Genomic DNA, 288,358 nt, shown 5'->3' with positions numbered 1-288,358 from the left:
GAAGAACGAAATTTGGTGAGCCAAGTGGGATTGGGGTACTGATCATTACCTGAAAGTGTCATCCAGATTGGGTGAAAAAATGTGTGCTGAGATTTCAGGAAACTCGTAGTTTTTTGGAAGCTTGGCAACCCCTTTCCATGAAAGTGATTTGTGCCAGTCTCTGCTTAGGGCTACATCAATAGAAAACAAACCATAGAAATAGAACTTGGAACTACTTTATTGTGTCAAGTTTCAAAGAGCTAGCTCAGACCGTGTTTTATTTACAGTCCCAACTACATGTATCCATATACGTGAAAACAGAGTGTAACCTAAAATTTAAAACTGTTACTGCCAACGAACGGTTTAACCTAGAAGAACGAAATTTGGTGAGCCAAGTGGGATTGGGGTACTGATCATTACCTGAAAGTGCCATCAAGATTGGGTCAAAAAATGTGTGCTGAGATTTCAGGAAACTTGTAGTTTTTTGGAAGCTTGGCAACCCCTTTCCATGAAAGGGATTTGCGCCAGTCTCTGCTTAGGTCTACATCAATTGGAAACAAACCATAGAGATAGAACTTGGAACTACATTATTGTGTCAAGTTTCAAAGAGCTAGCAAAAACCATGTTTGATTTAGAATTCCAAATACATATTTCCATATAGGAGAAAACAGACTAAAACCTAAAAATTAAAACTGTTACTGCCAATGAACGGTTTAACCTAGAAGAAGGAAATTTGGTGAGCCAAGTGGGATTGCGGTCCTGATCATTACCTGAAAGTGCCATCAAGATTGGGTGAAAAAATGTGTGCTGAGATTTCAGGAAACTCGTAGTTTTTTGGAACCTTGGCAACCCCTTTCCTTGAAAGGGATTTGCGCCAGTCTCTGCTTAGGTCTACATCAATTGGAAACAAACCATAGAGATAGAACTTGGAGCTTCTTTATTGTGTCAAGTGTCAAAGAGCTAGCACAAACCGTGTTTGATTTAGCGTTCCAAATACATATAACCATATAGGAGAAAACAGAGTAAAACCTAAAAATTAAAACTGTTACTGCCAACGATCGGTTTAACCTAGAAGAACGATATTTGGTGAGCCAAGTGGGATTGGGTTACTGATCATTACCTGAAAGTGTCATCCAGATTTGGTGAAAAAATGTGTGCTGAGATTTCAGGAAACTCGTAGTTTTTTGGAAGCTTCGCAACCCCTTTCAGTGAAAGTGATTTGAGCCAGTCTCTACTTAGGGCTACATAAATAGGAAACAAACCATAGAGATAGAACTTGGAACTACTTTATTTTGTCAAGTTTCAAAGAGCTAGCACAATCCGTGTTTGATTTAGAATTCCAACTACATGTATCCATATAGGAGAAAACAGAGTAAAACCTAAAAATTAAAACTGTTACTGCCAACGAACGGTTTAACCTAGAAGAAGAAAATTTGGTGAGCCAAGTGAGATTGGGGTACTGATCATTACCTCAAAGTGTCATCAAGATTGGGTGAAAAAATGTGTGCTGAGATTTCAGGAAACTCGTAGTTTTTTGGAACCTTGGCAACCCCTTTCCTTGAAAGGGATTTGCGCCAGTCTCTGCTTAGGTCTACATCAATTGGAAACAAACCATACAGATAGAACTTGGAACTACTTTATTGTGTCAAGTTTCAAAGAGCTAGCACAAACCGTGTTTGATTTAGTGTTCCAACTACATGTATCCATATAGGAGAAAACAGAGTAAAACCTAATATTTTAAACTCTTACTGCCAACGAATGGTTTAACCTAGAAGAACAAAATTTGGTGAGCCAAGTGGGACTGGGGAACTGATCATTACCTGAAAGTGTCATCCTGATTGGGTGAAAAAATGTGTCCTGAGATTTCAGGAAACTCGTAGTTTTTTGGAAGCTTGGCAACCCCTTTCCTTGAAAGTGATTTGTGCCAGTCTCTGCTTAGGGCTACATCAATAGGAAACAAACCATAGAGATAGAACTTGGAAATACTTTATTGTGTCAAGTTTCAAAGAGCTAGCACAAACCGTGTTTGATTTAGAGTTCCAACTACATGTATCCATATAGGAGAAAACAGAGTGAAACCTAAAAATTTAAACTGTTACTGCCAACGAACGGTTTAACGTAGAAGAACAAAATTTGGTGAGCCAAGTAGGATTGGGGTACTGATGATTACCTGAAAGTGTCATCAAGATTGGGTGAAAAAATGTGTGCTGAGATTTCAAAAAACTCGTAGTTTTTTGGAAGCTTGGCAACCCCTTTTCATGAAAGTGATTTGCACCAGTCTCTGCTTAGGGCTATATAAATAGGAAACAAACCATAGAGATAGAACTTGAAACTACTTTATTGTGTCAAGTTTCAAAGAGCTAGCACAAACCGAGTTTGATTTAGAGTTCCAACTACATGATCCATACAGGAGAAAACAGAGTGAAACCTAAAAATTTAAACTGTTACTGCCAACGAACGGTTTAACGTAGAAGAACGAAATTTGGTGAGCCAAGTGGGATTGGGGAACTGATCATTACCTGAAATTGTCATCCATATTGGGTGAAAAAGTGTGTGCTGAGATTTCAGGAAACTCGGAGTTTATTGGGAGCTTGGCAATCCCTTTCCATGAAAGTGATTTGCACCAGTCTCTGCTTAGGGCTACATCAATAGGAAACAATCCATAGAGATAGAACTTGGAACTACTTTATTGTGTCAAGTTTCAAAGAGCTAGCACAATCCGTGTTTGATTTAGAGTTCCAACTTCATGTATCCATATAAAAGAAAACAGTGAAACCTAAAAATTTAAACTGTTACTGCCAATGAACGGTTTAACCTAGAAGAAGGAAATTTGGTGAGCCAAGTGGGATTGGGGTACTGATCATTACCTGAAAGTGTCATCCAGATTTGGTGAAAAAATGTGTGCTGAGGTTTCAGGAAACTCGTAGTTTTTTGGAAGCTTGGCAACCCCTTTCAGTGAAAGTGATTGGCGCCAGGCTCTGCTTAGGGCTACATCAATAGGAAACAAACCATAGAGATAGAACTTGGAACTACTTTATTGTGTCAAGTTTCAAAGAGCTAGCACAAACCGTGTTTGATTTAGAGTTCCAACTTCATGTATCCATATAGGAGAAAACAGAGTGAAACCTAAAAATTAAAACTGTTACTGCCAATGAACGGTTTAACCTAGAAGAAGGAAATTTGGTGAGCCAAGTAGGATTGGGGTACTGCTCATTACCTGAAAGTGTCATCAAGATTGGGTGAAATAATGTGTGCTGAGATTTCAGGAAACTCGTAGTTTTTTGGAAGCTTGGCAACAACTTTCTTGAAAGTGATTTGCACCAGTCTCTGCTTAGGGCTACATCAATTGGAAACAAACCATAGAGATAGAACTTAGAACTACTTTATTGTGTCAAGTTTCAAAGAGCTAGCACAAACCGTGTTTGATTTAGAGTTCCAAATTCATGTATCCATATAGGAGAAAACAGAGTAAAACCTAAAAATTAAAACTGTTACTGCCAATGAATGGTTTAAACTAGAAGAAGGAAATTTGGTGAGCCAAGTAGGATTGGGGTACTGATCATTACCTGAAAGTGCCATCAAGATTGGGTGAAAAAATGTGTGCTGATATTTCAGGAAACTCGTAGTTTTTTGGAAGCTTGGCAACCCCTTTCCTTGAAAGGGATTTGCGCCAGTCTCTGCTTAGGTCTACATCAATTGGAAACAAACCATAGAGATAGAACTTGGAACTACTTTATTGTGTCAAGTGTCAAAGAGCTAGCACAAACCGTGTTTGATTTAGCGTTCCAAAAACATATATCCATATAGGAGAAAACAGAGTAAAACCTAAAAATTAAAACTGTTACTGCCAACGATCGGTTTAACCTAGAAGAACGAAATTTGGTGAGCCAAGTGGGATTGGGTTACTGATCATTACCTGAAAGTGTCATCCAGATTTGGTGAAAAAATGTGTGCTGAGATTTCAGGAAACTCGTAGTTTTTTGGAAGCTTCGCAACCCCTTTCAGTGAAAGTGATTTGCGCCAGTCTCTACTTAGGGCTACATCAATAGGAAACAAACCATAGAGATAGAACTTGGAACTACTTTATTGTGTCAAGTTTCAAAGAGCTCGCAGAAACCGTGTTTGATTTAGTGTTCCAACTACATGTATCCATATAGGAGAAAACAGAGTAAAACCTAAAATTTAAACTCTTACTGCCAATGAATGGTTTAACCTAGAAGAACGAAATTTGGTGAGCCAAGTGGGATTGGGGAACTGATCATTACCTGAAAGTGTCATCCAGATTGGGTGAAAAAATGTGTGCTGAGATTTCAGGAAACTCGTAGGTTTTTGGAAGCTTGGCAACCCCTTTCCTTGAAAGTGATTTGTGCCAGTCTCTGCTTAGGGCTACATCAATAGGAAACAAACCATAGAGATAGAACTTGGAAATACTTTATTGTGTCAAGTTTCAAAGAGCTAGCACAAACCGTGGTTGATTTAGAGTTCCAACTACATGTATCCATATAGGAGAAAACAGAGTTAAACCTAAAAATTTAAACTGTTACTGCCAATGAACGGTTTAACGTAGAAGAACGAAATTTGGTGAGCCAAGTAGGATTGGGGTACTGATGATTACCTGAGAGTGTCATCAAGATTGGGTGAAAAAATGTGTGTTGAGATTTCAGGAAACTCGTAGTTTTTTGGAAGCTTGGCAACCCCTTTTCATGAAAGTGATTTGCACCAGTCTCTGCTTAGGGCTACATCAATAGGAAACAAACCATAGAGATAGAACTTGGAACTACTTTATTGTGTCAAGTTTCAAAGAGCTAGCACAAACCGTGTTTGATTTAGAGTTCCAACTACATGATCCATACAAGAGAAAACAGAGTGAAACCTAAAAATTTATACTGTTACTGCCAACGAAAGGTTTAACGTAGAAGAACGAAATTTGGTAAGCCAAGTGGGATTGGGGTACTGATCATTACCTGAAAAGGTCATCCAGATTGGGTGAAAAAATGTGTGCTGGGATTTCAGGAAACTCGTAGGATTTTGGAAGCTTGGCAACCCCTTTCCATGAAAGAGATTTGCGCCAGTCTCTGCTTTGGGCTACATCAATAGGAAACAAACCATAGAGATAGAACTTGGAACTACTTTATTTTGTCTAGTTTCAAAGAGCTAGCACAAACGGTGTTTGATTTAGTGTTCCAACTATATGTATCCATATAGGAGAAAACAGATTAAAACCTAAAAATTTAAACTCTTACTGCCAACGAATGGTTTAACCTAGAAGAACGAAATTTGGTGAGCCAAGTGGGATTGGGGAACTGATCATTACCTAAAAGTGTCATCCAGATTTGGTGAAAAAATGTGTGCTGAGATTTCAGGAAACTCGTAGTTTTTTGGAAGCTTGGCAACCCCTTTCAGTGAAAGTGATTTGCGCCAGGCTCTGCTTAGGGCTACATCAATAGGAAACAAACCATAGAGATAGAACTTGGAACTACTTTATTGTGTCAAGTTTCAAAGAGCTCGCAGAAACCGTGTTTGATTTAGAGTTTCAACTACATGTATCCATATAGGAGAAAACAGAGTGAAACCTAAAAATTAAAACGGTTACTGCCAACGAACGGTTGAACCTAGAAGAAGGAAATTTGGTGAGCCAAGTGGGATTGGGGTACTGATCATTACCTCAAGGTGTCATCAAGATTGGGTGAAAAAATGTGTGCTGAGATTTCAGGAAACTCGTAGGTTTTTGGAAGCTTGGCAACCCTTTCCATGAAAGGGATTTGCGCCAGTCTCTGCTTAGGGCTACATCAATAGGAAACAAACCATAGAGATAGAACTTGGAACTACTTTATTGTGTCTAGTTTCAAAGAGCTAGTACAAACCATGTTTGATTTAGTGTTCCAACTACATGTATCCATATAGGAGAAAACAGAGTAAAACCTAAAAATTTAAACTCTTACTGCCAACGAATGGTTTAACCTAGAAGAACGAAATTTGGTGAGCCAAGTGGGATTGGGGAACTGATCATTACCTGAAAGTGTCATCCAGATTGGGTGAAAAAATGTGTGCTGAGATTTCAGGAAACTCGGAGTTTATTGGAAGCTTGGCAATCCCTTTCCATGAAAGTGATTTGCACCAGTCTCTGCTTAGGGCTACATCAATAGGAAACAAACCATAGAGATAGAACTTGGAACTACTTTATTGTGTCAAGTTTCAAAGAGCTAGCACAAACCGTGTTTGATTTAGAGTTCCAACTTCATGTATCCATATAGGAGAAAACAGAGTAAAACCTAAAAATTAAAACTGTTACTGCCAACGAACGGTTTAACCTAGAAGAAGGAAATTTGGTGAGCCAAGTGGGATTGGGGTACTGATCATTACCTCAAAGTGTCATCAAGATTGGGTGAAAAAATGTGTCCTGAGATTTCAGGAAACTCGTAGTTTTTTGGAAGCTTGGCAACCCCTTTCCCTGAAAGTGATTTGCGCCAGTCTCTGCTTAGGGCTACATCGATAGGAAACAAACCATAGAGATAGAACTTGGAAATACTTTATTGTGTCACGTTTCAAAGAGCTAGCACAAACCGTGTTTGATTTAGAGTTCCAACTACATGTATCCATATAAGGGAAAACAGAGTGAAACCTAAAAATTTAAACTGTTACTGCCAACGAACGGTTTAACGTAGAAGAACGAATTTTGGTGAGCCACGTAGGATTGGGGTACTGATGATTACCTGAGAGTGTCATCAAGATTGGGTGAAAAAATGTGTGCTGAGATTTCAGGAAACTCGTAGTTTTTTGGAAGCTTTGCAACCCCTTTTCATGAAAGTGATTTGCGCCAGTCTCTGCTTAGGGCTACATCAATAGGAAACAAACCATAGAGATAGAACTTGGAACTACTTTTTTGTGTCAAGTGCCAAAGAGCTAGATCAAACGGTGTTTGATTTAGCATTCCAAATACATATATCCATATAGGAGAAAACAGAGTGAAACCTAAAAATTAAAACTGTTACTGCCAATGAACGGTTTAACTTAGAAGAACAAAATTTGGTGAGCCAAGTGGGATTGGGGTACTGATCATTACCTGAAAATGTCATCCAGATTGGGTGAAAAAATGTGTGCTGAGATTTCAGGCAACTCGTCGTTTTTTGGAAGCTTGGAAACCCCTTTCCATGAAAGTGATTTGCGCCAGTCTCTGCTTAGGGGTACATCAATAGCAAACAAACCATAGAGATAGAACTTGGAACTACTTTACTGTGTCAAGTTTCAAAGAGCTAGCTCAGACCGTGTTTGATTTACAGTCCCAACTACATGTATCCATATAGGAGAAAACAGAGTGAAACCTAAAATTTAAAACTGTTACTGCCAACGCACGGTTTAACCTAGAAGAACGAAATTTGGTGAGCCAAGTGGGATTGGGGTACTGATCATTACCTCTAAGTGCCATCAAGATTGGGTGAAAAAATGTGTGCTGAGATTTCAGGAAACTCGTAGTTTTTTGGAAGCTTTGCAACCCCTTTCCATGAAAGTGATTTGCGCCAGTCTCTGCTTAGGGCTACATCAATAGGAAACAAACCATAGAGATAGAACTTGGAACTACTTTATTGTGTCAAAAGTCAAAGAGCTAGCAAAAACCGTGTTTGATTTAGTGTTCCAACTACATGTATCCATATAGGAGAAAACAGAGTAAAACCAAAAAATTTAAACTCTTACTGCAAACGAATCGTTTAACCTAGAAGAACGAAATTTGGTGAGCCAAGTGGGATTGGGGTACTGATCATTACCTGAAAATGTCATCCAGATTGGGTGAAAAAATGTGTGCTGAGATTTCAGGCAACTCGTCGTTTTTTGGAAGCTTGGAAACCCCTTTCCATGAAAGTGATTTGCGCCAGTCTCTGCTTAGGGGTACATCAATAGCAAACAAACCATAGAGATAGAACTTGGAACTACTTTACTGTGTCAAGTTTCAAAGAGCTAGCTCAGACCGTGTTTGATTTACAGTCCCAACTACATGTATCCATATAGGAGAAAACAGAGTGAAACCTAAAATTTAAAACTGTTACTGCCAACGCACGGTTTAACCTAGAAGAACGAAATTTGGTGAGCCAAGTGGGATTGGGGTACTGATCATTACCTCTAAGTGCCATCAAGATTGGGTGAAAAAATGTGTGCTGAGATTTCAGGAAACTCGTAGTTTTTTGGAAGCTTTGCAACCCCTTTCCATGAAAGTGATTTGCGCCAGTCTCTGCTTAGGGCTACATCAATAGGAAACAAACCATAGAGATAGAACTTGGAACTACTTTATTGTGTCAAAAGTCAAAGAGCTAGCAAAAACCGTGTTTGATTTAGTGTTCCAACTACATGTATCCATATAGGAGAAAACAGAGTAAAACCAAAAAATTTAAACTCTTACTGCCAACGAATCGTTTAACCTAGAAGAACGAAATTTGGTGAGCCAAGTGGGATTGGGGTACTGATCATTACCTGAAAATGTCATCCAGATTGGGTGAAAAAATGTGTGCTGAGATTTCAGGAAACTCGTAGTTTTTTGGAAGCTTGGCATCCCCTTTCCATGAAAGGGATTTGCGCCAGTCTCTGCTTAGGGCTACATCAATAGGAAACAAACCATAGAGATAGAACTTTGAACTACTTTATTGTGTCAAGTTTCAAAGAGCTACCACAAACCGTGTTTGATTTAGTGTTCCAACTACATGTATCCATATAGGAGAAAACAGAGTGAAACCTAAAAATTAAAACTCTTACTGCCAACGAACGGTTTAACATAGAAGAACGAAATTTGGTGAGCCAAGTGGGATTGGGGAACTGATCATTACATGAAAGTGTCATCCAGATTGGGTGAAAAAATGTGTGCTGAGATTTCAGGAAACTCGTAGTTTTTTGGAAGCTTGGCAACCCCTTTCCATGAAAGTGATTTGTGCCAGTCTCTTCTTAGGGCTACATCAATAGGAAACAAACCATAGAGATAGAACTTGGAACTACTTTATTGTGTCAAGTTTCAAAGAGCTAGCTCTGACCTTATTTGATTTACAGTCCCAAATTAATGTATCCATATAGGAGAAAACAGAGGGAAACCTAAAATTTAAAACTGTTACTGCCAACGAACGGTTTAACCTAGAAGAAGGAAATTTGGTGAGCCAAGTGGGATTGGGGTACTGATCATTACCTCAAAGTGCCATCAAGATTGGGTGAAAAAATGTGTGCTGAGATTTCAGGAAACTCGTAGTTTTTTGGAAGATTTGCAACCCCTTTCCATGAAAGTGATTTGCGCCAGTCTCTGCTTAGGGCTACATCAATAGGAAACAAACCATAGAGATAGAACTTGGAACTACTTTATTGTGTCAAGTGTCAAAGAGCTAGATCAAATGGTGTTTGATTTAGCGTTCCAAATACATATATCCATATAGGAGAAAACAGAGTAAAACCTAAAAATTAAAACTGTTACTGCCAACGAACGGTTTAACCTAGAAGAAGGAAATTTGGTGAGCCAAGTAGGATTGGGGTACTGCTCATTACCTGAAAGTGTCATCAAGATTGGGTGAAATAATGTGTGCTGAGATTTCAGGAAACTCGTAGTTTTTTGGAAGCTTGGCAACAACTTTCCATGAAAGTGATTTGCACCAGTCTCTGCTTAGGGCTACATCAATAGGAAACAAACCATAGAGATAGAACTTAGAACTACTTTATTGTGTCAAGTTTCAAAGAGCTAGCACAAACCGTGTTTGATTTAGAGTTCCAAATTCATGTATCCATATAGGAGAAAACAGAGTAAAACCTAAAAATTAAAACTGTTACTGCCAATGAATGGTTTAAACTAGAAGAAGGAAATTGGGTGAGCCAAGTAGGATTGGGGTACTGATCATTACCTGAAAGTGCCATCAAGATTGGGTGAAAAAATGTGTGCTGATATTTCAGGAAACTCGTAGTTTTTTGGAAGCTTGGCAACCCCTTTCCTTGAAAGGGATTTGTGCCAGTCTCTGCTTAGGTCTACATCAATTGGAAACAAACCATAGAGATAGAACTTGGAACTACTTTATTGTGTCAAGTGTCAAAGAGCTAGCACAAACCGTGTTTGATTTAGCGTTCCAAAAACATATATCCATATAGGAGAAAACAGAGTAAAACCTAAAAATTAAAACTGTTACTGCCAACGATCGGTTTAACCTAGAAGAACGAAATTTGGTGAGCCAAGTGGGATTGGGTTACTGATCATTACCTGAAAGTGTCATCCAGATTTGGTGAAAAAATGTGTGCTGAGATTTCAGGAAACTCGTAGTTTTTTGGAAGCTTCGCAACCCCTTTCAGTGAAAGTGATTTTCGCCAGTCTCTACTTAGGGCTACATCAATAGGAAACAAACCATAGAGATAGAACTTGGAACTACTTTATTGTGTCAAGTTTCAAAGAGCTCGCAGAAACCGTGTTTGATTTAGTGTTCCAACTACATGTATCCATATAGGAGAAAACAAAGTAAAACCTAAAATTTAAACTCTTACTGCCAATGAATGGTTTAACCTTGAAGAACGAAATTTGGTGAGCCAAGTGGGATTGGGGAACTGATCATTACCTGAAAGTGTCATCCAGATTGGGTGAAAAAATGTGTGCTGAGATTTCAGGAAACTCGTAGTTTTTTGGAAGCTTGGCAACCCCTTTCCTTGAAAGTGATTTGTGCCAGTCTCTGCTTAGGGCTACATCAATAGGAAACAAACCATAGAGATAGAACTTGGAAATACTTTATTGTGTCAAGTTTCAAAGAGCTAGCACAAACCGTGGTTGATTTAGAGTTCCAACTACATGTATCCATATAGGAGAAAACAGAGTTAAACCTAAAAATTTAAACTGTTACTGCCAATGAACGGTTTAACGTAGAAGAACGAAATTTGGTGAGCCAAGTAGGATTGGGGTACTGATGATTACCTGAGAGTGTCATCAAGATTGGGTGAAAAAATGTGTGCTGAGATTTCAGGAAACTCGTAGTTTTTTGGAAGCTTGGCAACCCCTTTTCATGAAAGTGATTTGCACCAGTCTCTGCTTAGGGTACATCAATAGGAAACAAACCATAGAGATAGAACTTGGAACTACTTTATTGTGTCAAGTTTCAAAGAGCTAGCACAAACCGTGTTTGATTTAGAGTTCCAACTACATGATCCATACAAGAGAAAACAGAGTGAAACCTAAAAATTTATACTGTTACTGCCAACGAAAGGTTTAACGTAGAAGAACGAAATTTGGTAAGCCAAGTGGGATTGGGGTACTGATCATTACCTGAAAACGTCATCCAGATTGGGTGAAAAAATGTGTGCTGGGATTTCAGGAAACTCGTAGTATTTTGGAAGCTTGGCAACCCCTTTCCATGAAAGGGATTTGCGCCAGTCTCTGCTTTGGGCTACATCAATAGGAAACAAACCATAGAGATAGAACTTGGAACTACTTTATTTTGTCTAGTTTCAAAGAGCTAGCACAAACGGTATTTGATTTAGTGTTCCAACTATATGTATCCATATAGGAGAAAACAGATTAAAACCTAAAAATTTAAACTCTTACTGCCAACGAATGGTTTAACCTAGAAGAACGAAATTTGGTGAGCCAAGTGGGATTGGGGAACTGATCATTACCTGAAAGTGTCATCCAGATTTGGTGAAAAAATGTGTGCTGAGATTTCAGGAAACTCTAGTTTTTTGGAAGCTTGGCAACCCCTTTCAGTGAAAGTGATTTGCGCCAGGCTCTGCTTAGGGCTACATCAATAGGAAACAAACCATAGAGATAGAACTTGGAACTACTTTATTGTGTCAAGTTTCAAAGAGCTCGCAGAAACCGTGTTTGATTTAGAGTTTCAACTACATGTATCCATATAGGAGAAAACAGAGTAAAACCTAAAAATTAAAACTGTTACTGCCAACGAACGGTTGAACCTAGAAGAAGGAAATTTGGTGAGCCAAGTGGGATTGGGGTACTGATCATTACCTCAAGGTGTCATCAAGATTGGGTGAAAAAATGTGTGCTGAGATTTCAGGAAACTCGTAGGTTTTTGGAAGCTTGGCAACCCTTTCCATGAAAGGGATTTGCGCCAGTCTCTGCTTAGGGCTACATCAATAGGAAACAAACCATAGAGATAGAACTTGGAACTACTTTATTGTGTCTAGTTTCAAAGAGCTAGCACAAACCATGTTTGATTTAGTGTTCCAACTACATGTATCCATATAGGAGAAAACAGAGTAAAACCTAAAAATTTAAACTCTTACTGCCAACGAATGGTTTAACCTAGAAGAAGGAAATTTGGTGAGCCAAGTGGGATTGGGGAACTGATCATTACCTGAAAGTGTCATCAAGATTGGGTGAAAAAATGTGTGCTGAGATTTCAGGAAACTCGGAGTTTATTGGAAGCTTGGCAATCCCTTTCCATGAAAGTGATTTGCACCAGTCTCTGCTTAGGGCTACATCAATAGGAAACAAACCATAGAGATAGAACTTGGAACTACTTTATTGTGTCAAGTTTCAAAGAGCTAGCACAAACCGTGTTTGATTTAGAGTTCCAACTTCATGTATCCATATAGGAGAAAACAGAGTAAAACCTAAAAATTAAAACTGTTACTGCCAACGAACGGTTTAACCTAGAAGAAGGAAATTTGGTGAGCCAAGTGGGATTGGGGTACTGATCATTAACTCAAAGTGTCATCAAGATTGGGTGAAAAAATGTGTCCTGAGATTTCAGGAAACTCGTAGTTTTTTGGAAGCTTGGCAACCCCTTTCCCTGAAAGTGATTTGCGCCAGTCTCTGCTTAGGGCTACATCGATAGGAAACAAACCATAGAGATAGAACTTGGAAATACTTTATTGTGTCACGTTTCAAAGAGCTAGCACAAACCGTGTTTGATTTAGAGTTCCAACTACATGTATCCATATAAGGGAAAACAGAGTGAAACCTAAAAATTTAAACTGTTACTGCCAACGAACGGTTTAACGTAGAAGAACGAATTTTGGTGAGCCACGTAGGATTGGGGTACTGATCATTACCTCTAAGTGCCATCAAGATTGGGTGAAAAAATGTGTGCTGAGATTTCAGGAAACTCGTAGTTTTTTGGAAGCTTTGCAACCCCTTTCCATGAAAGTGATTTGCGCCAGTCTCTGCTTAGGGCTACATCAATAGGAAACAAACCATAGAGATAGAACTTGGAACTACTTTATTGTGTCAAAAGTCAAAGAGCTAGCAAAAACCGTGTTTGATTTAGTGTTCCAACTACATGTATCCATATAGGAGAAAACAGAGTAAAACCAAAAAATTTAAACTCTTACTGCCAACGAATCGTTTAACCTAGAAGAACGAAATGTGGTGAGCCAAGTGGGATTGGGGTACTGATCATTACCTGAAAATGTCATCCAGATTGGGTGAAAAAATGTGTGCTGAGATTTCAGGCAACTCGTCGTTTTTTGGAAGCTTGGAAACCCCTTTCCATGAAAGGGATTTGCGCCAGTCTCTGCTTAGGGGTACATCAATAGCAAACAAACCATAGAGATAGAACTTGGAACTACTTTACTGTGTCAAGTTTCAAAGAGCTAGCTCAGACCGTGTTTGATTTACAGTCCCAACTACATGTATCCATATAGGAGAAAACAGAGTGAAACCTAAAATTTAAAACTGTTACTGCCAACGCACGGTTTAACCTAGAAGAACGAAATTTGGTGAGCCAAGTGGGATTGGGGTACTGATCATTACCTCTAAGTGCCATCAAGATTGGGTGAAAAAATGTGTGCTGAGATTTCAGGAAACTCGTAGTTTTTTGGAAGCTTTGCAACCCCTTTCCATGAAAGTGATTTGCGCCAGTCTCTGCTTAGGGCTACATCAATAGGAAACAAACCATAGAGATAGAACTTGGAACTACTTTATTGTGTCAAAAGTCAAAGAGCTAGCAAAAACCGTGTTTGATTTAGTGTTCCAACTACATGTATCCATATAGGAGAAAACAGAGTAAAACCAAAAAATTTAAACTCTTACTGCCAACGAATCGTTTAACCTAGAAGAACGAAATTTGGTGAGCCAAGTGGGATTGGGGAACTGATCATTACCTGAAAGTGTCATCCAGATTGGGTGAAAAAATGTGTGCTGAGATTTCAGGAAACTCGTAGTTTTTTGGAAGCTTGGCATCCCCTTTCCATGAAAGGGATTTGCGCCAGTCTCTTCTTAGGGCTACATCAATAGGAAACAAACCATAGAGATAGAACTTGGAACTACTTTATTGTGTCAAGTTTCAAAGAGCTAGCTCTGACCGTATTTGATTTACAGTCCCAAATAAATGTATCCATATAGGAGAAAACAGAGGGAAACCTAAAATTTAAAACTGTTACTGCCAACGAACGCTTTAACCTAGAAGAACGAAATTTGGTGAGCCAAGTGGGATTGGGGTACTGATCATTACCTCTAAGTGCCATCAAGATTGGGTGAAAAAATGTGTGCTGAGATTTCAGGAAACTCGTAGTTTTTTGGAAGATTTGCAACCCCTTTCCATGAAAGTGATTTGGGCCAGTCTCTGCTTAGGGCTACATCAATAGGAAACAAACCATAGAGATAGAACTTGGAACTACTTTATTGTGTCAAGTGTCAAAGAGCTAGATCAAATGGTGTTTGATTTAGCGTTCCAAATACATATATCCATATAGGAGAAAACAGAGTAAAACCTAAAAATTAAAACTGTTACTGCCAACGAACGGTTTAACCTAGAAGAAGGAAATTTGGTGAGCCAAGTAGGATTGGGGTACTGCTCATTACCTGAAAGTGTCATCAAGATTGGGTGAAAAAATGTGTCCTGAGATTTCAGGAAACTCGTAGTTTTTTTGGAAGCTTGGCAACAACTTTCCATGAAAGTGATTTGCACCAGTCTCTGCTTAGGGCTACATCAATAGGAAACAAACCATAGAGATAGAACTTGGAACTACTTTATTGTGTCAAGTTTCAAAGAGCTAGCACAAACCGTGTTTGATTTAGAGTTCCAACTTCATGTATCCATATAGGAGAAAACAGAGTAAAACCTAAAAATTAAAACTGTTACTGCCAACGATCGGTTTAACCTAGAAGAACGAAATTTGGTGAGCCAAGTGGGATTGGGTTACTGATCATTACCTGAAAGTGTCATCCAGATTTGGTGAAAAAATGTGTGCTGAGATTTCAGGAAACTCGTAGTTTTTTGGAAGCTTCGCAACCCCTTTCAGTGAAAGTGATTTGCGCCAGTCTCTACTTAGGGCTACATCAATAGGAAACAAACCATAGAGATAGAACTTGGAACTACTTTATTGTGTCAAGTTTCAAAGAGCTCGCAGAAACCGTGTTTGATTTAGTGTTCCAACTACATGTATCCATATAGGAGAAAACAGAGTAAAACCTAAAATTTAAACTCTTACTGCCAATGAATGGTTTAACCTAGAAGAACGAAATTTGGTGAGCCAAGTGGGATTGGGGAACTGATCATTACCTGAAAGTGTCATCCAGATTGGGTGAAAAAATGTGTCCTGAGATTTCAGGAAACTCGTAGTTTTTTGGAAGCTTGGCAACCCCTTTCCTTGAAAGTGATTTGTGCCAGTCTCTGCTTAGGGCTACATCAATAGGAAACAAACCATAGAGATAGAACTTGGAAATACTTTATTGTGTCAAGTTTCAAAGAGCTAGCACAAACCGTGGTTGATTTAGAGTTCCAACTACATGTATCCATATAGGAGAAAACAGAGTTAAACCTAAAAATTTAAACTGTTACTGCCAATGAACGGTTTAATGTAGAAGAACGAAATTTGGTGAGCCAAGTAGGATTGGGGTACTGATGATTACCTGAGAGTGTCATCAAGATTGGGTGAAAAAATGTGTACTGAGATTTCAGGAAACTCGTAGTTTTTTGGAAGCTTGGCAACCCCTTTTCATGAAAGTGATTTGCACCAGTCTCTGCTTAGGGCTACATCAATAGGAAACAAACCATAGAGATAGAACTTGGAACTACTTTATTGTGTCAAGTTTCAAAGAGCTAGCACAAACCGTGTTTGATTTAGAGTTCCAACTACATGATCCATACAAGAGAAAACAGAGTGAAACCTAAAAATTTATACTGTTACTGCCAACGAAAGGTTTAACGTAGAAGAACGAAATTTGGTAAGCCAAGTGGGATTGGGGTACTGATCATTACCTGAAAAGGTCATCCAGATTGGGTGAAAAAATATGTGCTGGGATTTCAGGAAACTCGTAGTATTTTGGAAGCTTGGCAACCCCTTTCCATGAAAGGGATTTGCGCCAGTCTCTGCTTTGGGCTACATCAATAGGAAACAAACCATAGAGATAGAACTTGGAACTACTTTATTTTGTCTAGTTTCAAAGAGCTAGCACAAACGGTGTTTGATTTAGTGTTCCAACTATATGTATCCATATAGGAGAAAACAGATTAAAACCTAAAAATTTAAACTCTTACTGCCAACGAATGGTTTAACCTAGAAGAACGAAATTTGGTGAGCCAAGTGGGATTGGGGAACTGATCATTACCTGAAAGTGTCATCCAGATTTGGTGAAAAAATGTGTGCTGAGATTTCAGGAAACTCGTAGTTTTTTGGAAGCTTGGCAACCCCTTTCAGTGAAAGTGATTTGCGCCAGGCTCTGCTTAGGGCTACATCAATAGGAAACAAACCATAGAGATAGAACTTGGAACTACTTTATTGTGTCAAGTTTCAAAGAGCTCGCAGAAACCGTGTTTGATTTAGAGTTTCAACTACATGTATCCATATAGGAGAAAACAGAGTAAAACCTAAAAATTAAAACTGTTACTGCCAACGAACGGTTGAACCTAGAAGAAGGAAATTTGGTGAGCCAAGTGGGATTGGGGTACTGATCATTACCTCAAGGTGTCATCAAGATTGGGTGAAAAAATGTGTGCTGAGATTTCAGGAAACTCGTAGGTTTTTGGAAGCTTGGCAACCCTTTCCATGAAAGGGATTTGCGCCAGTCTCTGCTTAGGGCTACATCAATAGGAAACAAACCATAGAGATAGAACTTGGAACTACTTTATTGTGTCTAGTTTCAAAGAGCTAGCACAAACCATGTTTGATTTAGTGTTCCAACTACATGTATCCATATAGGAGAAAACAGAGTAAAACCTAAAAATTTAAACTCTTACTGCCAACGAATGGTTTAACCTAGAAGAACGAAATTTGGTGAGCCAAGTGGGATTGGGGAACTGATCATTACCTGAAAGTGTCATCCAGATTGGGTGAAAAAATGTGTCCTGAGATTTCAGGAAACTCGTAGTTTTTTCGAGGCTTGGCAACCCCTTTCCTTGAAAGTGATTTGTGCCAGTCTCTGCTTAGGGCTACATCGATAGGAAACAAACCATAGAGATAGAACTTGGAAATACTTTATTGTGTCAAGTTTCAAAGAGCTAGCACAAACCGTGTTTGATTTAGAGTTCCAACTACATGTATCCATATAGGAGAAAACAGAGTGAAACCTAAAAATTTAAACTGTTACTGCCAACGAACGGTTTAACGTAGAAGAACGAAATTTGGTGAGCCAAGTTGGATTGGGGAATTGATCATTACCTGAAATTGTCATCCAGATTGGGTGAAAAAATGTGTGCTGAGATTTCAGGAAACTCGGATTTTATTGGAAGCTTGGCAATTTCTTTCCATGAAAGTGATTTGCACCAGTCTCTGCTTAGGGCTACATCAATAAGAAACAAACCATAGAGATAGAACTTGGAACTACTTTATTGTGTCAAGTTTCAAAGAGCTAGCACAAACCGTGTTGATTTAGAGTCCAAATTCATGTATCCATATAGGAGAAAACAGAGTGAAACCTAAAAATTAAAACTGTTACTGCCAATGAACGGTTTAACCTAGAAGAAGGAAATTTGGTGAGCCAAGTGGGATTGGGGTACTGATCATTACCTGAAAGTGCCATCAAGATTGGGTGAAAAAATGTGTGCTGATATTTCAGGAAACTCATAGTTTTTTGGAAGCTTTGCAACCCCTTTCCATGAAAGTGATTTGCGCCAGTCTCTGCTTAGGGCTACATCAATAGGAAACAAACCATAGAGATAGAACTTGGAACTACTTTATTGTGTCAAGTGCCAAAGAGCTAGATCAAACGGTGTTTGATTTAGCATTCCAAATACATATATCCATATAGGAGAAAAAAGAGTGAAACCTAAAAATTAAAACTGTTACTGCCAATGAACCGTTTAACTTAGAAGAACAAAATTTGGTGAGCCAAGTGGGATTGGGGTACTAATCATTACCTGAAAATGTCATCCAGATTGGGTGAAAAAATGTGTGCTGATATTTCAGGAAACTCGTAGTTTTTTGGAAGCTTGGCAACCCCTTTCCATGAAAGTGATTTGCGCCAGTCTCTGCTTAGGGGTACATCAATAGCAAACAAACCATAGAGATAGAACTTGGAACTACTTTACTGTGTCAAGTTTCAAAGAGCTAGCTCAGACCGTGTTTTATTTACAGTCCCAACTACATGTATCCATATAGGAGAAAACAGAGTGAAACCTAAAATTTAAAACTGTTACTGCCAACGCACGGTTTAACCTAGAAGAACGATATTTGGTGAGCCAAGTGGGATTGGGGTACTGATCATTACCTCTAAGTGCCATCAAGATTGGGTGAAAAAATGTGTGCTGAGATTTCAGGAAACTCGTAGTTTTTTGGAAGCTTTGCAACCCCTTTCCATGAAAGTGATTTGCGCCAGTCTCTGCTTAGGGCTACATCAATAGGAAACAAACCATAGAGATAGAACTTGGAACTACTTTATTGTGTCAAAAGTCAAAGAGCTAGCAAAAACCGTGTTTGATTTAGTGTTCCAACTACATGTATCCATATAGGAGAAAACAGAGTAAAACCAAAAAATTTAAACTCTTACTGCCAACGAATCGTTTAACCTAGAAGAACGAAATTTGGTGAGCCAAGTGGGATTGGGGTACTGATCATTACCTGAAAATGTCATCCAGATTGGGTGAAAAAATGTGTGCTGAGATTTCAGGAAACTCGTAGTTTTTTGGAAGCTTGGCATCCCCTTTCCATGAAAGGGATTTGCGCCAGTCTCTGCTTAGGGCTACATCAATAGGAAACAAACCATAGAGATAGAACTTTGAACTACTTTATTGTGTCAAGTTTCAAAGAGCTACCACAAACCGTGTTTGATTTAGTGTTCCAAATACATGTATCCATATAGGAGAAATAGAGTGAAACCTAAAAATTAAAACTCTTACTGCCAACGAACGGTTTAACATAGAAGAACGAAATTTGGTGAGCCAAGTGGGATTGGGGAACTGATCATTACATGAAAGTGTCATCCAGATTGGGTGAAAAAATGTGTGCTGAGATTTCAGGAAACTCGTAGTTTTTTGGAAGCTTGGCAAACCCTTTCCATGAAAGTGATTTGGGCCAGTCTCTTCTTAGGGATACATCAATAGGAAACAAACCATAGAGATAGAACTTGGAACTACTTTATTGTGTCAAGTTTCAAAGAGCTAGCTCTGACCGTATTTGATTTACAGTCCCGAATAAATGTATCCATATAGGAGAAAACAGAGGGAAACCTAAAATTTAAAACTGTTACTGCCAACGAACGCTTTAACCTAGAAGAACGAAATTTGGTGAGCCAAGTGGGATTGGGGTACTGATCATTACCTCTAAGTGCCATCAAGATTGGGTGAAAAAATGTGTGCTGAGATTTCAGGAAACTCGTAGTTTTTTGGAAGATTTGCAACCCCTTTCCATGAAAGTGATTTGCGCCAGTCTCTGCTTAGGGCTACATCAATAGGAAACAAACCATAGAGATAGAACTTGGAACTACTTTATTGTGTCAAGTGTCAAAGAGCTAGATCAAACGGTGTTTGATTTAGCGTTCCAAATACATATATCCATATAGGAGAAAACAGAGTAAAACCTAAAAATTAAAACTGTTACTGCCAACGAACTGTTTAACCTAGAAGAAGGAAATTTGGTGAGCCAAGTAGGATTGGGGTACTGCTCATTACCTGAAAGTGTCATCAAGATTGGGTGAAAAAATATGTGCTGAGATTTCAGGAAACTCGTAGTTTTTTTGGAAGCTTGGCAACAACTTTCCATGAAAGTGATTTGCACCAGTCTCTGCTTAGGGCTACATCAATGGGAAACAAACCATAGAGATAGAACTTGGAACTACTTTATTGTGTCAAGTTTCAAAGAGCTAGCACAAACCGTGTTTGATTTAGAGTTCCAACTTCATGTATCCATATAGGAGAAAACAGAGTAAAACCTAAAAATTAAAACTGTTACTGCCAATGAATGGTTTAAACTAGAAGAAGGAAATTTGGTGAGCCAAGTAGGATTGGGGTACTGATCATTACCTGAAAGTGCCATCAAGATTGGGTGAAAAAATGTGTGCTGATATTTCAGGAAACTCGTAGTTTTTTGGAAGCTTGGCAACCCCTTTCCTTGAAAGGGATTTGCGCCAGTCTCTGCTTAGGTCTACATCAATTGGAAACAAACCATAGAGATAGAACTTGGAACTACTTTATTGTGTCAAGTGTCAAAGAGCTAGCACAAACCGTGTTTGATTTAGCTTTCCAAATACATATATCCACATAGGAGAAAACAGAGTAAAACCTAAAAATTAAAACTGTTACTGCCAACGATCGGTTTAACCTAGAAGAACGAAATTTGGTGAGCCAAGTGGGATTGGGTTACTGATCATTACCTGAAAGTGTCATCCAGATTGGGTGAAAAAATGTGTCCTGAGATTTCAGGAAACTCGTAGTTTTTTGGAAGCTTGGCAACCCCTTTCCTTGAAAGTGATTTGTGCCAGTCTCTGCTTAGGGCTACATCAATAGGAAACAAACCATAGAGATAGAACTTGGAACTACTTTATTGTGTCAAGTTTCAAAGAGCTCGCAGAAACCGTGTTTGATTTAGTGTTCCAACTACATGTATCCATATAGGAGAAAACAGAGTAAAACCTAAAATTTAAACTCTTACTGCCAATGAATGGTTTAACCTAGAAGAACGAAATTTGGTGAGCCAAGTGGGATTGGGGAACTGATCATTACCTGAAAGTGTCATCCAGATTGGGTGAAAAAATGTGTCCTGAGATTTCAGGAAACTCGTAGTTTTTTGGAAGCTTGGCAACCCCTTTCCTTGAAAGTGATTTGTGCCAGTCTCTGCTTAGGGCTACATCAATAGGAAACAAACCATAGAGATAGAACTTGGAAATACTTTATTGTGTCAAGTTTCAAAGAGCTAGCACAAACCGTGGTTGATTTAGAGTTCCAACTACATGTATCCATATAGGAGAAAACAGAGTTAAACCTAAAAATTTAAACTGTTACTGCCAATGAACGGTTTAACGTAGAAGAACGAAATTTGGTGAGCCAAGTAGGATTGGGGTACTGATGATTACCTGAGAGTGTCATCAAGATTGGGTGAAAAAATGTGTGCTGAGATTTCAGGAAACTCGTAGTTTTTTGGAAGCTTGGCAACCCCTTTTCATGAAAGTGATTTGCACCAGTCTCTGCTTAGGGCTACATCAATAGGAAACAAACCATAGAGATAGAACTTGGAACTACTTTATTGTGTCAAGTTTCAAAGAGCTAGCACAAACCGTGTTTGATTTAGAGTTCCAACTACATGATCCATAAAAGAGAAAACAGAGTGAAACCTAAAAATTTAAACTGTTACTGCCAACGAAAGGTTTAACGTAGAAGAACGAAATTTGGTAAGCCAAGTGGGATTGGGGTACTGATCATTACCTGAAAAGGTCATCCAGATTGGGTGAAAAAATGTGTGCTGGGATTTCAGGAAACTCGTAGTTTTTTGGAAGCTTGGCAACCCCTTTCCATGAAAGGGATTTGCGCCAGTCTCTGCTTTGGGCTACATCAATAGGAAACAAACCATAGAGATAGAACTTGGAACTACTTTATTTTGTCAAGTTTCAAAGAGATAGCACAAACGGTGTTTGATTTAGTGTTCCAACTACATGTATCCATATAGGAGAAAACAGATTAAAACCTAAAAATTTAAACTCTTACTGCCAACGAATGGTTTAACCTAGAAGAACGAAATTTGGTGAGCCAAGTGGGATTGGGGAACTGATCATTACCTGAAAGTGACATCCAGATTTGGTGAAAAAATGTGTGCTGAGATTTCAGGAAACTCGTAGTTTTTTGGAAGCTTGGCAACCCCTTTCAGTGAAAGTGATTTGCGCGAGGCTCTGCTTAGGGCTACATCAATAGGAAACAAACAATAGAGATAGAACTTGGAACTACTTTATTGTGTCAAGTTTCAAAGAGCTAGCACAAACCGTGTTTGATTTAGAGTTCCAAATACATGTATCCATATAGGAGAAAACAGAGTGAAACCTAAAAATTTAAACTGTTACTGCCAACGAACGGTTTGACGTAGAAGAACGAAATTTGGTGAGCCAAGTGGGATTGGGGAACTGATCATTACCTGAAATTGTCATCCAGATTGGGTGAAAAAATGTGTGCTGAGATTTCAGGAAACTCGGAGTTTTTTGGAAGCTTGGCAACCCCTTTCCATGAAAGTGATTTGCACCAGTCTCTGCTTAGGGCTACATCAATAGGAAAAAAACCATAGAGATAGAACTTGGAACTACTTTATTGTGTCAAGTTTCAAAGAGCTAGCACAAACCGTGTTTGATTTAGAGTTCCAACTACATGATCCATACAGGAGAAAACATTGTGAAACCTAAAAATTTAAACTGTTACTGCCAACGAACGGTTTAACGTAGAAGAACGAAATTTGGTGAGCCAAGTTGGATTGGGGAATTGATCATTACCTGAAATTGTCATCCAGATTGGGTGAAAAAATGTGTGCTGAGATTTCAGTAAACTCGGATTTTATTGGAAGCTTGGCAATCCCTTTCCATGAAAGTGATTTGCACCAGTCTCTGCTTAGGGCTACATCAATAGGAAACAAACCATAGAGATAGAACTTGGAACTACTTTATTGTGTCAAGTTTCAAAGAGCTAGCACAAACCGTGTTGATTTAGAGTTCCAAATTCATGTATCCATATAGGAGAAAACAGAGTGAAACCTAAAAATTTAAACTGTTACTGCCAATGAACGGTTTAACCTAGAAGAAGGAAATTTGGTGAGCCAAGTGGGATTGGGGTACTGATCATTACCTGAAAGTGCCATCAAGATTGGGTGAAAAAATGTGTGCTGATATTTCAGGAAACTCGTAGTTTTTTGGAAGCTTGGCAACCCCTTTCCATGAAAGTGATTTGCGCCAGTCTCTGCTTAGGGCTACATCAATAGGAAACAAACCATAGAGATAGAACTTGGAACTACTTTATTGTGTCAAGTTTCAAAGAGCTAGCACAAACCGTGTTTGATTTAGAGTTCCAACTTCATGTATCCATATAGGAAAAAACAGAGTGAAACCTAATTATTAAAACTGTTACAGCCAATGAACGGTTTAACCTAGAAGAACGAAATTTGGTGAGCCAAGTGGGATTGGGGTACTGATCATTACCTGAATGTGCCATCAAGATTGGGTGAAAAAATGTGTGCTGAGATTTCAGGAAACTCGTAGTTTTTTGGAAGCTTGGCAACCCCTTTCCATGAAAGGGATTTGCGCTAGTCTCTGCTTAGGGCTACATCAATAGGAAACAAACCATAGAGATAGAACTTGGAACTACTTTATTGTGTCTAGTTTCAAAGAGCTACACAAACCATGTTTGATTTAGTGTTCCAACTACATGTATCCATATAGGAGAAAACAGAGTAAAACCTAAAAATTAAAACTGTTACTGCCAACGAACGGTTTAACCTAGAAGAAGGAAATTTGGTGAGCCAAGTGGTATTGGGGTACTGATCATTACCTCAAAGTGTCATCAAGATTGGGTGAAAAAATGTTCTGAGATTTCAGGAAACTCGTAGTTTTTTGGAAGCTTGGCAACCCCTTTCCCTGAAAGTGATTTGCGCCAGTCTCTGCTTAGGGCTACATCGATAGGAAACAAACCATAGAGATAGAACTTGGAAATACTTTATTGTGTCAAGTTTCAAAGAGCTAGCACAAACCGTGTTTGATTTAGAGTTCCGACTACATGTATCCATATAGGAGAAAACAGAGTGAAACCTAAAAATTTAAACTGTTACTGCCAACGAACGGTTTAACGTAGAAGAACGAAATTTGGTGAGCCAAGTAGGATTGGGGTCCTGATGATTACCTGAAAGTGTCATCAAGATTGGGTGAAAAAATGTGTGCTGAGATTTCAGGAAACTCGTAGTTTTTTGGAAGCTTTGCAACCCCTTTCCATGAAAGTGATTTGCGCCAGTCTCTGCTTAGGGCTACATCAATAGGAAACAAAACATAGAGATAGAACTTGGAACTACTTTATTGTGTCAAGTGCCAAAGAGCTAGATCAAACGGTGTTTGATTTAGCATTCCAAATACATATATCCATATAGGAGAAAAAAGAGTAAAACCAAAAAATTAAAACTGTTAATGCCAAAGAACGGTTTAACCTAGAAGGACGAAATTTGGTGAGCCAAGTGGGATTGGGATACTGATCATTACCTGAAAGTGTCATCCAGATTTGGTGAAAAAATGTGTGCTGAGATTTCAGGAAACTCGTAGTTTTTTGGAAGCTTGGCAACCCTTTTCACTGAAAGTGATTTGCGCCAGGCTCTGCTTAGGGCTACATCAATAGGAAACAAACCATAGAGATAGAACTTGGAACTACTTTATTGTGTCAAGTTTCAAAGAGCTCGCAGAAACCGTGTTTGATTTAGAGTTCCAACTACATGTATCCATATAGGAGAAAACAGAGTAAAACCTAAAAATTAAAACTGTTACTGCGAACGAACCGTTTAACCTAGAAGAAGGAAATTTGGTGAGCCAAGTGGGATTGGGGTACTGATCATTACCTCAAGGTGTCATCAAGATTGGGTGAAAAAATGTGTGCTGAGATTTAAGGAAACTCGTACTTTTTTGGAAGCTTGGCAACCCCTTTCCATGAAAGGGATTTGCGCCAGTCTCTGCTTAGGGCTACATCAATAGGAAACAAACCATAGAGATAGAACTTGGAACTACTTTATTGTGTCTAGTTTCAAAGAGCTAGCACAAACCGTGTTTGATTTAGTGTTCCAACTACATGTATCCATATAGGAGAAAACAGAGTAAAACCTAAAAATTTAAACTCTTACTGCCAACGAATGGTTTAAACTAGAAGAACGAAATTTGGTGAGCCAAGTGGGATTGGGGAACTGATCATTACCTGAAAGTGTCATCCAGATTGGGTGAAAAAATGTGTCCTGAGATTTCAGGAAACTCGTAGTTTTTTGGAAGCTTGGCAACCCCTTTCCTTGAAAGTGATTTGTGCCAGTCTCTGCTTAGGGCTACATCGATAGGAAACAAACCATAGAGATAGAACTTGGAATTACTTTATTGTGTCAAGTTTCAAAGAGCTAGCACAAACCGTGTTTGATTTAGAGTTCCAACTACATGTATCCATATAGGAGAAAACAGAGTGAAACCTAAAAATTTAAACTGTTACTGCCAACGAACGGTTTAACGTAGAAGAACGAAATTTGGTGAGCCAAGTAGGATTGGGGTACTGATGATTACCTGAAAGTGTCATCAAGATTGGGTGAAAAAATGTGTGCTGAGATTTCAGGAAACTCGTAGTTTTTTGGAAGCTTGGCAACCCCTTTCCATGAAAGTGATTTGCGCCAGTCTCTGCTTAGGGCTACATCAATAGGAAACAAACCATAGAGATAGAACTTGGAACTACTTTATTGTGTCAAGTGTCAAAGAGCTAGGTCAAACGGTGTTTCATTTAGCATTCCAAATACATATATCCATATAGGAGAAAACAGAGTAAAACCTAAAAATTAAAACTGTTACTGCCAACGAACGGTTTAACCTAGAAGAAGGAAATTTGGTGAGCCAAGTGGGATTGGCGTACTGATCATTACCTGAAAGTGTCATCCAGATTGGGTGAAAAAATGTGTGCTGAGATTTCAGGAAACTCGTAGTTTTTTGGAAGCTTGGCAACAACTTTCCATGAAAGTGATTTGCACCAGTCTCTGCTTAGGGCTACATCAATAGGAAACAAACCATAGAGATAGAACTTGGAACTACTTTATTGTGTCAAGTTTCAAAGAGCTAGCACAAACCGTGTTTGATTTAGAGTTCCAACTTCATGTATCCATATAGGAGAAAACAGAGTGAAACCTAAAAATTAAAACTGTTACTGCCAATGAATGGTTTAACCTAGAAGAAGGAAATTTGGTGAGCCAAGTGGGATTGGGGTACTGATCATTACCTGAAAGTGCCATCAAGATTGGGTGAAGAAATGTGTGCTGAGATTTCAGGAAACTCATAGTTTTTTGGAAGCTTGGCAACCCCTTTCCATGAAAGGGATTTGCGCCAGTCTCTGCTTAGGGCTACATCAATAGGAAACAAACCACAGAGAAAGAACTTGGAACTACTTTATTGTGTCAAGTTTCAAAGAGCTAGCACAAACCGTGTTTGATTTAGAGTTCCAACTTCATGTATCCATATAGGAGAAAACAGAGTGAAACCTAAAAATCAAAACTGTTACTGCCAACGAACGGTTTAACCTAGAAGAACGAAATTTGGTGAGCCAAGTGGGATTGGGGTACTGATCATTACCTCTAAGTGCCATCAAGATTGGGTGAAAAAATGTGTGCTGAGATTTCAGGAAACTCGTAGTTTTTTGGAAGCTTGGCAACCTTTTTCCATGAAAGTGATTTGCGCCAGTCTCTGCTTAGGGCTACATCAATAGGAAACAAACCATAGAGATAGAACTTGGAACTACTTTATTGTGTCAAGTTTCAAAGAGCTAGCACAAACAGTGTTTGATTTAGAGTTCCAACTTCATGTATCCATATAGGAGAAAACAGTGAAACATAAAAATTAAAACTGTTACCGCCAACGAACTGTTTAACTTAGAAGAACAAAATTTCGTGAGCCAAGTGGGATTGGGGTACTGATCGTGACCTGAAAATGTCATCCAGATTGGTTGAAAAAATGTGTGCTGAGATTTCAGGCAACTCGTAGTTTTTTGGAAGCTTGGCAACCCCTTTCCATGAAAGTGATTTGCGCCAGTCTCTGCTTAGGGGTACAACAATAGCAAAAAACCATAGAGATAGAACTAGGAACTACTTTATTGTGTCAAGTTTCAAAGAGCTAGCTCAGACCGTGTTTGATTTACAGTCCCAACTACATGTATCCATATAGGAGTAAACAGAGTGAAACCTAAAATATAAAATGTTACTGCCAACGAACGGTTTAACCTAGAAGAACGAAATTTGGTGAGCCAAGTGGGATTGGGGTACTGATCATTGCCTCTAAGTGCCATCAAGATTGGGTGAAAAAATGTGTGCTGAGATTTCAGGAAACTCGTAGTTTTTTTGAAGCTTGGCAACCCCTTTCCATGAAAGTGATTTGCGCCAGTCTCTGCTTAGGGCTACATCAATAGGAAAAAAACCATAGAGATAGAACTTCGAACTACTTTATTGTGTCAAAAGTCAAAGAGCTAGCACAAACCGTGTTTGATTTAGTTTTCCAACTACATGTATCCATATAGGAGAAAACAGAGTAAAACCAAAAAATTTAAACTCTTACTGCCAACGAATGGTTTAACCTAGAAGAACGAAATTTGGTGAGCCAAGTGGGATTGGGGAACTGATCATTACCTGAAAGTGTCATCCAGATTTTGTGAAAAAATGTGCCCTGAGATTTCAGGAAACTGGTAGTTTTTTGGAAGCTTGGCAACCCCTTTCCTTGAAAGTGATTTGCGCCAGTCTCTGCTTAGGGCTACATCAATAGGAAACAAACCATAGAGATAGAACTTGGAACTACTTTATTGTGTCAAGTTTCAAAGAGCTAGCACAAACCGTGTTTGATTTAGAGTTCCAACTACATGTATCCATATAGGAGAAAACAGAGTGAAACCTAAAAATTTAAACTGTTACTGCCAACGAACGGTTTAACGTAGAAGAACGAAATTTGTGAGCCAAGTAGGATTGGGGTACTGATGATTACCTGAAAGTGTCATCAAGATTGGGTGAAAAAATGTGTGCTGAGATTTCAGGAAACTCGTAGTTTTTTGGAAGCTTGGCAACCCCTTTCCATGAAAGTGATTTGCACCAGTCTCTGCTTAGGGCTACATCAATAGGAAACAAACCATAGAGATAGAACTTGGAACTACTTTATTGTGTCAAGTTTCAAAGAGCTAGCACAAACCGTGTTTGATTTAGACTTCCAACTTCATGTATCCATATAGGAGAAAACAGAGTAAAACCTAAAAATTAAAACTGTTACTGCCAATGAATGGTTTAAACTAGAAGAAGGAAATTTGGTGAGCCAAGTAGGATTGGGGTACTGATCATTACCTGAAAGTGCCATCAAGATTGGGTGAAAAAATGTGTGCTGATATTTCAGGAAACTCGTAGTTTTTTGGAAGCTTGGCAACCCCTTTCCTTGAAAGGGATTTGCGCCAGTCTCTGCTTAGGTCTACATCAATTGGAAACAAACCATAGAGATAGAACTTGGAACTACTTTATTGTGTCAAGTGTCAAAGAGCTAGCACAAACCGTGTTTGATTTAGCTTTCCAAATACATATATCCACATAGGAGAAAACAGAGTAAAACCTAAAAATTAAAACTGTTACTGCCAACGATCGGTTTAACCTAGAAGAACGAAATTTGGTGAGCCAAGTGGGATTGGGTTACTGATCATTACCTGAAAGTGTCATCCAGATTGGGTGAAAAAATGTGTCCTGAGATTTCAGGAAACTCGTAGTTTTTTGGAAGCTTGGCAACCCCTTTCCTTGAAAGTGATTTGTGCCAGTCTCTGCTTAGGGCTACATCAATAGGAAACAAACCATAGAGATAGAACTTGGAACTACTTTATTGTGTCAAGTTTCAAAGAGCTCGCAGAAACCGTGTTTGATTTAGTGTTCCAACTACATGTATCCATATAGGAGAAAACAGAGTAAAACCTAAAATTTAAACTCTTACTGCCAATGAATGGTTTAACCTAGAAGAACGAAATTTGGTGAGCCAAGTGGGATTGGGGAACTGATCATTACCTGAAAGTGTCATCCAGATTGGGTGAAAAAATGTGTCCTGAGATTTCAGGAAACTCGTAGTTTTTTGGAAGCTTGGCAACCCCTTTCCTTGAAAGTGATTTGTGCCAGTCTCTGCTTAGGGCTACATCAATAGGAAACAAACCATAGAGATAGAACTTGGAAATACTTTATTGTGTCAAGTTTCAAAGAGCTAGCACAAACCGTGGTTGATTTAGAGTTCCAACTACATGTATCCATATAGGAGAAAACAGAGTTAAACCTAAAAATTTAAACTGTTACTGCCAATGAACGGTTTAACGTAGAAGAACGAAATTTGGTGAGCCAAGTAGGATTGGGGTACTGATGATTACCTGAGAGTGTCATCAAGATTGGGTGAAAAAATGTGTGCTGAGATTTCAGGAAACTCGTAGTTTTTTGGAAGCTTGGCAACCCCTTTCCATGAAAGTGATTTGCGCCAGTCTCTGCTTAGGGCTACATCAATAGGAAACAAACCATAGAGATAGAACTTGGAACTACTTTATTGTGTCAAGTGTCAAAGAGCTAGGTCAAACGGTGTTTCATTTAGCATTCCAAATACATATATCCATATAGGAGAAAACAGAGTAAAACCTAAAAATTAAAACTGTTACTGCCAACGAACGGTTTAACCTAGAAGAAGGAAATTTGGTGAGCCAAGTGGGATTGGCGTACTGATCATTACCTGAAAGTGTCATCCAGATTGGGTGAAAAAATGTGTGCTGAGATTTCAGGAAACTCGTAGTTTTTTGGAAGCTTGGCAACAACTTTCCATGAAAGTGATTTGCACCAGTCTCTGCTTAGGGCTACATCAATAGGAAACAAACCATAGAGATAGAACTTGGAACTACTTTATTGTGTCAAGTTTCAAAGAGCTAGCACAAACCGTGTTTGATTTAGAGTTCCAACTTCATGTATCCATATAGGAGAAAACAGAGTGAAACCTAAAAATTAAAACTGTTACTGCCAATGAATGGTTTAACCTAGAAGAAGGAAATTTGGTGAGCCAAGTGGGATTGGGGTACTGATCATTACCTGAAAGTGCCATCAAGATTGGGTGAAGAAATGTGTGCTGAGATTTCAGGAAACTCATAGTTTTTTGGAAGCTTGGCAACCCCTTTCCATGAAAGGGATTTGCGCCAGTCTCTGCTTAGGGCTACATCAATAGGAAACAAACCACAGAGAAAGAACTTGGAACTACTTTATTGTGTCAAGTTTCAAAGAGCTAGCACAAACCGTGTTTGATTTAGAGTTCCAACTTCATGTATCCATATAGGAGAAAACAGAGTGAAACCTAAAAATCAAAACTGTTACTGCCAACGAACGGTTTAACCTAGAAGAACGAAATTTGGTGAGCCAAGTGGGATTGGGGTACTGATCATTACCTCTAAGTGCCATCAAGATTGGGTGAAAAAATGTGTGCTGAGATTTCAGGAAACTCGTAGTTTTTTGGAAGCTTGGCAACCTTTTTCCATGAAAGTGATTTGCGCCAGTCTCTGCTTAGGGCTACATCAATAGGAAACAAACCATAGAGATAGAACTTGGAACTACTTTATTGTGTCAAGTTTCAAAGAGCTAGCACAAACAGTGTTTGATTTAGAGTTCCAACTTCATGTATCCATATAGGAGAAAACAGTGAAACATAAAAATTAAAACTGTTACCGCCAACGAACTGTTTAACTTAGAAGAACAAAATTTCGTGAGCCAAGTGGGATTGGGGTACTGATCGTGACCTGAAAATGTCATCCAGATTGGTTGAAAAAATGTGTGCTGAGATTTCAGGCAACTCGTAGTTTTTTGGAAGCTTGGCAACCCCTTTCCATGAAAGTGATTTGCGCCAGTCTCTGCTTAGGGGTACAACAATAGCAAAAAACCATAGAGATAGAACTAGGAACTACTTTATTGTGTCAAGTTTCAAAGAGCTAGCTCAGACCGTGTTTGATTTACAGTCCCAACTACATGTATCCATATAGGAGTAAACAGAGTGAAACCTAAAATATAAAATGTTACTGCCAACGAACGGTTTAACCTAGAAGAACGAAATTTGGTGAGCCAAGTGGGATTGGGGTACTGATCATTGCCTCTAAGTGCCATCAAGATTGGGTGAAAAAATGTGTGCTGAGATTTCAGGAAACTCGTAGTTTTTTTGAAGCTTGGCAACCCCTTTCCATGAAAGTGATTTGCGCCAGTCTCTGCTTAGGGCTACATCAATAGGAAAAAAACCATAGAGATAGAACTTCGAACTACTTTATTGTGTCAAAAGTCAAAGAGCTAGCACAAACCGTGTTTGATTTAGTTTTCCAACTACATGTATCCATATAGGAGAAAACAGAGTAAAACCAAAAAATTTAAACTCTTACTGCCAACGAATGGTTTAACCTAGAAGAACGAAATTTGGTGAGCCAAGTGGGATTGGGGAACTGATCATTACCTGAAAGTGTCATCCAGATTTTGTGAAAAAATGTGCCCTGAGATTTCAGGAAACTGGTAGTTTTTTGGAAGCTTGGCAACCCCTTTCCTTGAAAGTGATTTGCGCCAGTCTCTGCTTAGGGCTACATCAATAGGAAACAAACCATAGAGATAGAACTTGGAACTACTTTATTGTGTCAAGTTTCAAAGAGCTAGCACAAACCGTGTTTGATTTAGAGTTCCAACTACATGTATCCATATAGGAGAAAACAGAGTGAAACCTAAAAATTTAAACTGTTACTGCCAACGAACGGTTTAACGTAGAAGAACGAAATTTGTGAGCCAAGTAGGATTGGGGTACTGATGATTACCTGAAAGTGTCATCAAGATTGGGTGAAAAAATGTGTGCTGAGATTTCAGGAAACTCGTAGTTTTTTGGAAGCTTGGCAACCCCTTTCCATGAAAGTGATTTGCACCAGTCTCTGCTTAGGGCTACATCAATAGGAAACAAACCATAGAGATAGAACTTGGAACTACTTTATTGTGTCAAGTTTCAAAGAGCTAGCACAAACCGTGTTTGATTTAGACTTCCAACTTCATGTATCCATATAGGAGAAAACAGAGTAAAACCTAAAAATTAAAACTGTTACTGCCAATGAATGGTTTAAACTAGAAGAAGGAAATTTGGTGAGCCAAGTAGGATTGGGGTACTGATCATTACCTGAAAGTGCCATCAAGATTGGGTGAAAAAATGTGTGCTGATATTTCAGGAAACTCGTAGTTTTTTGGAAGCTTGGCAACCCCTTTCCTTGAAAGGGATTTGCGCCAGTCTCTGCTTAGGTCTACATCAATTGGAAACAAACCATAGAGATAGAACTTGGAACTACTTTATTGTGTCAAGTGTCAAAGAGCTAGCACAAACCGTGTTTGATTTAGCTTTCCAAATACATATATCCACATAGGAGAAAACAGAGTAAAACCTAAAAATTAAAACTGTTACTGCCAACGATCGGTTTAACCTAGAAGAACGAAATTTGGTGAGCCAAGTGGGATTGGGTTACTGATCATTACCTGAAAGTGTCATCCAGATTGGGTGAAAAAATGTGTCCTGAGATTTCAGGAAACTCGTAGTTTTTTGGAAGCTTGGCAACCCCTTTCCTTGAAAGTGATTTGTGCCAGTCTCTGCTTAGGGCTACATCAATAGGAAACAAACCATAGAGATAGAACTTGGAACTACTTTATTGTGTCAAGTTTCAAAGAGCTCGCAGAAACCGTGTTTGATTTAGTGTTCCAACTACATGTATCCATATAGGAGAAAACAGAGTAAAACCTAAAATTTAAACTCTTACTGCCAATGAATGGTTTAACCTAGAAGAACGAAATTTGGTGAGCCAAGTGGGATTGGGGAACTGATCATTACCTGAAAGTGTCATCCAGATTGGGTGAAAAAATGTGTCCTGAGATTTCAGGAAACTCGTAGTTTTTTGGAAGCTTGGCAACCCCTTTCCTTGAAAGTGATTTGTGCCAGTCTCTGCTTAGGGCTACATCAATAGGAAACAAACCATAGAGATAGAACTTGGAAATACTTTATTGTGTCAAGTTTCAAAGAGCTAGCACAAACCGTGGTTGATTTAGAGTTCCAACTACATGTATCCATATAGGAGAAAACAGAGTTAAACCTAAAAATTTAAACTGTTACTGCCAATGAACGGTTTAACGTAGAAGAACGAAATTTGGTGAGCCAAGTAGGATTGGGGTACTGATGATTACCTGAGAGTGTCATCAAGATTGGGTGAAAAAATGTGTGCTGAGATTTCAGGAAACTCGTAGTTTTTTGGAAGCTTGGCAACCCCTTTTCATGAAAGTGATTTGCACCAGTCTCTGCTTAGGGCTACATCAATAGGAAACAAACCATAGAGATAGAACTTGGAACTACTTTATTGTGTCAAGTTTCAAAGAGCTAGCACAAACCGTGTTTGATTTAGAGTTCCAACTACATGATCCATAAAAGAGAAAACAGAGTGAAACCTAAAAATTTAAACTGTTACTGCCAACGAAAGGTTTAACGTAGAAGAACGAAATTTGGTAAGCCAAGTGGGATTGGGGTACTGATCATTACCTGAAAAGGTCATCCAGATTGGGTGAAAAAATGTGTGCTGGGATTTCAGGAAACTCGTAGTTTTTTGGAAGCTTGGCAACCCCTTTCCATGAAAGGGATTTGCGCCAGTCTCTGCTTTGGGCTACATCAATAGGAAACAAACCATAGAGATAGAACTTGGAACTACTTTATTTTGTCAAGTTTCAAAGAGATAGCACAAACGGTGTTTGATTTAGTGTTCCAACTACATGTATCCATATAGGAGAAAACAGATTAAAACCTAAAAATTTAAACTCTTACTGCCAACGAATGGTTTAACCTAGAAGAACGAAATTTGGTGAGCCAAGTGGGATTGGGGAACTGATCATTACCTGAAAGTGACATCCAGATTTGGTGAAAAAATGTGTGCTGAGATTTCAGGAAACTCGTAGTTTTTTGGAAGCTTGGCAACCCCTTTCAGTGAAAGTGATTTGCGCGAGGCTCTGCTTAGGGCTACATCAATAGGAAACAAACAATAGAGATAGAACTTGGAACTACTTTATTGTGTCAAGTTTCAAAGAGCTAGCACAAACCGTGTTTGATTTAGAGTTCCAAATACATGTATCCATATAGGAGAAAACAGAGTGAAACCTAAAAATTTAAACTGTTACTGCCAACGAACGGTTTGACGTAGAAGAACGAAATTTGGTGAGCCAAGTGGGATTGGGGAACTGATCATTACCTGAAATTGTCATCCAGATTGGGTGAAAAAATGTGTGCTGAGATTTCAGGAAACTCGGAGTTTTTTGGAAGCTTGGCAACCCCTTTCCATGAAAGTGATTTGCACCAGTCTCTGCTTAGGGCTACATCAATAGGAAAAAAACCATAGAGATAGAACTTGGAACTACTTTATTGTGTCAAGTTTCAAAGAGCTAGCACAAACCGTGTTTGATTTAGAGTTCCAACTACATGATCCATACAGGAGAAAACATTGTGAAACCTAAAAATTTAAACTGTTACTGCCAACGAACGGTTTAACGTAGAAGAACGAAATTTGGTGAGCCAAGTTGGATTGGGGAATTGATCATTACCTGAAATTGTCATCCAGATTGGGTGAAAAAATGTGTGCTGAGATTTCAGTAAACTCGGATTTTATTGGAAGCTTGGCAATCCCTTTCCATGAAAGTGATTTGCACCAGTCTCTGCTTAGGGCTACATCAATAGGAAACAAACCATAGAGATAGAACTTGGAACTACTTTATTGTGTCAAGTTTCAAAGAGCTAGCACAAACCGTGTTGATTTAGAGTTCCAAATTCATGTATCCATATAGGAGAAAACAGAGTGAAACCTAAAAATTTAAACTGTTACTGCCAATGAACGGTTTAACCTAGAAGAAGGAAATTTGGTGAGCCAAGTGGGATTGGGGTACTGATCATTACCTGAAAGTGCCATCAAGATTGGGTGAAAAAATGTGTGCTGATATTTCAGGAAACTCGTAGTTTTTTGGAAGCTTGGCAACCCCTTTCCATGAAAGTGATTTGCGCCAGTCTCTGCTTAGGGCTACATCAATAGGAAACAAACCATAGAGATAGAACTTGGAACTACTTTATTGTGTCAAGTTTCAAAGAGCTAGCACAAACCGTGTTTGATTTAGAGTTCCAACTTCATGTATCCATATAGGAAAAAACAGAGTGAAACCTAATTATTAAAACTGTTACAGCCAATGAACGGTTTAACCTAGAAGAACGAAATTTGGTGAGCCAAGTGGGATTGGGGTACTGATCATTACCTGAAAGTGCCATCAAGATTGGGTGAAAAAATGTGTGCTGAGATTTCAGGAAACTCGTAGTTTTTTGGAAGCTTGGCAACCCCTTTCCATGAAAGGGATTTGCGCTAGTCTCTGCTTAGGGCTACATCAATAGGAAACAAACCATAGAGATAGAACTTGGAACTACTTTATTGTGTCTAGTTTCAAAGAGCTACACAAACCATGTTTGATTTAGTGTTCCAACTACATGTATCCATATAGGAGAAAACAGAGTAAAACCTAAAAATTAAAACTGTTACTGCCAACGAACGGTTTAACCTAGAAGAAGGAAATTTGGTGAGCCAAGTGGTATTGGGGTACTGATCATTACCTCAAAGTGTCATCAAGATTGGGTGAAAAAATGTTCTGAGATTTCAGGAAACTCGTAGTTTTTTGGAAGCTTGGCAACCCCTTTCCCTGAAAGTGATTTGCGCCAGTCTCTGCTTAGGGCTACATCGATAGGAAACAAACCATAGAGATAGAACTTGGAAATACTTTATTGTGTCAAGTTTCAAAGAGCTAGCACAAACCGTGTTTGATTTAGAGTTCCGACTACATGTATCCATATAGGAGAAAACAGAGTGAAACCTAAAAATTTAAACTGTTACTGCCAACGAACGGTTTAACGTAGAAGAACGAAATTTGGTGAGCCAAGTAGGATTGGGGTCCTGATGATTACCTGAAAGTGTCATCAAGATTGGGTGAAAAAATGTGTGCTGAGATTTCAGGAAACTCGTAGTTTTTTGGAAGCTTTGCAACCCCTTTCCATGAAAGTGATTTGCGCCAGTCTCTGCTTAGGGCTACATCAATAGGAAACAAAACATAGAGATAGAACTTGGAACTACTTTATTGTGTCAAGTGCCAAAGAGCTAGATCAAACGGTGTTTGATTTAGCATTCCAAATACATATATCCATATAGGAGAAAAAAGAGTAAAACCAAAAAATTAAAACTGTTAATGCCAAAGAATGGTTTAACCTAGAAGGACGAAATTTGGTGAGCCAAGTGGGATTGGGATACTGATCATTACCTGAAAGTGTCATCCAGATTTGGTGAAAAAATGTGTGCTGAGATTTCAGGAAACTCGTAGTTTTTTGGAAGCTTGGCAACCCTTTTCACTGAAAGTGATTTGCGCCAGGCTCTGCTTAGGGCTACATCAATAGGAAACAAACCATAGAGATAGAACTTGGAACTACTTTATTGTGTCAAGTTTCAAAGAGCTCGCAGAAACCGTGTTTGATTTAGAGTTCCAACTACATGTATCCATATAGGAGAAAACAGAGTAAAACCTAAAAATTAAAACTGTTACTGCGAACGAACCGTTTAACCTAGAAGAAGGAAATTTGGTGAGCCAAGTGGGATTGGGGTACTGATCATTACCTCAAGGTGTCATCAAGATTGGGTGAAAAAATGTGTGCTGAGATTTAAGGAAACTCGTACTTTTTTGGAAGCTTGGCAACCCCTTTCCATGAAAGGGATTTGCGCCAGTCTCTGCTTAGGGCTACATCAATAGGAAACAAACCATAGAGATAGAACTTGGAACTACTTTATTGTGTCTAGTTTCAAAGAGCTAGCACAAACCGTGTTTGATTTAGTGTTCCAACTACATGTATCCATATAGGAGAAAACAGAGTAAAACCTAAAAATTTAAACTCTTACTGCCAACGAATGGTTTAAACTAGAAGAACGAAATTTGGTGAGCCAAGTGGGATTGGGGAACTGATCATTACCTGAAAGTGTCATCCAGATTGGGTGAAAAAATGTGTCCTGAGATTTCAGGAAACTCGTAGTTTTTTGGAAGCTTGGCAACCCCTTTCCTTGAAAGTGATTTGTGCCAGTCTCTGCTTAGGGCTACATCGATAGGAAACAAACCATAGAGATAGAACTTGGAATTACTTTATTGTGTCAAGTTTCAAAGAGCTAGCACAAACCGTGTTTGATTTAGAGTTCCAACTACATGTATCCATATAGGAGAAAACAGAGTGAAACCTAAAAATTTAAACTGTTACTGCCAACGAACGGTTTAACGTAGAAGAACGAAATTTGGTGAGCCAAGTAGGATTGGGGTACTGATGATTACCTGAAAGTGTCATCAAGATTGGGTGAAAAAATGTGTGCTGAGATTTCAGGAAACTCGTAGTTTTTTGGAAGCTTGGCAACCCCTTTCCATGAAAGTGATTTGCGCCAGTCTCTGCTTAGGGCTACATCAATAGGAAACAAACCATAGAGATAGAACTTGGAACTACTTTATTGTGTCAAGTGTCAAAGAGCTAGGTCAAACGGTGTTTCATTTAGCATTCCAAATACATATATCCATATAGGAGAAAACAGAGTAAAACCTAAAAATTAAAACTGTTACTGCCAACGAACGGTTTAACCTAGAAGAAGGAAATTTGGTGAGCCAAGTGGGATTGGCGTACTGATCATTACCTGAAAGTGTCATCCAGATTGGGTGAAAAAATGTGTGCTGAGATTTCAGGAAACTCGTAGTTTTTTGGAAGCTTGGCAACAACTTTCCATGAAAGTGATTTGCACCAGTCTCTGCTTAGGGCTACATCAATAGGAAACAAACCATAGAGATAGAACTTGGAACTACTTTATTGTGTCAAGTTTCAAAGAGCTAGCACAAACCGTGTTTGATTTAGAGTTCCAACTTCATGTATCCATATAGGAGAAAACAGAGTGAAACCTAAAAATTAAAACTGTTACTGCCAATGAATGGTTTAACCTAGAAGAAGGAAATTTGGTGAGCCAAGTGGGATTGGGGTACTGATCATTACCTGAAAGTGCCATCAAGATTGGGTGAAGAAATGTGTGCTGAGATTTCAGGAAACTCATAGTTTTTTGGAAGCTTGGCAACCCCTTTCCATGAAAGGGATTTGCGCCAGTCTCTGCTTAGGGCTACATCAATAGGAAACAAACCACAGAGAAAGAACTTGGAACTACTTTATTGTGTCAAGTTTCAAAGAGCTAGCACAAACCGTGTTTGATTTAGAGTTCCAACTTCATGTATCCATATAGGAGAAAACAGAGTGAAACCTAAAAATCAAAACTGTTACTGCCAACGAACGGTTTAACCTAGAAGAACGAAATTTGGTGAGCCAAGTGGGATTGGGGTACTGATCATTACCTCTAAGTGCCATCAAGATTGGGTGAAAAAATGTGTGCTGAGATTTCAGGAAACTCGTAGTTTTTTGGAAGCTTGGCAACCTTTTTCCATGAAAGTGATTTGCGCCAGTCTCTGCTTAGGGCTACATCAATAGGAAACAAACCATAGAGATAGAACTTGGAACTACTTTATTGTGTCAAGTTTCAAAGAGCTAGCACAAACAGTGTTTGATTTAGAGTTCCAACTTCATGTATCCATATAGGAGAAAACAGTGAAACATAAAAATTAAAACTGTTACCGCCAACGAACTGTTTAACTTAGAAGAACAAAATTTCGTGAGCCAAGTGGGATTGGGGTACTGATCGTGACCTGAAAATGTCATCCAGATTGGTTGAAAAAATGTGTGCTGAGATTTCAGGCAACTCGTAGTTTTTTGGAAGCTTGGCAACCCCTTTCCATGAAAGTGATTTGCGCCAGTCTCTGCTTAGGGGTACAACAATAGCAAAAAACCATAGAGATAGAACTAGGAACTACTTTATTGTGTCAAGTTTCAAAGAGCTAGCTCAGACCGTGTTTGATTTACAGTCCCAACTACATGTATCCATATAGGAGTAAACAGAGTGAAACCTAAAATATAAAATGTTACTGCCAACGAACGGTTTAACCTAGAAGAACGAAATTTGGTGAGCCAAGTGGGATTGGGGTACTGATCATTGCCTCTAAGTGCCATCAAGATTGGGTGAAAAAATGTGTGCTGAGATTTCAGGAAACTCGTAGTTTTTTTGAAGCTTGGCAACCCCTTTCCATGAAAGTGATTTGCGCCAGTCTCTGCTTAGGGCTACATCAATAGGAAAAAAACCATAGAGATAGAACTTCGAACTACTTTATTGTGTCAAAAGTCAAAGAGCTAGCACAAACCGTGTTTGATTTAGTTTTCCAACTACATGTATCCATATAGGAGAAAACAGAGTAAAACCAAAAAATTTAAACTCTTACTGCCAACGAATGGTTTAACCTAGAAGAACGAAATTTGGTGAGCCAAGTGGGATTGGGGAACTGATCATTACCTGAAAGTGTCATCCAGATTTTGTGAAAAAATGTGCCCTGAGATTTCAGGAAACTGGTAGTTTTTTGGAAGCTTGGCAACCCCTTTCCTTGAAAGTGATTTGCGCCAGTCTCTGCTTAGGGCTACATCAATAGGAAACAAACCATAGAGATAGAACTTGGAACTGCTTTATTGTGTCAAGTTTCAAAGAGCTAGCACAAACCGTGTTTGATTTAGAGTTCCAACTACATGTATCCATATAGGAGAAAACAGAGTGAAACCTAAAAATTTAAACTGTTACTGCCAACGAACGGTTTAACGTAGAAGAACGAAATTTGTGAGCCAAGTAGGATTGGGGTACTGATGATTACCTGAAAGTGTCATCAAGATTGGGTGAAAAAATGTGTGCTGAGATTTCAGGAAACTCGTAGTTTTTTGGAAGCTTGGCAACCCCTTTCCATGAAAGTGATTTGCACCAGTCTCTGCTTAGGGCTACATCAATAGGAAACAAACCATAGAGATAGAACTTGGAACTACTTTATTGTGTCAAGTTTCAAAGAGCTAGCACAAACCGTGTTTGATTTAGAGTTCCAACTTCATGTATCCATATAGGAGAAAACCGTGACACCTAAAAATTAAAGCTGTTACTGCCAATGAACGGTTTAACCTAGAAAAAGGAAATTTGGTGAGCCAAGTGGGAGTGGGGTACTGATCATTACCTGAAAGTGCCATCAAGATTGGGTGAAAAAATGTGTGCTGAGATTTCAGGAAACTCGTAGTTTTTTGGAAGCTTGGCAACCTTTTTCCATGAAAGTGATTTGCGCCAGTCTCTGCTTAGGGCTACATCAATAGGAAACAAACCATAGAGATAGAACTTGGAAATACTTTATTGTGTCAAGTTTCAAAGAGCTAGCACAAACCGTGTTTGATTTAGAGTTCCAACTACATGTATCCATATAGGAGAAAACAGAGTGAAACCTAAAAATTTAAATTGTTACTGCCAACGAACGGTTTGACGTAGAAGAACGAAATTTGGTGAGCCAAGTGGGATTGGGGAACTGATCATTACCTGAAATTGTCATCCAGATTGGGTGAAAAAATGTGTGCTGAGATTTCAGGAAACTCGGAGTTTTTTGGAAGCTTGGCAACCCCTTTCCATGAAAGTGATTTGCACCAGTCTCTGCTTAGGGCTACATCAATAGGAAACAAACCATAGAGATAGAACTTGGAACTACTTTATTGTGTCAAGTTTCAAAGAGCTAGCACAAACCGTGTTTGATTTAGAGTTCCAACTACATGATCCATACAGGAGAAAACAGAGTGAAACCTAAAAATTTAAACTGTTACTGCCAACGAACGGTTTAACGTAGAAGAACGAAATTTGGTGAGCCAAGTTGGATTGGGGAATTGATCATTACCTGAAATTGTCATCCAGATTGGGTGAAAAAATGTGTGCTGAGATTTCAGTAAACTCGGATTTTATTGGAAGCTTGGCAATCCCTTTCCATGAAAGTGATTTGCACCAGTCTCTGCTTAGGGCTACATCAATAGGAAACAAACCATAGAGATAGAACTTGGAACTACTTTATTGTGTCAAGTTTCAAAGAGCTAGCACAAACCGTGTTGATTTAGAGTTCCAAATTCATGTATCCATATAGGAGAAAACAGAGTGAAACCTAAAAATTAAAACTGTTACTGCCAATGAACGGTTTAACCTAGAAGAAGGAAATTTGGTGAGCCAAGTGGGATTGGGGTACTGATCATTACCTGAAAGTGCCATCAAGATTGGGTGAAAAAATGTGTGCTGAGATTTCAGGAAACTCGTAGTTTTTTGGAAGCTTGGCAACCCCTTTCCATGAAAGGGATTTGCGCAAGTCTCTGCTTAGGGCTACATCAATAGGAAACAAACCATAGAGATAGAACTTGGAACTACTTTATTGTGTCTAGTTTCAAAGAGCTAGCACAAACCATGTTTGATTTAGTGTTCCAACTACATGTATCCATATAGGAGAAAACAGAGTAAAACCTAAAAATTAAAACTGTTACTGCCAACGAACGGTTTAACCTAGAAGAAGGAAATTTGGTGAGCCAAGTGGGATTGGGGTACTGATCATTACCTCAAAGTGTCATCAAGATTGGGTGAAAAAATGTGTCCTGAGATTTCAGGAAACTCGTAGTTTTTTGGAAGCTTGGCAACCCCTTTCCCTGAAAGTGATTTGCACCAGTCTCTGCTTAGGGCTACATCAATAGGAAACAAACCATAGAGATAGAACTTGGAACTACTTTATTGTGTCAAGTTTCAAACAGCTAGCACAAACCGTGTTTGATTTAGAGTTCCAACTTCATGTATCCATATAGGAGAAAACAGTGACACCTAAAAATTAAAGCTGTTACTGACAATGAACAGTTTAACCTAGAAGAAGGAAATTTGGTGAGCCAAGTGGGAGTGGGGTACTGATCATTACCTGAAAGTGCCATCAAGATTGGGTGAAAAAATGTGTGCTGAGATTTCAGGAAACTCGTAGTTTTTTGGAAGCTTGGCAACCTTTTTCCATGAAAGTGATTTGCGCCAGTCTCTGCTTAGGGCTACATCAATAGGAAACAAACCACAGAGAAAGAACTTGGAACTACTTTATTGTGTCAAGTTTCAAAGAGCTAGCACAAACCGTGTTTGATTTAGAGTTCCAACTTCATGTATCCATATAGGAGAAAACAGAGTGAAACCTAAAAATCAAAACTGTTACTGCCAACGAACGGTTTAACCTAGAAGAACGAAATTTGGTGAGCCAAGTGGGATTGGGGTACTGATCATTACCTCTAAGTGCCATCAAGATTGGGTGAAAAAATGTGTGCTGAGATTTAAGGAAACTCGTAGTTTTTTGGAAGCTTTGCAACCCCTTTCCATGAAAGTGATTTGCGCCAGTCTCTGCTTAGGGCTACATCAATAGGAAAAAAACCATAGAGATAGAACTTCGAACTACTTTATTGTGTCAAAAGTCAAAGAGCTAGCACAAACCGTGTTTGATTTAGTGTTCCAACTACATGTATCCATATAGGAGAAAACAGAGTAAAACCAAAAAATTTAAACTCTTACTGCCAACGAATGGTTTAACCTAGAAGAACGAAATTTGGTGAGCCAAGTGGGATTGGGGAACTGATCATTACCTGAAATTGTCATCCAGATTGGGTGAAAAAATATGTGCTGAGATTTCAGGAAACTCGTAGTTTTTTGGAAGCTTGGTAACCCCTTTCCATGAAAGTGATTTGCGCCGGTCTCTGCTTAGGGCTACATCAATAGGAAACAATCCATAGAGATAGAACTTGGAACTACTTTATTGTGTCAAGTTTCAAAGAGCTCGCAGAAACCGTCTTCGATTTAGAGTTCCAACTTCATGTATCCATATAGGAGAAAACAGAGTGAAACCTAAAAATTTAAACTGTTACTGCCAACGAACGGTTTAACGTAGAAGAACGAAATTTGTTGAGCCAAGTGGGATTGAGGTACTGATGATTACCTGAAAGTGTCATCAAGATTGGGTGAAATAATGTGTGCTGATATTTCAGGAAACTCGTAGTTTTTTGGAAGCTTGGCAACCCCTTTCCATGAAAGTGATTTGCACCAGTCTCTGCTTAGGGCTACATCAATAGGAAACAAACCATAGAGATAGAACTTGGAACTACTTTATTGTGTCAAGTTTCAAAGAGCTAGCTCAGACCGTGTTTGATTTACAGTCCCAACTACATGTATCCATACAGAAGAAAACATAGTGAAACCTAAAATTTAAAACTGTTACTGCCAACGAACGGTTTAACCTAGAAGAACGAAATTTGGTGAGCCAAGTGGGATTGGGGTACTGATCATTGCCTCTAAGTGCCATCAAGATTGGGTGAAAAAATGTGTGCTGAGATTTCAGGAAACTCGTAGTTTTTTTGAAGCTTGGCAACCCCTTTCCATGAAAGTGATTTGCGCCAGTCTCTGCTTAGGGCTACATCAATAGGAAAAAAACCATAGAGATAGAACTTCGAACTACTTTATTGTGTCAAAAGTCAAAGAGCTAGCACAAACCGTGTTTGATTTAGTTTTCCAACTACATGTATCCATATAGGAGAAAACAGAGTAAAACCAAAAAATTTAAACTCTTACTGCCAACGAATGGTTTAACCTAGAAGAACGAAATTTGGTGAGCCAAGTGGGATTGGGGAACTGATCATTACCTGAAAGTGTCATCCAGATTGGGTGAAAAAATGTGCCCTGAGATTTCAGGAAACTGGTAGTTTTTTGGAAGCTTGGCAACCCCTTTCCTTGAAAGTGATTTGCGCCAGTCTCTGCTTAGGGCTACATCAATAGGAAACAAACCATAGAGATAGAACTTGGAACTACTTTATTGTGTCAAGTTTCAAAGAGCTAGCACAAACCGTGTTTGATTTAGAGTTCCAACTACATGTATCCATATAGGAGAAAACAGAGTGAAACCTAAAAATTTAAACTGTTACTGCCAACGAACGGTTTAACGTAGAAGAACAAAATTTGTGAGCCAAGTAGGATTGGGGTACTGATGATTACCTGAAAGTGTCATCAAGATTGGGTGAAAAAATGTGTGCTGAGATTTCAGGAAACTCGTAGTTTTTTGGAAGCTTGGCAACCCCTTTCCATGAAAGGGATTTGCGCAAGTCTCTGCTTAGGGCTACATCAATAGGAAACAAACCATAGAGATAGAACTTGGAACTACTTTATTGTGTCTAGTTTCAAAGAGCTAGCACAAACCATGTTTGATTTAGTGTTCCAACTACAGGTATCCATACAGGAGAAAACAGAGTAAAACCTAAAAATTAAAACTGTTACTGCCAACGAACGGTTTAACCTAGAAGAAGGAAATTTGGTGAGCCAAGTGGGATTGGGGTACTGATCATTACCTCAAAGTGTCATCAAGATTGGGTGAAAAAATGTGTGCTGAGATTTCAGGAAACTCGTAGTTTTTTGGAAGCTTGGCAACCCCTTTCCCTGAAAGTGATTTGCGCCAGTCTCTGCTTAGGGCTACATCGATAGGAAACAAACCATAGAGATAGAACTTGGAAATACTTTATTGTGTCAAGTTTCAAAGAGCTAGCACAAACCGTGTTTGATTTAGAGTTCCGACTACATGTATCCATATAGGAGAAAACAGAGTGAAACCTAAAAATTTAAACTGTTACTGCCAACGAACGGTTTAACGTAGGAGAACGAAATTTGGTGAGCCAAGTAGGATTGGGGTACTGATGATTACCTGAAAGTGTCATCAAGATTGGGTGAAAAAATGTGTGCTGAGATTTCAGGAAACTCGTAGTTTTTTGGAAGCTTTGCAACCCCTTTCCATGAAAGTGATTTGCGCCAGTCTCTGCTTAGGGCTACATCAATAGGAAACAAACCATAGAGATAGAACTTGGAACTACTTTATTGTGTCAAGTGCCAAAGAGCTAGATCAAACGGTGTTTGATTTAGCATTCCAAATACATATATCCATATAGGAGAAAACAGAGTAAAACCTAAAAATTAAAACTGTTACTGCCAACGAACGGTTTAACCTAGAAGAACGAAATTTGGTGAGCCAAGTGGGATTGGGATACTGATCATTACCTGAAAGTGTCATCCAGATTTGGTGAAAAAATGTGTGCTGAGATTTCAGGAAACTCGTAGTTTTTTGGAAGCTTGGCAACCCCTTTCACTGAAAGTGATTTGCGCCAGGCTCTGCTTAGGGCTACATCAATAGGAAACAAACCATAGAGATAGAACTTGGAACTACTTTATTGTGTCAAGTTTCAAAGAGCTCGCAGAAACCGTGTTTGATTTAGAGTTCCAACTACATGTATCCATATAGGAGAAAACAGAGTAAAACCTAAAAATTAAAACTGTTACTGCCAACGAACCGTTTAACCTAGAAGAAGGAAATTTGGTGAGCCAATTGGGATTGGGGTACTGATCATTACCTCAAGGTGTCATCAAGATTGGGTGAAAAAATGTGTGCTGAGATTTAAGGAAACTCGTACTTTTTTGGAAGCTTGGCAACCCCTTTCCATGAAAGGGATTTGCGCCAGTCTCTGCTTAGGGCTACATCAATAGGAAACAAACCATAGAGATAGAACTTGGAACTACTTTATTGTGTCAAGTTTCAAAGAGCTAGCACAAACCGTGTTTGATTTAGTGTTCCAACTACTTGTATCCATATAGGAGAAAACAGAGTGAAACCTAAAATTTAAAACTGTTACTGCCACCGAACGGTTTAACCTAAAAGAAGAAAATTTGGTGAGCCAAGTGGGATTGGGGTACTGATCATTACCTGAAAGTGTCAACATGATTGGGTTAAAAAATGTGTGCTGAGATTTCAGGAAACTCGTAGATTTTTGGAAGTTTGGCAACCCCTTTCCATGAAAGTGATTTGCGCCGGTCTCTGCTTAGGGCTACATCAATAGGAAAAAATCCATAGAGATAGAACTTGGAACTACTTTATTGTGTCAAGTTTCAAAGAGCTCGCAGAAACCGTGTTTGATTTAGAGTTCCAACTTCATGTATCCATATAGGAGAAAACAGAGTGAAACCTAAAAATTTAAACTGTTACTGCCAATGAACGGTTTAACGTAGAAGAACGAAATTTGTTGAGCCACGTGGGATTGAGGTACTGATGATTACCTGAAAGTGTCATCAAGATTGGGTGAAATAATGTGTGCTGAGATTTCAGGAAACTCGTAGTTTTTTGGAAGCTTGGCAACCCCTTTCCATGAAAGTGATTTGCACCAGTCTCTGCTTAGGGCTACATCAATAGGAAACAAACCATAGAGATAGAACTTGGAACTACTTTATTGTGTCAAGTTTCAGACAGCTAGCACAAACCGTGTTTGATTTAGAGTTCCAACTTCATGTATCCATATAGGAGAAAACACTGACACCTAAAAATTAAAGCTGTTACTGACAATGAACGGTTTAACCTAGAAGAAGGAAATTTGGTGAGCCAAGTGGGAGTGGGGTACTGATCATTACCTGAAAGTGCCATCAAGATTGGGTGAAAAAATGTGTGCTGAGATTTCAGGAAACTCGTAGTTTTTTGGAAGCTTGGCAACCTTTTTCCATGAAAGTGATTTGCGCCAGTCTCTTCTTAGGGCTACATCAATAGGAAACAAACCATAGAGATAGAACTTGGAACTACTTTATTGTGTCAAGTTTCAAAGAGCTAGCTCTGACCGTATTTGATTTACAGTCCCAAATAAATGTATCCATATAGGAGAAAACAGAGGGAAACCTAAAATTTAAAACTGTTACTGCCAACGAACGCTTTAACCTAGAAGAACGAAATTTGGTGAGCCAAGTGGGATTGGGGTACTGATCATTGCCTCTAAGTGCCATCAAGATTGGGTGAAAAAATGTGTGCTGAGATTTCAGGAAACTCGTAGTTTTTTGGAAGCTTGGCAACCCCTTTCCATGAAAGGGATTTGCGCCAGTCTCTGCTTAGGGCTACATCAATAGGAAACAAACCATAGAGATAGAACTTGGAACTACTTTATTGTGTCTAGTTTCAAAGAGCTAGCACAAACCATGTTTGATTTAGTGTTCCAACTACATGTATCCATATAGGAGAAAACAGAGTAAAACCTAAAAATTTAAACTGTTACTGCCAACGAACCGTTTAACCTAGAAGAAGGAAATTTGGTGAGCCAAGTGGGATTGGGGTACTGATCATTACCTCAAAGTGTCATCAAGATTGGGTGAAAAAATGTGTCCTGAGATTTCAGGAAACTCGTAGTTTTTTGGAAGCTTGGCAACCCCTTTCCCTGAAAGTGATTTGCGCCAGTCTCTGCTTAGGGCTACATCAATAGGAAACAAACCATAGAGATAGAACTTGGAACTACTTTATTGTGTCAAGTTTCAAAGAGCTAGCACAAACCGTGTTTGATTTAGTGTTCCAACTACTTGTATCCATATAGGAGAAAACAGAGTGAAACCTAAAATTTAAAACTGTTACTGCCACCGAACGGTTTAACCTAAAAGAAGAAAATTTGGTGAGCCAAGTGGGATTGGGGTACTGATCATTACCTTAAAGTGTCAACATGATTGGGTTAAAAAATGTGTGCTGAGATTTCAGGAAACTCGTAGTTTTTTGGAAGTTTGGCAACCCCTTTCCATGTAAGTGATTTGTGCCGGTCTCTGCTTAGGGCTACATCAATAGGAAAAAATCCATAGAGATAGAACTTGGAATTACTTTATTGTGTCAAGTTTCAAAGAGCTAGCACAAACGGTGTTTGATTTAGAGTTCCAACTACATGTATCCATATAGGAGAAAACAGAGTGAAACCTAAAAATTTAAACTGTTACTGCCAACGAACGGTTTAACGTAGAAGAACGAAATTTGGTGAGCCAAGTAGGATTGGGGTACTGATGATTACCTGAAAGTGTCATCAAGATTGGGTGAAATAATGTGTGCTGAGATTTCAGGAAACTCTTAGTTTTTTGGAAGCTTTGCAACCCCTTTCCATGAAAGTGATTTGCGCCAGTCTCTGCTTAGGGCTACATCAATAGGAAACAAACCATAAAGATAGAACTTGGAACTACTTTATTATGTCAAGTGTCAAAGAGCTAGATCAAACGGTGTTTCATTTAGCATTCCAAATACATATATCCATATAGGAGAAAACAGAGTAAAACCTAAAAATTAAAACTGTTACTGCCAACGAACGGTTTAACCTAGAAGAAGGAAATTTGGTGAGCCAAGTGGGATTGGGGTACTGATCATTACCTGAAAGTGTCATCCAGATTGGGTGAAAAAATGTGTGCTGAGATTTCAGGAAACTCGTAGTTTTTTGGAAGCTTGGCAACAACTTTCCATGAAAGTGATTTGCACCAGTCTCTGCTTAGGGCTACATCAATAGGAAACAAACCATAGAGATAGAACTTGGAACTACTTTATTGTGTCAAGTTTAAAAGAGCTAGCACAAACCGTGTTTGATTTAGAGTTCCAACTTCATGTATCCATATAGGAGAAAACAGAGTGAAACCTAAAAATTAAAACTGTTACTGCCAATGAACGGTTTAAATTAGAAGAAGGAAATTTGGTGAGCCAAGTGGGATTGGGGTACTGATCATTCCCTGAAAGTGCCATCAAGATTGGGTGAAAAAATGTGTGCTGAGATTTCAGGAAACTCGTAGTTTTTTGGAAGCTTGGCAACCCCTTTCCATGAAAGGGATTTGCGCCAGTCTCTGCTTAGGTCTACATCAATTGGAAACAAACCATAGAGATAGAACTTGGAACTACTTTATTGTGTCAAGTGTCAAAGAGCTAGCACGAACCGTGTTTGATTTAGCGTTCCAAATACATATATCCATATAGGAGAAAACAGAGTAAAACCTAAAAATTAAAACTGTTACTGCCAACGAACAGTTTAACCTAGAAGAAGGAAATTTGGTGAGCCAAGTAGGATTGGGGTACTGATCATTACCTCAAGGTGTCATCAAGATTGGGTGAAAAAATGTGTGCTGAGATTTCAGGAAACTCGTAGTTTTTTGGAAGCTTGGCAACCCCTTTCCATGAAAGGGATTTGCGCCAGTCTCTGCTTAGGGCTACATCAATAGGAAACAAACCATAGAGATAGAACTTGGAACTACTTTATTGTGTCTAGTTTCAAAGAGCTAACACAAACCGTGTTTGATTTAGTGTTCCAACTACATGTATCCATATAGGAGAAAACAGAGTAAAACCTAAAAATTTAAACTGTTACTGCCAACGAACGGTTTAACGTAGAAGAACGAAATTTGGTGAGCCAAGTAGGATTAGGGTACTGATGATTACCTGAAAGTGTCATCAAGATTGGGTGAAAAAATGTGTGCTGAGATTTCAGGAAACTCAAAGTTTTTTGGAAGCTTGGCAACCCCTTTCCATGAAAGTGATTTGCACCAGTCTCTGCTTAGGGCTACATCAATAGGAAACAAACCATAGAGATAGAACTTAGAACTAATTTATTGTGTCAAGTTTCAAAGAGCTAGCACACACCGTGTTTGATTTAGAGTTCCAACTTCATGTATCCATATAGGAGAAAACAGAGTGAAACCTAAAAATTAAAACTGTTACTGCCAATGAATGGTTTAACCTAGAAGAAGGAAATTTGGTGAGCCAAGTGGGATTGGGGTACTGATCATTACCTGAAAGTGCCATCAAGATTGGGTGAAGAAATGTGTGCTGAGATTTCAGGAAACTCGTAGTTTTTTGGAAGCTTGGCAACCCCTTTCCATGAAAGGGATTTGCGCCAGTCTCTGCTTACGGCTACATCAATAGGAAACAAACCATAGAGATAGAACTTGGAACTACTTTATTGTGTCTAGTTTCAAAGAGCTAGCACAAACCATGTTTGATTTAGTGTTCCAACTACATGTATCCATATAGGAGAAAACAGAGTAAAACCTAAAAATTAAAACTGTTACTGCCAACGAACCGTTTAACCTAGAAGAAGGAAATTTGGTGAGCCAAGTGGGATTGGGGTACTGATCATTACCTCAAAGTGTCATCAAGATTGGGTGAAAAAATGTGTCCTGAGATTTCAGGAAACTCGTAGTTTTTTGGAAGCTTGGCAACCCCTTTCCCTGAAAGTGATTTGCGCCAGTCTCTGCTTAGGGCTACATCAATAGGAAACAAACCATAGAGATAGAACTTGGAACTACTTTATTGTGTCAAGTTTCAAAGAGCTAGCACAAACCGTGTTTGATTTAGTGTTCCAACTACTTGTATCCATATAGGAGAAAACAGAGTGAAACCTAAAATTTAAAACTGTTACTGCCAACGAACGGTTTAACCTAAAAGAAGAAAATTTGGTGAGCCAAGTGGGATTGGGGTACTGATCATTACCTGAAAGTGTCAACATGATTTGGTTAAAAAATGTGTGCTGAGATTTCAGGAAACTCGTAGTTTTTTGGAAGTTTGGCAACCCCTTTCCATGAAAGTGATTTGCGCCGGTCTCTGCTTAGGGCTACATCAATAGGAAAAAATCCATAGAGATAGAACTTGGAACTACTTTATTGTGTCAAGTTTCAAAGAGCTCGCAGAAACCGTGTTTGATTTAGAGTTCCAACTTCATGTATCCATATAGGAGAAAACAGAGTGAAACCTAAAAATTAAAATTGTTACTGCCAATGAACGGTTTAACCTAGAAGAAGGAAATTTGGTGAGCCAACTGGGATTGGGGAACTGATCATTACCTGAAATTGTCATCCAGATTGGGTGAAAAAATGTGTGCTGAGATTTCAGGAAACTCGTAGTTTTTTGGAAGCTTGGCAACCCCTTTCCATGAAAGTGATTTGCGCCGGTCTCTGCTTAGGGCTACATCAATAGGAAACAAACCATAGTGATAGAACTTGGAACTACTTTATTGTGTCAAGTTTCAAAGAGCTAGCTCAGACCGTGTTTGATTTAGTGTTCCAACTACATGTATCCATACAGGAGAAAACAGAGTTAAACCTAAAATTTAAAACTGTTACTGCCAACGAACGGTTTAACCTAGAAGAACGAAATTTGGTGAGCCAAGTGGGATTGGGGTACTGATCATTACCTCTAAGTGCCATCAAGATTGGGTGAAAAAATGTGTGCTGAGATTTCAGGAAACTCGTAGTTTTTTGGAAGGTTGGCAACCCCTTTCCATGAAAGTGATTTGCGCCAGTCTCTGCTTAGGGCTACATCAATAGGAAAAAAACCATAGAGATAGAACTTCGAACTACTTTATTGTGTCAAAAGTCAAAGAGCTAGCACAAACCGTGTTTGATTTAGTGTTCCAACTACATGTATCCATATAGGAGAAAACAGAGTAAAACCAAAAAATTTAAACTCTTACTGCCAACGAATGGTTTAACCTAGAAGAACGAAATTTGGTGAGCCAAGTGGGATTGGGGAACTGATCATTACCTGAAATTGTCATCCAGATTGGGTGAAAAAATATGTGCTGAGATTTAAGGAAACTCGTAGTTTTTTGGAAGCTTGGCAACCCCTTTCCATGAAAGTGATTTGCGCCGGTCTCTGCTTAGGGCTACATCAATAGGAAACAATCCATAGAGATAGAACTTGGAACTACTTTATTGTGTCAAGTTTCAAAGAGCTCGCAGAAACCGTCTTCGATTTGGAGTTCCAACTTCATGTATCCATATAGGAGAAAACAGTGAAACATAAAAATTAAAACTGTTACTGCCAATGAACGGTTTAACCTAGAAGAAGGAAATTTGGAGAGCCAAGTGGGATTGGGGAACTGATCATTACCTGAAATTGTCATCCAGATTGGGTGAAAAATATGTGCTGAGATTTCAGGAAACTCGTAGTTTTTTGGAAGCTTGGCAACCCCTTTCCATGAAAGTGATTTGCGCCGGTCTCTGATTAGGGCTACATCAATAGGAAACAAACCATAGTGATAGAACTTGGAACTACTTTATTGTGTCAAGTTTCAAAGAGCTAGCACAAACCGTGTTTTATTTAGAGTTCCAACTTCATGTATCCATATAGGAGAAAACAGAGTGAAACCTAAAAATTAAAACTGTTACCGCCAACGAACTGTTTAACTTAGAAGAACAAAATTTGGTGAGCCAAGTGGGATTGGGGTACTGATCATGACCTGAAAATGTCATCCAGATTGGGTGAAAAAATGTGTGCTGAGATTTCAGGCAACTCGTAGTTTTTTGGAAGCTTGGCAACCCCTTTCCATGAAAGTGATTTGCGCCAGTCTCTGCTTAGGGGTACATCAATAGCAAACAAACCATAGAGATAGAACTAGGAACTACTTTATTGTGTCAAGTTTCAAAGAGCTAGCTCAGACCGTGTTTGATTTACAGTCCCAACTACATGTATCCATACAGAAGAAAACAGAGTGAAACCTAAAATTTAAAACTGTTACTGCCAACGAACGGTTTAACCTAGAAGAACGAAATTTGGTGAGCCAAGTGGGATTGGGGTACTGATCATTGCCTCTAAGTGCCAACAAGATTGGGTGAAAAAATGTGTGCTGAGATTTCAGGAAACTCGTAGTTTTTTGAAAGCTTGGCAACCCCTTTCCATGAAAGTGATTTGCGCCAGTCTCTGCTTAGGGCTACATCAATAGGAAACAAACCATAGAGATAGAACTTCGAACTACTTTATTGTGTCAAGTTTCAAAGAGCTAGCACAAACCGTGTTTGATTTAGAGTTCCAACTTCATGTATCCATATAGGAGAAAACAGAGTGAAACCTAAAAATCAAAACTGTTACTGCCAAGGAACGGTTTAACTTAGAAGAACGAAATTTGGTGAGCCAAGTGGGATTGGGGTACTGATGATTACCTGAAAGTGTCATCAAGATTGGGTGAAAAAATGTGTGCTGAGATTTCAGGAAACTCGTAGTTTTTTGGAAGCTTTGCAACCCCTTTCCATGAAAGGGATTTGCGCCAGTCTCTGCTTAGGGCTACATCAATAGGAAACAAACCATAGAGATAGAACTTGGAACTACTTTATTGTGTCAAGTGTCAAAGAGCTAGATCAAACGGTGTTTCATTTAGCATTCCAAATACATATATCCATATAGGAGAAAACAGAGTAAAACCTAAATATTAAAACTGTTACTGCCAACGAACGGTTTAACCTAGAAGAAGGAAATTTGGTGAGCCAAGTGGGATTGGGGTACTGATCATTACCTGAAAGTGTCATCCAGATTGGGTGAAAAAATGTGTGCTGATATTTCAGGAAACTCGTAGTTTTTTGGAAGCTTGGCAACAACTTTCCATGAAAGTGATTTGCACCAGTCTCTGCTTAGGGCTACATCAATAGGAAACAAACCATAGAGATAGAACTTGGAATTACTTTATTGTGTCAAGTTTCAAAGAGCTAGCACAAACCGTGTTTGATTTAGAGTTCCAACTATATGTATCCATATAGGAGAAAACAGAGTGAAACCTAAAAATTTAAACTGTTACTGCCAACGAACGGTTTAACGTAGAAGAACGAAATTTGGTGAGCCAAGTAGGATTGGGGTACTGATGATTACCTGAAAGTGTCATCAAGATTGGGTGAAAAAATGTGTGCTGAGATTTCAGGAAACTCGTAGTTTTTTGGAAGCTTTGCAACCCCTTTCCATGAAAGTGATTTGCGCCAGTCTCTGCTTAGGGCTACATCAATAGGAAACAAACCATAGAGACAGAACTTGGAACTACTTTATTGTGTCAAGTGTCAAAGAGCTAGATCAAACGGTGTTTCATTTAGCATTCCAAATACATATATCCATATAGGAGAAAACAGAGTAAAACCTAAAAATTAAAACTGTTACTGCCAACGAACGGTTTAACCTAGAAGAAGGAAATTTGGTGAGCCAAGTGGGATTGGGGTACTGATCATTACCTGAAAGTGTCATCCAGTTTGGGTGAAAAAATGTGTGCTGAGATTTCAGGAAACTCGTAGTTTTTTGGAAGCTTGGCAACAACTTTCCATGAAAGTGATTTGCACCAGTCTCTGCTTAGGGCTACATCAATAGGAAACAAACCATAGAGATAGAACTTGGAACTACTTTATTGTGTCAAGTTTCAAAGAGCTACCACAAACCGTGTTTGATTTAGAGTTCCAACTTCATGTATCCATATAGGAGAAAACAGAGTGAAACCTAAAAATTAAAACTGTTACTGCCAATGAACGGTTTGAATTAGAAGAAGGAAATTTGGTGAGCCAAGTGGGATTGGGGTACTGATCATTACCTGAAAGTGCCATCAAGATTGGGTGAAAAAATGTGTGCTGAGATTTCAGGAAACTCGTAGTTTTTTGGAAGCTTGGCAACCCCTTTCCATGAAAGGGATTTGCGCCAGTCTCTGCTTAGGGCTACATCAATAGGAAACAAACCATAGAGATAGAACTTGGAACTACTTTATTGTGTCTAGTTTCAAAGAGCTAGCACAAACCATGTTTGATTTAGTGTTCCAACTACATGTATCCATATAGGAGAAAACAGAGTAAAACCTAAAAATTAAAACTGTTACTGCCAACGAACGGTTTAACCTAGAAGAAGGAAATTTGGTGAGCCAAGTTGGATTGGGGTACTGATCATTACCTCAAAGTGTCATCAAGATTGGGTGAAAAAATGTGTCCTGAGATTTCAGGAAACTCGTAGTTTTTTGGAAGCTTGGCAACCCCTTTCCCTGAAAGTGATTTGCGCCAGTCTCTGCTTAGGGCTACATCGATAGGAAACAAACCATAGAGATAGAACTTGGAAATACTTTATTGTGTCAAGTTTCAAAGAGCTAGCACAAACCGTGTTTGATTTAGAGTTCCAACTACATGTATCCATATAGGAGAAAACAGAGTGAAACCTAAAAATTTAAACTGTTACTGCCAACGAACGGTTTAACGTAGAAGAACGAAATTTGGTGAGCCAAGTAGGATTGGGGTACTGATGATTACCTGAAAGTGTCATCAAGATTGGGTGAAAAAATGTGTGCTGAGATTTCAGGAAACTCGTAATTTTTTGGAAGCTTTGCAACCCCTTTCCATGAAAGTGATTTGCGCCAGTCTCTGCTTAGGGCTACATCAATAGGAAACAAACCATAGAGATAGAACTTGGAACTACTTTATTGTGTCAAGTGCCAAAGAGCTAGATCAAACGGTGTTTGATTTAGCATTCCAAATACATATATCCATATAGGAGAAAACAGAGTAAAACCTAAAAATTAAAACTGTTACTGCCAACGAACGGTTTAACCTAGAAGAACGAAATTTGGTGAGCCAAGTGGGATAGGGATACTGATCATTACCTGAAAGTGTCATCCAGATTTGGTGAAAAAATGTGTGCTGAGATTTCAGGAAACTCGTAGTTTTTTGGAAGCTTGGCAACCCCTTTCACTGAAAGTGATTTGCGCCAGGCTCTGCTTAGGGCTACATCAATAGGAAACAAACCATAGAGATAGAACTTGGAACTACTTTATTGTGTCAAGTTTCAAAGAGCTCGCAGAAACCGTGTTTGATTTAGAGTTCCAACTACATGTATCCATATAGGAGAAAACAGAGTAAAACCTAAAAATTAAAACTGTTACTGCCAACGAACCGTTTAACCTAGAAGAAGGAAATTTGGTGAGCCAATTGGGATTGGGGTACTGATCATTACCTCAAGGTGTCATCAAGATTGGGTGAAAAAATGTGTGCTGAGATTTAAGGAAACTCGTACTTTTTTGGAAGCTTGGCAACCCCTTTCCATGAAAGGGATTTGCGCCAGTCTCTGCTTAGGGCTACATCAATAGGAAACAAACCATAGAGATAGAACTTGGAACTACTTTATTGTGTCTAGTTTCAAAGAGCTAGCACAAACCGTGTTTGATTTAGTGTTCCAACTACATGTATCCATATAGGAGAAAACAGAGTAAAACCTAAAAATTTAAACTCTTACTGCCAACGAATGGTTTAAACTAGAAGAACGAAATTTGGTGAGCCAAGTGGGATTGGGGAACTGATCATTACCTGAAAGTGTCATCCAGATTGGGTGAAAAAATGTGTCCTGAGATTTCAGGAAACTCGTAGTTTTTTGGAAGCTTGGCAACCCCTTTCCTTGAAAGTGATTTGTGCCAGTCTCTGCTTAGGGCTACATCGATAGGAAACAAACCATAGAGATAGAACTTGGAATTACTTTATTGTGTCAAGTTTCAAAGAGCTAGCACAAACCGTGTTTGATTTAGAGTTCCAACTACATGTATCCATATAGGAGAAAACAGAGTGAAACCTAAAAATTTAAACTGTTACTGCCAACGAACGGTTTAACGTAGAAGAACGAAATTTGGTGAGCCAAGTAGGATTGGGGTACTGATGATTACCTGAAAGTGTCATCAAGATTGGGTGAAAAAATGTGTGCTGAGATTTCAGGAAACTCGTAGTTTTTTGGAAGCTTTGCAACCCCTTTCCATGAAAGGGATTTGCGCCAGTCTCTGCTTAGGGCTACATCAATAGGAAACAAACCATAGAGATAGAACTTGGAACTACTTTATTGTGTCTAGTTTCAAAGAGCTAGCACAAACCATGTTTGATTTAGTGTTCCAACTACATGTATCCATATAGGAGAAAACAGAGTAAAACCTAAAAATTAAAACTGTTACTGCCAACGAACGGTTTAACCTAGAAGAAGGAAATTTGGTGAGCCAAGTTGGATTGTGGTACTGATCATTACCTCAAAGTGTCATCAAGATTGGGTGAAAAAATGTGTCCTGAGATTTCAGGAAACTCGTAGTTTTTTGGAAGCTTGGCAACCCCTTTCCCTGAAAGTGATTTGCGCCAGTCTCTGCTTAGGGCTACATCGATAGGAAACAAACCATAGAGATAGAACTTGGAAATACTTTATTGTGTCAAGTTTCAAAGAGCTAGCACAAACCGTGTTTGATTTAGAGTTCCAACTACATGTATCCATATAGGAGAAAACAGAGTGAAACCTAAAAATTTAAACTGTTACTGCCAACGAACGGTTTAACGTAGAAGAACGAAATTTGGTGAGCCAAGTAGGATTGGGGTACTGATGATTACCTGAAAGTGTCATCAAGATTGGGTGAAAAAATGTGTGCTGAGATTTCAGGAAACTCGTAATTTTTTGGAAGCTTTGCAACCCCTTTCCATGAAAGTGATTTGCGCCAGTCTCTGCTTAGGGCTACATCAATAGGAAACAAACCATAGAGATAGAACTTGGAACTACTTTATTGTGTCAAGTGCCAAAGAGCTAGATCAAACGGTGTTTGATTTAGCATTCCAAATACATATATCCATATAGGAGAAAACAGAGTAAAACCTAAAAATTAAAACTGTTACTGCCAACGAACGGTTTAACCTAGAAGAACGAAATTTGGTGAGCCAAGTGGGATAGGGATACTGATCATTACCTGAAAGTGTCATCCAGATTTGGTGAAAAAATGTGTGCTGAGATTTCAGGAAACTCGTAGTTTTTTGGAAGCTTGGCAACCCCTTTCACTGAAAGTGATTTGCGCCAGGCTCTGCTTAGGGCTACATCAATAGGAAACAAACCATAGAGATAGAACTTGGAACTACTTTATTGTGTCAAGTTTCAAAGAGCTCGCAGAAACCGTGTTTGATTTAGAGTTCCAACTACATGTATCCATATAGGAGAAAACAGAGTAAAACCTAAAAATTAAAACTGTTACTGCCAACGAACCGTTTAACCTAGAAGAAGGAAATTTGGTGAGCCAATTGGGATTGGGGTACTGATCATTACCTCAAGGTGTCATCAAGATTGGGTGAAAAAATGTGTGCTGAGATTTAAGGAAACTCGTACTTTTTTGGAAGCTTGGCAACCCCTTTCCATGAAAGGGATTTGCGCCAGTCTCTGCTTAGGGCTATATCAATAGGAAACAAACCATAGAGATAGAACTTGGAACTACTTTATTGTGTCTAGTTTCAAAGAGCTAGCACAAACCGTGTTTGATTTAGTGTTCCAACTACATGTATCCATATAGGAGAAAACAGAGTAAAACCTAAAAATTTAAACTCTTACTGCCAACGAATGGTTTAACCTAGAAGAACGAAATTTGGTGAGCCAAGTGGGATTGGGGAACTGATCATTACCTGAAAGTGTCATCCAGATTGGGTGAAAAAATGTGTCCTGAGATTTCAGGAAACTCGTAGTTTTTTGGAAGCTTGACAACCCCTTTCCTTGAAAGTGATTGTTGCCAGTCTCTGCTTAGGGCTACATCGATAGGAAACAAACCATAGAGATAGAACTTGGAATTACTTTATTGTGTCAAGTTTCAAAGAGCTAGCACAAACCGTGTTTGATTTAGAGTTCCAACTACATGTATCCATATAGGAGAAAACAGAGTGAAACCTAAAAATTTAAACTGTTACTGCCAACGAAGGGTTTAACGTAGAAGAACGAAATTTGGTGAGCCAAGTAGGATTGGGGTACTGATGATTACCTGAAAGTGTCATCAAGATTGGGTGAAAAAATGTGTGCTGAGATTTCAGGAAACTCGTAGTTTTTTGGAAGCTTTGCAACCCCTTTCCATGAAAGGGATTTGCGCCAGTCTCTGCTTAGGGCTACATCAATAGGAAACAAACCATAGAGATAGAACTTGGAACTACTTTATTTTTTCAAGTGTTAAAGAGCTAGATCAAACGGTGTTTCATTTAGCATTCCAAATACATATATCCATATAGGAGAAAACAGAGTAAAACCTAAATATTAAAACTGTTACTGCCAATGAACGGTTTAAATTAGAAGGAGGAAATTTGGTGAGCCAAGTGGGATTGCGGTACTGATCATTACCTGAAAGTGCCATCAAGATTGGGTGAAAAAATGTGTGCTGAGATTTCAGGAAACTCGTAGTTTTTTGGAAGCTTGGCAACCCCTTTCCATGAAAGGGATTTGCGCCAGTCTCTGCTTAGGGCTACATCAATAGGAAACAAACCATAGAGATAGAACTTGGAACTACTTTATTGTGTCTAGTTTCAAAGAGCTAGCACAAACCATGTTTGATTTAGTGTTCCAACTACATGTATCCATATAGGAGAAAACAGAGTAAAACCTAAAAATTAAAACTGTTACTGCCAACGAACGGTTTAACCTAGAAGAAGGAAATTTGGTGAGCCAAGTTGGATTGGGGTACTGATCATTACCTCAAAGTGTCATCAAGATTGGGTGAAAAAATGTGTCCTGAGATTTCAGGAAACTCGTAGTTTTTTGGAAGCTTGGCAACCCCTTTCCCTGAAAGTGATTTGCGCCAGTCTCTGCTTAGGGCTACATCGATAGGAAACAAACCATAGAGATAGAACTTGGAAATACTTTATTGTGTCAAGTTTCAAAGAGCTAGCACAAACCGTGTTTGATTTAGAGTTCCAACTACATGTATCCATATAGGAGAAAACAGAGTGAAACCTAAAAATTTAAACTGTTACTGCCAACGAACGGTTTAACGTAGAAGAACGAAATTTGGTGAGCCAAGTAGGATTGGGGTACTGATGATTACCTGAAAGTGTCATCAAGATTGGGTGAAAAAATGTGTGCTGAGATTTCAGGAAACTCGTAATTTTTTGGAAGCTTTGCAACCCCTTTCCATGAAAGTGATTTGCGCCAGTCTCTGCTTAGGGCTACATCAATAGGAAACAAACCGTAGAGATAGAACTTGGAACTACTTTATTGTGTCAAGTGCCAAAGAGCTAGATCAAACGGTGTTTGATTTAGCATTCCAAATACATATATCCATATAGGAGAAAACAGAGTAAAACCTAAAAATTAAAACTGTTACTGCCAACGAACGGTTTAACCTAGAAGAACGAAATTTGGTGAGCCAAGTGGGATTGGGATACTGATCATTACCTGAAAGTGTCATCCAGATTTGGTGAAAAAATGTGTGCTGAGATTTCAGGAAACTCGTAGTTTTTTGGAAGCTTGGCAACCCCTTTCACTGAAAGTGATTTGCGCCAGGCTCTGCTTAGGGCTACATCAATAGGAAACAAACCATAGAGATAGAACTTGGAACTACTTTATTGTGTCAAGTTTCAAAGAGCTCGCAGAAACCGTGTTTGATTTAGAGTTCCAACTACATGTATCCATATAGGAGAAAACAGAGTAAAACCTAAAAATTAAAACTGTTACTGCCAACGAACCGTTTAACCTAGAAGAAGGAAATTTGGTGAGCCAATTGGGATTGGGGTACTGATCATTACCTCAAGGTGTCATCAAGATTGGGTGAAAAAATGTGTGCTGAGATTTAAGGAAACTCGTACTTTTTTGGAAGCTTGGCAACCCCTTTCCATGAAAGGGATTTGCGCCAGTCTCTGCTTAGGGCTATATCAATAGGAAACAAACCATAGAGATAGAACTTGGAACTACTTTATTGTGTCTAGTTTCAAAGAGCTAGCACAAACCGTGTTTGATTTAGTGTTCCAACTACATGTATCCATATAGGAGAAAACAGAGTAAAACCTAAAAATTTAAACTCTTACTGCCAACGAATGGTTTAACCTAGAAGAACGAAATTTGGTGAGCCAAGTGGGATTGGGGAACTGATCATTACCTGAAAGTGTCATCCAGATTGGGTGAAAAAATGTGTCCTGAGATTTCAGGAAACTCGTAGTTTTTTGGAAGCTTGACAACCCCTTTCCTTGAAAGTGATTGTTGCCAGTCTCTGCTTAGGGCTACATCGATAGGAAACAAACCATAGAGATAGAACTTGGAATTACTTTATTGTGTCAAGTTTCAAAGAGCTAGCACAAACCGTGTTTGATTTAGAGTTCCAACTACATGTATCCATATAGGAGAAAACAGAGTGAAACCTAAAAATTTAAACTGTTACTGCCAACGAACGGTTTAACGTAGAAGAACGAAATTTGGTGAGCCAAGTAGGATTGGGGTACTGATGATTACCTGAAAGTGTCATCAAGATTGGGTGAAAAAATGTGTGCTGAGATTTCAGGAAACTCGTAGTTTTTTGGAAGCTTTGCAACCCCTTTCCATGAAAGGGATTTGCGCCAGTCTCTGCTTAGGGCTACATCAATAGGAAACAAACCATAGAGATAGAACTTGGAACTACTTTATTGTGTCAAGTGTCAAAGAGCTAGATCAAACGGTATTTCATTTAGCATTCCAAATACATATATCCATATAGGAGAAAACAGAGTAAAACCTAAATATTAAAACTGTTACTGCCAACGAACGGTTTAACCTAGAAGAAGGAAATTTGGTGAGCCAAGTGGGATTGGGGTACTGATCATTACCTGAAAGTGTCATCCAGATTGGGTGAAAAAATGTGTGCTGATATTTCAGGAAACTCGTAGTTTTTTGGAAGCTTGGCAACAACTTTCCATGAAAGTGATTTGCACCAGTCTCTGCTTAGGGCTACATCAATAGGAAACAAACCATAGAGATAGAACTTGGAACTACTTTATTGTGTCAAGTTTCAAAGAGCTAGCACAAACCGTGTTTGATTTAGAGTTCCAACTTCATGTATCCATATAGGAGAAAACAGAGTGAAACCTAAAAATTAAAACTGTTACTGCCAATGAACGGTTTAAATTAGAAGAAGGAAATTTGGTGAGCCAAGTGGGATTGCGGTACTGATCATTACCTGAAAGTGCCATCAAGATTGGGTGAAAAAATGTGTGCTGAGATTTCAGGAAACTCGTAGTTTTTTGGAAGCTTGGCAACCCCTTTCCATGAAAGGGATTTGCGCCAGTCTCTGCTTAGGGCTACATCAATAGGAAACAAACCATAGAGATAGAACTTGGAACTACTTTATTGTGTCTAGTTTCAAAGAGCTAGCACAAACCATGTTTGATTTAGTGTTCCAACTACATGTATCCATATAGGAGAAAACAGAGTAAAACCTAAAAATTAAAACTGTTACTGCCAACGAATGGTTTAACCTAGAAGAAGGAAATTTGGTGAGCCAAGTGGGATTGGGGTACTGATCATTACCTCAAAGTGTCATCAAGATTGGGTGAAAAAATGTGTCCTGAGATTTCAGGAAACTCGTAGTTTTTTGGAAACTTGGCAACCCCTTTCCCTGAAAGTGATTTGCGCCAGTCTCTGCTTAGGGCTACATCAATAGGAAACAAACCATAGAGATAGAACTTGGAAATACTTTATTGTGTCAAGTTTCAAAGAGCTAGCACAAACCGTGTTTGATTTAGAGTTCCAACTACATGTATCCATATAGGAGAAAACAGAGTGAAACCTAAAAATTTAAACTGTTACTGCCAACGAACGGTTTAACGTAGAAGAACGAAATTTGGTGAGCCAAGTAGGATTGGGGTACTGATGATTACCTGAAAGTGTCATCAAGATTGGGTGAAAAAATGTGTGCTGAGATTTCAGGAAACTCGTAGTTTTTTGGAAGCTTTGCAACCCCTTTCCATGAAAGTGATTTGCGCCAGTCTCTGCTTAGGGCTACATCAATAGGAAACAAACCATAGAGATAGAACTTGGAACTACTTTATTGTGTCAAGTGCCAAAGAGCTAGATCAAACGGTGTTTGATTTAGCATTCCAAATACATATATCCATATAGGAGAAAACAGAGTAAAACCTAAAAATTAAAACTGTTACTGCCAACGAACGGTTTAACCTAGAAGAACGAAATTTGGTGAGCCAAGTGGGATAGGGATACTGATCATTACCTGAAAGTGTCATCCAGATTTGGTGAAAAAATGTGTGCTGAGATTTCAGGAAACTCGTAGTTTTTTGGAAGCTTGGCAACCCCTTTCACTGAAAGTGATTTGCGCCAGGCTCTGCTTAGGGCTACATCAATAGGAAACAAACCATAGAGATAGAACTTGGAACTACTTTATTGTGTCAAGTTTCAAAGAGCTCGCAGAAACCGTGTTTGATTTAGAGTTCCAACTACATGTATCCATATAGGAGAAAACAGAGTAAAACCTAAAAATTAAAACTGTTACTGCCAACGAACCGTTTAACCTAGAAGAAGGAAATTTGGTGAGCCAATTGGGATTGGGGTACTGATCATTACCTCAAGGTGTCATCAAGATTGGGTGAAAAAATGTGTGCTGAGATTTAAGGAAACTCGTACTTTTTTGGAAGCTTGGCAACCCCTTTCCATGAAAGGGATTTGCGCCAGTCTCTGCTTAGGGCTATATCAATAGGAAACAAACCATAGAGATAGAACTTGGAACTACTTTATTGTGTCTAGTTTCAAAGAGCTAGCACAAACCGTGTTTGATTTAGTGTTCCAACTACATGTATCCATATAGGAGAAAACAGAGTAAAACCTAAAAATTTAAACTCTTACTGCCAACGAATGGTTTAACCTAGAAGAACGAAATTTGGTGAGCCAAGTGGGATTGGGGAACTGATCATTACCTGAAAGTGTCATCCAGATTGGGTGAAAAAATGTGTCCTGAGATTTCAGGAAACTCGTAGTTTTTTGGAAGCTTGACAACCCCTTTCCTTGAAAGTGATTGTTGCCAGTCTCTGCTTAGGGCTACATCGATAGGAAACAAACCATAGAGATAGAACTTGGAATTACTTTATTGTGTCAAGTTTCAAAGAGCTAGCACAAACCGTGTTTGATTTAGAGTTCCAACTACATGTATCCATATAGGAGAAAACAGAGTGAAACCTAAAAATTTAAACTGTTACTGCCAACGAACGGTTTAACGTAGAAGAACGAAATTTGGTGAGCCAAGTAGGATTGGGGTACTGATGATTACCTGAAAGTGTCATCAAGATTGGGTGAAAAAATGTGTGCTGAGATTTCAGGAAACTCGTAGTTTTTTGGAAGCTTTGCAACCCCTTTCCATGAAAGGGATTTGCGCCAGTCTCTGCTTAGGGCTACATCAATAGGAAACAAACCATAGAGATAGAACTTGGAACTACTTTATTTTTTCAAGTGTTAAAGAGCTAGATCAAACGGTGTTTCATTTAGCATTCCAAATACATATATCCATATAGGAGAAAACAGAGTAAAACCTAAATATTAAAACTGTTACTGCCAACGAACGGTTTAACCTAGAAGAAGGAAATTTGGTGAGCCAAGTGGGATTGGGGTACTGATCATTACCTGAAAGTGTCATCCAGATTGGGTGAAAAAATGTGTGCTGATATTTCAGGAAACTCGTAGTTTTTTGGAAGCTTGGCAACAACTTTCCATGAAAGTGATTTGCACCAGTCTCTGCTTAGGGCTACATCAATAGGAAACAAACCATAGAGATAGAACTTGGAACTACTTTATTGTGTCAAGTTTCAAAGAGCTAGCACAAACCGTGTTTGATTTAGAGTTCCAACTTCATGTATCCATATAGGAGAAAACAGAGTGAAACCTAAAAATTAAAACTGTTACTGCCAATGAACGGTTTAAATTAGAAGAAGGAAATTTGGTGAGCCAAGTGGGATTGCGGTACTGATCATTACCTGAAAGTGCCATCAAGATTGGGTGAAAAAATGTGTGCTGAGATTTCAGGAAACTCGTAGTTTTTTGGAAGCTTGGCAACCCCTTTCCATGAAAGGGATTTGCGCCAGTCTCTGCTTAGGGCTACATCAATAGGAAACAAACCATAGAGATAGAACTTGGAACTACTTTATTGTGTCTAGTTTCAAAGAGCTAGCACAAACCATGTTTGATTTAGTGTTCCAACTACATGTATCCATATAGGAGAAAACAGAGTAAAACCTAAAAATTAAAACTGTTACTGCCAACGAACGGTTTAACCTAGAAGAAGGAAATTTGGTGAGCCAAGTTGGATTGGGGTACTGATCATTACCTCAAAGTGTCATCAAGATTGGGTGAAAAAATGTGTCCTGAGATTTCAGGAAACTCGTAGTTTTTTGGAAGCTTGGCAACCCCTTTCCCTGAAAGTGATTTGCGCCAGTCTCTGCTTAGGGCTACATCGATAGGAAACAAACCATAGAGATAGAACTTGGAAATACTTTATTGTGTCAAGTTTCAAAGAGCTAGCACAAACCGTGTTTGATTTAGAGTTCCAACTACATGTATCCATATAGGAGAAAACAGAGTGAAACCTAAAAATTTAAACTGTTACTGCCAACGAACGGTTTAACGTAGAAGAACGAAATTTGGTGAGCCAAGTAGGATTGGGGTACTGATGATTACCTGAAAGTGTCATCAAGATTGGGTGAAAAAATGTGTGCTGAGATTTCAGGAAACTCGTAATTTTTTGGAAGCTTTGCAACCCCTTTCCATGAAAGTGATTTGCGCCAGTCTCTGCTTAGGGCTACATCAATAGGAAACAAACCATAGAGATAGAACTTGGAACTACTTTATTGTGTCAAGTGCCAAAGAGCTAGATCAAACGGTGTTTGATTTAGCATTCCAAATACATATATCCATATAGGAGAAAACAGAGTAAAACCTAAAAATTAAAACTGTTACTGCCAACGAACGGTTTAACCTAGAAGAACGAAATTTGGTGAGCCAAGTGGGATTGGGATACTGATCATTACCTGAAAGTGTCATCCAGATTTGGTGAAAAAATGTGTGCTGAGATTTCAGGAAACTCGTAGTTTTTTGGAAGCTTGGCAACCCCTTTCACTGAAAGTGATTTGCGCCAGGCTCTGCTTAGGGCTACATCAATAGGAAACAAACCATAGAGATAGAACTTGGAACTACTTTATTGTGTCAAGTTTCAAAGAGCTCGCAGAAACCGTGTTTGATTTAGAGTTCCAACTACATGTATCCATATAGGAGAAAACAGAGTAAAACCTAAAAATTAAAACTGTTACTGCCAACGAACCGTTTAACCTAGAAGAAGGAAATTTGGTGAGCCAATTGGGATTGGGGTACTGATCATTACCTCAAGGTGTCATCAAGATTGGGTGAAAAAATGTGTGCTGAGATTTAAGGAAACTCGTACTTTTTTGGAAGCTTGGCAACCCCTTTCCATGAAAGGGATTTGCGCCAGTCTCTGCTTAGGGCTACATCAATAGGAAACAAACCATAGAGATAGAACTTGGAACTACTTTATTGTGTCTAGTTTCAAAGAGCTAGCACAAACCGTGTTTGATTTAGTGTTCCAACTACATGTATCCATATAGGAGAAAACAGAGTAAAACCTAAAAATTTAAACTCTTACTGCCAACGAATGGTTTAACCTAGAAGAACGAAATTTGGTGAGCCAAGTGGGATTGGGGAACTGATCATTACCTGAAAGTGTCATCCAGATTGGGTGAAAAAATGTGTCCTGAGATTTCAGGAAACTCGTAGTTTTTTGGAAGCTTGACAACCCCTTTCCTTGAAAGTGATTGTTGCCAGTCTCTGCTTAGGGCTACATCGATAGGAAACAAACCATAGAGATAGAACTTGGAATTACTTTATTGTGTCAAGTTTCAAAGAGCTAGCACAAACCGTGTTTGATTTAGAGTTCCAACTACATGTATCCATATAGGAGAAAACAGAGTGAAACCTAAAAATTTAAACTGTTACTGCCAACGAACGGTTTAACATAGAAGAACGAAATTTGGTGAGCCAAGTAGGATTGGGGTACTGATGATTACCTGAAAGTGTCATCAAGATTGGGTGAAAAAATGTGTGCTGAGATTTCAGGAAACTCGTAGTTTTTTGGAAGCTTTGCAACCCCTTTCCATGAAAGGGATTTGCGCCAGTCTCTGCTTAGGGCTACATCAATAGGAAACAAACCATAGAGATAGAACTTGGAACTACTTTATTGTGTCAAGTGTCAAAGAGCTAGATCAAACGGTGTTTCATTTAGCATTCCAAATACATATATCCATATAGGAGAAAACAGAGTAAAACCTAAATATTAAAACTGTTACTGCCAACGAACGGTTTAACCTAGAAGAAGGAAATTTGGTGAGCCAAGTGGGATTGGGGTACTGATCATTACCTGAAAGTGTCATCCAGATTGGGTGAAAAAATGTGTGCTGATATTTCAGGAAACTCGTAGTTTTTTGGAAGCTTGGCAACAACTTTCCATGAAAGTGATTTGCACCAGTCTCTGCTTAGGGCTACATCAATAGGAAACAAACCATAGAGATAGAACTTGGAACTACTTTATTGTGTCAAGTTTCAAAGAGCTAGCACAAACCGTGTTTGATTTAGAGTTCCAACTTCATGTATCCATATAGGAGAAAACAGAGTGAAACCTAAAAATTAAAACTGTTACTGCCAATGAACGGTTTAAATTAGAAGAAGGAAATTTGGTGAGCCAAGTGGGATTGCGGTACTGATCATTACCTGAAAGTGCCATCAAGATTGGGTGAAAAAATGTGTGCTGAGATTTCAGGAAACTCGTAGTTTTTTGGAAGCTTGGCAACCCCTTTCCATGAAAGGGATTTGCGCCAGTCTCTGCTTAGGGCTACATCAATAGGAAACAAACCATAGAGATAGAACTTGGAACTACTTTATTGTGTCTAGTTTCAAAGAGCTAGCACAAACCATGTTTGATTTAGTGTTCCAACTACATGTATCCATATAGGAGAAAACAGAGTAAAACCTAAAAATTAAAACTGTTACTGCCAACGAATGGTTTAACCTAGAAGAAGGAAATTTGGTGAGCCAAGTGGGATTGGGGTACTGATCATTACCTCAAAGTGTCATCAAGATTGGGTGAAAAAATGTGTCCTGAGATTTCAGGAAACTCGTAGTTTTTTGGAAACTTGGCAACCCCTTTCCCTGAAAGTGATTTGCGCCAGTCTCTGCTTAGGGCTACATCGATAGGAAACAAACCATAGAGATAGAACTTGGAAATACTTTATTGTGTCAAGTTTCAAAGAGCTAGCACAAACCGTGTTTGATTTAGAGTTCCAACTACATGTATCCATATAGGAGAAAACAGAGTGAAACCTAAAAATTTAAACTGTTACTGCCAACGAACGGTTTAACATAGAAGAACGAAATTTGGTGAGCCAAGTAGGATTGGGGTACTGATGATTACCTGAAAGTGTCATCAAGATTGGGTGAAAAAATGTGTGCTGAGATTTCAGGAAACTCGTAGTTTTTTGGAAGCTTTGCAACCCCTTTCCATGAAAGTGATTTGCGCCAGTCTCTGCTTAGGGCTACATCAATAGGAAACAAACCATAGAGATAGAACTTGGAACTACTTTATTGTGTCAAGTGCCAAAGAGCTAGATCAAACGGTGTTTGATTTAGCATTCCAAATACATATATCCATATAGGAGAAAACAGAGTAAAACCTAAAAATTAAAACTGTTACTGCCAACGAACAGTTTAACCTAGAAGAACGAAATTTGGTGAGCCAAGTGGGATTGGGATACTGATCATTACCTGAAAGTATCATCCAGATTTGGGGAAAAAATGTGTGCTGAGATTTCAGGAAACTCGTAGTTTTTTGGAAGCTTGGCAACCCCTTTCCATGAAAGTGATTTGCGCCAGGCTCTGCTTAGGGCTACATCAATAAAAAACAAACCATAGAGATAGAACTTGGAACTACTTTATTGTGTCAAGTTTCAAAGAGCTCGCAGAAACCGTGTTTGATTTAGAGTTCCAACTACATGTATCCATATAGGAGAAAACAGAGTAAAACCTAAAAATTAAAACTGTTACTGCCAACGAACCGTTTAACCTAGAAGAAGGAAATTTGGTGAACCAATTGGGATTGCGGTACTGATCATTACCTCAAGGTGTCATCAAGATTGGGTGAAAAAATGTGTGCTGAGATTTAAGGAAACTCGTACTTTTTTGGAAGCTTGGCAACCCCTTTCCATGAAAGGGATTTGCGCCAGTCTCTGCTTAGGGCTACATCAATAGGAAACAAACCATAGAGATAGAACTTGGAACTACTTTATTGTGTCTAGTTTCAAAGAGCTAACACAAACCGTGTTTGATTTTGTGTTCCAACTACATGTATCCATATAGGAGAAAACAGAGTAAAACCTAAAAATTTAAACTCTTACTGCCAACGAATGGTTTAACCTAGAAGAACGAAATTTGGTGAGCCAAGTGGGATTGGGGAACTGATCATTACCTGAAAGTGTCATCCAGATTGGGTGAAAAAATGTGTCCTGAGATTTCAGGAAACTCGTAGTTTTTTGGAAGCTTGGCAACCCCTTTCCATGAAAGGGATTTGCGCCAGTCTCTGCTTAGGGCTACATCGATAGGAAACAAACCATAGAGATAGAACTTGGAATTACTTTATTGTGTCAAGTTTCAAAGAGCTAGCACAAACCGTGTTTGATTTAGAGTTCCAACTACATGTATCCATATAGGAGAAAACAGAGTGAAACCTAAAAATTTAAACTGTTACTGCCAACGAACGGTTTAACGTAGAAGAACGAAATTTGGTGAGCCAAGTAGGATTGGGGTACTGATGATTACCTGAAAGTGTCAACAAGATTGGGTGAAAAAATGTGTGCTGAGATTTCAGGAAACTCGTAGTTTTTTGGAAGCTTTGCAACCCCTTTCCATGAAAGTGATTTGCGCCAGTCTCTGCTTAGGGCTACATCAATAGGAAACAAACCATAGAGACAGAACTTGGAACTACTTTATTGTGTCAAGTGTCAAAGAGCTAGATCAAACGGTGTTTCATTTAGCATTCCAAATACATATATCCATATAGGAGAAAACAGAGTAAAACCTAAAAATTAAAACTGTTACTGCCAACGAACGGTTTAACCTAGAAGAAGGAAATTTGGTGAGCCAAGTGGGATTGGGGTACTGATCATTACCTGAAAGTGTCATCCAGATTGGGTGAAAAAATGTGTGCTGAGATTTCAGGAAACTCGTAGTTTTTTGGAAGCTTGGCAACAACTTTCCATGAAAGTGATTTGCACCAGTCTCTGCTTAGGGCTACATCAATAGGAAACAAACCATAGAGATAGAACTTGGAACTACTTTATTGTGTCAAGTTTCAAAGAGCTAGCACAAACCGTGTTTGATTTAGAATTCCAACTTCATGTATCCATATAGGAGAAAACAGAGTGAAACCTAAAAATTAAAACTGTTACTGCCAATGAACGGTTTAAATTAGAAGAAGGAAATTTGGTGAGCCAAGTGGGATTGGGGTACTGATCATTACCTGAAAGTGCCATCAAGATTGGGTGAAAAAATGTGTGCTGAGATTTCAGGAAACTCGTAGTTTTTTGGAAGCTTGGCAACCCCTTTTTATGAAAGGGATTTGCGCCAGTCTCTGCTTAGGTCTACATCAATTGGAAACAAACGATAGAGATAGAACTTGGAACTACTTTATTGTGTCAAGTGTCAAAGAGCTAGCACAAACCGTGTTTGATTTAGCGTTCCAAATACATATATCCATATAGGAGAAAACAGAGTAAAACCTAAAAATTAAAACTGTTACTGCCAACGAACGGTTTAACCTAGAAGAAGGAAATTTGGTGAGCCAAGTAGGATTGGGGTACTGATCATTACCTCAAGGTGTCATCAAGATTGGGTGAAAAAATGTGTGCTGAGATTTCAGGAAACTCGTAGTTTTTTGGAAGCTTGGCAACCCTTTCCATGAAAGGGATTTGCGCCAGTCTCTGCTTAGGGCTACATCAATAGGAAACAAACCATAGAGATAGAACTTGGAACTACTTTATTGTGTCTAGTTTCAAAGAGCTAACACAAACCGTGTTTGATTTTGTGTTCCAACTACATGTATCCATATAGGAGAAAACAGAGTAAAACCTAAAAATTTAAACTCTTACTGCCAACGAATGGTTTAACCTAGAAGAACGAAATTTGGTGAGCCAAGTGGGATTGGGGAACTGATCATTACCTGAAAGTGTCATCCAGATTGGGTGAAAAAATGTGCCCTGAGATTTCAGGAAACTGGTAGTTTTTTGGAAGCTTGGCAACCCCTTTCCTTGAAAGTGATTTGTGCCAGTCTCTGCTTAGGGCTACATCAATAGGAAACAAACCATAGAGATAGAACTTGGAACTACTTTATTGTGTCAAGTTTCAAAGAGCTAGCACAAACCGTGTTTGATTTAGAGTTCCAACTACATGTATCCATATAGGAGAAAACAGAGTGAAACCTAAAAATTTAAACTGTTACTGCCAATGAACGTTTAACGTAGAAGAACGAAATTTGGTGAGCCAAGTAGGATTGGGGTACTGATGATTACCTGAAAGTGTCATCAAGATTGGGAGAAAAAATGTGTGCTGAGATTTCAGGAAACTCGTAGTTTTTTGGAAGCTTTGCAACCCCTTTCCATGAAAGTGATTTGCACCAGTCTCTGCTTAGGGCTACATCAATAGGAAACAAACCATAGAGATAGAACTTGGAACTACTTTATTGTGTCAAGTTTCAAAGAGCTAGCACAAACCGTGTTTGATTTAGAGTTCCAACTTCATGTATCCATATAGAAGAAAACAGTGACACCTAAAAATTAAAGCTGTTACTGCCAATGAACGGTTTAACCTAGAAGAAGGAAATTTGGTGAGCCAAGTGGGAGTGGGGTACTGATCATTACCTGAAAGTGCCATCAAGATTGGGTGAAAAAATATGTGCTGAGATTTCAGGAAACTCGTAGTTTTTTGGAAGCTTGGCAACCTTTTTCCATGAAAGTGATTTGCGCCAGTCTCTGCTTAGGGCTACATCAATAGGAAACAAACCATAGAGATAGAACTTGGAACTACATTATTGTGTCAAGTTTCAAAGAGCTAGCAAAAACCGTGTTTGATTTAGAGTTCCAACTTCATGTATCCATATAGGAGAAAACAGAGTGAAACCTAAAAATCAAAACTGTTACTGCCAACGAACGGTTTAAATTAGAAGAAGGAAATTTGGTGAGCCAAGTGGGATTGGGGTACTGATCATTACCTGAAAGTGCCATCAAGATTGGGTGAAAAAATGTGTGCTGAGATTTCAGGAAACTCGTAGTTTTTTGGAAGCTTTGCAACCCCTTTCCATGAAAGGGATTTGCGCCAGTCTCTGCTTACGGCTACATCAATAGGAAACAAACCATAGAGATAGAACTTTCAACTACTTTATTGTGTCTAGTTTCAAAGAGCTAGCACAAACCGTGTTTGATTTAGTGTTAATTCTACATGTATCCATATAGAAGAAAACAGAGTGAAACCTAAAAATTAAAACTCTTACTGCCAACGAACGGTTCAACATAGAAGAACGAAATTTGGTGAGCCAAGTGGGTTTGGGGAACTGATCATTACCTGAAAGTGTCATCCAGATTGGGTGAAAAAATGTGTGCTGAGATTTCAGGCAACTCGTAGTTTTTAGGAAGCTTGGCAACCCCTTTCCATGAAAGTGATTTGCGCCAGTCTCTGCTTAGGGCTACATCAATAGGAAACAAACCATAGAGATAGAACTTGGAACTACTTTATTGTGTCAAGTTTCAAAGAGCTAGCACAAACAGTGTTTGATTTAGAGTTCCAACTTCATGTATCCATATAGGAGAAAACAGTGAAACCTAAAAATTAAAACTGTTACTGCCAATGAACGGTTTAACCTAGAAGAAGGAAATTTGGTGAGCCAAGTGGGATTGGGGTACTGATCATTACCTGAAAGTGTCATCAAGATTGGGTGAAAAAATGTGTGCTGAGATTTCAGGAAACTCGTAGTTTTTTGGAAGCTTGGCAACCCCTTTCCATGAAAGTGATTTGCACCAGTCTCTGCTTAGGGCTACATCAATAGGAAACAAACCAAAGACATAGAACTTGGAACTACTTTATTGTGTCAAGTTTCAGAGAGCTAGCACAAACCGTGTTTGATTTAGAGTTCCAACTTCATGTATCCATATAGGAGAAGATAGAGTGAAACCTAAAAATTAAAACTGTTACTGCCATTGAACGGTTTAACCTAGAAAAACGAAATTTGGTGAGCCAAGTGGGATTGGGATAGTGATCATTACCTGAAAATGTCATCCAGATTGGGTGAAAAAATGTGTGCTGAGATTTCAGGAAACTCGTAGTTTTTTGGAAGCTTGGCAACCCCTTTCCATGAAAGGGATTTGCGCCGGTCTCTGCTTAGGGCTACATCAATAGGAAACAAACCATACAGATAGAACTTGGAACTACTTTATTGTGTCTAGTTTCAAAGAGCTAGCACAAACCGTGTTTAATTTAGTGTTCCAACTACATGTATCCATATAGGAGAAAACAGAGTGAAACCTAAAAATTAAAACTCTTACTGCCAACGAACTGTTTAACATAGAAGAACGAAATTCGGTGAGCCAAGTGGGATTGGGGAACTGATCATTACCTGAAAGTGTCATCCAGATTGGGTGAAAAAATGTGTGCTGAGATTTCAGGCAACTCGTAGTTTTTAGGAAGCTTGGCAACGCCTTTCCATCAAAGTGATTTGCGCCAGTCTCTGCTTAGGGGTACACCAATAGGAAACAAACCATAGAGAGAGAACTTGGAACTACTTTATTGTGTCAAGTTTCAAAGAGATAGCTCTAACAGTGTTTGATTTACAGTCCCAACTACATGTATCCATATAGGAGAAAACAGAGTGAAACCTAAAATTTAAAACTGTTACTGCCAACGAACGGTTTAACCTAGAAGAACGAAATTTGGTGAGCCAAGTGGAATTGGGGTACTGATCATTACCTGAAAGTGCCATCAAGATTGGGTGAAAAAGTGTGTGCTGAGATTTCAGGAAACTCGTAGTATTTTGGAAGCTTGGCAACCCCTTTCCATGAAAGTGATTTGCGCCAGTCTCTGCTTAGGGCTACATCAATAGTAAACAAACCATAAAGATAGAACTTGGAACTACTTTATTGAGTCAAGTTTCAAAGAGCTAGCACAAACCGTGTTTGATTTAGCATTCCAAATACATATATCCATATAGGAGAAAACAGAGTAAAACCTAAAAATTAAAACTGTTACTGCCAACGAACGGTTTAACCTAGAAGAAGGAAATTTGGTGAGCCAAGTGGGATTGGGTACTGATCATTACCTGAAAGTGTCATCAAGATTGGGTGAAAAAATGTGTGCTGAGATTTCAGGAAACTCGTAGTTTTTTGGAAGCTTGGCAACAACTTTCCATGAAAGTGATTTGCGCCGGTCTCTGCTTAGGGCTACATCAATAGGAAACAAACCATAGAGATAGAACTTGGAACTACTTTATTGTGTCAAGTTTCAAAGAGCTAGCACAAACCGTGTTTGATTTAGAGTTCCAACTTCATGTATCCATATAGGAGAAAACAGAGTGAAACCTAAAAATTAAAACTGTTACTGCCAACTACCGGTTTAATCTAGAAGAACGAAATTTGGTGAGCCAAGTGGGATTGGGGAAGTGATCATTACCTGAAAGTGTCATCCAGGTAATGATCAGTACACTAAATTGACTTGGTTCCCCAAATTTCGTTCTTCTATGTTGAAGCGTTCCTTTCCAGTAACAGTTTGAATTTTTAGGTTTCACTCTGTTTTCTCCTGTATTGATAGATGTATTTGGAACTCTAAATCCAACACGGTTTGTGCTCGCTTCTTGAAACTTGACACAATAAATTAGTTTCACGTTCTATCTCTATGTTTTCTTTCCTCTTGATGTAGCCCTAAGCAGTGACTGGCGAGAAACACTTTCATGGAAAGGGGTTGCCAAGCTTCCCAAAATTACGAATCTCCAGAAATCTCAGCAAATATTTTTTCACCCAAACTGGATGATACTTTCAGGTAATGATCAGTACCCAAAGGCGACTTGGTTCCCCAAATTTCGTTCTTCTATGTTGAAGCTTTCGTTTCCACTAACAGTTTGAATTTTTAGGTTTCACTCTGTTTTCTCCTATATTGATAGATGTATTTGGAACTCTAAATCCAACACGGTTTGTGCTAGCTTCTTGAAACTTGACACAATAAAGTAGTTTCACGTTCTATCTCTATGTTTTGTTTCCTCTTGATGTAGCCCTAAGCAGTGACTGGCGAGAAACACTTTCATGGAAAGGGGTTGCCAAGCTTCCCAAAATTACGAATCTCCAGAAATCTCAGCAAATATTTTTTCACCCAAACTGGATGATACTTTCAGGTAATGATCAGTAAACTAAGGCGACTTGGTTTCCCAAATTTCGTTCTTCTATGTTGAAGCGTTCGTTTCCACTAACAGTTTGAATTTTTAGGTTTCACTCTGTTTTCTCCTATATTGATAGATGTATTTGGAACTCTAAATCCAACACGGTTTGTGCTAGCTTCTTGAAACTTGACACAATAAAGTAGTTTCACGTTCTATCTCTATGTTTTGTTTCCTCTTGATGTAGCCCTAAGCAGTGACTGGCTAGAAACACTTTCATGTAAAGGGGTTGCCAAGCTTCCCAAAATTACGAATCTCCAGAAATCTCAGCAAATGTTTTTTCACCCAAACTGGATGATACTTTCAGGTAATGATCAGTACACTAAGGCGACTGGGTTCCCCAAATTTCGTTCTTCTATGTTGAAGCGTTCGTTTCCAGTAACAGTTTGAATTTTTAGGTTTCACTCTGTTTTCTCCTGTATTGATAGATGTATTTGGAACTCTAAATCCAACACGTTTTGTGCTAGCTTCTTGAAACTTGACACAATAAAGTAGTTTCACGTTCTATCTCTATGTTTTGTTTCCTCTTGATGTACCCCTAAGCAGTGACTGGCGAGAAACACTTTCATGGAAAGGGGTTGCCAAGCTTCCCAAAATTACGAATCTCCAGAAATCTCAGCAAATATTTTTTCACCCAAACTGGATGATACTTTCAGGTAATGATCAGTACACTAAGGCGACTTGGTTCCCCAAATTTCGTTCTTCTATGTTGAAGCGTTCGTTTCCAGTAACAGTTTGAATTTTTAGGTTTCACTCTGTTTTCTCTTGTATTGATAGATGTATTTGGAACTCTAAATCCAACACGGTTTGTGCTAGCTTCTTGAAACTTGACACAAAAAAGTAGGTTCACGTTCTATCTCTATGTTTTGTTTCCTCTTGATGTAGCCCTAAGCAGTGACTGGCGAGAAACACTTTCATGGAAAGGGGTTGCCAAGCTTCCCAAAATTACGAATCTCCAGAAATCTCAGCAAATATTTTTTCACCCTAACTGGATGATACTTTCAGGTAATGATCAGTACACTGAGGCGACTTGGTTCCCCAAATTTCGTTCTTCTATGTTGAAGCGTTCGTTTCCAGTAACAGTTTGAATTTTTAGGTTTCACTCTGTTTTCTCCTGTATTGATAGATGTATTTGGAACTCTAAATCCAACACGGTTTGTGCTAGCTTCTTGAAACTTGACACAATAAAGTAGTTTCACGTTCTATCTCTATGTTTTGTTTCCTCTTGATGTAGCCCTAAGCAGTGACTGGCGAGAAACACTTTCATGGAATGGGGTTGCCAAGCTTCCAAAAATTACGAATCTCCCGAAATATCAGCAAATATTTTTTCACCCAAACTGGATGATACTTTCAGGTAATGATCAGTACACTGAGGCGACTTGGTTCCCCAAATTTCGTTCTTCTATGTTGAAGCGTTCGTTTCCAGTAAAGGTTTGAATTTTTAGGTTTCACTGTTTTCTCCTATATTGATAGATGTATTTGGAACTCTAAATCCAACACGGTTTGTGATAGCTTCTTGAAACTTGACACAAAAAAGTAGTTTCTCATTCTATATCTATGTTTTGTTTCCTCTTGATGAATCCCTAAGCAGTGACTGGCGAGAAACACTTTCATGGAAAGGGGTTGCCAAGCTTCCCAAAATTACGAATCTCCAGAAATCTCAGCAAATATTTTTTCACCCAAACTGGATGATACTTTCAGGTAATGATCAGTACACTGAGGCGACTTGGTTCCCAAAATTTCGTTCTTCTATGTTGAAGCGTTCGTTTCCAGTAACAGTTTGAATTTTTAGGTTTCACTCTGTTTTCTCCTATATTGATAGATGTATTTGGAACTCTAAATCCAACACGGTTTGTGCTAGCTTCTTGAAACTTGACACAATAAAGTAGTTTCACGTTCTATCTCTATGTTTTGTTTCCTCTTGATGTATCCCTAAGCAGTGACTGGCGAGAAACACTTACATGGAAAGGGGTTGCCAAGCTTCCCAAAATTACGAATCTCCAGAAATCTCAGCAAATATTTTTTCACCCAAACTGGATGATACTTTCAGGTAATGATCAGTACACTAAGGCGCCTTGGTTCCCCAAATTTCGTTCTTCTATGTTGAAGCGTTCGTTTCCACTAACAGTTTGAATTTTTAGGTTTCACTCTGTTTTCTCCTATATTGATAGATGTATTTGGAACTCTAAATCCAACACGGTTTGTGCTAGCTTCTTGAAACTTGACACAATAAAGTAGTTTCACGTTCTATCTCTATGTTTTGTTTCCTCTTGATATAGCCCTAAGCAGTGACTGGCGAGAAACACTTTCATGTAAAGGGGTTGCCAAGCTTCCCAAAATTACGAATCTCCAGAAATCTCAGCAAATATTTTTTCACCCAAACTGGATGATACTTTCAGGTAATGATCAGTACACTAAGGCGACTGGGTTCCCCAAATTTCGTTCTTCTATGTTGAAGCGTTCGTTTCCACTAACAGTTTGAATTTTTAGGTTTCACTCTGTTTTCTCCTGTATTGATAGATGTATTTGGAACTCTAAATCCAACACGTTTTGTGCTAGCTTCTTGAAACTTGACACAATAAAGTAGTTTCACGTTCTATCTCTATGTTTTGTTTCCTCTTGATGTACCCCTAAGCAGTGACTGGCGAGAAACCCTTTCATGGAAAGGGGTTGCCAAGCTTCCAAAAATTACGAATCTCCAGAAATCTCAGCAAATATTTTTTCACCCAAACTGGATGATACTTTCAGGTAATGATCAGTACACTAAGGCGACTTGGTTCCCCAAATTTCGTTCTTCTATGTTGAAGCGTTCGTTTCCAGTAACAGTTTGAATTTTTAGGTTTCACTCTGTTTTCTCTTGTATTGATAGATGTATTTGGAACTCTAAATCCAACACGGTTTGTGCTAGCTTCTTGAAACTTGACACAATAAAGTAGTTTCACGTTCTATCTCTATGTTTTGTTTCCTCTTGATGTAGCCCTAAGCAGTGACTGGCGAGAAACACTTTCATGGAATGGGGTTGCCAAGATTCCCAAAATTACGAATCTCCAGAAATCTCAGCAAATATTTTTTCACCCAAACTGGATGATACTTTCAGGTAATGATAAGTACACTAAGGCGACTTGGTTCCCCAAATTTCGTTCTTCTATGTTGAAGCGTTCGTTTCCAGTAACAGTTTGAATTTTTAGGTTTCACTCTGTTTTCTCTTGTATTGATAGATGTATTTGGAACTCTAAATCCAACACGGTTTGTGCTAGCTTCTTGAAACTTGACACAATGAAGTAGTTTCACGTTCTATCTCTATGTTTTGTTTCCTCTTGATGTAGCCCTAAGCAGTGACTGGCGAGAAACACTTTCATGGAAAGGGGTTGCCAAGCTTCCCAAAATTACGAATCTCCAGAAATCTCAGCAAATATTTTTTCACCCAAACTGGATGATACTTTCAGGTAATGATAAGTACACTAAGGCGACTTGGTTCCCCAAATTTCGTTCTTCTATGTTGAAGCGTTCGTTTCCAGTAACAGTTTGAATTTTTAGGTTTCACTCTGTTTTCTCTTGTATTGATAGATGTATTTGGAACTCTAAATCCAACACGGTTTGTGCTAGCTTCTTGAAACTTGACACAATGAAGTAGTTTCACTTTCTATCTCTATGTTTTGTTTCCTCTTGATGTAGCCCTAAGCAGTGACTGGCGAGAAACACTTTCATGGAAAGGGGTTGCCAAGCTTCCCAAAATTACGAATCTCCAGAAATCTCAGCAAATATTTTTTCACCCAAACTGGATGATACTTTCAGGTAATGATCAGTAAACTAAGGAGACTTGGTTCCCCAAATTTCATTCTCTATGTTGAAGCGTTCGTTTCCACTAACAGTTTGAATTTTTAGGTTTCACTCTGTTTTCTCCTATATTCATAGATGTATTTGGAACTCTAAATCCAACACGGTTTGTGCTAGCTTCTTGAAACTTGACACAATAAAGTAGTTTCACGTTCTATCTCTATGTTTTGTTTCCTCTTTATGTAGCCCTAAGCAGTGACTGTCGAGAAACACTTTCATGGAATGGGGTTGCCAAGCTTCCAAAAATTACGAATCTCCCGAAATATCAGCAAATATTTATTCACCCTAACTGGATGATACTTTCAGGTAATGATCAGTACACTGAGGCGACTTCGTTCCCCAAATTTCGTTCTTCTATGTTGAAGCGTTCGTTTCCAGTAACAGTTTGAATTTTTAGGTTTCACTCTGTTTTCTCCTATATTGATAGATGTATTTGGAACTCTAAATCCAACACGGTTTGTGCTAGCTTCTTGAAACTTGACACAATAAAGTAGTTTCACGTTCTATCTCTATGTTTTGTTTCCTCTTGATGTAGCCCTAAGCAGTGACTGGCGAGAAACACTTTCATGGAAAGGGGTTGCCAAGCTTCCCAAAATTACGAATCTCCAGAAATCTCAGCAAATATTTTTTCACCCAAACTGGATGATACTTTCAGGTAATGATCAGTACACTAAGGCGACTTGGTTCCCCAAATTTCGTTCTTCTATGTTGAAGCGTTCGTTTCCAGTAACAGTTTGAATTTTTAGGTTTCACTCTGTTTTCTCCTATATTGATAGATGTATTTGGAACTCTAAATCCAACACGGTTTGTGCTAGCTTCTTGAAACTTGACACAATAAAGTAGTTTCACGTTCTATCTCTATGTTTTGTTTCCTCTTGATGTAGCCCTAAGCAGTGACTGGCGAGAAACACTTTCATGGAAAGGGGTTGCCAAGCTTCCAAAAATTACGAATCTCCAGAAATCTCAGCAAATATTTTTTCACCCAAACTGGATGATACTTTCAGGTAATGATCAGTACACTAAGGCGACTTGGTTCCCCAAATTTCGTTCTTCTATGTTGAAGCGTTCGTTTCCAGTAACAGTTTGAATTTTTAGGTTTCACTCTGTTTTCTCCTGTATTGATAGATGTATTTGGAACTCTAAATCCAACACGTTTTGTGCTAGCTTCTTGAAACTTGACACAATAAAGTAGTTTCACGTTCTATCTCTATGTTTTGATTCCTCTTGATGTACCCCTAAGCAGTGACTGGCGAGAAACCCTTTCATGGAAAGGGGTTGCCAAGCTTCCCAAAATTACGAATCTCCAGAAATCTCAGCAAATATTTTTTCACCCAAACTGGATGATACTTTCAGGTAATGATCAGTACACTAAGGCGACTTGGTTCCCCAAATTTCGTTCTTCTATGTTGAAGCGTTCGTTTCCCGTAACAGTTTGAATTTTTAGGTTTCACTCTGTTTTCTCTTGTATTGATAGATGTATTTGGAACTCTAAATCCAACACGGTTTGTGCTAGCTTCTTGAAACTTGACACAATAAAGTAGTTTCATGTTTTATCTCTATGTTTTGTTTCCTCTTGATGTAGCCCTAAGCAGTGACTGGCGAGAAACCCTTTCATGGAATGGGGTTGCCAAGCTTCCCAAAATTACGAATCTCCAGAAATCTCAGCAAATATTTTTTCACCCAAACTGGATGATACTTTCAGGTAATGATCAGTACACTAAGGCGACTGGGTTCCCCAAATTCCGTTCTTCTATGTTGAAGCGTTCGTTTCCAGTAACAGTTTGAATTTTTAGGTTTCACTCTGTTTTCTCTTGTATTGATAGATGTATTTGGAACTCTAAATCCAACACGGTTTGTGCTAGCTTCTTGAAACTTGACACAATGAAGTAGTTTCACGTTCTATCTCTATGTTTTGTTTCCTCTTGATGTAGCCCTAAGCAGTGACTGGCGAGAAACACTTTCATGGAAAGGGGTTGCCAAGCTTCCCAAAATTATGAATCTTCAGAAATCTCAGCAAATATTTTTTCACCCAAACTGGATGATACTTTCAGGTAATGATCAGTAAACTAAGGAGACTTGGTTCCCCAAATTTCATTCTCTATGTTGAAGCGTTCGTTTCCACTAACAGTTTGAATTTTTAGGTTTCACTCTGTTTTCTCCTATATTGATAGATGTATTTGGAACTCTAAATCCAACACGGTTTGTGCTAGCTTCTTGAAACTTGACACAAAATAGTAGTTTCTCGTTCTATATCTATGTTTTGTTTCCTCTTGATGAATCCCTAAGCAGTGACTGGCGAGAAACACTTTCATGGAAAGGGGTTGCCAAGCTTCCCAAAATTACGAATCTCCAGAAATCTCAGCAAATATTTTTTCACCCAAACTGGATGATACTTTCAGGTAATGATCAGTACACTGAGGCGACTTGGTTCCCAAAATTTCGTTCTTCTATGTTGAAGCGTTCGTTTCCAGTAACAGTTTGAATTTTTAGGTTTCACTCTGTTTTCTCCTATATTGATAGATGTATTTGGAACTCTAAATCCAACACGGTTTGTGCTAGCTTCTTGAAACTTGACACAATAAAGTAGTTTCACGTTCTATCTCTATGTTTTGTTTCCTCTTGATGTATCCCTAAGCAGTGACTGGCGAGAAACACTTACATGGAAAGGGATTGCCAAGCTTCCCAAAATTACGAATCTCCAGAAATCTCAGCAAATATTTTTTTCACCCAAACTGGATGATACTTTCAGGTAATGATCAGTAAACTAAGGCGCCTTGGTTCCCCAAATTTCGTTCTTCTATGTTGAAGCGTTCGTTTCCACTAACAGTTTGAATTTTTAGGTTTCACTCTGTTTTCTCCTATATTGATAGATGTATTTGGAACTCTAAATCCAACACGGTTTGTGCTAGCTTCTTGAAACTTGACACAATAAAGTAGTTTCACGTTCTATCTCTATGTTTTGTTTCCTCTTGATGTAGCCCTAAGCAGTGACTGGCGAGAAACACTTTCATGTAAAGGGGTTGCCAAGCTTCCCAAAATTACGAATCTCCAGAAATCTCAGCAAATATTTTTTCACCCAAACTGGATGATACTTTCAGGTAATGATCAGTACACTGAGGCGACTTGGTTCCCAAAATTTCGTTCTTCTATGTTGAAGCGTTCGTTTCCAGTAACAGTTTGAATTTTTAGGTTTCACTCTGTTTTCTCCTATATTGATAGATGTATTTGGAACTCTAAATCCAACACGTTTTGTGCTAGCTTCTTGAAACTTGACACAATAAAGTAGTTTCACGTTCTATCTCTATGTTTTGTTTCCTCTTGATGTACCCCTAAGCAGTGACTGGCGAGAAACCCTTTCATGGAAAGGGGTTGCCAAACTTCCAAAAATTATGAATCTCCAGAAATCTCAGCAAATATTTTTTCACCCAAACTGGATGATACTTTCAGGTAATGATCAGTACACTAAGGCGACTTGGTTCCCCAAATTTCGTTCTTCTATGTTGAAGCGTTCGTTTCCAGTAACAGTTTGAATTTTTAGGTTTCACTCTGTTTTCTCTTGTATTGATAGATGTATTTGGAACTCTAAATCCAACACGGTTTGTGCTAGCTTCTTGAAACTTGACACAATAAAGTAGTTTCACGTTCTATCTCTATGTTTTGTTTCCTCTTGATGTAGCCCTAAGCAGTGACTGGCGAGAAACACTTTCATGGAAAGGGGTTGCCAAGCTTCCCAAAATTACGAATCTCCAGAAATCTCAGCAAATATTTTTTCACCCAAACTGGATGATACTTTCAGGTAATGATCAGTACACTAAGGCGACTTGGTTCCCCAAATTTCGTTCTTCTATGTTGAAGCGTTCGTTTCCAGTAACAGTTTGAATTTTTAGGTTTCACTCTGTTTTCTCCTATATTGATAGATGTATTTGGAACTCTAAATCCAACACGGTTTGTGCTAGCTTCTTGAAACTTGACACAATAAAGTAGTTTCACGTTCTATCTCTATGTTTTGTTTCCTCTTGATGTAGCCCTAAGCAGTGACTGGCGAGAAACACTTTCATGGAAAGGGGTTGCCAAGCTTCCAAAAATTACGAATCTCCAGAAATCTCAGCAAATATTTTTTCACCCAAACTGGATGATACTTTCAGGTAATGATCAGTACACTAAGGCGACTTGGTTCCCCAAATTTCGTTCTTCTATGTTGAAGCGTTCGTTTCCAGTAACAGTTTGAATTTTTAGGTTTCACTCTGTTTTCTCCTGTATTGATAGATGTATTTGGAACTCTAAATCCAACACGTTTTGTGCTAGCTTCTTGAAACTTGACACAATAAAGTAGTTTCACGTTCTATCTCTATGTTTTGTTTCCTCTTGATGTACCCCTAAGCAGTGACTGGCGAGAAACCCTTTCATGGAAAGGGGTTGCCAAGCTTCCCAAAATTACGAATCTCCAGAAATCTCAGCAAATATTTTTTCACCCAAACTGGATGATACTTTCAGGTAATGATCAGTACACTAAGGCGACTTGGTTCCCCAAATTTCGTTCTTCTATGTTGAAGCGTTCGTTTCCCGTAACAGTTTGAATTTTTAGGTTTCACTCTGTTTTCTCTTGTATTGATAGATGTATTTGGAACTCTAAATCCAACACGGTTTGTGCTAGCTTCTTGAAACTTGACACAATAAAGTAGTTTCACGTTTTATCTCTATGTTTTGTTTCCTCTTGATGTAGCCCTAAGCAGTGACTGGCGAGAAACCCTTTCATGGAATGGGGTTGCCAAGCTTCCCAAAATTACGAATCTCCAGAAATCTCAGCAAATATTTTTTCACCCAAACTGGATGATACTTTCAGGTAATGATCAGTACACTAAGGCGACTGGGTTCCCCAAATTCCGTTCTTCTATGTTGAAGCGTTCGTTTCCAGTAACAGTTTGAATTTTTAGGTTTCACTCTGTTTTCTCTTGTATTGATAGATGTATTTGGAACTCTAAATCCAACACGGTTTGTGCTAGCTTCTTGAAACTTGACACAATGAAGTAGTTTCACGTTCTATCTCTATGTTTTGTTTCCTCTTGATGTAGCCCTAAGCAGTGACTGGCGAGAAACACTTTCATGGAAAGGGGTTGCCAAGCTTCCCAAAATTACGAATCTTCAGAAATCTCAGCAAATATTTTTTCACCCAAACTGGATGATACTTTCAGGTAATGATCAGTAAACTAAGGAGACTTGGTTCCCCAAATTTCATTCTCTATGTTGAAGCGTTCGTTTCCACTAACAGTTTGAATTTTTAGGTTTCACTCTGTTTTCTCCTATATTGATAGATGTATTTGGAACTCTAAATCCAACACGGTTTGTGCTAGCTTCTTGAAACTTGACACAAAAAAGTAGTTTCTCGTTCTATATCTATGTTTTGTTTCCTCTTGATGAATCCCTAAGCAGTGACTGGCGAGAAACACTTTCATGGAAAGGGGTTGCCAAGCTTCCCAAAATTACGAATCTCCAGAAATCTCAGCAAATATTTTTTCACCCAAACTGGATGATACTTTCAGGTAATGATCAGTACACTGAGGCGACTTGGTTCCCAAAATTTCGTTCTTCTATGTTGAAGCGTTCGTTTCCAGTAACAGTTTGAATTTTTAGGTTTCACTCTGTTTTCTCCTATATTGATAGATGTATTTGGAACTCTAAATCCAACACGGTTTGTGCTAGCTTCTTGAAACTTGACACAATAAAGTAGTTTCACGTTCTATCTCTATGTTTTGTTTCCTCTTGATGTATCCCTAAGCAGTGACTGGCGAGAAACACTTACATGGAAAGGGATTGCCAAGCTTCCCAAAATTACGAATCTCCAGAAATCTCAGCAAATATTTTTTTCACCCAAACTGGATGATACTTTCAGGTAATGATCAGTAAACTAAGGCGCCTTGGTTCCCCAAATTTCGTTCTTCTATGTTGAAGCGTTCGTTTCCACTAACAGTTTGAATTTTTAGGTTTCACTCTGTTTTCTCCTATATTGATAGATGTATTTGGAACTCTAAATCCAACACGGTTTGTGCTAGCTTCTTGAAACTTGACACAATAAAGTAGTTTCACGTTCTATCTCTATGTTTTGTTTCCTCTTGATGTAGCCCTAAGCAGTGACTGGCGAGAAACACTTTCATGTAAAGGGGTTGCCAAGCTTCCCAAAATTACGAATCTCCAGAAATCTCAGCAAATATTTTTTCACCCAAACTGGATGATACTTTCAGGTAATGATCAGTACACTGAGGCGACTTGGTTCCCAAAATTTCGTTCTTCTATGTTGAAGCGTTCGTTTCCAGTAACAGTTTGAATTTTTAGGTTTCAATCTGTTTTCTCCTATATTGATAGATGTATTTGGAACTCTAAATCCAACACGTTTTGTGCTAGCTTCTTGAAACTTGACACAATAAAGTAGTTTCACGTTCTATCTCTATGTTTTGTTTCCTCTTGATGTACCCCTAAGCAGTGACTGGCGAGAAACCCTTTCATGGAAAGGGGTTGCCAAGCTTCCAAAAATTATGAATCTCCAGAAATCTCAGCAAATATTTTTTCACCCAAACTGGATGATACTTTCAGGTAATGATCAGTACACTAAGGCGACTTGGTTCCCCAAATTTCGTTCTTCTATGTTGAAGCGTTCGTTTCCAGTAACAGTTTGAATTTTTAGGTTTCACTCTGTTTTCTCTTGTATTGATAGATGTATTTGGAACTCTAAATCCAACACGGTTTGTGCTAGCTTCTTGAAACTTGACACAATAAAGTAGTTTCACGTTCTATCTCTATGTTTTGTTTCCTCTTGATGTAGCCCTAAGCAGTGACTGGCGAGAAACACTTTCATGGAATGGGGTTGCCAAGCTTCCCAAAATTACAAATCTCCAGAAATCTCAGCAAATATTTTTTCACCCAAACTGGATGATACTTTCAGGTAATGATAAGTACACTAAGGCGACTTGGTTCCCCAAATTTCGTTCTTCTATGTTGAAGCGTTCGTTTCCAGTAACAGTTTGAATTTTTAGGTTTCACTCTGTTTTCTCCTATATAGATAGATGTATTTGGAACTCTAAATCCAACACGGTTTGTGCTAGCTTCTTGAAACTTGACACAATAAAGTAGTTTCACATTCTATCTCTATGTTTTGTTTCCTCTTGATGTAGCCCTAAGCAGTGACTGTCGAGAAACACTTTCATGGAATGGGGTTGCCAAGCTTCCAAAAATTACGAATCTCCCGAAATATCAGCAAATATTTTTTCACCCTAACTGGATGACACTTTCAGGTAATGATCAGTACACTGAGGCGACTTGGTTCCCCAAATTTCGTTCTTCTATGTTGAAGCGTTCGTTTCCAGTAACAGTTTGAATTTTTAGGTTTCACTCTGTTTTCTCCTATATTGATAGATGTATTTGGAACTCTAAATCCAACACGGTTTGTGCTAGCTTCTTGAAACTTGACACAATAAAGTAGTTTCACGTTCTATCTCTATGTTTTGTTTCCTCTTGATGTAGCCCTAAGCAGTGACTGGCGAGAAACACTTTCATGGAAAGGGGTTGCCAAGCTTCCCAAAATTACGAATCTCCAGAAATCACAGCAAATATTTTTTCACCCAAAATGGATGATACTTTCAGGTAATGATCAGTACACTGAGGCGACTTGGTTCCCAAAATTTCGTTCTTCTATGTTGAAGCGTTCGTTTCCAGTAACAGTTTGAATTTTTAGGTTTCACTCTGTTTTCTCCTATATTGATAGATGTATTTGGAACTCTAAATCCAACACGGTTTGTGCTAGCTTCTTGAAACTTGACACAATAAAGTAGTTTCACGTTCTATCTCTATGTTTTGTTTCCTCTTGATGTATCCCTAAGCAGTGACTGGCGAGAAACACTTACATGGAAAGGGATTGCCAAGCTTCCCAAAATTACGAATCTCCCGAAATATCAGCAAATATTTTTTCACCCTAACTGGATGATACTTTCAGGTAATGATCAGTACACTGAGGCGACTTGGTTCCCCAAATTTCGTTCTTCTATGTTGAAGCGTTCGTTTCCAGTAACAGTTTGAATTTTTAGGTTTCACTCTGTTTTCTCTTGTATTGATAGATGTATTTGGAACTCTAAATCCAACACGGTTTGTGCTAGCTTCTTGAAACTTGACACAATAAAGTAGTTTCACGTTCTATCTCTATGTTTTGTTTCCTCTTGATGTAGCCCTAAGCAGTGACTGGCGAGAAACACTTTCATGGAATGGGGTTGCCAAGCTTCCCAAAATTACGAATCTCCAGAAATCTCAGCAAATATTTTTTCACCCAAACTGGATGATACTTTCAGGTAATGATAAGTACACTAAGGCGACTTGGTTCCCCAAATTTCGTTCTTCTATGTTGAAGCGTTCGTTTCCAGTAACAGTTTGAATTTTTAGGTTTCACTCTGTTTTCTCCTATATAGATAGATGTATTTGGAACTCTAAATCCAACACGGTTTGTGCTAGCTTCTTGAAACTTGACACAATAAAGTAGTTTCACATTCTATCTCTATGTTTTGTTTCCTCTTGATGTAGCCCTAAGCAGTGACTGTCGAGAAACACTTTCATGGAATGGGGTTGCCAAGCTTCCAAAAATTACGAATCTCCCGAAATATCAGCAAATATTTTTTCACCCTAACTGGATGATACTTTCAGGTAATGATCAGTACACTGAGGCGACTTGGTTCCCCAAATTTCGTTCTTCTATGTTGAAGCGTTCGTTTCCACTAACAGTTTGAATTTTTAGGTTTCACTCTGTTTTCTCCTATATTGATAGATGTATTTGGAACTCTAAATCCAACACGGTTTGTGCTAGCTTCTTGAAACTTGACACAATAAAGTAGTTTCACGTTCTATCTCTATGTTTTGTTTCCTCTTGATGTAGCCCTAAGCAGTGACTGGCGAGAAACACTTTCATGGAAAGGGGTTGCCAAGCTTCCCAAAATTACGAATCTCCAGAAATCACAGCAAATATTTTTTCACCCAAAATGGATGATACTTTCAGGTAATGATCAGTACACTGAGGCGACTTGGTTCCCCAAATTTCATTCTTCTATGTTGAAGCGTTCGTTTCCAGTAACAGTTTGAATTTTTAGGTTTCACTCTGTTTTCTCCTATATTGATAGATGTATTTGGAACTCTAAATCCAACACGGTTTGTGCTAGCTTCTTGAAACTTGACACAAAAAAGTAGTTTCTCGTTCTATATCTATGTTTTGTTTCCTCTTGATGAATCCCTAAGCAGTGACTGGCGAGAAACACTTTCATGGAAAGGGGTTGCCAAGCTTCCCAAAATTACGAATCTCCAGAAATCTCAGCAAATATTTTTTCACCCAAACTGGATGATACTTTCAGGTAATGATCAGTACACTGAGGCGACTTGGTTCCCAAAATTTCGTTCTTCTATGTTGAAGCGTTCGTTTCCAGTAACAGTTTGAATTTTTAGGTTTCACTCTGTTTTCTCCTATATTGATAGATGTATTTGGAACTCTAAATCCAACACGGTTTGTGCTAGCTTCTTGAAACTTGACACAATAAAGTAGTTTCACGTTCTATCTCTATGTTTTGTTTCCTCTTGATGTATCCCTAAGCAGTGACTGGCGAGAAACACTTACATGGAAAGGGATTGCCAAGCTTCCCAAAATTACGAATCTCCCGAAATATCAGCAAATATTTTTTCACCCTAACTGGATGATACTTTCAGGTAATGATCAGTACACTGAGGCGACTTGGTTCCCCAAATTTCGTTCTTCTATGTTGAAGCGTTCGTTTCCAGTAACAGTTTGAATTTTTAGGTTTCACTCTGTTTTCTCCTATATTGATAGATGTATTTGGAACTCTAAATCCAACACGGTTTGTGCTAGCTTCTTGAAACTTGACACAATAAAGTAGTTTCACGTTCTATCTCTATGTTTTGTTTCCTCTTGATGTAGCCCTAAGCAGTGACTGGCGAGAAACACTTTCATGGAAAGGGGTTGCCAAGCTTCCCAAAATTACGAATCTCCAGAAATCACAGCAAATATTTTTTCACCCAAAATGGATGATACTTTCAGGTAATGATCAGTACACTGAGGCGACTTGGTTCCCCAAATTTCGTTCTTCTATGTTGAAGCGTTCGTTTCCAGTAACAGTTTGAATTTTTAGGTTTCACTCTGTTTTCTCCTATATTGATAGATGTATTTGGAACTCTAAATCCAACACGGTTTGTGCTAGCTTCTTGAAACTTGACACAAAAAAGTAGTTTCTCGTTCTATATCTATGTTTTGTTTCCTCTTGATGAATCCCTAAGCAGTGACTGGCGAGAAACACTTTCATGGAAAGGGGTTGCCAAGCTTCCCAAAATTACGAATCTCCAGAAATCTCAGCAAATATTTTTTCACCCAAACTGGATGATACTTTCAGGTAATGATCAGTACACTGAGGCGACTTGGTTCCCAAAATTTCGTTCTTCTATGTTGAAGCGTTCGTTTCCAGTAACAGTTTGAATTTTTAGGTTTCACTCTGTTTTCTCCTATATTGATAGATGTATTTGGAACTCTAAATCCAACACGGTTTGTGCTAGCTTCTTGAAACTTGACACAATAAAGTAGTTTCACGTTCTATCTCTATGTTTTGTTTCCTCTTGATGTATCCCTAAGCAGTGACTGGCGAGAAACACTTACATGGAAAGGGATTGCCAAGCTTCCCAAAATTACGAATCACCAGAAATCACAGCAAATATTTTTTCACCCAAAATGGATGATACTTTCAGGTAATGATCAGTACACTGAGGCGACTTGGTTCCCCAAATTTCGTTCTTCTATGTTGAAGCGTTCGTTTCCAGTAACAGTTTGAATTTTTAGGTTTCACTCTGTTTTCTCCTATATTGATAGATGTATTTGGAACTCTAAATCCAACACGGTTTGTGCTAGCTTCTTGAAACTTGACACAAAAAAGTAGTTTCTCGTTCTATATCTATGTTTTGTTTCCTCTTGATGAAGCCCTAAGCAGTGACTGGCGAGAAACACTTTCATGGAAAGGGGTTGCCAAGCTTCCCAAAATTACGAATCTCCAGAAATCTCAGCAAATATTTTTTCACCCAAACTGGATGATACTTTCAGGTAATGATCAGTACACTGAGGCGACTTGGTTCCCAAAATTTCGTTCTTCTATGTTGAAGCGTTCGTTTCCAGTAACAGTTTGAATTTTTAGGTTTCACTCTGTTTTCTCTTGTATTGATAGATGTATTTGGAACTCTAAATCCAACACGGTTTGTGCTAGCTTCTTGAAACTTGACACAATAAAGTAGTTTCACGTTCTATCTCTATGTTTTGTTTCCTCTTGATGTAGCCCTAAGCAGTGACTGGCGAGAAACACTTTCATGGAAAGGGGTTGCCAAGCTTCCCAAAATTACGAATCTCCAGAAATCTCAGCAAATATTTTTTCACCCAAACTGGATGATACTTTCAGGTAATGATCAGTACACTAAGGCAACTTGGTTCCCCAAATTTCGTTCTTCTATGTTGAAGCGTTCGTTTCCAGTAACAGTTTGAATTTTTAGGTTTCACTCTGTTTTCTCCTATATTGATAGATGTATTTGGAACTCTAAATCCAACACGGTTTGTGCTAGCTTCTTGAAACTTGACACAATAAAGTAGTTTCACGTTCTATCTCTATGTTTTGTTTCCTCTTGATGTAGCCCTAAGCAGTGACTGGCGAGAAACACTTTCATGGAAAGGGGTTGCCAAGCTTCCAAAAATTACGAATCTCCAGAAATCTCAGCAAATATTTTTTCACCCAAACTGGATGATACTTTCAGGTAATGATCAGTACACTAAGGCGACTTGGTTCCCCAAATTTCGTTCTTCTATGTTGAAGCGTTCGTTTCCAGTAACAGTTTGAATTTTTAGGTTTCCCTCTGTTTTCTCCTGTATTGATAGATGTATTTGGAACTCTAAATCCAACACGTTTTGTGCTAGCTTCTTGAAACTTGACACAATAAAGTAGTTTCACGTTCTATCTCTATGTTTTGTTTCCTCTTGATGTACCCCTAAGCAGTGACTGGCGAGAAACCCTTTCATGGAAAGGGGTTGCCAAGCTTCCCAAAATTACGAATCTCCAGAAATCTCAGCAAATATTTTTTCACCCAAACTGGATGATACTTTCAGGTAATGATCAGTACACTAAGGCGACTTGGTTCCCCAAATTTCGTTCTTCTATGTTGAAGCGTTCGTTTCCAGTAACAGTTTGAATTTTTAGGTTTCACTCTGTTTTCTCTTGTATTGATAGATGTATTTGGAACTCTAAATCCAACACGGTTTGTGCTAGCTTCTTGAAACTTGACACAATAAAGTAGTTTCACGTTTTATCTCTATGTTTTGTTTCCTCTTGATGTAGCCCTAAGCAGTGACTGGCGAGAAACCCTTTCATGGAATGGGGTTGCCAAGCTTCCCAAAATTACGAATCTCCAGAAATCTCAGCAAATATTTTTTCACCCAAACTGGATGATACTTTCAGGTAATGATCAGTACACTAAGGCGACTGGGTTCCCCAAATTTCGTTCTTCTATGTTGAAGCGTTCGTTTCCAGTAACAGTTTGAATTTTTAGGTTTCACTCTGTTTTCTCTTGTATTGATAGATGTATTTGGAACTCTAAATCCAACACGGTTTGTGCTAGCTTCTTGAAACTTGACACAATGAAGTAGTTTCACGTTCTATCTCTATGTTTTGTTTCCTCTTGATGTAGCCCTAAGCAGTGACTGGCGAGAAACACTTTCATGGAAAGGGGTTGCCAAGCTTCCCAAAATTATGAATCTTCAGAAATCTCAGCAAATATTTTTTCACCCAAACTGGATGATACTTTCAGGTAATGATCAGTAAACTAAGGAGACTTGGTTCCCCAAATTTCATTCTCTATGTTGAAGCGTTCGTTTCCACTAACAGTTTGAATTTTTAGGTTTCACTCTGTTTTCTCCTATATTGATAGATGTATTTGGAACTCTAAATCCAACACGGTTTGTGCTAGCTTCTTGAAACTTGACACAAAAAAGTAGTTTCTCGTTCTATATCTATGTTTTGTTTCCTCTTGATGAATCCCTAAGCAGTGACTGGCGAGAAACACTTTCATGGAAAGGGGTTGCCAAGCTTCCCAAAATTACGAATCTCCAGAAATCTCAGCAAATATTTTTTCACCCAAACTGGATGATACTTTCAGGTAATGATCAGTACACTGAGGCGACTTGGTTCCCAAAATTTCGTTCTTCTATGTTGAAGCGTTCGTTTCCAGTAACAGTTTGAATTTTTAGGTTTCACTCTGTTTTCTCCTATATTGATAGATGTATTTGGAACTCTAAATCCAACACGGTTTGTGCTAGCTTCTTGAAACTTGACACAATAAAGTAGTTTCACGTTCTATCTCTATGTTTTGTTTCCTCTTGATGTATCCCTAAGCAGTGACTGGCGAGAAACACTTACATGGAAAGGGATTGCCAAGCTTCCCAAAATTACGAATCTCCAGAAATCTCAGCAAATATTTTTTTCACCCAAACTGGATGATACTTTCAGGTAATGATCAGTAAACTAAGGCGCCTTGGTTCCCCAAATTTCGTTCTTCTATGTTGAAGCGTTCGTTTCCACTAACAGTTTGAATTTTTAGGTTTCACTCTGTTTTCTCCTATATTGATAGATGTATTTGGAACTCTAAATCCAACACGGTTTGTGCTAGCTTCTTGAAACTTGACACAATAAAGTAGTTTCACGTTCTATCTCTATGTTTTGTTTCCTCTTGATGTAGCCCTAAGCAGTGACTGGCGAGAAACACTTTCATGTAAAGGGGTTGCCAAGCTTCCCAAGATTACGAATCTCCAGAAATCTCAGCAAATATTTTTTCACCCAAACTGGATGATACTTTCAGGTAATGATCAGTACACTGAGGCGACTTGGTTCCCAAAATTTCGTTCTTCTATGTTGAAGCGTTCGTTTCCAGTAACAGTTTGAATTTTTAGGTTTCACTCTGTTTTCTCCTATATTGATAGATGTATTTGGAACTCTAAATCCAACACGGTTTGTGCTAGCTTCTTGAAACTTGACACAATAAAGTAGTTTCACGTTCTATCTCTATGTTTTGTTTCCTCTTGATGTATCCCTAAGCAGTGACTGGCGAGAAACACTTACATGGAAAGGGGTTGCCAAGCTTCCAAAAATTACGAATCTCCAGAAATCTCAGCAAATATTTTTTCACCCAAACTGGATGATACTTTCAGGTAATGATCAGTACACTGAGGCGACTTGGTTCCCAAAATTTCGTTCTTCTATGTTGAAGCGTTCGTTTCCAGTAACAGTTTGAATTTTTAGGTTTCACTCTGTTTTCTCCTATATTGATAGATGTATTTGGAACTCTAAATCCAACACGGTTTGTGCTAGCTTCTTGAAACTTGACACAATAAAGTAGTTTCACGTTCTATCTCTATGTTTTGTTTCCTCTTGATGTATCCCTAAGCAGTGACTGGCGAGAAACACTTACATGGAAAGGGATTGCCAAGCTTCCCAAAATTACGAATCTCCAGAAATCTCAGCAAATATTTTTTTCACCCAAACTGGATGATACTTTCAGGTAATGATCAGTAAACTAAGGCGCCTTGGTTCCCCAAATTTCGTTCTTCTATGTTGAAGCGTTCGTTTCCACTAACAGTTTGAATTTTTAGGTTTCACTCTGTTTTCTCCTATATTGATAGATGTATTTGGAACTCTAAATCCAACACGGTTTGTGCTAGCTTCTTGAAACTTGACACAATAAAGTAGTTTCACGTTCTATCTCTATGTTTTGTTTCCTCTTGATGTAGCCCTAAGCAGTGACTGGCGAGAAACACTTTCATGTAAAGGGGTTGCCAAGCTTCCCAAAATTACGAATCTCCAGAAATCTCAGCAAATATTTTTTCACCCAAACTGGATGATACTTTCAGGTAATGATCAGTACACTAAGGCGAGTTGTTCCCCAAATTTCGTTCTTCTATGTTGAAGCGTTCGTTTCCAGTAACAGTTTGAATTTTTAGGTTTCACTCTGTTTTCTCCTATATAGATAGATGTATTTGGAACTCTAAATCCAACACGGTTTGTGCTAGCTTCTTGAAACTTGACACAATAAAGTAGTTTCACGTTCTATCTCTATGTTTTGTTTCCTCTTGATGTACCCCTAAGCAGTGACTGGCGAGAAACCCTTTCATGGAAAGGGGTTGCCAAGCTTCCCAAAATTACGAATCTCCCGAAATATCAGCAAATATTTTTTCACCCTAACTGGATGATACTTTCAGGTAATGATCAGTACACTGAGGCGACTTGGTTCCCCAAATTTCGTTCTTCTATGTTGAAGCGTTCGTTTCCAGTAACAGTTTGAATTTTTAGGTTTCACTCTGTTTTCTCCTATATTGATAGATGTATTTGGAACTCTAAATCCAACACGGTTTGTGCTAGCTTCTTGAAACTTGACACAATAAAGTAGTTTCACGTTCTATCTCTATGTTTTGTTTCATCTTGATATAGCCCTAAGCAGTGACTGGCGAGAAACACTTTCATGGAAAGGGGTTGCCAAGCTTCCCAAAATTACGAATCTCCAGAAATCACAGCAAATATTTTTTCACCCAAAATGGTTGATACTTTCAGGTAATGATCAGTACACTGAGGCGACTTGGTTCCCCAAATTTCGTTCTTCTATGTTGAAGCGTTCGTTTCCAGTAAAGGTTTGAATTTTTAGGTTTCACTGTTTTCTCCTATATTGATAGATGTATTTGGAACTCTAAATCCAACACGGTTTGTGCTAGCTTCTTGAAACTTGACACAAAAAAGTAGTTTCTCGTTCTATATCTATGTTTTGTTTCCTCTTGATGAATCCCTAAGCAGTGACTGGCGAGAAACACTTTCATGGAAAGGGGTTGCCAAGCTTCCCAAAATTACGAATCTCCAGAAATCTCAGCAAATATTTTTTCACCCAAACTGGATGATACTTTCAGGTAATGATCAGTACACTGAGGCGACTTGGTTCCCAAAATTTCGTTCTTCTATGTTGAAGCGTTCGTTTCCAGTAACAGTTTGAATTTTTAGGTTTCACTCTGTTTTCTCCTATATTGATAGATGTATTTGGAACTCTAAATCCAACACGGTTTGTGCTAGCTTCTTGAAACTTGACACAATAAAGTAGTTTCACGTTCTATCTCTATGTTTTGTTTCCTCTTGATGTATCCCTAAGCAGTGACTGGCGAGAAACACTTACATGGAAAGGGGTTGCCAAGCTTCCCAAAATTACGAATCTCCAGAAATCTCAGCAAATATTTTTTCACCCAAACTGGATGATACTTTCAGGTAATGATCAGTAAACTAAGGCGCCTTGGTTCCCCAAATTTCGTTCTTCTATGTTGAAGCGTTCGTTTCCACTAACAGTTTGAATTTTTAGGTTTCACTCTGTTTTCTCCTATATTGATAGATGTATTTGGAACTCTAAATCCAACACGGTTTGTGCTAGCTTCTTGAAACTTGACACAATAAAGTAGTTTCACGTTCTATCTCTATGTTTTGTTTCCTCTTGATGTAGCCCTAAGCAGTGACTGGCGAGAAACACTTTCTTGTAAAGGGGTTGCCAAGCTTCCCAAAATTACGAATCTCCAGAAATCTCAGCAAATATTTTTTCACCCAAACTGGATGATACTTTCAGGTAATGATCAGTACACTAAGGCGACTGGGTTCCCCAAATTTCGTTCTTCTATGTTTAAGCGTTCGTTTCCAGTAACAGTTTGAATTTTTAGGTTTCACTCTGTTTTCTCCTGTATTGATAGATGTATTTGGAACTCTAAATCCAACACGTTTTGTGCTAGCTTCTTGAAACTTGACACAATAAAGTAGTTTCACGTTCTATCTCTATGTTTTGTTTCCTCTTGATGTACCCCTAAGCAGTGACTGGCGAGAAACCCTTTCATGGAAAGGGGTTGCCAAGCTTCCAAAAATTATGAATCTCCAGAAATCTCAGCAAATATTTTTTCACCCAAACTGGATGATACTTTCAGGTAATGATCAGTACACTAAGGCGACTTGGTTCCCCAAATTTCGTTCTTCTATGTTGAAGCGTTCGTTTCCAGTAACAGTTTGAATTTTTAGGTTTCACTCTGTTTTCTCTTGTATTGATAGATGTATTTGGAACTCTAAATCCAACACGGTTTGTGCTAGCTTCTTGAAACTTGACACAATAAAGTAGTTTCACGTTCTATCTCTATGTTTTGTTTCATCTTGATATAGCCCTAAGCAGTGACTGGCGAGAAACACTTTCATGGAAAGGGGTTGCCAAGCTTCCCAAAATTACGAATCTCCAGAAATCACAGCAAATATTTTTTCACCCAAAATGGTTGATACTTTCAGGTAATGATCAGTACACTGAGGCGACTTGGTTCCCCAAATTTCGTTCTTCTATGTTGAAGCGTTCGTTTCCAGTAAAGGTTTGAATTTTTAGGTTTCACTGTTTTCTCCTATATTGATAGATGTATTTGGAACTCTAAATCCAACACGGTTTGTGCTAGCTTCTTGAAACTTGACACAAAAAAGTAGTTTCTCGTTCTATATCTATGTTTTGTTTCCTCTTGATGAATCCCTAAGCAGTGACTGGCGAGAAACACTTTCATGGAAAGGGGTTGCCAAGCTTCCCAAAATTACGAATCTCCAGAAATCTCAGCAAATATTTTTTCACCCAAACTGGATGATACTTTCAGGTAATGATCAGTACACTGAGGCGACTTGGTTCCCAAAATTTCGTTCTTCTATGTTGAAGCGTTCGTTTCCAGTAACAGTTTGAATTTTTAGGTTTCACTCTGTTTTCTCCTATATTGATAGATGTATTTGGAACTCTAAATCCAACACGGTTTGTGCTAGCTTCTTGAAACTTGACACAATAAAGTAGTTTCACGTTCTATCTCTATGTTTTGTTTCCTCTTGATGTATCCCTAAGCAGTGACTGGCGAGAAACACTTACATGGAAAGGGGTTGCCAAGCTTCCCAAAATTACGAATCTCCAGAAATCTCAGCAAATATTTTTTCACCCAAACTGGATGATACTTTCAGGTAATGATCAGTAAACTAAGGCGCCTTGGTTCCCCAAATTTCGTTCTTCTATGTTGAATCGTTCGTTTCCACTAACAGTTTGAATTTTTAGGTTTCACTCTGTTTTCTCCTATATTGATAGATGTATTTGGAACTCTAAATCCAACACGGTTTGTGCTAGCTTCTTGAAACTTGACACAATAAAGTAGTTTCACGTTCTATCTCTATGTTTTGTTTCCTCTTGATGTAGCCCTAAGCAGTGACTGGCGAGAAACACTTTCTTGTAAAGGGGTTGCCAAGCTTCCCAAAATTACGAATCTCCAGAAATCTCAGCAAATATTTTTTCACCCAAACTGGATGATACTTTCAGGTAATGATCAGTACACTAAGGCGACTGGGTTCCCCAAATTTCGTTCTTCTATGTTTAAGCGTTCGTTTCCAGTAACAGTTTGAATTTTTAGGTTTCACTCTGTTTTCTCCTGTATTGATAGATGTATTTGGAACTCTAAATCCAACACGTTTTGTGCTAGCTTCTTGAAACTTGACACAATAAAGTAGTTTCACGTTCTATCTCTATGTTTTGTTTCCTCTTGATGTACCCCTAAGCAGTGACTGGCGAGAAACCCTTTCATGGAAAGGGGTTGCCAAGCTTCCAAAAATTATGAATCTCCAGAAATCTCAGCAAATATTTTTTCACCCAAACTGGATGATACTTTCAGGTAATGATCAGTACACTAAGGCGACTTGGTTCCCCAAATTTCGTTCTTCTATGTTGAAGCGTTCGTTTCCAGTAACAGTTTGAATTTTTAGGTTTCACTCTGTTTTCTCCTATATTGATAGATGTATTTGGAACTCTAAATCCAACACGGTTTGTGCTAGCTTCTTGAAACTTGACACAATAAAGTAGTTTCACGTTCTATCTCTATGTTTTGTTTCCTCTTGATGTAGCCCTAAGCAGTGACTGGCGAGAAACACTTTCATGGAATGGGGTTGCCAAGCTTCCCAAAATTACGAATCTCCAGAAATCTCAGCAAATATTTTTTCACCCAAACTGGATGATACTTTCAGGTAATGATAAGTACACTAAGGCGAGTTGGTTCCCCAAATTTCGTTCTTCTATGTTGAAGCGTTCGTTTCCAGTAACAGTTTGAATTTTTAGGTTTCACTCTGTTTTCTCCTATATAGATAGATGTATTTGGAACTCTAAATCCAACACGGTTTGTGCTAGCTTCTTGAAACTTGACACAATAAAGTAGTTTCACGTTCTATCTCTATGTTTTGTTTCCTCTTGATGTACCCCTAAGCAGTGACTGGCGAGAAACCCTTTCATGGAAAGGGGTTGCCAAGCTTCCCAAAATTACGAATCTCCCGAAATATCAGCAAATATTTTTTCACCCTAACTGGATGATACTTTCAGGTAATGATCAGTACACTGAGGCGACTTGGTTCCCCAAATTTCGTTCTTCTATGTTGAAGCGTTCGTTTCCAGTAACAGTTTGAATTTTTAGGTTTCACTCTGTTTTCTCCTATATTGATAGATGTATTTGGAACTCTAAATCCAACACGTTTTGTGCTAGCTTCTTGAAACTTGACACAATAAAGTAGTTTCACGTTCTATCTCTATGTTTTGTTTCCTCTTGATGTATCCCTAAGCAGTGACGGCGAGAAACACTTACATGGAAAGGGATTGCCAAGCTTCCCAAAATTACGAATATCCAGAAATCTCAGCAAATATTTTTTTCACCCAAACTGGATGATACTTTCAGGTAATGATCAGTACACTAAGGCGACTTGGTTCCCCAAATTTCGTTCTTCTATGTTGAAGCGTTCGTTTCCAGTAACAGTTTGAATTTTTAGGTTTCACTCTGTTTTCTCTTGTATTGATAGATGTATTTGGAACTCTAAATCCAACACGGTTTGTGCTAGCTTCTTGAAACTTGACACAATAAAGTAGTTTCACGTTCTATCTCTATGTTTTGTTTCCTCTTGATGTAGCCCTAAGCAGTGACTGGCGAGAAACACTTTCATGGAATGGGGTTGCCAAGCTTCCCAAAATTACAAATCTCCAGAAATCTCAGCAAATATTTTTTCACCCAAACTGGATGATACTTTCAGGTAATGATAAGTACACTAAGGCGACTTGGTTCCCCAAATTTCGTTCTTCTATGTTGAAGCGTTCGTTTCCAGTAACAGTTTGAATTTTTAGGTTTCACTCTGTTTTCTCCTATATAGATAGATGTATTTGGAACTCTAAATCCAACACGGTTTGTGCTAGCTTCTTGAAACTTGACACAATAAAGTAGTTTCACATTCTATCTCTATGTTTTGTTTCCTCTTGATGTAGCCCTAAGCAGTGACTGTCGAGAAACACTTTCATGGAATGGGGTTGCCAAGCTTCCAAAAATTACGAATCTCCCGAAATATCAGCAAATATTTTTTCACCCTAACTGGATGACACTTTCAGGTAATGATCAGTACACTGAGGCGACTTGGTTCCCCAAATTTCGTTCTTCTATGTTGAAGCGTTCGTTTCCAGTAACAGTTTGAATTTTTAGGTTTCACTCTGTTTTCTCCTATATTGATAGATGTATTTGGAACTCTAAATCCAACACGGTTTGTGCTAGCTTCTTGAAACTTGACACAATAAAGTAGTTTCACGTTCTATCTCTATGTTTTGTTTCCTCTTGATGTAGCCCTAAGCAGTGACTGGCGAGAAACACTTTCATGGAAAGGGGTTGCCAAGCTTCCCAAAATTACGAATCTCCAGAAATCACAGCAAATATTTTTTCACCCAAAATGGATGATACTTTCAGGTAATGATCAGTACACTGAGGCGACTTGGTTCCCAAAATTTCGTTCTTCTATGTTGAAGCGTTCGTTTCCAGTAACAGTTTGAATTTTTAGGTTTCACTCTGTTTTCTCCTATATTGATAGATGTATTTGGAACTCTAAATCCAACACGGTTTGTGCTAGCTTCTTGAAACTTGACACAATAAAGTAGTTTCACGTTCTATCTCTATGTTTTGTTTCCTCTTGATGTATCCCTAAGCAGTGACTGGCGAGAAACACTTACATGGAAAGGGATTGCCAAGCTTCCCAAAATTACGAATCTCCCGAAATATCAGCAAATATTTTTTCACCCTAACTGGATGATACTTTCAGGTAATGATCAGTACACTGAGGCGACTTGGTTCCCCAAATTTCGTTCTTCTATGTTGAAGCGTTCGTTTCCAGTAACAGTTTGAATTTTTAGGTTTCACTCTGTTTTCTCTTGTATTGATAGATGTATTTGGAACTCTAAATCCAACACGGTTTGTGCTAGCTTCTTGAAACTTGACACAATAAAGTAGTTTCACGTTCTATCTCTATGTTTTGTTTCCTCTTGATGTAGCCCTAAGCAGTGACTGGCGAGAAACACTTTCATGGAATGGGGTTGCCAAGCTTCCCAAAATTACGAATCTCCAGAAATCTCAGCAAATATTTTTTCACCCAAACTGGATGATACTTTCAGGTAATGATAAGTACACTAAGGCGACTTGGTTCCCCAAATTTCGTTCTTCTATGTTGAAGCGTTCGTTTCCAGTAACAGTTTGAATTTTTAGGTTTCACTCTGTTTTCTCCTATATAGATAGATGTATTTGGAACTCTAAATCCAACACGGTTTGTGCTAGCTTCTTGAAACTTGACACAATAAAGTAGTTTCACATTCTATCTCTATGTTTTGTTTCCTCTTGATGTAGCCCTAAGCAGTGACTGTCGAGAAACACTTTCATGGAATGGGGTTGCCAAGCTTCCAAAAATTACGAATCTCCCGAAATATCAGCAAATATTTTTTCACCCTAACTGGATGATACTTTCAGGTAATGATCAGTACACTGAGGCGACTTGGTTCCCCAAATTTCGTTCTTCTATGTTGAAGCGTTCGTTTCCACTAACAGTTTGAATTTTTAGGTTTCACTCTGTTTTCTCCTATATTGATAGATGTATTTGGAACTCTAAATCCAACACGGTTTGTGCTAGCTTCTTGAAACTTGACACAATAAAGTAGTTTCACGTTCTATCTCTATGTTTTGTTTCCTCTTGATGTAGCCCTAAGCAGTGACTGGCGAGAAACACTTTCATGGAAAGGGGTTGCCAAGCTTCCCAAAATTACGAATCTCCAGAAATCACAGCAAATATTTTTTCACCCAAAATGGATGATACTTTCAGGTAATGATCAGTACACTGAGGCGACTTGGTTCCCCAAATTTCATTCTTCTATGTTGAAGCGTTCGTTTCCAGTAACAGTTTGAATTTTTAGGTTTCACTCTGTTTTCTCCTATATTGATAGATGTATTTGGAACTCTAAATCCAACACGGTTTGTGCTAGCTTCTTGAAACTTGACACAAAAAAGTAGTTTCTCGTTCTATATCTATGTTTTGTTTCCTCTTGATGAATCCCTAAGCAGTGACTGGCGAGAAACACTTTCATGGAAAGGGGTTGCCAAGCTTCCCAAAATTACGAATCTCCAGAAATCTCAGCAAATATTTTTTCACCCAAACTGGATGATACTTTCAGGTAATGATCAGTACACTGAGGCGACTTGGTTCCCAAAATTTCGTTCTTCTATGTTGAAGCGTTCGTTTCCAGTAACAGTTTGAATTTTTAGGTTTCACTCTGTTTTCTCCTATATTGATAGATGTATTTGGAACTCTAAATCCAACACGGTTTGTGCTAGCTTCTTGAAACTTGACACAATAAAGTAGTTTCACGTTCTATCTCTATGTTTTGTTTCCTCTTGATGTATCCCTAAGCAGTGACTGGCGAGAAACACTTACATGGAAAGGGATTGCCAAGCTTCCCAAAATTACGAATCTCCCGAAATATCAGCAAATATTTTTTCACCCTAACTGGATGATACTTTCAGGTAATGATCAGTACACTGAGGCGACTTGGTTCCCCAAATTTCGTTCTTCTATGTTGAAGCGTTCGTTTCCAGTAACAGTTTGAATTTTTAGGTTTCACTCTGTTTTCTCCTATATTGATAGATGTATTTGGAACTCTAAATCCAACACGGTTTGTGCTAGCTTCTTGAAACTTGACACAATAAAGTAGTTTCACGTTCTATCTCTATGTTTTGTTTCCTCTTGATGTAGCCCTAAGCAGTGACTGGCGAGAAACACTTTCATGGAAAGGGGTTGCCAAGCTTCCCAAAATTACGAATCTCCAGAAATCACAGCAAATATTTTTTCACCCAAAATGGATGATACTTTCAGGTAATGATCAGTACACTGAGGCGACTTGGTTCCCCAAATTTCGTTCTTCTATGTTGAAGCGTTCGTTTCCAGTAACAGTTTGAATTTTTAGGTTTCACTCTGTTTTCTCCTATATTGATAGATGTATTTGGAACTCTAAATCCAACACGGTTTGTGCTAGCTTCTTGAAACTTGACACAAAAAAGTAGTTTCTCGTTCTATATCTATGTTTTGTTTCCTCTTGATGAATCCCTAAGCAGTGACTGGCGAGAAACACTTTCATGGAAAGGGGTTGCCAAGCTTCCCAAAATTACGAATCTCCAGAAATCTCAGCAAATATTTTTTCACCCAAACTGGATGATACTTTCAGGTAATGATCAGTACACTGAGGCGACTTGGTTCCCAAAATTTCGTTCTTCTATGTTGAAGCGTTCGTTTCCAGTAACAGTTTGAATTTTTAGGTTTCACTCTGTTTTCTCCTATATTGATAGATGTATTTGGAACTCTAAATCCAACACGGTTTGTGCTAGCTTCTTGAAACTTGACACAATAAAGTAGTTTCACGTTCTATCTCTATGTTTTGTTTCCTCTTGATGTATCCCTAAGCAGTGACTGGCGAGAAACACTTACATGGAAAGGGATTGCCAAGCTTCCCAAAATTACGAATCACCAGAAATCACAGCAAATATTTTTTCACCCAAAATGGATGATACTTTCAGGTAATGATCAGTACACTGAGGCGACTTGGTTCCCCAAATTTCGTTCTTCTATGTTGAAGCGTTCGTTTCCAGTAACAGTTTGAATTTTTAGGTTTCACTCTGTTTTCTCCTATATTGATAGATGTATTTGGAACTCTAAATCCAACACGGTTTGTGCTAGCTTCTTGAAACTTGACACAAAAAAGTAGTTTCTCGTTCTATATCTATGTTTTGTTTCCTCTTGATGAAGCCCTAAGCAGTGACTGGCGAGAAACACTTTCATGGAAAGGGGTTGCCAAGCTTCCCAAAATTACGAATCTCCAGAAATCTCAGCAAATATTTTTTCACCCAAACTGGATGATACTTTCAGGTAATGATCAGTACACTGAGGCGACTTGGTTCCCAAAATTTCGTTCTTCTATGTTGAAGCGTTCGTTTCCAGTAACAGTTTGAATTTTTAGGTTTCACTCTGTTTTCTCTTGTATTGATAGATGTATTTGGAACTCTAAATCCAACACGGTTTGTGCTAGCTTCTTGAAACTTGACACAATAAAGTAGTTTCACGTTCTATCTCTATGTTTTGTTTCCTCTTGATGTAGCCCTAAGCAGTGACTGGCGAGAAACACTTTCATGGAAAGGGGTTGCCAAGCTTCCCAAAATTACGAATCTCCAGAAATCTCAGCAAATATTTTTTCACCCAAACTGGATGATACTTTCAGGTAATGATCAGTACACTAAGGCAACTTGGTTCCCCAAATTTCGTTCTTCTATGTTGAAGCGTTCGTTTCCAGTAACAGTTTGAATTTTTAGGTTTCACTCTGTTTTCTCCTATATTGATAGATGTATTTGGAACTCTAAATCCAACACGGTTTGTGCTAGCTTCTTGAAACTTGACACAATAAAGTAGTTTCACGTTCTATCTCTATGTTTTGTTTCCTCTTGATGTAGCCCTAAGCAGTGACTGGCGAGAAACACTTTCATGGAAAGGGGTTGCCAAGCTTCCAAAAATTACGAATCTCCAGAAATCTCAGCAAATATTTTTTCACCCAAACTGGATGATACTTTCAGGTAATGATCAGTACACTAAGGCGACTTGGTTCCCCAAATTTCGTTCTTCTATGTTGAAGCGTTCGTTTCCAGTAACAGTTTGAATTTTTAGGTTTCCCTCTGTTTTCTCCTGTATTGATAGATGTATTTGGAACTCTAAATCCAACACGTTTTGTGCTAGCTTCTTGAAACTTGACACAATAAAGTAGTTTCACGTTCTATCTCTATGTTTTGTTTCCTCTTGATGTACCCCTAAGCAGTGACTGGCGAGAAACCCTTTCATGGAAAGGGGTTGCCAAGCTTCCCAAAATTACGAATCTCCAGAAATCTCAGCAAATATTTTTTCACCCAAACTGGATGATACTTTCAGGTAATGATCAGTACACTAAGGCGACTTGGTTCCCCAAATTTCGTTCTTCTATGTTGAAGCGTTCGTTTCCAGTAACAGTTTGAATTTTTAGGTTTCACTCTGTTTTCTCTTGTATTGATAGATGTATTTGGAACTCTAAATCCAACACGGTTTGTGCTAGCTTCTTGAAACTTGACACAATAAAGTAGTTTCACGTTTTATCTCTATGTTTTGTTTCCTCTTGATGTAGCCCTAAGCAGTGACTGGCGAGAAACCCTTTCATGGAATGGGGTTGCCAAGCTTCCCAAAATTACGAATCTCCAGAAATCTCAGCAAATATTTTTTCACCCAAACTGGATGATACTTTCAGGTAATGATCAGTACACTAAGGCGACTGGGTTCCCCAAATTTCGTTCTTCTATGTTGAAGCGTTCGTTTCCAGTAACAGTTTGAATTTTTAGGTTTCACTCTGTTTTCTCTTGTATTGATAGATGTATTTGGAACTCTAAATCCAACACGGTTTGTGCTAGCTTCTTGAAACTTGACACAATGAAGTAGTTTCACGTTCTATCTCTATGTTTTGTTTCCTCTTGATGTAGCCCTAAGCAGTGACTGGCGAGAAACACTTTCATGGAAAGGGGTTGCCAAGCTTCCCAAAATTATGAATCTTCAGAAATCTCAGCAAATATTTTTTCACCCAAACTGGATGATACTTTCAGGTAATGATCAGTAAACTAAGGAGACTTGGTTCCCCAAATTTCATTCTCTATGTTGAAGCGTTCGTTTCCACTAACAGTTTGAATTTTTAGGTTTCACTCTGTTTTCTCCTATATTGATAGATGTATTTGGAACTCTAAATCCAACACGGTTTGTGCTAGCTTCTTGAAACTTGACACAAAAAAGTAGTTTCTCGTTCTATATCTATGTTTTGTTTCCTCTTGATGAATCCCTAAGCAGTGACTGGCGAGAAACACTTTCATGGAAAGGGGTTGCCAAGCTTCCCAAAATTACGAATCTCCAGAAATCTCAGCAAATATTTTTTCACCCAAACTGGATGATACTTTCAGGTAATGATCAGTACACTGAGGCGACTTGGTTCCCAAAATTTCGTTCTTCTATGTTGAAGCGTTCGTTTCCAGTAACAGTTTGAATTTTTAGGTTTCACTCTGTTTTCTCCTATATTGATAGATGTATTTGGAACTCTAAATCCAACACGGTTTGTGCTAGCTTCTTGAAACTTGACACAATAAAGTAGTTTCACGTTCTATCTCTATGTTTTGTTTCCTCTTGATGTATCCCTAAGCAGTGACTGGCGAGAAACACTTACATGGAAAGGGATTGCCAAGCTTCCCAAAATTACGAATCTCCAGAAATCTCAGCAAATATTTTTTTCACCCAAACTGGATGATACTTTCAGGTAATGATCAGTAAACTAAGGCGCCTTGGTTCCCCAAATTTCGTTCTTCTATGTTGAAGCGTTCGTTTCCACTAACAGTTTGAATTTTTAGGTTTCACTCTGTTTTCTCCTATATTGATAGATGTATTTGGAACTCTAAATCCAACACGGTTTGTGCTAGCTTCTTGAAACTTGACACAATAAAGTAGTTTCACGTTCTATCTCTATGTTTTGTTTCCTCTTGATGTAGCCCTAAGCAGTGACTGGCGAGAAACACTTTCATGTAAAGGGGTTGCCAAGCTTCCCAAGATTACGAATCTCCAGAAATCTCAGCAAATATTTTTTCACCCAAACTGGATGATACTTTCAGGTAATGATCAGTACACTGAGGCGACTTGGTTCCCAAAATTTCGTTCTTCTATGTTGAAGCGTTCGTTTCCAGTAACAGTTTGAATTTTTAGGTTTCACTCTGTTTTCTCCTATATTGATAGATGTATTTGGAACTCTAAATCCAACACGGTTTGTGCTAGCTTCTTGAAACTTGACACAATAAAGTAGTTTCACGTTCTATCTCTATGTTTTGTTTCCTCTTGATGTATCCCTAAGCAGTGACTGGCGAGAAACACTTACATGGAAAGGGGTTGCCAAGCTTCCAAAAATTACGAATCTCCAGAAATCTCAGCAAATATTTTTTCACCCAAACTGGATGATACTTTCAGGTAATGATCAGTACACTGAGGCGACTTGGTTCCCAAAATTTCGTTCTTCTATGTTGAAGCGTTCGTTTCCAGTAACAGTTTGAATTTTTAGGTTTCACTCTGTTTTCTCCTATATTGATAGATGTATTTGGAACTCTAAATCCAACACGGTTTGTGCTAGCTTCTTGAAACTTGACACAAAAAAGTAGTTTCTCGTTCTATATCTATGTTTTGTTTCCTCTTGATGAATCCCTAAGCAGTGACTGGCGAGAAACACTTTCATGGAAAGGGGTTGCCAAGCTTCCCAAAATTACGAATCTCCAGAAATCTCAGCAAATATTTTTTCACCCAAACTGGATGATACTTTCAGGTAATGATCAGTACACTGAGGCGACTTGGTTCCCAAAATTTCGTTCTTCTATGTTGAAGCGTTCGTTTCCAGTAACAGTTTGAATTTTTAGGTTTCACTCTGTTTTCTCCTATATTGATAGATGTATTTGGAACTCTAAATCCAACACGGTTTGTGCTAGCTTCTTGAAACTTGACACAATAAAGTAGTTTCACGTTCTATCTCTATGTTTTGTTTCCTCTTGATGTATCCCTAAGCAGTGACTGGCGAGAAACACTTACATGGAAAGGGATTGCCAAGCTTCCCAAAATTACGAATCACCAGAAATCACAGCAAATATTTTTTCACCCAAAATGGATGATACTTTCAGGTAATGATCAGTACACTGAGGCGACTTGGTTCCCCAAATTTCGTTCTTCTATGTTGAAGCGTTCGTTTCCAGTAACAGTTTGAATTTTTAGGTTTCACTCTGTTTTCTCCTATATTGATAGATGTATTTGGAACTCTAAATCCAACACGGTTTGTGCTAGCTTCTTGAAACTTGACACAAAAAAGTAGTTTCTCGTTCTATATCTATGTTTTGTTTCCTCTTGATGAAGCCCTAAGCAGTGACTGGCGAGAAACACTTTCATGGAAAGGGGTTGCCAAGCTTCCCAAAATTACGAATCTCCAGAAATCTCAGCAAATATTTTTTCACCCAAACTGGATGATACTTTCAGGTAATGATCAGTACACTGAGGCGACTTGGTTCCCAAAATTTCGTTCTTCTATGTTGAAGCGTTCGTTTCCAGTAACAGTTTGAATTTTTAGGTTTCACTCTGTTTTCTCTTGTATTGATAGATGTATTTGGAACTCTAAATCCAACACGGTTTGTGCTAGCTTCTTGAAACTTGACACAATAAAGTAGTTTCACGTTCTATCTCTATGTTTTGTTTCCTCTTGATGTAGCCCTAAGCAGTGACTGGCGAGAAACACTTTCATGGAAAGGGGTTGCCAAGCTTCCCAAAATTACGAATCTCCAGAAATCTCAGCAAATATTTTTTCACCCAAACTGGATGATACTTTCAGGTAATGATCAGTACACTAAGGCAACTTGGTTCCCCAAATTTCGTTCTTCTATGTTGAAGCGTTCGTTTCCAGTAACAGTTTGAATTTTTAGGTTTCACTCTGTTTTCTCCTATATTGATAGATGTATTTGGAACTCTAAATCCAACACGGTTTGTGCTAGCTTCTTGAAACTTGACACAATAAAGTAGTTTCACGTTCTATCTCTATGTTTTGTTTCCTCTTGATGTAGCCCTAAGCAGTGACTGGCGAGAAACACTTTCATGGAAAGGGGTTGCCAAGCTTCCAAAAATTACGAATCTCCAGAAATCTCAGCAAATATTTTTTCACCCAAACTGGATGATACTTTCAGGTAATGATCAGTACACTAAGGCGACTTGGTTCCCCAAATTTCGTTCTTCTATGTTGAAGCGTTCGTTTCCAGTAACAGTTTGAATTTTTAGGTTTCCCTCTGTTTTCTCCTGTATTGATAGATGTATTTGGAACTCTAAATCCAACACGTTTTGTGCTAGCTTCTTGAAACTTGACACAATAAAGTAGTTTCACGTTCTATCTCTATGTTTTGTTTCCTCTTGATGTACCCCTAAGCAGTGACTGGCGAGAAACCCTTTCATGGAAAGGGGTTGCCAAGCTTCCCAAAATTACGAATCTCCAGAAATCTCAGCAAATATTTTTTCACCCAAACTGGATGATACTTTCAGGTAATGATCAGTACACTAAGGCGACTTGGTTCCCCAAATTTCGTTCTTCTATGTTGAAGCGTTCGTTTCCAGTAACAGTTTGAATTTTTAGGTTTCACTCTGTTTTCTCTTGTATTGATAGATGTATTTGGAACTCTAAATCCAACACGGTTTGTGCTAGCTTCTTGAAACTTGACACAATAAAGTAGTTTCACGTTTTATCTCTATGTTTTGTTTCCTCTTGATGTAGCCCTAAGCAGTGACTGGCGAGAAACCCTTTCATGGAATGGGGTTGCCAAGCTTCCCAAAATTACGAATCTCCAGAAATCTCAGCAAATATTTTTTCACCCAAACTGGATGATACTTTCAGGTAATGATCAGTACACTAAGGCGACTGGGTTCCCCAAATTTCGTTCTTCTATGTTGAAGCGTTCGTTTCCAGTAACAGTTTGAATTTTTAGGTTTCACTCTGTTTTCTCTTGTATTGATAGATGTATTTGGAACTCTAAATCCAACACGGTTTGTGCTAGCTTCTTGAAACTTGACACAATGAAGTAGTTTCACGTTCTATCTCTATGTTTTGTTTCCTCTTGATGTAGCCCTAAGCAGTGACTGGCGAGAAACACTTTCATGGAAAGGGGTTGCCAAGCTTCCCAAAATTATGAATCTTCAGAAATCTCAGCAAATATTTTTTCACCCAAACTGGATGATACTTTCAGGTAATGATCAGTAAACTAAGGAGACTTGGTTCCCCAAATTTCATTCTCTATGTTGAAGCGTTCGTTTCCACTAACAGTTTGAATTTTTAGGTTTCACTCTGTTTTCTCCTATATTGATAGATGTATTTGGAACTCTAAATCCAACACGGTTTGTGCTAGCTTCTTGAAACTTGACACAAAAAAGTAGTTTCTCGTTCTATATCTATGTTTTGTTTCCTCTTGATGAATCCCTAAGCAGTGACTGGCGAGAAACACTTTCATGGAAAGGGGTTGCCAAGCTTCCCAAAATTACGAATCTCCAGAAATCTCAGCAAATATTTTTTCACCCAAACTGGATGATACTTTCAGGTAATGATCAGTACACTGAGGCGACTTGGTTCCCAAAATTTCGTTCTTCTATGTTGAAGCGTTCGTTTCCAGTAACAGTTTGAATTTTTAGGTTTCACTCTGTTTTCTCCTATATTGATAGATGTATTTGGAACTCTAAATCCAACACGGTTTGTGCTAGCTTCTTGAAACTTGACACAATAAAGTAGTTTCACGTTCTATCTCTATGTTTTGTTTCCTCTTGATGTATCCCTAAGCAGTGACTGGCGAGAAACACTTACATGGAAAGGGATTGCCAAGCTTCCCAAAATTACGAATCTCCAGAAATCTCAGCAAATATTTTTTTCACCCAAACTGGATGATACTTTCAGGTAATGATCAGTAAACTAAGGCGCCTTGGTTCCCCAAATTTCGTTCTTCTATGTTGAAGCGTTCGTTTCCACTAACAGTTTGAATTTTTAGGTTTCACTCTGTTTTCTCCTATATTGATAGATGTATTTGGAACTCTAAATCCAACACGGTTTGTGCTAGCTTCTTGAAACTTGACACAATAAAGTAGTTTCACGTTCTATCTCTATGTTTTGTTTCCTCTTGATGTAGCCCTAAGCAGTGACTGGCGAGAAACACTTTCATGTAAAGGGGTTGCCAAGCTTCCCAAGATTACGAATCTCCAGAAATCTCAGCAAATATTTTTTCACCCAAACTGGATGATACTTTCAGGTAATGATCAGTACACTGAGGCGACTTGGTTCCCAAAATTTCGTTCTTCTATGTTGAAGCGTTCGTTTCCAGTAACAGTTTGAATTTTTAGGTTTCACTCTGTTTTCTCCTATATTGATAGATGTATTTGGAACTCTAAATCCAACACGGTTTGTGCTAGCTTCTTGAAACTTGACACAATAAAGTAGTTTCACGTTCTATCTCTATGTTTTGTTTCCTCTTGATGTATCCCTAAGCAGTGACTGGCGAGAAACACTTACATGGAAAGGGGTTGCCAAGCTTCCAAAAATTACGAATCTCCAGAAATCTCAGCAAATATTTTTTCACCCAAACTGGATGATACTTTCAGGTAATGATCAGTACACTGAGGCGACTTGGTTCCCAAAATTTCGTTCTTCTATGTTGAAGCGTTCGTTTCCAGTAACAGTTTGAATTTTTAGGTTTCACTCTGTTTTCTCCTATATTGATAGATGTATTTGGAACTCTAAATCCAACACGGTTTGTGCTAGCTTCTTGAAACTTGACACAATAAAGTAGTTTCACGTTCTATCTCTATGTTTTGTTTCCTCTTGATGTATCCCTAAGCAGTGACTGGCGAGAAACACTTACATGGAAAGGGATTGCCAAGCTTCCCAAAATTACGAATCTCCAGAAATCTCAGCAAATATTTTTTTCACCCAAACTGGATGATACTTTCAGGTAATGATCAGTAAACTAAGGCGCCTTGGTTCCCCAAATTTCGTTCTTCTATGTTGAAGCGTTCGTTTCCACTAACAGTTTGAATTTTTAGGTTTCACTCTGTTTTCTCCTATATTGATAGATGTATTTGGAACTCTAAATCCAACACGGTTTGTGCTAGCTTCTTGAAACTTGACACAATAAAGTAGTTTCACGTTCTATCTCTATGTTTTGTTTCCTCTTGATGTAGCCCTAAGCAGTGACTGGCGAGAAACACTTTCATGTAAAGGGGTTGCCAAGCTTCCCAAAATTACGAATCTCCAGAAATCTCAGCAAATATTTTTTCACCCAAACTGGATGATACTTTCAGGTAATGATCAGTACACTAAGGCGAGTTGTTCCCCAAATTTCGTTCTTCTATGTTGAAGCGTTCGTTTCCAGTAACAGTTTGAATTTTTAGGTTTCACTCTGTTTTCTCCTATATAGATAGATGTATTTGGAACTCTAAATCCAACACGGTTTGTGCTAGCTTCTTGAAACTTGACACAATAAAGTAGTTTCACGTTCTATCTCTATGTTTTGTTTCCTCTTGATGTACCCCTAAGCAGTGACTGGCGAGAAACCCTTTCATGGAAAGGGGTTGCCAAGCTTCCCAAAATTACGAATCTCCCGAAATATCAGCAAATATTTTTTCACCCTAACTGGATGATACTTTCAGGTAATGATCAGTACACTGAGGCGACTTGGTTCCCCAAATTTCGTTCTTCTATGTTGAAGCGTTCGTTTCCAGTAACAGTTTGAATTTTTAGGTTTCACTCTGTTTTCTCCTATATTGATAGATGTATTTGGAACTCTAAATCCAACACGGTTTGTGCTAGCTTCTTGAAACTTGACACAATAAAGTAGTTTCACGTTCTATCTCTATGTTTTGTTTCATCTTGATATAGCCCTAAGCAGTGACTGGCGAGAAACACTTTCATGGAAAGGGGTTGCCAAGCTTCCCAAAATTACGAATCTCCAGAAATCACAGCAAATATTTTTTCACCCAAAATGGTTGATACTTTCAGGTAATGATCAGTACACTGAGGCGACTTGGTTCCCCAAATTTCGTTCTTCTATGTTGAAGCGTTCGTTTCCAGTAAAGGTTTGAATTTTTAGGTTTCACTGTTTTCTCCTATATTGATAGATGTATTTGGAACTCTAAATCCAACACGGTTTGTGCTAGCTTCTTGAAACTTGACACAAAAAAGTAGTTTCTCGTTCTATATCTATGTTTTGTTTCCTCTTGATGAATCCCTAAGCAGTGACTGGCGAGAAACACTTTCATGGAAAGGGGTTGCCAAGCTTCCCAAAATTACGAATCTCCAGAAATCTCAGCAAATATTTTTTCACCCAAACTGGATGATACTTTCAGGTAATGATCAGTACACTGAGGCGACTTGGTTCCCAAAATTTCGTTCTTCTATGTTGAAGCGTTCGTTTCCAGTAACAGTTTGAATTTTTAGGTTTCACTCTGTTTTCTCCTATATTGATAGATGTATTTGGAACTCTAAATCCAACACGGTTTGTGCTAGCTTCTTGAAACTTGACACAATAAAGTAGTTTCACGTTCTATCTCTATGTTTTGTTTCCTCTTGATGTATCCCTAAGCAGTGACTGGCGAGAAACACTTACATGGAAAGGGGTTGCCAAGCTTCCCAAAATTACGAATCTCCAGAAATCTCAGCAAATATTTTTTCACCCAAACTGGATGATACTTTCAGGTAATGATCAGTAAACTAAGGCGCCTTGGTTCCCCAAATTTCGTTCTTCTATGTTGAAGCGTTCGTTTCCACTAACAGTTTGAATTTTTAGGTTTCACTCTGTTTTCTCCTATATTGATAGATGTATTTGGAACTCTAAATCCAACACGGTTTGTGCTAGCTTCTTGAAACTTGACACAATAAAGTAGTTTCACGTTCTATCTCTATGTTTTGTTTCCTCTTGATGTAGCCCTAAGCAGTGACTGGCGAGAAACACTTTCTTGTAAAGGGGTTGCCAAGCTTCCCAAAATTACGAATCTCCAGAAATCTCAGCAAATATTTTTTCACCCAAACTGGATGATACTTTCAGGTAATGATCAGTACACTAAGGCGACTGGGTTCCCCAAATTTCGTTCTTCTATGTTTAAGCGTTCGTTTCCAGTAACAGTTTGAATTTTTAGGTTTCACTCTGTTTTCTCCTGTATTGATAGATGTATTTGGAACTCTAAATCCAACACGTTTTGTGCTAGCTTCTTGAAACTTGACACAATAAAGTAGTTTCACGTTCTATCTCTATGTTTTGTTTCCTCTTGATGTACCCCTAAGCAGTGACTGGCGAGAAACCCTTTCATGGAAAGGGGTTGCCAAGCTTCCAAAAATTATGAATCTCCAGAAATCTCAGCAAATATTTTTTCACCCAAACTGGATGATACTTTCAGGTAATGATCAGTACACTAAGGCGACTTGGTTCCCCAAATTTCGTTCTTCTATGTTGAAGCGTTCGTTTCCAGTAACAGTTTGAATTTTTAGGTTTCACTCTGTTTTCTCTTGTATTGATAGATGTATTTGGAACTCTAAATCCAACACGGTTTGTGCTAGCTTCTTGAAACTTGACACAATAAAGTAGTTTCACGTTCTATCTCTATGTTTTGTTTCATCTTGATATAGCCCTAAGCAGTGACTGGCGAGAAACACTTTCATGGAAAGGGGTTGCCAAGCTTCCCAAAATTACGAATCTCCAGAAATCACAGCAAATATTTTTTCACCCAAAATGGTTGATACTTTCAGGTAATGATCAGTACACTGAGGCGACTTGGTTCCCCAAATTTCGTTCTTCTATGTTGAAGCGTTCGTTTCCAGTAAAGGTTTGAATTTTTAGGTTTCACTGTTTTCTCCTATATTGATAGATGTATTTGGAACTCTAAATCCAACACGGTTTGTGCTAGCTTCTTGAAACTTGACACAAAAAAGTAGTTTCTCGTTCTATATCTATGTTTTGTTTCCTCTTGATGAATCCCTAAGCAGTGACTGGCGAGAAACACTTTCATGGAAAGGGGTTGCCAAGCTTCCCAAAATTACGAATCTCCAGAAATCTCAGCAAATATTTTTTCACCCAAACTGGATGATACTTTCAGGTAATGATCAGTACACTGAGGCGACTTGGTTCCCAAAATTTCGTTCTTCTATGTTGAAGCGTTCGTTTCCAGTAACAGTTTGAATTTTTAGGTTTCACTCTGTTTTCTCCTATATTGATAGATGTATTTGGAACTCTAAATCCAACACGGTTTGTGCTAGCTTCTTGAAACTTGACACAATAAAGTAGTTTCACGTTCTATCTCTATGTTTTGTTTCCTCTTGATGTATCCCTAAGCAGTGACTGGCGAGAAACACTTACATGGAAAGGGGTTGCCAAGCTTCCCAAAATTACGAATCTCCAGAAATCTCAGCAAATATTTTTTCACCCAAACTGGATGATACTTTCAGGTAATGATCAGTAAACTAAGGCGCCTTGGTTCCCCAAATTTCGTTCTTCTATGTTGAATCGTTCGTTTCCACTAACAGTTTGAATTTTTAGGTTTCACTCTGTTTTCTCCTATATTGATAGATGTATTTGGAACTCTAAATCCAACACGGTTTGTGCTAGCTTCTTGAAACTTGACACAATAAAGTAGTTTCACGTTCTATCTCTATGTTTTGTTTCCTCTTGATGTAGCCCTAAGCAGTGACTGGCGAGAAACACTTTCTTGTAAAGGGGTTGCCAAGCTTCCCAAAATTACGAATCTCCAGAAATCTCAGCAAATATTTTTTCACCCAAACTGGATGATACTTTCAGGTAATGATCAGTACACTAAGGCGACTGGGTTCCCCAAATTTCGTTCTTCTATGTTTAAGCGTTCGTTTCCAGTAACAGTTTGAATTTTTAGGTTTCACTCTGTTTTCTCCTGTATTGATAGATGTATTTGGAACTCTAAATCCAACACGTTTTGTGCTAGCTTCTTGAAACTTGACACAATAAAGTAGTTTCACGTTCTATCTCTATGTTTTGTTTCCTCTTGATGTACCCCTAAGCAGTGACTGGCGAGAAACCCTTTCATGGAAAGGGGTTGCCAAGCTTCCAAAAATTATGAATCTCCAGAAATCTCAGCAAATATTTTTTCACCCAAACTGGATGATACTTTCAGGTAATGATCAGTACACTAAGGCGACTTGGTTCCCCAAATTTCGTTCTTCTATGTTGAAGCGTTCGTTTCCAGTAACAGTTTGAATTTTTAGGTTTCACTCTGTTTTCTCCTATATTGATAGATGTATTTGGAACTCTAAATCCAACACGGTTTGTGCTAGCTTCTTGAAACTTGACACAATAAAGTAGTTTCACGTTCTATCTCTATGTTTTGTTTCCTCTTGATGTAGCCCTAAGCAGTGACTGGCGAGAAACACTTTCATGGAATGGGGTTGCCAAGCTTCCCAAAATTACGAATCTCCAGAAATCTCAGCAAATATTTTTTCACCCAAACTGGATGATACTTTCAGGTAATGATAAGTACACTAAGGCGAGTTGGTTCCCCAAATTTCGTTCTTCTATGTTGAAGCGTTCGTTTCCAGTAACAGTTTGAATTTTTAGGTTTCACTCTGTTTTCTCCTATATAGATAGATGTATTTGGAACTCTAAATCCAACACGGTTTGTGCTAGCTTCTTGAAACTTGACACAATAAAGTAGTTTCACGTTCTATCTCTATGTTTTGTTTCCTCTTGATGTACCCCTAAGCAGTGACTGGCGAGAAACCCTTTCATGGAAAGGGGTTGCCAAGCTTCCCAAAATTACGAATCTCCCGAAATATCAGCAAATATTTTTTCACCCTAACTGGATGATACTTTCAGGTAATGATCAGTACACTGAGGCGACTTGGTTCCCCAAATTTCGTTCTTCTATGTTGAAGCGTTCGTTTCCAGTAACAGTTTGAATTTTTAGGTTTCACTCTGTTTTCTCCTATATTGATAGATGTATTTGGAACTCTAAATCCAACACGGTTTGTGCTAGCTTCTTGAAACTTGACACAATAAAGTAGTTTCACGTTCTATCTCTATGTTTTGTTTCATCTTGATATAGCCCTAAGCAGTGACTGGCGAGAAACACTTTCATGGAAAGGGGTTGCCAAGCTTCCCAAAATTACGAATCTCCAGAAATCACAGCAAATATTTTTTCACCCAAAATGGTTGATACTTTCAGGTAATGATCAGTACACTGAGGCGACTTGGTTCCCCAAATTTCGTTCTTCTATGTTGAAGCGTTCGTTTCCAGTAAAGGTTTGAATTTTTAGGTTTCACTGTTTTCTCCTATATTGATAGATGTATTTGGAACTCTAAATCCAACACGGTTTGTGCTAGCTTCTTGAAACTTGACACAAAAAAGTAGTTTCTCGTTCTATATCTATGTTTTGTTTCCTCTTGATGAATCCCTAAGCAGTGACTGGCGAGAAACACTTTCATGGAAAGGGGTTGCCAAGCTTCCCAAAATTACGAATCTCCAGAAATCTCAGCAAATATTTTTTCACCCAAACTGGATGATACTTTCAGGTAATGATCAGTACACTGAGGCGACTTGGTTCCCAAAATTTCGTTCTTCTATGTTGAAGCGTTCGTTTCCAGTAACAGTTTGAATTTTTAGGTTTCACTCTGTTTTCTCCTATATTGATAGATGTATTTGGAACTCTAAATCCAACACGGTTTGTGCTAGCTTCTTGAAACTTGACACAATAAAGTAGTTTCACGTTCTATCTCTATGTTTTGTTTCCTCTTGATGTATCCCTAAGCAGTGACTGGCGAGAAACACTTACATGGAAAGGGGTTGCCAAGCTTCCCAAAATTACGAATCTCCAGAAATCTCAGCAAATATTTTTTCACCCAAACTGGATGATACTTTCAGGTAATGATCAGTAAACTAAGGCGCCTTGGTTCCCCAAATTTCGTTCTTCTATGTTGAAGCGTTCGTTTCCACTAACAGTTTGAATTTTTAGGTTTCACTCTGTTTTCTCCTATATTGATAGATGTATTTGGAACTCTAAATCCAACACGGTTTGTGCTAGCTTCTTGAAACTTGACACAATAAAGTAGTTTCACGTTCTATCTCTATGTTTTGTTTCCTCTTGATGTAGCCCTAAGCAGTGACTGGCGAGAAACACTTTCTTGTAAAGGGGTTGCCAAGCTTCCCAAAATTACGAATCTCCAGAAATCTCAGCAAATATTTTTTCACCCAAACTGGATGATACTTTCAGGTAATGATCAGTACACTAAGGCGACTGGGTTTCCCAAATTTCGTTCTTCTATGTTTAAGCGTTCGTTTCCAGTAACAGTTTGAATTTTTAGGTTTCACTCTGTTTTCTCCTGTATTGATAGATGTATTTGGAACTCTAAATCCAACACGTTTTGTGCTAGCTTCTTGAAACTTGACACAATAAAGTAGTTTCACGTTCTATCTCTATGTTTTGTTTCCTCTTGATGTACCCCTAAGCAGTGACTGGCGAGAAACCCTTTCATGGAAAGGGGTTGCCGAGCTTCCAAAAATTATGAATCTCCAGAAATCTCAGCAAATATTTTTTCACCCAAACTGGATGATACTTTCAGGTAATGATCAGTACACTAAGGCGACTTGGTTCCCCAAATTTCGTTCTTCTATGTTGAAGCGTTCGTTTCCAGTAACAGTTTGAATTTTTAGGTTTCACTCTGTTTTCTCTTGTATTGATAGATGTATTTGGAACTCTAAATCCAACACGGTTTGTGCTAGCTTCTTGAAACTTGACACAATAAAGTAGTTTCACGTTCTATCTCTATGTTTTGTTTCCTCTTGATGTAGCCCTAAGCAGTGACTGGCGAGAAACACTTTCATGGAATGGGGTTGCCAAGCTTCCCAAAATTACGAATCTCCAGAAATCTCAGCAAATATTTTTTCACCCAAACTGGATGATACTTTCAGGTAATGATAAGTACACTAAGGCGAGTTGGTTCCCCAAATTTCGTTCTTCTATGTTGAAGCGTTCGTTTCCAGTAACAGTTTGAATTTTTAGGTTTCACTCTGTTTTCTCCTATATTGATAGATGTATTTGGAACTCTAAATCCAACACGGTTTGTGCTAGCTTCTTGAAACTTGACACAAAAAAGTAGTTTCTCGTTCTATATCTATGTTTTGTTTCCTCTTGATGAATCCCTAAGCAGTGACTGGCGAGAAACACTTTCATGGAAAGGGGTTGCCAAGCTTCCCAAAATTACGAATCTCCAGAAATCTCAGCAAATATTTTTTCACCCAAACTGGATGATACTTTCAGGTAATGATCAGTACACTGAGGCGACTTGGTTCCCAAAATTTCGTTCTTCTATGTTGAAGCGTTCGTTTCCAGTAACAGTTTGAATTTTTAGGTTTCACTCTGTTTTCTCCTATATTGATAGATGTATTTGGAACTCTAAATCCAACACGGTTTGTGCTAGCTTCTTGAAACTTGACACAATAAAGTAGTTTCACGTTCTATCTCTATGTTTTGTTTCCTCTTGATGTAGCCCTAAGCAGTGACTGGCGAGAAACACTTTCATGGAAAGGGGTTGCCAAGCTTCCCAAAATTACGAATCTCCAGAAATCACAGCAAATATTTTTTCACCCAAAATGGATGATACTTTCAGGTAATGATCAGTACACTGAGGCGACTTGGTTCCCCAAATTTCGTTCTTCTATGTTGAAGCGTTCGTTTCCAGTAACAGTTTGAATTTTTAGGTTTCACTCTGTTTTCTCCTATATTGATAGATGTATTTGGAACTCTAAATCCAACACGGTTTGTGCTAGCTTCTTGAAACTTGACACAAAAAAGTAGTTTCTCGTTCTATATCTATGTTTTGTTTCCTCTTGATGAATCCCTAAGCAGTGACTGGCGAGAAACACTTTCATGGAAAGGGGTTGCCAAGCTTCCCAAAATTACGAATCTCCAGAAATCTCAGCAAATATTTTTTCACCCAAACTGGATGATACTTTCAGGTAATGATCAGTACACTGAGGCGACTTGGTTCCCAAAATTTCGTTCTTCTATGTTGAAGCGTTCGTTTCCAGTAACAGTTTGAATTTTTAGGTTTCACTCTGTTTTCTCCTATATTGATAGATGTATTTGGAACTCTAAATCCAACACGTTTTGTGCTAGCTTCTTGAAACTTGACACAATAAAGTAGTTTCACGTTCTATCTCTATGTTTTGTTTCCTCTTGATGTATCCCTAAGCAGTGACGGCGAGAAACACTTACATGGAAAGGGATTGCCAAGCTTCCCAAAATTACGAATATCCAGAAATCTCAGCAAATATTTTTTTCACCCAAACTGGATGATACTTTCAGGTAATGATCAGTAAACTAAGGCGCCTTGGTTCCCCAAATTTCGTTCTTCTATGTTGAAGCGTTCGTTTCCAGTAACAGTTTGAATTTTTAGGTTTCACTCTGTTTTCTCCTATATTGATAGATGTATTTGGAACTCTAAATCCAACACGGTTTGTGCTAGCTTCTTGAAACTTGACACAATAAAGTAGTTTCACGTTCTATCTCTATGTTTTGTTTCCTCTTGATGTAGCCCTAAGCAGTGACTGGCGAGAAACACTTTCATGTAAAGGGGTTGCCAAGCTTCCCAAAATTACGAATCTCCAGAAATCTCAGCAAATATTTTTTCACCCAAACTGGATGATACTTTCAGGTAATGATCAGTACACTAAGGCGACTGGGTTCCCCAAATTTCGTTCTTCTATGTTTAAGCGTTCGTTTCCAGTAACAGTTTGAATTTTTAGGTTTCACTCTGTTTTCTCCTGTATTGATAGATGTATTTGGAACTCTAAATCCAACACGTTTTGTGCTAGCTTCTTGAAACTTGACACAATAAAGTAGTTTCACGTTCTATCTCTATGTTTTGTTTCCTCTTGATGTACCCCTAAGCAGTGACTGGCGAGAAACCCTTTCATGGAAAGGGGTTGCCAAGCTTCCAAAAATTACGAATCTCCAGAAATCTCAGCAAATATTTTTTCACCCAAACTGGATGATACTTTCAGGTAATGATCAGTACACTAAGGCGACTTGGTTCCCCAAATTTCGTTCTTCTATGTTGAAGCATTCGTTTCCAGTAACAGTTTGAATTTTTAGGTTTCACTCTGTTTTCTCTTGTATTGATAGATGTATTTGGAACTCTAAATCCAACACGGTTTGTGCTAGCTTCTTGAAACTTGACACAATAAAGTAGTTTCACGTTCTATCTCTATGTTTTGTTTCCTCTTGATGTAGCCCTAAGCAGTGACTGGCGAGAAACACTTTCATGGAATGGGGTTGCCAAGCTTCCAAAAATTACGAATCTCCAGAAATCTCAGCAAATATTTTTTCACCCAAACTGGATGATACTTTCAGGTAATGATAAGTACACTAAGGCGACTTGGTTCCCCAAATTTCGTTCTTCTATGTTGAAGCGTTCGTTTCCAGTAACAGTTTGAATTTTTAGGTTTCACTCTGTTTTCTCCTATATAGATAGATGTATTTGGAACTCTAAATCCAACACGGTTTGTGCTAGCTTCTTGAAACTTGACACAATAAAGTAGTTTCACATTCTATCTCTATGTTTTGTTTCCTCTTGATGTACCCCTAAGCAGTGACTGGCGAGAAACCCTTTCATGGAAAGGGGTTGCCAAGCTTCCCAAAATTACGAATCTCCAGAAATCTCAGCAAATATTTTTTCACCCAAACTGGATGATACTTTCAGGTAATGATCAGTACACTAAGGCGACTTGGTTCCCCAAATTTCGTTCTTCTATGTTGAAGCGTTCGTTTCCAGTAACAGTTTGAATTTTTAGGTTTCACTCTGTTTTCTCCTATATTGATAGATGTATTTGGAACTCTAAATCCAACACGGTTTGTGCTAGCTTCTTGAAACTTGACACAATAAAGTAGTTTCACGTTCTATCTCTATGTTTTGTTTCCTCTTGATGTAGCCCTAAGCAGTGACTGGCGAGAAACACTTTCATGGAATGGGGTTGCCAAGCTTCCCAAAATTACGAATCTCCAGAAATCTCAGCAAATATTTTTTCACCCAAACTGGATGATACTTTCAGGTAATGATAAGTACACTAAGGCGAGTTGGTTCCCCAAATTTCGTTCTTCTATGTTGAAGCGTTCGTTTCCAGTAACAGTTTGAATTTTTAGGTTTCACTCTGTTTTCTCCTATATAGATAGATGTATTTGGAACTCTAAATCCAACACGGTTTGTGCTAGCTTCTTGAAACTTGACACAATAAAGTAGTTTCACGTTCTATCTCTATGTTTTGTTTCCTCTTGATGTACCCCTAAGCAGTGACTGGCGAGAAACCCTTTCATGGAAAGGGGTTGCCAAGCTTCCCAAAATTACGAATCTCCCGAAATATCAGCAAATATTTTTTCACCCTAACTGGATGATACTTTCAGGTAATGATCAGTACACTGAGGCGACTTGGTTCCCCAAATTTCGTTCTTCTATGTTGAAGCGTTCGTTTCCAGTAACAGTTTGAATTTTTAGGTTTCACTCTGTTTTCTCCTATATTGATAGATGTATTTGGAACTCTAAATCCAACACGGTTTGTGCTAGCTTCTTGAAACTTGACACAATAAAGTAGTTTCACGTTCTATCTCTATGTTTTGTTTCATCTTGATATAGCCCTAAGCAGTGACTGGCGAGAAACACTTTCATGGAAAGGGGTTGCCAAGCTTCCCAAAATTACGAATCTCCAGAAATCACAGCAAATATTTTTTCACCCAAAATGGTTGATACTTTCAGGTAATGATCAGTACACTGAGGCGACTTGGTTCCCCAAATTTCGTTCTTCTATGTTGAAGCGTTCGTTTCCAGTAAAGGTTTGAATTTTTAGGTTTCACTGTTTTCTCCTATATTGATAGATGTATTTGGAACTCTAAATCCAACACGGTTTGTGCTAGCTTCTTGAAACTTGACACAAAAAAGTAGTTTCTCGTTCTATATCTATGTTTTGTTTCCTCTTGATGAATCCCTAAGCAGTGACTGGCGAGAAACACTTTCATGGAAAGGGGTTGCCAAGCTTCCCAAAATTACGAATCTCCAGAAATCTCAGCAAATATTTTTTCACCCAAACTGGATGATACTTTCAGGTAATGATCAGTACACTGAGGCGACTTGGTTCCCAAAATTTCGTTCTTCTATGTTGAAGCGTTCGTTTCCAGTAACAGTTTGAATTTTTAGGTTTCACTCTGTTTTCTCCTATATTGATAGATGTATTTGGAACTCTAAATCCAACACGGTTTGTGCTAGCTTCTTGAAACTTGACACAATAAAGTAGTTTCACGTTCTATCTCTATGTTTTGTTTCCTCTTGATGTATCCCTAAGCAGTGACTGGCGAGAAACACTTACATGGAAAGGGGTTGCCAAGCTTCCCAAAATTACGAATCTCCAGAAATCTCAGCAAATATTTTTTCACCCAAACTGGATGATACTTTCAGGTAATGATCAGTAAACTAAGGCGCCTTGGTTCCCCAAATTTCGTTCTTCTATGTTGAAGCGTTCGTTTCCACTAACAGTTTGAATTTTTAGGTTTCACTCTGTTTTCTCCTATATTGATAGATGTATTTGGAACTCTAAATCCAACACGGTTTGTGCTAGCTTCTTGAAACTTGACACAATAAAGTAGTTTCACGTTCTATCTCTATGTTTTGTTTCCTCTTGATGTAGCCCTAAGCAGTGACTGGCGAGAAACACTTTCTTGTAAAGGGGTTGCCAAGCTTCCCAAAATTACGAATCTCCAGAAATCTCAGCAAATATTTTTTCACCCAAACTGGATGATACTTTCAGGTAATGATCAGTACACTAAGGCGACTGGGTTTCCCAAATTTCGTTCTTCTATGTTTAAGCGTTCGTTTCCAGTAACAGTTTGAATTTTTAGGTTTCACTCTGTTTTCTCCTGTATTGATAGATGTATTTGGAACTCTAAATCCAACACGTTTTGTGCTAGCTTCTTGAAACTTGACACAATAAAGTAGTTTCACGTTCTATCTCTATGTTTTGTTTCCTCTTGATGTACCCCTAAGCAGTGACTGGCGAGAAACCCTTTCATGGAAAGGGGTTGCCGAGCTTCCAAAAATTATGAATCTCCAGAAATCTCAGCAAATATTTTTTCACCCAAACTGGATGATACTTTCAGGTAATGATCAGTACACTAAGGCGACTTGGTTCCCCAAATTTCGTTCTTCTATGTTGAAGCGTTCGTTTCCAGTAACAGTTTGAATTTTTAGGTTTCACTCTGTTTTCTCTTGTATTGATAGATGTATTTGGAACTCTAAATCCAACACGGTTTGTGCTAGCTTCTTGAAACTTGACACAATAAAGTAGTTTCACGTTCTATCTCTATGTTTTGTTTCCTCTTGATGTAGCCCTAAGCAGTGACTGGCGAGAAACACTTTCATGGAATGGGGTTGCCAAGCTTCCCAAAATTACGAATCTCCAGAAATCTCAGCAAATATTTTTTCACCCAAACTGGATGATACTTTCAGGTAATGATAAGTACACTAAGGCGAGTTGGTTCCCCAAATTTCGTTCTTCTATGTTGAAGCGTTCGTTTCCAGTAACAGTTTGAATTTTTAGGTTTCACTCTGTTTTCTCCTATATTGATAGATGTATTTGGAACTCTAAATCCAACACGGTTTGTGCTAGCTTCTTGAAACTTGACACAAAAAAGTAGTTTCTCGTTCTATATCTATGTTTTGTTTCCTCTTGATGAATCCCTAAGCAGTGACTGGCGAGAAACACTTTCATGGAAAGGGGTTGCCAAGCTTCCCAAAATTACGAATCTCCAGAAATCTCAGCAAATATTTTTTCACCCAAACTGGATGATACTTTCAGGTAATGATCAGTACACTGAGGCGACTTGGTTCCCAAAATTTCGTTCTTCTATGTTGAAGCGTTCGTTTCCAGTAACAGTTTGAATTTTTAGGTTTCACTCTGTTTTCTCCTATATTGATAGATGTATTTGGAACTCTAAATCCAACACGGTTTGTGCTAGCTTCTTGAAACTTGACACAATAAAGTAGTTTCACGTTCTATCTCTATGTTTTGTTTCCTCTTGATGTAGCCCTAAGCAGTGACTGGCGAGAAACACTTTCATGGAAAGGGGTTGCCAAGCTTCCCAAAATTACGAATCTCCAGAAATCACAGCAAATATTTTTTCACCCAAAATGGATGATACTTTCAGGTAATGATCAGTACACTGAGGCGACTTGGTTCCCCAAATTTCGTTCTTCTATGTTGAAGCGTTCGTTTCCAGTAACAGTTTGAATTTTTAGGTTTCACTCTGTTTTCTCCTATATTGATAGATGTATTTGGAACTCTAAATCCAACACGGTTTGTGCTAGCTTCTTGAAACTTGACACAAAAAAGTAGTTTCTCGTTCTATATCTATGTTTTGTTTCCTCTTGATGAATCCCTAAGCAGTGACTGGCGAGAAACACTTTCATGGAAAGGGGTTGCCAAGCTTCCCAAAATTACGAATCTCCAGAAATCTCAGCAAATATTTTTTCACCCAAACTGGATGATACTTTCAGGTAATGATCAGTACACTGAGGCGACTTGGTTCCCAAAATTTCGTTCTTCTATGTTGAAGCGTTCGTTTCCAGTAACAGTTTGAATTTTTAGGTTTCACTCTGTTTTCTCCTATATTGATAGATGTATTTGGAACTCTAAATCCAACACGTTTTGTGCTAGCTTCTTGAAACTTGACACAATAAAGTAGTTTCACGTTCTATCTCTATGTTTTGTTTCCTCTTGATGTATCCCTAAGCAGTGACGGCGAGAAACACTTACATGGAAAGGGATTGCCAAGCTTCCCAAAATTACGAATATCCAGAAATCTCAGCAAATATTTTTTTCACCCAAACTGGATGATACTTTCAGGTAATGATCAGTAAACTAAGGCGCCTTGGTTCCCCAAATTTCGTTCTTCTATGTTGAAGCGTTCGTTTCCAGTAACAGTTTGAATTTTTAGGTTTCACTCTGTTTTCTCCTATATTGATAGATGTATTTGGAACTCTAAATCCAACACGGTTTGTGCTAGCTTCTTGAAACTTGACACAATAAAGTAGTTTCACGTTCTATCTCTATGTTTTGTTTCCTCTTGATGTAGCCCTAAGCAGTGACTGGCGAGAAACACTTTCATGTAAAGGGGTTGCCAAGCTTCCCAAAATTACGAATCTCCAGAAATCTCAGCAAATATTTTTTCACCCAAACTGGATGATACTTTCAGGTAATGATCAGTACACTAAGGCGACTGGGTTCCCCAAATTTCGTTCTTCTATGTTTAAGCGTTCGTTTCCAGTAACAGTTTGAATTTTTAGGTTTCACTCTGTTTTCTCCTGTATTGATAGATGTATTTGGAACTCTAAATCCAACACGTTTTGTGCTAGCTTCTTGAAACTTGACACAATAAAGTAGTTTCACGTTCTATCTCTATGTTTTGTTTCCTCTTGATGTACCCCTAAGCAGTGACTGGCGAGAAACCCTTTCATGGAAAGGGGTTGCCAAGCTTCCAAAAATTACGAATCTCCAGAAATCTCAGCAAATATTTTTTCACCCAAACTGGATGATACTTTCAGGTAATGATCAGTACACTAAGGCGACTTGGTTCCCCAAATTTCGTTCTTCTATGTTGAAGCATTCGTTTCCAGTAACAGTTTGAATTTTTAGGTTTCACTCTGTTTTCTCTTGTATTGATAGATGTATTTGGAACTCTAAATCCAACACGGTTTGTGCTAGCTTCTTGAAACTTGACACAATAAAGTAGTTTCACGTTCTATCTCTATGTTTTGTTTCCTCTTGATGTAGCCCTAAGCAGTGACTGGCGAGAAACACTTTCATGGAATGGGGTTGCCAAGCTTCCAAAAATTACGAATCTCCAGAAATCTCAGCAAATATTTTTTCACCCAAACTGGATGATACTTTCAGGTAATGATAAGTACACTAAGGCGACTTGGTTCCCCAAATTTCGTTCTTCTATGTTGAAGCGTTCGTTTCCAGTAACAGTTTGAATTTTTAGGTTTCACTCTGTTTTCTCCTATATAGATAGATGTATTTGGAACTCTAAATCCAACACGGTTTGTGCTAGCTTCTTGAAACTTGACACAATAAAGTAGTTTCACATTCTATCTCTATGTTTTGTTTCCTCTTGATGTACCCCTAAGCAGTGACTGGCGAGAAACCCTTTCATGGAAAGGGGTTGCCAAGCTTCCCAAAATTACGAATCTCCAGAAATCTCAGCAAATATTTTTTCACCCAAACTGGATGATACTTTCAGGTAATGATCAGTACACTAAGGCGACTTGGTTCCCCAAATTTCGTTCTTCTATGTTGAAGCGTTCGTTTCCAGTAACAGTTTGAATTTTTAGGTTTCACTCTGTTTTCTCTTGTATTGATAGATGTATTTGGAACTCTAAATCCAACACGGTTTGTGCTAGCTTCTTGAAACTTGACACAATAAAGTAGTTTCACGTTTTATCTCTATGTTTTGTTTCCTCTTGATGTAGCCCTAAGCAGTGACTGGCGAGAAACACTTTCATGGAAAGGGGTTGCCAAGCTTCCCAAAATTACGAATCTCCAGAAATCTCAGCAAATATTTTTTCACCCAAACTGGATGATACTTTCAGGTAATGATCAGTACACTGAGGCGACTTGGTTCCCAAAATTTCGTTCTTCTATGTTGAAGCGTTCGTTTCCAGTAACAGTTTGAATTTTTAGGTTTCACTCTGTTTTCTCCTATATTGATAGATGTATTTGGAACTCTAAATCCAACACGGTTTGTGCTAGCTTCTTGAAACTTGACACAATAAAGTAGTTTCACGTTCTATCTCTATGTTTTGTTTCCTCTTGATGTATCCCTAAGCAGTGACTGGCGAGAAACACTTACATGGAAAGGGATTGCCAAGCTTCCCAAAATTACGAATCTCCAGAAATCTCAGCAAATATTTTTTTCACCCAAACTGGATGATACTTTCAGGTAATGATCAGTAAACTAAGGCGCCTTGGTTCCCCAAATTTCGTTCTTCTATGTTGAAGCGTTCGTTTCCAGTAACAGTTTGAATTTTTAGGTTTCACTCTGTTTTCTCCTATATAGATAGATGTATTTGGAACTCTAAATCCAACACGGTTTGTGCTAGCTTCTTGAAACTTGACACAATAAAGTAGTTTCACATTCTATCTCTATGTTTTGTTTCCTCTTGATGTACCCCTAAGCAGTGACTGGCGAGAAACCCTTTCATGGAAAGGGGTTGCCAAGCTTCCCAAAATTACGAATCTCCAGAAATCTCAGCAAATATTTTTTCACCCAAACTGGATGATACTTTCAGGTAATGATCAGTACACTAAGGCGACTTGGTTCCCCAAATTTCGTTCTTCTATGTTGAAGCGTTCGTTTCCAGTAACAGTTTGAATTTTTAGGTTTCACTCTGTTTTCTCTTGTATTGATAGATGTATTTGGAACTCTAAATCCAACACGGTTTGTGCTAGCTTCTTGAAACTTGACACAATAAAGTAGTTTCACGCTTTATCTCTATGTTTTGTTTCCTCTTGATGTAGCCCTAAGCAGTGACTGGCGAGAAACACTTTCATGGAATGGGGTTGCCAAGCTTCCCAAAATTACGAATCTCCAGAAATCACAGCAAATATTTTTTCACCCAAAATGGATGATACTTTCAGGTAATGATCAGTACACTGAGGCGACTTGGTTCCCCAAATTTCGTTCCTCTATGTTGAAGCGTTCGTTTCCAGTAACAGTTTGAATTTTTAGGTTTCACTCTGTTTTCTCCTATATTGATAGATGTATTTGGAACTCTAAATCCAACACGGTTTGTGCTAGCTTCTTGAAACTTGACACAAAAAAGTAGTTTCTCGTTCTATATCTATGTTTTGTTTCCTCTTGATGAATCCCTAAGCAGTGACTGGCGAGAAACACTTTCATGGAAAGGGGTTGCCAAGCTTCCCAAAATTACGAATCTCCAGAAATCTCAGCAAATATTTTTTCACCCAAACTGGATGATACTTTCAGGTAATGATCAGTACACTGAGGCGACTTGGTTCCCAAAATTTCGTTCTTCTATGTTGAAGCGTTCGTTTCCAGTAACAGTTTGAATTTTTAGGTTTCACTCTGTTTTCTCCTATATTGATAGATGTATTTGGAACTCTAAATCCAACACGGTTTGTGCTAGCTTCTTGAAACTTGACACAATAAAGTAGTTTCACGTTCTATCTCTATGTTTTGTTTCCTCTTGATGTATCCCTAAGCAGTGACTGGCGAGAAACACTTACATGGAAAGGGATTGCCAAGCTTCCCAAAATTACGAATCTCCAGAAATCTCAGCAAATATTTTTTTCACCCAAACTGGATGATACTTTCAGGTAATGATCAGTAAACTAAGGCGCCTTGGTTCCCCAAATTTCGTTCTTCTATGTTGAAGCGTTCGTTTCCACTAACAGTTTGAATTTTTAGGTTTCACTCTGTTTTCTCCTATATTGATAGATGTATTTGGAACTCTAAATCCAACACGGTTTGTGCTAGCTTCTTGAAACTTGACACAATAAAGTAGTTTCACGTTCTATCTCTATGTTTTGTTTCATCTTGATGTAGCCCTAAGCAGTGACTGGCGAGAAACACTTTCATGGAAAGGGGTTGCCAAGCTTCCCAAAATTACGAATCTCCAGAAATCACAGCAAATATTTTTTCACCCAAAATGGATGATACTTTCAGGTAATGATCAGTACACTGAGGCGACTTGGTTCCCCAAATTTCGTTCTTCTATGTTGAAGCGTTCGTTTCCAGTAACAGTTTGAATTTTTAGGTTTCACTCTGTTTTCTCCTATATTGATAGATGTATTTGGAACTCTAAATCCAACACGGTTTGTGCTAGCTTCTTGAAACTTGACACAAAAAAGTAGTTTCTCGTTCTATATCTATGTTTTGTTTCCTCTTGATGAATCCCTAAGCAGTGACTGGCGAGAAACACTTTCATGGAAAGGGGTTGCCAAGCTTCCCAAAATTACGAATCTCCAGAAATCTCAGCAAATATTTTTTCACCCAAACTGGATGATACTTTCAGGTAATGATCAGTACACTGAGGCGACTTGGTTCCCAAAATTTCGTTCTTCTATGTTGAAGCGTTCGTTTCCAGTAACAGTTTGAATTTTTAGGTTTCACTCTGTTTTCTCCTATATTGATAGATGTATTTGGAACTCTAAATCCAACACGTTTTGTGCTAGCTTCTTGAAACTTGACACAATAAAGTAGTTTCACGTTCTATCTCTATGTTTTGTTTCCTCTTGATGTATCCCTAAGCAGTGACGGCGAGAAACACTTACATGGAAAGGGATTGCCAAGCTTCCCAAAATTACGAATATCCAGAAATCTCAGCAAATATTTTTTTCACCCAAACTGGATGATACTTTCAGGTAATGATCAGTAAACTAAGGCGCCTTGGTTCCCCAAATTTCGTTCTTCTATGTTGAAGCGTTCGTTTCCAGTAACAGTTTGAATTTTTAGGTTTCACTCTGTTTTCTCCTATATTGATAGATGTATTTGGAACTCTAAATCCAACACGGTTTGTGCTAGCTTCTTGAAACTTGACACAATAAAGTAGTTTCACGTTCTATCTCTATGTTTTGTTTCCTCTTGATGTAGCCCTAAGCAGTGACTGGCGAGAAACACTTTCATGTAAAGGGGTTGCCAAGCTTCCCAAAATTACGAATCTCCAGAAATCTCAGCAAATATTTTTTCACCCAAACTGGATGATACTTTCAGGTAATGATCAGTACACTAAGGCGACTGGGTTCCCCAAATTTCGTTCTTCTATGTTTAAGCGTTCGTTTCCAGTAACAGTTTGAATTTTTAGGTTTCACTCTGTTTTCTCCTGTATTGATAGATGTATTTGGAACTCTAAATCCAACACGTTTTGTGCTAGCTTCTTGAAACTTGACACAATAAAGTAGTTTCACGTTCTATCTCTATGTTTTGTTTCCTCTTGATGTACCCCTAAGCAGTGACTGGCGAGAAACCCTTTCATGGAAAGGGGTTGCCAAGCTTCCAAAAATTACGAATCTCCAGAAATCTCAGCAAATATTTTTTCACCCAAACTGGATGATACTTTCAGGTAATGATCAGTACACTAAGGCGACTTGGTTCCCCAAATTTCGTTCTTCTATGTTGAAGCATTCGTTTCCAGTAACAGTTTGAATTTTTAGGTTTCACTCTGTTTTCTCTTGTATTGATAGATGTATTTGGAACTCTAAATCCAACACGGTTTGTGCTAGCTTCTTGAAACTTGACACAATAAAGTAGTTTCACGTTCTATCTCTATGTTTTGTTTCCTCTTGATGTAGCCCTAAGCAGTGACTGGCGAGAAACACTTTCATGGAATGGGGTTGCCAAGCTTCCAAAAATTACGAATCTCCAGAAATCTCAGCAAATATTTTTTCACCCAAACTGGATGATACTTTCAGGTAATGATAAGTACACTAAGGCGACTTGGTTCCCCAAATTTCGTTCTTCTATGTTGAAGCGTTCGTTTCCAGTAACAGTTTGAATTTTTAGGTTTCACTCTGTTTTCTCCTATATAGATAGATGTATTTGGAACTCTAAATCCAACACGGTTTGTGCTAGCTTCTTGAAACTTGACACAATAAAGTAGTTTCACATTCTATCTCTATGTTTTGTTTCCTCTTGATGTACCCCTAAGCAGTGACTGGCGAGAAACCCTTTCATGGAAAGGGGTTGCCAAGCTTCCCAAAATTACGAATCTCCAGAAATCTCAGCAAATATTTTTTCACCCAAACTGGATGATACTTTCAGGTAATGATCAGTACACTAAGGCGACTTGGTTCCCCAAATTTCGTTCTTCTATGTTGAAGCGTTCGTTTCCAGTAACAGTTTGAATTTTTAGGTTTCACTCTGTTTTCTCTTGTATTGATAGATGTATTTGGAACTCTAAATCCAACACGGTTTGTGCTAGCTTCTTGAAACTTGACACAATAAAGTAGTTTCACGTTTTATCTCTATGTTTTGTTTCCTCTTGATGTAGCCCTAAGCAGTGACTGGCGAGAAACACTTTCATGGAAAGGGGTTGCCAAGCTTCCCAAAATTACGAATCTCCAGAAATCTCAGCAAATATTTTTTCACCCAAACTGGATGATACTTTCAGGTAATGATCAGTACACTGAGGCGACTTGGTTCCCAAAATTTCGTTCTTCTATGTTGAAGCGTTCGTTTCCAGTAACAGTTTGAATTTTTAGGTTTCACTCTGTTTTCTCCTATATTGATAGATGTATTTGGAACTCTAAATCCAACACGGTTTGTGCTAGCTTCTTGAAACTTGACACAATAAAGTAGTTTCACGTTCTATCTCTATGTTTTGTTTCCTCTTGATGTATCCCTAAGCAGTGACTGGCGAGAAACACTTACATGGAAAGGGATTGCCAAGCTTCCCAAAATTACGAATCTCCAGAAATCTCAGCAAATATTTTTTTCACCCAAACTGGATGATACTTTCAGGTAATGATCAGTAAACTAAGGCGCCTTGGTTCCCCAAATTTCGTTCTTCTATGTTGAAGCGTTCGTTTCCAGTAACAGTTTGAATTTTTAGGTTTCACTCTGTTTTCTCCTATATAGATAGATGTATTTGGAACTCTAAATCCAACACGGTTTGTGCTAGCTTCTTGAAACTTGACACAATAAAGTAGTTTCACATTCTATCTCTATGTTTTGTTTCCTCTTGATGTACCCCTAAGCAGTGACTGGCGAGAAACCCTTTCATGGAAAGGGGTTGCCAAGCTTCCCAAAATTACGAATCTCCAGAAATCTCAGCAAATATTTTTTCACCCAAACTGGATGATACTTTCAGGTAATGATCAGTACACTAAGGCGACTTGGTTCCCCAAATTTCGTTCTTCTATGTTGAAGCGTTCGTTTCCAGTAACAGTTTGAATTTTTAGGTTTCACTCTGTTTTCTCTTGTATTGATAGATGTATTTGGAACTCTAAATCCAACACGGTTTGTGCTAGCTTCTTGAAACTTGACACAATAAAGTAGTTTCACGCTTTATCTCTATGTTTTGTTTCCTCTTGATGTAGCCCTAAGCAGTGACTGGCGAGAAACACTTTCATGGAATGGGGTTGCCAAGCTTCCCAAAATTACGAATCTCCAGAAATCACAGCAAATATTTTTTCACCCAAAATGGATGATACTTTCAGGTAATGATCAGTACACTGAGGCGACTTGGTTCCCCAAATTTCGTTCCTCTATGTTGAAGCGTTCGTTTCCAGTAACAGTTTGAATTTTTAGGTTTCACTCTGTTTTCTCCTATATTGATAGATGTATTTGGAACTCTAAATCCAACACGGTTTGTGCTAGCTTCTTGAAACTTGACACAAAAAAGTAGTTTCTCGTTCTATATCTATGTTTTGTTTCCTCTTGATGAATCCCTAAGCAGTGACTGGCGAGAAACACTTTCATGGAAAGGGGTTGCCAAGCTTCCCAAAATTACGAATCTCCAGAAATCTCAGCAAATATTTTTTCACCCAAACTGGATGATACTTTCAGGTAATGATCAGTACACTGAGGCGACTTGGTTCCCAAAATTTCGTTCTTCTATGTTGAAGCGTTCGTTTCCAGTAACAGTTTGAATTTTTAGGTTTCACTCTGTTTTCTCCTATATTGATAGATGTATTTGGAACTCTAAATCCAACACGGTTTGTGCTAGCTTCTTGAAACTTGACACAATAAAGTAGTTTCACGTTCTATCTCTATGTTTTGTTTCCTCTTGATGTATCCCTAAGCAGTGACTGGCGAGAAACACTTACATGGAAAGGGATTGCCAAGCTTCCCAAAATTACGAATCTCCAGAAATCTCAGCAAATATTTTTTTCACCCAAACTGGATGATACTTTCAGGTAATGATCAGTAAACTAAGGCGCCTTGGTTCCCCAAATTTCGTTCTTCTATGTTGAAGCGTTCGTTTCCACTAACAGTTTGAATTTTTAGGTTTCACTCTGTTTTCTCCTATATTGATAGATGTATTTGGAACTCTAAATCCAACACGGTTTGTGCTAGCTTCTTGAAACTTGACACAATAAAGTAGTTTCACGTTCTATCTCTATGTTTTGTTTCATCTTGATGTAGCCCTAAGCAGTGACTGGCGAGAAACACTTTCATGGAAAGGGGTTGCCAAGCTTCCCAAAATTACGAATCTCCAGAAATCACAGCAAATATTTTTTCACCCAAAATGGATGATACTTTCAGGTAATGATCAGTACACTGAGGCGACTTGGTTCCCCAAATTTCGTTCTTCTATGTTGAAGCGTTCGTTTCCAGTAACAGTTTGAATTTTTAGGTTTCACTCTGTTTTTCTCCTATATTGATAGATGTATTTGGAACTCTAAATCCAACACGGTTTGTGCTAGCTTCTTGAAACTTGACACAATAAAGTAGTTTCACGTTCTATCTCTATGTTTTGTTTCCTCTTGATGTATCCCTAAGCAGTGACTGGCGAGAAACACTTACATGGAAAGGGATTGCCAAGCTTCCCAAAATTACGAATCTCCAGAAATCTCAGCAAATATTTTTTTCACCCAAACTGGATGATACTTTCAGGTAATGATCAGTAAACTAAGGCGCCTTGGTTCCCCAAATTTCGTTCTTCTATGTTGAAGCGTTCGTTTCCACTAACAGTTTGAATTTTTAGGTTTCACTCTGTTTTCTCTTGTATTGATAGATGTATTTGGAACTCTAAATCCAACACGGTTTGTGCTAGCTTCTTGAAACTTGACACAATGAAGTAGTTTCACGTTCTATCTCTATGTTTTGTTTCCTCTTGATGTAGCCCTAAGCAGTGACTGGCGAGAAACACTTTCATGGAAAGGGGTTGCCAAGCTTCCCAAAATTACGAATCTCCAGAAATCTCAGCAAATATTTTTTCACCCAAACTGGATGATACTTTCAGGTAATGATCAGTACACTAAGGCGACTTGGTTCCCCAAATTTCGTTCTTCTATGTTGAAGCGTTCGTTTCCAGTAACAGTTTGAATTTTTAGGTTTCACTCTGTTTTCTCTTGTATTGATAGATGTATTTGGAACTCTAAATCCAACACGGTTTGTGCTAGCTTCTTGAAACTTGACACAATGAAGTAGTTTCACGTTCTATCTCTATGTTTTGTTTCCTCTTGATGTAGCCCTAAGCAGTGACTGGCGAGAAACACTTTCATGGAAAGGGGTTGCCAAGCTTCCCAAAATTACGAATCTCCAGAAATCTCAGCAAATATTTTTTCACCCAAACTGGATGATACTTTCAGGTAATGATCAGTACACTAAGGCGACTTGGTTCCCCAAATTTCGTTCTTCTATGTTGAAGCGTTCGTTTCCAGTAACAGTTTGAATTTTTAGGTTTCACTCTCTTTTCTCTTGTATTGATAGATGTATTTGGAACTCTAAATCCAACACGGTTTGTGCTAGCTTCTTGAAACTTGACACAATAAAGTAGTTTCACGGTTTATCTCTATGTTTTGTTTCCTCTTGATGTAGCCCTAAGCAGTGACTGGCGAGAAACACTTTCATGGAATGGGGTTGCCAAGCTTCCCAAAATTACGAATCTCCAGAAATCTCAGCAAATATTTTTTCACCCAAACTGGATGATACTTTCAGGTAATGATAAGTACACTAAGGCGACTTGGTTCCCCAAATTTCGTTCTTCTATGTTGAAGCGTTCGTTTCCAGTAACAGTTTGAATTTTTAGGTTTCACTCTGTTTTCTCCTATATTGATAGATGTATTTGGAACTCTAAATCCAACACGGTTTGTGCTAGCTTCTTGAAACTTGACACAATAAAGTAGTTTCACGTTCTATCTCTATGTTTTGTTTCCTCTTGATGTAGCCCTAAGCAGTGACTGGCGAGAAACACTTTCATGGAATGGGGTTGCAAAGCTTCCAAAAATTACGAATCTCCCGAAATATCAGCAAATATTTTTTCACCCAAACTGGATGATACTTTCAGGTAATGATCAGTACACTGAGGCGACTTGGTTCCCCAAATTTCGTTCTTCTATGTTGAAGCGTTCGTTTCCACTAAAGGTTTGAATTTTTAGGTTTCACTGTTTTCTCCTATATTGATAGATGTATTTGGAACTCTAAATCCAACACGGTTTGTGCTAGCTTCTTGAAACTTGACACAAAAAAGTAGTTTCTCGTTCTATATCTACGTTTTGTTTCCTCTTGATGAATCCCTAAGCAGTGACTGGCGAGAAACACTTTCATGGAAAGGGGTTGCCAAGCTTCCCAAAATTACGAATCTCCAGAAATCTCAGCAAATATTTTTTCACCCAAACTGGATGATACTTTCAGGTAATGATCAGTACACTGAGGCGACTTGGTTCCCAAAATTTCGTTCTTCTATGTTGAAGCGTTCGTTTCCAGTAACAGTTTGAATTTTTAGGTTTCACTCTGTTTTCTCCTATATTGATAGATGTATTTGGAACTCTAAATCCAACACGGTTTGTGCTAGCTTCTTGAAACTTGACACAATAAAGTAGTTTCACGTTCTATCTCTATGTTTTGTTTCCTCTTGATGTATCCCTAAGCAGTGACTGGCGAGAAACACTTACATGGAAAGGGGTTGCCAAGCTTCCCAAAATTACGAATCTCCAGAAATCTCAGCAAATATTTTTTCACCCAAACTGGATGATACTTTCAGGTAATGATCAGTAAACTAAGGCGCCTTGGTTCCCCATATTTCGTTCTTCTATGTTGAAGCGTTCGTTTCCACTAACAGTTTGAATTTTTAGGTTTCACTCTGTTTTCTCCTATATTGATAGATGTATTTGGAACTCTAAATCCAACACGGTTTGTGCTAGCTTCTTGAAACTTGACACAATAAAGTAGTTTCACGTTCTATCTCTATGTTTTGTTTCCTCTTGATGTAGCCCTAAGCAGTGACTGGCGAGAAACACTTTCATGTAAAGGGGTTGCCAAGCTTCCCAAAATTACGAATCTCCAGAAATCTCAGCAAATATTTTTTCACCCAAACTGGATGATACTTTCAGGTAATGATCAGCACACTAAGGCAACTGGGTTCCCCAAATTTCGTTCTTCTATGTTTAAGCGTTCGTTTCCAGTAACAGTTTGAATTTTTAGGTTTCACTCTGTTTTCTCCTGTATTGATAGATGTATTTGGAACTCTAAATCCAACACGTTTTGTGCTAGCTTCTTGAAACTTGACACAATAAAGTAGTTTCACGTTCTATCTCTATGTTTTGTTTCCTCTTGATGTACCCCTAAGCAGTGACTGGCGAGAAACCCTTTCATGGAAAGGGGTTGCCAAGCTTCCAAAAATTACGAATCTCCAGAAATCTCAGCAAATATTTTTTCACCCAAACTGGATGATACTTTCAGGTAATGATCAGTACACTAAGGCGACTTGGTTCCCCAAATTTCGTTCTTCTATGTTGAAGCGTTCGTTTCCAGTAACAGTTTGAATTTTTAGGTTTCACTCTGTTTTCTCTTGTATTGATAGATGTATTTGGAATTCTAAATCCAACACGGTTTGTGCTAGCTTCTTGAAACTTGACACAATGAAGTAGTTTCACGTTCTATCTCTATGTTTTGTTTCCTCTTGATGTAGCCCTAAGCAGTGACTGGCGAGAAACACTTTCATGGAAAGGGGTTGCCAAGCTTCCCAAAATTACGAATCTCCAGAAATCTCAGCAAATATTTTTTCACCCAAACTGGATGATACTTTCAGGTAATGATAAGTACACTAAGGCGACTTGGTTCCCCAAATTTCGTTCTTCTATGTTGAAGCGTTCGTTTCCAGTAACAGTTTGAATTTTTAGGTTTCACTCTGTTTTCTCCTATATTGATAGATGTATTTGGAACTCTAAATCCAACACGGTTTGTGCTAGCTTCTTGAAACTTGACACAAAAAAGTAGTTTCTCGTTCTATATCTATGTTTTGTTTCCTCTTGATGAATCCCTAAGCAGTGACTGGCGAGAAACACTTTCATGGAAAGGGGTTGCCAAGCTTCCCAAAATTACGAATCTCCAGAAATCTCAGCAAATATTTTTTCACCCAAACTGGATGATACTTTCAGGTAATGATCAGTACACTGAGGCGACTTGGTTCCCAAAATTTCGTTCTTCTATGTTGAAGCGTTCGTTTCCAGTAACAGTTTGAATTTTTAGGTTTCACTCTGTTTTCTCCTATATTGATAGATGTATTTGGAACTCTAAATCCAACACGGTTTGTGCTAGCTTCTTGAAACTTGACACAATAAAGTAGTTTCACGTTCTATCTCTATGTTTTGTTTCCTCTTGATGTATCCCTAAGCAGTGACTGGCGAGAAACACTTACATGGAAAGGGATTGCCAAGCTTCCCAAAATTACGAATCTCCAGAAATCTCAGCAAATACTTTTTTCACCCAAACTGGATGATACTTTCAGGTAATGATCAGTAAACTAAGGCGCCTTGGTTCCCCAAATTTCGTTCTTCTATGTTGAAGCGTTCGTTTCCACTAACAGTTTGAATTTTTAGGTTTCACTCTGTTTTCTCCTATATTGATAGATGTATTTGGAACTCTAAATCCAACACGGTTTGTGCTAGCTTCTTGAAACTTGACACAATAAAGTAGTTTCACGTTCTATCTCTATGTTTTGTTTCATCTTGATGTAGCCCTAAGCAGTGACTGGCGAGAAACACTTTCATGGAAAGGGGTTGCCAAGCTTCCCAAAATTACGAATCTCCAGAAATCACAGCAAATATTTTTTCACCCAAAATGGATGATACTTTCAGGTAATGATCAGTACACTGAGGCGACTTGGTTCCCCAAATTTCGTTCTTCTATGTTGAAGCGTTCGTTTCCAGTAACAGTTTGAATTTTTAGGTTTCACTCTGTTTTTCTCCTATATTGATAGATGTATTTGGAACTCTAAATCCAACACGGTTTGTGCTAGCTTCTTGAAACTTGACACAAAAAAGTAGTTTCTCGTTCTATATCTATGTTTTGTTTCCTCTTGATGAATCCCTAAGCAGTGACTGGCGAGAAACACTTTCATGGAAAGGGGTTGCCAAGCTTCCCAAAATTACGAATCTCCAGAAATCTCAGCAAATATTTTTTCACCCAAACTGGATGATACTTTCAGGTAATGATCAGTACACTGAGGCGACTTGGTTCCCAAAATTTCGTTCTTCTATGTTGAAGCGTTCGTTTCCAGTAACAGTTTGAATTTTTAGGTTTCACTCTGTTTTCTCCTATATTGATAGATGTATTTGGAACTCTAAATCCAACACGGTTTGTGCTAGCTTCTTGAAACTTGACACAATAAAGTAGTTTCACGTTCTATCTCTATGTTTTGTTTCCTCTTGATGTATCCCTAAGCAGTGACTGGCGAGAAACACTTACATGGAAAGGGATTGCCAAGCTTCCCAAAATTACGAATCTCCAGAAATCTCAGCAAATATTTTTTTCACCCAAACTGGATGATACTTTCAGGTAATGATCAGTAAACTAAGGCGCCTTGGTTCCCCAAATTTCGTTCTTCTATGTTGAAGCGTTCGTTTCCACTAACAGTTTGAATTTTTAGGTTTCACTCTGTTTTCTCTTGTATTGATAGATGTATTTGGAACTCTAAATCCAACACGGTTTGTGCTAGCTTCTTGAAACTTGACACAATGAAGTAGTTTCACGTTCTATCTCTATGTTTTGTTTCCTCTTGATGTAGCCCTAAGCAGTGACTGGCGAGAAACACTTTCATGGAAAGGGGTTGCCAAGCTTCCCAAAATTACGAATCTCCAGAAATCTCAGCAAATATTTTTTCACCCAAACTGGATGATACTTTCAGGTAATGATCAGTACACTAAGGCGACTTGGTTCCCCAAATTTCGTTCTTCTATGTTGAAGCGTTCGTTTCCAGTAACAGTTTGAATTTTTAGGTTTCACTCTGTTTTCTCTTGTATTGATAGATGTATTTGGAACTCTAAATCCAACACGGTTTGTGCTAGCTTCTTGAAACTTGACACAATGAAGTAGTTTCACGTTTTATCTCTATGTTTTGTTTCCTCTTGATGTAGCCCTAAGCAGTGACTGGCGAGAAACACTTTCATGGAAAGGGGTTGCCAAGCTTCCCAAAATTACGAATCTCCAGAAATCTCAGCAAATATTTTTTCACCCAAACTGGATGATACTTTCAGGTAATGATCAGTACACTAAGGCGACTTGGTTCCCCAAATTTCGTTCTTCTATGTTGAAGCGTTCGTTTCCAGTAACAGTTTGAATTTTTAGGTTTCACTCTCTTTTCTCTTGTATTGATAGATGTATTTGGAACTCTAAATCCAACACGGTTTGTGCTAGCTTCTTGAAACTTGACACAATAAAGTAGTTTCACGGTTTATCTCTATGTTTTGTTTCCTCTTGATGTAGCCCTAAGCAGTGACTGGCGAGAAACACTTTCATGGAATGGGGTTGCCAAGCTTCCCAAAATTACGAATCTCCAGAAATCTCAGCAAATATTTTTTCACCCAAACTGGATGATACTTTCAGGTAATGATAAGTACACTAAGGCGACTTGGTTCCCCAAATTTCGTTCTTCTATGTTGAAGCGTTCGTTTCCAGTAACAGTTTGAATTTTTAGGTTTCACTCTGTTTTCTCCTATATTGATAGATGTATTTGGAACTCTAAATCCAACACGGTTTGTGCTAGCTTCTTGAAACTTGACACAATAAAGTAGTTTCACGTTCTATCTCTATGTTTTGTTTCCTCTTGATGTAGCCCTAAGCAGTGACTGGCGAGAAACACTTTCATGGAAAGGGGTTGCCAAGCTTCCCAAAATTACGAATCTCCAGAAATCACAGCAAATATTTTTTCACCCAAAATGGATGATACTTTCAGGTAATGATCAGTACACTGAGGCGACTTGGTTCCCCAAATTTCGTTCTTCTATGTTGAAGCGTTCGTTTCCAGTAACAGTTTGAATTTTTAGGTTTCACTCTGTTTTCTCCTATATTGATAGATGTATTTGGAACTCTAAATCCAACACGGTTTGTGCTAGCTTCTTGAAACTTGACACAATAAAGTAGTTTCACGTTCTATCTCTATGTTTTGTTTCCTCTTGATGTATCCCTAAGCAGTGACTGGCGAGAAACACTTACATGGAAAGGGATTGCCAAGCTTCCCAAAATTACGAATCTCCAGAAATCTCAGCAAATACTTTTTTCACCCAAACTGGATGATACTTTCAGGTAATGATCAGTAAACTAAGGCGCCTTGGTTCCCCAAATTTCGTTCTTCTATGTTGAAGCGTTCGTTTCCACTAACAGTTTGAATTTTTAGGTTTCACTCTGTTTTCTCCTATATTGATAGATGTATTTGGAACTCTAAATCCAACACGGTTTGTGCTAGCTTCTTGAAACTTGACACAATAAAGTAGTTTCACGTTCTATCTCTATGTTTTGTTTCATCTTGATGTAGCCCTAAGCAGTGACTGGCGAGAAACACTTTCATGGAAAGGGGTTGCCAAGCTTCCCAAAATTACGAATCTCCAGAAATCACAGCAAATATTTTTTCACCCAAAATGGATGATACTTTCAGGTAATGATCAGTACACTGAGGCGACTTGGTTCCCCAAATTTCGTTCTTCTATGTTGAAGCGTTCGTTTCCAGTAACAGTTTGAATTTTTAGGTTTCACTCTGTTTTTCTCCTATATTGATAGATGTATTTGGAACTCTAAATCCAACACGGTTTGTGCTAGCTTCTTGAAACTTGACACAAAAAAGTAGTTTCTCGTTCTATATCTATGTTTTGTTTCCTCTTGATGAATCCCTAAGCAGTGACTGGCGAGAAACACTTTCATGGAAAGGGGTTGCCAAGCTTCCCAAAATTACGAATCTCCAGAAATCTCAGCAAATATTTTTTCACCCAAACTGGATGATACTTTCAGGTAATGATCAGTACACTGAGGCGACTTGGTTCCCAAAATTTCGTTCTTCTATGTTGAAGCGTTCGTTTCCAGTAACAGTTTGAATTTTTAGGTTTCACTCTGTTTTCTCCTATATTGATAGATGTATTTGGAACTCTAAATCCAACACGGTTTGTGCTAGCTTCTTGAAACTTGACACAATAAAGTAGTTTCACGTTCTATCTCTATGTTTTGTTTCCTCTTGATGTATCCCTAAGCAGTGACTGGCGAGAAACACTTACATGGAAAGGGATTGCCAAGCTTCCCAAAATTACGAATCTCCAGAAATCTCAGCAAATATTTTTTTCACCCAAACTGGATGATACTTTCAGGTAATGATCAGTAAACTAAGGCGCCTTGGTTCCCCAAATTTCGTTCTTCTATGTTGAAGCGTTCGTTTCCACTAACAGTTTGAATTTTTAGGTTTCACTCTGTTTTCTCTTGTATTGATAGATGTATTTGGAACTCTAAATCCAACACGGTTTGTGCTAGCTTCTTGAAACTTGACACAATGAAGTAGTTTCACGTTCTATCTCTATGTTTTGTTTCCTCTTGATGTAGCCCTAAGCAGTGACTGGCGAGAAACACTTTCATGGAAAGGGGTTGCCAAGCTTCCCAAAATTACGAATCTCCAGAAATCTCAGCAAATATTTTTTCACCCAAACTGGATGATACTTTCAGGTAATGATCAGTACACTAAGGCGACTTGGTTCCCCAAATTTCGTTCTTCTATGTTGAAGCGTTCGTTTCCAGTAACAGTTTGAATTTTTAGGTTTCACTCTGTTTTCTCTTGTATTGATAGATGTATTTGGAACTCTAAATCCAACACGGTTTGTGCTAGCTTCTTGAAACTTGACACAATGAAGTAGTTTCACGTTTTATCTCTATGTTTTGTTTCCTCTTGATGTAGCCCTAAGCAGTGACTGGCGAGAAACACTTTCATGGAAAGGGGTTGCCAAGCTTCCCAAAATTACGAATCTCCAGAAATCTCAGCAAATATTTTTTCACCCAAACTGGATGATACTTTCAGGTAATGATCAGTACACTAAGGCGACTTGGTTCCCCAAATTTCGTTCTTCTATGTTGAAGCGTTCGTTTCCAGTAACAGTTTGAATTTTTAGGTTTCACTCTCTTTTCTCTTGTATTGATAGATGTATTTGGAACTCTAAATCCAACACGGTTTGTGCTAGCTTCTTGAAACTTGACACAATAAAGTAGTTTCACGGTTTATCTCTATGTTTTGTTTCCTCTTGATGTAGCCCTAAGCAGTGACTGGCGAGAAACACTTTCATGGAATGGGGTTGCCAAGCTTCCCAAAATTACGAATCTCCAGAAATCTCAGCAAATATTTTTTCACCCAAACTGGATGATACTTTCAGGTAATGATAAGTACACTAAGGCGACTTGGTTCCCCAAATTTCGTTCTTCTATGTTGAAGCGTTCGTTTCCAGTAACAGTTTGAATTTTTAGGTTTCACTCTGTTTTCTCCTATATTGATAGATGTATTTGGAACTCTAAATCCAACACGGTTTGTGCTAGCTTCTTGAAACTTGACACAATAAAGTAGTTTCACGTTCTATCTCTATGTTTTGTTTCCTCTTGATGTAGCCCTAAGCAGTGACTGGCGAGAAACACTTTCATGGAATGGGGTTGCAAAGCTTCCAAAAATTACGAATCTCCCGAAATATCAGCAAATATTTTTTCACCCAAACTGGATGATACTTTCAGGTAATGATCAGTACACTGAGGCGACTTGGTTCCCCAAATTTCGTTCTTCTATGTTGAAGCGTTCGTTTCCAGTAAAGGTTTGAATTTTTAGGTTTCACTGTTTTCTCCTATATTGATAGATGTATTTGGAACTCTAAATCCAACACGGTTTGTGCTAGCTTCTTGAAACTTGACACAAAAAAGTAGTTTCTCGTTCTATATCTACGTTTTGTTTCCTCTTGATGAATCCCTAAGCAGTGACTGGCGAGAAACACTTTCATGGAAAGGGGTTGCCAAGCTTCCCAAAATTACGAATCTCCAGAAATCTCAGCAAATATTTTTTCACCCAAACTGGATGATACTTTCAGGTAATGATCAGTACACTGAGGCGACTTGGTTCCCAAAATTTCGTTCTTCTATGTTGAAGCGTTCGTTTCCAGTAACAGTTTGAATTTTTAGGTTTCACTCTGTTTTCTCCTATATTGATAGATGTATTTGGAACTCTAAATCCAACACGGTTTGTGCTAGCTTCTTGAAACTTGACACAATAAAGTAGTTTCACGTTCTATCTCTATGTTTTGTTTCCTCTTGATGTATCCCTAAGCAGTGACTGGCGAGAAACACTTACATGGAAAGGGGTTGCCAAGCTTCCCAAAATTACGAATCTCCAGAAATCTCAGCAAATATTTTTTCACCCAAACTGGATGATACTTTCAGGTAATGATCAGTAAACTAAGGCGCCTTGGTTCCCCATATTTCGTTCTTCTATGTTGAAGCGTTCGTTTCCACTAACAGTTTGAATTTTTAGGTTTCACTCTGTTTTCTCCTATATTGATAGATGTATTTGGAACTCTAAATCCAACACGGTTTGTGCTAGCTTCTTGAAACTTGACACAATAAAGTAGTTTCACGTTCTATCTCTATGTTTTGTTTCCTCTTGATGTAGCCCTAAGCAGTGACTGGCGAGAAACACTTTCATGTAAAGGGGTTGCCAAGCTTCCCAAAATTACGAATCTCCAGAAATCTCAGCAAATATTTTTTCACCCAAACTGGATGATACTTTCAGGTAATGATCAGCACACTAAGGCAACTGGGTTCCCCAAATTTCGTTCTTCTATGTTTAAGCGTTCGTTTCCAGTAACAGTTTGAATTTTTAGGTTTCACTCTGTTTTCTCCTGTATTGATAGATGTATTTGGAACTCTAAATCCAACACGTTTTGTGCTAGCTTCTTGAAACTTGACACAATAAAGTAGTTTCACGTTCTATCTCTATGTTTTGTTTCCTCTTGATGTACCCCTAAGCAGTGACTGGAGAGAAACCCTTTCATGGAAAGGGGTTGCCAAGCTTCCAAAAATTACGAATCTCCAGAAATCTCAGCAAATATTTTTTCACCCAAACTGGATGATACTTTCAGGTAATGATAAGTACACTAAGGCGACTTGGTTCCCCAAATTTCGTTCTTCTATGTTGAAGCGTTCGTTTCCAGTAACAGTTTGAATTTTTAGGTTTCACTCTGTTTTCTCTTGTATTGATAGATGTATTTGGAACTCTAAATCCAACACGGTTTGTGCTAGCTTCTTGAAACTTGACACAATGAAGTAGTTTCACGTTCTATCTCTATGTTTTGTTTCTTCTTGATGTAGCCCTAAGCAGTGACTGGCGAGAAACACTTTCATGGAAAGGGGTTGCCAAGCTTCCCAAAATTACGAATCTCCAGAAATCTCAGCAAATATTTTTTCACCCAAACTGGATGATACTTTCAGGTAATGATCAGTAAACTAAGGAGACTTGGTTCCCCAAATTTCATTCTCTATGTTGAAGCGTTCGTTTCCACTAACAGTTTGAATTTTTAGGTTTCACTCTGTTTTCTCCTATATTGATAGATGTATTTGGAACTCTAAATCCAACACGGTTTGTGCTAGCTTCTTGAAACTTGACACAATAAAGTAGTTTCACGTTCTATCTCTATGTTTTGTTTCCTCTTTATGTAGCCCTAAGCAGTGACTGTCGAGAAACACTTTCATGGAATGGGGTTGCCAAGCTTCCAAAAATTACGAATCTCCCGAAATATCAGCAAATATTTATTCACCCTAACTGGATGATACTTTCAGGTAATGATCAGTACACTGAGGCGACTTGGTTCCCCAAATTTCGTTCTTCTATGTTGAAGCGTTCGTTTCCAGTAACAGTTTGAATTTTTAGGTTTCACTCTGTTTTCTCCTATATTGATAGATGTATTTGGAACTCTAAATCCAACACGGTTTGTGCTAGCTTCTTGAAACTTGACACAATAAAGTAGTTTCACGTTCTATCTCTATGTTTTGTTTCCTCTTGATGTAGCCCTAAGCAGTGACTGGCGAGAAACACTTTCATGGAAAGGGGTTGCCAAGCTTCCCAAAATTACGAATCTCCAGAAATCTCAGCAAATATTTTTTCACCCAAACTGGATGATACTTTCAGGTAATGATCAGTACACTAAGGCGACTTGGTTCCCCAAATTTCGTTCTTCTATGTTGAAGCGTTCGTTTCCAGTAACAGTTTGAATTTTTAGGTTTCACTCTGTTTTCTCCTATATTGATAGATGTATTTGGAACTCTAAATCCAACACGGTTTGTGCTAGCTTCTTGAAACTTGACACAATAAAGTAGTTTCACGTTCTATCTCTATGTCTTGTTTCCTCTTGATGTAGCCCTAAGCAGTGACTGGCGAGAAACACTTTCATGGAAAGGGGTTGCCAAGCTTCCAAAAATTACGAATCTCCAGAAATCTCAGCAAATATTTTTTCACCCAAACTGGATGATACTTTCAGGTAATGATCAGTACACTAAGGCGACTTGGTTCCCCAAATTTCGTTCTTCTATGTTGAAGCGTTCGTTTCCAGTAACAGTTTGAATTTTTAGGTTTCACTCTGTTTTCTCCTATATTGATAGATGTATTTGGAACTCTAAATCCAACACGGTTTGTGCTAGCTTCTTGAAACTTGACACAATGAAGTAGTTTCACGTTCTATCTCTATGTTTTGTTTCCTCTTGATGTAGCCCTAAGCAGTGACTGGCGAGAAACACTTTCATGTAAAGGGGTTGCCAAGCTTCCCATAATTACGAATCTCCAGAAATCTCAGCAAATATTTTTTCACCCAAACTGGATGATACTTTCAGGTAATGATCAGTACACTAAGGCGACTTGGTTCCCCAAATTTCGTTCTTCTATGTTGAAGCGTTCGTTTCCAGTAACAGTTTGAATTTTTAGGTTTCACTCTGTTTTCTCCTGTATTGATAGATGTATTTGGAACTCTAAATCCAACACGTTTTGTGCTAGCTTCTTGAAACTTGACACAATAAAGTAGTTTCACGTTCTATCTCTATGTTTTGTTTCCTCTTGATGTACCCCTAAGCAGTGACTGGCGAGAAACCCTTTCATGGAAAGGGGTTGCCAAGCTTCCAAAAATTACGAATCTCCAGAAATCTCAGCAAATATTTTTTCACCCAAACTGGATGATACTTTCAGGTAATGATCAGTACACTAAGGCGACTTGGTTCCCCAAATTTCGTTCTTCTATGTTGAAGCGTTCGTTTCCAGTAACAGTTTGAATTTTTAGGTTTCACTCTGTTTTCTCTTGTATTGATAGATGTATTTGGAATTCTAAATCCAACACGGTTTGTGCTAGCTTCTTGAAACTTGACACAATGAAGTAGTTTCACGTTCTATCTCTATGTTTTGTTTCCTCTTGATGTAGCCCTAAGCAGTGACTGGCGAGAAACACTTTCATGGAAAGGGGTTGCCAAGCTTCCCAAAATTACGAATCTCCAGAAATCTCAGCAAATATTTTTTCACCCAAACTGGATGATACTTTCAGGTAATGATAAGTACACTAAGGCGACTTGGTTCCCCAAATTTCGTTCTTCTATGTTGAAGCGTTCGTTTCCAGTAACAGTTTGAATTTTTAGGTTTCACTCTGTTTTCTCTTGTATTGATAGATGTATTTGGAACTCTAAATCCAACACGGTTTGTGCTAGCTTCTTGAAACTTGACACAATGAAGTAGTTTCACGTTCTATCTCTATGTTTTGTTTCTTCTTGATGTAGCCCTAAGCAGTGACTGGCGAGAAACACTTTCATGGAAAGGGGTTGCCAAGCTTCCCAAAATTACGAATCTCCAGAAATCTCAGCAAATATTTTTTCACCCAAACTGGATGATACTTTCAGGTAATGATCAGTAAACTAAGGAGACTTGGTTCCCCAAATTTCATTCTCTATGTTGAAGCGTTCGTTTCCACTAACAGTTTGAATTTTTAGGTTTCACTCTGTTTTCTCCTATATTGATAGATGTATTTGGAACTCTAAATCCAACACGGTTTGTGCTAGCTTCTTGAAACTTGACACAATAAAGTAGTTTCACGTTCTATCTCTATGTTTTGTTTCCTCTTTATGTAGCCCTAAGCAGTGACTGTCGAGAAACACTTTCATGGAATGGGGTTGCCAAGCTTCCAAAAATTACGAATCTCCCGAAATATCAGCAAATATTTATTCACCCTAACTGGATGATACTTTCAGGTAATGATCAGTACACTGAGGCGACTTGGTTCCCCAAATTTCGTTCTTCTATGTTGAAGCGTTCGTTTCCAGTAACAGTTTGAATTTTTAGGTTTCACTCTGTTTTCTCCTATATTGATAGATGTATTTGGAACTCTAAATCCAACACGGTTTGTGCTAGCTTCTTGAAACTTGACACAATAAAGTAGTTTCACGTTCTATCTCTATGTTTTGTTTCCTCTTGATGTAGCCCTAAGCAGTGACTGGCGAGAAACACTTTCATGGAAAGGGGTTGCCAAGCTTCCCAAAATTACGAATCTCCAGAAATCTCAGCAAATATTTTTTCACCCAAACTGGATGATACTTTCAGGTAATGATCAGTACACTAAGGCGACTTGGTTCCCCAAATTTCGTTCTTCTATGTTGAAGCGTTCGTTTCCAGTAACAGTTTGAATTTTTAGGTTTCACTCTGTTTTCTCCTATATTGATAGATGTATTTGGAACTCTAAATCCAACACGGTTTGTGCTAGCTTCTTGAAACTTGACACAATAAAGTAGTTTCACGTTCTATCTCTATGTTTTGTTTCCTCTTGATGTAGCCCTAAGCAGTGACTGGCGAGAAACACTTTCATGGAAAGGGGTTGCCAAGCTTCCCAAAATTACGAATCTCCAGAAATCTCAGCAAATATTTTTTCACCCAAACTGGATGATACTTTCAGGTAATGATCAGCACACTAAGGCAACTGGGTTCCCCAAATTTCGTTCTTCTATGTTTAAGCGTTCGTTTCCAGTAACAGTTTGAATTTTTAGGTTTCACTCTGTTTTCTCCTGTATTGATAGATGTATTTGGAACTCTAAATCCAACACGTTTTGTGCTAGCTTCTTGAAACTTGACACAATAAAGTAGTTTCACGTTCTATCTCTATGTTTTGTTTCCTCTTGATGTACCCCTAAGCAGTGACTGGCGAGAAACCCTTTCATGGAAAGGGGTTGCCAAGCTTCCAAAAATTACGAATCTCCAGAAATCTCAGCAAATATTTTTTCACCCAAACTGGATGATACTTTCAGGTAATGATCAGTACACTAAGGCGACTTGGTTCCCCAAATTTCGTTCTTCTATGTTGAAGCGTTCGTTTCCAGTAACAGTTTGAATTTTTAGGTTTCACTCTGTTTTCTCTTGTATTGATAGATGTATTTGGAATTCTAAATCCAACACGGTTTGTGCTAGCTTCTTGAAACTTGACACAATGAAGTAGTTTCACGTTCTATCTCTATGTTTTGTTTCCTCTTGATGTAGCCCTAAGCAGTGACTGGCGAGAAACACTTTCATGGAAAGGGGTTGCCAAGCTTCCCAAAATTACGAATCTCCAGAAATCTCAGCAAATATTTTTTCACCCAAACTGGATGATACTTTCAGGTAATGATAAGTACACTAAGGCGACTTGGTTCCCCAAATTTCGTTCTTCTATGTTGAAGCGTTCGTTTCCAGTAACAGTTTGAATTTTTAGGTTTCACTCTGTTTTCTCCTATATTGATAGATGTATTTGGAACTCTAAATCCAACACGGTTTGTGCTAGCTTCTTGAAACTTGACACAAAAAAGTAGTTTCTCGTTCTATATCTATGTTTTGTTTCCTCTTGATGAATCCCTAAGCAGTGACTGGCGAGAAACACTTTCATGGAAAGGGGTTGCCAAGCTTCCCAAAATTACGAATCTCCAGAAATCTCAGCAAATATTTTTTCACCCAAACTGGATGATACTTTCAGGTAATGATCAGTACACTGAGGCGACTTGGTTCCCAAAATTTCGTTCTTCTATGTTGAAGCGTTCGTTTCCAGTAACAGTTTGAATTTTTAGGTTTCACTCTGTTTTCTCCTATATTGATAGATGTATTTGGAACTCTAAATCCAACACGGTTTGTGCTAGCTTCTTGAAACTTGACACAATAAAGTAGTTTCACGTTCTATCTCTATGTTTTGTTTCCTCTTGATGTATCCCTAAGCAGTGACTGGCGAGAAACACTTACATGGAAAGGGATTGCCAAGCTTCCCAAAATTACGAATCTCCAGAAATCTCAGCAAATACTTTTTTCACCCAAACTGGATGATACTTTCAGGTAATGATCAGTAAACTAAGGCGCCTTGGTTCCCCAAATTTCGTTCTTCTATGTTGAAGCGTTCGTTTCCACTAACAGTTTGAATTTTTAGGTTTCACTCTGTTTTCTCCTATATTGATAGATGTATTTGGAACTCTAAATCCAACACGGTTTGTGCTAGCTTCTTGAAACTTGACACAATAAAGTAGTTTCACGTTCTATCTCTATGTTTTGTTTCATCTTGATGTAGCCCTAAGCAGTGACTGGCGAGAAACACTTTCATGGAAAGGGGTTGCCAAGCTTCCCAAAATTACGAATCTCCAGAAATCACAGCAAATATTTTTTCACCCAAAATGGATGATACTTTCAGGTAATGATCAGTACACTGAGGCGACTTGGTTCCCCAAATTTCGTTCTTCTATGTTGAAGCGTTCGTTTCCAGTAACAGTTTGAATTTTTAGGTTTCACTCTGTTTTTCTCCTATATTGATAGATGTATTTGGAACTCTAAATCCAACACGGTTTGTGCTAGCTTCTTGAAACTTGACACAAAAAAGTAGTTTCTCGTTCTATATCTATGTTTTGTTTCCTCTTGATGAATCCCTAAGCAGTGACTGGCGAGAAACACTTTCATGGAAAGGGGTTGCCAAGCTTCCCAAAATTACGAATCTCCAGAAATCTCAGCAAATATTTTTTCACCCAAACTGGATGATACTTTCAGGTAATGATCAGTACACTGAGGCGACTTGGTTCCCAAAATTTCGTTCTTCTATGTTGAAGCGTTCGTTTCCAGTAACAGTTTGAATTTTTAGGTTTCACTCTGTTTTCTCCTATATTGATAGATGTATTTGGAACTCTAAATCCAACACGGTTTGTGCTAGCTTCTTGAAACTTGACACAATAAAGTAGTTTCACGTTCTATCTCTATGTTTTGTTTCCTCTTGATGTATCCCTAAGCAGTGACTGGCGAGAAACACTTACATGGAAAGGGATTGCCAAGCTTCCCAAAATTACGAATCTCCAGAAATCTCAGCAAATATTTTTTTCACCCAAACTGGATGATACTTTCAGGTAATGATCAGTAAACTAAGGCGCCTTGGTTCCCCAAATTTCGTTCTTCTATGTTGAAGCGTTCGTTTCCACTAACAGTTTGAATTTTTAGGTTTCACTCTGTTTTCTCTTGTATTGATAGATGTATTTGGAACTCTAAATCCAACACGGTTTGTGCTAGCTTCTTGAAACTTGACACAATGAAGTAGTTTCACGTTCTATCTCTATGTTTTGTTTCCTCTTGATGTAGCCCTAAGCAGTGACTGGCGAGAAACACTTTCATGGAAAGGGGTTGCCAAGCTTCCCAAAATTACGAATCTCCAGAAATCTCAGCAAATATTTTTTCACCCAAACTGGATGATACTTTCAGGTAATGATCAGTACACTAAGGCGACTTGGTTCCCCAAATTTCGTTCTTCTATGTTGAAGCGTTCGTTTCCAGTAACAGTTTGAATTTTTAGGTTTCACTCTGTTTTCTCTTGTATTGATAGATGTATTTGGAACTCTAAATCCAACACGGTTTGTGCTAGCTTCTTGAAACTTGACACAATGAAGTAGTTTCACGTTTTATCTCTATGTTTTGTTTCCTCTTGATGTAGCCCTAAGCAGTGACTGGCGAGAAACACTTTCATGGAAAGGGGTTGCCAAGCTTCCCAAAATTACGAATCTCCAGAAATCTCAGCAAATATTTTTTCACCCAAACTGGATGATACTTTCAGGTAATGATCAGTACACTAAGGCGACTTGGTTCCCCAAATTTCGTTCTTCTATGTTGAAGCGTTCGTTTCCAGTAACAGTTTGAATTTTTAGGTTTCACTCTCTTTTCTCTTGTATTGATAGATGTATTTGGAACTCTAAATCCAACACGGTTTGTGCTAGCTTCTTGAAACTTGACACAATAAAGTAGTTTCACGGTTTATCTCTATGTTTTGTTTCCTCTTGATGTAGCCCTAAGCAGTGACTGGCGAGAAACACTTTCATGGAATGGGGTTGCCAAGCTTCCCAAAATTACGAATCTCCAGAAATCTCAGCAAATATTTTTTCACCCAAACTGGATGATACTTTCAGGTAATGATAAGTACACTAAGGCGACTTGGTTCCCCAAATTTCGTTCTTCTATGTTGAAGCGTTCGTTTCCAGTAACAGTTTGAATTTTTAGGTTTCACTCTGTTTTCTCCTATATTGATAGATGTATTTGGAACTCTAAATCCAACACGGTTTGTGCTAGCTTCTTGAAACTTGACACAATAAAGTAGTTTCACGTTCTATCTCTATGTTTTGTTTCCTCTTGATGTAGCCCTAAGCAGTGACTGGCGAGAAACACTTTCATGGAATGGGGTTGCAAAGCTTCCAAAAATTACGAATCTCCCGAAATATCAGCAAATATTTTTTCACCCAAACTGGATGATACTTTCAGGTAATGATCAGTACACTGAGGCGACTTGGTTCCCCAAATTTCGTTCTTCTATGTTGAAGCGTTCGTTTCCAGTAAAGGTTTGAATTTTTAGGTTTCACTGTTTTCTCCTATATTGATAGATGTATTTGGAACTCTAAATCCAACACGGTTTGTGCTAGCTTCTTGAAACTTGACACAAAAAAGTAGTTTCTCGTTCTATATCTACGTTTTGTTTCCTCTTGATGAATCCCTAAGCAGTGACTGGCGAGAAACACTTTCATGGAAAGGGGTTGCCAAGCTTCCCAAAATTACGAATCTCCAGAAATCTCAGCAAATATTTTTTCACCCAAACTGGATGATACTTTCAGGTAATGATCAGTACACTGAGGCGACTTGGTTCCCAAAATTTCGTTCTTCTATGTTGAAGCGTTCGTTTCCAGTAACAGTTTGAATTTTTAGGTTTCACTCTGTTTTCTCCTATATTGATAGATGTATTTGGAACTCTAAATCCAACACGGTTTGTGCTAGCTTCTTGAAACTTGACACAATAAAGTAGTTTCACGTTCTATCTCTATGTTTTGTTTCCTCTTGATGTATCCCTAAGCAGTGACTGGCGAGAAACACTTACATGGAAAGGGGTTGCCAAGCTTCCCAAAATTACGAATCTCCAGAAATCTCAGCAAATATTTTTTCACCCAAACTGGATGATACTTTCAGGTAATGATCAGTAAACTAAGGCGCCTTGGTTCCCCATATTTCGTTCTTCTATGTTGAAGCGTTCGTTTCCACTAACAGTTTGAATTTTTAGGTTTCACTCTGTTTTCTCCTATATTGATAGATGTATTTGGAACTCTAAATCCAACACGGTTTGTGCTAGCTTCTTGAAACTTGACACAATAAAGTAGTTTCACGTTCTATCTCTATGTTTTGTTTCCTCTTGATGTAGCCCTAAGCAGTGACTGGCGAGAAACACTTTCATGTAAAGGGGTTGCCAAGCTTCCCAAAATTACGAATCTCCAGAAATCTCAGCAAATATTTTTTCACCCAAACTGGATGATACTTTCAGGTAATGATCAGCACACTAAGGCAACTGGGTTCCCCAAATTTCGTTCTTCTATGTTTAAGCGTTCGTTTCCAGTAACAGTTTGAATTTTTAGGTTTCACTCTGTTTTCTCCTGTATTGATAGATGTATTTGGAACTCTAAATCCAACACGTTTTGTGCTAGCTTCTTGAAACTTGACACAATAAAGTAGTTTCACGTTCTATCTCTATGTTTTGTTTCCTCTTGATGTACCCCTAAGCAGTGACTGGCGAGAAACCCTTTCATGGAAAGGGGTTGCCAAGCTTCCAAAAATTACGAATCTCCAGAAATCTCAGCAAATATTTTTTCACCCAAACTGGATGATACTTTCAGGTAATGATCAGTACACTAAGGCGACTTGGTTCCCCAAATTTCGTTCTTCTATGTTGAAGCGTTCGTTTCCAGTAACAGTTTGAATTTTTAGGTTTCACTCTGTTTTCTCTTGTATTGATAGATGTATTTGGAATTCTAAATCCAACACGGTTTGTGCTAGCTTCTTGAAACTTGACACAATGAAGTAGTTTCACGTTCTATCTCTATGTTTTGTTTCCTCTTGATGTAGCCCTAAGCAGTGACTGGCGAGAAACACTTTCATGGAAAGGGGTTGCCAAGCTTCCCAAAATTACGAATCTCCAGAAATCTCAGCAAATATTTTTTCACCCAAACTGGATGATACTTTCAGGTAATGATAAGTACACTAAGGCGACTTGGTTCCCCAAATTTCGTTCTTCTATGTTGAAGCGTTCGTTTCCAGTAACAGTTTGAATTTTTAGGTTTCACTCTGTTTTCTCTTGTATTGATAGATGTATTTGGAACTCTAAATCCAACACGGTTTGTGCTAGCTTCTTGAAACTTGACACAATGAAGTAGTTTCACGTTCTATCTCTATGTTTTGTTTCTTCTTGATGTAGCCCTAAGCAGTGACTGGCGAGAAACACTTTCATGGAAAGGGGTTGCCAAGCTTCCCAAAATTACGAATCTCCAGAAATCTCAGCAAATATTTTTTCACCCAAACTGGATGATACTTTCAGGTAATGATCAGTAAACTAAGGAGACTTGGTTCCCCAAATTTCATTCTCTATGTTGAAGCGTTCGTTTCCACTAACAGTTTGAATTTTTAGGTTTCACTCTGTTTTCTCCTATATTGATAGATGTATTTGGAACTCTAAATCCAACACGGTTTGTGCTAGCTTCTTGAAACTTGACACAATAAAGTAGTTTCACGTTCTATCTCTATGTTTTGTTTCCTCTTTATGTAGCCCTAAGCAGTGACTGTCGAGAAACACTTTCATGGAATGGGGTTGCCAAGCTTCCAAAAATTACGAATCTCCCGAAATATCAGCAAATATTTATTCACCCTAACTGGATGATACTTTCAGGTAATGATCAGTACACTGAGGCGACTTGGTTCCCCAAATTTCGTTCTTCTATGTTGAAGCGTTCGTTTCCAGTAACAGTTTGAATTTTTAGGTTTCACTCTGTTTTCTCCTATATTGATAGATGTATTTGGAACTCTAAATCCAACACGGTTTGTGCTAGCTTCTTGAAACTTGACACAATAAAGTAGTTTCACGTTCTATCTCTATGTTTTGTTTCCTCTTGATGTAGCCCTAAGCAGTGACTGGCGAGAAACACTTTCATGGAAAGGGGTTGCCAAGCTTCCCAAAATTACGAATCTCCAGAAATCTCAGCAACTATTTTTTCACCCAAACTGGATGATACTTTCAGGTAATGATCAGTACACTGAGGCGACTTGGTTCCCCAAATTTCGTTCTTCTATGTTGAAGCGTTCGTTTCCAGTAAAGGTTTGAATTTTTAGGTTTCACTGTTTTCTCCTATATTGATAGATGTATTTGGAACTCTAAATCCAACACGGTTTGTGCTAGCTTCTTGAAACTTGACACAAAAAAGTAGTTTCTCGTTCTATATCTACGTTTTGTTTCCTCTTGATGAATCCCTAAGCAGTGACTGGCGAGAAACACTTTCATGGAAAGGGGTTGCCAAGCTTCCCAAAATTACGAATCTCCAGAAATCTCAGCAAATATTTTTTCACCCAAACTGGATGATACTTTCAGGTAATGATCAGTACACTGAGGCGACTTGGTTCCCAAAATTTCGTTCTTCTATGTTGAAGCGTTCGTTTCCAGTAACAGTTTGAATTTTTAGGTTTCACTCTGTTTTCTCCTGTATTGATAGATGTATTTGGAACTCTAAATCCAACACGTTTTGTGCTAGCTTCTTGAAACTTGACACAATAAAGTAGTTTCACGTTCTATCTCTATGTTTTGTTTCCTCTTGATGTACCCCTAAGCAGTGACTGGCGAGAAACCCTTTCATGGAAAGGGGTTGCCAAGCTTCCAAAAATTACGAATCTCCAGAAATCTCAGCAAATATTTTTTCACCCAAACTGGATGATACTTTCAGGTAATGATCAGTACACTAAGGCGACTTGGTTCCCCAAATTTCGTTCTTCTATGTTGAAGCGTTCGTTTCCAGTAACAGTTTGAATTTTTAGGTTTCACTCTGTTTTCTCTTGTATTGATAGATGTATTTGGAATTCTAAATCCAACACGGTTTGTGCTAGCTTCTTGAAACTTGACACAATGAAGTAGTTTCACGTTCTATCTCTATGTTTTGTTTCCTCTTGATGTAGCCCTAAGCAGTGACTGGCGAGAAACACTTTCATGGAAAGGGGTTGCCAAGCTTCCCAAAATTACGAATCTCCAGAAATCTCAGCAAATATTTTTTCACCCAAACTGGATGATACTTTCAGGTAATGATAAGTACACTAAGGCGACTTGGTTCCCCAAATTTCGTTCTTCTATGTTGAAGCGTTCGTTTCCAGTAACAGTTTGAATTTTTAGGTTTCACTCTGTTTTCTCTTGTATTGATAGATGTATTTGGAACTCTAAATCCAACACGGTTTGTGCTAGCTTCTTGAAACTTGACACAATGAAGTAGTTTCACGTTCTATATCTATGTTTTGTTTCCTCTTGATGAATCCCTAAGCAGTGACTGGCGAGAAACACTTTCATGGAAAGGGGTTGCCAAGCTTCCCAAAATTACGAATCTCCAGAAATCTCAGCAAATATTTTTTCACCCAAACTGGATGATACTTTCAGGTAATGATCAGTAAACTAAGGAGACTTGGTTCCCCAAATTTCATTCTCTATGTTGAAGCGTTCGTTTCCACTAACAGTTTGAATTTTTAGGTTTCACTCTGTTTTCTCCTATATTGATAGATGTATTTGGAACTCTAAATCCAACACGGTTTGTGCTAGCTTCTTGAAACTTGACACAATAAAGTAGTTTCACGTTCTATCTCTATGTTTTGTTTCCTCTTTATGTAGCCCTAAGCAGTGACTGTCGAGAAACACTTTCATGGAATGGGGTTGCCAAGCTTCCAAAAATTACGAATCTCCCGAAATATCAGCAAATATTTATTCACCCTAACTGGATGATACTTTCAGGTAATGATCAGTACACTGAGGCGACTTGGTTCCCCAAATTTCGTTCTTCTATGTTGAAGCGTTCGTTTCCAGTAACAGTTTGAATTTTTAGGTTTCACTCTGTTTTCTCCTATATTGATAGATGTATTTGGAACTCTAAATCCAACACGGTTTGTGCTAGCTTCTTGAAACTTGACACAATAAAGTAGTTTCACGTTCTATCTCTATGTTTTGTTTCCTCTTGATGTAGCCCTAAGCAGTGACTGGCGAGAAACACTTTCATGGAAAGGGGTTGCCAAGCTTCCCAAAATTACGAATCTCCAGAAATCTCAGCAAATATTTTTTCACCCAAACTGGATGATACTTTCAGGTAATGATCAGTACACTAAGGCGACTTGGTTCCCCAAATTTCGTTCTTCTATGTTGAAGCGTTCGTTTCCAGTAACAGTTTGAATTTTTAGGTTTCACTCTGTTTTCTCCTATATTGATAGATGTATTTGGAACTCTAAATCCAACACGGTTTGTGCTAGCTTCTTGAAACTTGACACAATAAAGTAGTTTCACGTTCTATCTCTATGTTTTGTTTCCTCTTGATGTAGCCCTAAGCAGTGACTGGCGAGAAACACTTTCATGGAAAGGGGTTGCCAAGCTTCCAAAAATTACGAATCTCCAGAAATCTCAGCAAATATTTTTTCACCCAAACTGGATGATACTTTCAGGTAATGATCAGTACACTAAGGCGACTTGGTTCCCCAAATTTCGTTCTTCTATGTTGAAGCGTTCGTTTCCAGTAACAGTTTGAATTTTTAGGTTTCACTCTGTTTTCTCCTATATTGATAGATGTATTTGGAACTCTAAATCCAACACGGTTTGTGCTAGCTTCTTGAAACTTGACACAATGAAGTAGTTTCACGTTCTATCTCTATGTTTTGTTTCCTCTTGATGTAGCCCTAAGCAGTGACTGGCGAGAAACACTTTCATGTAAAGGGGTTGCCAAGCTTCCCATAATTACGAATCTCCAGAAATCTCAGCAAATATTTTTTCACCCAAACTGGATGATACTTTCAGGTAATGATCAGTACACTAAGGCGACTGGGTTCCCCAAATTTCGTTCTTCTATGTTTAAGCGTTCGTTTCCAGTAACAGTTTGAATTTTTAGGTTTCACTCTGTTTTCTCCTGTATTGATAGATGTATTTGGAACTCTAAATCCAACACGTTTTGTGCTAGCTTCTTGAAACTTGACACAATAAAGTAGTTTCACGTTCTATCTCTATGTTTTGTTTCCTCTTGATGTACCCCTAAGCAGTGACTGGCGAGAAACCCTTTCATGGAAAGGGGTTGCCAAGCTTCCCAAAATTACGAATCTCCAGAAATCTCAGCAAATATTTTTTCACCCAAACTGGATGATACTTTCAGGTAATGATCAGTACACTAAGGCGACTTGGTTCCCCAAATTTCGTTCTTCTATGTTGAAGCGTTCGTTTCCAGTAACAGTTTGAATTTTTAGGTTTCACTCTGTTTTCTCTTGTATTGATAGATGTATTTGGAACTCTAAATCCAACACGGTTTGTGCTAGCTTCTTGAAACTTGACACAATAAAGTAGTTTCACGTTTTATCTCTATGTTTTGTTTCCTCTTGATGTAGCCCTAAGCAGTGACTGGCGAGAAACCCTTTCATGGAATGGGGTTGCCAAGCTTCCCAAAATTACGAATCTCCAGAAATCTCAGCAAATATTTTTTCACCCAAACTGGATGATACTTTCAGGTAATGATCAGTACACTAAGGCGACTGGGTTCCCCAAATTTCGTTCTTCTATGTTGAAGCGTTCGTTTCCAGTAACAGTTTGAATTTTTAGGTTTCACTCTGTTTTCTCTTGTATTGATAGATGTATTTGGAACTCTAAATCCAACACGGTTTGTGCTAGCTTCTTGAAACTTGACACAATGAAGTAGTTTCACGTTCTATCTCTATGTTTTGTTTCCTCTTGATGTAGCCCTAAGCAGTGACTGGCGAGAAACACTTTCATGGAAAGGGGTTGCCAAGCTTCCCAAAATTACGAATCTTCAGAAATCTCAGCAAATATTTTTTCACCCAAACTGGATGATACTTTCAGGTAATGATCAGTACACTGAGGCGACTTGGTTCCCAAAATTTCGTTCTTCTATGTTGAAGCGTTCGTTTCCATTAACAGTTTGAATTTTTAGGTTTCACTCTGTTTTCTCCTATATTGATAGATGTATTTGGAACTCTAAATCCAACACGGTTTGTGCTAGCTTCTTGAAACTTGACACAATAAAGTAGTTTCACGTTCTATCTCTATGTTTTGTTTCCTCTTGATGTATCCCTAAGCAGTGACTGGCGAGAAACACTTACATGGAAAGGGATTGCCAAGCTTCCCAAAATTACGAATCTCCAGAAATCTCAGCAAATATTTTTTTCACCCAAACTGGATGATACTTTCAGGTAATGATCAGTAAACTAAGGCGCCTTGGTTCCCCAAATTTCGTTCTTCTATGTTGAAGCGTTCGTTTCCACTAACAGTTTGAATTTTTAGGTTTCACTCTGTTTTCTCCTATATTGATAGATGTATTTGGAACTCTAAATCCAACACGGTTTGTGCTAGCTTCTTGAAACTTGACACAATAAAGTAGTTTCACGTTCTATCTCTATGTTTTGTTTCCTCTTGATGTAGCCCTAAGCAGTGACTGGCGAGAAACACTTTCATGGAATGGGGTTGCCAAGCTTCCAAAAATTACGAATCTCCCGAAATATCAGCAAATATTTTTTCACCCAAACTGGATGATACTTTCAGGTAATGATCAGTACACTGAGGCGACTTGGTTCCCCAAATTTCGTTCTTCTATGTTGAAGCGTTCGTTTCCAGTAAAGGTTTGAATTTTTAGGTTTCACTGTTTTCTCCTATATTGATAGATGTATTTGGAACTCTAAATCCAACACGGTTTGTGCTAGCTTCTTGAAACTTGACACAAAAAAGTAGTTTCTCGTTCTATATCTATGTTTTGTTTCCTCTTGATGAATCCCTAAGCAGTGACTGGCGAGAAACACTTTCATGGAAAGGGGTTGCCAAGCTTCCCAAAATTACGAATCTCCAGAAATCTCAGCAAATATTTTTTCACCCAAACTGGATGATACTTTCAGGTAATGATCAGTACACTGAGGCGACTTGGTTCCCAAAATTTCGTTCTTCTATGTTGAAGCATTCGTTTCCAGTAACAGTTTGAATTTTTAGGTTTCACTCTGTTTTCTCCTATATTGATAGATGTATTTGGAACTCTAAATCCAACACGGTTTGTGCTAGCTTCTTGAAACTTGACACAATAAAGTAGTTTCACGTTCTATCTCTATGTTTTGTTTCCTCTTGATGTATCCCTAAGCAGTGACTGGCGAGAAACACTTACATGGAAAGGGGTTGCCAAGCTTCCCAAAATTACGAATCTCCAGAAATCTCAGCAAATATTTTTTCACCCAAACTGGATGATACTTTCAGGTAATGATCAGTAAACTAAGGCGCCTTGGTTCCCCATATTTCGTTCTTCTATGTTGAAGCGTTCGTTTCCAGTAACAGTTTGAATTTTTAGGTTTCACTCTGTTTTCTCCTGTATTGATAGATGTATTTGGAACTCTAAATCCAACACGTTTTGTGCTAGCTTCTTGAAACTTGACACAATAAAGTAGTTTCACGTTCTATCTCTATGTTTTGTTTCCTCTTGATGTACCCCTAAGCAGTGACTGGCGAGAAACCCTTTCATGGAAAGGGGTTGCCAAGCTTCCAAAAATTACGAATCTCCAGAAATCTCAGCAAATATTTTTTCACCCAAACTGGATGATACTTTCAGGTAATGATCAGTACACTAAGGCGACTTGGTTCCCCAAATTTCGTTCTTCTATGTTGAAGCGTTCGTTTCCAGTAACAGTTTGAATTTTTAGGTTTCACTCTGTTTTCTCCTGTATTGATAGATGTATTTGGAATTCTAAATCCAACACGGTTTGTGCTAGCTTCTTGAAACTTGACACAATGAAGTAGTTTCACGTTCTATCTCTATGTTTTGTTTCCTCTTGATGTAGCCCTAAGCAGTGACTGGCGAGAAACACTTTCATGGAAAGGGGTTGCCAAGCTTCCCAAAATTACGAATCTCCAGAAATCTCAGCAAATATTTTTTCACCCAAACTGGATGATACTTTCAGGTAATGATCAGTAAACTAAGGAGACTTGGTTCCCCAAATTTCATTCTCTATGTTGAAGCGTTCGTTTCCACTAACAGTTTGAATTTTTAGGTTTCACTCTGTTTTCTCCTATATTGATAGATGTATTTGGAACTCTAAATCCAACACGGTTTGTGCTAGCTTCTTGAAACTTGACACAATAAAGTAGTTTCACGTTCTATCTCTATGTTTTGTTTCCTCTTTATGTAGCCCTAAGCAGTGACTGTCGAGAAACACTTTCATGGAATGGGGTTGCCAAGCTTCCAAAAATTAAGAATCTCCCGAAATATCAGCAAATATTTATTCACCCTAACTGGATGATACTTTCAGGTAATGATCAGTACACTGAGGCGACTTGGTTCCCCAAATTTCGTTCTTCTATGTTGAAGCGTTCGTTTCCAGTAACAGTTTGAATTTTTAGGTTTCACTCTGTTTTGTCCTATATTGATAGATGTATTTGGATCTCTAAATCCAACACGGTTTGTGCTAGCTTCTTGAAACTTGACACAATAAAGTAGTTTCACGTTCTATCTCTATGTTTTGTTTCCTCTTGATGTAGCCCTAAGCAGTGACTGGCGAGAAACACTTTCATGGAAAGGGGTTGCCAAGCTTCCCAAAATTACGAATCTCCAGAAATCTCAGCAAATATTTTTTCACCCAAACTGGATGATACTTTCAGGTAATGATCAGTACACTAAGGCGACTTGGTTCCCCAAATTTCGTTCTTCTATGTTGAAGCGTTCGTTTCCAGTAACAGTTTGAATTTTTAGGTTTCACTCTGTTTTCTCCTATATTGATAGATGTATTTGGAACTCTAAATCCAACACGGTTTGTGCTAGCTTCTTGAAACTTGACACAATAAAGTAGTTTCACGTTCTATCTCTATGTTTTGTTTCCTCTTGATGTAGCCCTAAGCAGTGACTGGCGAGAAACACTTTTATGGAAAGGGGTTGCCAAGCTTCCAAAAATTACGAATCTCCAGAAATCTCAGCAAATATTTTTTCACCCAAACTGGATGATACTTTCAGGTAATGATCAGTACACTAAGGCGACTTGGTTCCCCAAATTTCGTTCTTCTATGTTGAAGCGTTCGTTTCCAGGAACAGTTTGAATTTTTAGGTTTCACTCTGTTTTCTCCTACATTGATAGATGTATTTGGAACTCTAAATCCAACACGGTTTGTGCTAGCTTCTTGAAACTTGACACAATGAAGTAGTTTCACGTTCTATCTCTATGTTTTGTTTCCTCTTGATGTAGCCCTAAGCAGTGACTGGCGAGAAACACTTTCATGTAAAGGGGTTGCCAAGCTTCCCATAATTACGAATCTCCAGAAATCTCAGCAAATATTTTTTCACCCAAACTGGATGATACTTTCAGGTAATGATCAGTACACTAAGGCGACTGGGTTCCCCAAATTTCGTTCTTCTATGTTTAAGCGTTCGTTTCCAGTAACAGTTTGAATTTTTAGGTTTCACTCTGTTTTCTCCTGTATTGATAGATGTATTTGGAACTCTAAATCCAACACAGTTTGTGCTAGCTTCTTGAAACTTGACACAATAAAGTAGTTTCACGTTCTATCTCTATGTTTTGTTTCCTCTTGATGTAGCCCTAAGCAGTGACTGGCGAGAAACCCTTTCATGGAATGGGGTTGCCAAGCTTCCCAAAATTACGAATCTCCAGAAATCTCAGCAAATATTTTTTCACCCAAACTGGATGATACTTTCAGGTAATGATCAGTACACTAAGGCGACTGGGTTCCCCAAATTTCGTTCTTCTATGTTGAAGCGTTCGTTTCCAGTAACAGTTTGAATTTTTAGGTTTCACTCTGTTTTCTCTTGTATTGATAGATGTATTTGGAACTCTAAATCCAACACGGTTTGTGCTAGCTTCTTGAAACTTGACACAATGAAGTAGTTTCACGTTCTATCTCTATGTTTTGTTTCCTCTTGATGTAGCCCTAAGCAGTGACTGGCGAGAAACACTTTCATGGAAAGGGGTTGCCAAGCTTCCCAAAATTACGAATCTTCAGAAATCTCAGCAAATATTTTTTCACCCAAACTGGATGATACTTTCAGGTAATGATCAGTACACTGAGGCGACTTGGTTCCCAAAATTTCGTTCTTCTATGTTGAAGCGTTCGTTTCCAGTAACAGTTTGAATTTTTAGGTTTCACTCTGTTTTCTCCTATATTGATAGATGTATTTGGAACTCTAAATCCAACACGGTTTGTGCTAGCTTCTTGAAACTTGACACAATAAAGTAGTTTCACGTTCTATCTCTATGATTTGTTTCCTCTTGATGTATCCCTAAGCAGTGACTGGCAAGAAACACTTACATGGAAAGGGATTGCCAAGCTTCCCAAAATTACGAATCTCCAGAAATCTCAGCAAATATTTTTTTCACCCAAACTGGATGATACTTTCAGGTAATGATCAGTAAACTAAGGCGCCTTGGTTCCCCAAATTTCGTTCTTCTATGTTGAAGCGTTCGTTTCCACTAACAGTTTGAATTTTTAGGTTTCACTCTGTTTTCTCCTATATTGATAGATGTATTTGGAACTCTAAATCCAACACGGTTTGTGCTAGCTTCTTGAAACTTGACACAATAAAGTAGTTTCACGTTCTATCTCTATGTTTTGTTTCCTCTTGATGTAGCCCTAAGCAGTGACTGGCGAGAAACACTTTCATGTAAAGGGGTTGCCAAGCTTCCCAAAATTACGAATCTCCAGAAATCTCAGCAAATATTTTTTCACCCAAACTGGATGATACTTTCAGGTAATGATCAGTACACTGAGGCGACTTGGTTCCCAAAATTTCGTTCTTCTATGTTGAAGCGTTCGTTTCCAGTAACAGTTTGAATTTTTAGGTTTCACTCTGTTTTCTCCTATATTGATAGATGTATTTGGAACTCTAAATCCAACACGTTTTGTGCTAGCTTCTTGAAACTTGACACAATAAAGTAGTTTCACGTTCTATCTCTATGTTTTGTTTCCTCTTGATGTACCCCTAAGCAGTGACTGGCGAGAAACCCTTTCATGGAAAGGGGTTGCCAAGCTTCCAAAAATTACGAATCTCCAGAAATCTCAGCAAATATTTTTTCACCCAAACTGGATGATACTTTCAGGTAATGATCAGTACACTAAGGCGACTTGGTTCCCCAAATTTCGTTCTTCTATGTTGAAGCGTTCGTTTCCAGTAACAGTTTGAATTTTTAGGTTTCACTCTGTTTTCTCTTGTATTGATAGATGTATTTGGAACTCTAAATCCAACACGGTTTGTGCTAGCTTCTTGAAACTTGACACAATAAAGTAGTTTCACGTTCTATCTCTATGTTTTGTTTCCTCTTGATGTAGCCCTAAGCAGTGACTGGCGAGAAACACTTTCATGGAATGGGGTTGCCAAGCTTCCCAAAATTACGAATCTCCAGAAATCTCAGCAAATATTTTTTCACCCAAACTGGATGATACTTTCAGGTAATGATAAGTACACTAAGGCGACTTGGTTCCCCAAATTTCGTTCTTCTATGTTGAAGCGTTCGTTTCCAGTAACAGTTTGAATTTTTAGGTTTCACTCTGTTTTCTCTTGTATTGATAGATGTATTTGGAACTCTAAATCCAACACGGTTTGTGCTAGCTTCTTGAAACTTGACACAATGAAGTAGTTTCACGTTCTATCTCTATGTTTTGTTTCCTCTTGATGTAGCCCTAAGCAGTGACTGGCGAGAAACACTTTCATGGAATGGGGTTGCCAAGCTTCCCAAAATTACGAATCTCCAGAAATCTCAGCAAATATTTTTTCACCCAAACTGGATGATACTTTCAGGTAATGATAAGTACACTAAGGCGACTTGGTTCCCCAAATTTCGTTCTTCTATGTTGAAGCGTTCGTTTCCAGTAACAGTTTGAATTTTTAGGTTTCACTCTGTTTTCTCTTGTATTGATAGATGTATTTGGAACTCTAAATCCAACACGGTTTGTGCTAGCTTCTTGAAACTTGACACAATGAAGTAGTTTCACGTTCTATCTCTATGTTTTGTTTCCTCTTGATGTAGCCCTAAGCAGTGACTGGCGAGAAACACTTTCATGGAAAGGGGTTGCCAAGCTTCCCAAAATTACGAATCTCCAGAAATCTCAGCAAATATTTTTTCACCCAAACTGGATGATACTTTCAGGTAATGATCAGTAAACTAAGGAGACTTGGTTCCCCAAATTTCATTCTCTATGTTGAAGCGTTCGTTTCCACTAACAGTTTGAATTTTTAGGTTTCACTCTGTTTTCTCCTATATTGATAGATGTATTTGGAACTCTAAATCCAACACGGTTTGTGCTAGCTTCTTGAAACTTGACACAATAAAGTAGTTTCACGTTCTATCTCTATGTTTTGTTTCCTCTTTATGTAGCCCTAAGCAGTGACTGTCGAGAAACACTTTCATGGAATGGGGTTGCCAAGCTTCCAAAAATTACGAATCTCCCGAAATATCAGCAAATATTTATTCACCCTAACTGGATGATACTTTCAGGTAATGATCAGTACACTGAGGCGACTTGGTTCCCCAAATTTCGTTCTTCTATGTTGAAGCGTTCGTTTCCAGTAACAGTTTGAATTTTTAGGTTTCACTCTGTTTTCTCCTATATTGATAGATGTATTTGGAACTCTAAATCCAACACGGTTTGTGCTAGCTTCTTGAAACTTGACACAATAAAGTAGTTTCACGTTCTATCTCTATGTTTTGTTTCCTCTTGATGTAGCCCTAAGCAGTGACTGGCGAGAAACACTTTCATGGAAAGGGGTTGCCAAGCTTCCCAAAATTACGAATCTTCAGAAATCTCAGCAAATATTTTTTCACCCAAACTGGATGATACTTTCAGGTAATGATCAGTACACTGAGGCGACTTGGTTCCCAAAATTTCGTTCTTCTATGTTGAAGCGTTCGTTTCCAGTAACAGTTTGAATTTTTAGGTTTCACTCTGTTTTCTCCTATATTGATAGATGTATTTGGAACTCTAAATCCAACACGGTTTGTGCTAGCTTCTTGAAACTTGACACAATAAAGTAGTTTCACGTTCTATCTCTATGTTTTGTTTCCTCTTGATGTATCCCTAAGCAGTGACTGGCGAGAAACACTTACATGGAAAGGGATTGCCAAGCTTCCCAAAATTACGAATCTCCAGAAATCTCAGCAAATATTTTTTTCACCCAAACTGGATGATACTTTCAGGTAATTATCAGTAAACTAAGGCGCCTTGGTTCCCCAAATTTCGTTCTTCTATGTTGAAGCGTTCGTTTCCACTAACAGTTTGAATTTTTAGGTTTCACTCTGTTTTCTCCTATATTGATAGATGTATTTGGAACTCTAAATCCAACACGGTTTGTGCTAGCTTCTTGAAACTTGACACAATAAAGTAGTTTCACGTTCTATCTCTATGTTTTGTTTCCTCTTGATGTAGCCCTAAGCAGTGACTGGCGAGAAACACTTTCATGGAATGGGGTTGCCAAGCTTCCAAAAATTACGAATCTCCCGAAATATCAGCAAATATTTTTTCACCCAAACTGGATGATACTTTCAGGTAATGATCAGTACACTGAGGCGACTTGGTTCCCAAAATTTCGTTCTTCTATGTTGAAGCGTTCGTTTCCAGTAAAGGTTTGAATTTTTAGGTTTCACTGTTTTCTCCTATATTGATAGATGTATTTGGAACTCTAAATCCAACACGGTTTGTGCTAGCTTCTTGAAACTTGACACAAAAAAGTAGTTTCTCGTTCTATATCTATGTTTTGTTTCCTCTTCATGAATCCCTAAGCAGTGACTGGCGAGAAACACTTTCATGGAAAGGGGTTGCCAAGCTTCCCAAAATTACGAATCTCCAGAAATCTCAGCAAATATTTTTTCACCCAAACTGGATGATACTTTCAGGTAATGATCAGTACACTGAGGCGACTTGGTTCCCAAAATTTCGTTCTTCTATGTTGAAGCGTTCGTTTCCAGTAACAGTTTGAATTTTTAGGTTTCACTCTGTTTTCTCCTATATTGATAGATGTATTTGGAACTCTAAATCCAACACGGTTTGTGCTAGCTTCTTGAAACTTGACACAATGAAGTAGTTTCACGTTCTATCTCTATGTTTTGTTTCCTCTTGATGTAGCCCTAAGCAGTGACTGGCGAGAAACCCTTTCATGGAAAGGGGTTGCCAAGCTTCCAAAAATTACGAATCTCCAGAAATCTCAGCAAATATTTTTTCACCCAAACTGGATGATACTTTCAGGTAATGATCAGTACACTAAGGCGCCTTGGTTCCCCATATTTCGTTCTTCTATGTTGAAGCGTTCGTTTCCAGTAACAGTTTGAATTTTTAGGTTTCACTCTGTTTTCTCCTGTATTGATAGATGTATTTGGAACTCTAAATCCAACACGTTTTGTGCTAGCTTCTTGAAACTTGACACAATAAAGTAGTTTCACGTTCTATCTCTATGTTTTGTTTCCTCTTGATGTACCCCTAAGCAGTGACTGGCGAGAAACCCTTTCATGGAAAGGGGTTGCCAAGCTTCCCAAAATTACGAATCTCCAGAAATCTCAGCAAATATTTTTTCACCCAAACTGGATGATACTTTCAGGTAATGATCAGTAAACTAAGGCGCCTTGGTTCCCCATATTTCGTTCTTCTATGTTGAAGCGTTCGTTTCCAGTAACAGTTTGAATTTTTAGGTTTCACTCTGTTTTCTCCTGTATTGATAGATGTATTTGGAACTCTAAATCCAACACGTTTTGTGCTAGCTTCTTGAAACTTGACACAATAAAGTAGTTTCACGTTCTATCTCTATGTTTTGTTTCCTCTTGATGTACCCCTAAGCAGTGACTGGCGAGAAACCCTTTCATGGAAAGGGGTTGCCAAGCTTCCAAAAATTACGAATCTCCAGAAATCTCAGCAAATATTTTTTCACCCAAACTGGATGATACTTTCAGGTAATGATCAGTACACTAAGGCGACTTGGTTCCCCAAATTTCGTTCTTCTATGTTGAAGCGTTCGTTTCCAGTAACAGTTTGAATTTTTAGGTTTCACTCTGTTTTCTCTTGTATTGATAGATGTATTTGGAATTCTAAATCCAACACGGTTTGTGCTAGCTTCTTGAAACTTGACACAATGAAGTAGTTTCACGTTCTATCTCTATGTTTTGTTTCCTCTTGATGTAGCCCTAAGCAGTGACTGGCGAGAAACACTTTCATGGAAAGGGGTTGCCAAGCTTCCCAAAATTACGAATCTCCAGAAATCTCAGCAAATATTTTTTCACCCAAACTGGATGATACTTTCAGGTAATGATAAGTACACTAAGGCGACTTGGTTCCCCAAATTTCGTTCTTCTATGTTGAAGCGTTCGTTTCCAGTAACAGTTTGAATTTTTAGGTTTCACTCTGTTTTCTCTTGTATTGATAGATGTATTTGGAACTCTAAATCCAACACGGTTTGTGCTAGCTTCTTGAAACTTGACACAATGAAGTAGTTTCACGTTCTATCTCTATGTTTTGTTTCCTCTTGATGTAGCCCTAAGCAGTGACTGGCGAGAAACACTTTCATGGAAAGGGGTTGCCAAGCTTCCCAAAATTACGAATCTCCAGAAATCTCAGCAAATATTTTTTCACCCAAACTGGATGATACTTTCAGGTAATGATCAGTAAACTAAGGAGACTTGGTTCCCCACATTTCATTCTCTATGTTGAAGCGTTCGTTTCCACTAACAGTTTGAATTTTTAGGTTTCACTCTGTTTTCTCCTATATTGATAGATGTATTTGGAACTCTAAATCCAACACGGTTTGTGCTAGCTTCTTGAAACTTGACACAATAAAGTAGTTTCACGTTCTATCTCTATGTTTTGTTTCCTCTTGATGTATCCCTAAGCAGTGACTGGCGAGAAACACTTACATGGAAAGGGATTGCCAAGCTTCCCAAAATTACGAATCTCCAGAAATCTCAGCAAATATTTTTTTCACCCAAACTGGATGATACTTTCAGGTAATGATCAGTAAACTAAGGCGCCTTGGTTCCCCAAATTTCGTTCTTCTATGTTGAAGCGTTCGTTTCCACTAACAGTTTGAATTTTTAGGTTTCACTCTGTTTTCTCCTATATTGATAGATGTATTTGGAACTCTAAATCCAACACGGTTTGTGCTAGCTTCTTGAAACTTGACACAATAAAGTAGTTTCACGTTCTATCTCTATGTTTTGTTTCCTCTTGATGTAGCCCTAAGCAGTGACTGGCGAGAAACACTTTCATGGAATGGGGTTGCCAAGCTTCCAAAAATTACGAATCTCCCGAAATATCAGCAAATATTTTTTCACCCAAACTGGATGATACTTTCAGGTAATGATCAGTACACTGAGGCGACTTGGTTCCCCAAATTTCGTTCTTCTATGTTGAAGCGTTCGTTTCCAGTAAAGGTTTGAATTTTTAGGTTTCACTGTTTTCTCCTATATTGATAGATGTATTTGGAACTCTAAATCCAACACGGTTTGTGCTAGCTTCTTGAAACTTGACACAAAAAAGTAGTTTCTCGTTCTATATCTATGTTTTGTTTCCTCTTGATGAATCCCTAAGCAGTGACTGGCGAGAAACACTTTCATGGAAAGGGGTTGCCAAGCTTCCCAAAATTACGAATCTCCAGAAATCTCAGCAAATATTTTTTCACCCAAACTGGATGATACTTTCAGGTAATGATCAGTACACTGAGGCGACTTGGTTCCCAAAATTTCGTTCTTCTATGTTGAAGCGTTCGTTTCCAGTAACAGTTTGAATTTTTAGGTTTCACTCTGTTTTCTCCTATATTGATAGATGTATTTGGAACTCTAAATCCAACACGGTTTGTGCTAGCTTCTTGAAACTTGACACAATAAAGTAGTTTCACGTTCTATCTCTATGTTTTGTTTCCTCTTGATGTAGCCCTAAGCAGTGACTGGCGAGAAACACTTACATGGAAAGGGGTTGCCAAGCTTCCCAAAATTACGAATCTCCAGAAATCTCAGCAAATATTTTTTCACCCAAACTGGATGATACTTTCAGGTAATGATCAGTAAACTAAGGCGCCTTGGTTCCCCATATTTCGTTCTTCTATGTTGAAGCGTTCGTTTCCAGTAACAGTTTGAATTTTTAGGTTTCACTCTGTTTTCTCCTGTATTGATAGATGTATTTGGAACTCTAAATCCAACACGTTTTGTGCTAGCTTCTTGAAACTTGACACAATAAAGTAGTTTCACGTTCTATCTCTATGTTTTGTTTCCTCTTGATGTACCCCTAAGCAGTGACTGGCGAGAAACCCTTTCATGGAAAGGGGTTGCCAAGCTTCCAAAAATTACGAATCTCCAGAAATCTCAGCAAATATTTTTTCACCCAAACTGGATGATACTTTCAGGTAATGATCAGTACACTAAGGCGACTTGGTTCCCCAAATTTCGTTCTTCTATGTTGAAGCGTTCGTTTCCAGTAACAGTTTGAATTTTTAGGTTTCACTCTGTTTTCTCTTGTATTGATAGATGTATTTGGAATTCTAAATCCAACACGGTTTGTGCTAGCTTCTTGAAACTTGACACAATGAAGTAGTTTCACGTTCTATCTCTATGTTTTGTTTCCTCTTGATGTAGCCCTAAGCAGTGACTGGCGAGAAACACTTTCATGGAAAGGGGTTGCCAAGCTTCCCAAAATTACGAATCTCCAGACATCTCAGCAAATATTTTTTCACCCAAACTGGATGATACTTTCAGGTAATGATCAGTAAACTAAGGAGACTTGGTTCCCCAAATTTCATTCTCTATGTTGAAGCGTTCGTTTCCACTAACAGTTTGAATTTTTAGGTTTCACTCTGTTTTCTCCTATATTGATAGATGTATTTGGAACTCTAAATCCAACACGGTTTGTGCTAGCTTCTTGAAACTTGACACAATAAAGTAGTTTCACGTTCTATCTCTATGTTTTGTTTCCTCTTTATGTAGCCCTAAGCAGTGACTGTCGAGAAACACTTTCATGGAATGGGGTTGCCAAGCTTCCAAAAATTACGAATCTCCCGAAATATCAGCAAATATTTATTCACCCTAACTGGATGATACTTTCAGGTAATGATCAGTACACTGAGGCGACTTGGTTCCCCAAATTTCGTTCTTCTATGTTGAAGCGTTCGTTTCCAGTAACAGTTTGAATTTTTAGGTTTCACTCTGTTTTCTCCTATATTGATAGATGTATTTGGAACTCTAAATCCAACACGGTTTGTGCTAGCTTCTTGAAACTTGACACAATGAAGTAGTTTCACGTTCTATCTCTATGTTTTGTTTCCTCTTGATGTAGCCCTAAGCAGTGACTGGCGAGAAACACTTTCATGGAAAGGGGTTGCCAAGCTTCCCAAAATTACGAATCTCCAGAAATCTCAGCAAATATTTTTTCACCCAAACTGGATGATACTTTCAGGTAATGATCAGTAAACTAAGGAGACTTGGTTCCCCAAATTTCATTCTCTATGTTGAAGCGTTCATTTCCACTAACAGTTTGAATTTTTAGGTTTCACTCTGTTTTCTCCTATATTGATAGATGTATTTGGAACTCTAAATCCAACACGGTTTGTGCTAGCTTCTTGAAACTTGACACAATAAAGTAGTTTCACGTTCTATCTCTATGTTTTGTTTCCTCTTTATGTAGCCCTAAGCAGTGACTGTCGAGAAACACTTTCATGGAATGGGGTTGCCAAGCTTCCAAAAATTACGAATCTCCCGAAATATCAGCAAATATTTATTCACCCTAACTGGATGATACTTTCAGGTAATGATCAGTACACTGAGGCGACTTGGTTCCCCAAATTTCGTTCTTCTATGTTGAAGCGTTCGTTTCCAGTAACAGTTTGAATTTTTAGGTTTCACTCTGTTTTCTCCTATATTGATAGATGTATTTGGAACTCTAAATCCAACACGGTTTGTGCTAGCTTCTTGAAACTTGACACAGTAAAGTAGTTTCACGTTCTATCTCTATGTTTTGTTTCCTCTTGATGTAGCCCTAAGCAGTGACTGGCGAGAAACACTTTCATGGAAAGGGGTTGCCAAGCTTCCCAAAATTACGAATCTTCAGAAATCTCAGCAAATATTTTTTCACCCAAACTGGATGATACTTTCAGGTAATGATCAGTACACTGAGGCGACTTGGTTCCCAAAATTTCGTTCTTCTATGTTGAAGCGTTCGTTTCCAGTAACAGTTTGAATTTTTAGGTTTCACTCTGTTTTCTCCTATATTGATAGATGTATTTGGAACTCTAAATCCAACACGGTTTGTGCTAGCTTCTTGAAACTTGACACAATAAAGTAGTTTCACGTTCTATCTCTATGTTTTGTTTCCTCTTGATGTATCCCTAAGCAGTGACTGGCGAGAAACACTTACATGGAAAGGGATTGCCAAGCTTCCCAAAATTACGAATCTCCAGAAATCTCAGCAAATATTTTTTTCACCCAAACTGGATGATACTTTCAGGTAATTATCAGTAAACTAAGGCGCCTTGGTTCCCCAAATTTCGTTCTTCTATGTTGAAGCGTTCGTTTCCACTAACAGTTTGAATTTTTAGGTTTCACTCTGTTTTCTCCTATATTGATAGATGTATTTGGAACTCTAAATCCAACACGGTTTGTGCTAGCTTCTTGAAACTTGACACAATAAAGTAGTTTCACGTTCTATCTCTATGTTTTGTTTCCTCTTGATGTAGCCCTAAGCAGTGACTGGCGAGAAACACTTTCATGGAATGGGGTTGCCAAGCTTCCAAAAATTACGAATCTCCCGAAATATCAGCAAATATTTTTTCACCCAAACTGGATGATACTTTCAGGTAATGATCAGTACACTGAGGCGACTTGGTTCCCAAAATTTCGTTCTTCTATGTTGAAGCGTTCGTTTCCAGTAAAGGTTTGAATTTTTAGGTTTCACTGTTTTCTCCTATATTGATAGATGTATTTGGAACTCTAAATCCAACACGGTTTGTGCTAGCTTCTTGAAACTTGACACAAAAAAGTAGTTTCTCGTTCTATATCTATGTTTTGTTTCCTCTTGATGAATCCCTAAGCAGTGACTGGCGAGAAACACTTTCATGGAAAGGGGTTGCCAAGCTTCCCAAAATTACGAATCTCCAGAAATCTCAGCAAATATTTTTTCACCCAAACTGGATGATACTTTCAGGTAATGATCAGTACACTGAGGCGACTTGGTTCCCAAAATTTCGTTCTTCTATGTTGAAGCGTTCGTTTCCAGTAACAGTTTGAATTTTTAGGTTTCACTCTGTTTTCTCCTATATTGATAGATGTATTTGGAACTCTAAATCCAACACGGTTTGTGCTAGCTTCTTGAAACTTGACACAATAAAGTAGTTTCACGTTCTATCTCTATGTTTTGTTTCCTCTTGATGTAGCCCTAAGCAGTGACTGGCGAGAAACACTTACATGGAAAGGGGTTGCCAAGCTTCCCAAAATTACGAATCTCCAGAAATCTCAGCAAATATTTTTTCACCCAAACTGGATGATACTTTCAGGTAATGATCAGTAAACTAAGGCGCCTTGGTTCCCCATATTTCGTTCTTCTATGTTGAAGCGTTCGTTTCCAGTAACAGTTTGAATTTTTAGGTTTCACTCTGTTTTCTCCTGTATTGATAGATGTATTTGGAACTCTAAATCCAACACGTTTTGTGCTAGCTTCTTGAAACTTGACACAATAAAGTAGTTTCACGTTCTATCTCTATGTTTTGTTTCCTCTTGATGTACCCCTAAGCAGTGACTGGCGAGAAACCCTTTCATGGAAAGGGGTTGCCAAGCTTCCAAAAATTACGAATCTCCAGAAATCTCAGCAAATATTTTTTCACCCAAACTGGATGATACTTTCAGGTAATGATCAGTACACTAAGGCGACTTGGTTCCCCAAATTTCGTTCTTCTATGTTGAAGCGTTCGTTTCCAGTAACAGTTTGAATTTTTAGGTTTCACTCTGTTTTCTCTTGTATTGATAGATGTATTTGGAATTCTAAATCCAACACGGTTTGTGCTAGCTTCTTGAAACTTGACACAATGAAGTAGTTTCACGTTCTATCTCTATGTTTTGTTTCCTCTTGATGTAGCCCTAAGCAGTGACTGTCGAGAAACACTTTCATGGAAAGGGGTTGCCAAGCTTCCCAAAATTACGAATCTCCAGAAATCTCAGCAAATATTTTTTCACCCAAACTGGATGATACTTTCAGGTAATGATAAGTACACTAAGGCGACTTGGTTCCCCAAATTTCGTTCTTCTATGTTGAAGCGTTCGTTTCCAGTAACAGTTTGAATTTTTAGGTTTCACTCTGTTTTCTCTTGTATTGATAGATGTATTTGGAACTCTAAATCCAACACGGTTTGTGCTAGCTTCTTGAAACTTGACACAATGAAGTAGTTTCACGTTCTATCTCTATGTTTTGTTTCCTCTTGATGTAGCCCTAAGCAGTGACTGGCGAGAAACACTTTCATGGAAAGGGGTTGCCAAGCTTCCCAAAATTACGAATCTCCAGAAATCTCAGCAAATATTTTTTCACCCAAACTGGATGATACTTTCAGGTAATGATCAGTAAACTAAGGAGACTTGGTTCCCCAAATTTCATTCTCTATGTTGAAGCGTTCGTTTCCACTAACAGTTTGAATTTTTAGGTTTCACTCTGTTTTCTCCTATATTGATAGATGTATTTGGAACTCTAAATCCAACACGGTTTGTGCTAGCTTCTTGAAACTTGACACAATAAAGTAGTTTCACGTTCTATCTCTATGTTTTGTTTCCTCTTGATGTATCCCTAAGCAGTGACTGGCGAGAAACACTTACATGGAAAGGGATTGCCAAGCTTCCCAAAATTACGAATCTCCAGAAATCTCAGCAAATATTTTTTTCACCCAAACTGGATGATACTTTCAGGTAATGATCAGTAAACTAAGGCGCCTTGGTTCCCCAAATTTCGTTCTTCTATGTTGAAGCGTTCATTTCCACTAACAGTTTGAATTTTTAGGTTTCACTCTGTTTTCTCCTATATTGATAGATGTATTTGGAACTCTAAATCCAACACGGTTTGTGCTAGCTTCTTGAAACTTGACACAATAAAGTAGTTTCACGTTCTATCTCTATGTTTTGTTTCCTCTTGATGTAGCCCTAAGCAGTGACTGGCGAGAAACACTTACATGGAAAGGGGTTGCCAAGCTTCCCAAAATTACGAATCTCCAGAAATCTCAGCAAATATTTTTTCACCCAAACTGGATGATACTTTCAGGTAATGATCAGTAAACTAAGGCGCCTTGGTTCCCCATATTTCGTTCTTCTATGTTGAAGCGTTCGTTTCCAGTAACAGTTTGAATTTTTAGGTTTCACTCTGTTTTCTCCTGTATTGATAGATGTATTTGGAACTCTAAATCCAACACGTTTTGTGCTAGCTTCTTGAAACTTGACACAATAAAGTAGTTTCACGTTCTATCTCTATGTTTTGTTTCCTCTTGATGTACCCCTAAGCAGTGACTGGCGAGAAACCCTTTCATGGAAAGGGGTTGCCAAGCTTCCAAAAATTACGAATCTCCAGAAATCTCAGCAAATATTTTTTCACCCAAACTGGATGATACTTTCAGGTAATGATCAGTACACTAAGGCGACTTGGTTCCCCAAATTTCGTTCTTCTATGTTGAAGCGTTCGTTTCCAGTAACAGTTTGAATTTTTAGGTTTCACTCTGTTTTCTCTTGTATTGATAGATGTATTTGGAATTCTAAATCCAACACGGTTTGTGCTAGCTTCTTGAAACTTGACACAATGAAGTAGTTTCACGTTCTATCTCTATGTTTTGTTTCCTCTTGATGTAGCCCTAAGCAGTGACTGGCGAGAAACACTTTCATGGAAAGGGGTTGCCAAGCTTCCCAAAATTACGAATCTCCAGAAATCTCAGCAAATATTTTTTCACCCAAACTGGATGATACTTTCAGGTAATGATAAGTACACTAAGGCGACTTGGTTCCCCAAATTTCGTTCTTCTATGTTGAAGCGTTCGTTTCCAGTAACAGTTTGAATTTTTAGGTTTCACTCTGTTTTCTCTTGTATTGATAGATGTATTTGGAACTCTAAATCCAACACGGTTTGTGCTAGCTTCTTGAAACTTGACACAATGAAGTAGTTTCACGTTCTATCTCTATGTTTTGTTTCCTCTTGATGTAGCCCTAAGCAGTGACTGGCGAGAAACACTTTCATGGAAAGGGGTTGCCAAGCTTCCCAAAATTACGAATCTCCAGAAATCTCAGCAAATATTTTTTCACCCAAACTGGATGATACTTTCAGGTAATGATCAGTAAACTAAGGAGACTTGGTTCCCCAAATTTCATTCTCTATGTTGAAGCGTTCGTTTCCACTAACAGTTTGAATTTTTAGGTTTCACTCTGTTTTCTCCTATATTGATAGATGTATTTGGAACTCTAAATCCAACACGGTTTGTGCTAGCTTCTTGAAACTTGACACAATAAAGTAGTTTCACGTTCTATCTCTATGTTTTGTTTCCTCTTTATGTAGCCCTAAGCAGTGACTGTCGAGAAACACTTTCATGGAATGGGGTTGCCAAGCTTCCAAAAATTACGAATCTCCCGAAATATCAGCAAATATTTATTCACCCTAACTGGATGATACTTTCAGGTAATGATCAGTACACTGAGGCGACTTGGTTCCCCAAATTTCGTTCTTCTATGTTGAAGCGTTCGTTTCCAGTAACAGTTTGAATTTTTAGGTTTCACTCTGTTTTCTCCTATATTGATAGATGTATTTGGAACTCTAAATCCAACACGGTTTGTGCTAGCTTCTTGAAACTTGACACAATAAAGTAGTTTCACGTTCTATCTCTATGTTTTGTTTCCTCTTGATGTAGCCCTAAGCAGTGACTGGCGAGAAACACTTTCATGGAAAGGGGTTGCCAAGCTTCCCAAAATTACGAATCTTCAGAAATCTCAGCAAATATTTTTTCACCCAAACTGGATGATACTTTCAGGTAATGATCAGTACACTGAGGCGACTTGGTTCCCAAAATTTCGTTCTTCTATGTTGAAGCGTTCGTTTCCAGTAACAGTTTGAATTTTTAGGTTTCACTCTGTTTTCTCCTATATTGATAGATGTATTTGGAACTCTAAATCCAACACGGTTTGTGCTAGCTTCTTGAAACTTGACACAATAAAGTAGTTTCACGTTCTATCTCTATGTTTTGTTTCCTCTTGATGTATCCCTAAGCAGTGACTGGCGAGAAACACTTACATGGAAAGGGATTGCCAAGCTTCCCAAAATTACGAATCTCCAGAAATCTCAGCAAATATTTTTTTCACCCAAACTGGATGATACTTTCAGGTAATTATCAGTAAACTAAGGCGCCTTGGTTCCCCAAATTTCGTTCTTCTATGTTGAAGCGTTCGTTTCCACTAACAGTTTGAATTTTTAGGTTTCACTCTGTTTTCTCCTATATTGATAGATGTATTTGGAACTCTAAATCCAACACGGTTTGTGCTAGCTTCTTGAAACTTGACACAATAAAGTAGTTTCACGTTCTATCTCTATGTTTTGTTTCCTCTTGATGTAGCCCTAAGCAGTGACTGGCGAGAAACACTTTCATGGAATGGGGTTGCCAAGCTTCCAAAAATTACGAATCTCCCGAAATATCAGCAAATATTTTTTCACCCAAACTGGATGATACTTTCAGGTAATGATCAGTACACTGAGGCGACTTGGTTCCCAAAATTTCGTTCTTCTATGTTGAAGCGTTCGTTTCCAGTAAAGGTTTGAATTTTTAGGTTTCACTGTTTTCTCCTATATTGATAGATGTATTTGGAACTCTAAATCCAACACGGTTTGTGCTAGCTTCTTGAAACTTGACACAAAAAAGTAGTTTCTCGTTCTATATCTATGTTTTGTTTCCTCTTGATGAATCCCTAAGCAGTGACTGGCGAGAAACACTTTCATGGAAAGGGGTTGCCAAGCTTCCCAAAATTACGAATCTCCAGAAATCTCAGCAAATATTTTTTCACCCAAACTGGATGATACTTTCAGGTAATGATCAGTACACTGAGGCGACTTGGTTCCCAAAATTTCGTTCTTCTATGTTGAAGCGTTCGTTTCCAGTAACAGTTTGAATTTTTAGGTTTCACTCTGTTTTCTCCTATATTGATAGATGTATTTGGAACTCTAAATCCAACACGGTTTGTGCTAGCTTCTTGAAACTTGACACAATAAAGTAGTTTCACGTTCTATCTCTATGTTTTGTTTCCTCTTGATGTAGCCCTAAGCAGTGACTGGCGAGAAACACTTACATGGAAAGGGGTTGCCAAGCTTCCCAAAATTACGAATCTCCAGAAATCTCAGCAAATATTTTTTCACCCAAACTGGATGATACTTTCAGGTAATGATCAGTAAACTAAGGCGCCTTGGTTCCCCATATTTCGTTCTTCTATGTTGAAGCGTTCGTTTCCAGTAACAGTTTGAATTTTTAGGTTTCACTCTGTTTTCTCCTGTATTGATAGATGTATTTGGAACTCTAAATCCAACACGTTTTGTGCTAGCTTCTTGAAACTTGACACAATAAAGTAGTTTCACGTTCTATCTCTATGTTTTGTTTCCTCTTGATGTACCCCTAAGCAGTGACTGGCGAGAAACCCTTTCATGGAAAGGGGTTGCCAAGCTTCCAAAAATTACGAATCTCCAGAAATCTCAGCAAATATTTTTTCACCCAAACTGGATGATACTTTCAGGTAATGATCAGTACACTAAGGCGACTTGGTTCCCCAAATTTCGTTCTTCTATGTTGAAGCGTTCGTTTCCAGTAACAGTTTGAATTTTTAGGTTTCACTCTGTTTTCTCTTGTATTGATAGATGTATTTGGAATTCTAAATCCAACACGGTTTGTGCTAGCTTCTTGAAACTTGACACAATGAAGTAGTTTCACGTTCTATCTCTATGTTTTGTTTCCTCTTGATGTAGCCCTAAGCAGTGACTGGCGAGAAACACTTTCATGGAAAGGGGTTGCCAAGCTTCCCAAAATTACGAATCTCCAGAAATCTCAGCAAATATTTTTTCACCCAAACTGGATGATACTTTCAGGTAATGATAAGTACACTAAGGCGACTTGGTTCCCCAAATTTCGTTCTTCTATGTTGAAGCGTTCGTTTCCAGTAACAGTTTGAATTTTTAGGTTTCACTCTGTTTTCTCTTGTATTGATAGATGTATTTGGAACTCTAAATCCAACACGGTTTGTGCTAGCTTCTTGAAACTTGACACAATGAAGTAGTTTCACGTTCTATCTCTATGTTTTGTTTCCTCTTGATGTAGCCCTAAGCAGTGACTGGCGAGAAACACTTTCATGGAAAGGGGTTGCCAAGCTTCCCAAAATTACGAATCTCCAGAAATCTCAGCAAATATTTTTTCACCCAAACTGGATGATACTTTCAGGTAATGATCAGTAAACTAAGGAGACTTGGTTCCCCAAACTTCATTCTCTATGTTGAAGCGTTCGTTTCCACTAACAGTTTGAATTTTTAGGTTTCACTCTGTTTTCTCCTATATTGATAGATGTATTTGGAACTCTAAATCCAACACGGTTTGTGCTAGCTTCTTGAAACTTGACACAATAAAGTAGTTTCACGTTCTATCTCTATGTTTTGTTTCCTCTTGATGTATCCCTAAGCAGTGACTGGCGAGAAACACTTACATGGAAAGGGATTGCCAAGCTTCCCAAAATTACGAATCTCCAGAAATCTCAGCAAATATTTTTTTCACCCAAACTGGATGATACTTTCAGGTAATGATCAGTAAACTAAGGCGCCTTGGTTCCCCAAATTTCGTTCTTCTATGTTGAAGCGTTCGTTTCCACTAACAGTTTGAATTTTTAGGTTTCACTCTGTTTTCTCCTATATTGATAGATGTATTTGGAACTCTAAATCCAACACGGTTTGTGCTAGCTTCTTGAAACTTGACACAATAAAGTAGTTTCACGTTCTATCTCTATGTTTTGTTTCCTCTTGATGTAGCCCTAAGCAGTGACTGGCGAGAAACACTTTCATGGAATGGGGTTGCCAAGCTTCCAAAAATTACGAATCTCCCGAAATATCAGCAAATATTTTTTCACCCAAACTGGATGATACTTTCAGGTAATGATCAGTACACTGAGGCGACTTGGTTCCCCAAATTTCGTTCTTCTATGTTGAAGCGTTCGTTTCCAGTAAAGGTTTGAATTTTTAGGTTTCACTGTTTTCTCCTATATTGATAGATGTATTTGGAACTCTAAATCCAACACGGTTTGTGCTAGCTTCTTGAAACTTGACACAAAAAAGTAGTTTCTCGTTCTATATCTATGTTTTGTTTCCTCTTGATGAATCCCTAAGCAGTGACTGGCGAGAAACACTTTCATGGAAAGGGGTTGCCAAGCTTCCCAAAATTACGAATCTCCAGAAATCTCAGCAAATATTTTTTCACCCAAACTGGATGATACTTTCAGGTAATGATCAGTACACTGAGGCGACTTGGTTCCCAAAATTTCGTTCTTCTATGTTGAAGCGTTCGTTTCCAGTAACAGTTTGAATTTTTAGGTTTCACTCTGTTTTCTCCTATATTGATAGATGTATTTGGAACTCTAAATCCAACACGGTTTGTGCTAGCTTCTTGAAACTTGACACAATAAAGTAGTTTCACGTTCTATCTCTATGTTTTGTTTCCTCTTGATGTAGCCCTAAGCAGTGACTGGCGAGAAACACTTACATGGAAAGGGGTTGCCAAGCTTCCCAAAATTACGAATCTCCAGAAATCTCAGCAAATATTTTTTCACCCAAACTGGATGATACTTTCAGGTAATGATCAGTAAACTAAGGCGCCTTGGTTCCCCATATTTCGTTCTTCTATGTTGAAGCGTTCGTTTCCAGTAACAGTTTGAATTTTTAGGTTTCACTCTGTTTTCTCCTGTATTGATAGATGTATTTGGAACTCTAAATCCAACACGTTTTGTGCTAGCTTCTTGAAACTTGACACAATAAAGTAGTTTCACGTTCTATCTCTATGTTTTGTTTCCTCTTGATGTACCCCTAAGCAGTGACTGGCGAGAAACCCTTTCATGGAAAGGGGTTGCCAAGCTTCCAAAAATTACGAATCTCCAGAAATCTCAGCAAATATTTTTTCACCCAAACTGGATGATACTTTCAGGTAATGATCAGTACACTAAGGCGACTTGGTTCCCCAAATTTCGTTCTTCTATGTTGAAGCGTTCGTTTCCAGTAACAGTTTGAATTTTTAGGTTTCACTCTGTTTTCTCTTGTATTGATAGATGTATTTGGAATTCTAAATCCAACACGGTTTGTGCTAGCTTCTTGAAACTTGACACAATGAAGTAGTTTCACGTTCTATCTCTATGTTTTGTTTCCTCTTGATGTAGCCCTAAGCAGTGACTGGCGAGAAACACTTTCATGGAAAGGGGTTGCCAAGCTTCCCAAAATTACGAATCTCCAGAAATCTCAGCAAATATTTTTTCACCCAAACTGGATGATACTTTCAGGTAATGATCAGTAAACTAAGGAGACTTGGTTCCCCAAATTTCATTCTCTATGTTGAAGCGTTCGTTTCCACTAACAGTTTGAATTTTTAGGTTTCACTCTGTTTTCTCCTATATTGATAGATGTATTTGGAACTCTAAATCCAACACGGTTTGTGCTAGCTTCTTGAAACTTGACACAATAAAGTAGTTTCACGTTCTATCTCTATGTTTTGTTTCCTCTTTATGTAGCCCTAAGCAGTGACTGTCGAGAAACACTTTCATGGAATGGGGTTGCCAAGCTTCCAAAAATTACGAATCTCCCGAAATATCAGCAAATATTTATTCACCCTAACTGGATGATACTTTCAGGTAATGATCAGTACACTGAGGCGACTTGGTTCCCCAAATTTCGTTCTTCTATGTTGAAGCGTTCGTTTCCAGTAACAGTTTGAATTTTTAGGTTTCACTCTGTTTTCTCCTATATTGATAGATGTATTTGGAACTCTAAATCCAACACGGTTTGTGCTAGCTTCTTGAAACTTGACACAATGAAGTAGTTTCACGTTCTATCTCTATGTTTTGTTTCCTCTTGATGTAGCCCTAAGCAGTGACTGGCGAGAAACACTTTCATGGAAAGGGGTTGCCAAGCTTCCCAAAATTACGAATCTCCAGAAATCTCAGCAAATATTTTTTCACCCAAACTGGATGATACTTTCAGGTAATGATCAGTAAACTAAGGAGACTTGGTTCCCCAAATTTCATTCTCTATGTTGAAGCGTTCGTTTCCACTAACAGTTTGAATTTTTAGGTTTCACTCTGTTTTCTCCTATATTGATAGATGTATTTGGAACTCTAAATCCAACACGGTTTGTGCTAGCTTCTTGAAACTTGACACAATAAAGTAGTTTCACGTTCTATCTCTATGTTTTGTTTCCTCTTGATGTAGCCCTAAGCAGTGACTGGCGAGAAACACTTTCATGGAAAGGGGTTGCCAAGCTTCCCAAAATTACGAATCTTCAGAAATCTCAGCAAATATTTTTTCACCCAAACTGGATGATACTTTCAGGTAATGATCAGTACACTGAGGCGACTTGGTTCCCCAAATTTCGTTCTTCTATGTTGAAGCGTTCGTTTCCAGTAACAGTTTGAATTTTTAGGTTTCACTCTGTTTTCTCCTATATTGATAGATGTATTTGGAACTCTAAATCCAACACGGTTTGTGCTAGCTTCTTGAAACTTGACACAATAAAGTAGTTTCACGTTCTATCTCTATGTTTTGTTTCCTCTTGATGTATCCCTAAGCAGTGACTGGCGAGAAACACTTACATGGAAAGGGATTGCCAAGCTTCCCAAAATTACGAATCTCCAGAAATCTCAGCAAATATTTTTTTCACCCAAACTGGATGATACTTTCAGGTAATTATCAGTAAACTAAGGCGCCTTGGTTCCCCAAATTTCGTTCTTCTATGTTGAAGCGTTCGTTTCCACTAACAGTTTGAATTTTTAGGTTTCACTCTGTTTTCTCCTATATTGATAGATGTATTTGGAACTCTAAATCCAACACGGTTTGTGCTAGCTTCTTGAAACTTGACACAATAAAGTAGTTTCACGTTCTATCTCTATGTTTTGTTTCCTCTTGATGTAGCCCTAAGCAGTGACTGGCGAGAAACACTTTCATGGAATGGGGTTGCCAAGCTTCCAAAAATTACGAATCTCCCGAAATATCAGCAAATATTTTTTCACCCAAACTGGATGATACTTTCAGGTAATGATCAGTACACTGAGGCGACTTGGTTCCCAAAATTTCGTTCTTCTATGTTGAAGCGTTCGTTTCCAGTAAAGGTTTGAATTTTTAGGTTTCACTGTTTTCTCCTATATTGATAGATGTATTTGGAACTCTAAATCCAACACGGTTTGTGCTAGCTTCTTGAAACTTGACACAAAAAAGTAGTTTCTCGTTCTATATCTATGTTTTGTTTCCTCTTGATGAATCCCTAAGCAGTGACTGGCGAGAAACACTTTCATGGAAAGGGGTTGCCAAGCTTCCCAAAATTACGAATCTCCAGAAATCTCAGCAAATATTTTTTCACCCAAACTGGATGATACTTTCAGGTAATGATCAGTACACTGAGGCGACTTGGTTCCCAAAATTTCGTTCTTCTATGTTGAAGCGTTCGTTTCCAGTAACAGTTTGAATTTTTAGGTTTCACTCTGTTTTCTCCTATATTGATAGATGTATTTGGAACTCTAAATCCAACACGGTTTGTGCTAGCTTCTTGAAACTTGACACAATAAAGTAGTTTCACGTTCTATCTCTATGTTTTGTTTCCTCTTGATGTAGCCCTAAGCAGTGACTGGCGAGAAACACTTACATGGAAAGGGGTTGCCAAGCTTCCCAAAATTACGAATCTCCAGAAATCTCAGCAAATATTTTTTCACCCAAACTGGATGATACTTTCAGGTAATGATCAGTAAACTAAGGCGCCTTGGTTCCCCATATTTCGTTCTTCTATGTTGAAGCGTTCGTTTCCAGTAACAGTTTGAATTTTTAGGTTTCACTCTGTTTTCTCCTGTATTGATAGATGTATTTGGAACTCTAAATCCAACACGTTTTGTGCTAGCTTCTTGAAACTTGACACAATAAAGTAGTTTCACGTTCTATCTCTATGTTTTGTTTCCTCTTGATGTACCCCTAAGCAGTGACTGGCGAGAAACCCTTTCATGGAAAGGGGTTGCCAAGCTTCCAAAAATTACGAATCTCCAGAAATCTCAGCAAATATTTTTTCACCCAAACTGGATGATACTTTCAGGTAATGATCAGTACACTAAGGCGACTTGGTTCCCCAAATTTCGTTCTTCTATGTTGAAGCGTTCGTTTCCAGTAACAGTTTGAATTTTTAGGTTTCACTCTGTTTTCTCTTGTATTGATAGATGTATTTGGAATTCTAAATCCAACACGGTTTGTGCTAGCTTCTTGAAACTTGACACAATGAAGTAGTTTCACGTTCTATCTCTATGTTTTGTTTCCTCTTGATGTAGCCCTAAGCAGTGACTGGCGAGAAACACTTTCATGGAAAGGGGTTGCCAAGCTTCCCAAAATTACGAATCTCCAGAAATCTCAGCAAATATTTTTTCACCCAAACTGGATGATACTTTCAGGTAATGATTAGTACACTAAGGCGACTTGGTTCCCCAAATTTCGTTCTTCTATGTTGAAGCGTTCGTTTCCAGTAACAGTTTGAATTTTTAGGTTTCACTCTGTTTTCTCTTGTATTGATAGATGTATTTGGAACTCTAAATCCAACACGGTTTGTGCTAGCTTCTTGAAACTTGACACAATGAAGTAGTTTCACGTTCTATCTCTATGTTTTGTTTCCTCTTGATGTAGCCCTAAGCAGTGACTGGCGAGAAACACTTTCATGGAAAGGGGTTGCCAAGCTTCCCAAAATTACGAATCTCCAGAAATCTCAGCAAATATTTTTTCACCCAAACTGGATGATACTTTCAGGTAATGATCAGTAAACTAAGGAGACTTGGTTCCCCAAATTTCATTCTCTATGTTGAAGCGTTCGTTTCCACTAACAGTTTGAATTTTTAGGTTTCACTCTGTTTTCTCCTATATTGATAGATGTATTTGGAACTCTAAATCCAACACGGTTTGTGCTAGCTTCTTGAAACTTGACACAATAAAGTAGTTTCACGTTCTATCTCTATGTTTTGTTTCCTCTTGATGTATCCCTAAGCAGTGACTGGCGAGAAACACTTACATGGAAAGGGATTGCCAAGCTTCCCAAAATTACGAATCTCCAGAAATCTCAGCAAATATTTTTTTCACCCAAACTGGATGATACTTTCAGGTAATGATCAGTAAACTAAGGCGCCTTGGTTCCCCAAATTTCGTTCTTCTATGTTGAAGCGTTCGTTTCCACTAACAGTTTGAATTTTTAGGTTTCACTCTGTTTTCTCCTATATTGATAGATGTATTTGGAACTCTAAATCCAACACGGTTTGTGCTAGCTTCTTGAAACTTGACACAATAAAGTAGTTTCACGTTCTATCTCTATGTTTTGTTTCCTCTTGATGTAGCCCTAAGCAGTGACTGGCGAGAAACACTTTCATGGAATGGGGTTGCCAAGCTTCCAAAAATTACGAATCTCCCGAAATATCAGCAAATATTTTTTCACCCAAACTGGATGATACTTTCAGGTAATGATCAGTACACTGAGGCGACTTGGTTCCCCAAATTTCGTTCTTCTATGTTGAAGCGTTCGTTTCCAGTAAAGGTTTGAATTTTTAGGTTTCACTGTTTTCTCCTATATTGATAGATGTATTTGGAACTCTAAATCCAACACGGTTTGTGCTAGCTTCTTGAAACTTGACACAAAAAAGTAGTTTCTCGTTCTATATCTATGTTTTGTTTCCTCTTGATGAATCCCTAAGCAGTGACTGGCGAGAAACACTTTCATGGAAAGGGGTTGCCAAGCTTCCCAAAATTACGAATCTCCAGAAATCTCAGCAAATATTTTTTCACCCAAACTGGATGATACTTTCAGGTAATGATCAGTACACTGAGGCGACTTGGTTCCCAAAATTTCGTTCTTCTATGTTGAAGCGTTCGTTTCCAGTAACAGTTTGAATTTTTAGGTTTCACTCTGTTTTCTCCTATATTGATAGATGTATTTGGAACTCTAAATCCAACACGGTTTGTGCTAGCTTCTTGAAACTTGACACAATAAAGTAGTTTCACGTTCTATCTCTATGTTTTGTTTCCTCTTGATGTAGCCCTAAGCAGTGACTGGCGAGAAACACTTACATGGAAAGGGGTTGCCAAGCTTCCCAAAATTACGAATCTCCAGAAATCTCAGCAAATATTTTTTCACCCAAACTGGATGATACTTTCAGGTAATGATCAGTAAACTAAGGCGCCTTGGTTCCCCATATTTCGTTCTTCTATGTTGAAGCGTTCGTTTCCAGTAACAGTTTGAATTTTTAGGTTTCACTCTGTTTTCTCCTGTATTGATAGATGTATTTGGAACTCTAAATCCAACACGTTTTGTGCTAGCTTCTTGAAACTTGACACAATAAAGTAGTTTCACGTTCTATCTCTATGTTTTGTTTCCTCTTGATGTACCCCTAAGCAGTGACTGGCGAGAAACCCTTTCATGGAAAGGGGTTGCCAAGCTTCCAAAAATTACGAATCTCCAGAAATCTCAGCAAATATTTTTTCACCCAAACTGGATGATACTTTCAGGTAATGATCAGTACACTAAGGCGACTTGGTTCCCCAAATTTCGTTCTTCTATGTTGAAGCGTTCGTTTCCAGTAACAGTTTGAATTTTTAGGTTTCACTCTGTTTTCTCTTGTATTGATAGATGTATTTGGAATTCTAAATCCAACACGGTTTGTGCTAGCTTCTTGAAACTTGACACAATGAAGTAGTTTCACGTTCTATCTCTATGTTTTGTTTCCTCTTGATGTAGCCCTAAGCAGTGACTGGCGAGAAACACTTTCATGGAAAGGGGTTGCCAAGCTTCCCAAAATTACGAATCTCCAGAAATCTCAGCAAATATTTTTTCACCCAAACTGGATGATACTTTCAGGTAATGATAAGTACACTAAGGCGACTTGGTTCCCCAAATTTCGTTCTTCTATGTTGAAGCGTTCGTTTCCAGTAACAGTTTGAATTTTTAGGTTTCACTCTGTTTTCTCTTGTATTGATAGATGTATTTGGAACTCTAAATCCAACACGGTTTGTGCTAGCTTCTTGAAACTTGACACAATGAAGTAGTTTCACGTTCTATCTCTATGTTTTGTTTCCTCTTGATGTAGCCCTAAGCAGTGACTGGCGAGAAACACTTTCATGGAAAGGGGTTGCCAAGCTTCCCAAAATTACGAATCTCCAGAAATCTCAGCAAATATTTTTTCACCCAAACTGGATGATACTTTCAGGTAATGATCAGTAAACTAAGGAGACTTGGTTCCCCAAATTTCATTCTCTATGTTGAAGCGTTCGTTTCCACTAACAGTTTGAATTTTTAGGTTTCACTCTGTTTTCTCCTATATTGATAGATGTATTTGGAACTCTAAATCCAACACGGTTTGTGCTAGCTTCTTGAAACTTGACACAATAAAGTAGTTTCACGTTCTATCTCTATGTTTTGTTTCCTCTTTATGTAGCCCTAAGCAGTGACTGTCGAGAAACACTTTCATGGAATGGGGTTGCCAAGCTTCCAAAAATTACGAATCTCCCGAAATATCAGCAAATATTTATTCACCCTAACTGGATGATACTTTCAGGTAATGATCAGTACACTGAGGCGACTTGGTTCCCCAAATTTCGTTCTTCTATGTTGAAGCGTTCGTTTCCAGTAACAGTTTGAATTTTTAGGTTTCACTCTGTTTTCTCCTATATTGATAGATGTATTTGGATCTCTAAATCCAACACGGTTTGTGCTAGCTTCTTGAAACTTGACACAATAAAGTAGTTTCACGTTCTATCTCTATGTTTTGTTTCCTCTTGATGTAGCCCTAAGCAGTGACTGGCGAGAAACACTTTCATGGAAAGGGGTTGCCAAGCTTCCCAAAATTACGAATCTCCAGAAATCTCAGCAAATATTTTTTCACCCAAACTGGATGATACTTTCAGGTAATGATCAGTACACTAAGGCGACTTGGTTCCCCAAATTTCGTTCTTCTATGTTGAAGCGTTCGTTTCCAGTAACAGTTTGAATTTTTAGGTTTCACTCTGTTTTCTCCTATATTGATAGATGTATTTGGAACTCTAAATCCAACACGGTTTGTGCTAGCTTCTTGAAACTTGACACAATAAAGTAGTTTCACGTTCTATCTCTATGTTTTGTTTCCTCTTGATGTAGCCCTAAGCAGTGACTGGCGAGAAACACTTTCATGGAAAGGGGTTGCCAAGCTTCCAAAAATTACGAATCTCCAGAAATCTCAGCAAATATTTTTTCACCCAAACTGGATGATACTTTCAGGTAATGATCAGTACACTAAGGCGACTTGGTTCCCCAAATTTCGTTCTTCTATGTTGAAGCGTTCGTTTCCAGTAACAGTTTGAATTTTTAGGTTTCACTCTGTTTTCTCCTACATTGATAGATGTATTTGGAACTCTAAATCCAACACGGTTTGTGCTAGCTTCTTGAAACTTGACACAATGAAGTAGTTTCACGTTCTATCTCTATGTTTTGTTTCCTCTTGATGTAGCCCTAAGCAGTGACTGGCGAGAAACACTTTCATGTAAAGGGGTTGCCAAGCTTCCCATAATTACGAATCTCCAGAAATCTCAGCAAATATTTTTTCACCCAAACTGGATGATACTTTCAGGTAATGATCAGTACACTAAGGCGACTGGGTTCCCCAAATTTCGTTCTTCTATGTTTAAGCGTTCGTTTCCAGTAACAGTTTGAATTTTTAGGTTTCACTCTGTTTTCTCCTGTATTGATAGATGTATTTGGAACTCTAAATCCAACACAGTTTGTGCTAGCTTCTTGAAACTTGACACAATAAAGTAGTTTCACGTTTTATCTCTATGTTTTGTTTCCTCTTGATGTAGCCCTAAGCAGTGACTGGCGAGAAACACTTTCATGGAAAGGGGTTGCCAAGCTTCCCAAAATTACGAATCTCCAGAAATCTCAGCAAATATTTTTTCACCCAAACTGGATGATACTTTCAGGTAATGATCAGTAAACTAAGGAGACTTGGTTCCCCAAATTTCATTCTCTATGTTGAAGCGTTCGTTTCCACTAACAGTTTGAATTTTTAGGTTTCACTCTGTTTTCTCCTATATTGATAGATGTATTTGGAACTCTAAATCCAACACGGTTTGTGCTAGCTTCTTGAAACTTGACACAATAAAGTAGTTTCACGTTCTATCTCTATGTTTTGTTTCCTCTTGATGTATCCCTAAGCAGTGACTGGCGAGAAACACTTACATGGAAAGGGATTGCCAAGCTTCCCAAAATTACGAATCTCCAGAAATCTCAGCAAATATTTTTTTCACCCAAACTGGATGATACTTTCAGGTAATGATCAGTAAACTAAGGCGCCTTGGTTCCCCAAATTTCGTTCTTCTATGTTGAAGCGTTCGTTTCCACTAACAGTTTGAATTTTTAGGTTTCACTCTGTTTTCTCCTATATTGATAGATGTATTTGGAACTCTAAATCCAACACGGTTTGTGCTAGCTTCTTGAAACTTGACACAATAAAGTAGTTTCACGTTCTATCTCTATGTTTTGTTTCCTCTTGATGTAGCCCTAAGCAGTGACTGGCGAGAAACACTTTCATGGAATGGGGTTGCCAAGCTTCCAAAAATTACGAATCTCCCGAAATATCAGCAAATATTTTTTCACCCAAACTGGATGATACTTTCAGGTAATGATCAGTACACTGAGGCGACTTGGTTCCCCAAATTTCGTTCTTCTATGTTGAAGCGTTCGTTTCCAGTAAAGGTTTGAATTTTTAGGTTTCACTGTTTTCTCCTATATTGATAGATGTATTTGGAACTCTAAATCCAACACGGTTTGTGCTAGCTTCTTGAAACTTGACACAAAAAAGTAGTTTCTCGTTCTATATCTATGTTTTGTTTCCTCTTGATGAATCCCTAAGCAGTGACTGGCGAGAAACACTTTCATGGAAAGGGGTTGCCAAGCTTCCCAAAATTACGAATCTCCAGAAATCTCAGCAAATATTTTTTCACCCAAACTGGATGATACTTTCAGGTAATGATCAGTACACTGAGGCGACTTGGTTCCCAAAATTTCGTTCTTCTATGTTGAAGCGTTCGTTTCCAGTAACAGTTTGAATTTTTAGGTTTCACTCTGTTTTCTCCTATATTGATAGATGTATTTGGAACTCTAAATCCAACACGGTTTGTGCTAGCTTCTTGAAACTTGACACAATAAAGTAGTTTCACGTTCTATCTCTATGTTTTGTTTCCTCTTGATGTAGCCCTAAGCAGTGACTGGCGAGAAACACTTACATGGAAAGGGGTTGCCAAGCTTCCCAAAATTACGAATCTCCAGAAATCTCAGCAAATATTTTTTCACCCAAACTGGATGATACTTTCAGGTAATGATCAGTAAACTAAGGCGCCTTGGTTCCCCATATTTCGTTCTTCTATGTTGAAGCGTTCGTTTCCAGTAACAGTTTGAATTTTTAGGTTTCACTCTGTTTTCTCCTGTATTGATAGATGTATTTGGAACTCTAAATCCAACACGTTTTGTGCTAGCTTCTTGAAACTTGACACAATAAAGTAGTTTCACGTTCTATCTCTATGTTTTGTTTCCTCTTGATGTACCCCTAAGCAGTGACTGGCGAGAAACCCTTTCATGGAAAGGGGTTGCCAAGCTTCCAAAAATTACGAATCTCCAGAAATCTCAGCAAATATTTTTTCACCCAAACTGGATGATACTTTCAGGTAATGATCAGTACACTAAGGCGACTTGGTTCCCCAAATTTCGTTCTTCTATGTTGAAGCGTTCGTTTCCAGTAACAGTTTGAATTTTTAGGTTTCACTCTGTTTTCTCTTGTATTGATAGATGTATTTGGAATTCTAAATCCAACACGGTTTGTGCTAGCTTCTTGAAACTTGACACAATGAAGTAGTTTCACGTTCTATCTCTATGTTTTGTTTCCTCTTGATGTAGCCCTAAGCAGTGACTGGCGAGAAACACTTTCATGGAAAGGGGTTGCCAAGCTTCCCAAAATTACGAATCTCCAGAAATCTCAGCAAATATTTTTTCACCCAAACTGGATGATACTTTCAGGTAATGATCAGTAAACTAAGGAGACTTGGTTCCCCAAATTTCATTCTCTATGTTGAAGCGTTCGTTTCCACTAACAGTTTGAATTTTTAGGTTTCACTCTGTTTTCTCCTATATTGATAGATGTATTTGGAACTCTAAATCCAACACGGTTTGTGCTAGCTTCTTGAAACTTGACACAATAAAGTAGTTTCACGTTCTATCTCTATGTTTTGTTTCCTCTTTATGTAGCCCTAAGCAGTGACTGTCGAGAAACACTTTCATGGAATGGGGTTGCCAAGCTTCCAAAAATTACGAATCTCCCGAAATATCAGCAAATATTTATTCACCCTAACTGGATGATACTTTCAGGTAATGATCAGTACACTGAGGCGACTTGGTTCCCCAAATTTCGTTCTTCTATGTTGAAGCGTTCGTTTCCAGTAACAGTTTGAATTTTTAGGTTTCACTCTGTTTTCTCCTATATTGATAGATGTATTTGGAACTCTAAATCCAACACGGTTTGTGCTAGCTTCTTGAAACTTGACACAATGAAGTAGTTTCACGTTCTATCTCTATGTTTTGTTTCCTCTTGATGTAGCCCTAAGCAGTGACTGGCGAGAAACACTTTCATGGAAAGGGGTTGCCAAGCTTCCCAAAATTACGAATCTCCAGAAATCTCAGCAAATATTTTTTCACCCAAACTGGATGATACTTTCAGGTAATGATCAGTAAACTAAGGAGACTTGGTTCCCCAAATTTCATTCTCTATGTTGAAGCGTTCGTTTCCACTAACAGTTTGAATTTTTAGGTTTCACTCTGTTTTCTCCTATATTGATAGATGTATTTGGAACTCTAAATCCAACACGGTTTGTGCTAGCTTCTTGAAACTTGACACAATAAAGTAGTTTCACGTTCTATCTCTATGTTTTGTTTCCTCTTGATGTAGCCCTAAGCAGTGACTGGCGAGAAACACTTTCATGGAAAGGGGTTGCCAAGCTTCCCAAAATTACGAATCTTCAGAAATCTCAGCAAATATTTTTTCACCCAAACTGGATGATACTTTCAGGTAATGATCAGTACACTGAGGCGACTTGGTTCCCCAAATTTCGTTCTTCTATGTTGAAGCGTTCGTTTCCAGTAACAGTTTGAATTTTTAGGTTTCACTCTGTTTTCTCCTATATTGATAGATGTATTTGGAACTCTAAATCCAACACGGTTTGTGCTAGCTTCTTGAAACTTGACACAATAAAGTAGTTTCACGTTCTATCTCTATGTTTTGTTTCCTCTTGATGTATCCCTAAGCAGTGACTGGCGAGAAACACTTACATGGAAAGGGATTGCCAAGCTTCCCAAAATTACGAATCTCCAGAAATCTCAGCAAATATTTTTTTCACCCAAACTGGATGATACTTTCAGGTAATTATCAGTAAACTAAGGCGCCTTGGTTCCCCAAATTTCGTTCTTCTATGTTGAAGCGTTCGTTTCCACTAACAGTTTGAATTTTTAGGTTTCACTCTGTTTTCTCCTATATTGATAGATGTATTTGGAACTCTAAATCCAACACGGTTTGTGCTAGCTTCTTGAAACTTGACACAATAAAGTAGTTTCACGTTCTATCTCTATGTTTTGTTTCCTCTTGATGTAGCCCTAAGCAGTGACTGGCGAGAAACACTTTCATGGAATGGGGTTGCCAAGCTTCCAAAAATTACGAATCTCCCGAAATATCAGCAAATATTTTTTCACCCAAACTGGATGATACTTTCAGGTAATGATCAGTACACTGAGGCGACTTGGTTCCCAAAATTTCGTTCTTCTATGTTGAAGCGTTCGTTTCCAGTAAAGGTTTGAATTTTTAGGTTTCACTGTTTTCTCCTATATTGATAGATGTATTTGGAACTCTAAATCCAACACGGTTTGTGCTAGCTTCTTGAAACTTGACACAAAAAAGTAGTTTCTCGTTCTATATCTATGTTTTGTTTCCTCTTGATGAATCCCTAAGCAGTGACTGGCGAGAAACACTTTCATGGAAAGGGGTTGCCAAGCTTCCCAAAATTACGAATCTCCAGAAATCTCAGCAAATATTTTTTCACCCAAACTGGATGATACTTTCAGGTAATGATCAGTACACTGAGGCGACTTGGTTCCCAAAATTTCGTTCTTCTATGTTGAAGCGTTCGTTTCCAGTAACAGTTTGAATTTTTAGGTTTCACTCTGTTTTCTCCTATATTGATAGATGTATTTGGAACTCTAAATCCAACACGGTTTGTGCTAGCTTCTTGAAACTTGACACAATAAAGTAGTTTCACGTTCTATCTCTATGTTTTGTTTCCTCTTGATGTAGCCCTAAGCAGTGACTGGCGAGAAACACTTACATGGAAAGGGGTTGCCAAGCTTCCCAAAATTACGAATCTCCAGAAATCTCAGCAAATATTTTTTCACCCAAACTGGATGATACTTTCAGGTAATGATCAGTAAACTAAGGCGCCTTGGTTCCCCATATTTCGTTCTTCTATGTTGAAGCGTTCGTTTCCAGTAACAGTTTGAATTTTTAGGTTTCACTCTGTTTTCTCCTGTATTGATAGATGTATTTGGAACTCTAAATCCAACACGTTTTGTGCTAGCTTCTTGAAACTTGACACAATAAAGTAGTTTCACGTTCTATCTCTATGTTTTGTTTCCTCTTGATGTACCCCTAAGCAGTGACTGGCGAGAAACCCTTTCATGGAAAGGGGTTGCCAAGCTTCCAAAAATTACGAATCTCCAGAAATCTCAGCAAATATTTTTTCACCCAAACTGGATGATACTTTCAGGTAATGATCAGTACACTAAGGCGACTTGGTTCCCCAAATTTCGTTCTTCTATGTTGAAGCGTTCGTTTCCAGTAACAGTTTGAATTTTTAGGTTTCACTCTGTTTTCTCTTGTATTGATAGATGTATTTGGAATTCTAAATCCAACACGGTTTGTGCTAGCTTCTTGAAACTTGACACAATGAAGTAGTTTCACGTTCTATCTCTATGTTTTGTTTCCTCTTGATGTAGCCCTAAGCAGTGACTGGCGAGAAACACTTTCATGGAAAGGGGTTGCCAAGCTTCCCAAAATTACGAATCTCCAGAAATCTCAGCAAATATTTTTTCACCCAAACTGGATGATACTTTCAGGTAATGATTAGTACACTAAGGCGACTTGGTTCCCCAAATTTCGTTCTTCTATGTTGAAGCGTTCGTTTCCAGTAACAGTTTGAATTTTTAGGTTTCACTCTGTTTTCTCTTGTATTGATAGATGTATTTGGAACTCTAAATCCAACACGGTTTGTGCTAGCTTCTTGAAACTTGACACAATGAAGTAGTTTCACGTTCTATCTCTATGTTTTGTTTCCTCTTGATGTAGCCCTAAGCAGTGACTGGCGAGAAACACTTTCATGGAAAGGGGTTGCCAAGCTTCCCAAAATTACGAATCTCCAGAAATCTCAGCAAATATTTTTTCACCCAAACTGGATGATACTTTCAGGTAATGATCAGTAAACTAAGGAGACTTGGTTCCCCAAATTTCATTCTCTATGTTGAAGCGTTCGTTTCCACTAACAGTTTGAATTTTTAGGTTTCACTCTGTTTTCTCCTATATTGATAGATGTATTTGGAACTCTAAATCCAACACGGTTTGTGCTAGCTTCTTGAAACTTGACACAATAAAGTAGTTTCACGTTCTATCTCTATGTTTTGTTTCCTCTTGATGTATCCCTAAGCAGTGACTGGCGAGAAACACTTACATGGAAAGGGATTGCCAAGCTTCCCAAAATTACGAATCTCCAGAAATCTCAGCAAATATTTTTTTCACCCAAACTGGATGATACTTTCAGGTAATGATCAGTAAACTAAGGCGCCTTGGTTCCCCAAATTTCGTTCTTCTATGTTGAAGCGTTCGTTTCCACTAACAGTTTGAATTTTTAGGTTTCACTCTGTTTTCTCCTATATTGATAGATGTATTTGGAACTCTAAATCCAACACGGTTTGTGCTAGCTTCTTGAAACTTGACACAATAAAGTAGTTTCACGTTCTATCTCTATGTTTTGTTTCCTCTTGATGTAGCCCTAAGCAGTGACTGGCGAGAAACACTTTCATGGAATGGGGTTGCCAAGCTTCCAAAAATTACGAATCTCCCGAAATATCAGCAAATATTTTTTCACCCAAACTGGATGATACTTTCAGGTAATGATCAGTACACTGAGGCGACTTGGTTCCCCAAATTTCGTTCTTCTATGTTGAAGCGTTCGTTTCCAGTAAAGGTTTGAATTTTTAGGTTTCACTGTTTTCTCCTATATTGATAGATGTATTTGGAACTCTAAATCCAACACGGTTTGTGCTAGCTTCTTGAAACTTGACACAAAAAAGTAGTTTCTCGTTCTATATCTATGTTTTGTTTCCTCTTGATGAATCCCTAAGCAGTGACTGGCGAGAAACACTTTCATGGAAAGGGGTTGCCAAGCTTCCCAAAATTACGAATCTCCAGAAATCTCAGCAAATATTTTTTCACCCAAACTGGATGATACTTTCAGGTAATGATCAGTACACTGAGGCGACTTGGTTCCCAAAATTTCGTTCTTCTATGTTGAAGCGTTCGTTTCCAGTAACAGTTTGAATTTTTAGGTTTCACTCTGTTTTCTCCTATATTGATAGATGTATTTGGAACTCTAAATCCAACACGGTTTGTGCTAGCTTCTTGAAACTTGACACAATAAAGTAGTTTCACGTTCTATCTCTATGTTTTGTTTCCTCTTGATGTAGCCCTAAGCAGTGACTGGCGAGAAACACTTACATGGAAAGGGGTTGCCAAGCTTCCCAAAATTACGAATCTCCAGAAATCTCAGCAAATATTTTTTCACCCAAACTGGATGATACTTTCAGGTAATGATCAGTAAACTAAGGCGCCTTGGTTCCCCATATTTCGTTCTTCTATGTTGAAGCGTTCGTTTCCAGTAACAGTTTGAATTTTTAGGTTTCACTCTGTTTTCTCCTGTATTGATAGATGTATTTGGAACTCTAAATCCAACACGTTTTGTGCTAGCTTCTTGAAACTTGACACAATAAAGTAGTTTCACGTTCTATCTCTATGTTTTGTTTCCTCTTGATGTACCCCTAAGCAGTGACTGGCGAGAAACCCTTTCATGGAAAGGGGTTGCCAAGCTTCCAAAAATTACGAATCTCCAGAAATCTCAGCAAATATTTTTTCACCCAAACTGGATGATACTTTCAGGTAATGATCAGTACACTAAGGCGACTTGGTTCCCCAAATTTCGTTCTTCTATGTTGAAGCGTTCGTTTCCAGTAACAGTTTGAATTTTTAGGTTTCACTCTGTTTTCTCTTGTATTGATAGATGTATTTGGAATTCTAAATCCAACACGGTTTGTGCTAGCTTCTTGAAACTTGACACAATGAAGTAGTTTCACGTTCTATCTCTATGTTTTGTTTCCTCTTGATGTAGCCCTAAGCAGTGACTGGCGAGAAACACTTTCATGGAAAGGGGTTGCCAAGCTTCCCAAAATTACGAATCTCCAGAAATCTCAGCAAATATTTTTTCACCCAAACTGGATGATACTTTCAGGTAATGATAAGTACACTAAGGCGACTTGGTTCCCCAAATTTCGTTCTTCTATGTTGAAGCGTTCGTTTCCAGTAACAGTTTGAATTTTTAGGTTTCACTCTGTTTTCTCTTGTATTGATAGATGTATTTGGAACTCTAAATCCAACACGGTTTGTGCTAGCTTCTTGAAACTTGACACAATGAAGTAGTTTCACGTTCTATCTCTATGTTTTGTTTCCTCTTGATGTAGCCCTAAGCAGTGACTGGCGAGAAACACTTTCATGGAAAGGGGTTGCCAAGCTTCCCAAAATTACGAATCTCCAGAAATCTCAGCAAATATTTTTTCACCCAAACTGGATGATACTTTCAGGTAATGATCAGTAAACTAAGGAGACTTGGTTCCCCAAATTTCATTCTCTATGTTGAAGCGTTCGTTTCCACTAACAGTTTGAATTTTTAGGTTTCACTCTGTTTTCTCCTATATTGATAGATGTATTTGGAACTCTAAATCCAACACGGTTTGTGCTAGCTTCTTGAAACTTGACACAATAAAGTAGTTTCACGTTCTATCTCTATGTTTTGTTTCCTCTTTATGTAGCCCTAAGCAGTGACTGTCGAGAAACACTTTCATGGAATGGGGTTGCCAAGCTTCCAAAAATTACGAATCTCCCGAAATATCAGCAAATATTTATTCACCCTAACTGGATGATACTTTCAGGTAATGATCAGTACACTGAGGCGACTTGGTTCCCCAAATTTCGTTCTTCTATGTTGAAGCGTTCGTTTCCAGTAACAGTTTGAATTTTTAGGTTTCACTCTGTTTTCTCCTATATTGATAGATGTATTTGGATCTCTAAATCCAACACGGTTTGTGCTAGCTTCTTGAAACTTGACACAATAAAGTAGTTTCACGTTCTATCTCTATGTTTTGTTTCCTCTTGATGTAGCCCTAAGCAGTGACTGGCGAGAAACACTTTCATGGAAAGGGGTTGCCAAGCTTCCCAAAATTACGAATCTCCAGAAATCTCAGCAAATATTTTTTCACCCAAACTGGATGATACTTTCAGGTAATGATCAGTACACTAAGGCGACTTGGTTCCCCAAATTTCGTTCTTCTATGTTGAAGCGTTCGTTTCCAGTAACAGTTTGAATTTTTAGGTTTCACTCTGTTTTCTCCTATATTGATAGATGTATTTGGAACTCTAAATCCAACACGGTTTGTGCTAGCTTCTTGAAACTTGACACAATAAAGTAGTTTCACGTTCTATCTCTATGTTTTGTTTCCTCTTGATGTAGCCCTAAGCAGTGACTGGCGAGAAACACTTTCATGGAAAGGGGTTGCCAAGCTTCCAAAAATTACGAATCTCCAGAAATCTCAGCAAATATTTTTTCACCCAAACTGGATGATACTTTCAGGTAATGATCAGTACACTAAGGCGACTTGGTTCCCCAAATTTCGTTCTTCTATGTTGAAGCGTTCGTTTCCAGTAACAGTTTGAATTTTTAGGTTTCACTCTGTTTTCTCCTACATTGATAGATGTATTTGGAACTCTAAATCCAACACGGTTTGTGCTAGCTTCTTGAAACTTGACACAATGAAGTAGTTTCACGTTCTATCTCTATGTTTTGTTTCCTCTTGATGTAGCCCTAAGCAGTGACTGGCGAGAAACACTTTCATGTAAAGGGGTTGCCAAGCTTCCCATAATTACGAATCTCCAGAAATCTCAGCAAATATTTTTTCACCCAAACTGGATGATACTTTCAGGTAATGATCAGTACACTAAGGCGACTGGGTTCCCCAAATTTCGTTCTTCTATGTTTAAGCGTTCGTTTCCAGTAACAGTTTGAATTTTTAGGTTTCACTCTGTTTTCTCCTGTATTGATAGATGTATTTGGAACTCTAAATCCAACACAGTTTGTGCTAGCTTCTTGAAACTTGACACAATAAAGTAGTTTCACGTTTTATCTCTATGTTTTGTTTCCTCTTGATGTAGCCCTAAGCAGTGACTGGCGAGAAACACTTTCATGGAAAGGGGTTGCCAAGCTTCCCAAAATTACGAATCTCCAGAAATCTCAGCAAATATTTTTTCACCCAAACTGGATGATACTTTCAGGTAATGATCAGTAAACTAAGGAGACTTGGTTCCCCAAATTTCATTCTCTATGTTGAAGCGTTCGTTTCCACTAACAGTTTGAATTTTTAGGTTTCACTCTGTTTTCTCCTATATTGATAGATGTATTTGGAACTCTAAATCCAACACGGTTTGTGCTAGCTTCTTGAAACTTGACACAATAAAGTAGTTTCACGTTCTATCTCTATGTTTTGTTTCCTCTTTATGTAGCCCTAAGCAGTGACTGTCGAGAAACACTTTCATGGAATGGGGTTGCCAAGCTTCCAAAAATTACGAATCTCCCGAAATATCAGCAAATATTTATTCACCCTAACTGGATGATACTTTCAGGTAATGATCAGTACACTGAGGCGACTTGGTTCCCCAAATTTCGTTCTTCTATGTTGAAGCGTTCGTTTCCAGTAACAGTTTGAATTTTTAGGTTTCACTCTGTTTTCTCCTATATTGATAGATGTATTTGGATCTCTAAATCCAACACGGTTTGTGCTAGCTTCTTGAAACTTGACACAATAAAGTAGTTTCACGTTCTATCTCTATGTTTTGTTTCCTCTTTATGTAGCCCTAAGCAGTGACTGGCGAGAAACACTTTCATGGAAAGGGGTTGCCAAGCTTCCCAAAATTACGAATCTCCAGAAATCTCAGCAAATATTTTTTCACCCAAACTGGATGATACTTTCAGGTAATGATCAGTACACTAAGGCGACTTGGTTCCCCAAATTTCGTTCTTCTATGTTGAAGCGTTCGTTTCCAGTAACAGTTTGAATTTTTAGGTTTCACTCTGTTTTCTCCTATATTGATAGATGTATTTGGAACTCTAAATCCAACACGGTTTGTGCTAGCTTCTTGAAACTTGACACAATAAAGTAGTTTCACGTTCTATCTCTATGTTTTGTTTCCTCTTGATGTAGCCCTAAGCAGTGACTGGCGAGAAACACTTTCATGGAAAGGGGTTGCCAAGCTTCCAAAAATTACGAATCTCCAGAAATCTCAGCAAATATTTTTTCACCCAAACTGGATGATACTTTCAGGTAATGATCAGTACACTAAGGCGACTTGGTTCCCCAAATTTCGTTCTTCTATGTTGAAGCGTTCGTTTCCAGTAACAGTTTGAATTTTTAGGTTTCACTCTGTTTTCTCCTACATTGATAGATGTATTTGGAACTCTAAATCCAACACGGTTTGTGCTAGCTTCTTGAAACTTGACACAATGAAGTAGTTTCACGTTCTATCTCTATGTTTTGTTTCCTCTTGATGTAGCCCTAAGCAGTGACTGGCGAGAAACACTTTCATGTAAAGGGGTTGCCAAGCTTCCCATAATTACGAATCTCCAGAAATCTCAGCAAATATTTTTTCACCCAAACTGGATGATACTTTCAGGTAATGATCAGTACACTAAGGCGACTGGGTTCCCCAAATTTCGTTCTTCTATGTTTAAGCGTTCGTTTCCAGTAACAGTTTGAATTTTTAGGTTTCACTCTGTTTTCTCCTGTATTGATAGATGTATTTGGAACTCTAAATCCAACACAGTTTGTGCTAGCTTCTTGAAACTTGACACAATAAAGTAGTTTCACGTTTTATCTCTATGTTTTGTTTCCTCTTGATGTAGCCCTAAGCAGTGACTGGCGAGAAACCCTTTCATGGAATGGGGTTGCCAAGCTTCCCAAAATTACGAATCTCCAGAAATCTCAGCAAATATTTTTTCACCCAAACTGGATGATACTTTCAGGTAATGATCAGTACACTAAGGCGACTGGGTTCCCCAAATTTCGTTCTTCTATGTTGAAGCGTTCGTTTCCAGTAACAGTTTGAATTTTTAGGTTTCACTCTGTTTTCTCTTGTATTGATAGATGTATTTGGAACTCTAAATCCAACACGGTTTGTGCTAGCTTCTTGAAACTTGACACAATGAAGTAGTTTCACGTTCTATCTCTATGTTTTGTTTCCTCTTGATGTAGCCCTAAGCAGTGACTGGCGAGAAACACTTTCATGGAAAGGGGTTGCCAAGCTTCCCAAAATTACGAATCTTCAGAAATCTCAGCAAATATTTTTTCACCCAAACTGGATGATACTTTCAGGTAATGATCAGTACACTGAGGCGACTTGGTTCCCAAAATTTCGTTCTTCTATGTTGAAGCGTTCGTTTCCAGTAACAGTTTGAATTTTTAGGTTTCACTCTGTTTTCTCCTATATTGATAGATGTATTTGGAACTCTAAATCCAACACGGTTTGTGCTAGCTTCTTGAAACTTGACACAATAAAGTAGTTTCACGTTCTATCTCTATGATTTGTTTCCTCTTGATGTATCCCTAAGCAGTGACTGGCGAGAAACACTTACATGGAAAGGGATTGCCAAGCTTCCCAAAATTACGAATCTCCAGAAATCTCAGCAAATATTTTTTTCACCCAAACTGGATGATACTTTCAGGTAATGATCAGTAAACTAAGGCGCCTTGGTTCCCCAAATTTCGTTCTTCTATGTTGAAGCGTTCGTTTCCACTAACAGTTTGAATTTTTAGGTTTCACTCTGTTTTCTCCTATATTGATAGATGTATTTGGAACTCTAAATCCAACACGGTTTGTGCTAGCTTCTTGAAACTTGACACAATAAAGTAGTTTCACGTTCTATCTCTATGTTTTGTTTCCTCTTGATGTAGCCCTAAGCAGTGACTGGCGAGAAACACTTTCATGTAAAGGGGTTGCCAAGCTTCCCAAAATTACGAATCTCCAGAAATCTCAGCAAATATTTTTTCACCCAAACTGGATGATACTTTCAGGTAATGATCAGTACACTGAGGCGACTTGGTTCCCAAAATTTCGTTCTTCTATGTTGAAGCGTTCGTTTCCAGTAACAGTTTGAATTTTTAGGTTTCACTCTGTTTTCTCCTATATTGATAGATGTATTTGGAACTCTAAATCCAACACGTTTTGTGCTAGCTTCTTGAAACTTGACACAATAAAGTAGTTTCACGTTCTATCTCTATGTTTTGTTTCCTCTTGATGTACCCCTAAGCAGTGACTGGCGAGAAACCCTTTCATGGAAAGGGGTTGCCAAGCTTCCAAAAATTACGAATCTCCAGAAATCTCAGCAAATATTTTTTCACCCAAACTGGATGATACTTTCAGGTAATGATCAGTACACTAAGGCGACTTGGTTCCCCAAATTTCGTTCTTCTATGTTGAAGCGTTCGTTTCCAGTAACAGTTTGAATTTTTAGGTTTCACTCTGTTTTCTCTTGTATTGATAGATGTATTTGGAACTCTAAATCCAACACGGTTTGTGCTAGCTTCTTGAAACTTGACACAATGAAGTAGTTTCACGTTCTATCTCTATGTTTTGTTTCCTCTTGATGTAGCCCTAAGCAGTGACTGGCGAGAAACACTTTCATGGAAAGGGGTTGCCAAGCTTCCCAAAATTACGAATCTCCAGAAATCTCAGCAAATATTTTTTCACCCAAACTGGATGATACTTTCAGGTAATGATAAGTACACTAAGGCGACTTGGTTCCCCAAATTTCGTTCTTCTATGTTGAAGCGTTCGTTTCCAGTAACAGTTTGAATTTTTAGGTTTCACTCTGTTTTCTCTTGTATTGATAGATGTATTTGGAACTCTAAATCCAACACGGTTTGTGCTAGCTTCTTGAAACTTGACACAATGAAGTAGTTTCACGTTCTATCTCTATGTTTTGTTTCCTCTTGATGTAGCCCTAAGCAGTGACTGGCGAGAAACACTTTCATGGAAAGGGGTTGCCAAGCTTCCAAAAATTACGAATCTCCAGAAATCTCAGCAAATATTTTTTCACCCAAACTGGATGATACTTTCAGGTAATGATCAGTACACTGAGGCGACTTGGTTCCCAAAATTTCGTTCTTCTATGTTGAAGCGTTCGTTTCCAGTAACAGTTTGAATTTTTAGGTTTCACTCTGTTTTCTCCTACATTGATAGATGTATTTGGAACTCTAAATCCAACACGGTTTGTGCTAGCTTCTTGAAACTTGACACAATGAAGTAGTTTCACGTTCTATCTCTATGTTTTGTTTCCTCTTGATGTAGCCCTAAGCAGTGACTGGCGAGAAACACTTTCATGTAAAGGGGTTGCCAAGCTTCCCATAATTACGAATCTCCAGAAATCTCAGCAAATATTTTTTCACCCAAACTGGATGATACTTTCAGGTAATGATCAGTACACTAAGGCGACTGGGTTCCCCAAATTTCGTTCTTCTATGTTTAAGCGTTCGTTTCCAGTAACAGTTTGAATTTTTAGGTTTCACTCTGTTTTCTCCTGTATTGATAGATGTATTTGGAACTCTAAATCCAACACAGTTTGTGCTAGCTTCTTGAAACTTGACACAATAAAGTAGTTTCACGTTTTATCTCTATGTTTTGTTTCCTCTTGATGTAGCCCTAAGCAGTGACTGGCGAGAAACCCTTTCATGGAATGGGGTTGCCAAGCTTCCCAAAATTACGAATCTCCAGAAATCTCAGCAAATATTTTTTCACCCAAACTGGATGATACTTTCAGGTAATGATCAGTACACTAAGGCGACTGGGTTCCCCAAATTTCGTTCTTCTATGTTGAAGCGTTCGTTTCCAGTAACAGTTTGAATTTTTAGGTTTCACTCTGTTTTCTCTTGTATTGATAGATGTATTTGGAACTCTAAATCCAACACGGTTTGTGCTAGCTTCTTGAAACTTGACACAATGAAGTAGTTTCACGTTCTATCTCTATGTTTTGTTTCCTCTTGATGTAGCCCTAAGCAGTGACTGGCGAGAAACACTTTCATGGAAAGGGGTTGCCAAGCTTCCCAAAATTACGAATCTTCAGAAATCTCAGCAAATATTTTTTCACCCAAACTGGATGATACTTTCAGGTAATGATCAGTACACTGAGGCGACTTGGTTCCCAAAATTTCGTTCTTCTATGTTGAAGCGTTCGTTTCCAGTAACAGTTTGAATTTTTAGGTTTCACTCTGTTTTCTCCTATATTGATAGATGTATTTGGAACTCTAAATCCAACACGGTTTGTGCTAGCTTCTTGAAACTTGACACAATAAAGTAGTTTCACGTTCTATCTCTATGATTTGTTTCCTCTTGATGTATCCCTAAGCAGTGACTGGCGAGAAACACTTACATGGAAAGGGATTGCCAAGCTTCCCAAAATTACGAATCTCCAGAAATCTCAGCAAATATTTTTTTCACCCAAACTGGATGATACTTTCAGGTAATGATCAGTAAACTAAGGCGCCTTGGTTCCCCAAATTTCGTTCTTCTATGTTGAAGCGTTCGTTTCCACTAACAGTTTGAATTTTTAGGTTTCACTCTGTTTTCTCCTATATTGATAGATGTATTTGGAACTCTAAATCCAACACGGTTTGTGCTAGCTTCTTGAAACTTGACACAATAAAGTAGTTTCACGTTCTATCTCTATGTTTTGTTTCCTCTTGATGTAGCCCTAAGCAGTGACTGGCGAGAAACACTTTCATGTAAAGGGGTTGCCAAGCTTCCCAAAATTACGAATCTCCAGAAATCTCAGCAAATATTTTTTCACCCAAACTGGATGATACTTTCAGGTAATGATCAGTACACTGAGGCGACTTGGTTCCCAAAATTCCGTTCTTCTATGTTGAAGCGTTCGTTTCCAGTAACAGTTTGAATTTTTAGGTTTCACTCTGTTTTCTCCTATATTGATAGATGTATTTGGAACTCTAAATCCAACACGTTTTGTGCTAGCTTCTTGAAACTTGACACAATAAAGTAGTTTCACGTTCTATCTCTATGTTTTGTTTCCTCTTGATGTACCCCTAAGCAGTGACTGGCGAGAAACCCTTTCATGGAAAGGGGTTGCCAAGCTTCCAAAAATTACGAATCTCCAGAAATCTCAGCAAATATTTTTTCACCCAAACTGGATGATACTTTCAGGTAATGATCAGTACACTAAGGCGACTTGGTTCCCCAAATTTCGTTCTTCTATGTTGAAGCGTTCGTTTCCAGTAACAGTTTGAATTTTTAGGTTTCACTCTGTTTTCTCTTGTATTGATAGATGTATTTGGAACTCTAAATCCAACACGGTTTGTGCTAGCTTCTTGAAACTTGACACAATGAAGTAGTTTCACGTTCTATCTCTATGTTTTGTTTCCTCTTGATGTAGCCCTAAGCAGTGACTGGCGAGAAACACTTTCATGGAAAGGGGTTGCCAAGCTTCCCAAAATTACGAATCTCCAGAAATCTCAGCAAATATTTTTTCACCCAAACTGGATGATACTTTCAGGTAATGATAAGTACACTAAGGCGACTTGGTTCCCCAAATTTCGTTCTTCTATGTTGAAGCGTTCGTTTCCAGTAACAGTTTGAATTTTTAGGTTTCACTCTGTTTTCTCTTGTATTGATAGATGTATTTGGAACTCTAAATCCAACACGGTTTGTGCTAGCTTCTTGAAACTTGACACAATGAAGTAGTTTCACGTTCTATCTCTATGTTTTGTTTCCTCTTGATGTAGCCCTAAGCAGTGACTGGCGAGAAACACTTTCATGGAAAGGGGTTGCCAAGCTTCCAAAAATTACGAATCTCCAGAAATCTCAGCAAATATTTTTTCACCCAAACTGGATGATACTTTCAGGTAATGATCAGTACACTGAGGCGACTTGGTTCCCAAAATTTCGTTCTTCTATGTTGAAGCGTTCGTTTCCAGTAACAGTTTGAATTTTTAGGTTTCACTCTGTTTTCTCCTACATTGATAGATGTATTTGGAACTCTAAATCCAACACGGTTTGTGCTAGCTTCTTGAAACTTGACACAATGAAGTAGTTTCACGTTCTATCTCTATGTTTTGTTTCCTCTTGATGTAGCCCTAAGCAGTGACTGGCGAGAAACACTTTCATGTAAAGGGGTTGCCAAGCTTCCCATAATTACGAATCTCCAGAAATCTCAGCAAATATTTTTTCACCCAAACTGGATGATACTTTCAGGTAATGATCAGTACACTAAGGCGACTGGGTTCCCCAAATTTCGTTCTTCTATGTTTAAGCGTTCGTTTCCAGTAACAGTTTGAATTTTTAGGTTTCACTCTGTTTTCTCCTGTATTGATAGATGTATTTGGAACTCTAAATCCAACACAGTTTGTGCTAGCTTCTTGAAACTTGACACAATAAAGTAGTTTCACGTTTTATCTCTATGTTTTGTTTCCTCTTGATGTAGCCCTAAGCAGTGACTGGCGAGAAACCCTTTCATGGAATGGGGTTGCCAAGCTTCCCAAAATTACGAATCTCCAGAAATCTCAGCAAATATTTTTTCACCCAAACTGGATGATACTTTCAGGTAATGATCAGTACACTAAGGCGACTGGGTTCCCCAAATTTCGTTCTTCTATGTTGAAGCGTTCGTTTCCAGTAACAGTTTGAATTTTTAGGTTTCACTCTGTTTTCTCTTGTATTGATAGATGTATTTGGAACTCTAAATCCAACACGGTTTGTGCTAGCTTCTTGAAACTTGACACAATGAAGTAGTTTCACGTTCTATCTCTATGTTTTGTTTCCTCTTGATGTAGCCCTAAGCAGTGACTGGCGAGAAACACTTTCATGGAAAGGGGTTGCCAAGCTTCCCAAAATTACGAATCTTCAGAAATCTCAGCAAATATTTTTTCACCCAAACTGGATGATACTTTCAGGTAATGATCAGTACACTGAGGCGACTTGGTTCCCAAAATTTCGTTCTTCTATGTTGAAGCGTTCGTTTCCAGTAACAGTTTGAATTTTTAGGTTTCACTCTGTTTTCTCCTATATTGATAGATGTATTTGGAACTCTAAATCCAACACGGTTTGTGCTAGCTTCTTGAAACTTGACACAATAAAGTAGTTTCACGTTCTATCTCTATGATTTGTTTCCTCTTGATGTATCCCTAAGCAGTGACTGGCGAGAAACACTTACATGGAAAGGGATTGCCAAGCTTCCCAAAATTACGAATCTCCAGAAATCTCAGCAAATATTTTTTTCACCCAAACTGGATGATACTTTCAGGTAATGATCAGTAAACTAAGGCGCCTTGGTTCCCCAAATTTCGTTCTTCTATGTTGAAGCGTTCGTTTCCACTAACAGTTTGAATTTTTAGGTTTCACTCTGTTTTCTCCTATATTGATAGATGTATTTGGAACTCTAAATCCAACACGGTTTGTGCTAGCTTCTTGAAACTTGACACAATAAAGTAGTTTCACGTTCTATCTCTATGTTTTGTTTCCTCTTGATGTAGCCCTAAGCAGTGACTGGCGAGAAACACTTTCATGTAAAGGGGTTGCCAAGCTTCCCAAAATTACGAATCTCCAGAAATCTCAGCAAATATTTTTTCACCCAAACTGGATGATACTTTCAGGTAATGATCAGTACACTGAGGCGACTTGGTTCCCAAAATTTCGTTCTTCTATGTTGAAGCGTTCGTTTCCAGTAACAGTTTGAATTTTTAGGTTTCACTCTGTTTTCTCCTATATTGATAGATGTATTTGGAACTCTAAATCCAACACGTTTTGTGCTAGCTTCTTGAAACTTGACACAATAAAGTAGTTTCACGTTCTATCTCTATGTTTTGTTTCCTCTTGATGTACCCCTAAGCAGTGACTGGCGAGAAACCCTTTCATGGAAAGGGGTTGCCAAGCTTCCAAAAATTACGAATCTCCAGAAATCTCAGCAAATATTTTTTCACCCAAACTGGATGATACTTTCAGGTAATGATCAGTACACTAAGGCGACTTGGTTCCCCAAATTTCGTTCTTCTATGTTGAAGCGTTCGTTTCCAGTAACAGTTTGAATTTTTAGGTTTCACTCTGTTTTCTCTTGTATTGATAGATGTATTTGGAACTCTAAATCCAACACGGTTTGTGCTAGCTTCTTGAAACTTGACACAATGAAGTAGTTTCACGTTCTATCTCTATGTTTTGTTTCCTCTTGATGTAGCCCTAAGCAGTGACTGGCGAGAAACACTTTCATGGAAAGGGGTTGCCAAGCTTCCCAAAATTACGAATCTCCAGAAATCTCAGCAAATATTTTTTCACCCAAACTGGATGATACTTTCAGGTAATGATAAGTACACTAAGGCGACTTGGTTCCCCAAATTTCGTTCTTCTATGTTGAAGCGTTCGTTTCCAGTAACAGTTTGAATTTTTAGGTTTCACTCTGTTTTCTCTTGTATTGATAGATGTATTTGGAACTCTAAATCCAACACGGTTTGTGCTAGCTTCTTGAAACTTGACACAATGAAGTAGTTTCACGTTCTATCTCTATGTTTTGTTTCCTCTTGATGTAGCCCTAAGCAGTGACTGGCGAGAAACACTTTCATGGAAAGGGGTTGCCAAGCTTCCCAAAATTACGAATCTCCAGAAATCTCAGCAAATATTTTTTCACCCAAACTGGATGATACTTTCAGGTAATGATCAGTACACTGAGGCGACTTGGTTCCCAAAATTTCGTTCTTCTATGTTGAAGCGTTCGTTTCCAGTAACAGTTTGAATTTTTAGGTTTCACTCTGTTTTCTCCTACATTGATAGATGTATTTGGAACTCTAAATCCAACACGGTTTGTGCTAGCTTCTTGAAACTTGACACAATGAAGTAGTTTCACGTTCTATCTCTATGTTTTGTTTCCTCTTGATGTAGCCCTAAGCAGTGACTGGCGAGAAACACTTTCATGTAAAGGGGTTGCCAAGCTTCCCATAATTACGAATCTCCAGAAATCTCAGCAAATATTTTTTCACCCAAACTGGATGATACTTTCAGGTAATGATCAGTACACTAAGGCGACTGGGTTCCCCAAATTTCGTTCTTCTATGTTTAAGCGTTCGTTTCCAGTAACAGTTTGAATTTTTAGGTTTCACTCTGTTTTCTCCTGTATTGATAGATGTATTTGGAACTCTAAATCCAACACAGTTTGTGCTAGCTTCTTGAAACTTGACACAATAAAGTAGTTTCACGTTTTATCTCTATGTTTTGTTTCCTCTTGATGTAGCCCTAAGCAGTGACTGGCGAGAAACCCTTTCATGGAATGGGGTTGCCAAGCTTCCCAAAATTACGAATCTCCAGAAATCTCAGCAAATATTTTTTCACCCAAACTGGATGATACTTTCAGGTAATGATCAGTACACTAAGGCGACTGGGTTCCCCAAATTTCGTTCTTCTATGTTGAAGCGTTCGTTTCCAGTAACAGTTTGAATTTTTAGGTTTCACTCTGTTTTCTCTTGTATTGATAGATGTATTTGGAACTCTAAATCCAACACGGTTTGTGCTAGCTTCTTGAAACTTGACACAATGAAGTAGTTTCACGTTCTATCTCTATGTTTTGTTTCCTCTTGATGTAGCCCTAAGCAGTGACTGGCGAGAAACACTTTCATGGAAAGGGGTTGCCAAGCTTCCCAAAATTACGAATCTTCAGAAATCTCAGCAAATATTTTTTCACCCAAACTGGATGATACTTTCAGGTAATGATCAGTACACTGAGGCGACTTGGTTCCCAAAATTTCGTTCTTCTATGTTGAAGCGTTCGTTTCCAGTAACAGTTTGAATTTTTAGGTTTCACTCTGTTTTCTCCTATATTGATAGATGTATTTGGAACTCTAAATCCAACACGGTTTGTGCTAGCTTCTTGAAACTTGACACAATAAAGTAGTTTCACGTTCTATCTCTATGATTTGTTTCCTCTTGATGTATCCCTAAGCAGTGACTGGCGAGAAACACTTACATGGAAAGGGATTGCCAAGCTTCCCAAAATTACGAATCTCCAGAAATCTCAGCAAATATTTTTTTCACCCAAACTGGATGATACTTTCAGGTAATGATCAGTAAACTAAGGCGCCTTGGTTCCCCAAATTTCGTTCTTCTATGTTGAAGCGTTCGTTTCCACTAACAGTTTGAATTTTTAGGTTTCACTCTGTTTTCTCCTATATTGATAGATGTATTTGGAACTCTAAATCCAACACGGTTTGTGCTAGCTTCTTGAAACTTGACACAATAAAGTAGTTTCACGTTCTATCTCTATGTTTTGTTTCCTCTTGATGTAGCCCTAAGCAGTGACTGGCGAGAAACACTTTCATGTAAAGGGGTTGCCAAGCTTCCCAAAATTACGAATCTCCAGAAATCTCAGCAAATATTTTTTCACCCAAACTGGATGATACTTTCAGGTAATGATCAGTACACTGAGGCGACTTGGTTCCCAAAATTTCGTTCTTCTATGTTGAAGCGTTCGTTTCCAGTAACAGTTTGAATTTTTAGGTTTCACTCTGTTTTCTCCTATATTGATAGATGTATTTGGAACTCTAAATCCAACACGTTTTGTGCTAGCTTCTTGAAACTTGACACAATAAAGTAGTTTCACGTTCTATCTCTATGTTTTGTTTCCTCTTGATGTACCCCTAAGCAGTGACTGGCGAGAAACCCTTTCATGGAAAGGGGTTGCCAAGCTTCCAAAAATTACGAATCTCCAGAAATCTCAGCAAATATTTTTTCACCCAAACTGGATGATACTTTCAGGTAATGATCAGTACACTAAGGCGACTTGGTTCCCCAAATTTCGTTCTTCTATGTTGAAGCGTTCGTTTCCAGTAACAGTTTGAATTTTTAGGTTTCACTCTGTTTTCTCTTGTATTGATAGATGTATTTGGAACTCTAAATCCAACACGGTTTGTGCTAGCTTCTTGAAACTTGACACAATGAAGTAGTTTCACGTTCTATCTCTATGTTTTGTTTCCTCTTGATGTAGCCCTAAGCAGTGACTGGCGAGAAACACTTTCATGGAAAGGGGTTGCCAAGCTTCCCAAAATTACGAATCTCCAGAAATCTCAGCAAATATTTTTTCACCCAAACTGGATGATACTTTCAGGTAATGATAAGTACACTAAGGCGACTTGGTTCCCCAAATTTCGTTCTTCTATGTTGAAGCGTTCGTTTCCAGTAACAGTTTGAATTTTTAGGTTTCACTCTGTTTTCTCTTGTATTGATAGATGTATTTGGAACTCTAAATCCAACACGGTTTGTGCTAGCTTCTTGAAACTTGACACAATGAAGTAGTTTCACGTTCTATCTCTATGTTTTGTTTCCTCTTGATGTAGCCCTAAGCAGTGACTGGCGAGAAACACTTTCATGGAAAGGGGTTGCCAAGCTTCCCAAAATTACGAATCTCCAGAAATCTCAGCAAATATTTTTTCACCCAAACTGGATGATACTTTCAGGTAATGATCAGTACACTGAGGCGACTTGGTTCCCAAAATTTCGTTCTTCTATGTTGAAGCGTTCGTTTCCAGTAACAGTTTGAATTTTTAGGTTTCACTCTGTTTTCTCCTATATTGATAGATGTATTTGGAACTCTAAATCCAACACGTTTTGTGCTAGCTTCTTGAAACTTGACACAATAAAGTAGTTTCACGTTCTATCTCTATGTTTTGTTTCCTCTTGATGTACCCCTAAGCAGTGACTGGCGAGAAACCCTTTCATGGAAAGGGGTTGCCAAGCTTCCAAAAATTACGAATCTCCAGAAATCTCAGCAAATATTTTTTCACCCAAACTGGATGATACTTTCAGGTAATGATCAGTACACTAAGGCGACTTGGTTCCCCAAATTTCGTTCTTCTATGTTGAAGCGTTCGTTTCCAGTAACAGTTTGAATTTTTAGGTTTCACTCTGTTTTCTCTTGTATTGATAGATGTATTTGGAACTCTAAATCCAACACGGTTTGTGCTAGCTTCTTGAAACTTGACACAATAAAGTAGTTTCACGTTCTATCTCTATGTTTTGTTTCCTCTTGATGTAGCCCTAAGCAGTGACTGGCGAGAAACACTTTCATGGAATGGGGTTGCCAAGCTTCCCAAAATTACGAATCTCCAGAAATCTCAGCAAATATTTTTTCACCCAAACTGGATGATACTTTCAGGTAATGATAAGTACACTAAGGCGACTTGGTTCCCAAAATTTCGTTCTTCTATGTTGAAGCGTTCGTTTCCAGTAACAGTTTGAATTTTTAGGTTTCTCTCTGTTTTCTCTTGTATTGATAGATGTATTTGGAACTCTAAATCCAACACGGTTTGTGCTAGCTTCTTGAAACTTGACACAATGAAGTAGTTTCACGTTCTATCTCTATGTTTTGTTTCCTCTTGATGTAGCCCTAAGCAGTGACTGGCGAGAAACACTTTCATGGAAAGGGGTTGCCAAGCTTCCCAAAATTACGAATCTCCAGAAATCTCAGCAAATATTTTTTCACCCAAACTGGATGATACTTTCAGGTAATGATCAGTACACTAAGGCGACTTGGTTCCCCAAATTTCGTTCTTCTATGTTGAAGCGTTCGTTTCCAGTAACAGTTTGAATTTTTAGGTTTCACTCTGTTTTCTCTTGTATTGATAGATGTATTTGGAACTCTAAATCCAACACGGTTTGTGCTAGCTTCTTGAAACTTGACACAATGAAGTAGTTTCACGTTCTATCTCTATGTTTTGTTTCCTCTTGATGTAGCCCTAAGCAGTGACTGGCGAGAAACACTTTCATGGAAAGGGGTTGCCAAGCTTCCCAAAATTACGAATCTCCAGAAATCTCAGAAAATATTTTTTCACCCAAACTGGATGATACTTTCAGGTAATGATCAGTAAACTAAGGAGACTTGGTTCCCCAAATTTCATTCTCTATGTTGAAGCGTTCGTTTCCACTAACAGTTTGAATTTTTAGGTTTCACTCTGTTTTCTCCTATATTGATAGATGTATTTGGAACTCTAAATCCAACACGGTTTGTGCTAGCTTCTTGAAACTTGACACAATAAAGTAGTTTCACGTTCTATCTCTATGTTTTGTTTCCTCTTTATGTAGCCCTAAGCAGTGACTGTCGAGAAACACTTTCATGGAATGGGGTTGCCAAGCTTCCAAAAATTACGAATCTCCCGAAATATCAGCAAATATTTATTCACCCTAACTGGATGATACTTTCAGGTAATGATCAGTACACTGAGGCGACTTGGTTCCCCAAATTTCGTTCTTCTATGTTGAAGCGTTCGTTTCCAGTAACAGTTTGAATTTTTAGGTTTCACTCTGTTTTCTCCTATATTGATAGATGTATTTGGAACTCTAAATCCAACACGGTTTGTGCTAGCTTCTTGAAACTTGACACAATAAAGTAGTTTCACGTTCTATCTCTATGTTTTGTTTCCTCTTGATGTAGCCCTAAGCAGTGACTGGCGAGAAACACTTTCATGGAAAGGGGTTGCCAAGCTTCCCAAAATTACGAATATTCAGAAATCTCAGCAAATATTTTTTCACCCAAACTGGATGATACTTTCAGGTAATGATCAGTACACTGAGGCGACTTGGTTCCCAAAATTTCGTTCTTCTATGTTGAAGCGTTCGTTTCCAGTAACAGTTTGAATTTTTAGGTTTCACTCTGTTTTCTCCTATATTGATAGATGTATTTGGAACTCTAAATCCAACACGGTTTGTGCTAGCTTCTTGAAACTTGACACAATAAAGTAGTTTCACGTTCTATCTCTATGTTTTGTTTCCTCTTGATGTATCCCTAAGCAGTGACTGGCGAGAAACACTTACATGGAAAGGGATTGCCAAGCTTCCCAAAATTACGAATCTCCAGAAATCTCAGCAAATATTTTTTTCACCCAAACTGGATGATACTTTCAGGTAATGATCAGTAAACTAAGGCGCCTTGGTTCCCCAAATTTCGTTCTTCTATGTTGAAGCGTTCGTTTCCACTAACAGTTTGAATTTTTAGGTTTCACTCTGTTTTCTCCTATATTGATAGATGTATTTGGAACTCTAAATCCAACACGGTTTGTGCTAGCTTCTTGAAACTTGACACAATAAAGTAGTTTCACGTTCTATCTCTATGTTTTGTTTCCTCTTGATGTAGCCCTAAGCAGTGACTGGCGAGAAACACTTTCATGTAAAGGGGTTGCCAAGCTTCCCAAAATTACGAATCTCCAGAAATCTCAGCAAATATTTTTTCACCCAAACTGGATGATACTTTCAGGTAATGATCAGTACACTGAGGCGACTTGGTTCCCAAAATTTCGTTCTTCTATGTTGAAGCGTTCGTTTCCAGTAACAGTTTGAATTTTTAGGTTTCACTCTATTTTCTCCTATATTGATAGATGTATTTGGAACTCTAAATCCAACACGGTTTGTGCTAGCTTCTTGAAACTTGACACAATAAAGTAGTTTCACGTTCTATCTCTATGTTTTGTTTCCTCTTGATGTATCCCTAAGCAGTGACTGGCGAGAAACACTTACATGGAAAGGGGTTGCCAAGCTTCCAAAAATTACGAATCTCCAGAAATCTCAGCAAATATTTTTTCACCCAAACTGGATGATACTTTCAGGTAATGATCAGTACACTGAGGCGACTTGGTTCCCAAAATTTCGTTCTTCTATGTTGAAGCGTTCGTTTCCACTAACAGTTTGAATTTTTAGGTTTCACTCTGTTTTCTCCTATATTGATAGATGTATTTGGAACTCTAAATCCAACACGGTTTGTGCTAGCTTCTTGAAACTTGACACAATAAAGTAGTTTCACGTTCTATCTCTATGTTTTGTTTCCTCTTGATGTAGCCCTAAGCAGTGACTGGCGAGAAACACTTTCATGTAAAGGGGTTGCCAAGCTTCCCAAAATTACGAATCTCCAGAAATCTCAGCAAATATTTTTTCACCCAAACTGGATGATACTTTCAGGTAATGATCAGTACACTGAGGCGACTTGGTTCCCAAAATTTCGTTCTTCTATGTTGAAGCGTTCGTTTCCAGTAACAGTTTGAATTTTTAGGTTTCACTCTGTTTTCTCCTATATTGATAGATGTATTTGGAACTCTAAATCCAACACGGTTTGTGCTAGCTTCTTGAAACTTGACACAATAAAGTAGTTTCACGTTCTATCTCTATGTTTTGTTTCCTCTTGATGTATCCCTAAGCAGTGACTGGCGAGAAACACTTACATGGAAAGGGGTTGCCAAGCTTCCAAAAATTACGAATCTCCAGAAATCTCAGCAAATATTTTTTCACCCAAACTGGATGATACTTTCAGGTAATGATCAGTACACTGAGGCGACTTGGTTCCCAAAATTTCGTTCTTCTATGTTGAAGCGTTCGTTTCCAGTAACAGTTTGAATTTTTAGGTTTCACTCTGTTTTCTCCTATATTGATAGATGTATTTGGAACTCTAAATCCAACACGGTTTGTGCTAGCTTCTTGAAACTTGACACAATAAAGTAGTTTCACGTTCTATCTCTATGTTTTGTTTCCTCTTGATGTATCCCTAAGCAGTGACTGGCGAGAAACACTTACATGGAAAGGGATTGCCAAGCTTCCCAAAATTACGAATCTTCAGGAATCTCAGCAAATATTTTTTCACCCAAACTGGATGATACTTTCAGGTAATGATCAGTAAACTAAGGCGCCTTGGTTCCCCAAATTTCGTTCTTCTATGTTGAAGCGTTCGTTTCCACTAACAGTTTGAATTTTTAGGTTTCACTCTGTTTTCTCCTATATTGATAGATGTATTTGGAACTCTAAATCCAACACGGTTTGTGCTAGCTTCTTGAAACTTGACACAATAAAGTAGTTTCACGTTCTATCTCTATGTTTTGTTTCCTCTTGATGTAGCCCTAAGCAGTGACTGGCGAGAAACACTTTCATGTAAAGGGGTTGCCAAGCTTCCCAAAATTACGAATCTCCAGAAATCTCAGCAAATATTTTTTCACCCAAACTGGATGATACTTTCAGGTAATGATCAGTACACTGAGGCGACTTGGTTCCCAAAATTTCGTTCTTCTATGTTGAAGCGTTCGTTTCCAGTAACAGTTTGAATTTTTAGGTTTCACTCTGTTTTCTCCTATATTGATAGATGTATTTGGAACTCTAAATCCAACACGTTTTGTGCTAGCTTCTTGAAACTTGACACAATAAAGTACTTTCACGTTCTATCTCTATGTTTTGTTTCCTCTTGATGTACCCCTAAGCAGTGACTGGCGAGAAACACTTTCATGGAAAGGGGTTGCCAAGCTTCCCAAAATTACGAATCTCCAGAAATCTCAGCAAATATTTTTTCACCCAAACTGGATGATACTTTCAGGTAATGATCAGTACACTGAGGCGACTTGGTTCCCAAAATTTCGTTCTTCTATGTTGAAGCGTTCGTTTCCAGTAACAGTTTGAATTTTTAGGTTTCACTCTGTTTTCTCCTATATTGATAGATGTATTTGGAACTCTAAATCCAACACGGTTTGTGCTAGCTTCTTGAAACTTGACACAATAAAGTAGTTTCACGTTCTATCTCTATGTTTTGTTTCCTCTTGATGTATCCCTAAGCAGTGACTGGCGAGAAACACTTACATGGAAAGGGATTGCCAAGCTTCCCAAAATTACGAATCTCCCGAAATATCAGCAAATATTTTTTCACCCTAACTGGATGATACTTTCAGGTAATGATCAGTACACTGAGGCGACTTGGTTCCCCAAATTTCGTTCTTCTATGTTGAAGCGTTCGTTTCCAGTAACAGTTTGAATTTTTAGGTTTCACTCTGTTTTCTCCTATATTGATAGATGTATTTGGAACTCTAAATCCAACACGGTTTGTGCTAGCTTCTTGAAACTTGACACAATAAAGTAGTTTCACGTTCTATCTCTATGTTTTGTTTCCTCTTTATGTAGCCCTAAGCAGTGACTGTCGAGAAACACTTTCATGGAATGGGGTTGCCAAGCTTCCAAAAATTACGAATCTCCCGAAATATCAGCAAATATTTATTCACCCTAACTGGATGATACTTTCAGGTAATGATCAGTACACTGAGGCGACTTGGTTCCCCAAATTTCGTTCTTCTATGTTGAAGCGTTCGTTTCCAGTAACATTTTGAATTTTTAGGTTTCACTCTGTTTTCTCCTATATTGATAGATGTAGTTGGAACTCTAAATCCAACACGGTTTGTGCTAGCTTCTTGAAACTTGACACAATAAAGTAGTTTCACGTTCTATCTCTATGTTTTGTTTCCTCTTGATGTAGCCCTATGCAGTGACTGGCGAGAAACACTTTCATGGAAAGGGGTTGCCAAGCTTCCCAAAATTACGAATCTCCCGAAATATCAGCAAATATTTTTTCACCCTAACTGGATGATACTTTCAGGTAATGATCAGTACACTGAGGCGACTTGGTTCCCCAAATTTCGTTCTTCTATGTTGAAGCGTTCGTTTCCAGTAACAGTTTGAATTTTTAGGTTTCACTCTGTTTTCTCCTATATTGATAGATGTATTTGGAACTCTAAATCCAACACGGTTTGTGCTAGCTTCTTGAAACTTGACACAATGAAGTAGTTTCACGTTCTATCTCTATGTTTTGTTTCCTCTTGATGTAGCCCTAAGCAGTGACTGGCGAGAAACACTTTCATGGAAAGGGGTTGCCAAGCTTCCCAAAATTACGAATCTCCAGAAATCTCAGCAAATATTTTTTCACCCAAACTGGATGATACTTTCAGGTAATGATAAGTACACTAAGGCGACTTGGTTCCCCAAATTTCGTTCTTCTATGTTGAAGCGTTCGTTTCCAGTAACAGTTTGAATTTTTAGGTTTCACTCTGTTTTCTCTTGTATTGATAGATGTATTTGGAACTCTAAATCCAACACGGTTTGTGCTAGCTTCTTGAAACTTGACACAATGAAGTAGTTTCACGTTCTATCTCTATGTTTTGTTTCTTCTTGATGTAGCCCTAAGCAGTGACTGGTGAGAAACACTTTCATGGAAAGGGGTTGCCAAGCTTCCCAAAATTACGAATCTCCAGAAATCTCAGCAAATATTTTTTCACCCAAACTGGATGATACTTTCAGGTAATGATCAGTAAACTAAGGAGACTTGGTTCCCCAAATTTCATTCTCTATGTTGAAGCGTTCGTTTCCACTAACAGTTTGAATTTTTAGGTTTCACTCTGTTTTCTCCTATATTGATAGATGTATTTGGAACTCTAAATCCAACACGGTTTGTGCTAGCTTCTTGAAACTTGACACAATAAAGTAGTTTCACGTTCTATCTCTATGTTTTGTTTCCTCTTTATGTAGCCCTAAGCAGTGACTGTCGAGAAACACTTTCATGGAATGGGGTTGCCAAGCTTCCAAAAATTACGAATCTCCCGAAATATCAGCAAATATTTATTCACCCTAACTGGATGATACTTTCAGGTAATGATCAGTACACTGAGGCGACTTGGTTCCCCAAATTTCGTTCTTCTATGTTGAAGCGTTCGTTTCCAGTAACAGTTTGAATTTTTAGGTTTCACTCTGTTTTCTCCTATATTGATAGATGTATTTGGAACTCTAAATCCAACACGGTTTGTGCTAGCTTCTTGAAACTTGACACAATAAAGTAGTTTCACGTTCTATCTCTATGTTTTGTTTCCTCTTGATGTAGCCCTATGCAGTGACTGGCGAGAAACACTTTCATGGAAAGGGGTTGCCAAGCTTCCCAAAATTACGAATCTCCAGAAAAATCAGCAAATATTTTTTCACCCAAACTGGATGATACTTTCAGGTAATGATCAGTACACTAAGGCGACTTGGTTCCCCAAATTTCGTTCTTCTATGTTGAAGCGTTCGTTTCCAGTAACAGTTTGAATTTTTAGGTTTCACTCTGTTTTCTCCTATATTGATAGATGTATTTGGAACTCTAAATCCAACACGGTTTGTGCTAGCTTCTTGAAACTTGACACAATAAAGTAGTTTCACGTTCTATCTCTATGTTTTGTTTCCTCTTGATGTAGCCCTAAGCAGTGACTGGCGAGAAACACTTTCATGGAAAGGGGTTGCCAAGCTTCCAAAAATTACGAATCTCCAGAAATCTCAGCAAATATTTTTTCACCCAAACTGGATGATACTTTCAGGTAATGATCAGTACACTAAGGCGACTTGGTTCCCCAAATTTCGTTCTTCTATGTTGAAGCGTTCGTTTCCAGTAACAGTTTGAATTTTTAGGTTTCACTCTGTTTTCTCCTATATTGATAGATGTATTTGGAACTCTAAATCCAACACGGTTTGTGCTAGCTTCTTGAATCTTGACACAATGAAGTAGTTTCACGTTCTATCTCTATGTTTTGTTTCCTCTTGATGTAGCCCTAAGCAGTGACTGGCGAGAAACACTTTCATGTAAAGGGGTTGCCAAGCTTCCCATAATTACGAATCTCCAGAAATCTCAGCAAATATTTTTTCACCCAAACTGGATGATACTTTCAGGTAATGATCAGTACACTAAGGCGACTTGGTTCCCCAAATTTCGTTCTTCTATGTTGAAGCGTTCGTTTCCAGTAACAGTTTGAATTTTTAGGTTTCACTCTGTTTTCTCTTGTATTGATAGATGTATTTGGAACTCTAAATCCAACACGGTTTGTGCTAGCTTCTTGAAACTTGACACAATGAAGTAGTTTCACGTTCTATCTCTATGTTTTGTTTCCTCTTGATGTAGCCCTAAGCAGTCACTGGCGAGAAACACTTTCATGGAAAGGGGTTGCCAAGCTTCCCAAAATTACGAATCTTCAGAAATCTCAGCAAATATTTTTTCACCCAAACTGGATGATACTTTCAGGTAATGATCAGTACACTGAGGCGACTTGGTTCCCAAAATTTCGTTCTTCTATGTTGAAGCGTTCGTTTCCAGTAACAGTTTGAATTTTTAGGTTTCACTCTGTTTTCTCCTATATTGATAGATGTATTTGGAACTCTAAATCCAACACGGTTTGTGCTAGCTTCTTGAAACTTGACACAATAAAGTAGTTTCACGTTCTATCTCTATGATTTGTTTCCTCTTGATGTATCCCTAAGCAGTGACTGGCGAGAAACACTTACATGGAAAGGGATTGCCAAGCTTCCCAAAATTACGAATCTCCAGAAATCTCAGCAAATATTTTTTTCACCCAAACTGGATGATACTTTCAGGTAATGATCAGTAAACTAAGGCGCCTTGGTTCCCCAAATTTCGTTCTTCTATGTTGAAGCGTTCGTTTCCACTAACAGTTTGAATTTTTAGGTTTCACTCTGTTTTCTCCTATATTGATAGATGTATTTGGAACTCTAAATCCAACACGGTTTGTGCTAGCTTCTTGAAACTTGACACAATAAAGTAGTTTCACGTTCTATCTCTATGTTTTGTTTCCTCTTGATGTAGCCCTAAGCAGTGACTGGCGAGAAACACTTTCATGTAAAGGGGTTGCCAAGCTTCCCAAAATTACGAATCTCCAGAAATCTCAGCAAATATTTTTTCACCCAAACTGGATGATACTTTCAGGTAATGATCAGTACACTGAGGCGACTTGGTTCCCAAAATTTCGTTCTTCTATGTTGAAGCGTTCGTTTCCAGTAACAGTTTGAATTTTTAGGTTTCACTCTGTTTTCTCCTATATTGATAGATGTATTTGGAACTCTAAATCCAACACGTTTTGTGCTAGCTTCTTGAAACTTGACACAATAAAGTAGTTTCACGTTCTATCTCTATGTTTTGTTTCCTCTTGATGTACCCCTAAGCAGTGACTGGCGAGAAACCCTTTCATGGAAAGGGGTTGCCAAGCTTCCAAAAATTACGAATCTCCAGAAATCTCAGCAAATATTTTTTCACCCAAACTGGATGATACTTTCAGGTAATGATCAGTACACTAAGGCGACTTGGTTCCCCAAATTTCGTTCTTCTATGTTGAAGCGTTCGTTTCCAGTAACAGTTTGAATTTTTAGGTTTCACTCTGTTTTCTCTTGTATTGATAGATGTATTTGGAACTCTAAATCCAACACGGTTTGTGCTAGCTTCTTGAAACTTGACACAATAAAGTAGTTTCACGTTCTATCTCTATGTTTTGTTTCCTCTTGATGTAGCCCTAAGCAGTGACTGGCGAGAAACACTTTCATGGAATGGGGTTGCCAAGCTTCCCAAAATTACGAATCTCCAGAAATCTCAGCAAATATTTTTTCACCCAAACTGGATGATACTTTCAGGTAATGATAAGTACACTAAGGCGACTTGGTTCCCCAAATTTCGTTCTTCTATGTTGAAGCGTTCGTTTCCAGTAACAGTTTGAATTTTTAGGTTTCACTCTGTTTTCTCTTGTATTGATAGATGTATTTGGAACTCTAAATCCAACACGGTTTGTGCTAGCTTCTTGAAACTTGACACAATGAAGTAGTTTCACGTTCTATCTCTATGTTTTGTTTCCTCTTGATGTAGCCCTAAGCAGTGACTGGCGAGAAACACTTTCATGGAAAGGGGTTGCCAAGCTTCCCAAAATTACGAATCTCCAGAAATCTCAGCAAATATTTTTTCACCCAAACTGGATGATACTTTCAGGTAATGATAAGTACACTAAGGCGACTTGGTTCCCCAAATTTCGTTCTTCTATGTTGAAGCGTTCGTTTCCAGTAACAGTTTGAATTTTTAGGTTTCACTCTGTTTTCTCTTGTATTGATAGATGTATTTGGAACTCTAAATCCAACACGGTTTGTGCTAGCTTCTTGAAACTTGACACAATGAAGTAGTTTCACGTTCTATCTCTATGTTTTGTTTCCTCTTGATGTAGCCCTAAGCAGTGACTGGCGAGAAACACTTTCATGTAAAGGGGTTGCCAAGCTTCCCAAAATTACGAATCTCCAGAAATCTCAGCAAATATTTTTTCACCCAAACTGGATGATACTTTCAGGTAATGATCAGTACACTGAGGCGACTTGGTTCCCAAAATTTCGTTCTTCTATGTTGAAGCGTTCGTTTCCAGTAACAGTTTGAATTTTTAGGTTTCACTCTGTTTTCTCCTATATTGATAGATGTATTTGGAACTCTAAATCCAACACGGTTTGTGCTAGCTTCTTGAAACTTGACACAATAAAGTAGTTTCACGTTCTATCTCTATGTTTTGTTTCCTCTTGATGTATCCCTAAGCAGTGACTGGCGAGAAACACTTACATGGAAAGGGGTTGCCAAGCTTCCAAAAATTACGAATCTCCAGAAATCTCAGCAAATATTTTTTCACCCAAACTGGATGATACTTTCAGGTAATGATCAGTACACTGAGGCGACTTGGTTCCCAAAATTTCGTTCTTCTATGTTGAAGCGTTCGTTTCCACTAACAGTTTGAATTTTTAGGTTTCACTCTGTTTTCTCCTATATTGATAGATGTATTTGGAACTCTAAATCCAACACGGTTTGTGCTAGCTTCTTGAAACTTGACACAATAAAGTAGTTTCACGTTCTATCTCTATGTTTTGTTTCCTCTTGATGTAGCCCTAAGCAGTGACTGGCGAGAAACACTTACATGGAAAGGGGTTGCCAAGCTTCCCAAAATTACGAATCTCCAGGAATCTCAGCAAATATTTTTTTCACCCAAACTGGATGATACTTTCAGGTAATGATCAGTAAACTAAGGCGCCTTGGTTCCCCAAATTTCGTTCTTCTATGTTGAAGCGTTCGTTTCCACTAACAGTTTGAATTTTTAGGTTTCACTCTGTTTTCTCCTATATTGATAGATGTATTTGGAACTCTAAATCCAACACGGTTTGTGCTAGCTTCTTGAAACTTGACACAATAAAGTAGTTTCACGTTCTATCTCTATGTTTTGTTTCCTCTTGATGTAGCCCTAAGCAGTGACTGGCGAGAAACACTTTCATGTAAAGGGGTTGCCAAGCTTCCCAAAATTACGAATCTCCAGAAATCTCAGCAAATATTTTTTCACCCAAACTGGATGATACTTTCAGGTAATGATCAGTACACTGAGGCGACTTGGTTCCCAAAATTTCGTTCTTCTATGTTGAAGCGTTCGTTTCCAGTAACAGTTTGAATTTTTAGGTTTCACTCTGTTTTCTCCTATATTGATAGATGTATTTGGAACTCTAAATCCAACACGTTTTGTGCTAGCTTCTTGAAACTTGACACAATAAAGTACTTTCACGTTCTACCTCTATGTTTTGTTTCCTCTTGATGTACCCCTAAGCAGTGACTGGCGAGAAACACTTTCATGGAAAGGGGTTGCCAAGCTTCCCAAAATTACGAATCTCCAGAAATCTCAGCAAATATTTTTTCACCCAAACTGGATGATACTTTCAGGTAATGATCAGTACACTGAGGCGACTTGGTTCCCAAAATTTCGTTCTTCTATGTTGAAGCGTTCGTTTCCAGTAACAGTTTGAATTTTTAGGTTTCACTCTGTTTTCTCCTATATTGATAGATGTATTTGGAACTCTAAATCCAACACGGTTTGTGCTAGCTTCTTGAAACTTGACACAATAAAGTAGTTTCACGTTCTATCTCTATGTTTTGTTTCCTCTTTATGTAGCCCTAAGCAGTGACTGTCGAGAAACACTTTCATGGAATGGGGTTGCCAAGCTTCCAAAAATTACGAATCTCCCGAAATATCAGCAAATATTTATTCACCCTAACTGGATGATACTTTCAGGTAATGATCAGTACACTGAGGCGACTTGGTTCCCCAAATTTCGTTCTTCTATGTTGAAGCGTTCGTTTCCAGTAACATTTTGAATTTTTAGGTTTCACTCTGTTTTCTCCTATATTGATAGATGTAGTTGGAACTCTAAATCCAACACGGTTTGTGCTAGCTTCTTGAAACTTGACACAATAAAGTAGTTTCACGTTCTATCTCTATGTTTTGTTTCCTCTTGATGTAGCCCTATGCAGTGACTGGCGAGAAACACTTTCATGGAAAGGGGTTGCCAAGCTTCCCAAAATTACGAATCTCCCGAAATATCAGCAAATATTTTTTCACCCTAACTGGATGATACTTTCAGGTAATGATCAGTACACTGAGGCGACTTGGTTCCCCAAATTTCGTTCTTCTATGTTGAAGCGTTCGTTTCCAGTAACAGTTTGAATTTTTAGGTTTCACTCTGTTTTCTCCTATATTGATAGATGTATTTGGAACTCTAAATCCAACACGGTTTGTGCTAGCTTCTTGAAACTTGACACAATGAAGTAGTTTCACGTTCTATCTCTATGTTTTGTTTCCTCTTGATGTAGCCCTAAGCAGTGACTGGCGAGAAACACTTTCATGGAAAGGGGTTGCCAAGCTTCCCAAAATTACGAATCTCCAGAAATCTCAGCAAATATTTTTTCACCCAAACTGGATGATACTTTCAGGTAATGATAAGTACACTAAGGCGACTTGGTTCCCCAAATTTCGTTCTTCTATGTTGAAGCGTTCGTTTCCAGTAACAGTTTGAATTTTTAGGTTTCACTCTGTTTTCTCTTGTATTGATAGATGTATTTGGAACTCTAAATCCAACACGGTTTGTGCTAGCTTCTTGAAACTTGACACAATGAAGTAGTTTCACGTTCTATCTCTATGTTTTGTTTCTTCTTGATGTAGCCCTAAGCAGTGACTGGTGAGAAACACTTTCATGGAAAGGGGTTGCCAAGCTTCCCAAAATTACGAATCTCCAGAAATCTCAGCAAATATTTTTTCACCCAAACTGGATGATACTTTCAGGTAATGATCAGTAAACTAAGGAGACTTGGTTCCCCAAATTTCATTCTCTATGTTGAAGCGTTCGTTTCCACTAACAGTTTGAATTTTTAGGTTTCACTCTGTTTTCTCCTATATTGATAGATGTATTTGGAACTCTAAATCCAACACGGTTTGTGCTAGCTTCTTGAAACTTGACACAATAAAGTAGTTTCACGTTCTATCTCTATGTTTTGTTTCCTCTTTATGTAGCCCTAAGCAGTGACTGTCGAGAAACACTTTCATGGAATGGGGTTGCCAAGCTTCCAAAAATTACGAATCTCCCGAAATATCAGCAAATATTTATTCACCCTAACTGGATGATACTTTCAGGTAATGATCAGTACACTGAGGCGACTTGGTTCCCCAAATTTCGTTCTTCTATGTTGAAGCGTTCGTTTCCAGTAACAGTTTGAATTTTTAGGTTTCACTCTGTTTTCTCCTATATTGATAGATGTATTTGGAACTCTAAATCCAACACGGTGTGTGCTAGCTTCTTGAAACTTGACACAATAAAGTAGTTTCACGTTCTATCTCTATGTTTTGTTTCCTCTTGATGTAGCCCTATGCAGTGACTGGCGAGAAACACTTTCATGGAAAGGGGTTGCCAAGCTTCCCAAAATTACGAATCTCCAGAAAAATCAGCAAATATTTTTTCACCCAAACTGGATGATACTTTCAGGTAATGATCAGTACACTAAGGCGACTTGGTTCCCCAAATTTCGTTCTTCTATGTTGAAGCGTTCGTTTCCAGTAACAGTTTGAATTTTTAGGTTTCACTCTGTTTTCTCCTATATTGATAGATGTATTTGGAACTCTAAATCCAACACGGTTTGTGCTAGCTTCTTGAAACTTGACACAATAAAGTAGTTTCACGTTCTATCTCTATGTTTTGTTTCCTCTTGATGTAGCCCTAAGCAGTGACTGGCGAGAAACACTTTCATGGAAAGGGGTTGCCAAGCTTCCAAAAATTACGAATCTCCAGAAATCTCAGCAAATATTTTTTCACCCAAACTGGATGATACTTTCAGGTAATGATCAGTACACTAAGGCGACTTGGTTCCCCAAATTTCGTTCTTCTATGTTGAAGCGTTCGTTTCCAGTAACAGTTTGAATTTTTAGGTTTCACTCTGTTTTCTCCTATATTGATAGATGTATTTGGAACTCTAAATCCAACACGGTTTGTGCTAGCTTCTTGAATCTTGACACAATGAAGTAGTTTCACGTTCTATCTCTATGTTTTGTTTCCTCTTGATGTAGCCCTAAGCAGTGACTGGCGAGAAACACTTTCATGTAAAGGGGTTGCCAAGCTTCCCATAATTACGAATCTCCAGAAATCTCAGCAAATATTTTTTCACCCAAACTGGATGATACTTTCAGGTAATGATCAGTACACTAAGGCGACTGGGTTCCCCAAATTTCGTTCTTCTATGTTTAAGCGTTCGTTTCCAGTAACAGTTTGAATTTTTAGGTTTCACTCTGTTTTCTCCTGTATTGATAGATGTATTTGGAACTCTAAATCCAACACGTTTTGTGCTAGCTTCTTGAAACTTGACACAATGAAGTAGTTTCACGTTCTATCTCTATGTTTTGTTTCCTCTTGATGTACCCCTAAGCAGTGACTGGCGAGAAACCCTTTCATGGAAAGGGGTTGCCAAGCTTCCCAAAATTACGAATCTCCAGAAATCTCAGCAAATATTTTTTCACCCAAACTGGATGATACTTTCAGGTAATGATCAGTACACTAAGGCGACTTGGTTCCCCAAATTTCGTTCTTCTATGTTGAAGCGTTCGTTTCCAGTAACAGTTTGAATTTTTAGGTTTCACTCTGTTTTCTCTTGTATTGATAGATGTATTTGGAACTCTAAATCCAACACGGTTTGTGCTAGCTTCTTGAAACTTGACACAATGAAGTAGTTTCACGTTCTATCTCTATGATTTGTTTCCTCTTGATGTATCCCTAAGCAGTGACTGGCGAGAAACACTTACATGGAAAGGGGTTGCCAAGCTTCCCAAAATTACGAATCTCCAGAAATCTCAGCAAATATTTTTTTCACCCAAACTGGATGATACTTTCAGGTAATGATCAGTAAACTAAGGCGCCTTGGTTCCCCAAATTTCGTTCTTCTATGTTGAAGCGTTCGTTTCCACTAACAGTTTGAATTTTTAGGTTTCACTCTGTTTTCTCCTATATTGATAGATGTATTTGGAACTCTAAATCCAACACGGTTTGTGCTAGCTTCTTGAAACTTGACACAATAAAGTAGTTTCACGTTCTATCTCTATGTTTTGTTTCCTCTTGATGTAGCCCTAAGCAGTGACTGGCGAGAAACACTTTCATGTAAAGGGGTTGCCAAGCTTCCCAAAATTACGAATCTCCAGAAATCTCAGCAAATATTTTTTCACCCAAACTGGATGATACTTTCAGGTAATGATCAGTACACTGAGGCGACTTGGTTCCCAAAATTTCGTTCTTCTATGTTGAAGCGTTCGTTTCCAGTAACAGTTTGAATTTTTAGGTTTCACTCTGTTTTCTCCTATATTGATAGATGTATTTGGAACTCTAAATCCAACACGTTTTCTGCTAGCTTCTTGAAACTTGACACAATAAAGTAGTTTCACGTTCTATCTCTATGTTTTGTTTCCTCTTGATGTACCCCTAAGCAGTGACTGGCGAGAAACCCTTTCATGGAAAGGGGTTGCCAAGCTTCCAAAAATTACGAATCTCCAGAAATCTCAGCAAATATTTTTTCACCCAAACTGGATGATACTTTCAGGTAATGATCAGTACACTAAGGCGACTTGGTTCCCCAAATTTCGTTCTTCTATGTTGAAGCGTTCGTTTCCAGTAACAGTTTGAATTTTTAGGTTTCACTCTGTTTTCTCTTGTATTGATAGATGTATTTGGAACTCTAAATCCAACACGGTTTGTGCTAGCTTCTTGAAACTTGACACAATAAAGTAGTTTCACGTTCTATCTCTATGTTTTGTTTCCTCTTGATGTAGCCCTAAGCAGTGACTGGCGAGAAACACTTTCATGGAAAGGGGTTGCCAAGCTTCCCAAAATTACGAATCTCCAGAAATCTCAGCAAATATTTTTTCACCCAAACTGGATGATACTTTCAGGTAATGATAAGTACACTAAGGCGACTTGGTTCCCCAAATTTCGTTCTTCTATGTTGAAGCGTTCGTTTCCAGTAACAGTTTGAATTTTTAGGTTTCACTCTGTTTTCTCTTGTATTGATAGATGTATTTGGAACTCTAAATCCAACACGGTTTGTGCTAGCTTCTTGAAACTTGACACAATGAAGTAGTTTCACGTTCTATCTCTATGTTTTGTTTCCTCTTGATGTAGCCCTAAGCAGTGACTGGCGAGAAACACTTTCATGGAAAGGGGTTGCCAAGCTTCCCAAAATTACGAATCTCCAGAAATCTCAGCAAATATTTTTTCACCCAAACTGGATGATACTTTCAGGTAATGATCAGTAAACTAAGGAGACTTGGTTCCCCAAATTTCATTCTCTATGTTGAAGCGTTCGTTTCCACTAACAGTTTGAATTTTTAGGTTTCACTCTGTTTTCTCCTATATTGATAGATGTATTTGGAACTCTAAATCCAACACGGTTTGTGCTAGCTTCTTGAAACTTGACACAATAAAGTAGTTTCACGTTCTATCTCTATGTTTTGTTTCCTCTTTATGTAGCCCTAAGCAGTGACTGTCGAGAAACACTTTCATGGAATGGGGTTGCCAAGCTTCCAAAAATTACGAATCTCCCGAAATATCAGCAAATATTTATTCACCCTAACTGGATGATACTTTCAGGTAATGATCAGTACACTGAGGCGACTTGGTTCCCCAAATTTCGTTCTTCTATGTTGAAGCGTTCGTTTCCAGTAACAGTTTGAATTTTTAGGTTTCACTCTGTTTTCTCCTATATTGATAGATGTATTTGGAACTCTAAATCCAACACGGTTTGTGCTAGCTTCTTGAAACTTGACACAATAAAGTAGTTTCACGTTCTATCTCTATGTTTTGTTTCCTCTTGATGTAGCCCTAAGCAGTGACTGGCGAGAAACACTTTCATGGAAAGGGGTTGCCAAGCTTCCCAAAATTACGAATCTTCAGAAATCTCAGCAAATATTTTTTCACCCAAACTGGATGATACTTTCAGGTAATGATCAGTACACTGAGGCGACTTGGTTCCCAAAATTTCGTTCTTCTATGTTGAAGCGTTCGTTTCCAGTAACAGTTTGAATTTTTAGGTTTCACTCTGTTTTCTCCTATATTGATAGATGTATTTGGAACTCTAAATCCAACACGGTTTGTGCTAGCTTCTTGAAACTTGACACAATAAAGTAGTTTCACGTTCTATCTCTATGTTTTGTTTCCTCTTGATGTATCCCTAAGCAGTGACTGGCGAGAAACACTTACATGGAAAGGGATTGCCAAGCTTCCCAAAATTACGAATCTCCAGAAATCTCAGCAAATATTTTTTTCACCCAAACTGGATGATACTTTCAGGTAATGATCAGTAAACTAAGGCGCCTTGGTTCCCCAAATTTCGTTCTTCTATGTTGAAGCGTTCGTTTCCACTAACAGTTTGAATTTTTAGGTTTCACTCTGTTTTCTCCTATATTGATAGATGTATTTGGAACTCTAAATCCAACACGGTTTGTGCTAGCTTCTTGAAACTTGACACAATAAAGTAGTTTCACGTTCTATCTCTATGTTTTGTTTCCTCTTGATGTAGCCCTAAGCAGTGACTGGCGAGAAACACTTTCATGGAAAGGGGTTGCCAAGCTTCCAAAAATTACGAATCTCCAGAAATCTCAGCAAATATTTTTTCACCCAAACTGGATGATACTTTCAGGTAATGATCAGTACACTAAGGCGACTTGGTTCCCCAAATTTCGTTCTTCTATGTTGAAGCGTTCGTTTCCAGTAACAGTTTGAATTTTTAGGTTTCACTCTGTTTTCTCCTATATTGATAGATGTATTTGGAACTCTAAATCCAACACGGTTTGTGCTAGCTTCTTGAATCTTGACACAATGAAGTAGTTTCACGTTCTATCTCTATGTTTTGTTTCCTCTTGATGTAGCCCTAAGCAGTGACTGGCGAGAAACACTTTCATGTAAAGGGGTTGCCAAGCTTCCCATAATTACGAATCTCCAGAAATCTCAGCAAATATTTTTTCACCCAAACTGGATGATACTTTCAGGTAATGATCAGTACACTAAGGCGACTGGGTTCCCCAAATTTCGTTCTTCTATGTTTAAGCGTTCGTTTCCAGTAACAGTTTGAATTTTTAGGTTTCACTCTGTTTTCTCCTGTATTGATAGATGTATTTGGAACTCTAAATCCAACACGTTTTGTGCTAGCTTCTTGAAACTTGACACAATGAAGTAGTTTCACGTTCTATCTCTATGTTTTGTTTCCTCTTGATGTACCCCTAAGCAGTGACTGGCGAGAAACCCTTTCATGGAAAGGGGTTGCCAAGCTTCCCAAAATTACGAATCTCCAGAAATCTCAGCAAATATTTTTTCACCCAAACTGGATGATACTTTCAGGTAATGATCAGTACACTAAGGCGACTTGGTTCCCCAAATTTCGTTCTTCTATGTTGAAGCGTTCGTTTCCAGTAACAGTTTGAATTTTTAGGTTTCACTCTGTTTTCTCTTGTATTGATAGATGTATTTGGAACTCTAAATCCAACACGGTTTGTGCTAGCTTCTTGAAACTTGACACAATGAAGTAGTTTCACGTTCTATCTCTATGTTTTGTTTCCTCTTGATGTAGCCCTAAGCAGTGACTGGCGAGAAACACTTTCATGGAAAGGGGTTGCCAAGCTTCCCAAAATTACGAATCTTCAGAAATCTCAGCAAATATTTTTTCACCCAAACTGGATGATACTTTCAGGTAATGATCAGTACACTGAGGCGACTTGGTTTCCAAAATTTCGTTCTTCTATGTTGAAGCGTTCGTTTCCAGTAACAGTTTGAATTTTTAGGTTTCACTCTGTTTTCTCCTATATTGATAGATGTATTTGGAACTCTAAATCCAACACGGTTTGTGCTAGCTTCTTGAAACTTGACACAATAAAGTAGTTTCACGTTCTATCTCTATGATTTGTTTCCTCTTGATGTATCCCTAAGCAGTGACTGGCGAGAAACACTTACATGGAAAGGGATTGCCAAGCTTCCCAAAATTACGAATCTCCAGAAATCTCAGCAAATATTTTTTTCACCCAAACTGGATGATACTTTCAGGTAATGATCAGTAAACTAAGGCGCCTTGGTTCCCCAAATTTCGTTCTTCTATGTTGAAGCGTTCGTTTCCACTAACAGTTTGAATTTTTAGGTTTCACTCTGTTTTCTCCTATATTGATAGATGTATTTGGAACTCTAAATCCAACACGGTTTGTGCTAGCTTCTTGAAACTTGACACAATAAAGTAGTTTCACGTTCTATCTCTATGTTTTGTTTCCTCTTGATGTAGCCCTAAGCAGTGACTGGCGAGAAACACTTTCATGTAAAGGGGTTGCCAAGCTTCCCAAAATTACGAATCTCCAGAAATCTCAGCAAATATTTTTTCACCCAAACTGGATGATACTTTCAGGTAATGATCAGTACACTGAGGCGACTTGGTTCCCAAAATTTCGTTCTTCTATGTTGAAGCGTTCGTTTCCAGTAACAGTTTGAATTTTTAGGTTTCACTCTGTTTTCTCCTATATTGATAGATGTATTTGGAACTCTAAATCCAACACGTTTTCTGCTAGCTTCTTGAAACTTGACACAATAAAGTAGTTTCACGTTCTATCTCTATGTTTTGTTTCCTCTTGATGTACCCCTAAGCAGTGACTGGCGAGAAACCCTTTCATGGAAAGGGGTTGCCAAGCTTCCAAAAATTACGAATCTCCAGAAATCTCAGCAAATATTTTTTCACCCAAACTGGATGATACTTTCAGGTAATGATAAGTACACTAAGGCGACTTGGTTCCCCAAATTTCGTTCTTCTATGTTGAAGCGTTCGTTTCCAGTAACAGTTTGAATTTTTAGGTTTCACTCTGTTTTCTCCTATATTGATAGATGTATTTGGAACTCTAAATCCAACACGGTTTGTGCTAGCTTCTTGAAACTTGACACAATAAAGTAGTTTCACGTTCTATCTCTATGTTTTGTTTCCTCTTGATGTAGCCCTAAGCAGTGACTGGCGAGAAACACTTTCATGGAAAGGGGTTGCCAAGCTTCCCAAAATTACGAATCTTCAGAAATCTCAGCAAATATTTTTTCACCCAAACTGGATGATACTTTCAGGTAATGATCAGTACACTGAGGCGACTTGGTTCCCAAAATTTCGTTCTTCTATGTTGAAGCGTTCGTTTCCAGTAACAGTTTGAATTTTTAGGTTTCACTCTGTTTTCTCCTATATTGATAGATGTATTTGGAACTCTAAATCCAACACGGTTTGTGCTAGCTTCTTGAAACTTGACACAATAAAGTAGTTTCACGTTCTATCTCTATGTTTTGTTTCCTCTTGATGTATCCCTAAGCAGTGACTGGCGAGAAACACTTACATGGAAAGGGATTGCCAAGCTTCCCAAAATTACGAATCTCCAGAAATCTCAGCAAATATTTTTTTCACCCAAACTGGATGATACTTTCAGGTAATGATCAGTAAACTAAGGCGCCTTGGTTCCCCAAATTTCGTTCTTCTATGTTGAAGCGTTCGTTTCCACTAACAGTTTGAATTTTTAGGTTTCACTCTGTTTTCTCCTATATTGATAGATGTATTTGGAACTCTAAATCCAACACGGTTTGTGCTAGCTTCTTGAAACTTGACACAATAAAGTAGTTTCACGTTCTATCTCTATGTTTTGTTTCCTCTTGATGTAGCCCTAAGCAGTGACTGGCGAGAAACACTTTCATGGAAAGGGGTTGCCAAGCTTCCCAAAATTACGAATCTCCAGAAATCTCAGCAAATATTTTTTCACCCAAACTGGATGATACTTTCAGGTAATGATAAGTACACTAAGGCGACTTGGTTCCCCAAATTTCGTTCTTCTATGTTGAAGCGTTCGTTTCCAGTAACAGTTTGAATTTTTAGGTTTCACTCTGTTTTCTCTTGTATTGATAGATGTATTTGGAACTCTAAATCCAACACGGTTTGTGCTAGCTTCTTGAAACTTGACACAATGAAGTAGTTTCACGTTCTATCTCTATGTTTTGTTTCCTCTTGATGTAGCCCTAAGCAGTGACTGGCGAGAAACACTTTCATGGAAAGGGGTTGCCAAGCTTCCCAAAATTACGAATCTCCAGAAATCTCAGCAAATATTTTTTCACCCAAACTGGATGATACTTTCAGGTAATGATCAGTAAACTAAGGAGACTTGGTTCCCCAAATTTCATTCTCTATGTTGAAGCGTTCGTTTCCACTAACAGTTTGAATTTTTAGGTTTCACTCTGTTTTCTCCTATATTGATAGATGTATTTGGAACTCTAAATCCAACACGGTTTGTGCTAGCTTCTTGAAACTTGACACAATAAAGTAGTTTCACGTTCTATCTCTATGTTTTGTTTCCTCTTTATGTAGCCCTAAGCAGTGACTGTCGAGAAACACTTTCATGGAATGGGGTTGCCAAGCTTCCAAAAATTACGAATCTCCCGAAATATCAGCAAATATTTATTCACCCTAACTGGATGATACTTTCAGGTAATGATCAGTACACTGAGGCGACTTGGTTCCCCAAATTTCGTTCTTCTATGTTGAAGCGTTCGTTTCCAGTAACAGTTTGAATTTTTAGGTTTCACTCTGTTTTCTCCTATATTGATAGATGTATTTGGAACTCTAAATCCAACACGGTTTGTGCTAGCTTCTTGAAACTTGACACAATAAAGTAGTTTCACGTTCTATCTCTATGTTTTGTTTCCTCTTGATGTAGCCCTAAGCAGTGACTGGCGAGAAACACTTTCATGGAAAGGGGTTGCCAAGCTTCCCAAAATTACGAATCTTCAGAAATCTCAGCAAATATTTTTTCACCCAAACTGGATGATACTTTCAGGTAATGATCAGTACACTGAGGCGACTTGGTTCCCAAAATTTCGTTCTTCTATGTTGAAGCGTTCGTTTCCAGTAACAGTTTGAATTTTTAGGTTTCACTCTGTTTTCTCCTATATTGATAGATGTATTTGGAACTCTAAATCCAACACGGTTTGTGCTAGCTTCTTGAAACTTGACACAATAAAGTAGTTTCACGTTCTATCTCTATGTTTTGTTTCCTCTTGATGTATCCCTAAGCAGTGACTGGCGAGAAACACTTACATGGAAAGGGATTGCCAAGCTTCCCAAAATTACGAATCTCCAGAAATCTCAGCAAATATTTTTTTCACCCAAACTGGATGATACTTTCAGGTAATGATCAGTAAACTAAGGCGCCTTGGTTCCCCAAATTTCGTTCTTCTATGTTGAAGCGTTCGTTTCCACTAACAGTTTGAATTTTTAGGTTTCACTCTGTTTTCTCCTATATTGATAGATGTATTTGGAACTCTAAATCCAACACGGTTTGTGCTAGCTTCTTGAAACTTGACACAATAAAGTAGTTTCACGTTCTATCTCTATGTTTTGTTTCCTCTTGATGTAGCCCTAAGCAGTGACTGGCGAGAAACACTTTCATGTAAAGGGGTTGCCAAGCTTCCCAAAATTACGAATCTCCAGAAATCTCAGCAAATATTTTTTCACCCAAACTGGATGATACTTTCAGGTAATGATCAGTACACTGAGGCGACTTGGTTCCCAAAATTTCGTTCTTCTATGTTGAAGCGTTCGTTTCCAGTAACAGTTTGAATTTTTAGGTTTCACTCTGTTTTCTCCTATATTGATAGATGTATTTGGAACTCTAAATCCAACACGTTTTGTGCTAGCTTCTTGAAACTTGACACAATAAAGTAGTTTCACGTTCTATCTCTATGTTTTGTTTCCTCTTTATGTAGCCCTAAGCAGTGACTGTCGAGAAACACTTTCATGGAATGGGGTTGCCAAGCTTCCAAAAATTACGAATCTCCCGAAATATCAGCAAATATTTATTCACCCTAACTGGATGATACTTTCAGGTAATGATCAGTACACTGAGGCGACTTGGTTCCCCAAATTTCGTTCTTCTATGTTGAAGCGTTCGTTTCCAGTAACATTTTGAATTTTTAGGTTTCACTCTGTTTTCTCCTATATTGATAGATGTAGTTGGAACTCTAAATCCAACACGGTTTGTGCTAGCTTCTTGAAACTTGACACAATAAAGTAGTTTCACGTTCTATCTCTATGTTTTGTTTCCTCTTGATGTAGCCCTATGCAGTGACTGGCGAGAAACACTTTCATGGAAAGGGGTTGCCAAGCTTCCCAAAATTACGAATCTCCCGAAATATCAGCAAATATTTTTTCACCCTAACTGGATGATACTTTCAGGTAATGATCAGTACACTGAGGCGACTTGGTTCCCCAAATTTCGTTCTTCTATGTTGAAGCGTTCGTTTCCAGTAACAGTTTGAATTTTTAGGTTTCACTCTGTTTTCTCCTATATTGATAGATGTATTTGGAACTCTAAATCCAACACGGTTTGTGCTAGCTTCTTGAAAGTTGACACAATGAAGTAGTTTCACGTTCTATCTCTATGTTTTGTTTCCTCTTGATGTAGCCCTAAGCAGTGACTGGCGAGAAACACTTTCATGGAAAGGGGTTGCCAAGCTTCCCAAAATTACGAATCTCCAGAAATCTCAGCAAATATTTTTTCACCCAAACTGGATGATACTTTCAGGTAATGATCAGTAAACTAAGGAGACTTGGTTCCCCAAATTTCATTCTCTATGTTGAAGCGTTCGTTTCCACTAACAGTTTGAATTTTTAGGTTTCACTCTGTTTTCTCCTATATTGATAGATGTATTTGGAACTCTAAATCCAACACGGTTTGTGCTAGCTTCTTGAAACTTGACACAATAAAGTAGTTTCACGTTCTATCTCTATGTTTTGTTTCCTCTTTATGTAGCCCTAAGCAGTGACTGTCGAGAAACACTTTCATGGAATGGGGTTGCCAAGCTTCCAAAAATTACGAATCTCCCGAAATATCAGCAAATATTTATTCACCCTAACTGGATGATACTTTCAGGTAATGATCAGTACACTGAGGCGACTTGGTTCCCCAAATTTCGTTCTTCTATGTTGAAGCGTTCGTTTCCAGTAACAGTTTGAATTTTTAGGTTTCACTCTGTTTTCTCCTATATTGATAGATGTATTTGGAACTCTAAATCCAACACGGTTTGTGCTAGCTTCTTGAAACTTGACACAATAAAGTAGTTTCACGTTCTATCTCTATGTTTTGTTTCCTCTTGATGTAGCCCTATGCAGTGACTGGCGAGAAACACTTTCATGGAAAGGGGTTGCCAAGCTTCCCAAAATTACGAATCTCCAGAAAAATCAGCAAATATTTTTTCACCCAAACTGGATGATACTTTCAGGTAATGATCAGTACACTAAGGCGACTTGGTTCCCCAAATTTCGTTCTTCTATGTTGAAGCGTTCGTTTCCAGTAACAGTTTGAATTTTTAGGTTTCACTCTGTTTTCTCCTATATTGATAGATGTATTTGGAACTCTAAATCCAACACGGTTTGTGCTAGCTTCTTGAAACTTGACACAATAAAGTAGTTTCACGTTCTATCTCTATGTTTTGTTTCCTCTTGATGTAGCCCTAAGCAGTGACTGGCGAGAAACACTTTCATGGAAAGGGGTTGCCAAGCTTCCAAAAATTACGAATCTCCAGAAATCTCAGCAAATATTTTTTCACCCAAACTGGATGATACTTTCAGGTAATGATCAGTACACTAAGGCGACTTGGTTCCCCAAATTTCGTTCTTCTATGTTGAAGCGTTCGTTTCCAGTAACAGTTTGAATTTTTAGGTTTCACTCTGTTTTCTCCTATATTGATAGATGTATTTGGAACTCTAAATCCAACACGGTTTGTGCTAGCTTCTTGAATCTTGACACAATAAAGTAGTTTCACGTTCTATCTCTATGTTTTGTTTCCTCTTGATGTAGCCCTAAGCAGTGACTGGCGAGAAACACTTTCATGTAAAGGGGTTGCCAAGCTTCCCATAATTACGAATCTCCAGAAATCTCAGCAAATATTTTTTCACCCAAACTGGATGATACTTTCAGGTAATGATCAGTACACTAAGGCGACTGGGTTCCCCAAATTTCGTTCTTCTATGTTTAAGCGTTCGTTTCCAGTAACAGTTTGAATTTTTAGGTTTCACTCTGTTTTCTCCTGTATTGATAGATGTATTTGGAACTCTAAATCCAACACGTTTTGTGCTAGCTTCTTGAAACTTGACACAATGAAGTAGTTTCACGTTCTATCTCTATGTTTTGTTTCCTCTTGATGTACCCCTAAGCAGTGACTGGCGAGAAACCCTTTCATGGAAAGGGGTTGCCAAGCTTCCCAAAATTACGAATCTCCAGAAATCTCAGCAAATATTTTTTCACCCAAACTGGATGATACTTTCAGGTAATGATCAGTACACTAAGGCGACTTGGTTCCCCAAATTTCGTTCTTCTATGTTGAAGCGTTCGTTTCCAGTAACAGTTTGAATTTTTAGGTTTCACTCTGTTTTCTCTTGTATTGATAGATGTATTTGGAACTCTAAATCCAACACGGTTTGTGCTAGCTTCTTGAAACTTGACACAATGAAGTAGTTTCACGTTCTATCTCTATGTTTTGTTTCCTCTTGATGTAGCCCTAAGCAGTGACTGGTGAGAAACACTTTCATGGAAAGGGGTTGCCAAGCTTCCCAAAATTACGAATCTCCAGAAATCTCAGCAAATATTTTTTCACCCAAACTGGATGATACTTTCAGGTAATGATCAGTAAACTAAGGAGACTTGGTTCCCCAAATTTCATTCTCTATGTTGAAGCGTTCGTTTCCACTAACAGTTTGAATTTTTAGGTTTCACTCTGTTTTCTCCTATATTGATAGATGTATTTGGAACTCTAAATCCAACACGGTTTGTGCTAGCTTCTTGAAACTTGACACAATAAAGTAGTTTCACGTTCTATCTCTATGTTTTGTTTCCTCTTTATGTAGCCCTAAGCAGTGACTGTCGAGAAACACTTTCATGGAATGGGGTTGCCAAGCTTCCAAAAATTACGAATCTCCCGAAATATCAGCAAATATTTATTCACCCTAACTGGATGATACTTTCAGGTAATGATCAGTACACTGAGGCGACTTGGTTCCCCAAATTTCGTTCTTCTATGTTGAAGCGTTCGTTTCCAGTAACAGTTTGAATTTTTAGGTTTCACTCTGTTTTCTCCTATATTGATAGATGTATTTGGAACTCTAAATCCAACACGGTTTGTGCTAGCTTCTTGAAACTTGACACAATAAAGTAGTTTCACGTTCTATCTCTATGTTTTGTTTCCTCTTGATGTAGCCCTATGCAGTGACTGGCGAGAAACACTTTCATGGAAAGGGGTTGCCAAGCTTCCCAAAATTACGAATCTCCAGAAAAATCAGCAAATATTTTTTCACCCAAACTGGATGATACTTTCAGGTAATGATCAGTACACTAAGGCGACTTGGTTCCCCAAATTTCGTTCTTCTATGTTGAAGCGTTCGTTTCCAGTAACAGTTTGAATTTTTAGGTTTCACTCTGTTTTCTCCTATATTGATAGATGTATTTGGAACTCTAAATCCAACACGGTTTGTGCTAGCTTCTTGAAACTTGACACAATAAAGTAGTTTCACGTTCTATCTCTATGTTTTGTTTCCTCTTGATGTAGCCCTAAGCAGTGACTGGCGAGAAACACTTTCATGGAAAGGGGTTGCCAAGCTTCCAAAAATTACGAATCTCCAGAAATCTCAGCAAATATTTTTTCACCCAAACTGGATGATACTTTCAGGTAATGATCAGTACACTAAGGCGACTTGGTTCCCCAAATTTCGTTCTTCTATGTTGAAGCGTTCGTTTCCAGTAACAGTTTGAATTTTTAGGTTTCACTCTGTTTTCTCTTGTATTGATAGATGTATTTGGAACTCTAAATCCAACACGGTTTGTGCTAGCTTCTTGAAACTTGACACAATAAAGTAGTTTCACGATTTATCTCTATGTTTTGTTTCCTCTTGATGTAGCCCTAAGCAGTGACTGGCGAGAAACCCTTTCATGGAATGGGGTTGCCAAGCTTCCCAAAATTACGAATCTCCAGAAATCTCAGCAAATATTTTTTCACCCAAACTGGATGATACTTTCAGGTAATGATCAGTACACTAAGGCGACTGGGTTCCCCAAATTTCGTTCTTCTATGTTGAAGCGTTCGTTTCCAGTAACAGTTTGAATTTTTAGGTTTCACTCTGTTTTCTCTTGTATTGATAGATGTATTTGGAACTCTAAATCCAACACGGTTTGTGCTAGCTTCTTGAAACTTGACACAATGAAGTAGTTTCACGTTCTATCTCTATGTTTTGTTTCCTCTTGATGTAGCCCTAAGCAGTGACTGGCGAGAAACACTTTCATGGAAAGGGGTTGCCAAGCTTCCCAAAATTACGAATCTTCAGAAATCTCAGCAAATATTTTTTCACCCAAACTGGATGATACTTTCAGGTAATGATCAGTAAACTAAGGAGACTTGGTTCCCCAAATTTCATTCTCTATGTTGAAGCGTTCGTTTCCACTAACAGTTTGAATTTTTAGGTTTCACTCTGTTTTCTCCTATATTGATAGATGTATTTGGAACTCTAAATCCAACACGGTTTGTGCTAGCTTCTTGAAACTTGACACAAAAAAGTAGTTTCTCGTTCTATATCTATGTTTTGTTTCCTCTTGATGAATCCCTAAGCAGTGACTGGCGAGAAACACTTTCATGGAAAGGGGTTGCCAAGCTTCCCAAAATTACGAATCTCCAGAAATCTCAGCAAATATTTTTTCACCCAAACTGGATGATACTTTCAGGTAATGATCAGTACACTGAGGCGACTTGGTTCCCAAAATTTCGTTCTTCTATGTTGAAGCGTTCGTTTCCAGTAACAGTTTGAATTTTTAGGTTTCACTCTGTTTTCTCCTATATTGATAGATGTATTTGGAACTCTAAATCCAACACGGTTTGTGCTAGCTTCTTGAAACTTGACACAATAAAGTAGTTTCACGTTCTATCTCTATGTTTTGTTTCCTCTTGATGTATCCCTAAGCAGTGACTGGCGAGAAACACTTACATGGAAAGGGATTGCCAAGCTTCCCAAAATTACGAATCTCCAGAAATCTCAGCAAATATTTTTTTCACCCAAACTGGATGATACTTTCAGGTAATGATCAGTAAACTAAGGCGCCTTGGTTCCCCAAATTTCGTTCTTCTATGTTGAAGCGTTCGTTTCCACTAACAGTTTGAATTTTTAGGTTTCACTCTGTTTTCTCCTATATTGATAGATGTATTTGGAACTCTAAATCCAACACGGTTTGTGCTAGCTTCTTGAAACTTGACACAATAAAGTAGTTTCACGTTCTATCTCTATGTTTTGTTTCCTCTTGATGTAGCCCTAAGCAGTGACTGGCGAGAAACACTTTCATGTAAAGGGGTTGCCAAGCTTCCCAAAATTACGAATCTCCAGAAATCTCAGCAAATATTTTTTCACCCAAACTGGATGATACTTTCAGGTAATGATCAGTACACTGAGGCGACTTGGTTCCCAAAATTTCGTTCTTCTATGTTGAAGCGTTCGTTTCCAGTAACAGTTTGAATTTTTAGGTTTCACTCTGTTTTCTCCTATATTGATAGATGTATTTGGAACTCTAAATCCAACACGGTTTGTGCTAGCTTCTTGAAACTTGACACAATAAAGTAGTTTCACGTTCTATCTCTATGTTTTGTTTCCTCTTGATGTATCCCTAAGCAGTGACTGGCGAGAAACACTTACATGGAAAGGGGTTGCCAAGCTTCCAAAAATTACGAATCTCCAGAAATCTCAGCAAATATTTTTTCACCCAAACTGGATGATACTTTCAGGTAATGATCAGTACACTGAGGCGACTTGGTTCCCAAAATTTCGTTCTTCTATGTTGAAGCGTTCGTTTCCAGTAACAGTTTGAATTTTTAGGTTTCACTCTGTTTTCTCCTATATTGATAGATGTATTTGGAACTCTAAATCCAACATGGTTTGTGCTAGCTTCTTGAAACTTGACACAATAAAGTAGTTTCACGTTCTATCTCTATGTTTTGTTTCCTCTTGATGTATCCCTAAGCAGTGACTGGCGAGAAACACTTACATGGAAAGGGATTGCCAAGCTTCCCAAAATTACGAATCTCCAGAAATCTCAGCAAATATTTTTTTCACCCAAACTGGATGATACTTTCAGGTAATGATCAGTAAACTAAGGCGCCTTGGTTCCCCAAATTTCGTTCTTCTATGTTGAAGCGTTCGTTTCCACTAACAGTTTGAATTTTTAGGTTTCACTCTGTTTTCTCCTATATTGATAGATGTATTTGGAACTCTAAATCCAACACGGTTTGTGCTAGCTTCTTGAAACTTGACACAATAAAGTAGTTTCACGTTCTATCTCTATGTTTTGTTTCCTCTTGATGTACCCCTAAGCAGTGACTGGCGAGAAACCCTTTCATGGAAAGGGGTTGCCAAGCTTCCCAAAATTACGAATCTCCAGAAATCTCAGCAAATATTTTTTCACCCAAACTGGATGATACTTTCAGGTAATGATCAGTACACTAAGGCGACTTGGTTCCCCAAATTTCGTTCTTCTATGTTGAAGCGTTCGTTTCCAGTAACAGTTTGAATTTTTAGGTTTCACTCTGTTTTCTCTTGTATTGATAGATGTATTTGGAACTCTAAATCCAACACGGTTTGTGCTAGCTTCTTGAAACTTGACACAATAAAGTAGTTTCACGATTTATCTCTATGTTTTGTTTCCTCTTGATGTAGCCCTAAGCAGTGACTGGCGAGAAACCCTTTCATGGAATGGGGTTGCCAAGCTTCCCAAAATTATGAATCTCCAGAAATCTCAGCAAATATTTTTTCACCCAAACTGGATGATACTTTCAGGTAATGATCAGTACACTAAGGCGACTGGGTTCCCCAAATTTCGTTCTTCTATGTTGAAGCGTTCGTTTCCAGTAACAGTTTGAATTTTTAGGTTTCACTCTGTTTTCTCCTATATTGATAGATGTATTTGGAACTCTAAATCCAACACGGTTTGTGCTAGCTTCTTGAAACTTGACACAATAAAGTAGTTTCACGTTCTATCTCTATGTTTTGTTTCCTCTTGATGTATCCCTAAGCAGTGACTGGCGAGAAACACTTACATGGAAAGGGGTTGCCAAGCTTCCAAAAATTACGAATCTCCAGAAATCTCAGCAAATATTTTTTCACCCAAACTGGATGATACTTTCAGGTAATGATCAGTACACTGAGGCGACTTGGTTCCCAAAATTTCGTTCTTCTATGTTGAAGCGTTCGTTTCCAGTAACAGTTTGAATTTTTAGGTTTCACTCTGTTTTCTCCTATATTGATAGATGTATTTGGAACTCTAAATCCAACACGGTTTGTGCTAGCTTCTTGAAACTTAACACAATAAAGTAGTTTCACGTTCTATCTCTAGGTTTTGTTTCCTCTTGATGTATCCCTAAGCAGTGACTGGCGAGAAACACTTACATGGAAAGGGATTGCCAAGCTTCCCAAAATTACGAATCTCCAGAAATCTCAGCAAATATTTTTTTCACCCAAACTGGATGATACTTTCAGGTAATGATCAGTAAACTAAGGCGCCTTGGTTCCCCAAATTTCGTTCTTCTATGTTGAAGCGTTCGTTTCCACTAACAGTTTGAATTTTTAGGTTTCACTCTGTTTTCTCCTATATTGATAGATGTATTTGGAACTCTAAATCCAACACGGTTTGTGCTAGCTTCTTGAAACTTGACACAATAAAGTAGTTTCACGTTCTATCTCTATGTTTTGTTTCCTCTTGATGTAGCCCTAAGCAGTGACTGGCGAGAAACACTTTCATGTAAAGGGGTTGCCAAGCTTCCCAAAATTACGAATCTCCAGAAATCTCAGCAAATATTTTTTCACCCAAACTGGATGATACTTTCAGGTAATGATCAGTACACTGAGGCGACTTGGTTCCCAAAATTTCGTTCTTCTATGTTGAAGCGTTCGTTTCCAGTAACAGTTTGAATTTTTAGGTTTCACTCTATTTTCTCCTATATTGATAGATGTATTTGGAACTCTAAATCCAACACGGTTTGTGCTAGCTTCTTGAAACTTGACACAATAAAGTAGTTTCACGTTCTGTCTCTATGTTTTGTTTCCTCTTGATGTATCCCTAAGCAGTGACTGGCGAGAAACACTTACATGGAAAGGGGTTGCCAAGCTTCCCAAAATTACGAATCTCCAGAAATCTCAGCAAATATTTTTTCACCCAAACTGGATGATACTTTCAGGTAATGATCAGTACACTGAGGCGACTTGGTTCCCAAAATTTCGTTCTTCTATGTTGAAGCGTTCGTTTCCAGTAACAGTTTGAATTTTTAGGTTTCACTCTGTTTTCTCCTATATTGATAGATGTATTTGGAACTCTAAATCCAACACGGTTTGTGCTAGCTTCTTGAAACTTGACACAATAAAGTAGTTTCACGTTCTATCTCTATGTTTTGTTTCCTCTTGATGTATCCCTAAGCAGTGACTGGCGAGAAACACTTACATGGAAAGGGATTGCCAAGCTTCCCAAAATTACGAATCTCCAGAAATCTCAGCAAATATTTTTTTCACCCAAACTGGATGATACTTTCAGGTAATGATCAGTAAACTAAGGCGCCTTGGTTCCCCAAATTTCGTTCTTCTATGTTGAAGCGTTCGTTTCCACTAACAGTTTGAATTTTTAGGTTTCACTCTGTTTTCTCCTATATTGATAGATGTATTTGGAACTCTAAATCCAACACGGTTTGTGCTAGCTTCTTGAAACTTGACACAATAAAGTAGTTTCACGTTCTATCTCTATGTTTTGTTTCCTCTTGATGTACCCCTAAGCAGTGACTGGCGAGAAACCCTTTCATGGAAAGGGGTTGCCAAGCTTCCCAAAATTACGAATCTCCAGAAATCTCAGCAAATATTTTTTCACCCAAACTGGATGATACTTTCAGGTAATGATCAGTACACTAAGGCGACTTGGTTCCCCAAATTTCGTTCTTCTATGTTGAAGCGTTCGTTTCCAGTAACAGTTTGAATTTTTAGGTTTCACTCTGTTTTCTCTTGTATTGATAGATGTATTTGGAACTCTAAATCCAACACGGTTTGTGCTAGCTTCTTGAAACTTGACACAATAAAGTAGTTTCACGATTTATCTCTATGTTTTGTTTCCTCTTGATGTAGCCCTAAGCAGTGACTGGCGAGAAACCCTTTCATGGAATGGGGTTGCCAAGCTTCCCAAAATTACGAATCTCCAGAAATCTCAGCAAATATTTTTTCACCCAAACTGGATGATACTTTCAGGTAATGATCAGTACACTAAGGCGACTGGGTTCCCCAAATTTCGTTCTTCTATGTTGAAGCGTTCGTTTCCAGTAACAGTTTGAATTTTTAGGTTTCACTCTGTTTTCTCTTGTATTGATAGATGTATTTGGAACTCTAAATCCAACACGGTTTGTGCTAGCTTCTTGAAACTTGACACAATGAAGTAGTTTCACGTTCTATCTCTATGTTTTGTTTCCTCTTGATGTAGCCCTAAGCAGTGACTGGCGAGAAACACTTTCATGGAAAGGGGTTGCCAAGCTTCCCAAAATTACGAATCTTCAGAAATCTCAGCAAATATTTTTTCACCCAAACTGGATGATACTTTCAGGTAATGATCAGTAAACTAAGGAGACTCGGTTCCCCAAATTTCATTCTCTATGTTGAAGCGTTCGTTTCCACTAACAGTTTGAATTTTTAGGTTTCACTCTGTTTTCTCCTATATTGATAGATGTATTTGGAACTCTAAATCCAACACGGTTTGTGCTAGCTTCTTGAAACTTGACACAAAAAAGTAGTTTCTCGTTCTATATCTATGTTTTGTTTCCTCTTGATGAATCCCTAAGCAGTGACTGGCGAGAAACACTTTCATGGAAAGGGGTTGCCAAGCTTCCCAAAATTACGAATCTCCAGAAATCTCAGCAAATATTTTTTCACCCAAACTGGATGATACTTTCAGGTAATGATCAGTACACTGAGGCGACTTGGTTCCCAAAATTTCGTTCTTCTATGTTGAAGCGTTCGTCTCCAGTAACAGTTTGAATTTTTAGGTTTCACTCTGTTTTCTCCTATATTGATAGATGTATTTGGAACTCTAAATCCAACACGGTTTGTGCTAGCTTCTTGAAACTTGACACAATAAAGTAGTTTCACGTTCTATCTCTATGTTTTGTTTCCTCTTGATGTATCCCTAAGCAGTGACTGGCGAGAAACACTTACATGGAAAGGGATTGCCAAGCTTCCCAAAATTACGAATCTCCAGAAATCTCAGCAAATATTTTTTTCACCCAAACTGGATGATACTTTCAGGTAATGATCAGTAAACTAAGGCGCCTTGGTTCCCCAAATTTCGTTCTTCTATGTTGAAGCGTTCGTTTCCACTAACAGTTTGAATTTTTAGGTTTCACTCTGTTTTCTCCTATATTGATAGATGTATTTGGAACTCTAAATCCAACACGGTTTGTGCTAGCTTCTTGAAACTTGACACAATAAAGTAGTTTCACGTTCTATCTCTATGTTTTGTTTCCTCTTGATGTAGCCCTAAGCAGTGACTGGCGAGAAACACTTTCATGTAAAGGGGTTGCCAAGCTTCCCAAAATTACGAATCTCCAGAAATCTCAGCAAATATTTTTTCACCCAAACTGGATGATACTTTCAGGTAATGATCAGTACACTGAGGCGACTTGGTTCCCAAAATTTCATTCTTCTATGTTGAAGCGTTCGTTTCCAGTAACAGTTTGAATTTTTAGGTTTCACTCTGTTTTCTCCTATATTGATAGATGTATTTGGAACTCTAAATCCAACACGGTTTGTGCTAGCTTCTTGAAACTTGACACAATAAAGTAGTTTCACGTTCTATCTCTATGTTTTGTTTCCTCTTGATGTATCCCTAAGCAGTGACTGGCGAGAAACACTTACATGGAAAGGGGTTGCCAAGCTTCCAAAAATTACGAATCTCCAGAAATCTCAGCAAATATTTTTTCACCCAAACTGGATGATACTTTCAGGTAATGATCAGTACACTGAGGCGACTTGGTTCCCAAAATTTCGTTCTTCTATGTTGAAGCGTTCGTTTCCAGTAACAGTTTGAATTTTTAGGTTTCACTCTGTTTTCTCCTATATTGATAGATGTATTTGGAACTCTAAATCCAACACGGTTTGTGCTAGCTTCTTGAAACTTGACACAATAAAGTAGTTTCACGTTCTATCTCTATGTTTTGTTTCCTCTTGATGTATCCCTAAGCAGTGACTGGCGAGAAACACTTACATGGAAAGGGATTGCCAAGCTTCCCAAAATTACGAATCTCCAGAAATCTCAGCAAATATTTTTTTCACCCAAACTGGATGATACTTTCAGGTAATGATCAGTAAACTAAGGCGCCTTGGTTCCCCAAATTTCGTTCTTCTATGTTGAAGCGTTCGTTTCCACTAACAGTTTGAATTTTTAGGTTTCACTCTGTTTTCTCTTGTATTGATAGATGTATTTGGAACTCTAAATCCAACACGGTTTGTGCTAGCTTCTTGAAACTTGACACAATAAAGTAGTTTCACGTTCTATCTCTATGTTTTGTTTCCTCTTGATGTATCCCTAAGCAGTGACTGGCGAGAAACACTTACATGGAAAGGGATTGCCAAGCTTCCCAAAATTACGAATCTCCAGAAATCTCAGCAAATATTTTTTTCACCCAAACTGGATGATACTTTCAGGTAATGATCAGTAAACTAAGGCGCCTTGGTTCCCCAAATTTCGTTCTTCTATGTTGAAGCGTTCGTTTCCACTAACAGTTTGAATTTTTAGGTTTCACTCTGTTTTCTCCTATATTGATAGATGTATTTGGAACTCTAAATCCAACACGGTTTGTGCTAGCTTCTTGAAACTTGACACAATAAAGTAGTTTCACGTTCTATCTCTATGTTTTGTTTCCTCTTGATGTAGCCCTAAGCAGTGACTGGCGAGAAACACTTTCATGTAAAGGGGTTGCCAAGCTTCCCAAAATTACGAATCTCCAGAAATCTCAGCAAATATTTTTTCACCCAAACTGGATGATACTTTCAGGTAATGATCAGTACACTGAGGCGACTTGGTTCCCAAAATTTCGTTCTTCTATGTTGAAGCGTTCGTTTCCAGTAACAGTTTGAATTTTTAGGTTTCACTCTGTTTTCTCCTATATTGATAGATGTATTTGGAACTCTAAATCCAACACGGTTTGTGCTAGCTTCTTGAAACTTGACACAATAAAGTAGTTTCACGTTCTATCTCTATGTTTTGTTTCCTCTTGATGTAGCCCTAAGCAGTGACTGGCGAGAAACACTTTCATGGAATGGGGTTGCCAAGCTTCCAAAAATTACGAATCTCCCGAAATATCAGCAAATATTTTTTCACCCAAACTGGATGATACTTTCAGGTAATGATCAGTACACTGAGGCGACTTGGTTCCCCAAATTTCGTTCTTCTATGTTGAAGCGTTCGTTTCCAGTAAAGGTTTGAATTTTTAGGTTTCACTGTTTTCTCCTATATTGATAGATGTATTTGGAACTCTAAATCCAACACGGTTTGTGCTAGCTTCTTGAAACTTGACACAAAAAAGTAGTTTCTCGTTCTATATCTATGTTTTGTTTCCTCTTGATGAATCCCTAAGCAGTGACTGGCGAGAAACACTTTCATGGAAAGGGGTTGCCAAGCTTCCCAAAATTACGAATCTCCAGAAATCTCAGCAAATATTTTTTCACCCAAACTGGATGATACTTTCAGGTAATGATCAGTACACTGAGGCGACTTGGTTCCCAAAATTTCGTTCTTCTATGTTGAAGCGTTCGTTTCCAGTAACAGTTTGAATTTTTAGGTTTCACTCTGTTTTCTCCTATATTGATAGATGTATTTGGAACTCTAAATCCAACACGGTTTGTGCTAGCTTCTTGAAACTTGACACAATAAAGTAGTTTCACGTTCTATCTCTATGTTTTGTTTCCTCTTGATGTAGCCCTAAGCAGTGACTGGCGAGAAACACTTACATGGAAAGGGATTGCCAAGCTTCCCAAAATTACGAATCTCCAGAAATCTCAGCAAATATTTTTTCACCCAAACTGGATGATACTTTCAGGTAATGATCAGTAAACTAAGGAGACTTGGTTCCCCAAATTTCATTCTCTATGTTGAAGCGTTCGTTTCCACTAACAGTTTGAATTTTTAGGTTTCACTCTGTTTTCTCCTATATTGATAGATGTATTTGGAACTCTAAATCCAACACGGTTTGTGCTAGCTTCTTGAAACTTGACACAAAAAAGTAGTTTCTCGTTCTATATCTATGTTTTGTTTCCTCTTGATGAATCCCTAAGCAGTGACTGGCGAGAAACACTTTCATGGAAAGGGGTTGCCAAGCTTCCCAAAATTACGAATCTCCAGAAATCTCAGCAAATATTTTTTCACCCAAACTGGATGATACTTTCAGGTAATGATCAGTACACTGAGGCGACTTGGTTCCCAAAATTTCGTTCTTCTATGTTGAAGCGTTCGTCTCCAGTAACAGTTTGAATTTTTAGGTTTCACTCTGTTTTCTCCTATATTGATAGATGTATTTGGAACTCTAAATCCAACACGGTTTGTGCTAGCTTCTTGAAACTTGACACAATAAAGTAGTTTCACGTTCTATCTCTATGTTTTGTTTCCTCTTGATGTATCCCTAAGCAGTGACTGGCGAGAAACACTTACATGGAAAGGGATTGCCAAGCTTCCCAAAATTACGAATCTCCAGAAATCTCAGCAAATATTTTTTTCACCCAAACTGGATGATACTTTCAGGTAATGATCAGTAAACTAAGGCGCCTTGGTTCCCCAAATTTCGTTCTTCTATGTTGAAGCGTTCTTTTCCACTAACAGTTTGAATTTTTAGGTTTCACTCTGTTTTCTCCTATATTGATAGATGTATTTGGAACTCTAAATCCAACACGGTTTGTGCTAGCTTCTTGAAACTTGACACAATAAAGTAGTTTCACGTTCTATCTCTATGTTTTGTTTCCTCTTGATGTAGCCCTAAGCAGTGACTGGCGAGAAACACTTTCATGGAATGGGGTTGCCAAGCTTCCAAAAATTACGAATCTCCCGAAATATCAGCAAATATTTTTTCACCCAAACTGGATGATACTTTCAGGTAATGATCAGTACACTGAGGCGACTTGGTTCCCCAAATTTCGTTCTTCTATGTTGAAGCGTTCGTTTCCAGTAAAGGTTTGAATTTTTAGGTTTCACTGTTTTCTCCTATATTGATAGATGTATTTGGAACTCTAAATCCAACACGGTTTGTGCTAGCTTCTTGAAACTTGACACAAAAAAGTAGTTTCTCGTTCTATATCTATGTTTTGTTTCCTCTTGATGAATCCCTAAGCAGTGACTGGCGAGAAACACTTTCATGGAAAGGGGTTGCCAAGCTTCCCAAAATTACGAATCTCCAGAAATCTCAGCAAATATTTTTTCACCCAAACTGGATGATACTTTCAGGTAATGATCAGTACACTGAGGCGACTTGGTTCCCAAAATTTCGTTCTTCTATGTTGAAGCGTTCGTTTCCAGTAACAGTTTGAATTTTTAGGTTTCACTCTGTTTTCTCCTATATTGATAGATGTATTTGGAACTCTAAATCCAACACGGTTTGTGCTAGCTTCTTGAAACTTGACACAATAAAGTAGTTTCACGTTCTATCTCTATGTTTTGTTTCCTCTTGATGTAGCCCTAAGCAGTGACTGGCGAGAAACACTTACATGGAAAGGGATTGCCAAGCTTCCCAAAATTACGAATCTCCAGAAATCTCAGCAAATATTTTTTCACCCAAACTGGATGATACTTTCAGGTAATGATCAGTAAACTAAGGAGACTTGGTTCCCCAAATTTCATTCTCTATGTTGAAGCGTTCGTTTCCACTAACAGTTTGAATTTTTAGGTTTCACTCTGTTTTCTCCTATATTGATAGATGTATTTGGAACTCTAAATCCAACACGGTTTGTGCTAGCTTCTTGAAACTTGACACAAAAAAGTAGTTTCTCGTTCTATATCTATGTTTTGTTTCCTCTTGATGAATCCCTAAGCAGTGACTGGCGAGAAACACTTTCATGGAAAGGGGTTGCCAAGCTTCCCAAAATTACGAATCTCCAGAAATCTCAGCAAATATTTTTTCACCCAAACTGGATGATACTTTCAGGTAATGATCAGTACACTGAGGCGACTTGGTTCCCAAAATTTCGTTCTTCTATGTTGAAGCGTTCGTCTCCAGTAACAGTTTGAATTTTTAGGTTTCACTCTGTTTTCTCCTATATTGATAGATGTATTTGGAACTCTAAATCCAACACGGTTTGTGCTAGCTTCTTGAAACTTGACACAATAAAGTAGTTTCACGTTCTATCTCTATGTTTTGTTTCCTCTTGATGTATCCCTAAGCAGTGACTGGCGAGAAACACTTACATGGAAAGGGATTGCCAAGCTTCCCAAAATTACGAATCTCCAGAAATCTCAGCAAATATTTTTTTCACCCAAACTGGATGATACTTTCAGGTAATGATCAGTAAACTAAGGCGCCTTGGTTCCCCAAATTTCGTTCTTCTATGTTGAAGCGTTCTTTTCCACTAACAGTTTGAATTTTTAGGTTTCACTCTGTTTTCTCCTATATTGATAGATGTATTTGGAACTCTAAATCCAACACGGTTTGTGCTAGCTTCTTGAAACTTGACACAATAAAGTAGTTTCACGTTCTATCTCTATGTTTTGTTTCCTCTTGATGTAGCCCTAAGCAGTGACTGGCGAGAAACACTTTCATGTAAAGGGGTTGCCAAGCTTCCCAAAATTACGAATCTCCAGAAATCTCAGCAAATATTTTTTCACCCAAACTGGATGATACTTTCAGGTAATGATCAGTACACTGAGGCGACTTGGTTCCCAAAATTTCGTTCTTCTATGTTGAAGCGTTCGTTTCCAGTAACAGTTTGAATTTTTAGGTTTCACTCTGTTTTCTCCTATATTGATAGATGTATTTGGAACTCTAAATCCAACACGGTTTGTGCTAGCTTCTTGAAACTTGACACAATAAAGTAGTTTCACGTTCTATCTCTATGTTTTGTTTCCTCTTGATGTAGCCCTAAGCAGTGACTGGCGAGAAACACTTACATGGAAAGGGATTGCCAAGCTTCCCAAAATTACGAATCTCCAGAAATCTCAGCAAATATTTTTTCACCCAAACTGGATGATACTTTCAGGTAATGATCAGTAAACTAAGGAGACTTGGTTCCCCAAATTTCATTCTCTATGTTGAAGCGTTCGTTTCCACTAACAGTTTGAATTTTTAGGTTTCACTCTGTTTTCTCCTATATTGATAGATGTATTTGGAACTCTAAATCCAACACGGTTTGTGCTAGCTTCTTGAAACTTGACACAAAAAAGTAGTTTCTCGTTCTATATCTATGTTTTGTTTCCTCTTGATGAATCCCTAAGCAGTGACTGGCGAGAAACACTTTCATGGAAAGGGGTTGCCAAGCTTCCCAAAATTACGAATCTCCAGAAATCTCAGCAAATATTTTTTCACCCAAACTGGATGATACTTTCAGGTAATGATCAGTACACTGAGGCGACTTGGTTCCCAAAATTTCGTTCTTCTATGTTGAAGCGTTCGTCTCCAGTAACAGTTTGAATTTTTAGGTTTCACTCTGTTTTCTCCTATATTGATAGATGTATTTGGAACTCTAAATCCAACACGGTTTGTGCTAGCTTCTTGAAACTTGACACAATAAAGTAGTTTCACGTTCTATCTCTATGTTTTGTTTCCTCTTGATGTATCCCTAAGCAGTGACTGGCGAGAAACACTTACATGGAAAGGGATTGCCAAGCTTCCCAAAATTACGAATCTCCAGAAATCTCAGCAAATATTTTTTTCACCCAAACTGGATGATACTTTCAGGTAATGATCAGTAAACTAAGGCGCCTTGGTTCCCCAAATTTCGTTCTTCTATGTTGAAGCGTTCTTTTCCACTAACAGTTTGAATTTTTAGGTTTCACTCTGTTTTCTCCTATATTGATAGATGTATTTGGAACTCTAAATCCAACACGGTTTGTGCTAGCTTCTTGAAACTTGACACAATAAAGTAGTTTCACGTTCTATCTCTATGTTTTGTTTCCTCTTGATGTAGCCCTAAGCAGTGACTGGCGAGAAACACTTTCATGTAAAGGGGTTGCCAAGCTTCCCAAAATTACGAATCTCCAGAAATCTCAGCAAATATTTTTTCACCCAAACTGGATGATACTTTCAGGTAATGATCAGTAAACTAAGGAGACTTGGTTCCCCAAATTTCATTCTCTATGTTGAAGCGTTCGTTTCCACTAACAGTTTGAATTTTTAGGTTTCACTCTGTTTTCTCCTATATTGATAGATGTATTTGGAACTCTAAATCCAACACGGTTTGTGCTAGCTTCTTGAAACTTGACACAAAAAAGTAGTTTCTCGTTCTATATCTATGTTTTGTTTCCTCTTGATGAATCCCTAAGCAGTGACTGGCGAGAAACACTTTCATGGAAAGGGGTTGCCAAGCTTCCCAAAATTACGAATCTCCAGAAATCTCAGCAAATATTTTTTCACCCAAACTGGATGATACTTTCAGGTAATGATCAGTACACTGAGGCGACTTGGTTCCCAAAATTTCGTTCTTCTATGTTGAAGCGTTCGTCTCCAGTAACAGTTTGAATTTTTAGGTTTCACTCTGTTTTCTCCTATATTGATAGATGTATTTGGAACTCTAAATCCAACACGGTTTGTGCTAGCTTCTTGAAACTTGACACAATAAAGTAGTTTCACGTTCTATCTCTATGTTTTGTTTCCTCTTGATGTATCCCTAAGCAGTGACTGGCGAGAAACACTTACATGGAAAGGGATTGCCAAGCTTCCCAAAATTACGAATCTCCAGAAATCTCAGCAAATATTTTTTTCACCCAAACTGGATGATACTTTCAGGTAATGATCAGTAAACTAAGGCGCCTTGGTTCCCCAAATTTCGTTCTTCTATGTTGAAGCGTTCTTTTCCACTAACAGTTTGAATTTTTAGGTTTCACTCTGTTTTCTCCTATATTGATAGATGTATTTGGAACTCTAAATCCAACACGGTTTGTGCTAGCTTCTTGAAACTTGACACAATAAAGTAGTTTCACGTTCTATCTCTATGTTTTGTTTCCTCTTGATGTAGCCCTAAGCAGTGACTGGCGAGAAACACTTTCATGTAAAGGGGTTGCCAAGCTTCCCAAAATTACGAATCTCCAGAAATCTCAGCAAATATTTTTTCACCCAAACTGGATGATACTTTCAGGTAATGATCAGTACACTGAGGCGACTTGGTTCCCAAAATTTCGTTCTTCTATGTTGAAGCGTTCGTTTCCAGTAACAGTTTGAATTTTTAGGTTTCACTCTGTTTTCTCCTATATTGATAGATGTATTTGGAACTCTAAATCCAACACGGTTTGTGCTAGCTTCTTGAAACTTGACACAATAAAGTAGTTTCACGTTCTATCTCTATGTTTTGTTTCCTCTTGATGTATCCCTAAGCAGTGACTGGCGAGAAACACTTACATGGAAAGGGATTGCCAAGCTTCCCAAAATTACGAATCTCCAGAAATCTCAGCAAATATTTTTTTCACCCAAACTGGATGATACTTTCAGGTAATGATCAGTAAACTAAGGCGCCTTGGTTCCCCAAATTTCGTTCTTCTATGTTGAAGCGTTCGTTTCCACTAACAGTTTGAATTTTTAGGTTTCACTCTGTTTTCTCTTGTATTGATAGATGTATTTGGAACTCTAAATCCAACACGGTTTGTGCTAGCTTCTTGAAACTTGACACAATAAAGTAGTTTCACGTTCTATCTCTATGTTTTGTTTCCTCTTGATGTATCCCTAAGCAGTGACTGGCGAGAAACACTTACATGGAAAGGGATTGCCAAGCTTCCCAAAATTACGAATCTCCAGAAATCTCAGCAAATATTTTTTTCACCCAAACTGGATGATACTTTCAGGTAATGATCAGTAAACTAAGGCGCCTTGGTTCCCCAAATTTCGTTCTTCTATGTTGAAGCGTTCGTTTCCACTAACAGTTTGAATTTTTAGGTTTCACTCTGTTTTCTCCTATATTGATAGATGTATTTGGAACTCTAAATCCAACACGGTTTGTGCTAGCTTCTTGAAACTTGACACAATAAAGTAGTTTCACGTTCTATCTCTATGTTTTGTTTCCTCTTGATGTAGCCCTAAGCAGTGACTGGCGAGAAACACTTTCATGTAAAGGGGTTGCCAAGCTTCCCAAAATTACGAATCTCCAGAAATCTCAGCAAATATTTTTTCACCCAAACTGGATGATACTTTCAGGTAATGATCAGTACACTGAGGCGACTTGGTTCCCAAAATTTCGTTCTTCTATGTTGAAGCGTTCGTTTCCAGTAACAGTTTGAATTTTTAGGTTTCACTCTGTTTTCTCCTATATTGATAGATGTATTTGGAACTCTAAATCCAACACGGTTTGTGCTAGCTTCTTGAAACTTGACACAATAAAGTAGTTTCACGTTCTATCTCTATGTTTTGTTTCCTCTTGATGTAGCCCTAAGCAGTGACTGGCGAGAAACACTTTCATGGAATGGGGTTGCCAAGCTTCCAAAAATTACGAATCTCCCGAAATATCAGCAAATATTTTTTCACCCAAACTGGATGATACTTTCAGGTAATGATCAGTACACTGAGGCGACTTGGTTCCCCAAATTTCGTTCTTCTATGTTGAAGCGTTCGTTTCCAGTAAAGGTTTGAATTTTTAGGTTTCACTGTTTTCTCCTATATTGATAGATGTATTTGGAACTCTAAATCCAACACGGTTTGTGCTAGCTTCTTGAAACTTGACACAAAAAAGTAGTTTCTCGTTCTATATCTATGTTTTGTTTCCTCTTGATGAATCCCTAAGCAGTGACTGGCGAGAAACACTTTCATGGAAAGGGGTTGCCAAGCTTCCCAAAATTACGAATCTCCAGAAATCTCAGCAAATATTTTTTCACCCAAACTGGATGATACTTTCAGGTAATGATCAGTACACTGAGGCGACTTGGTTCCCAAAATTTCGTTCTTCTATGTTGAAGCGTTCGTTTCCAGTAACAGTTTGAATTTTTAGGTTTCACTCTGTTTTCTCCTATATTGATAGATGTATTTGGAACTCTAAATCCAACACGGTTTGTGCTAGCTTCTTGAAACTTGACACAATAAAGTAGTTTCACGTTCTATCTCTATGTTTTGTTTCCTCTTGATGTATCCCTAAGCAGTGACTGGCGAGAAACACTTACATGGAAAGGGATTGCCAAGCTTCCCAAAATTACGAATCTCCAGAAATCTCAGCAAATATTTTTTCACCCAAACTGGATGATACTTTCAGGTAATGATCAGTACACTAAGGCGACTGGGTTCCCCAAATTTCGTTCTTCTATGTTTAAGCGTTCGTTTCCAGTAACAGTTTGAATTTTTAGGTTTCACTCTGTTTTCTCCTGTATTGATAGATGTATTTGGAACTCTAAATCCAACACGTTTTGTGCTAGCTTCTTGAAACTTGACACAATGAAGTAGTTTCACGTTCTATCTCTATGTTTTGTTTCCTCTTGATGTACCCCTAAGCAGTGACTGGCGAGAAACCCTTTCATGGAAAGGGGTTGCCAAGCTTCCCAAAATTACGAATCTCCAGAAATCTCAGCAAATATTTTTTCACCCAAACTGGATGATACTTTCAGGTAATGATCAGTAAACTAAGGCGCCTTGGTTCCCCAAATTTCGTTCTTCTATGTTGAAGCGTTCGTTTCCAGTAACAGTTTGAATTTTTAGGTTTCACTCTGTTTTCTCTTGTATTGATAGATGTATTTGGAACTCTAAATCCAACACGGTTTGTGCTAGCTTCTTGAAACTTGACACAATAAAGTAGTTTCACGTTCTATCTCTATGTTTTGTTTCCTCTTGATGTATCCCTAAGCAGTGACTGGCGAGAAACACTTACATGGAAAGGGATTGCCAAGCTTCCCAAAATTACGAATCTCCAGAAATCTCAGCAAATATTTTTTTCACCCAAACTGGATGATACTTTCAGGTAATGATCAGTAAACTAAGGCGCCTTGGTTCCCCAAATTTCGTTCTTCTATGTTGAAGCGTTCGTTTCCACTAACAGTTTGAATTTTTAGGTTTCACTCTGTTTTCTCCTATATTGATAGATGTATTTGGAACTCTAAATCCAACACGGTTTGTGCTAGCTTCTTGAAACTTGACACAATAAAGTAGTTTCACGTTCTATCTCTATGTTTTGTTTCCTCTTGATGTAGCCCTAAGCAGTGACTGGCGAGAAACACTTTCATGTAAAGGGGTTGCCAAGCTTCCCAAAATTACGAATCTCCAGAAATCTCAGCAAATATTTTTTCACCCAAACTGGATGATACTTTCAGGTAATGATCAGTACACTGAGGCGACTTGGTTCCCAAAATTTCGTTCTTCTATGTTGAAGCGTTCGTTTCCAGTAACAGTTTGAATTTTTAGGTTTCACTCTGTTTTCTCCTATATTGATAGATGTATTTGGAACTCTAAATCCAACACGGTTTGTGCTAGCTTCTTGAAACTTGACACAATAAAGTAGTTTCACGTTCTATCTCTATGTTTTGTTTCCTCTTGATGTAGCCCTAAGCAGTGACTGGCGAGAAACACTTTCATGGAATGGGGTTGCCAAGCTTCCAAAAATTACGAATCTCCCGAAATATCAGCAAATATTTTTTCACCCAAACTGGATGATACTTTCAGGTAATGATCAGTACACTGAGGCGACTTGGTTCCCCAAATTTCGTTCTTCTATGTTGAAGCGTTCGTTTCCAGTAAAGGTTTGAATTTTTAGGTTTCACTGTTTTCTCCTATATTGATAGATGTATTTGGAACTCTAAATCCAACACGGTTTGTGCTAGCTTCTTGAAACTTGACACAAAAAAGTAGTTTCTCGTTCTATATCTATGTTTTGTTTCCTCTTGATGAATCCCTAAGCAGTGACTGGCGAGAAACACTTTCATGGAAAGGGGTTGCCAAGCTTCCCAAAATTACGAATCTCCAGAAATCTCAGCAAATATTTTTTCACCCAAACTGGATGATACTTTCAGGTAATGATCAGTACACTGAGGCGACTTGGTTCCCAAAATTTCGTTCTTCTATGTTGAAGCGTTCGTTTCCAGTAACAGTTTGAATTTTTAGGTTTCACTCTGTTTTCTCCTATATTGATAGATGTATTTGGAACTCTAAATCCAACACGGTTTGTGCTAGCTTCTTGAAACTTGACACAATAAAGTAGTTTCACGTTCTATCTCTATGTTTTGTTTCCTCTTGATGTATCCCTAAGCAGTGACTGGCGAGAAACACTTACATGGAAAGGGATTGCCAAGCTTCCCAAAATTACGAATCTCCAGAAATCTCAGCAAATATTTTTTCACCCAAACTGGATGATACTTTCAGGTAATGATCAGTACACTAAGGCGACTGGGTTCCCCAAATTTCGTTCTTCTATGTTTAAGCGTTCGTTTCCAGTAACAGTTTGAATTTTTAGGTTTCACTCTGTTTTCTCCTGTATTGATAGATGTATTTGGAACTCTAAATCCAACACGTTTTGTGCTAGCTTCTTGAAACTTGACACAATGAAGTAGTTTCACGTTCTATCTCTATGTTTTGTTTCCTCTTGATGTACCCCTAAGCAGTGACTGGCGAGAAACCCTTTCATGGAAAGGGGTTGCCAAGCTTCCCAAAATTACGAATCTCCAGAAATCTCAGCAAATATTTTTTCACCCAAACTGGATGATACTTTCAGGTAATGATCAGTACACTAAGGCGACTTGGTTCCCCAAATTTCGTTCTTCTATGTTGAAGCGTTCGTTTCCAGTAACAGTTTGAATTTTTAGGTTTCACTCTGTTTTCTCTTGTATTGATAGATGTATTTGGAACTCTAAATCCAACACGGTTTGTGCTAGCTTCTTGAAACTTGACACAATGAAGTAGTTTCACGTTCTATCTCTATGTTTTGTTTCCTCTTGATGTAGCCCTAAGCAGTGACTGGTGAGAAACACTTTCATGGAAAGGGGTTGCCAAGCTTCCCAAAATTACGAATCTCCAGAAATCTCAGCAAATATTTTTTCACCCAAACTGGATGATACTTTCAGGTAATGATCAGTAAACTAAGGAGACTTGGTTCCCCAAATTTCATTCTCTATGTTGAAGCGTTCGTTTCCACTAACAGTTTGAATTTTTAGGTTTCACTCTGTTTTCTCCTATATTGATAGATGTATTTGGAACTCTAAATCCAACACGGTTTGTGCTAGCTTCTTGAAACTTGACACAATAAAGTAGTTTCACGTTCTATCTCTATGTTTTGTTTCCTCTTTATGTAGCCCTAAGCAGTGACTGTCGAGAAACACTTTCATGGAATGGGGTTGCCAAGCTTCCAAAAATTACGAATCTCCCGAAATATCAGCAAATATTTATTCACCCTAACTGGATGATACTTTCAGGTAATGATCAGTACACTGAGGCGACTTGGTTCCCCAAATTTCGTTCTTCTATGTTGAAGCGTTCGTTTCCAGTAACAGTTTGAATTTTTAGGTTTCACTCTGTTTTCTCCTATATTGATAGATGTATTTGGAACTCTAAATCCAACACGGTTTGTGCTAGCTTCTTGAAACTTGACACAATAAAGTAGTTTCACGTTCTATCTCTATGTTTTGTTTCCTCTTGATGTAGCCCTAAGCAGTGACTGGCGAGAAACACTTACATGGAAAGGGATTGCCAAGCTTCCCAAAATTACGAATCTCCAGAAATCTCAGCAAATATTTTTTCACCCAAACTGGATGATACTTTCAGGTAATGATCAGTAAACTAAGGAGACTTGGTTCCCCAAATTTCATTCTCTATGTTGAAGCGTTCGTTTCCACTAACAGTTTGAATTTTTAGGTTTCACTCTGTTTTCTCCTATATTGATAGATGTATTTGGAACTCTAAATCCAACACGGTTTGTGCTAGCTTCTTGAAACTTGACACAAAAAAGTAGTTTCTCGTTCTATATCTATGTTTTGTTTCCTCTTGATGAATCCCTAAGCAGTGACTGGCGAGAAACACTTTCATGGAAAGGGGTTGCCAAGCTTCCCAAAATTACGAATCTCCAGAAATCTCAGCAAATATTTTTTCACCCAAACTGGATGATACTTTCAGGTAATGATCAGTACACTGAGGCGACTTGGTTCCCAAAATTTCGTTCTTCTATGTTGAAGCGTTCGTCTCCAGTAACAGTTTGAATTTTTAGGTTTCACTCTGTTTTCTCCTATATTGATAGATGTATTTGGAACTCTAAATCCAACACGGTTTGTGCTAGCTTCTTGAAACTTGACACAATAAAGTAGTTTCACGTTCTATCTCTATGTTTTGTTTCCTCTTGATGTATCCCTAAGCAGTGACTGGCGAGAAACACTTACATGGAAAGGGATTGCCAAGCTTCCCAAAATTACGAATCTCCAGAAATCTCAGCAAATATTTTTTTCACCCAAACTGGATGATACTTTCAGGTAATGATCAGTAAACTAAGGCGCCTTGGTTCCCCAAATTTCGTTCTTCTATGTTGAAGCGTTCTTTTCCACTAACAGTTTGAATTTTTAGGTTTCACTCTGTTTTCTCCTATATTGATAGATGTATTTGGAACTCTAAATCCAACACGGTTTGTGCTAGCTTCTTGAAACTTGACACAATAAAGTAGTTTCACGTTCTATCTCTATGTTTTGTTTCCTCTTGATGTAGCCCTAAGCAGTGACTGGCGAGAAACACTTTCATGTAAAGGGGTTGCCAAGCTTCCCAAAATTACGAATCTCCAGAAATCTCAGCAAATATTTTTTCACCCAAACTGGATGATACTTTCAGGTAATGATCAGTACACTGAGGCGACTTGGTTCCCAAAATTTCGTTCTTCTATGTTGAAGCGTTCGTTTCCAGTAACAGTTTGAATTTTTAGGTTTCACTCTGTTTTCTCCTATATTGATAGATGTATTTGGAACTCTAAATCCAACACGGTTTGTGCTAGCTTCTTGAAACTTGACACAATAAAGTAGTTTCACGTTCTATCTCTATGTTTTGTTTCCTCTTGATGTAGCCCTAAGCAGTGACTGGCGAGAAACACTTACATGGAAAGGGATTGCCAAGCTTCCCAAAATTACGAATCTCCAGAAATCTCAGCAAATATTTTTTCACCCAAACTGGATGATACTTTCAGGTAATGATCAGTAAACTAAGGAGACTTGGTTCCCCAAATTTCATTCTCTATGTTGAAGCGTTCGTTTCCACTAACAGTTTGAATTTTTAGGTTTCACTCTGTTTTCTCCTATATTGATAGATGTATTTGGAACTCTAAATCCAACACGGTTTGTGCTAGCTTCTTGAAACTTGACACAAAAAAGTAGTTTCTCGTTCTATATCTATGTTTTGTTTCCTCTTGATGAATCCCTAAGCAGTGACTGGCGAGAAACACTTTCATGGAAAGGGGTTGCCAAGCTTCCCAAAATTACGAATCTCCAGAAATCTCAGCAAATATTTTTTCACCCAAACTGGATGATACTTTCAGGTAATGATCAGTACACTGAGGCGACTTGGTTCCCAAAATTTCGTTCTTCTATGTTGAAGCGTTCGTCTCCAGTAACAGTTTGAATTTTTAGGTTTCACTCTGTTTTCTCCTATATTGATAGATGTATTTGGAACTCTAAATCCAACACGGTTTGTGCTAGCTTCTTGAAACTTGACACAATAAAGTAGTTTCACGTTCTATCTCTATGTTTTGTTTCCTCTTGATGTATCCCTAAGCAGTGACTGGCGAGAAACACTTACATGGAAAGGGATTGCCAAGCTTCCCAAAATTACGAATCTCCAGAAATCTCAGCAAATATTTTTTTCACCCAAACTGGATGATACTTTCAGGTAATGATCAGTAAACTAAGGCGCCTTGGTTCCCCAAATTTCGTTCTTCTATGTTGAAGCGTTCTTTTCCACTAACAGTTTGAATTTTTAGGTTTCACTCTGTTTTCTCCTATATTGATAGATGTATTTGGAACTCTAAATCCAACACGGTTTGTGCTAGCTTCTTGAAACTTGACACAATAAAGTAGTTTCACGTTCTATCTCTATGTTTTGTTTCCTCTTGATGTAGCCCTAAGCAGTGACTGGCGAGAAACACTTTCATGTAAAGGGGTTGCCAAGCTTCCCAAAATTACGAATCTCCAGAAATCTCAGCAAATATTTTTTCACCCAAACTGGATGATACTTTCAGGTAATGATCAGTACACTGAGGCGACTTGGTTCCCAAAATTTCGTTCTTCTATGTTGAAGCGTTCGTTTCCAGTAACAGTTTGAATTTTTAGGTTTCACTCTGTTTTCTCCTATATTGATAGATGTATTTGGAACTCTAAATCCAACACGGTTTGTGCTAGCTTCTTGAAACTTGACACAATAAAGTAGTTTCACGTTCTATCTCTATGTTTTGTTTCCTCTTGATGTATCCCTAAGCAGTGACTGGCGAGAAACACTTACATGGAAAGGGATTGCCAAGCTTCCCAAAATTACGAATCTCCAGAAATCTCAGCAAATATTTTTTTCACCCAAACTGGATGATACTTTCAGGTAATGATCAGTAAACTAAGGCGCCTTGGTTCCCCAAATTTCGTTCTTCTATGTTGAAGCGTTCGTTTCCACTAACAGTTTGAATTTTTAGGTTTCACTCTGTTTTCTCTTGTATTGATAGATGTATTTGGAACTCTAAATCCAACACGGTTTGTGCTAGCTTCTTGAAACTTGACACAATAAAGTAGTTTCACGTTCTATCTCTATGTTTTGTTTCCTCTTGATGTATCCCTAAGCAGTGACTGGCGAGAAACACTTACATGGAAAGGGATTGCCAAGCTTCCCAAAATTACGAATCTCCAGAAATCTCAGCAAATATTTTTTTCACCCAAACTGGATGATACTTTCAGGTAATGATCAGTAAACTAAGGCGCCTTGGTTCCCCAAATTTCGTTCTTCTATGTTGAAGCGTTCGTTTCCACTAACAGTTTGAATTTTTAGGTTTCACTCTGTTTTCTCCTATATTGATAGATGTATTTGGAACTCTAAATCCAACACGGTTTGTGCTAGCTTCTTGAAACTTGACACAATAAAGTAGTTTCACGTTCTATCTCTATGTTTTGTTTCCTCTTGATGTAGCCCTAAGCAGTGACTGGCGAGAAACACTTTCATGTAAAGGGGTTGCCAAGCTTCCCAAAATTACGAATCTCCAGAAATCTCAGCAAATATTTTTTCACCCAAACTGGATGATACTTTCAGGTAATGATCAGTACACTGAGGCGACTTGGTTCCCAAAATTTCGTTCTTCTATGTTGAAGCGTTCGTTTCCAGTAACAGTTTGAATTTTTAGGTTTCACTCTGTTTTCTCCTATATTGATAGATGTATTTGGAACTCTAAATCCAACACGGTTTGTGCTAGCTTCTTGAAACTTGACACAATAAAGTAGTTTCACGTTCTATCTCTATGTTTTGTTTCCTCTTGATGTAGCCCTAAGCAGTGACTGGCGAGAAACACTTTCATGGAATGGGGTTGCCAAGCTTCCAAAAATTACGAATCTCCCGAAATATCAGCAAATATTTTTTCACCCAAACTGGATGATACTTTCAGGTAATGATCAGTACACTGAGGCGACTTGGTTCCCCAAATTTCGTTCTTCTATGTTGAAGCGTTCGTTTCCAGTAAAGGTTTGAATTTTTAGGTTTCACTGTTTTCTCCTATATTGATAGATGTATTTGGAACTCTAAATCCAACACGGTTTGTGCTAGCTTCTTGAAACTTGACACAAAAAAGTAGTTTCTCGTTCTATATCTATGTTTTGTTTCCTCTTGATGAATCCCTAAGCAGTGACTGGCGAGAAACACTTTCATGGAAAGGGGTTGCCAAGCTTCCCAAAATTACGAATCTCCAGAAATCTCAGCAAATATTTTTTCACCCAAACTGGATGATACTTTCAGGTAATGATCAGTACACTGAGGCGACTTGGTTCCCAAAATTTCGTTCTTCTATGTTGAAGCGTTCGTTTCCAGTAACAGTTTGAATTTTTAGGTTTCACTCTGTTTTCTCCTATATTGATAGATGTATTTGGAACTCTAAATCCAACACGGTTTGTGCTAGCTTCTTGAAACTTGACACAATAAAGTAGTTTCACGTTCTATCTCTATGTTTTGTTTCCTCTTGATGTATCCCTAAGCAGTGACTGGCGAGAAACACTTACATGGAAAGGGATTGCCAAGCTTCCCAAAATTACGAATCTCCAGAAATCTCAGCAAATATTTTTTCACCCAAACTGGATGATACTTTCAGGTAATGATCAGTACACTAAGGCGACTGGGTTCCCCAAATTTCGTTCTTCTATGTTTAAGCGTTCGTTTCCAGTAACAGTTTGAATTTTTAGGTTTCACTCTGTTTTCTCCTGTATTGATAGATGTATTTGGAACTCTAAATCCAACACGTTTTGTGCTAGCTTCTTGAAACTTGACACAATGAAGTAGTTTCACGTTCTATCTCTATGTTTTGTTTCCTCTTGATGTACCCCTAAGCAGTGACTGGCGAGAAACCCTTTCATGGAAAGGGGTTGCCAAGCTTCCCAAAATTACGAATCTCCAGAAATCTCAGCAAATATTTTTTCACCCAAACTGGATGATACTTTCAGGTAATGATCAGTACACTAAGGCGACTTGGTTCCCCAAATTTCGTTCTTCTATGTTGAAGCGTTCGTTTCCAGTAACAGTTTGAATTTTTAGGTTTCACTCTGTTTTCTCTTGTATTGATAGATGTATTTGGAACTCTAAATCCAACACGGTTTGTGCTAGCTTCTTGAAACTTGACACAATGAAGTAGTTTCACGTTCTATCTCTATGTTTTGTTTCCTCTTGATGTAGCCCTAAGCAGTGACTGGTGAGAAACACTTTCATGGAAAGGGGTTGCCAAGCTTCCCAAAATTACGAATCTCCAGAAATCTCAGCAAATATTTTTTCACCCAAACTGGATGATACTTTCAGGTAATGATCAGTAAACTAAGGAGACTTGGTTCCCCAAATTTCATTCTCTATGTTGAAGCGTTCGTTTCCACTAACAGTTTGAATTTTTAGGTTTCACTCTGTTTTCTCCTATATTGATAGATGTATTTGGAACTCTAAATCCAACACGGTTTGTGCTAGCTTCTTGAAACTTGACACAATAAAGTAGTTTCACGTTCTATCTCTATGTTTTGTTTCCTCTTTATGTAGCCCTAAGCAGTGACTGTCGAGAAACACTTTCATGGAATGGGGTTGCCAAGCTTCCAAAAATTACGAATCTCCCGAAATATCAGCAAATATTTATTCACCCTAACTGGATGATACTTTCAGGTAATGATCAGTACACTGAGGCGACTTGGTTCCCCAAATTTCGTTCTTCTATGTTGAAGCGTTCGTTTCCAGTAACAGTTTGAATTTTTAGGTTTCACTCTGTTTTCTCCTATATTGATAGATGTATTTGGAACTCTAAATCCAACACGGTTTGTGCTAGCTTCTTGAAACTTGACACAATAAAGTAGTTTCACGTTCTATCTCTATGTTTTGTTTCCTCTTGATGTAGCCCTATGCAGTGACTGGCGAGAAACACTTTCATGGAAAGGGGTTGCCAAGCTTCCCAAAATTACGAATCTCCAGAAAAATCAGCAAATATTTTTTCACCCAAACTGGATGATACTTTCAGGTAATGATCAGTACACTAAGGCGACTTGGTTCCCCAAATTTCGTTCTTCTATGTTGAAGCGTTCGTTTCCAGTAACAGTTTGAATTTTTAGGTTTCACTCTGTTTTCTCCTATATTGATAGATGTATTTGGAACTCTAAATCCAACACGGTTTGTGCTAGCTTCTTGAAACTTGACACAATAAAGTAGTTTCACGTTCTATCTCTATGTTTTGTTTCCTCTTGATGTAGCCCTAAGCAGTGACTGGCGAGAAACACTTTCATGGAAAGGGGTTGCCAAGCTTCCAAAAATTACGAATCTCCAGAAATCTCAGCAAATATTTTTTCACCCAAACTGGATGATACTTTCAGGTAATGATCAGTACACTAAGGCGACTTGGTTCCCCAAATTTCGTTCTTCTATGTTGAAGCGTTCGTTTCCAGTAACAGTTTGAATTTTTAGGTTTCACTCTGTTTTCTCTTGTATTGATAGATGTATTTGGAACTCTAAATCCAACACGGTTTGTGCTAGCTTCTTGAAACTTGACACAATAAAGTAGTTTCACGATTTATCTCTATGTTTTGTTTCCTCTTGATGTAGCCCTAAGCAGTGACTGGCGAGAAACCCTTTCATGGAATGGGGTTGCCAAGCTTCCCAAAATTACGAATCTCCAGAAATCTCAGCAAATATTTTTTCACCCAAACTGGATGATACTTTCAGGTAATGATCAGTACACTAAGGCGACTGGGTTCCCCAAATTTCGTTCTTCTATGTTGAAGCGTTCGTTTCCAGTAACAGTTTGAATTTTTAGGTTTCACTCTGTTTTCTCTTGTATTGATAGATGTATTTGGAACTCTAAATCCAACACGGTTTGTGCTAGCTTCTTGAAACTTGACACAATGAAGTAGTTTCACGTTCTATCTCTATGTTTTGTTTCCTCTTGATGTAGCCCTAAGCAGTGACTGGCGAGAAACACTTTCATGGAAAGGGGTTGCCAAGCTTCCCAAAATTACGAATCTTCAGAAATCTCAGCAAATATTTTTTCACCCAAACTGGATGATACTTTCAGGTAATGATCAGTAAACTAAGGAGACTTGGTTCCCCAAATTTCATTCTCTATGTTGAAGCGTTCGTTTCCACTAACAGTTTGAATTTTTAGGTTTCACTCTGTTTTCTCCTATATTGATAGATGTATTTGGAACTCTAAATCCAACACGGTTTGTGCTAGCTTCTTGAAACTTGACACAAAAAAGTAGTTTCTCGTTCTATATCTATGTTTTGTTTCCTCTTGATGAATCCCTAAGCAGTGACTGGCGAGAAACACTTTCATGGAAAGGGGTTGCCAAGCTTCCCAAAATTACGAATCTCCAGAAATCTCAGCAAATATTTTTTCACCCAAACTGGATGATACTTTCAGGTAATGATCAGTACACTGAGGCGACTTGGTTCCCAAAATTTCGTTCTTCTATGTTGAAGCGTTCGTTTCCAGTAACAGTTTGAATTTTTAGGTTTCACTCTGTTTTCTCCTATATTGATAGATGTATTTGGAACTCTAAATCCAACACGGTTTGTGCTAGCTTCTTGAAACTTGACACAATAAAGTAGTTTCACGTTCTATCTCTATGTTTTGTTTCCTCTTGATGTATCCCTAAGCAGTGACTGGCGAGAAACACTTACATGGAAAGGGATTGCCAAGCTTCCCAAAATTACGAATCTCCAGAAATCTCAGCAAATATTTTTTTCACCCAAACTGGATGATACTTTCAGGTAATGATCAGTAAACTAAGGCGCCTTGGTTCCCCAAATTTCGTTCTTCTATGTTGAAGCGTTCGTTTCCACTAACAGTTTGAATTTTTAGGTTTCACTCTGTTTTCTCCTATATTGATAGATGTATTTGGAACTCTAAATCCAACACGGTTTGTGCTAGCTTCTTGAAACTTGACACAATAAAGTAGTTTCACGTTCTATCTCTATGTTTTGTTTCCTCTTGATGTAGCCCTAAGCAGTGACTGGCGAGAAACACTTTCATGTAAAGGGGTTGCCAAGCTTCCCAAAATTACGAATCTCCAGAAATCTCAGCAAATATTTTTTCACCCAAACTGGATGATACTTTCAGGTAATGATCAGTACACTGAGGCGACTTGGTTCCCAAAATTTCGTTCTTCTATGTTGAAGCGTTCGTTTCCAGTAACAGTTTGAATTTTTAGGTTTCACTCTGTTTTCTCCTATATTGATAGATGTATTTGGAACTCTAAATCCAACACGGTTTGTGCTAGCTTCTTGAAACTTGACACAATAAAGTAGTTTCACGTTCTATCTCTATGTTTTGTTTCCTCTTGATGTATCCCTAAGCAGTGACTGGCGAGAAACACTTACATGGAAAGGGGTTGCCAAGCTTCCAAAAATTACGAATCTCCAGAAATCTCAGCAAATATTTTTTCACCCAAACTGGATGATACTTTCAGGTAATGATCAGTACACTGAGGCGACTTGGTTCCCAAAATTTCGTTCTTCTATGTTGAAGCGTTCGTTTCCAGTAACAGTTTGAATTTTTAGGTTTCACTCTGTTTTCTCCTATATTGATAGATGTATTTGGAACTCTAAATCCAACATGGTTTGTGCTAGCTTCTTGAAACTTGACACAATAAAGTAGTTTCACGTTCTATCTCTATGTTTTGTTTCCTCTTGATGTATCCCTAAGCAGTGACTGGCGAGAAACACTTACATGGAAAGGGATTGCCAAGCTTCCCAAAATTACGAATCTCCAGAAATCTCAGCAAATATTTTTTTCACCCAAACTGGATGATACTTTCAGGTAATGATCAGTAAACTAAGGCGCCTTGGTTCCCCAAATTTCGTTCTTCTATGTTGAAGCGTTCGTTTCCACTAACAGTTTGAATTTTTAGGTTTCACTCTGTTTTCTCCTATATTGATAGATGTATTTGGAACTCTAAATCCAACACGGTTTGTGCTAGCTTCTTGAAACTTGACACAATAAAGTAGTTTCACGTTCTATCTCTATGTTTTGTTTCCTCTTGATGTACCCCTAAGCAGTGACTGGCGAGAAACCCTTTCATAAAAAGGGGTTGCCAAGCTTCCCAAAATTACGAATCTCCAGAAATCTCAGCAAATATTTTTTCACCCAAACTGGATGATACTTTCAGGTAATGATCAGTACACTAAGGCGACTTGGTTCCCCAAATTTCGTTCTTCTATGTTGAAGCGTTCGTTTCCAGTAACAGTTTGAATTTTTAGGTTTCACTCTGTTTTCTCTTGTATTGATAGATGTATTTGGAACTCTAAATCCAACACGGTTTGTGCTAGCTTCTTGAAACTTGACACAATAAAGTAGTTTCACGATTTATCTCTATGTTTTGTTTCCTCTTGATGTAGCCCTAAGCAGTGACTGGCGAGAAACCCTTTCATGGAATGGGGTTGCCAAGCTTCCCAAAATTATGAATCTCCAGAAATCTCAGCAAATATTTTTTCACCCAAACTGGATGATACTTTCAGGTAATGATCAGTACACTAAGGCGACTGGGTTCCCCAAATTTCGTTCTTCTATGTTGAAGCGTTCGTTTCCAGTAACAGTTTGAATTTTTAGGTTTCACTCTGTTTTCTCTTGTATTGATAGATGTATTTGGAACTCTAAATCCAACACGGTTTGTGCTAGCTTCTTGAAACTTGACACAATGAAGTAGTTTCTCGTTCTATATCTATGTTTTGTTTCCTCTTGATGTAGCCCTAAGCAGTGACTGGCGAGAAACACTTTCATGGAAAGGGGTTGCCAAGCTTCCCAAAATTACGAATCTTCAGAAATCTCAGCAAATATTTTTTCACCCAAACTGGATGATACTTTCAGGTAATGATCAGTAAACTAAGGAGACTTGGTTCCCCAAATTTCATTCTCTATGTTGAAGCGTTCGTTTCCACTAACAGTTTGAATTTTTAGGTTTCACTCTGTTTTCTCCTATATTGATAGATGTATTTGGAACTCTAAATCCAACACGGTTTGTGCTAGCTTCTTGAAACTTGACACAAAAAAGTAGTTTCTCGTTCTATATCTATGTTTTGTTTCCTCTTGATGAATCCCTAAGCAGTGACTGGCGAGAAACACTTTCATGGAAAGGGGTTGCCAAGCTTCCCAAAATTACGAATCTCCAGAAATCTCAGCAAATATTTTTTCACCCAAACTGGATGATACTTTCAGGTAATGATCAGTACACTGAGGCGACTTGGTTCCCAAAATTTCGTTCTTCTATGTTGAAGCGTTCGTTTCCAGTAACAGTTTGAATTTTTAGGTTTCACTCTGTTTTCTCCTATATTGATAGATGTATTTGGAACTCTAAATCCAACACGGTTTGTGCTAGCTTCTTGAAACTTGACACAATAAAGTAGTTTCACGTTCTATCTCTATGTTTTGTTTCCTCTTGATGTATCCCTAAGCAGTGACTGGCGAGAAACACTTACATGGAAAGGGATTGCCAAGCTTCCCAAAATTACGAATCTCCAGAAATCTCAGCAAATATTTTTTTCACCCAAACTGGATGATACTTTCAGGTAATGATCAGTAAACTAAGGCGCCTTGGTTCCCCAAATTTCGTTCTTCTATGTTGAAGCGTTCGTTTCCACTAACAGTTTGAATTTTTAGGTTTCACTCTGTTTTCTCCTATATTGATAGATGTATTTGGAACTCTAAATCCAACACGGTTTGTGCTAGCTTCTTGAAACTTGACACAATAAAGTAGTTTCACGTTCTATCTCTATGTTTTGTTTCCTCTTGATGTAGCCCTAAGCAGTGACTGGCGAGAAACACTTTCATGTAAAGGGGTTGCCAAGCTTCCCAAAATTACGAATCTCCAGAAATCTCAGCAAATATTTTTTCACCCAAACTGGATGATACTTTCAGGTAATGATCAGTACACTGAGGCGACTTGGTTCCCAAAATTTCGTTCTTCTATGTTGAAGCGTTCGTTTCCAGTAACAGTTTGAATTTTTAGGTTTCACTCTGTTTTCTCCTATATTGATAGATGTATTTGGAACTCTAAATCCAACACGGTTTGTGCTAGCTTCTTGAAACTTGACACAATAAAGTAGTTTCACGTTCTATCTCTATGTTTTGTTTCCTCTTGATGTATCCCTAAGCAGTGACTGGCGAGAAACACTTACATGGAAAGGGGTTGCCAAGCTTCCAAAAATTACGAATCTCCAGAAATCTCAGCAAATATTTTTTCACCCAAACTGGATGATACTTTCAGGTAATGATCAGTACACTGAGGCGACTTGGTTCCCAAAATTTCGTTCTTCTATGTTGAAGCGTTCGTTTCCAGTAACAGTTTGAATTTTTAGGTTTCACTCTGTTTTCTCCTATATTGATAGATGTATTTGGAACTCTAAATCCAACACGGTTTGTGCTAGCTTCTTGAAACTTAACACAATAAAGTAGTTTCACGTTCTATCTCTAGGTTTTGTTTCCTCTTGATGTATCCCTAAGCAGTGACTGGCGAGAAACACTTACATGGAAAGGGATTGCCAAGCTTCCCAAAATTACGAATCTCCAGAAATCTCAGCAAATATTTTTTTCACCCAAACTGGATGATACTTTCAGGTAATGATCAGTAAACTAAGGCGCCTTGGTTCCCCAAATTTCGTTCTTCTATGTTGAAGCGTTCGTTTCCACTAACAGTTTGAATTTTTAGGTTTCACTCTGTTTTCTCCTATATTGATAGATGTATTTGGAACTCTAAATCCAACACGGTTTGTGCTAGCTTCTTGAAACTTGACACAATAAAGTAGTTTCACGTTCTATCTCTATGTTTTGTTTCCTCTTGATGTAGCCCTAAGCAGTGACTGGCGAGAAACACTTTCATGTAAAGGGGTTGCCAAGCTTCCCAAAATTACGAATCTCCAGAAATCTCAGCAAATATTTTTTCACCCAAACTGGATGATACTTTCAGGTAATGATCAGTACACTGAGGCGACTTGGTTCCCAAAATTTCGTTCTTCTATGTTGAAGCGTTCGTTTCCAGTAACAGTTTGAATTTTTAGGTTTCACTCTATTTTCTCCTATATTGATAGATGTATTTGGAACTCTAAATCCAACACGGTTTGTGCTAGCTTCTTGAAACTTGACACAATAAAGTAGTTTCACGTTCTGTCTCTATGTTTTGTTTCCTCTTGATGTATCCCTAAGCAGTGACTGGCGAGAAACACTTACATGGAAAGGGGTTGCCAAGCTTCCCAAAATTACGAATCTCCAGAAATCTCAGCAAATATTTTTTCACCCAAACTGGATGATACTTTCAGGTAATGATCAGTACACTGAGGCGACTTGGTTCCCAAAATTTCGTTCTTCTATGTTGAAGCGTTCGTTTCCAGTAACAGTTTGAATTTTTAGGTTTCACTCTGTTTTCTCCTATATTGATAGATGTATTTGGAACTCTAAATCCAACACGGTTTGTGCTAGCTTCTTGAAACTTGACACAATAAAGTAGTTTCACGTTCTATCTCTATGTTTTGTTTCCTCTTGATGTATCCCTAAGCAGTGACTGGCGAGAAACACTTACATGGAAAGGGATTGCCAAGCTTCCCAAAATTACGAATCTCCAGAAATCTCAGCAAATATTTTTTTCACCCAAACTGGATGATACTTTCAGGTAATGATCAGTAAACTAAGGCGCCTTGGTTCCCCAAATTTCGTTCTTCTATGTTGAAGCGTTCGTTTCCACTAACAGTTTGAATTTTTAGGTTTCACTCTGTTTTCTCCTATATTGATAGATGTATTTGGAACTCTAAATCCAACACGGTTTGTGCTAGCTTCTTGAAACTTGACACAATAAAGTAGTTTCACGTTCTATCTCTATGTTTTGTTTCCTCTTGATGTACCCCTAAGCAGTGACTGGCGAGAAACCCTTTCATGGAAAGGGGTTGCCAAGCTTCCCAAAATTACGAATCTCCAGAAATCTCAGCAAATATTTTTTCACCCAAACTGGATGATACTTTCAGGTAATGATCAGTACACTAAGGCGACTTGGTTCCCCAAATTTCGTTCTTCTATGTTGAAGCGTTCGTTTCCAGTAACAGTTTGAATTTTTAGGTTTCACTCTGTTTTCTCTTGTATTGATAGATGTATTTGGAACTCTAAATCCAACACGGTTTGTGCTAGCTTCTTGAAACTTGACACAATAAAGTAGTTTCACGATTTATCTCTATGTTTTGTTTCCTCTTGATGTAGCCCTAAGCAGTGACTGGCGAGAAACCCTTTCATGGAATGGGGTTGCCAAGCTTCCCAAAATTACGAATCTCCAGAAATCTCAGCAAATATTTTTTCACCCAAACTGGATGATACTTTCAGGTAATGATCAGTACACTAAGGCGACTGGGTTCCCCAAATTTCGTTCTTCTATGTTGAAGCGTTCGTTTCCAGTAACAGTTTGAATTTTTAGGTTTCACTCTGTTTTCTCTTGTATTGATAGATGTATTTGGAACTCTAAATCCAACACGGTTTGTGCTAGCTTCTTGAAACTTGACACAATGAAGTAGTTTCACGTTCTATCTCTATGTTTTGTTTCCTCTTGATGTAGCCCTAAGCAGTGACTGGCGAGAAACACTTTCATGGAAAGGGGTTGCCAAGCTTCCCAAAATTACGAATCTTCAGAAATCTCAGCAAATATTTTTTCACCCAAACTGGATGATACTTTCAGGTAATGATCAGTAAACTAAGGAGACTCGGTTCCCCAAATTTCATTCTCTATGTTGAAGCGTTCGTTTCCACTAACAGTTTGAATTTTTAGGTTTCACTCTGTTTTCTCCTATATTGATAGATGTATTTGGAACTCTAAATCCAACACGGTTTGTGCTAGCTTCTTGAAACTTGACACAAAAAAGTAGTTTCTCGTTCTATATCTATGTTTTGTTTCCTCTTGATGAATCCCTAAGCAGTGACTGGCGAGAAACACTTTCATGGAAAGGGGTTGCCAAGCTTCCCAAAATTACGAATCTCCAGAAATCTCAGCAAATATTTTTTCACCCAAACTGGATGATACTTTCAGGTAATGATCAGTACACTGAGGCGACTTGGTTCCCAAAATTTCGTTCTTCTATGTTGAAGCGTTCGTCTCCAGTAACAGTTTGAATTTTTAGGTTTCACTCTGTTTTCTCCTATATTGATAGATGTATTTGGAACTCTAAATCCAACACGGTTTGTGCTAGCTTCTTGAAACTTGACACAATAAAGTAGTTTCACGTTCTATCTCTATGTTTTGTTTCCTCTTGATGTATCCCTAAGCAGTGACTGGCGAGAAACACTTACATGGAAAGGGATTGCCAAGCTTCCCAAAATTACGAATCTCCAGAAATCTCAGCAAATATTTTTTTCACCCAAACTGGATGATACTTTCAGGTAATGATCAGTAAACTAAGGCGCCTTGGTTCCCCAAATTTCGTTCTTCTATGTTGAAGCGTTCGTTTCCACTAACAGTTTGAATTTTTAGGTTTCACTCTGTTTTCTCCTATATTGATAGATGTATTTGGAACTCTAAATCCAACACGGTTTGTGCTAGCTTCTTGAAACTTGACACAATAAAGTAGTTTCACGTTCTATCTCTATGTTTTGTTTCCTCTTGATGTAGCCCTAAGCAGTGACTGGCGAGAAACACTTTCATGTAAAGGGGTTGCCAAGCTTCCCAAAATTACGAATCTCCAGAAATCTCAGCAAATATTTTTTCACCCAAACTGGATGATACTTTCAGGTAATGATCAGTACACTGAGGCGACTTGGTTCCCAAAATTTCATTCTTCTATGTTGAAGCGTTCGTTTCCAGTAACAGTTTGAATTTTTAGGTTTCACTCTGTTTTCTCCTATATTGATAGATGTATTTGGAACTCTAAATCCAACACGGTTTGTGCTAGCTTCTTGAAACTTGACACAATAAAGTAGTTTCACGTTCTATCTCTATGTTTTGTTTCCTCTTGATGTATCCCTAAGCAGTGACTGGCGAGAAACACTTACATGGAAAGGGATTGCCAAGCTTCCCAAAATTACGAATCTCCAGAAATCTCAGCAAATATTTTTTTCACCCAAACTGGATGATACTTTCAGGTAATGATCAGTAAACTAAGGCGCCTTGGTTCCCCAAATTTCGTTCTTCTATGTTGAAGCGTTCGTTTCCACTAACAGTTTGAATTTTTAGGTTTCACTCTGTTTTCTCTTGTATTGATAGATGTATTTGGAACTCTAAATCCAACACGGTTTGTGCTAGCTTCTTGAAACTTGACACAATAAAGTAGTTTCACGTTCTATCTCTATGTTTTGTTTCCTCTTGATGTATCCCTAAGCAGTGACTGGCGAGAAACACTTACATGGAAAGGGATTGCCAAGCTTCCCAAAATTACGAATCTCCAGAAATCTCAGCAAATATTTTTTCACCCAAACTGGATGATACTTTCAGGTAATGATCAGTACACTGAGGCGACTTGGTTCCCAAAATTTCATTCTTCTATGTTGAAGCGTTCGTTTCCAGTAACAGTTTGAATTTTTAGGTTTCACTCTGTTTTCTCTTGTATTGATAGATGTATTTGGAACTCTAAATCCAACACGGTTTGTGCTAGCTTCTTGAAACTTGACACAATAAAGTAGTTTCACGTTCTATCTCTATGTTTTGTTTCCTCTTGATGTATCCCTAAGCAGTGACTGGCGAGAAACACTTACATGGAAAGGGATTGCCAAGCTTCCCAAAATTACGAATCTCCAGAAATCTCAGCAAATATTTTTTTCACCCAAACTGGATGATACTTTCAGGTAATGATCAGTAAACTAAGGCGCCTTGGTTCCCCAAATTTCGTTCTTCTATGTTGAAGCGTTCGTTTCCACTAACAGTTTGAATTTTTAGGTTTCACTCTGTTTTCTCTTGTATTGATAGATGTATTTGGAACTCTAAATCCAACACGGTTTGTGCTAGCTTCTTGAAACTTGACACAATAAAGTAGTTTCACGTTCTATCTCTATGTTTTGTTTCCTCTTGATGTATCCCTAAGCAGTGACTGGCGAGAAACACTTACATGGAAAGGGATTGCCAAGCTTCCCAAAATTACGAATCTCCAGAAATCTCAGCAAATATTTTTTTCACCCAAACTGGATGATACTTTCAGGTAATGATCAGTAAACTAAGGCGCCTTGGTTCCCCAAATTTCGTTCTTCTATGTTGAAGCGTTCGTTTCCACTAACAGTTTGAATTTTTAGGTTTCACTCTGTTTTCTCCTATATTGATAGATGTATTTGGAACTCTAAATCCAACACGGTTTGTGCTAGCTTCTTGAAACTTGACACAATAAAGTAGTTTCACGTTCTATCTCTATGTTTTGTTTCCTCTTGATGTAGCCCTAAGCAGTGACTGGCGAGAAACACTTTCATGTAAAGGGGTTGCCAAGCTTCCCAAAATTACGAATCTCCAGAAATCTCAGCAAATATTTTTTCACCCAAACTGGATGATACTTTCAGGTAATGATCAGTACACTGAGGCGACTTGGTTCCCAAAATTTCGTTCTTCTATGTTGAAGCGTTCGTTTCCAGTAACAGTTTGAATTTTTAGGTTTCACTCTGTTTTCTCCTATATTGATAGATGTATTTGGAACTCTAAATCCAACACGGTTTGTGCTAGCTTCTTGAAACTTGACACAATAAAGTAGTTTCACGTTCTATCTCTATGTTTTGTTTCCTCTTGATGTAGCCCTAAGCAGTGACTGGCGAGAAACACTTTCATGGAATGGGGTTGCCAAGCTTCCAAAAATTACGAATCTCCCGAAATATCAGCAAATATTTTTTCACCCAAACTGGATGATACTTTCAGGTAATGATCAGTACACTGAGGCGACTTGGTTCCCCAAATTTCGTTCTTCTATGTTGAAGCGTTCGTTTCCAGTAAAGGTTTGAATTTTTAGGTTTCACTGTTTTCTCCTATATTGATAGATGTATTTGGAACTCTAAATCCAACACGGTTTGTGCTAGCTTCTTGAAACTTGACACAAAAAAGTAGTTTCTCGTTCTATATCTATGTTTTGTTTCCTCTTGATGAATCCCTAAGCAGTGACTGGCGAGAAACACTTTCATGGAAAGGGGTTGCCAAGCTTCCCAAAATTACGAATCTCCAGAAATCTCAGCAAATATTTTTTCACCCAAACTGGATGATACTTTCAGGTAATGATCAGTACACTGAGGCGACTTGGTTCCCAAAATTTCGTTCTTCTATGTTGAAGCGTTCGTTTCCAGTAACAGTTTGAATTTTTAGGTTTCACTCTGTTTTCTCCTATATTGATAGATGTATTTGGAACTCTAAATCCAACACGGTTTGTGCTAGCTTCTTGAAACTTGACACAATAAAGTAGTTTCACGTTCTATCTCTATGTTTTGTTTCCTCTTGATGTATCCCTAAGCAGTGACTGGCGAGAAACACTTACATGGAAAGGGATTGCCAAGCTTCCCAAAATTACGAATCTCCAGAAATCTCAGCAAATATTTTTTCACCCAAACTGGATGATACTTTCAGGTAATGATCAGTAAACTAAGGAGACTTGGTTCCCCAAATTTCATTCTCTATGTTGAAGCGTTCGTTTCCACTAACAGTTTGAATTTTTAGGTTTCACTCTGTTTTCTCCTATATTGATAGATGTATTTGGAACTCTAAATCCAACACGGTTTGTGCTAGCTTCTTGAAACTTGACATAAAAAAGTAGTTTCTCGTTCTATATCTATGTTTTGTTTCCTCTTGATGAATCCCTAAGCAGTGACTGGCGAGAAACACTTTCATGGAAAGGGGTTGCCAAGCTTCCCAAAATTACGAATCTCCAGAAATCTCAGCAAATATTTTTTCACCCAAACTGGATGATACTTTCAGGTAATGATCAGTACACTGAGGCGACTTGGTTCCCAAAATTTCGTTCTTCTATGTTGAAGCGTTCGTCTCCAGTAACAGTTTGAATTTTTAGGTTTCACTCTGTTTTCTCCTATATTGATAGATGTATTTGGAACTCTAAATCCAACACGGTTTGTGCTAGCTTCTTGAAACTTGACACAATAAAGTAGTTTCACGTTCTATCTCTATGTTTTGTTTCCTCTTGATGTATCCCTAAGCAGTGACTGGCGAGAAACACTTACATGGAAAGGGATTGCCAAGCTTCCCAAAATTACGAATCTCCAGAAATCTCAGCAAATATTTTTTTCACCCAAACTGGATGATACTTTCAGGTAATGATCAGTAAACTAAGGCGCCTTGGTTCCCCAAATTTCGTTCTTCTATGTTGAAGCGTTCGTTTCCACTAACAGTTTGAATTTTTAGGTTTCACTCTGTTTTCTCCTATATTGATAGATGTATTTGGAACTCTAAATCCAACACGGTTTGTGCTAGCTTCTTGAAACTTGACACAATAAAGTAGTTTCACGTTCTATCTCTATGTTTTGTTTCCTCTTGATGTAGCCCTAAGCAGTGACTGGCGAGAAACACTTTCATGTAAAGGGGTTGCCAAGCTTCCCAAAATTACGAATCTCCAGAAATCTCAGCAAATATTTTTTCACCCAAACTGGATGATACTTTCAGGTAATGATCAGTACACTGAGGCGACTTGGTTCCCAAAATTTCGTTCTTCTATGTTGAAGCGTTCGTTTCCAGTAACAGTTTGAATTTTTAGGTTTCACTCTGTTTTCTCCTATATTGATAGATGTATTTGGAACTCTAAATCCAACACGGTTTGTGCTAGCTTCTTGAAACTTGACACAATAAAGTAGTTTCACGTTCTATCTCTATGTTTTGTTTCCTCTTGATGTATCCCTAAGCAGTGACTGGCGAGAAACACTTACATGGAAAGGGATTGCCAAGCTTCCCAAAATTACGAATCTCCAGAAATCTCAGCAAATATTTTTTTCACCCAAACTGGATGATACTTTCAGGTAATGATCAGTAAACTAAGGCGCCTTGGTTCCCCAAATTTCGTTCTTCTATGTTGAAGCGTTCGTTTCCACTAACAGTTTGAATTTTTAGGTTTCACTCTGTTTTCTCTTGTATTGATAGATGTATTTGGAACTCTAAATCCAACACGGTTTGTGCTAGCTTCTTGAAACTTGACACAATAAAGTAGTTTCACGTTCTATCTCTATGTTTTGTTTCCTCTTGATGTATCCCTAAGCAGTGACTGGCGAGAAACACTTACATGGAAAGGGATTGCCAAGCTTCCCAAAATTACGAATCTCCAGAAATCTCAGCAAATATTTTTTTCACCCAAACTGGATGATACTTTCAGGTAATGATCAGTAAACTAAGGCGCCTTGGTTCCCCAAATTTCGTTCTTCTATGTTGAAGCGTTCGTTTCCACTAACAGTTTGAATTTTTAGGTTTCACTCTGTTTTCTCCTATATTGATAGATGTATTTGGAACTCTAAATCCAACACGGTTTGTGCTAGCTTCTTGAAACTTGACACAATAAAGTAGTTTCACGTTCTATCTCTATGTTTTGTTTCCTCTTGATGTAGCCCTAAGCAGTGACTGGCGAGAAACACTTTCATGTAAAGGGGTTGCCAAGCTTCCCAAAATTACGAATCTCCAGAAATCTCAGCAAATATTTTTTCACCCAAACTGGATGATACTTTCAGGTAATGATCAGTACACTGAGGCGACTTGGTTCCCAAAATTTCGTTCTTCTATGTTGAAGCGTTCGTTTCCAGTAACAGTTTGAATTTTTAGGTTTCACTCTGTTTTCTCCTATATTGATAGATGTATTTGGAACTCTAAATCCAACACGGTTTGTGCTAGCTTCTTGAAACTTGACACAATAAAGTAGTTTCACGTTCTATCTCTATGTTTTGTTTCCTCTTGATGTAGCCCTAAGCAGTGACTGGCGAGAAACACTTTCATGGAATGGGGTTGCCAAGCTTCCAAAAATTACGAATCTCCCGAAATATCAGCAAATATTTTTTCACCCAAACTGGATGATACTTTCAGGTAATGATCAGTACACTGAGGCGACTTGGTTCCCCAAATTTCGTTCTTCTATGTTGAAGCGTTCGTTTCCAGTAAAGGTTTGAATTTTTAGGTTTCACTGTTTTCTCCTATATTGATAGATGTATTTGGAACTCTAAATCCAACACGGTTTGTGCTAGCTTCTTGAAACTTGACACAAAAAAGTAGTTTCTCGTTCTATATCTATGTTTTGTTTCCTCTTGATGAATCCCTAAGCAGTGACTGGCGAGAAACACTTTCATGGAAAGGGGTTGCCAAGCTTCCCAAAATTACGAATCTCCAGAAATCTCAGCAAATATTTTTTCACCCAAACTGGATGATACTTTCAGGTAATGATCAGTACACTGAGGCGACTTGGTTCCCAAAATTTCGTTCTTCTATGTTGAAGCGTTCGTTTCCAGTAACAGTTTGAATTTTTAGGTTTCACTCTGTTTTCTCCTATATTGATAGATGTATTTGGAACTCTAAATCCAACACGGTTTGTGCTAGCTTCTTGAAACTTGACACAATAAAGTAGTTTCACGTTCTATCTCTATGTTTTGTTTCCTCTTGATGTATCCCTAAGCAGTGACTGGCGAGAAACACTTACATGGAAAGGGATTGCCAAGCTTCCCAAAATTACGAATCTCCAGAAATCTCAGCAAATATTTTTTCACCCAAACTGGATGATACTTTCAGGTAATGATCAGTAAACTAAGGAGACTTGGTTCCCCAAATTTCATTCTCTATGTTGAAGCGTTCGTTTCCACTAACAGTTTGAATTTTTAGGTTTCACTCTGTTTTCTCCTATATTGATAGATGTATTTGGAACTCTAAATCCAACACGGTTTGTGCTAGCTTCTTGAAACTTGACACAAAAAAGTAGTTTCTCGTTCTATATCTATGTTTTGTTTCCTCTTGATGAATCCCTAAGCAGTGACTGGCGAGAAACACTTTCATGGAAAGGGGTTGCCAAGCTTCCCAAAATTACGAATCTCCAGAAATCTCAGCAAATATTTTTTCACCCAAACTGGATGATACTTTCAGGTAATGATCAGTACACTGAGGCGACTTGGTTCCCAAAATTTCGTTCTTCTATGTTGAAGCGTTCGTCTCCAGTAACAGTTTGAATTTTTAGGTTTCACTCTGTTTTCTCCTATATTGATAGATGTATTTGGAACTCTAAATCCAACACGGTTTGTGCTAGCTTCTTGAAACTTGACACAATAAAGTAGTTTCACGTTCTATCTCTATGTTTTGTTTCCTCTTGATGTATCCCTAAGCAGTGACTGGCGAGAAACACTTACATGGAAAGGGATTGCCAAGCTTCCCAAAATTACGAATCTCCAGAAATCTCAGCAAATATTTTTTTCACCCAAACTGGATGATACTTTCAGGTAATGATCAGTAAACTAAGGCGCCTTGGTTCCCCAAATTTCGTTCTTCTATGTTGAAGCGTTCGTTTCCACTAACAGTTTGAATTTTTAGGTTTCACTCTGTTTTCTCCTATATTGATAGATGTATTTGGAACTCTAAATCCAACACGGTTTGTGCTAGCTTCTTGAAACTTGACACAATAAAGTAGTTTCACGTTCTATCTCTATGTTTTGTTTCCTCTTGATGTAGCCCTAAGCAGTGACTGGCGAGAAACACTTTCATGTAAAGGGGTTGCCAAGCTTCCCAAAATTACGAATCTCCAGAAATCTCAGCAAATATTTTTTCACCCAAACTGGATGATACTTTCAGGTAATGATCAGTACACTGAGGCGACTTGGTTCCCAAAATTTCGTTCTTCTATGTTGAAGCGTTCGTTTCCAGTAACAGTTTGAATTTTTAGGTTTCACTCTGTTTTCTCCTATATTGATAGATGTATTTGGAACTCTAAATCCAACACGGTTTGTGCTAGCTTCTTGAAACTTGACACAATAAAGTAGTTTCACGTTCTATCTCTATGTTTTGTTTCCTCTTGATGTATCCCTAAGCAGTGACTGGCGAGAAACACTTACATGGAAAGGGGTTGCCAAGCTTCCAAAAATTACGAATCTCCAGAAATCTCAGCAAATATTTTTTCACCCAAACTGGATGATACTTTCAGGTAATGATCAGTACACTGAGGCGACTTCGTTCCCAAAATTTCGTTCTTCTATGTTGAAGCGTTCGTTTCCAGTAACAGTTTGAATTTTTAGGTTTCACTCTGTTTTCTCCTATATTGATAGATGTATTTGGAACTCTAAATCCAACACGGTTTGTGCTAGCTTCTTGAAACTTGACACAATAAAGTAGTTTCACGTTCTATCTCTATGTTTTGTTTCCTCTTGATGTATCCCTAAGCAGTGACTGGCGAGAAACACTTACATGGAAAGGGATTGCCAAGCTTCCCAAAATTACGAATCTCCAGAAATCTCAGCAAATATTTTTTTCACCCAAACTGGATGATACTTTCAGGTAATGATCAGTAAACTAAGGCGCCTTGGTTCCCCAAATTTCGTTCTTCTATGTTGAAGCGTTCGTTTCCACTAACAGTTTGAATTTTTAGGTTTCACTCTGTTTTCTCTTGTATTGATAGATGTATTTGGAACTCTAAATCCAACACGGTTTGTGCTAGCTTCTTGAAACTTGACACAATAAAGTAGTTTCACGTTCTATCTCTATGTTTTGTTTCCTCTTGATGTATCCCTAAGCAGTGACTGGCGAGAAACACTTACATGGAAAGGGATTGCCAAGCTTCCCAAAATTACGAATCTCCAGAAATCTCAGCAAATATTTTTTTCACCCAAACTGGATGATACTTTCAGGTAATGATCAGTAAACTAAGGCGCCTTGGTTCCCCAAATTTCGTTCTTCTATGTTGAAGCGTTCGTTTCCACTAACAGTTTGAATTTTTAGGTTTCACTCTGTTTTCTCCTATATTGATAGATGTATTTGGAACTCTAAATCCAACACGGTTTGTGCTAGCTTCTTGAAACTTGACACAATAAAGTAGTTTCACGTTCTATCTCTATGTTTTGTTTCCTCTTGATGTAGCCCTAAGCAGTGACTGGCGAGAAACACTTTCATGTAAAGGGGTTGCCAAGCTTCCCAAAATTACGAATCTCCAGAAATCTCAGCAAATATTTTTTCACCCAAACTGGATGATACTTTCAGGTAATGATCAGTACACTGAGGCGACTTGGTTCCCAAAATTTCGTTCTTCTATGTTGAAGCGTTCGTTTCCAGTAACAGTTTGAATTTTTAGGTTTCACTCTGTTTTCTCCTATATTGATAGATGTATTTGGAACTCTAAATCCAACACGGTTTGTGCTAGCTTCTTGAAACTTGACACAATAAAGTAGTTTCACGTTCTATCTCTATGTTTTGTTTCCTCTTGATGTAGCCCTAAGCAGTGACTGGCGAGAAACACTTTCATGGAATGGGGTTGCCAAGCTTCCAAAAATTACGAATCTCCCGAAATATCAGCAAATATTTTTTCACCCAAACTGGATGATACTTTCAGGTAATGATCAGTACACTGAGGCGACTTGGTTCCCCAAATTTCGTTCTTCTATGTTGAAGCGTTCGTTTCCAGTAAAGGTTTGAATTTTTAGGTTTCACTGTTTTCTCCTATATTGATAGATGTATTTGGAACTCTAAATCCAACACGGTTTGTGCTAGCTTCTTGAAACTTGACACAAAAAAGTAGTTTCTCGTTCTATATCTATGTTTTGTTTCCTCTTGATGAATCCCTAAGCAGTGACTGGCGAGAAACACTTTCATGGAAAGGGGTTGCCAAGCTTCCCAAAATTACGAATCTCCAGAAATCTCAGCAAATATTTTTTCACCCAAACTGGATGATACTTTCAGGTAATGATCAGTACACTGAGGCGACTTGGTTCCCAAAATTTCGTTCTTCTATGTTGAAGCGTTCGTTTCCAGTAACAGTTTGAATTTTTAGGTTTCACTCTGTTTTCTCCTGTATTGATAGATGTATTTGGAACTCTAAATCCAACACGTTTTGTGCTAGCTTCTTGAAACTTGACACAATAAAGTAGTTTCACGTTCTATCTCTATGTTTTGTTTCCTCTTGATGTACCCCTAAGCAGTGACTGGCGAGAAACCCTTTCATGGAAAGGGGTTGCCAAGCTTCCAAAAATTACGAATCTCCAGAAATCTCAGCAAATATTTTTTCACCCAAACTGGATGATACTTTCAGGTAATGATCAGTACACTAAGGCGACTTGGTTCCCCAAATTTCGTTCTTCTATGTTGAAGCGTTCGTTTCCAGTAACAGTTTGAATTTTTAGGTTTCACTCTGTTTTCTCTTGTATTGATAGATGTATTTGGAATTCTAAATCCAACACGGTTTGTGCTAGCTTCTTGAAACTTGACACAATGAAGTAGTTTCACGTTCTATCTCTATGTTTTGTTTCCTCTTGATGTAGCCCTAAGCAGTGACTGGCGAGAAACACTTTCATGGAAAGGGGTTGCCAAGCTTCCCAAAATTACGAATCTCCAGAAATCTCAGCAAATATTTTTTCACCCAAACTGGATGATACTTTCAGGTAATGATAAGTACACTAAGGCGACTTGGTTCCCCAAATTTCGTTCTTCTATGTTGAAGCGTTCGTTTCCAGTAACAGTTTGAATTTTTAGGTTTCACTCTGTTTTCTCTTGTATTGATAGATGTATTTGGAACTCTAAATCCAACACGGTTTGTGCTAGCTTCTTGAAACTTGACACAATGAAGTAGTTTCACGTTCTATCTCTATGTTTTGTTTCCTCTTGATGTAGCCCTAAGCAGTGACTGGCGAGAAACACTTTCATGGAAAGGGGTTGCCAAGCTTCCCAAAATTACGAATCTCCAGAAATCTCAGCAAATATTTTTTCACCCAAACTGGATGATACTTTCAGGTAATGATCAGTACACTGAGGCGACTTGGTTCCCCAAATTTCGTTCTTCTATGTTGAAGCGTTCGTTTCCAGTAAAGGTTTGAATTTTTAGGTTTCACTGTTTTCTCCTATATTGATAGATGTATTTGGAACTCTAAATCCAACACGGTTTGTGCTAGCTTCTTGAAACTTGACACAAAAAAGTAGTTTCTCGTTCTATATCTATGTTTTGTTTCCTCTTGATGAATCCCTAAGCAGTGACTGGCGAGAAACACTTTCATGGAAAGGGGTTGCCAAGCTTCCCAAAATTACGAATCTCCAGAAATCTCAGCAAATATTTTTTCACCCAAACTGGATGATACTTTCAGGTAATGATCAGTACACTGAGGCGACTTGGTTCCCAAAATTTCGTTCTTCTATGTTGAAGCGTTCGTTTCCAGTAACAGTTTGAATTTTTAGGTTTCACTCTGTTTTCTCCTGTATTGATAGATGTATTTGGAACTCTAAATCCAACACGTTTTGTGCTAGCTTCTTGAAACTTGACACAATAAAGTAGTTTCACGTTCTATCTCTATGTTTTGTTTCCTCTTGATGTACCCCTAAGCAGTGACTGGCGAGAAACCCTTTCATGGAAAGGGGTTGCCAAGCTTCCAAAAATTACGAATCTCCAGAAATCTCAGCAAATATTTTTTCACCCAAACTGGATGATACTTTCAGGTAATGATCAGTACACTAAGGCGACTTGGTTCCCCAAATTTCGTTCTTCTATGTTGAAGCGTTCGTTTCCAGTAACAGTTTGAATTTTTAGGTTTCACTCTGTTTTCTCTTGTATTGATAGATGTATTTGGAATTCTAAATCCAACACGGTTTGTGCTAGCTTCTTGAAACTTGACACAATGAAGTAGTTTCACGTTCTATCTCTATGTTTTGTTTCCTCTTGATGTAGCCCTAAGCAGTGACTGGCGAGAAACACTTTCATGGAAAGGGGTTGCCAAGCTTCCCAAAATTACGAATCTCCAGAAATCTCAGCAAATATTTTTTCACCCAAACTGGATGATACTTTCAGGTAATGATAAGTACACTAAGGCGACTTGGTTCCCCAAATTTCGTTCTTCTATGTTGAAGCGTTCGTTTCCAGTAACAGTTTGAATTTTTAGGTTTCACTCTGTTTTCTCTTGTATTGATAGATGTATTTGGAACTCTAAATCCAACACGGTTTGTGCTAGCTTCTTGAAACTTGACACAATGAAGTAGTTTCACGTTCTATCTCTATGTTTTGTTTCCTCTTGATGTAGCCCTAAGCAGTGACTGGCGAGAAACACTTTCATGGAAAGGGGTTGCCAAGCTTCCCAAAATTACGAATCTCCAGAAATCTCAGCAAATATTTTTTCACCCAAACTGGATGATACTTTCAGGTAATGATCAGTAAACTAAGGAGACTTGGTTCCCCAAATTTCATTCTCTATGTTGAAGCGTTCGTTTCCACTAACAGTTTGAATTTTTAGGTTTCACTCTGTTTTCTCCTATATTGATAGATGTATTTGGAACTCTAAATCCAACACGGTTTGTGCTAGCTTCTTGAAACTTGACACAATAAAGTAGTTTCACGTTCTATCTCTATGTTTTGTTTCCTCTTTATGTAGCCCTAAGCAGTGACTGTCGAGAAACACTTTCATGGAATGGGGTTGCCAAGCTTCCAAAAATTACGAATCTCCCGAAATATCAGCAAATATTTATTCACCCTAACTGGATGATACTTTCAGGTAATGATCAGTACACTGAGGCGACTTGGTTCCCCAAATTTCGTTCTTCTATGTTGAAGCGTTCGTTTCCAGTAACAGTTTGAATTTTTAGGTTTCACTCTGTTTTCTCCTATATTGATAGATGTATTTGGATCTCTAAATCCAACACGGTTTGTGCTAGCTTCTTGAAACTTGACACAATAAAGTAGTTTCACGTTCTATCTCTATGTTTTGTTTCCTCTTGATGTAGCCCTAAGCAGTGACTGGCGAGAAACACTTTCATGGAAAGGGGTTGCCAAGCTTCCCAAAATTACGAATCTCCAGAAATCTCAGCAAATATTTTTTCACCCAAACTGGATGATACTTTCAGGTAATGATCAGTACACTAAGGCGACTTGGTTCCCCAAATTTCGTTCTTCTATGTTGAAGCGTTCGTTTCCAGTAACAGTTTGAATTTTTAGGTTTCACTCTGTTTTCTCCTATATTGATAGATGTATTTGGAACTCTAAATCCAACACGGTTTGTGCTAGCTTCTTGAAACTTGACACAATAAAGTAGTTTCACGTTCTATCTCTATGTTTTGTTTCCTCTTGATGTAGCCCTAAGCAGTGACTGGCGAGAAACACTTTCATGGAAAGGGGTTGCCAAGCTTCCAAAAATTACGAATCTCCAGAAATCTCAGCAAATATTTTTTCACCCAAACTGGATGATACTTTCAGGTAATGATCAGTACACTAAGGCGACTGGGTTCCCCAAATTTCGTTCTTCTATGTTTAAGCGTTCGTTTCCAGTAACAGTTTGAATTTTTAGGTTTCACTCTGTTTTCTTCTGTATTGATAGATGTATTTGGAACTCTAAATCCAACACAGTTTGTGCTAGCTTCTTGAAACTTGACACAATAAAGTAGTTTCACGTTTTATCTCTATGTTTTGTTTCCTCTTGATGTAGCCCTAAGCAGTGACTGGCGAGAAACCCTTTCATGGAATGGGGTTGCCAAGCTTCCCAAAATTACGAATCTCCAGAAATCTCAGCAAATATTTTTTCACCCAAACTGGATGATACTTTCAGGTAATGATCAGTACACTAAGGCGACTGGGTTCCCCAAATTTCGTTCTTCTATGTTGAAGCGTTCGTTTCCAGTAACAGTTTGAATTTTTAGGTCTCACTCTGTTTTCTCTTGTATTGATAGATGTATTTGGAACTCTAAATCCAACACGGTTTGTGCTAGCTTCTTGAAACTTGACACAATGAAGTAGTTTCACGTTCTATCTCTATGTTTTGTTTCCTCTTGATGTAGCACTAAGCAGTGACTGGCGAGAAACACTTTCATGGAAAGGGGTTGCCAAGCTTCCCAAAATTACGAATCTTCAGAAATCTCAGCAAATATTTTTTCACCCAAACTGGATGATACTTTCAGGTAATGATCAGTACACTGAGGCGACTTGGTTCCCAAAATTTCGTTCTTCTATGTTGAAGCGTTCGTTTCCAGTAACAGTTTGAATTTTTAGGTTTCACTCTGTTTTCTCCTATATTGATAGATGTATTTGGAACTCTAAATCCAACACGGTTTGTGCTAGCTTCTTGAAACTTGACACAATAAAGTAGTTTCACGTTCTATCTCTATGATTTGTTTCCTCTTGATGTATCCCTAAGCAGTGACTGGCGAGAAACACTTACATGGAAAGGGATTGCCAAGCTTCCCAAAATTACGAATCTCCAGAAATCTCAGCAAATATTTTTTTCACCCAAACTGGATGATACTTTCAGGTAATGATCAGTAAACTAAGGCGCCTTGGTTCCCCAAATTTCGTTCTTCTATGTTGAAGCGTTCGTTTCCACTAACAGTTTGAATTTTTAGGTTTCACTCTGTTTTCTCCTATATTGATAGATGTATTTGGAACTCTAAATCCAACACGGTTTGTGCTAGCTTCTTGAAACTTGACACAATAAAGTAGTTTCACGTTCTATCTCTATGTTTTGTTTCCTCTTGATGTAGCCCTAAGCAGTGACTGGCGAGAAACACTTTCATGTAAAGGGGTTGCCAAGCTTCCCAAAATTACGAATCTCCAGAAATCTCAGCAAATATTTTTTCACCCAAACTGGATGATACTTTCAGGTAATGATCAGTACACTGAGGCGACTTGGTTCCCAAAATTTCGTTCTTCTATGTTGAAGCGTTCGTTTCCAGTAACAGTTTGAATTTTTAGGTTTCACTCTGTTTTCTCCTATATTGATAGATGTATTTGGAACTCTAAATCCAACACGTTTTGTGCTAGCTTCTTGAAACTTGACACAATAAAGTAGTTTCACGTTCTATCTCTATGTTTTGTTTCCTCTTGATGTACCCCTAAGCAGTGACTGGCGAGAAACCCTTTCATGGAAAGGGGTTGCCAAGCTTCCAAAAATTACGAATCTCCAGAAATCTCAGCAAATATTTTTTCACCCAAACTGGATGATACTTTCAGGTAATGATCAGTACACTAAGGCGACTTGGTTCCCCAAATTTCGTTCTTCTATGTTGAAGCGTTCGTTTCCAGTAACAGTTTGAATTTTTAGGTTTCACTCTGTTTTCTCTTGTATTGATAGATGTATTTGGAACTCTAAATCCAACACGGTTTGTGCTAGCTTCTTGAAACTTGACACAATAAAGTAGTTTCACGTTCTATCTCTATGTTTTGTTTCCTCTTGATGTAGCCCTAAGCAGTGACTGGCGAGAAACACTTTCATGGAATGGGGTTGCCAAGCTTCCCAAAATTACGAATCTCCAGAAATCTCAGCAAATATTTTTTCACCCAAACTGGATGATACTTTCAGGTAATGATAAGTACACTAAGGCGACTTGGTTCCCCAAATTTCGTTCTTCTATGTTGAAGCGTTCGTTTCCAGTAACAGTTTGAATTTTTAGGTTTCACTCTGTTTTCTCTTGTATTGATAGATGTATTTGGAACTCTAAATCCAACACGGTTTGTGCTAGCTTCTTGAAACATGACACAATGAAGTAGTTTCACGTTCTATCTCTATGTTTTGTTTCCTCTTGATGTAGCCCTAAGCAGTGACTGGCGAGAAACACTTTCATGGAAAGGGGTTGCCAAGCTTCCCAAAATTACGAATCTCCAGAAATCTCAGCAAATATTTTTTCACCCAAACTGGATGATACTTTCAGGTAATGATAAGTACACTAAGGCGACTTGGTTCCCCAAATTTCGTTCTTCTATGTTGAAGCGTTCGTTTCCAGTAACAGTTTGAATTTTTAGGTTTCACTCTGTTTTCTCTTGTATTGATAGATGTATTTGGAACTCTAAATCCAACACGGTTTGTGCTAGCTTCTTGAAACTTGACACAATGAAGTAGTTTCACGTTCTATCTCTATGTTTTGTTTCCTCTTGATGTAGCCCTAAGCAGTGACTGGCGAGAAACACTTTCATGGAAAGGGGTTGCCAAGCTTCCCAAAATTACGAATCTCCAGAAATCTCAGCAAATATTTTTTCACCCAAACTGGATGATACTTTCAGGTAATGATAAGTACACTAAGGCGACTTGGTTCCCCAAATTTCGTTCTTCTATGTTGAAGCGTTCGTTTCCAGTAACAGTTTGAATTTTTAGGTTTCACTCTGTTTTCTCTTGTATTGATAGATGTATTTGGAACTCTAAATCCAACACGGTTTGTGCTAGCTTCTTGAAACTTGACACAATGAAGTAGTTTCACGTTCTATCTCTATGTTTTGTTTCCTCTTGATGTAGCCCTAAGCAGTGACTGGCGAGAAAC

The sequence above is a fragment of the Spermophilus citellus genome, assembly GCF_964194105.1.
Source record: "Spermophilus citellus genome assembly, chromosome: 14".
NCBI lineage: Eukaryota > Metazoa > Chordata > Mammalia > Rodentia > Sciuridae > Spermophilus > Spermophilus citellus.
The sequence above is the reverse complement of the archived record's forward strand: the minus strand, read 5'-3'. Positions refer to the sequence as shown.